Genomic DNA, 256,851 nt, shown 5'->3' with positions numbered 1-256,851 from the left:
TGGGATGAACTGGGAGGAGACAGGAAGGTGGAGAGAGAGAGACAGAGATAGAAGAGTTGTGTCGTGGTTTAATTGCTGCTCTCCAGCCTAATCTCCCATAGGCCTCATGAATCCCTAACAGCCTCCTCTGTCCATGAAGAAGGCTCTGCAAGAATCTCCTCAAAAACTCGTTCACTGTGTTGAACTGCAGTCTGAGGACAGAGTTTATAAAGCTTATAAGCCTATAAGCTAGACCTACAGCTCACTGTGGTATTCACTACTGATGACAGATAATATAAAGAGGGAGAAAAAAGAAGGGAGAGAAAAAGACAAATGCCACTGCTCTAGATGTGTTGCAGGGCAACTCCACCAATTCTACACATCAAAGTCTGTTTACAGGCCTTGAAGAGGACCACTGGATCTGCAAAAAAAAAAAAAAAAAAAGATGTATAAAGCCTGACGACTTTTCAGGAATCTGAATCTGCGACTGAACTGTCAGCGTTCCAGTTGTATTGTGGGTAAAAGGCGAGAACAAAGAACAGCATTTGGAGTGAAAATATCTCTGGTTCTGCTGCATCAATTTAAAACTGCATCAGTAGCTTCAGCCAGTTCCTCAAAGCAGCATAGGTTTTCAACAGTAAGCGAATCATTCGCTTACTGTTGTAAGCGTCAGGCTATGTCAAGCAATGCATTCGCTGCAAATGCATAGCTTGACATGGCCTGACGCTCAGCGGTCATGGTGATGGTCTTCAGTTCAGTAGTATATTCAGTGTGTTCATGCACTGGAAATTGGGTTGATAGAGCAGTGCAGTGATGATGTGTTTCTGTAGTCCAGTCCTGAAGTTAGCATCAGTCTGGTTCCTCCACAAAAAGCCAGTGGGATTTTTTCATTGTGTTGTTGGATTATTCCAGAAAATAAACTGTGAGCAGCTAAAGTTTCTGATCCTTCAGGTTTAGTTGATCAGATCATCTTCACAGATGAACACCACTGTTCTGATGTTTGAAGTAAGAAGCTAATGTTAGGCTATAAACCAACTACACCACGGTCACATGACGTCAACGTCTCCACCACTAAGCTTCCAACTGGTCATTTCATTTAGCTCTGAGCTCTTCTACAAAAGCCTTTCTTCTTAGAAAGTTAGTGAGAGTTTGAAAGAGCGTGAGTAGAAACACAACGAGGCTGTAAAGGTGGACTGGTGAGTAGATGGGTTTTCATGTTAACATCCCCAGACAACCTCTGTAGTCTCATTTAGACACTCGTTAGCAACCGCCTTTTTTAAGACACGTAAAAGCTTCAAACATCAGGAGTGGGGGATTTACTGACCCATTTTATGTCGGAGAATAGAAACCTGAAAATGTCTTGAGCTTGTGTTAAAACCACAGACCTTATTTCAGACATTTAACCAGAAACACACTGACTCTGGGACAAGGGAACAGGAAGTGCTAACATGCTAACTTGAATGTGGATTTTAGGATCATTCCTGCACCACACCATAGCTCAGCAACCTTTAACAGTTATCAGATTGTTTTTGTGGCTTTTAGGATTGTTGGTACGTGTACTGAACCTCTCTGTCTTGTGTGTATCGTTCTTGAGAGCGTGGACAAAGCCACAAATTTTGTCATTTTACTTGTGAAATCAGCTAAATTGTCACCTGGACACTTCAGTTTTTGTACAGACCTATCAAACAAGATATGACATGTTAGTCAGTGAGTTTGGAGATGCTAGTAGGCACATTTTGTTACCATTGCACAGAGCAGGCTAGCTGTTTCAGTCTTTTTGCTAAGATAAATAGTGTAGCAATACGTACCACTCAGATATTAGAGGAATATCAGTATTTTCATCTAATTCCTGCTGGATTTGGTGTTTCCCAAAAGGTCAGTCTATTCCTTTAAGTTGGTTACTAAACCCTCTCTCCACAGGCATCTCATTATCAGGAGAATGATTGGAGGATGGTGGATGATTTTATCTCTGTACTGTGATCATCCGAATGGTCAGAATAATGACTGACTGATGTATTTTTGGCACCTTTTTCTTCCTGCCTCTACATGTACACATTTGTACTGGTTAGAAGTTAATGGTGTGAGGCCCCTGTGGATTTTCACCCTCAAGGCATGTTAGAGCCAGTGAGCTAGCTGCAAATGCACCGCACTCTTCGCATTTTGGCAGTAGTTTTGGGTGAATGTGTGTGTGTGTGTGTGTGTGTGTGAGTCCAGCATGCACGGCTGTGTGTGCATGCATGTGTGTGGTTTTTAATAGCCTAATTCCCTTCAGAGTGGGGTAGAGAGGCAGTTGCCCAGGCAGTCGAGGAGATAAAGCACTCAGAGCTCTCTGAGATGGTTTTACTGCAGCACACACCAACAGCACCCAAATCCAATCCTTACTTACTGCCTTCCTCCCCTTTGAAGCCCCAGCAGAATCTGTTTGAATATTCCAGTGTGGGGAATCTCCTTAGCTGCTCTGTTTTCACTGCTGACCTGAATCCCCTGTTGTTTATGCTTTCAGCTCTGCAATTGACCGGTATGTAAAATGACAGCCGTTTTTGTTTGTGTGCATACATGTGTGTGTGAGTGCACTATGTGGGATTTTTTCAGTACACAGATTATTGTATGTGTCCTGAGGGTGAGGATCACACACACACAGAGACCAAGTTAACGTTACAATTGTGGATTTATCTTGCTGAGAGTTAGATGATAAGATTGACACCACTTTCACGTCTGGCTGCTAAATATGAAGCCACATCCAGGAGGTGTTAGCTTAGCTTAGTGTAAAGACTGGAAACAAGGGCAACAGTTAGCCAGACTCTGTCCAAAGGTGACAAATGTTATATTATATGTTATGTTATATGTTGGACTATTTCTTGGCCAGATGCAGAGTCAAATCAGCTGCTTCTCCATGCTTCCAGTCCTCATGCTAAGCAAATCTAACCTACTGTTAGCTGTAGATTCATTTTTATTGCACAGACAGAAGAGTGATTTCAATCTTCTCATCTAACTTTCAGCAGGAAGACAAACAGCTCCTTTAAGAGTTCTGCAGAGGGTTATAATTTGGACCTAAATCCAGTATCCATGTCTTTAAGCTCTGTTCTGACTGAATCCTAAACACTTGAAATGGACATGTTAACAGGATGTTCTCAGAATCAGAGTCAGAGTTTAATGCCAAGTAAGTTACACATACAAGGGATTTGTTTTGTCCTCCTTAAGACATGAATGTGACATATTCATTCATGAACTACCATCACACTGAAAATCAAGTGTTCCGAGCAGCCTCTCTCGAAGTGAAAAGCCAGCTGTCGTAAAGATGGAGGAGACACAGTGATAAAATGCAGGGATTGGAACACATTTTCAGACAGTTAATTCTGGAGGGAATTTCTGGTGGTTGCAATCATGGTGTTGCTGGCATGAAATGTGACATAAATAGTTGTAATGAATGGTAGAAGAGCTGAGCTGAGAGCTGAGATGGGGGGAGAAGTTTTCCAAAGCTATTCAATCATCTGACAAGCACCTCTGAAGAAGCATACTGGCAGCTTAACTCCCTTGTTTTGTTTGATGCCTCCTGGTAACGAACTTCGTTCTGCACTTTGGACACAGTAAACTTGTTTTCACTTAACCCACCCACCTCTGAGTTATGCTCTTTAGTCCTTTGGCTGCAAAACCAAGCCTTAATGAATCTTACACACGACAAATCAGCCCTAATCTGACTCACAACACAATACTTCTTCACAGAGACGAGAACATTTCTCAAACTGTGGTCTCTGTGGGTATCCATCAAACACATCTGCTTAACTAACAAAGACATCTTTTTTTTACTGGGTCTGAAAAACTGACCATTCCTGAGACTGGTTTCTAAAAGGCTGCTGAGAAGACAGAGGAAGGAGAGATGAAGTCATATGGAGAATGTGATGGAAAGCAATGAGAAGAGAGGAGAAGAGAGGGTGGAGAGCTGCAGGAGACACATCCTCGTGGCCCGAGGCTGAGATCACAGGGGTTGAAAGTGATGTGCTCATCTAAAGCAGCCTCCTCTGTTGTGTGCACTGTATGAGGAGTGTACTACAGAGCTCAAGGTTCCCACTGGGCTAAAATGTGACGTCTCCCCAGGCTGGTGCTGGGTTTATAGAGATGTCAGCACTAATGAGGATCGTCTCCAGTGTTTATCATGATGTACTGCAGCACAGATATTTTTGTAAAGGATAGAGTAGATGAAACTGATTGCAGATTGGCAGTTTAAATCATGACATTATAGCAACCTGGACACATTAACCTATCACATGGACACCACATAAGGGCTGTCCAAATATAGAGTATAATAATAAATGTCTCTGCCTGTGGTATCTGCAGGAAGGCTGTCCTCTACAATCGCCACAAACTGTGCAAACATATCAGAGTTAATCCTGAGGAAGAGCACACACGCTGCTGTGAAACAGAGAGATGTAGACAGAGGCATCAGTGAGTCTCAAAGAAATTATACTGATGCATGGTTTTCAGAGAGGCAGAGAGTATCTATGTTTAACCACTGTAATCAGCTGTCAGTTGTTTAATAATAATAATAATAATAATAATGGACTGACTATATGAAAACCAACACACAAGGTAAAGCTGAGGATTTTTACAGGATGTTGGTGCCTTTTTCACAGTGTGTGAATGTGTAGATGCCTGTGATCAGATCAGAATTGGAGCTACTTCTGTCTGTCTTTGTACAGGAGGAGTAACATGGCTGTGAGCAGGGAACAATGCTTACTGTTTAGTACATACACACATATATCTATACAGACGGGTGACAAATATAAAGGGAAAACCTGGAAAATGACTGGATCACTGGGTGGTTTTATGAGTATGAAAATGATGTGAATCATATGTTATCATCAGATCTCAACCACTATGGGAGATTTTGGACCTGACGTGTTGGAGGGAATATAATTTGGATGAATCGTTTCTCATCCCTCCAGTGCAGCTGCAGAGAATCAAGAGAAGGGGCCTTGAAGATGTGTATGTTGGCTTTTTCTTTAATTTGTCACTTACAGTGTTTTAAACATTGTCTGTACAATGAAGACCTGGAAGGAAAAGAGAGTACACAAACACACACGAGTCTCACAGCAGCAGTAAACACAAGAGATGCTTGGAGAAGATGAGAAGCAGTAGCAGTTCCTTTCTTTCATGTCATATATGACAAATAAAGCCTGTTTCAAGTTGTTTTGTATTTAAAGTTACATGCAATAGATCACAGATAAATATAAAGAATATCATGTGCACATCAACCACAGTCTGTACCAATACCAGAGGTTCTAATTCAGAAATATGAAACCACTATGAGCAGGTTTTTCTAGATTTAAAGTTCATTTCATAGAGGTGATGATTAAAAGTTTATGTAACTTCCATCTATAATATCACTATATCACATCTATTTGTCCGTCATTATGAGACAGCTCCTCATTCTGGTACCCATGGTGCTCTGCTGCCAAATGTTGCATGTCGTTTTTCTGAAAATCTACTTTTCTGTAATAATTCATGAGAAAAACAAGCAGATATGTAAAAGCCAGCAGAAAGATACGTTCACATCTACTTGCAGACTTGTGCTCACTCAGAATGCTTCATTACTTTACATCTGATGAGTGTGATCCCAGAGGCACATTACCATTTCACAGGCTGAGTCCCAGAGATGTAACAAGGGCACACCTCAGTCTGTCGTCCTCCTCGGCTCCACAAACTTTTATCTACTTAGTGTGTACTCTATCACCTACAACATGAAAGGAATGTTACCACATGCAATGTTTAGGTTTTCATGTTTTGAACATTTCTTATCTGTCAGTCCACATCTGCCTGTCTGTCTGTAATCTCTACTCAGTTCTCTTCCTCTATTCTTTGGTATCTGCTTAAATCTATTTCTCTGACTCTGTCTTTTAATTGTTGCTGCCATTAAGCCGTCTGCATGAATCATTACACATTTATGTCATTAAAAATAACAACATTAAACCACTAATGAAAATCAACATTAGTTCAGACTTAGTGCATTATGGTTACAAATGAAGTGTAATTTCTATGTGTGTGTGTTATGACCCTAACGTTAATGCAAAAAATCTTTTCTTTTCTTTTCTTTTCACTTTCACTCAAACTGAAGATCTCAATATCTTTACCTAGTTAACAGTGATACACTGCAAGGACGTTGCATAAACTATATCACTAGTAAAACTATAGTCATCAATCAAACTGAAATAAACTTTAATTGTCAGATCGTTTTCCAACAGCCTGATGAACTTCAGTACATATTTGGTTGTGTTTCTCTGTTGGTAGTGTGTTCTGTCATGCTGCATACTGTATGAGTTGTCAAATCAGCAACTGCATGTCATAATTTGCATGTGTTTTATTTCCTTGCAGAGCAGTGCGTTGAACACAGTACAACAGGGGTAAAACGTGAATATATAGTTTATGCAGCCTCAGGAGCCAGAGCAGGATCTCTGATCTTCCCATAAAAATAGAAACCCAGAAATAAGCTGTTCTAATACTGAATACTGTTCTAAATCCCAGACATTGAAAAATAAATAAAAATAACTAAATCAAATAATTGGCCCCAGTCTTGCTCCTTGTAGCTCTGCCTCTGGGTTGTTCATGGTAAGCTGCCTCAAGGTCATCACAGCACTTTAACTGCAGGAAGCCTCTCTTTCGGTATGCTGGCTACAAATTGTAGCACAGAACAAAGTAATTAGTATGTCACATGTCAGGAAGAATTTTCCTACTGCCTTTGGCAGAGTCTTAAAAACAATGGCCTGCGGCTGCAGCTCCGTCTCTTGTCAGGAAACAGAAATCTCCAATCAGACCGATGGGCAGAGTGAGATGTTTGATTTATGACTTTAATTACTAAAGGTGTATGCTTAGTATCCTAACCAGGTTCTTATTCAACACACACACAACTGGACTCCACACAAACTGACCAGAATCTTTAATGAGAAATCCACCTCACCTACACCAGAAGTGAGGAGAAAAAAACCACTGGAATTTCAATTTGAAATATTGTTATTATTTTTGGACAGGTTGCACCTGTGTGATGGAAAATATTAACTCGTGAGTTAATATATTAGTGTTTGTGATATTTTCATTGTGTACTGACAATAAACACAACACTGGACACTGCCGTAGTTTATATAAGGTAGACATTATAAATTGCAGTTGTAATATTGTGGAATCTTTCCTTAATATCATCACTAGTGCTCGTAAAGGAGCATTGATTGAAATTTGAGAGAACTTCACTGTTCTGTTGACTTGTGGCCAAACAGATTAATCTATTAAACAGTATTATTGGGCAGCAAAAGTCATGGTATGTTAATAAATAATTTGCATCAGATTCAATAAAACCATCCATCTTTAACAGCGTTGGCTTGTGTTGCCAGGAAACACATTAATGAGCCTATGTTAAGAAAACTTTCTGCTCAAGTACACTTTATTGGTGGTATAGAAAAATCCCTTTTGGCCAAGATTCTCAGTATTACCAAGAGAGAAGCAGAAAATGCCACAGATTTAAAAAGCCCTATGCTGTATGTGCTACTGTGCTGCAATGCAATGCATATTCAAAGCAACAAATTGTCCACATTAGCTGCAGGAGCTTGTCAAGATCTCAGGATATGATCTCTTCAAAATGTTACTCATGTTGTGGCTTCAGCTTTACAGTAAAGGAAGGAGGTCATGGATCTGATGAATTTCAGAAAGGCCTAGTCTTCATAATCCACCTAACTTTGACTAAGCCTTTTTAATGCAAGATACCTGGTTTGACATTAAGTAGCGGCTGCTCTGGCAACAAGTGTAGTAAACATGTTTACTAAAAATGTAGCTTTCTTCAAGGAACTGAAAATCTCAGACTTATGCCATATTGTCAACAAATTCACAGCAAATGCAGTAATCTATGCACAAGGAATAGGGCCCTGGTGCCACAGACAAAGCCACCTGTTTAATGTGACGAGACTGGTAGTCCCTATTTACAAAGACATATTGCTTATTTAATAAATCTACTAAATCTGCTGTCTTCTGATGGATCTCCTATATGAATTCAGAGTTACCCCATGCCCCACTCATTGGTCTCTTTATTTGGAATCAGTGTTTTATTTATATCTGGTTTTATAAACTGAACTTTTACAATACAGGCATTTTTGTGAACAATGTGACCATAGAGCAGATAAGCTGTGCTGCCTGAGTTACCATGGTGGATTTAGCCCACCTACCAGCAAGCCAGCAGCCTCAGACACAAAGGTTAAAAATGTTTCTTGTCTTATACAAACAACTAATAAGAGGATTGGCAGCATAGTCATCTGTGTAAAGAGGCTGTAGCTGTGAAATCAAAGAGAGAAGTTCAGAAATCACAGCATTGTTTAGCATTATAAGAAAGAAATAAAGTAGCAAAGAGAGCTAAATATCTGTGTCATATTTTGTGTCAAGTGTGTGTAAATAAAGTTGTATGAGTTTCTAGCTTTAAAACTCTGCAAAGCTTTGGCCTTTACAAAGGCTTCATCAATTTGTGACAAACTGTCATGAAAGTCAACAATGGTAAAGTGTATGACTGCAAAAGTAACATTAATACAAACACTAATAACGCTCTACTTCTCCCTTTACTACCAATAACAACTGTGCAAAAACAAAATATCGTGACCACCTACTGTATCTCTGGAACCCTTGAATATTCTCCTAACTGCTTCTACAGACAGTGAGTCTACAAGGAAGAGCAGACAGAGTGAATAATTGTGTTTTCTTCTTTTTCCTCTCCGACCACAGGAGCAACAATCCATTAAAAATGTGTCCATTACATTCCTTCAGTGTGTCTTTCAACTCACCTGTCTGGGGACAGAGCACCGTGGGGCAGATGAAATTGAGCAAACACCAAAAGAGCAGCATATTCATTTTGAGAGTGCTGAACACCAACACACACATAAACACAAACCAGTGCAAAGAATTTTTAATTTACTTAATTAAGTTTTAAGAGCAATGTGAGTGTACACAGCAGATTGAGTGGAATCACAAACGCACACACACACACGCACACACATCCCCAGACAAAAAACCCAAAGTGGTTTATGTCCTCTCTCTGCCCTGTCTGGGAGGTTATGACACATCACATTTACTCAGGTTGCTCTGGTGTGTCAGTGCCCAGCAGGTAGGATGTGGGGGTGTGGCTGCCCCTTTTACGCCTCCTCCACTGGGTGTAGTTTGCACCCACCCCCGAAGAAATTAAGAGCTTCGACAAACAAGCAAAACCTCTTCAGAAGACACCCAGTGGTAGAAGAAACATTCAGATCCTTAGTAGAACAGTCTGACCATGGGGGACAAATTCACATCGCACAAACCCCACGAATGTTGAAGAAAATGATGAGCACACTCTTGGTTGTGCTCCTGACCTGATGTGCTTTCTTCTGTGTTGGAGAATGCAGCTCCACCATTGTGAAGACTGCTGTTTGGTCTCTGGGTTGTAGGTATAGACGCAATTCTCATCACCAGTGATGATCCTCGACATCGAGGCTGGATCATATCGGGCCTGTCAGGAGGTGTTACATCAGAAATACTGCTGGTTTAATCTTTAACAACTTATTGTATTTTATTAGCTCATTTTACATCCTTTAGTTACAAGTTATTTTCTGACAAGCAACTTCTGGCTGTAAAAAGTATAGTGAGTAGAGGTATAAAGTAGCTGAAGATGGCACGTACAGTACCACTGCAGATGCCTGCTGTTTGGGAAATGAATCTTCAGGAATGAGGTGAAGATTTTTCATGAGCCCTCAAAAAAAAAACAAGAAAAACAAAATCTCCCCTCAAGACTCAAACTTGGTAAAGATGGATTGCAGAAAGCAGAGGAAAGACAAAGAGCATAACCACATGTGGTACTTGCCTTCAAGTACCCACTTGTGCTGCTCTTGGTGTAACAATATCAACAGACACTGGGGCTTCAGGAGGTGAAAAGAAAGTGTTTTTCTTGTGGATTTCATCCCAAAGTAGCAGCTTTTCTAAACCGACAGACATCATTTGCCATTCATCTCATACCTTCTCCTCTTCCTCCTCCTGTCCCTGTCTCCTCCTCTCGTCTCCTCCCTACTGCTCGCCATGTCCCTGATAAACACTCTGCAGACAGCACCTCTGCTGCAGTCAGCTAGACAGATGAGCTTCCCCTCACACACACACACACACACACACACACACACCCCTTGCCTTTCATTCATTATGTCAGCCCTACCAGTAACCAAATTATTCATCCATCCTGTGGGCCGTGAAGTCCATTGATCCAGTCCATGTTAACCAGCATTGATTTCGGCTTTGTTAATAACATTAGAAGAGCTACTAGTCAGCGTGAGGACAGGTCTCCTCTTTGCTGGACCCGGCAGGCTTATAATGATAACCTTCTGTGTGTTTTGTTTTGTTTGCCCCAGGGACGAGATGGAACACAATTAGTCTCAACTGCGCAGAGGAAAATTGACTTGCTGATGACCATTGACAGGCTTTGGGTCAGTGCAGGAATAACACTTGTTGACATTTGCCTGAGCAGAGAAAAAAACAGAGGGGTCAAACACAACAAACCAGACACTGGCTAGAGAAAAATAAATATCTTTGGAAACAGCAAAAAGAAAAAACGATGAAAGAGAAGCATATAAAGTAAGAATGAGCTATGTGTTTTTGTGAGCATAACTTATGGGGACAAAGGTACCAGATGGAGAGACTGTGGGGCAGCGTCACAGTGCTACAGGAAAGACACAAACAGCTCCTACATGGATTCCTGCAGCAAAAGGATGATGCATTCTACACGCAATACTTTTCCTAAAGCCTCCTAGTGGGGAAGTTCAGTTTATTCTGCTCCTGAAAAATGGAACAAGCTTTGCTTTAGACTCAGCCAGGGGCAAGACTTAATACTCCAAAACCAAAACCAGCAGAGGATATCATTAAGCAACACTGTCATGATCTGCCTCTGTGATGTGCGCCAGTGTGCTTCTTGGGGCTGGATAGAGTGAATCACACATCAGAAACAGTCCCTGGTGCTGGGCTGTTCAAAGAGATGTGTGGAGAGCAAATACAGTTGTTTCTAAAGCAAATAAACTACACATGTGTGAGAAGTGTTTCACTGTGTGTTCAGGAGTCTGACTGAATCTAACAAACCTCTGTTACAAACAAGCCTTATCTCACCTGGTGCATTTAGAATTTACTCAAAGCTGCACTAATCAGTACCCTGCAGTTTCCCTGAGCTCTACAAACTGTTCTATCCTCTCTCAGCTCTGTGTTTTGGTCTGTAGTCTGCAACTTTACTGTTTTGGTTCTCACTGCTCTCGTCTACTACTAACTGCAGCAGGCAGTTGTCTTCAGCAGAAAGACTCTGATAAACCCACGGTACGCTACCTGCCCAGCACCAAACACAACACACACAGACTTAGAGATTAGCTGGTGAACAAAGTGGGGAATTTGTCAGCTCAACAAACAGATACCAGGAGTTAGAAAAGACTGTAACAGAACTAAAAAGAAAATGACTGTTAGGTTTGCATGCATTCATCAGGTCCATACGTCTGCTAATTAGACACAACTCTTCATACAAGTAGAATTCAAAGTGATGCTGCATTTAGGTGTTTCTCTGGATGGTCACAGGTGTCAGAGCTGGGAAGTAGTTCTTCCAACTTCAGTGTGTTCATGTGTTTTTAATGTGGAAATAACATGGATGCCACAAAGAAGCTGTAATTTCACTGAGTTTTTAAACAACACGGTTTAATCTGTTGTCCAGTAAAATACTGCATTACCTGTTATCAGGGTTACTGCAAATTCTAGGTCAGTCAATGTGGACAACTTAATACCATCTTACCAATTGTGTGAATTTGCACCATTAATCAAATGTGCCTTACCATCAACCAAGCATTTACTTTCCATGTTTCTGCATGAATGATGTCAACAACTCAGTCAAAATTTTTCTTTCCGACTTTCCAAGTTGTTGCTCTGACTTCAGGAAGTGTTCATGTGAATTTTACCAGTCAGGAACTCATTTTTACAATTATTTTGGCACCACATTAATGTGTAGTAACAAAGTGAACACAGCTCAAGATAACTAAAAAATGCCATTAGTAGCTAAATAATTTGTGCTACTTGTGTTATCACTAAAACAGTGTATAAAAAATTGTTATTTATGTGACAGTGGCTATGTTAAACTCATAGCAGGGGAAGTCTCACAAAATGGAAACATAATGAACTGAACTGGATTACTGTGCACCTTTGCATAGAGTATGTGTCGAGCACTTCCCAGTCAAAAACTCCCAAAAGAGAGGAGAGGACAGGAAGGGAAACAGTGAAATAAAACAGACAGTCAGCAGAGGCTGAATGAGATCATGGTGCCCTTCAGCAGACGCTCCAGGGTAGCTGATGACTTCCATGAGATCACAGGAGCGTTCAAGACTTGTACACAGTCTGTGATCATCCTCCTCCTACATCAAAGAGATCACTTCATCACACACATAAAAAAACACAGGGTGTATTCTTTAGAGTCAGCATCGCTCACACTCCCCTCACTTTATTGAACCACTGCTTAAGATGTCAACTACTGTGAGATAATACTACTCACAGCCCCTGTTGAGCTGTTAGACACTTATGACTCTCTACATGCTTGTTTGTTAGACAGTGGAGTACATTACAATAAGGCGTGTGCGTGCTTACGTTACGTTACGTTACCACAGGAAACAGTGCCAAGACTATCTCTGCTCTGTTGGGGGTCTGCCCTTTGATCAGACTACGAAAAGTCAAAAGCACTATTGCTGTGCATCATAATCGTAACTGCTGCTGCAACATTACCTGCTCCCTGAAGCATAAATCTCCTGTCTTTGATTCACAAATGACCAGATTACCTCTGGAGAGGATGGATCTCACTTTGGGAGGCCATATTAGTTTCCCACAGAGAGGACAGCTGACCAAGAGCATATATCAAATGTATCAAACCATAGAATAATGTTGATCACTGAGGCTTTTGAATGCTAATAAAAGCACATTTCAAGTACTACTAACTTGCAACAACAAATATGTTTAGGGGGAAACATAGTGCTGCCCAGATTACAGATATTATTTTCAAAACAATGAGGAAATATTGAGCAAGTTGCAAGATATGGTTTTTCTACAACATCAATTCATATCAGCTTAATCATTGGAGATTTTTTATGGTAAATCTTTAGGCCCTCAAGTCACAACAGCTTAAGGAGAGATCATGGTCTGGTTTTACGCAGATAAAGTTTTCATTGACTTCAGACAAAACATGTTTATCAACCAAAACAACAAACTTTTCCAGAACAGAGACCCAGAGTCCTTTTGTTGCCCAAGTCCTGCACCTGCCATCCATCCTGACCGCCCACCTACATCTCCTGGTGCTTCATTTCCTTGAAAAAACATTGCTAAAGAACATGATCAAGGCAGTAGTATCTGTGTATTTTCCAACACAACATCATTGGGAAGACATATGGTTGCATTACAACACACTTACACATTTTAACACGTCATCAGGAACGTTGTCATTTAATGCTGTTTTGGTTAGTGGTTACAGGGTTAGTGTCAGGGGTTAGTCAGTGCAGAAATGATGTAGTGATAACATGAGAAATGACTTCAGGAAACTGTTCATACGCTACTTGGTGAAGCCAGGCTGCACATTTATGAAAAAATCGTGAAGGTAGAATCTCGGCTGATTCTGCACGTTGGTCGGTTTATTGGAAACCCACCTGCACAGTTTACAACAGGTAAACATGGTAAATCAGCTCTGGTTGTGATTTACTGGGAGTGGGGGGCTAAGAACTTCAGTTAAACACAAACATGAACGTTACACACACACTCAGACACACACACACCACCTTGGCCCCACCGGCTGAGTCTAGAAGGGTGTGTTGGTTTGAGATAAGATTTTCTCTGATGCCCTGATTCCTCTTATTCCTAAGCCAAACTGCCTCCCGCTCATCACCTCACAACATCCCCATCACAGGCTCACGCAACCTCACATGATCAGTGAGGTTTCAAATGGCCCAAATAAAAGGCTTTTGTGCTGCATAAGCAAACCGTGTATGGAGGGGGGAAAAAATACCTACAGTAGCTGCTGTGGGGCTTATTTAATTACATCAAATCCTTTTTGTTGAAAAATCATAAATAAAAGAACAAGCTCATCATCCTGGGTTTGCTAACTCCTGCTTAATTATTCACCATTAATTAGGCAATCATCTGGCAAACCAGAGCCCATTAAATATGAATAGACAGCACTTGTCTGTATGTTGTGCTCACATGTCTACAGTGGCTCTGTGTTGGGTTGTATTTTTTGGGGCTAGTAGCACAGTTTGTGAGAGACAAGCATCAGCTCCAAGGAAAAATCAGCTCAAGAGGGGGAACACTATAATCATGAGAGCTGTCAGGAAACAGGCTGACAGTGTGACCTGTTATTTCACTCTCGTGTTGTATCATAATTCAATGCTGAGTGTAAATCCATGCACCTTGTAAACTCAGACTTAGCATTTCCTGGATTGGAGGATAATGCAAATGTAATTGTGTAAATGAAAAAAACAATTGTTTATGTAAGTGGAAAGATTTACACTAAAATTCACTGTAATTTACCCCAGTATCACAGCAGTATTGTCTCGGTTGTCTGTAGTGGTGTACAGCTCCCTGGTTTCACTTGAAAATGTATTCAAGGTTGTATTTTTGTGGTGAATTTTTCCAATAGTTTGATGATTAGTTCTATGTAGAAAAATCTAAATTTACTGGGTCAGGCTTGGGCACTGAGAGAAAGATAACTTCTGTACTTAAATGGGGTAGTTCAGTTTATAGTGAGATAAAAATAGAGATGAGCAGCAAAACCAGCTGTTTGCTGTTTCTACTGGAAGTAATCCTTTAACCGATAATCACTCATCACCTTTGTGATTGATCGACTGATTGTTTCAGCCTTGTGGCCATTTGTGTAGACTCACCATAAAAATCTGAATAAATGATGTCAATTAAGTCAAGGTCAACCAAACTTTATTTGTATAGCACCTTTCATACAGGGTAGTGCAGTTCAGTACTTTACCAATGAAAGTAAATTAACAACAATAGTAATAATGACAAACATTAGACAAAAAGGATTAAAGACAGTGACAAATGAAAGCGATGAGATGGAATAGAACATTTAAAACAATGAATACAATGAATTTAATGATGAAATAAAGTAGACAACATAAAATACTCAAATCAAGGCTAAAGAGGTAGATTTTAAGTTTCAGCTTGGCCGCTGGAAAAACAGTTCATTTCTTAATTTAAACAGGGTAGTTTCTGACACTCTTCATTCATACTCCTCCTAACTTCCGGCTGGGAACTCCACTTCATGTCTATCCATTGAAAAAGTCCTGAGGAAACTGCGGTCTCAGAAAAGCCTTTATGGCGCCGCCGCTCCGCCATGTTGGCTCAAAGCCTATAGGACCTCAGAGGAGAACCCTGGGTAACAGCTTGGCGCCGAAATGGAGGGCCGCGGAGCAGTTTCATAACCCCCGTGTAGGAGGAGCTTGGTGTTCTGGAAGCTCCGTGGAGAAAACCGTCCGGGCAGACGGGCGACAGTGGGAGGAAGAAAACACAAACCAACGGCTGGAAAGTGCCGCCGAGCCGAGGAGAAGGAGCCGGAGAGCGGAGCTTTTCTTAAGTGTCCGTTGGGAGACTTGTCAGTTTCACGACAGGAGGACTGTGTGCACGCATCCCTGACAAGTGTGACCCGTGGCTGTTCGGGATGTGAAGAGACCCGTGCAGCCCACCTGGATCAGTCCTGTAACCCGAGCCTTATGTACACTGCCCACCGGGTCTGTTCGGGCATTTCATCCTCTCTCGGCCAGTGTTAACAGCCGCCGGAGCCGTTAACGGGAGCAGCAGACACACCGGCGGAGTAGTTTACTATAATGTTTGCACGGTTTGCTTTTTGAGACACGGGAGTACGATACCGGGAAGCTGTGGGAAAGGCGGGGCCGAACCGGTGGACTCCCAAACTGGATTATTGAGCTCTCCCTGTGCCGATTCACCCACAGCGACGCAGCGTTTTTTTTTGGTGGGGGGGCGGGGGGTCGACGAAAGGAGGCAACAACTGGGATTTAGAAACCTTTCTTGGGAACTCTTTACCGACTGCCCTGCAGCTGACGGTGCGAGCGGTGTGTTGTCAGGTATTCCTGCCAAACGGTCAGCTGCTCGTGGCCTTCGTTTCCACCGTTTTTTAGGAGCGTATTACCGGGCTTGGGACGCATATTTTTGGGGATAATTTTTCCCCAGCCGGGGTCGGACTATGGCGGACGACGACATTCTCTTTGAAGATGTGTACGAGCTCTGCGAGGTCATTGGCAAGTAAGTGCTGCGTCTCTGATTTTATTTCATTGTTTTCGCGGTTAACGTCGGTCACCGGGGGCTCTCCAATTAGCCCCTCATAATATCCTGAGGGTATGTGGCACGCACACACTCCAACGCACGCGCACACGCACCAAAAGCGTGGTAACATTTGTATAGTAACTAATGGTGGTAATTATTTAATGTACAGTGACCTTAATCGTATTTATGCGATCTTATACCCCTTGGTAATACTAGATTATTTTAAATAGACGCCGGCCTATCCCACAACAATTAAATAAAGGGCCATTACTGCCTTTTTAAACGCCATGGACGTGATAACAGTTGTTGCATTCCCAGTTTCGTTGTTTTATCCCAACATGCAGATAGGATCCTTTTACGTCCTACATGGCTTGTGTGTAACAGTTGCCCCAGACATACAGCACTCGGGCACGGTACCGTGTGCTTTGACCCAGTGGCAGTCTTGCTGGCAACTTGCTGCAGAGATTAAAGGGCAGGGCACAGACCGTCATGAGTCATGCACACACTGCACATCTGGTCATCGTTAGTGACTGTGAAGGTTTTTCATCCAGGCCACTTTGGGATGATATCCCACTGCAAGGGTAAGAGGATAAACATGGCAGTGCACGTTTAGGGAATGTTTTTGCACAGAGAAGTCCCGACATTTCAACCAGGCAGACTGTGTTCAATAACTGGCAACCATCCTCTGTGGAATGAGACACTGCGTTTAGACAATAGTGAATTAAAACCATAATGCAAATATGATATTAAAAAAGATCTCCATACTGTAGGAATATTACAGCTGCGATATAAACAAACAAGAAATTCACTTAGAAACAGTAAGATCACTACAAACTCCCTTCAGAATAATAGTTTCTGTTGCAGAATATGACAGCTGAATTATATTGTGGTTTCTACAATTACCTTTCTTTTGTAATCTTCCTTTAGAAGGAAGCTTGGCATATCATTAACGTGTATCCACATAATTATACTCCATTGCAACCAAGTCGAGTGTTGTGACAGTCGTGTGCGTGTGAAAGTAGATATGGCTGAGTGTTCCCATGCTGCTGCTGTGATGACTAATAACCAGGACCAGTAAACCACAAAAAAGAAAAAAAAAATGGCAGCAGGATCAGTCCATACACAGCTCCAGGGTTTTTGACCCAGCCTCTCCAGTCCTCAGCCTTTATATTGCAGTTGGCTTTGTTCTGATAAATAGCTGTAGTACCTGCACCACACCTGGGACTTTCCAACTTGATATGGCACATAAAGGAACTGAGGAACATAGGAACAGAAGCAGTGGGTGTCGAGGGAGGCACTCACTTTGTTTTGATATTCAGCCGAGGCAGCTGAATGAGTGGGGAGAATCTGTTTGAGGGGGAAACCGTTCCCTGCTTTGACCGACGCATGAATAACTGACTGTGTCATCCAAACTGCTGGTCTTGAATAAAACACTTCATTGGGCGTACAAACAGAAACTCCATGTGAATCAGGAGCTTGGCAGGCCTGACAGACGTAGTCAGTCAGTCAGAGCAGGCTGACTGGTTGTGGGACTTCTGCGGTGTCACAGAGATGGTTGACTGTTTGACAGGGTGATAAGACCTGTGCCGCATAGTACATGTTTAGGCAAGCCTGAAAACAGTGTGTGCTCTTTTTTTTACCCCACACAGTCACAAGCAATTTCTTTGTCTCTCACTCAAACGTGCACAAGCACAGACCCAAAGAAATCTTCCTGCTCTATCTGTAATCTGCCTTATAAAAAATATGAAAATCACCATTTTAAGTGAGTGTTTAGCCAAGGTTTTGGTGAGACAGGAGGGACGCTTTAAAGCCAAATGTGTTGAGTCAGCCACACACAAATACGCCTGGTCTGAGATTTCTGAATCGCTGCCTTACTCGTTGTGTTCGACAGATTGTCTGTGATTTACAGTTTGTAGGAGGAGAGAGCGGCCTTTTATCAGTCAACTTGCTGTTCTCTGTGTGGATAGCTGCTACAGCCACAGCTTTTTTAAGACTCCACTGAAGTACCAGTTGTGGTTTTTGATCCCAAAAGAGACTGGATTCACCGAAGGGAGACCCAACCAAAAGACAACACCGCAGTCAGGAAAGGCATCGTGTAGGCATGAGTGTTTCCTGTGTGTGTTTTCTGCACAGTTAGATCCATGAAGTCGCAGATACAGGTCTATATATAGGTCATACTGAACTGTGCTTGGAAAGCAGTGTTCTAATCACTGCTCTGTGTGTGTCCCCTGGAATTACGTGAATTTATGTAGGTGTTGGTCCTTATGGAAAATAGAATCCATCCTGTAGTTGTGTACATATTTATGCACATGCATCATTTGATTATGCATGAACGACTTGGCGACTTCGGCCAAAACCCTGTCTGTCACCCACATGCATGTGACTGTGTTGTGTACATCTGTCTTGTTGCTGTCAGACTGATCCTGCCCTGTGTTTGCTGCTGCGTCCTGAGGCACAGACACGAAGAGGATGTGGGGTGAGGGTGGGAGAAAGTGGGAAAAAGAAAAGAGGTTAGGACCAAGAATGAGGAGGGAGAGAGAGGTTGCATTGGAGACGGGACGAGTGAGGGAGTGAGAGAGGTCAGGGGCACGGTGGAGGGAGGCAGTCCATTAGTTTGACTCATGTTAAGAGACATCCTTTGCCTTTGGGCCATGCTCTTTTCTGGTTCATCTTTGGAAAAAAGTTGTGTGTGTGTGTGTCTGTGTTTTCTCACAGTGGGGGGACGTAACACAAGCACGGTGCATAAAGGAATGGACTGAAAGAGGAGATTTTGTTTGTCTTTGTTTTTCATAATCCACGCAGCTTTAAACTGTTCTGCAGTTAATACTTGGTGAAAACAGAAAAATTGTAATTTCAGTGCACCAGACCACAACTGCGCAGCGTCCCAGATTTAGGATGAAGTTACAATGTCATGGTTGTAACATCACAATGCAGTCCACGCACTGTTAACAGTATTTATGCTACAGTCACAGACCATTGAGAGGTTATTCAGCGAACCATAGTGTCTGTGTCCGTGTATTGTCATCTCCTCTGTCTCCAAGTTAATATTACCCAGCTGAATGGATCAGTGGCCTCCCCAACCTGAATATTTGGACTGACTGTGGATTTGACAATGCATATTGTCCTATAACATACACCACTGTATAGATGATTGCTTCACTGTGAATAAAATAAATTACCCACCATTTGCACACCTCATGCCCTAGCATGACACTTGGGGGTGCTCTACAAAGCCTGAATGTCATTATAACTCTCAGCCCAAGGAGGTGTGTGTGTGTGTGTGTGTATGTATGTGTATGTGGTGCATGTGTCAGTTCTTGCAATTGTGTGATCTAGTGTGTCCCTTTCCAAGAGGTGACAGGGAGTATTAGCCTGAGGCCCAGCTCCATCTCCTGTGCATGTGTCCCATTCACCTCGTGGAGTGAACTGACATCACCCTGTTCTCCACAGGGAGTGAAACACCTACTAGTTCACTGTTCCACTGCTTCCTTTTTTCAGCATGCTGTGGAAGAAATTATGGTAATAATGAGGAAGATTTGTAAGTGTGTGTCTCCCTCGTCCTTCTTCTTCCCCTCAGGTAGAGCAGAGTGTTATCTTTTGCCAAGGTGCAACCCGCCAGTTTAGTTAATTATGGATTTTAAAGGCTCTAGCTAAGGTTTTATGTATTAATGTGTGTGAGTGTGCATTTGCACACGTTCGTCCTTGGGAAAACGTGTGAAACACTGACCTATATCAGGACAGGCGGCTCCACTACGGGAGCCATGTCTATCAATGAGTTGGCCCTGGGGCTTGGTTTTTAATGGTGATAAACAAGGCTAGCATCTGCTAGCTAATGCTGACTATGAGAAGTGGCCAGCCTGGCTGTGTGTTGATGATTTGGTGAAAGGTATTCTACTAATAACCCACCCAGACCATGGCATCACCAGACCCATGGGCTGTGAGTCAGTAGGTTAAACACTGCTTTGTTTACACTAGAAGAGTGTTTTAAAAGGCAGCCTGCCCAGCACTGAACTTCACGACAGTTGTGTTCGCTGCAGATACTCTTCTCCTACAAAGAAATATCACACTGGGGGTCAATTTGAATAACAGCATCTGCCAAGTGGTATTTTCTGTACTGTGTTGTCCCATTTCAGTGGCTGTGGAGATGTCTGCTTGGCAGGGACGACCAGGCTGGAGACCCAGGATGTTCTTTTTCTTAACAAGTACTCTTTAGCTCCATCATCATAAATCCTTTTTAATTGGGAGTCTTCAGTAGTTAGTGAATAACAACCAATTAAGAAATGCAAGTTTTTTAAGTCATAGTGTGTCAACAATGTGGTAGTGGTTGTGACTGAATGGGGTCCATGGCCTCAGGGGAATACACACGTGGTGTTCTCGCCAGGGCCTTCGCCTGCACTGTGTGTGTGTGTGTGTGTGTGTGCAAGTAGCTTGTGTTATATGATCTTAACCTCTCTGTTGGGATTTGGAGGGGAAAATCTGCTGAAAGGCTGGTTCCGGCACGCACAATTACACATAGATGATATAGTGGAGAGATTTCACACTCAACCACTAAAATATTTATCCATCCTCATCAAGCTTGAGAAAACACCCTTAGCAGACCCTAGCAGCTCTCTGTGCGCAGTGATATGTTAAAAAAGCACAAGAACAGGCTGCGTTCAAGTCACACAATAGCTACTTACTCTCTGTTTACCTCCATGGTTGTTGTAGTTTTTGAGCTGTCAGGTTCTTCATGGAAATGCTAAATTTTATCTGAAGTGGCACTTTTCTTCTCCTTGGGAATTTTCGTTCTACAACAAGAGCATGTTGCTTATTTAACCAGCTCAACCTTAGTGGTTTTTCTCTTTTGATAGAAAATTAATCTGCAGCTGTTTTGATAAGTGATTGATCTTTTTGAGTTTTCCAGTCTCTTAATTGTGTTTATTTTCTGTCTATGTTTCAGTCTTCAGTGATAGTAATTTGAACACCTTAGGTTTTGGACATCTCCTTGGGCTTTGGGAATTTGTGATGAGCATTTTCGAAAGAATACTTTTGGTATTTTGCTTTAATATGATGGTTGGTAGTCTGGAGAGAGATGGGACGTAAGGACAGAGACAGGGGTCCCTCAGTTCATGTTGGTCAAGATGGAAGTTCCTGTCTGAACAAGATGAGATGAGATGTCCTCCATTGGACCAGTGTGTGGTGGGCATATAGCTTCAAGCTTATGTGTAGCTATCTGTGGCTACATCCACACTAATATGTTTTGGTTTTAAACGCATCACTGTTTGCACCTGCTGTCCACTCTACTCCAGAGTTTTCAAGTCCCTCAGACTTAGTCTGGATGAACATAAATGGAGACATTTGGAAATGATGATGATACCCATGTTCGCTTCCTAAGAAGGTCTTATCAGTCATGATGCTTAATTCCCTGATTTGTCATGGTCATATCACGTGGCCCAGCCTCAACTGCCAGAGGTGAATGTAACATGGATAACAAACTGCAAGCGTTTTTGACCTTGGTATCTTCGTTAGCAGCTGCAATGCATTTAAATTCTGCATTTTATAAAGCTACAACAGACACGCAGGAGAGAAGATATTACTCAAGTGATATGCGACACTTTCTGTGTCCGGTGGTGTTATCAGCCCTTTACTGTCTACACTGGCACATGCATGCTCAGTGTACATGAATGGTCATGTGATATGCATCTGGATGGAGATTGTTTTAAAAAACCATATTAGTGTGAATTCCACCCGTATCTTCTCCACCAAACACACAGCCATACAGATATCCATAGACACTGCCTGTTGCTGGTTCATTTTAAACCAAATATAGATGTTTTTTTCACCTCCTAAGGCTGTTGTGTATGCACGGCAGCTCTGCAAAGAGAGCAGCGTAAACAGAGCTGTTACCCAGGGACCTCTTCTCGCTCTCTTCATTTCCACTTCATGTTTGTATAGAGGAAGGAAAAAGCATATGTGACACCTGACCTTTTTACTAATGGAGTAATCAGTCATGTTCTCCAGATGATGCTTGCTTGATACAATCTGTCTCACTGTTGTCAGTTTGGCTAAGAAGGACAATTTTTCACTTATCTATGCAACGGCAGCTTCTTCCAGGACACTGACCCACTGGGCCTCATCACAGATAACTCGTCCCTCTGGTATGGCTGGAATTTGTTGTGAAAATTCTCACAAGTTTATTGCACATCTGGGCTGGTGGCGCTCATTACAAGTGTCAGCGCTCTGTTGTGATGGCATGCACTGTCTGGAAACAGTCTTCATTAGGAAACTGAACTTACTGTCTACAATTACTTAATTTGCTGAACTGCGAAAACTTGAGAGATTCTTGTCACGTTTTATGAATTTATTATCTCAGAGGCTTTTAAATATAATGAGTGCTTTACATTTTTTATATTTACTTGGGATTAAGTATTCTGTGACTGTGTGCTCACCTAGTATATACACACAGTATACACAGTAGGAACAGACCGATTATCGGCGCTGATATTCTGCATTTTGACGCATATCGGCATCGGCCTTTATTAAAAAACAGATCAATTTAAAACCTGGGTTATTTTGGCTCTGATGCAGCCGCGCCTCTCTGTCTGCAGTCACTACTGTCTCCAGCACTGTCCCACCCACAGCACCATCTGATTGGTTACACACAGAGCCACAGGACAGGTAACAGCCAATCAGCAGTGAAAGCTGTGCATGCACAGTGCTCTCACACACGGCAGAGAGGAGAAAAAGGGAGCTATTTCTTTGTTTACAGTTTTCATTTAACCTTTAGAAGACATGCTGCTGAGCCTGGGAGCTCCCTGCACTTTCTGTTAGAATTTAAACAAGAAGTTAAGTGCTGGAGTTTGTATTATTCAAAGTTTTGACGTCAGTATTTTCACTTTACTGCAAATGAATATCGGCTCCAAATGTCAGTTATCTGCCTCCTTGACTACTAATAATCAGTATTGTATCGGCCCTGAAAAAACTATATCGGTCCATCTCTACTGTACAGTCTCAGCTGTCTTGTAGTATATATTTGTATGTATAACTATTTTGTGGAAGACCCTGAAGAAGGCCTTGTGCCAAAACGCACTGGCTGAATAAAGTACCGTCTCTTCCACCAAGTCAGTATTATCAACTATTGCTGAAATATCTTTCTCAAACCTTCATATTACAGATATTGTGATCTTTGATCTCATAATTAACTGTTGAGGCTTCAACAATAATTCTTTTCATCACTGGCTTAGTTGTTTAGTCTATAAAACAGCAGAAAAAGGTAAAAGAATGAGCAAAGCGACACTTTTTGTTCGATCAACAGTCCAGAATCCAAAACACAGGCAATTTCTGTTTTTATGTTTTCATAGAAAACCTGTGAATATTGTAATTTAAGAAAATGAAACTGTAATTTTGCCATAAAAGTATTTCCTGTATACATTTTCAGTCACTCTAAGAGTCATTTGGATAGTGAAAATGGAGAGGAGCAGGAGGCTGTTAGGCGACTTCAAGCATTGCTATTCAAGTGAGGAGAGGACCCTACATGTTCAGCTCTCTTATCCCCCCCATACCTGCCCTGAGCTGGAGACAGCCCCTGGTGGAGAGCACTGAAGCATGGCGGACGGTGCTCACACAGGGCTTATTCACCAGTTATTACTATGTATGTGTGAGCACATGTGTCAGGATCTGACTTTGCGGTCAGAGCACGTGTCTGTTAGAGAACAAGGTGATACAGTTCCTTCATTACTGCATTATTAATAAATTATTTCTCTGCTGACCCAATGTGTGTCTGAGCACTCTCCCACAGAGATGTCATGTGTGTATAATTAGTTTAAACAGCACTGAAACACGTTTAAAAAGGTGATGAAGACCTCTGTGAAGTCATTAGCAGCATACACTCAACGCTTGAGGCAGCAAACGTTTATGTGCCATTTGCTTTTACAGATAAATATGATATCATTGCAGACTGAAATCACTGTCTGTATTTAGTGACTGGTGGTTTTTGGTTTGTCAGAGTTTGGGATTAAGTTGCCAAAAGTTGCTGATGCAGCCAGTGGCATTTTAGTGCTATTTTTTACTCTCTCCTTCGTCTTGTTTCCAGTTTTTTTTTTTTTTTTTTTTTGCCCTACCATCGTGCAACTGGAGCCTTTTCATTTCCATGCCGCATGCCAAAGCACACTCTGTCACCTGGGTTACAGCTGGGGCCTCTTGGAAAAAAACAACACCCACCATGTAACACACAGGGAAAAGACATTTCCCTTTCAAACCCTTAAAAATGGCTTTCTGGGGTTTTATAGCAGCAGAATTGTAGACAACATTGTTCATGTTGTCAACCCACACAGAGCATTAGAATTTACTTACTGGGGCTGTCCTCAAAAGCTTGTTCTCTGCCTGCATGCATCAACCAAAGGAGAGGTGAATGTGCGTGTATCAGAGAAATGATTGTGCTTAATGTTGAACATGTGATCCCAAAGACACTCCTATTTGTTCAGTTGGAGGCAGGAGATAAAAAACCAACATATGAAGGTTAGAGTTCCAAGCTTAAAGTAAGAACCCTCCTGTGCTGAGGATGGTTTGCAGATGTTAAAAGACGCTGCATGAAACTTTGATTTCATATATTCTGTTGAAAACTACAACTGTTTCAGCTTGGAGCTAAACACCCGCTGCATAATTCAGGTCAAATCATGGTTCATTTAAAGTACATTACCACACTCCAGTGTCAAAGACAAAACATACACAGTTGTTGGGCCAGCTCATAAAGCTGAGGAGGTAATGTGAAGCAGGACACTAAGAAGAGGCTAGTTTAAGTCTTTTTTTTTTCCTTTGATGGGTATGTAACCAGAATCACAAGAATCTGGAGTGTGTGCCGGTTGGTAAGTGATCTAATAAAGATCTAAGAGGTAGTCAAGAGTGTGGACCTTAAAGTCATCCCTGATATGTTTACTGAGGGAGCTCAGGGTCATTTGATATTCTCAAATGTAATGGTTCTGGTTAGGATTATAACAAAAGCATTTTGTTGATTTTATTGTGGGTGAGTGAGTCAGCCGATAGCGTAGAAAGTTGCTACACTGAGTCAAGTCTGGAAGAAATTATTGTGTCACAGTTTTGATAGAGGAGAGAGAAATGACCAGTTTCTGGGCATCCAAGTAGTTGATCACAGTCTTCATGTGAGACCCAAAACGACACTACAGCTGCCTCCTCATGTGGACAGTGTCTGGAGAATCAGGTATGTATGCTGTCCGGCGTTGCCCTTTCTCACACGTAGCACACAACAGGAGTTTGTCCGTGTCAGATGTGGCTAGATTGTGCAGTTGGCAGGATAAAAATATCACCAACACGCCCATTCGTTCATAGTGAATGACCTGCTCTAGTCATACATCAGATCAGCTGGACATTACACGGCTGGCAAGGTAAAGTCTGTTTTTACGTGAATATTTTTAACTGTAGCGGTCTGAGTACGCTCCCATCTCCAATTTCAGGTAAAGTCTTTGTTTAAACCTCTGCATTTGGCTCATCCACCATTAAATTTGATCAGCACAAACTGAACCAGATAATACCAAGTGGTAACTTAAATATGCAGAGAAAAAGAAATGGATTTAGGATGGATCCCTGAGGCTCACCAGGCTTAACTTACGAGTTCTGCAAGATGAGTAGAAGTGGAACTGTTTCCTGCCTCTAGGCCTCTTTCCTACAGAGGCAGGCCCATTGTTAATGGCAGCAGGCACGAAGGCCTGGAGGTTTATTGCTGTAATAGATGATATTTTTATCACACTATTCAGCCAGTTTTTTAAAAGCCAGTTTCCAAAGAGCTCCATCTCACTGCACATAGATTTCTCATTATTTATGGCAGTATAAAAGATCAACCCATTTTGCTCCTTATGTGCATCCTGTCTCTTGTAGCCTCTCGTCCTCCACATTCGGCGGGTGTGTGAAAAACACATTTTTATTTAATTAACCTCAATTTAACAAGGCAGGTCAATTAAGAAGAAATTTACATTTACAACAAAAGTGTGGCAAGTCAGCTGGAGCTATAACACTCTGCTGTGGTGGGGGGCTGCGTGTCTGGTCTTGCTTACTCTTAGATGCTCTTAGCTTTAGAAGTGTTGCTCTCTGGTCTTTTTAAAACGACGGTCCCACCCCTCAGCTAGTATTTGTTCACTCGGCATGGATTCATAGGTCCTGGCCTGTCAGTTATTGAAGTTACTGTAGATTTCTTTACATGAGGGCAGTTGTAAATGACTGATAGCTGAATTGTAAATGAAGGCATCATAAGGCAGCTCCTGACAGCAATGATGTCCTTAGGTGATCTGTGTGACTGGGATCATGGCCGATCCAGGCTTTTTTTTAATGGATCTCTTTTGGCTAAACAAAGTCACATTCATTTTTTATCCTCTGGTTTGTTTGTTTTTTCTTTCCTGTGGATTTAATGTTGGCTAGATGTGCACTGTAGGGATTTATGATGTGAGAAAAATACATGAACATATGATAAAGTAATACAGTAGAGCCCATAGACTAGAGCTCTATAATATCAAGGGAGTATCTGTTGAGCACTGTTAGCCCTTAGATTGTGTAGTCTGTTAGTCTGCCAGTTAGTTATTTACTAACCTATAAAGACTTCCAGCCTCTTAACAAGGTACTAGCCCATTAAAACTTATTGCCTGTTAAGGTGGAGGGCAACAAACTCTACTACCTTGCTTTCCTACTCAGGGATGTGTGAGAGTGTGTCAAGAACTCAAGAAGAAATGTTCTAATTTAAATATTTGTCAGTCTGGTTGGTAAATATTAATGTTTCAATATGTAAAAATGTGTCATTTAACAGTCTCTGTTGCACAGTGCTGATTTAATGCTGTTCTTTCAGTGCAGCGTCATCCAGTTTTGACCTCAGTGGCTGCAGTCGTTATCAGGGTTGGGTTCTGATGGCTGCTTTCATTTTGGATGTGGATCCTGGTCTACAAAATACCTGCATTCCTTAAGCTTAGACACTAACGTGTCCTTGTGATTTTTTATTAACAATGTAGGAAACATGCAGGTAACGTTAGCTGTTTCTCATTTCTAGTTGGCGCTGTCTCCAGTTAAAATCAGCAGCAGTAAATTGTAGCAGCTGTGCTTCTTTATTGAGCTCACAGTTCGATTTGATTATGAATCCTTGCAACAATTTGATTCGATTCAATATCACAATGCACAACAATGCCAATATAAACCAAAATAAATAGCCTTCTTATATTTGTGTGTGAAATTGTTCCATTCTCAAAAACAAAACTGATACATCTGCAGTCAAGCTTCATCTTCTAGCAGCTGTCTCCTGCTCTAAGAAAGGACACTTCCTGAATGTAGAGAACATCATAAACATGACCTACATGAGACAGTAGCCCCGCCAGATGAGCACCCATATGAGTAATAATCTGACAGTCCCCTCTAATGTAATGTACCGTTATTGTTCCATCAGACTCCACCGTGACCAAAGTCCAGGAATCACATGTTCTAACTAACATGTCACAACAGCCTCACATCAGTTCTTGGCTGGGCTGGGTCCGCTGTTTCCTTTACAGTGGCAGGCCTTAGTTTCTCAGGGTGAAAATGGCTAGTGCGTTGCTAACAGGAGGTAATATTGAACTTAAGAACTTTATTGTCCAGCCAAGGCTCAACAAGCAACGTCAGGGGGCTGTAATTGATGATGTTGTGTCTTTGCATTGATGCAGAATCGTCCACGTCTGTATCGTGATGCATCGTAGAAACAATTATTTAGTAGATTATATCTGCTGTAGCTAATTGATATTCATTGTGTAAAATCTCCTCTGAAACTTGAGTCTGTTGGTTAATGTGCTCTCTTCAAGCTGCTGCCTGGACTCTGCCAAAGATTGTCTGAGTGAAAAGCTGCATCACTCTTCAGAAGCGGCTTCAGGCTGTGTTTGTGTTGCATGTGCAGAGTGTCCACGTGCACCTATGCTCCATGGCTGTGTGTGCATTCAGACGAGTCTAATGTATTGTGATGATGGCCCCTTGTGAAAGCTGGAAGTAGATGCATTTCATTTATTCCATTCAATATCTCATTATTGTTTTTGTGTTTAACACGTTTTTCCTGAATGGTAGTAATGGGCTCTTCAGAGGACGTGTTTTCTCACGTGATAAACACTGATCACAGTCTAGCCAGCCTGCCTCTCTAACAATGGCTCATATTGATCAGAGGAATGCCTGTGTGTATTGGGTAAGTTGATTTGAGAGAAATGCACAGACATACACACACATTGTCCCATTCAGTCATCAGATTGTGAGAGCTGAAAACCCTGTAAATGTGTGTCCTTCTGTCCTTGAGCTTGATTTGTGATCATCGTCTGAATAGCATGTGCAACATTATCTTGACATATAGCAAGTTAAATACGCTCTCAGGACAGATGCACATTCATTCTGACAGACTTGAAAATCAACCCGCACCTTTTCAGTTGTTTATTACAAGTCTGTGGCCACGCTGTAGCTTGCAACTGGGTTTAAATCATTTATAGTGGCTGCAGAGGAGGTGCAGTGTGTTGTACAGAGGTAGGTTTTTGTGGGTGGGCCAGTGCATGTACATTCATGGCAGGCACTGGGACAGAATATCTCAATCCAGTCATTTTAATGATGCACATGTGTTTGTTGGTGTTTGAGTCACACTTCAAGAAAGGAGGATGCTTAGCCGTCTGCCTCTGGGTATGGCACCACCCACAGAAAATGTGAAAAGGAGACTGATTGGAAAAGATATTAAACATGGATGTCAAAGAGATGCAGGCAAAGTGAGGCAGCGTGGAGATTAGGTGAAGAAGCAGTGAATAATTCGAGGAGCACTGACGTTGAGGGCCTTAACGGGCCACAGCCACTTTTAGCAGGAGTATTATAGCTGTGTTGACATATTGTCTGACAGATGGGTGACACATGCTCTGTGTCCCAGCCCCATTGTAAGTGCAACTGGGACTCAGCGACAGAGGCGCAGAGCACGACTCGCTGTGGTGAGCTGGGTGGAAAACCACGTTGTCTGACTTCAATCTGCCTCAGTCTCACAGTGCAATGCACAATTACCACCTCAATTCCCTCTTTATCTCTCCTTCTCCGTGCTCAGTCTCTTCGCTCTCCCTCAGCTCTCACCCTAAATGCTATTGTTATTTATCGCTGTGTTAAGGGTAATGTAAATAAAATACTGGTGTTGTACGTTGTTATTTCTGTAAATCTCCAAGCTCAGCTGAATGTGGAGCGAGGTCACAAAACAGCTTGTACATTTCTAGTCTAATCACAATGATTTAGTTTTATCCAATCCCCATTCTCCTCTCTTCCACAATAATATGCCGTGGAGGAGACTTCAAGGCCAAGAACAATAGAGAAGTATTTGTAAATCCAGTGATCAGTCTCTCTTGTGTCAACAGGTTTAGCAGTGCTGAGTGTTGAACTTTTTTTGCACAGACCAAGATGTGCCTCTAGCACAAAGAGTCCATAAACTGCCTGGTCAGATTCTTAGTCTTATTAACTTTTCTTTGATCAGTTTAATATTTGTATGGCTATCAGAATAAACTACTACCTCAGTAAATGTAGTTAGTAATAGGGTATGTCAATCTGTGTACATAGGAATTTCAGTATAGACATAACAAAGAGATGTCTGAGGTGTTTTAGAGCAGCCAATACAATGCTTAGGTCAAATCTCAGGTATCACATTGGCATCAAAATGTAAACATTTGAAAAGAAACTCAGCTCTAAGGTTGAGTAGTTGTTGATATGATTAAGTTCTCCAAGTCTTTGAGGTGCAGTATTCAAGATGGCGATAATGGTAAATGGATCATCAGAAAATGGCACTCTCCTCTCACCACAAGATGTGTGGACCCACGCATACACGTAAACACTCTGACTCTTTGTCACTCCCACTCATGCCCTTGTACAATGTCTCTGCTCACATTTGTTCTCTGTTTTTTTTGTTAGCAGCTTAAATGGAGCCGTCTTTAGTCATCCCTGCTACGCATGTGTAAATGGCAGTGTTTGTTCTTGTAAGAAAGTCATATGAAGTCTCTGCAGCAGCAGCAACAGGACAGTGAATGCCACTGTCACCGTCCGGAGCTCTACAGGGAGCTGACGGCCTTCAACGGCGTATGTCCCGTGTCAGTAGTGTATGTGTGCATGGGTGTGGTGAGGAAATGTGCTTGAAAATGTCCCATGTATAAATCTGTCAACTAAAGACACAAGCAGCAGCAGCAGCAGCAGTGTGAGTCGGTGTCAAAAACACGCAGCTCTCAGGGTCATTTCACAACCCCCACCCCCCTCCACTGACTGGTGTGCAGTTTGTGAAGAGCTAGTCATCTTAAATCACTGCTTTGTTTGGTCTTTTTGTCCAGGATGGAGGGTGTTTGTGCTTAGATAGAGAATAGTCTGCTAGAGATATGATGGAATTTGTGACCGGCTGGCTCACTCACACTCGCCCTCTCAAATATTTACCCTCAATCTGTGAACACACCTTCTAGCTGTTTGTTGCTGAGGCTGGATGTAGCAGGAGGGATGAGAGGATGAGCTGAGATCAGGTGCGCTCTGAAATGATGAGTCATTGATGGGAGGGAGGGGGGGGAAGGAGGAGGAGGAGGGCGGCTAAGTAAGGCATGATCATACAGGCTTGTGCTCTGGGTGACCATGGTTGAGGATAGCTGCGGTGTTGCAACTGATTTTTGCCTTTATATCACCTGTCAGGGTGTGTGGGAATATACCTTGGTAGCCACTGCCTTTATAATCTGTTTTCTGAAGAACACAGAAATGATCAAATAAGAAATATAAAATTATGGAAACTCAAATTTAAGTAATGGGTATAAATGTTGTTGGTGTATCTGTTTATCCTGGTGCGTCAGATTACAACAAAATTATACAATTAAAACAGCTCCTGAAGTCCTGAAAGATTTTATATATTTTATTATCTCGCTGGATCTTACAGGATTAAAAAATATACAATTTCTGCACTTAATGGGCTCTAAAAAGATATTCTCAGCTTTTTATGCTTTTTTGGTCTAATTTTATGAGACATGTCAAAACATTAATCATGACACAGTCATATGGGGCAACATTAAAAATGTACCACTCACGTTATAGAAAAAAACTAAAAATAGGGCTTTACTAAATGTGATTACATTTCATGGTAATATATTAGCTGTAATATATAGTGCTGACCTCATATTTGAGTGTCATCCGTAGGAGAAGAAGTGCTAGTAACAGTAGCAGTACATTCAGTACACACACTAAAGGTATGGTGAAGATATGGCGTAGCCACAAACCCTGCGGTGTAGCCTGACATGCACCTCTCTAGAAATGTAACTACACATTGTAACCATCGGTGCTGGCAACAACTGTGACTGGTTCAGTTGGTCGGCTTGTACAGAAACTGTCAGACACACCAGTGGGCAAGTATAAATTCCTACAATGGTAGGCTCTGTGTTGATGCCACACAGGAGTATCAACCTAAACTTTACACTTTAGATTTGCAGAACAATGTTTGGTGTGGTGGCAGCTTCGTAATCTGTCGTTTCTCAGATTCCTGCTTTCTCAATTGCATATGATGCATAGGATGAAATAGGATGTTAATCCATACAAATAAAGACTGAGACTGCACAATGCAAATCCCACACAGAGATGTAAGGTAATAGTAACGATAATAATGTTAAGTCTAGTATTAATAAACCGAGCCTGCATTTCAGGAAAAGACAGCGTCTTTAAATAATGGTGATTAGCGTGAATCAGAGCGTTTCATATCGATCAATGCTGGAGACAGAGCAATTACAACAAATTCTCTCTCCTAGCAGGAGGATGCAGCTGAATCAGTCCTATTTATAACCAGTGCAGTAGATGAATAGTTGCACACCTGTGTGGTAAACTGCTCATTTTTGTTCTCTCATTCAGAGCATGTGCAACAAACAAAAACACTGGATTTAGCCACATAACTTTTCAGCTCCAAAGGGGGTGTAACTTATACTAAAGATATATCACCTGTGATAAATGAGTGAATGTGGAGTATCAGTTTAAGGGAAATGGAGAGGATTTCTTTGAGGGTCACACTTAAAGAGACAAAGAAGAAACAGTCGTCAGTGGAATTTGGACTGAGGTTTAGAAGAGAAAGGAGAGCTGAAATGTGCTGGAGTCAGTGGTGTTCTCCAGCTTTTGCACATTGGTATTTACTGTGAACATACAGTCTAAAGTATGTACACACACACACACACACACACACGTACAAAATCACATACACATGCAGCGATAACAGCAGCACTCAGCAGTTTTCTCAGGGCTTTTAAAGAAAGCTCTGGGCTCACCTCTGCCAAAGCATCTGACCGAGCCAAGCTCCTGGCTCTGTGTACAGTTACGTTCATCACACACACACACACACACACACACACACACACACACACACACACACACACACACACAGAGCCCACTATGTGTTGGATTATTCTGCAGTAATCTGGTAAATCCACACTCTCAGTTGGGTTCAGGTAAATTTGCAGTGGCTGCTTTTTGAACTGAGACAGGCACAGTAATTTTTCTATTTAAACACTTTCCACCTTTACAGCTCCTCTGGTAAACAAACAGCACACACCATGCTCAACACAAACCCCACACGGTCGCTCAGACGTTGACACAGCGTTTCGTTCAGCTCTCATACCTTCGCAGCCATATGTATGTTGTTTGCTAAAGCACTCGCGGAGAAAGAAGCATGTGTTTGTGTAGTCAGATATCTGGGGTTTAGGCTTGTCCCCAGCCATGCCCACTGTGCGATACTGTTTACACATGATGAGCCAACACTCGTAATTATATCTAAATAGCATCCAGCTATATTCTCATTTCTGGATACATCTGTTGATGCCTCAGGCCCAAAACTTATGGGAAAGCCTACGATCCTGTGTAGAGTGTAACCTTCAAGGTTCTGCTTAATTATGCACATTTAAATACTGTTTAGAAACACATTAACACATTCTGACATTTACAGTCACCCTGTGTAACATAACTTAACAGAAATTATATATAAACCTGCAGGCACATCCACGCTGCCTGCCTTTTTTCCTCTGTTTCGTTTCCTCCCTCTTTCTTATAATATTATGATAAATAGCATAATAACTGATGTAATGATGATGTATGGGCTGGAGTTTATGTTTTAACTGCTGAGGTAAGTGGCTACAGAAATAAGAAAGAGGCTGGGATGTCAAGGAAACAACACAGTCAGTGATCTCTGTAAATATCATATTTAGAATATGATCAAAGCCAAGAAACACAGAGATGCTGCAACAGCCTCTGCATTAGAACATTTCAAACGTAGAAATAACCCACTGTTTAAACATTTGGTGGTTGTATTTATGTTTATTGCTGACGACTTGCAACACGAAGGCCTCGCTGTCACACACAGGTCTGATTTTCTGTCGTATCCTATCAGGGAGTTTTTCTGTCAAAAACTGTCATGTGTGTGCAATCAGCCCGCGGCAGAGAAGCTGACACCTCTCTATCACCACCTCTCCCACACTGAAGATGTTAATACTACACCTGTGCATGTGTGACCTCTGCAGGTATGGGTGCTTCTGTAGGTCAGCAGTTGGAAAATGTATCACCACTGTCACAGTATGGATTTAAACTACGAATATACACCCTGTATGCTGTATGTGTGAATGTGTGAATGTGAAATGAACATGTCTCTCTGCACACTGTATGACAGCACATGTTCACTTGTAGTCTGCTGCTGCAGTGTGGCTGATCACTGAAGAGGACAGAGGCCTCGACAGAGCTCAGTGTCTGATACAGCAGGATAATATGTGTGATGTGGATCAGTAGCAGCTGCCACACTTGTGTGCCAGTTAGACTCAGTCAGTTAATGGAGTGAAATGCAAGTTCATTAACTCTCATTAACATTACAAAGCTGTGTCCACATTAATGTTGGCTAATACTAAAAACACTACTTATGTTGCTCTTGTAGTGAGTGGGGCAGACACAGCCTGGCTAGTCTGCTGATAACCAGCTGTTGGTCTGCAACAAACCATTATTAACATTGCAGGTTATTTTCTCAATTGATTGTTTGATCTATAAAACAAAAGACAACTGTGAAAAATGCCCATCACAGTTTCCTAGAGCATCTTATTTTGTCTGACCAGCAGCCAAAAATGTAAAGATTTATGATTTATTGCAATGTAAGATGAATTAATGATCAAACAAGTTGTTGATTGATTTTCTTTTAATCCAGTAAAATTTCACCATCTATACCAAAAAAAATTCACTTTTTAATGGTATGAAACAGAAAAGCAGCACACTTGAATGTTGACAAGTGACTTAATCAGTGAAGTGATTATCAGACTTATTCAGTTCTTGTCAATCAACTAACCCAGTGGTCCACAGACTGCGTTCGAAAGGAGGCCTGGACAGAAACTGAACTAAACCTAAACTCAGAAAGTTGTTTTTACTTGCTTTGCGTATTTAATCATGGCCTGTTAATCAAGGCGAGGAGGAATTGTTTCGCTGTGACAAAATGAACATAAACACAGGCAGATAACAACATTGTTTATGCTAAATTAATTCATTAAGTCTCTCTAAGATTTATCACCCATTGATTGAGTTGATTGATTGAGTTGATGATGGTGGTGTAGGGTGTAGGGCCGGTTAGCCCTGTCTCCGAAGATGTACTGTGCAATGATTGCAAAAGTGGTCATGATAAAGAAGGTGGGAGAGACAGTGTAGTTTAAAAACAGGAGTAACACAAATAGTTGTGTGACAGAGCCACAAAATATCCAGTCCTTGGCTTGTTTCTCACCTCTGCACAGTTGGCCAATCACGGCGTGAAGTGGGTGTGAACGTTGGATTGTCAAACACCCAAATGTATTTCCATGTCCCTCCGACTAAGTGTTGACACCACCAGGATGTCATGTGCTCTCCTTCACTCAGTGGCTGTGTAGCTAAAGAGAAGACACAAAGTGCTAGTAGTGTTTACGTGCATGTGTCTGTGTGTAATCATGTGTGTAAGTCGGTGTCACCCTGTTTATGCAAGGCGTATGTGATCTCTTAGTTTGTAACAGTGTGTTGGGGTGGTGGTGTGTGTCTGTGACCCTTTGGTGTGTATGTGGGCTAATCTTAGCTTTAGTGCTGGCTTCAGCCAACGACGAGGATTAAGAGACATAAGCACATGATGAGTGCTACTGGACAGAGCTCAATAGTAACAGAAAACTGCTCACCAAGAGGAAGACCCCTGTAGATGAGACATTCACAAACTCTCAGTCTTTAATACTTTAAAACATCCTTGCACTTCTATTTAAAACTGGAGCAGGCAGATCGTTGAAAGCTTCCCTGTAGATGACCGTGTCATTGTTGTTTTCCTGATTTTATAATTCAGTTTCTCTCTAATTCTGATCATGTTGCTTATTTCTAATTTTAGTTACTGGTTCTCCCCCAAAAATCTCAGTGTGTTTCCTTCCACCTGTTTCTATGCACGTTTTCAATTTGCTAGTAAAAACAGCCTCCCAGCCCATTCTCTTTAACCTGTGTATAAACTGTCGCTCCTTCCCATTTCCAGGTGATGTGTGACTTTCTTTTCACTCCTGTAAGGTAGTTGTTGCACAAGCAGCAGGAGCACTGTCAGAGCACTGTTCTGTCACATATGATGTTCTTTTGCCCTCAAACATCATTCTACTGCTCTGACCCAACCACGATCTTTCCCTGACTTTAACCAAGTAGTTTTTATGCCTAAACCAAACCATTTTAACCCAAACATGGAAAGGACTGTCGTATGCATTTATGTGAAAATGTAAAGCTGTGTTTTTTTTAATTGAAGATTGAAGAGACCGGGTTAAAAAATATGAATGGGAAAAACAGAAAATTTGAAAAAACTTTTTGCAATATTTCTACTGAGGTGGAAGAACTGGTGTATCGATATAATTTTGTTGTTGTGTTTTATTTGTGTGTAGAATGATGAGCAGACTGTAACGTTACAGAAAAAATATTATCATTACATATTTCTATCATGTTTTCCATGTATTTTTCCAGTGTTTTAGTCTACCTGGTGGCTGTTTTAATTATGTCATCTCATTGCACCCTCCTCCTCTGCAGAATTAGAGCCATTAGGTGTCTATCTCGGTGCCTATTACATAATGGAAACACATTATTTTGCATTTTCTTCTGCAAATTTTCTTGATTTCTGGTTAAAATTTGCACCACATTTGAACGCAAACCTGGGTGACTGGGCTTTCCTGGTTCAATAATGGTTAAATAAATTGAAACACAAATCTGTACCCACATCACAGAAAGTTTTTAGAAACACCAAGAAAATGTGATATAAACATTAATTTAAAATTGCCTGTGATTTTCACAATTGTACAAATCAGTTGAGGCTTGATGTAGTGGGCAGTATCACAGATGCTATACAACAAGTGTAATTTTCATCAACACCATCCTTACTGTCATTTAACTATTTTCTGTAAAAACCAGAGCACTTAGTGAGCCTCACTGCTGTCATGCAGCACCATTTATGATTAATGAACAGTGGAAACAAAAGTGCTATCTACAGAAATAAATGGCAGCTTCTGGTGGGAGGGATCCATGTTGGCGTCTGACCATACGTCCATGCTGGCAATGAAAACAAAGAGACAAAGCCACTGATAATCATTCATTTCAAATGAGCGCTGCGAGACGAGCAGCGACATTTAGGATACAAAGCAAGAAAAAAAAGACAGATGGCAGGTTCACAGTCACAGCCAACAACCAGTGGAGCTTTAGCCAGAAATACAAAATGCAAGGCAGACTGTCCAAGATGGAGAGATGGTGTTGAAACAGTAACTAGGTACAGAGCCAAAGAGATGATGTCACTTCACACTGTCAAAATACAGACATTTAATTGATACATCAACAACAGCCTCACAGGAAAACATTTATACATTCACTGAATCAATCAAACATTTGTGCAGCACCTTTCATATAAAGCAGTTTGAAATGTTTCACTAGAAACTGAGGATGAGACAGTACAGAGAGGTTTATAGTGAAATAATAAAACCAGTTAAAAAGATTTAGTAAGCTAGAAGACGACACAAAACAAAACAGATGAAAGGCTATTTCTTCAAAAGTTGAAGAAATGTGACATTTTTCAAGCAAAAATATCAGAGTTTTAATGGTTCCAGAATTTGCTGCTTTTCTTGGTCTTACATTATAGCAAATTTAATATTTTGGCGTTTGGATGCTTAATGATGCCACCGTGTGGAGCATTTTTCAGTCAGTTCAGTTCAGTTTTACACACACATGCACCCTGAACGACAGGTGAATGACAGGTGCACAGAGAGAGCCGGGTAAGAGACAGACACAGCCAATAAAAACTTAATTGTTTTTTTGACAGTCCAGCGGCCACCCTTTTAGATTTGTGCCAGTAGAGTCAGTAGTTAATCGAAATCTATTTAGATATTAGTTAAATCTACGTTTCTCTCTCCTCTGTTTTCTCCCCTTGTCTCAACTGTCTCCACTTCCTGTAAGCATTGTTTCAAATTAAAAGCCCTCTGCATAGTGCAGTTGTGACTTTGTGACATTGCAGCAGCTGCAAATATTTTCCTGCCACCACATTATGTATACTGTCTAAACACTGCAGACCTAGAGTTGCTGTCTTGGTCATACTTCAGTTATGAAATCCTACCATGGAGTGTCTCTCCTGCCGAGCTGCTGACTGTGTCGGCAGGTGGTTTTAACTCGCCATAACACCACGGCACGCAGCTCTCGGCAGAGCTTACCTGACACTGGAGCGGAGAGTTTCTGAGCGGCCAACAGAAACGAGTCGCACCGCCCCGCTTCACGCTGTCGGCCGTCTTCCCAACAGATGCATTGAATCATTGAATTTTAGGGAGGCAGCCCCATTATCTACATGCTAGGCAACACTACACAGCAGTAGGCCAGGCTATAGGATATATCTAAACCTCTATAAGCGCCCATTCTTCAACCCCCTGCAGCCTAATAGGTTGTTTAAGAAGGCTCTCCACAGAGACAGACAGAGCACAGAAGGAGCGATCACTGGGAAACTACACCTCATCTTGTGGTTTCATCACAACATGATGGGCCCATGCTGAACGCTGAGCATATCATCTTGTCATTACCGCCGTGCCCTTTGACCCTGCCGTGGCTTGAATGGATGAGTGGGCTCAGCCGCTCTGGAGCTTTCAGACACCCACGGATGCTGAAATGAGAAAGGCAGCAGACAAGATAAAGGTCAGAGCTTTTCTTTTAGCTCAGAGGTCCTGGTGAGATGGTCAGGCACTTCAGTCTGTTTATAGTGCAGAGAGACTTGTTCGTGTATATGGGGGCTGTAACTGCAGTGCACTTAATATCAGAGGTGGCCTTTACAAGCACACAGGAACTTATTGTGGGCCAGACAAAGGCTTTCTTCCGAGCACTGAGTTCCTTTCTCGTGACACACAGTTTCTCTCAGGCTGTGCTCCCAGACAATTGACTGTGTAGCATAGATTTTAGTGGATTGTGTGTTGTGCTGATTGGAGCTCGGGCCCTGGAGAAGCATCACTGGCATGTAGATCAATGCGGACTAGCACAAGAAATCAGATACAGCTCTCTGCCGTGTGGCTTTGCCTTTGACTGTAGGAAGGAGATCGGGAGTTGGAAGTGAACATGTTGAGGTTAGGCAGCGTGTCAGGATACAAATTCACCACCAAGCTGACACTGTGAGAGCAGCACAACAAGTGAGCAAGAGAGGACAGCGTACAAGACAGGAGGTAGTGTGAGGAGGGTGAACAAGGCCTGTCAGCGTGTCTTTCTACAGTTGAACCATGTGTGCGCACAGACGAGACAGTAAGAGTTGACCCTTGCTGCCCTTCTCCTCGTCTTCTGACGGGGAAACAGGAGACTGCGCAGAGAGGAGGGAGGCTAGCGTTTGCAGATATTTAACGATACCTTTACCCTTTGTGCCATTTTCCCCATCTCCTCAAGGTTAACCTGAATTTTCTCTAGATCACTGAGCCTCAAAATATATTCTCTCTCCTCCTCTCATTTAATTTCTCTCTGTCCCTCTCCTCTCTGTCTGTCACTGTTTATTTCTTCTCCTCTCCTTCGCTTTCTTTCTCTGTTTGGCCTGGAGGCCACTCAACTTCTTCTTCTCTGGTATAAAAGAGCAGAATGGCAGCTCACTTCCTTTGAAGTCTGTCTGAGAACTTGGCAGAAACTGGCAGACTGGCTTCTCACTCTTTGGCAGGGCTGCTGAGTCCTGGAGAACTTGTGGAGCTGGCAGAAAGCAAAGCTGCGCTCAGGAAAGGCTGCTGCTGCTCTGAGTGTAATGATAATAGGGATGACTCAAGATGGAACTGAAAATGTAGCCAAAGCTTTCATTTTCATGATAAACTGAGGCCATTACTTAGGTTATGGCCTCGTGTACTGTTCAGACTCTTATATTAAGGTGCAAGTGAGTCACTTAGAGTTTCACAACTTTGATACATTCTCAGATAATAGACTGACTTATGCAGTGGGAATGTTTCCATGCACAAAATGCTATTATTTAATCTGAACAAACAGATTGATTTCAACATTTATGTGGTTCAGAGTAATGTGAACATCCTGGAAACAGGGTTGTCGTGGATTTATTTGATAGTCATGTCAGGTTACTCAGACGGATGTGGTTTTAATGGGACCCACTCTGCAGCCAATTTGGTCAGATGTAAAAACAAATCCAACTGTTTTGCCAGATGTTTTGTGGTTTGTTGTTTGTGCAAAAGAAACCATGTCGCCATTACATAGTTTATGCACCAGACATAGTGCTCTGTGTGTATTTGTCACAATTCTTTAATGATAGGTGGGTGTACAGAAACCTGTTTTATTTGCATTTCAAGTTATACATGAAAAACAAGAGTAGAAATGCTGAAAATCAGGACAAATATTGCAAAAAGTGGAACGAGGAAAAGTTGCTGTGTGACTAAAAGCAAATTGTGTGTGAATAAATGGCACAATGAATCATGTGACTTAAATGCCACTCAGACTAGGAGAGACTCTGACGACTAATTAATGTGTGAAACAAACCTTACTTACATATTTTCTATGTTGGTTTTGTCTTTTCTTCTCTTTAATGGCACCTGACTAGAAAATAAACACCACCAGGTGTTGATCTTGATGAACCATCTCCTGTTATTCTCATAATGGAAACGTGATTTAATTCACATTTTCTTTTGCCGATTTTCTTGAAATTTGGCTCCAGTACATTTGGATGGAAACCTGGCCACGTCAATCCAGTATTGGTTAGGATATAATGCTTCAGTGCTGACAACAAAAGACACCATGCTGTGCAGTGCATCTTCGTTTAGACTTGCAGATGATTATTTTCATTATTGATTAAAACAATGGTTTAAATTCTTTTGTCCGTAAAATATCATAAAGAAACACAAATGGTCTTTATTAGTTGTGCACATGATCAGAAAATCTAAATTCACTTACAATATGGAACAGCTGAAAGCATGCAAATCAGCACATTTGTGAAGCTGTAACCAACAAATGTTTGACATCGTGGCTCGATAAATTACTTAAAAGGTTAACAAATCATTCTCCATTAATATTAATGAACTGATCGATGAATCATTTGAGGAAAAGCTGCATCGCTCTGTATCATTGGTGACCTTTTTGAAACTCATAATATCTGCACGCCTTTTATTTCTACCTGAAAGTGACTTAAAGAGAGGAACTTATCATTATTACTGCAGAGGGTCGGACAGTCTCGAGTGTTGCCTGGAATTACAGGAGCAAAACCTTTTCAAACACACCCTGATAAACTGCGCTCATTGTGACCACTCTGTTGCCATGACACTGCACAGCTACAGACGGAGAGAGAGCGCTTTGACAAAAGTATGACTGCGGTTTTTCTTGCACAGATAGAAAAGGAGCAGCAGCTGAACAATGCTGTCATGTTTATTTGATGGGGAAGGACGTTACAGTACAATGAAGGCGACAGCGTTTCAGTGTATTTACATCCAGGAAGAGCTACAGTAGTTCATGCACAGACAGTATGTGAGTGAAAAAAGCGAAACCATAAGAGTGTGAAGAAATTAAAGAGTGACAGTGTGAGGAAGACAGAGTGGGTTGTAAACTAAAAAGAAATAAACTGTGAGAGGGATTAACATAAAACATTAGGGGGCTAATTAAGATACATTAGAGAAAACACACTGCATGTATCCAAGTGCCATCTTCCTCTCTTCTCCCTCCTCTCTTACATGCAGCAGGCCAAATCACATTAATGTGATACTGTAATGTGACAGCTGTTAGCAGTGCTGCTCTTTTCTTATCCCACAGAGAGCTCTCAACAGTTATTTACACCACAGGATGATGAGATCCATTTTCTCCAGTATGAGTGTTTGTGTGTATTAATGTGTCTGTAGGAGACTCACTACACGTCTCTGTCCACTTCACTGTGACTGCTTTTTATTTCTGACTGCAATTAAACACACCATGATTAGTCTTTAACGCTTGCTGTCAGTCCCTCCCTCGTTTCATTATTCTCAACATTCATTTTACTTCCTGTCTGCATCACTGGGCTTCTCTCCTCTCCTTTCCTCTTCTTGTTTACTTTCCTTTCCTTCTTGTCTCCTTTTCTTTCATCTTTTCACTTCTCCTCCTCAAACTGTTCTCTTCAACATTTCCTCTCCTCTATCCTCCTTGTTTCCCCTGTACTGTTCCTCCTCTCCTTTCCCCAACCTTTGTTCCTTTCCTCCTTCACTCAACCCTTTCTTTCTCTCTCTCCTCTCCTCTCCTCTACACCGTATAAAGCAGTAAAAAGACTGATGCTGTGTGGGTTTAGAAGCAGAGTAATGCTTCTTCCTTATGTGAAGGAGCTAAATGTTATGACAGAGCGGTCTGTGTATGTGTGCATATTTAACCAGTGTGGTGTAAAATGTGCGTGTATAAAGTATCTGCACTTTTTTTAAAACCACCATTCACTCTCACTCGTTCTTGTTCTGTCCTTTCATGTCTCCTTGTTTTCTCTTTTGGGCGGCACTGGGAAGTACAAGTGCAGGACACTTAGCACAGTGATTACTGACCAGTGAAATGACACACACACACACACACACACACACACACAGATCTCTGGCAGCGCAGTGGAAGTTCGGGAGCAGTGTTATGTAAGGAGGCTTACAACTGAAGTGTGCGTGAAATTTGAGGAGACAGGGAGGAAACCTGCCCCCAACTCCGCTGAGCCTTAAAAGACAGGACTGCAAGGCATTGTGAAGTGTGTGTATGTGTGGGATGAGGATTAATAGTACGTGTGTGTGTGTGTGTGTGTGTGTGTGTGTTCATTTACATGTCATGTCTGTGCGTTCATATAAACGTACCAATGTGTTTTCATGCATGCCTGCCCAGTCTCAGTCCAGTGGGATCATTAACTTTTATAGACTACAGCCTGAGCTGGGAGGAAATGGCCGAGCCAATATGCTGACCACTGTGCAGATTCTCTTCACAGAGGGCACAAAGTACTCTCTCTCTCTCTCACACACGCACACACACCATTTTCTCCCCCTGTCTGTCTGTATCCAGGACGTGATTAATTGCTTTGAGAATCAAGATTGGACTCTTCATCAGTGAAAAGACAAATTCATGGTTGTTTTCTTGGTAAAAATCCAGCAGCTTTTCTGTTGCACTTACTTCACCCTTTCATCATTTAAATGCACCGCAGTTTTAATCAAAAGTTCGATTGATTTCATTGATTCGTCCGAGCCGATGCTCTGCAGCGTGAGCTATGTTTTGTCAGAGTTGTGTTTAGTGCAAAGGCAGAAGGATGCCAGGGATTTAGCGTCAGAGTTTCCACTCCTTATTCCTGAAGATCTCTATGGTTTGTGGTCAGCTGAGTGCATCGGAGCGGCAGAGGCTGATGGCTGTGGTTGGATTCCCAGTAGAGAAGCTCCAGGCTTTCGGGAGGTCTGGTTCGGTGTAATGACTGTTCTGTATATGAAGCTGTGTTGCTCACCGCTGGTTAGTGGCTGTTTGAATATAGACCAGTCAAACACAGGACACAGTATTCAGCCCTGTTCTAAATTTGAACCCAGAACACGAACCTCTCCTGCTGTACTGATGACCTCATGCTGCGGTGACCGCAGCTAAATTTTGAAACCTGTGTTTTTGACCAGGGCCGGTGTTGGATTTTCTGTTTTATGCAGCTGAATCGTTGTGATCTGAACTGCGATGACAGCTTCACAGCCCTCCTGAGCTGTTTATTATTGGCGTAATTTATTATTTCCCTCCTCTTTGCTTTTGATGCAAAACTAGTCTGTGCTGGGAATCAAGCCTGAGAGCTCCCAAATTAGACCAAATGAAAAATGCAAAGCAGATAATCAGGCCTTCTGTTTATAATTTCACAGCACTTTATTAATGAGAAAATCCTACATTGCATCAGCGCAGTTGATTAAAAAAAAATAATGGGATCATTTTAATTCTTTGCTCTTAAAAGTGATATGTGTAACAGTTTTAAGCTGCATTACATTACTGATAATTCTGATTAGTTTTAATTAGTCTGATTACCATAAACAAATGAGAAGATTGTAAAAACAACAGTTTTCAGTGCTGGGTTTATCTTGTGTCTGTGGTTTGTTTGTGCTGTTGTTAAGATTACAAACACATTTCCCATGAATTCCTCTGCTTCCTGTAATTAAGATGCTTCTCCTTCAGCTGAAGGTTTTCCGTTTTGCTCTGCTAAAGAGGGTAAATATTTCACAAGTGATATTTTCATCACAATCTGGAAAACTCTCTGAGAGCTTTAGTTGTATTTGCACTGGAAGAACACTGTGTTCAGCTCTTCTTTTTTTTTTTTTGTTCCATGAAAGGAGACAGTAGTTTTCATGAAAGACAACCTCAGGATCAGCACCAGGCTGTCAGGTGATTCAGTCAGTGGCCACAGTCAGCGTTGCAGCATCGCATCATGCACGCTGGCATAAGAAGCCTTTTCCTCCATATCCAATCATTAGAGAAGGAGCAGCTATAAAACAGTGAATGAATGTTTCAGATTGTCACAAACCCCCTGAAAATGACTGGCGTGTAGGAGTTGTATGAGTCAGTTATGTCATCCCCCTCGTGTGTATGTGCATGCTCTCCACTGGTTCAGCTGGAGAGGGACTCTGCTGCACTGTGGACCCAAAAACTTGTGGAGAGTTTATCTGTGTTTGTGCACATTTGGGGCGCCTTCGAATTTGGTATCCAGTCCTCTACATACATGACTGAAACACAGTAACCCTTATTCACAGAGAGTGTATTGGAGTTATGACCCCTCACTACGCTGCTTGTGTTTGTTTACACTGCACCACACAAAGCCGATGTAATGCCTCAGTGTGTGATGTTGGCATCATGGAATCAGAGGTGTGGCATGGAGCACAGCAGTTGGTGTTGGTCGGCGTCTGTCCCATCGTGCTGGCTCTCTCTTTTACACAGACATCAGTCCGGCTCAGTGACTGCCTCCACTGCCAGCTCAAAGGCAGGACAGTGACCACCCCCCGCCCCCATTTCTACCTTTGTAGCGTTTGTACAGAGCAGCGAGGCTGAATAACAGCACAACATTCCTGCCTTGAACAGGCTGTGTAAAAGGGGCTAGTGTAGAATGCAGTGCAGTAGCCAGAATGGGCTGCAACTAATGATCATTTTCATTATCAGTTTATCTGCTGATCATTTTATTGATTTATCAACTGATTTTTAAAACTAAAAAATGATTTTGTCCAACAATCAGAAATTAGCAAAAAAAATCCTGTTAAACAAACCCCAAAAATGTTGAGTTTCTCAAATTCTCAAAATATACAATTGTACTACACTATCTTTGGACTGATGGTCAGACTAAAGAGGATGTTGTTTCATTTTATAGACCAGACAATGAATCAATATATGAGAAAATAATTGAAAGTTAACAGGACATTTATAGAGCAGTTATCTGATTTATTGAAAATAATCAACATGAATCAATAATGTAAATTATCACTAGTTGCATTAAAACAAAATCATTGCTGAGCTGTTGATTGCCGTCTCTATGGGTGATTTATGATCGAGCCTTTTTGTTCTTCATCACAAGCTCCTGACCTCTGACCTTTCTCATTGAAACCCTGTTGTAACTGTTCTCACAGGCTGATTGTTCCTGTGGTTGTTGTCGTGGACAGCTCTCTGATTCCTGTATTACATCATGTTATGCTGTGCTCTAAATACCTGCTCCAGTGTCCTCTCTCTGAGCTGTGATCCATCGCAGGGCTGGGGGGTAAAGCCAGAACACCTGAGGGCAGGAACCTCACTGTCAGATTGTGTTTGCGTATGTTTTTGAGGAGACTCCCTGTGAGTGTGGTTTTGTTCTTAATACATTATGAGCAAAAACTGTGTGAGGCTGTGTGTGTGTGTGTAGGCCTCCACTGCACCCACGCATACACACTGAGAAACACACACACATATGCTTGTGGGCCTTTGGAGGTTCATGTGGATCTTAGATCATGGTGGGCTGCAGGCTACCACCTTAAACATGCTGTCTTCTCCTGGAGGATCCTGTCCTTCAGTGCTTCCTTAATGGGCTCATTCTGATCCAGCAGTGGCCCCGCAGCTTATCAATGATTTAGCAGTGGGATGATGTCATAGATTTAACGGTCCATCCAGCCCATTAATTTTGCAGCAGGATCCAGGTACACACACACACACACACACACACAGTGGGATCATGACATCAGGCAGCACTTGGGCCTGCTCTGAGGAAGTCTTGCATTAATTGCTTTCAGTGTACTGTAAAGAATGGGCATTTCTCACAGAGCTGATTGGGTGCTTACTCAAAGTTAGGCAACAAATCAGCCGGTTAATCCAGAGAGTGCCTCCTCTCTCTCTGCAGATGGTCCCGAAACAGCATCCGGCAGCAAATCTCACACTTGGCTCATGACCCAAAACACTCAGACGATTGGATCGGAGAGTTTTCTCTCCTCTGGCTTTAATTTTTTAACCCTCATTTTTCTCCTTCCCACGTTCCCATTCATTTCTTGCTTTGTCGTCCTCTCACTTTTTTCTGCTGTTTATTCTCATGCTCCCCTGACACATGTTTTCCTGAGGCTTCATTAAGACCTGTTAGCGTTCAAACACAGAAAATATGTTTCCTCTCTCACTCCTGTGCACAGTACAGAGCTTGAGCTTTTGATATCAGTGCAGCTTTGTCAGGGTTTGCCATTGGTGGTACCTGGCTCCGCTGTCCACACAACAGAGCTACGCCTCAAATCAGATAGAATTGGATTAAAAAATGAATACCTTAATAGAAGAAAGAATTCAAACAATCAGAAATACTAGAGCAAATTGCTACAGATCAGTTTTAAATTATACAAATTTATTCAGACTGAAGCTAATCGTTAATTCAGGCAGAATAAATCTGCAGTGATTGAAGCGAATCTTGTCAAATGTGTTAGTGAGCGTTAGAGTCAAAAATCAAGGAAAAAATGACGAGGGTCTCTTTCCGCTCAGCCACCTGGGAGCTCGCTGCTCACTCATTCATCCACAGCTGCGTGGGAGGAGGCAGGAAAGGCCCTTAACTGCAGGACTCAGAGCTGTCACTCTTTATGCCTTCCCTCCTCCTCGACTGACAACTGTAAATGCCTTGAACACGAACACACACACACACACACACACACACACACACTTTGTCTTGCTTTTTATTCCACACATGGTTTTACTCACTTGTTCACTCCCTTTATCTTCTGTCAGAGATGACTAATAATTGTGCAGTGAATATATTAGATAGGAATATGTTTATCAAATTAACCACTGCTAAACCCATCTGTTAATGTTGACATTACCAGGGTCTGAAAGGTGCTTATTGATTCTGTGAATTAACTGATTAGTTGGCAACAACTGTACGAACTGATTACTAATCGCTTGTCTTTTTTTAATAGCAAAAAATGCCAAATATCCACAGGTACCGGCTTCTTGTTTATGAATTTCACTGGTTTTCTCAGTTTTTTATGATTAACTCAACATGTTTGTATTTTTGACAGCTGCTCAGACAACAAAAATCAAATAATACATGTTAACTAAGGCCATTTTCACTGTTTTCTGACTAAACAATGAAAAGATGCTTAAAGAAAATACTTGTCCTTTGTATTGATAATTAAAATAGTTGTTGGTTGCAGTCCCATAGTTCTCTTAGGATTGAATAACACAACCTTTCTCGAGGTTATCTCTGCGTTAATTACTTTACACACAATATAAATTTAAACAACTCAGGTCTTAAACTAGATTAAGACTGGGCCACAAGATAAAGGATGGAGGACCTGAGTAGACTCACGATGTAGACTAAACCTGGGGCTTTTAGATCCCCCTGGGGGTCCTGGGGCAGTCGCCCAGTGTGTCCTGCCCGATATGTGGCATTCATGCTGCGTATGTGTTTTTCTCTAATAAAATTCCCCTACTGTATGTTACTGCATCCAAGCTGACGTGTGGATTCCCCTGAGTGTGGCCTCACTGCTTCACCCCTCACCTGACACACGCTGGTGGAACAAAGGGGGGAGGTTGAAAGGGAGGGTGAGGATTCTGTAATCGAAGTCCACAGTGGGACTTCCTGTCACAACGAATCATCGTCAACCACCTCCCCCCACCCCTGTCTCTGTTCCCATCCTCTCTGTTCCTCCCTCTCAGGGTCAGGGAGCAGGTAATGTGTTTGACTGTGTGTTCATCTGCACACATACACACACACTTGTTTATGATCGGGCGACCAGTATGTGGTCCTCCTCCTGTCTCCCTAACTGTGCATTTGTTGCTGGCTTGGCCCTGTTCCACAGGCCTGCACAGCCCGGGCCCCAGTGGGCAGCAGACAGGGCCAGTCCAGACCAGATTAGGCCACGCCGGGCAGAAAAGGCTTTGGTTCAAAATCACAAGAGTCAGTATTGTGGTCATTTTTCCACATTGCTCCTGCGGTGCTGGAGCTTTGTCAGGACGGTTAGAGGGTTGGATATGTGGGCGGTGGGGTGGAGTCTGAATCTCAGTGAACACAGAATGTGGACCAAACAAGTGCACTGACTTTTTTTTTGTCTTACATCAGCTGCCTTTTTTCCCTCCTCTCTGTCTCCTCTCGTTGATTCTTTGGGTAATTGTAACTCAAGTTATTAGCAGTTAAGGCAAAGTTGATGCTGCAGACATCCATTGTGTGTGTGGGTGTATAGGGCCAAGGTGGGAGGATGAGTGGAATATGGTAAGCCAGCCTAAGCCTGTTCTCTAAATGCCTGTGCTCGGTAGATAATGTCTCAACTCACTGTTGCCTCTGCAGAGTGGTTTTATTTGGGGAAAAACAACTGAACCGAACCATCGTCATCTAAACTCCTTAGGATAGGAGCAGGAAGCTTGTGAGCACAAATGTAAGAGCAGAGGAGCTGTTACCCTGTGTCTGTGTGATGACTCAGACAGAATCCTAATATATGTTTTCATCCCCTCCTCTCTTCCTTCATTCCATCTGCCACTCACTGTGATCCCACATTAACACATCAGAGCCAAGACGTTTCATAAACTCCTCTATCTCAATCCACCGAAGGGCCTGGGCTCTTTTGAAAAATGTAATACAACTCCCTTACCAGTAAGGGGGGGGGGGAGAAAAAGGTCTAATCAAATAGAGGTTAGTGGTGTGGGAATTAATGAGGATGAACTTTGATTGGCAGCCAGCGATGACAATGGCCTCATTGGTTTAAAATTTCTGCTCTAACAATATGCTAATGCAAGAGGAAGAAATGGCATGTCTGTAGCTCAAACCATCACAGAGTAATGACGCTCTAAGGACAGCGTGATATTTGGGAGTATATGCTCCTGTGGGCTTCAGAGGGTTAACTGTTCTCAGCTCAGGGATGAAAACTTGTAGTCACTTTGAAACAGCCAAAACAGAGCAAATGAAAAATACATCTCTTAAAAAGTGCTTGTTTTCATTGGTATTTTCCTGAGATAAATAATTTCTCTTGTTCTCTCTGTTCCTCTGTAAGTGCAGTTGCTTCATAAAAGACGAGTGTTACTCATGTTTACTCTTCTGCTCTGGCTCACATGAGGCTCCACTGCTTCTGAAGGGACTGAGGAGCCTCCTTCAGAGATGACCCTCCCCACACAGAAATCTGACACATCAAACAGAAACCGCAGCTGATGCTGCAACATTTAGATTTAGTGTAGAGAAGTAAAATGGCTGCTAAGTTAATTAACAGGAGTGGAATAAAATCTTAATGAAATGGCTGGGTCTGTGTGTAACTCAGGGTTGAAAAGGAATTGATGAATTATCTTTTTTAAGAGGAGGAAAGAAGCAGTGTTTTTTGTTTGTTTTCATTTCTGCCCCCTCTGTTTGTCATGCAGTGTAACATAGTCTTGTCATTTGTTTGTGCAGTTTGTGCAACTTTAGACATGCTTGGTTTGATTCAGCTGATCTTAATATTGTGGCTACATCCCTCCAGTTTCCCCTGTAACATCTTTTCCATGCATCTTCCCTCTCACCTAAGACTTGAGGACAGATACAGGGAAATTAGAATTAAAGAAAAGCGTTTAAAGAGAAAATAAATACTCTTCTCTGAGCAGTCAGTTTCTGATGACGGAGGCTCCGCTCGATCAGCTGTCTGTTAGCTTAAACAGCTCTGAAGTGACTCTTAATGGTTTGGAATACAGTCGCAGCTAATGATTATTTTCATGATCTATTTATCTGCCAATTATGATGAATCATTTTGTCATATATATATTAGAATATAGGTGATGTTTTCCACTGTCTTGTTTTCAGGCAGAAAAATATTCACTTTACTCTCAACAAAACATCACATTTGGAAAGCGACAGCTGTTACATTTTTTGCAATTTTGCTTAAAAAATAACAATAAAATGATGATTTGATTATCACAATAGTTGAAGTTTATTTTCTGTTGCGTGACTAATCAGGTAATGGTTAAAAGGCACTCACATCTCTGCATGTTCTCCAGTAAGACAGTCTTGTGTATCCTTGTTCCTCGCTCCTTGATTCTCGGAGCAGAAAGAATCATGATTCACCTTCTGATTACTGCAGAGTTGTTATTGTTGTCACTAATCTCATCACTGACATCATCTGAGTGTGACTTACAGGAAACCAAGACCAAGACTCACACTAGTGGTAGGCCTATGGCGGCCTGTGGTCCAGATCTGGGCCTCAAACAAAAATACTTCAGCCAAAAACAAAAGCTGAAATGTTACTTTTAAAGTTTGCAGCAGAGCTTGGACATCATTTCTCAGAAATCCACTGTCAGTAATAACAGTGTTGGGCCATGATTGAACCTAATATTGCTGCCCCCTGGTTTACACACTTCTTGGCCACAACACAAAATAAACACATTTGGAGCATTGTAAAATACAGAGTTGTATAATATCACTGCTGTGCACAATCGCTGCCTACAATCGAGTCCACATCCTCTCAACTATTTTCACTGTTCATGATAAAAATGGCTGAAATATTAAAGCAGTCTTTGATCATAAGACCTCAGCTGAAGTCTGTGGCTTGCCCTCTAATCTCAAACACAGTTTATCTGTCTAAGCCTGGTGGCCTGCTACTGCTACCACTGCATGAGTACATCAAACTAGCATCTTACACCCTGACTAGCTTCTCTGTGAGGTGGGGGTGGTGGTGGTTTAGGGAAAGCCTGTCATCTCTGCTGCAGTGCCCTCTGTGTGAATGTGTGTGTGTGTGTATTTGCGGACTGCCAATGAGCATTGCAGGTGCTGGCATGTCCAGGCTTCTGCCTAAGCCCCATGGGAGCGTAAATAAGCTGCCGAGCTCTGCCTCCTTACATAACCACTCTGCCAGAGAGAGGAGGGAGAGATGACGGCATGGTTACAGAGACCCGAGTAGGCAGAGACGACCACTGATGGGAAAATAAGAAAAAAGAAGCTGTAGGATGATGTTTGGCTGGGGGAGGGGTGCGTAAAGGTGTTGATGCGTAGGTGATTTTTTTCTTACTCTCACCTCGTTGGAGGGTGCTGATTGGCCATACTCTCCCCTAACTACTGTTTTCCTCCCTCTCTTTCTCCCAGTTGTTCTTCCTGGTTTCCCATTTTCTGCTCTTGTGTCTGTACAGTGAAGCCCCTGGGCAGATGCTGGGAAATGTCAGACATTTAATTGAATTTGTGCCATTGGCACAGCACTGCAAACACACACACACACACACACACACACACACACACATACAAGCACGTCTCTAAAAGGCTGCACTTGTTGAGATATCGGTGGCTCCTCTCTCATCCTCACACGAGGAGAAACCCTGCTATGATCTGAAACAGTGTTGTGCAATTGTGTGCGTGTGCGCGCGTCAGAACACACTGTGTGATGTGCTGTGATTTTCCACTATTCTACTATTCATGAGGTCTCTCGACTCATTCAGCTGCTCTTGTCCTCACAGGAGTCTGCATCACATTCAGCTTAAAACATCACCAGTGTCAGATTTGTCTGTGTATATGTATTTTGGAGACATGATGATAGATCAGCAATAGACATGTGGTAGTTCCAGGTTTTCCAGTGTGAGAATTTGCTTCCTCTCTTGGTCCTACATTATATTACATTGAGTATTTTTGGTGTTTGGGCTGCATCCTAAACATCAATGATTGGAATCATTATTTTTTATCTTATGTTTTTTCATTGTTTTTCATTGTACACAGGGAGGCAGCATAGAAGCACAGCATGTTGTAAACCTAAACACTTCAAGTTTTGTCTCAAAATTACAAAACCATGATGGAAACAGAGGGCAGTGCGACGCAGAGCGACTCCATTCAGTGCTCCAACACACACGCAGGTGTAACGCCTCTGCTTTTTACTGTGATTGACTCTTTAGCTGTCAGAGCTGTCAGCAGCAAGAGAGATGCTCTGTGTTTCTGTGACTGTGTGGAAAAGTGGTAAAGACATTAAAACATCAGTGTAGGTAGGAGGTAAGGTGTATTGAAGGAAAAACATCAGTTGTAATGAGTATTTACAGAAATAAAAAACATAAGAGATAAGTAAAAACATAAAGCACAAACAGTGACATATTAAAATGCTGATACCTGCACCCACTGGCCTAAAGTGTTGACGTACTGTGAATATCATGATTCTGGTACAGCAGAATATTTTTTTCTTATTTATCCTGTTGATAAATATTTGAAATGCCTCACTTCCTTTGAACAGTGCTCCTTGTCACAACAACAGTTATTCAGCTGTTTGATAGAAAATGCACCTGTAACTTTTTCATAATCGATTTATTTTTTCTGTCATTTCTGAAGCAAACGTACCAAATATTTGCTGCACCCAGCTTCTTAAATGTGAAGATTTTCTGCTTTCTGCTGGATTGTTGGTCAGAAAAACATCTCTTTTGGATTAGTTGAGTGACAGAAAACGAATAAAAGAACATTTTGAAAATCAGTAATTGTTTTAAACACATTTTAAAAAACATTTCCACTGGTTCCAGTTTCTCAAATGTCAAGATTTTCCATCTTCCTATGACAGTAAACTGGATATTGGAGGGCTTTGGACTGTTGATTAGAAAAAACAGGCAATCTGAAGAATTAATTGATTAAATGATTAATCAAATAATTGTGAAAATGATCAGCCAATTAATCGATGAAGTAAATAAGAAAAGAACATGATCCCTCACTGACTTGCCATCTGTAAACTCCTCCATCTGTGTTGCTTTCCTTCAGTCAAACCAGCCAGTCATCACCTTAAAGCAGATCAGATGATATGCTGTGAGGGAGAGGAGAATATTCCTTATAAGACGGTTATCTGTGTCATTTTAACGTAAAGCTCTTAAGCTACTGAATGAAAGTTATCTCTAAAGGCCTTAGAGGAAAATCTAACTTGTGCTTATTTTCAGCTGGCTTCTCTCACAGTTACAGTGATCCAGGGCCATAACTTTTTAAAGTCTGACTGACAAGAAGTGTGACCTTGGCTAAATTATCAACCTGAAAAAATGTTAATTAAACCCCTGACGCTGTGTAAATGCTCACAAGGTCCAGCTTTAATATATATACACAAATGCTTTTTCAAAGCATGAAGGGACCGTTCACAATAAATATAGGTCAGTGGTTATTAGTCTGCTAAGAGCACTATAATCTAGCATTACAGACGGTATGTTCTTTAAATAAGGGGGGGAGAGTATTGAGGACAGCCTGATGACTTATTATGAATCATTATCATTCTCATTGCTCAGTTGGCCTCCATTAAACACAAGATCTATTGTTGTGTCCACCCTCAGGCCATCTCTATTCCTCCCTCTGTGTGTTTGTATTCTCTAACTTGCTCTTTCTCCACTGTCTTTGCTTTTGTGTGTTGTTCACTCAGGGGCAGGTAGGGCTTTGTGTTGTTTTTCTCTCTCTCTCCGCTTTGTTCATAAACTGCATACTCATGAATTTTCTCTGCACACCATCAGAGCTGCCTCTGTTCTCTGTGTCTGTGTCCCCAATGTACCAAACAGCATTTGTGTCAGATGTACACCACTTTTGCTCCAATTTTTTTGTCACTTTACCATAAATTATTTTATGTGAGAGAGTTAAAAGGCAACTGCGACGGCTGGCTGAGTGAAGCTTCACTGTCAACAACTGAATCAATGTGTGTTTGGTTTCTACATGGCTGAGAGAGACAGAAAGGAAAAGAAAGAGTCAGTCAAAGATGTCCATCACCTGTCCACAAGTTACTTACTCTTGCTTTTCCAGGGCGTAAAGATGGTGTGAGATCAGTTGATCGGTCAATCAATCTCTTATCACTGTTGTTCAGAGCAGGATCTTGATAGATGCTGCTCCTCAGGAGTGGATTGGACCAGCAATTCCTAAAAGTCCGAAAATAGGGACTGACTTAGGTTGGGCTGTACCCAGTTCAGAGTTTTGTCAGTTAATCATATTTGGCTGTTCAAAACCAAGATATTTTTTCAGTCATGAAATCCTACTGCACATCGAAGTGTGTCTCCTGCTGGGCTGCTGATGGTGTTGTCAGCCAGTTTAGTTGTGCTTGTTCCCACGATGGGCATACTGCTCTCGGCAGGCGGGCAGAACTTGGCGTAACACCTGACACCAAGGCTGAGAGTATTGTAGGAGCCAACAGAAACAAGTCGTGCTGCCCTTCGTTTCCATCACAGTTTTGTGGTTTGGTCATTTTAAGATGAGACTCGGTTGTGAAGTTTACAGCTTGCCACACTGCTCTGTGTGTGAACTGTGAGGCAGCTAAACAAAGTGACTTCGGACACAACATCTGTTTGTCTTATCTCCGTGCCCCTCCTTCTCTCTCTCTCTCTCTCTCTCTCTCTCTCTCTCTCTCTCTCTCTCTCTCTCTCTCGAGGCTCTCCAGGAGGTGTAAACATGTTAATGACATTCATTTAGCGTTGATTGACTTTAATTGTTTCCTTCAGGCTGAAGTTTCATTAAGTCTCTGAGAGCGTGAAGCCCTGAGCTTTTCTGTTCCTATTCATTTGCCTCACCTCAGTCTCGTTGTGCACAGCTTTCAGTGATGAGAGTGAGGCTGAGATTATTTCTAGATTATCTCTGTTTTCTGTTTATCTTTGGTTCCTCTGAATGCATGAACTGTTTCCTTCTCTCTGTCAAGATCAGATTATTCATTTGTTTTGTTTTGTTCTAATTAAGAGAACGTGACTGCCATCTCCATCGACCAGCCTGATGCAAAGCAGCTTAGTGCAACTTCCTCTTCTGTTGTTTCTGATGACCTGACTGACACACGTGTGCCCAAGTGGAGCTGTCCTCGCCACAGGTTGGCCCATCAGGGCGTAGTCTGAGCGCTGAGTGATGCTCTGGACTTGTGTGTCTCGTAAAGCTGGTGACATTTACGGAATGAGACACCGGGTGATTGATGTACTATGAAGTTGGGAAGGAGTGCGGCCTGCAAATCACCTTTTACTACAGCAATACACACACGAAGATGCAGATAGATGGCATGCAATATAGGGCACCCTATCTTTTTGATGTTGTCGTAAATTCCCCTTGGTTACACTGACGTGGAATGCAGCAAATGCTTTTCTCTCTCTCTCCCGAGCCTTTTCCCCCACATCCTCTCACAGAGTCATTTATATATCAACAGATTAAGGTCCCGGGTTATAGCAACACCTCCTACCTGTGAGGTCAGCTGAGGTGCAGAGAGTAGAGGTCAGGAGTGTGTGGTCATTAACTGCTTATTCCTGTGAACTGTGGAACTAAAGGTCACAAGTATTTACTTTTTACACTGGCAGACGATTCTCCTCACTCGCCCCCGCATCCTACTGCTATAACTGGAGAGCGGTTTGTGTTTGTGTGTCTGTTCTCTCTAGGAAGCAGCTAGGGACACAAAATTTTACAGGAACTTATTTCTCAATGAGGCCTTTCAGACGACACCAAATTTACCTGGTTCAGTTGTTCCTTTCTTTGTTTCCTTGCGTATATACTGTGTGATATAGGGTAATACTTGAAGAGAGTTGGATTACATACACATTGTAAAACCTGTAGTTTATATAAATGTACAATTATTTTGTGTATACTGGACGAATTAGCTTTATTTCCTGACCACTGTAGCAGAAACATGACTAACCTCAGCTGGTTCAACCCGCTACATCACTGCAGTGAAAACTCTTGTTTCTCTCAGGAGTCGCACAGATATTGATGCACGTGCTTCTTTGTTAAGTTACTTAAATTGACAGTAATTGATTATGCAGCGCCAAGAGTACAGTACATCTGGTGCATGTTGTAAGACCCAAAGGGCACTTTATTCTACTCTGCTTTATTCTATTCCCTCCACACCTTCCCCTACTCTGAAAGAAATGAAACCCAGGACTTTATTCTGATTCCCCTGAACTGTACCAAAGCTGCAACAAGATCATCTCTAGTCTGTATAGTTAACACAGACACACACTTGGATGTACTTCAGCTCAGTGCTTTCATCTCTCATTGCCAGTGCGTGTCCAGAAGGAACAGTGAGAGAAATTAAGAGAGGACAAGTGAATGAGGAGAGATGATCAGAAATGGAACAAAAGTCTTCTTATTACTGCGACCGAAGCCGACAGCAATTAGCAAAGAAGTGGCCACATCACAATGAATTAATTATAGAGCCAGTAGCAGAGCTCATTCGTGACTGTCCTATTTAAAACTGTACAGGCTTGTCAGGTTTTGTTTTACATTGAATATAAAATGCACATTATATAAAACATCAATAATGGCATTTGCACACTGTACATGCTATAATTTCATCTTTTCGGCCTTCACTTGGGGAGATAACGCCTGATAACCATACAATATCTTCCACGCATAACAATGGGTATTCAATTTTTTAATACAGTAATTCTACACTATAAGTGCACTGTGTGTGTAGTAGAGGTAATGGTCTTATTCCAAGCCTTTGCACGTCTTGTTGTCAGTGTGTTGAAAGGTTAAAGTGGAGTTAAAGATTTCCACGACAATGATCAGCACTTTTATTAGATAAATGCACAGCACAGACGAGAAATTAGAGAAGGTAATCAGCGTGTTGTGACCTTGAAACAGTCATTTCATGTAATTAGTCGACAATAATAAGATAATACATCATAATAATCCTTGGAAAAAAAGGTTTTAAGTCAACATCTTGATATAATGAGACCAACAAATATTGAGTAACCTCAGTCAACCCTGCCTCCATGATTCACTGACACTCAGTGGTATCTCATGCAGTGTGTGCATGTAGCCTTGCTCACACTATGGATGAACTCCAAAACAGTAGAGTAAAATCTGGGTTAGGGACTCACCCTGCTTCTCTTCTCTTCCTGTCCATGTCTCTCTTCTTTCTGTCTCCCCTCCACCTCCTCTCCCCCTCCCTCACCCTCTTCCTGTTATTTTAGTAAGGGTGGCTAAAGTGCAGGAATCATCAGAACAGTTCCATGTGCAGCTGATGTCTATTCAGAGCCATAATGGCAGATGCTGTGTGCAGCTGAGTCCCATTCAAAGCCAGAATGGCTCCTCCATGTACAGTTGATTTCTTCCAAGACGCCCTGTTCCGCCACTTGAGCCGTCTGCGGTTCAAAGCAGTGCCTCCACCCACCCCCACCGCGCTGTCCCCCCGTCTGCCTTCCTTCACCTCGTCTCCTCTGACAGATTTCTAAAGTTAATCTTTCCTTCTTTGCAGTATTGCGAGCCTGATGTGTGCGGGAGATTGTGCTTCTTAAACCTCTTTCTTAATTCTTGCTCAGGCTGCTCACAGCACCTCTTTGCTACACACACACACACATATTCACAGTAAATTAATGTGGGTGAAATGAATACAAAAACATGATAACTGGTCGGTATCATGGTATAAAGGTATATTACAGAATTTAGAAATCCCAAAGGAGGAACAGGCGATCATGGTGGAGATAGGAACTTCCTGTCAGCACTGTAAGCCTTTACAATGTCACATATACAGTGTACCGTATATATAAATGAACATAACCTAAAGTCATTTAGTCAGCACACGGCAGGTCAGCTCAACATGCATCATAATAAAACAGAAAAACAGAGGAGGTAGATCAGCTGTCCATCACCCTCAGATACACCTCTGTTTTAATCAATACACAGGCTACATGATGGCTCATGCTCCACTTCACTGTGACTGCTGCATGTGTGTAACTACAACCTGACGTTACACACATGACCACAGTGACAGTGTGTTGGGCTCTCTGTTAAAACTCAGGTGACCTACACTCAGCACTGTGTCTGAATGCATCCTGGGTAGACATATGTAGACATGTAATGAAAAGCTGTTTAACTCATCTCCTTCTACCTTAGGACACAAACTAATCAATCAGCCCTCAAACATATTTACAGTTCTCTCAGGACTTTGTCTCTGTTTATCACCAAATTACATGGTTCTTTCCAGTAAACCTTCTAGTTAGGAAATAATTTCCCTGAAAAATACAAGTTCAATATAGGAAATGATTGCAAGTAGGCTATTTTTCATGGCTATTGAAAGTAATGAATCCAAGATCAGGTCTTCAGATGTCTAGTTTTGTCTGAACAGTTGAGAACCAGGAGATATTCAGTCAACAGAAATATAAATAGAGAAAGACAAAATGTATATATACTTTGCATTTCTGTTTAAAAAACGGCATAAATGATCTAAATAATTAGATATATCCTGAAGTATTAAAGATCTCTTCCCGTCACATTTCTTGGCAACATTCAAGTCCTTGTTATACTTTAGTAAGTCATGATTCCAAACCCAAAGGTATTTTATTTACATCAGAGAAGTCTAAAAAATTCAGCAAATCAGTGGCTTAAAATGGCATGAAGTGACTTGGCATGAAGGATTGATCATTTCAGCTCTAATCATAAAGGTTTTAATCGTATATTTATAGGACAAAGACTGTCATCAGCTTCAACTTTAATAAAACATGAAGATGCAGTGGTCCTGCAGCCGACTCACTGTTGCTGTCTGATGAAGTGTCACCTGTTTGATTTATATTTAAGAGCTTTTCTCCTGGAATCCATACTCACTGTCTTTTTCAGTAAATTGAATGATCGCTCAGGCCCTGCTCACTCTCTGCTTCTCCTGGTCTCACCTACTTTTTTACTATCAGGTTTCTTTTTTATATTTCCTCGAGTAAGCTGCGTATTCAGAGCACAGTATTTTTTCACGTCACTGCCCACCTCGCCTGTCTTTCCTCCGTCCTCCCGGCTCCTCCAGGGCCTCTTGTTCGCCGTTGTACCGAGCGAAGCCTCGAGCAAGGCCTGACATTTGCTGCGCTGCGATGGGGGGACAGAGGTGAAGTGACTGGACTGTAGCATGGAGGGAGATAACGCAGCAGAGGACTTGACTGCATTACTAATGAGAGCACTTTGACCCAATGTACCTGCTCCAACAAAGTTTAGGTTGAAGCATACTCCTGCTGGAGTTTAATCTCAGATAGACTTTTCATTTGGCTCTAAGTGCTGACTTCCTGAAATTGACAAATTCATTGTTTGCCAGCTGATGTTATCTTTCAGTTGGAGCTGGAGATTTCCCCACAGAGCTCGGCTCTTCGCTGTCCAGAAGGCTTTAGAAAAAGCTGGAAGAAAGCTATCATTTTGTCTCTTTCATTTCTTTCCAGTCGCTGTGTACAGAGTCAAAATCTGCTAAATCTGTATCAGCATCATAGATTGTGTCTTTAATAAATGGGTTGACAGTTGTATATGTATGTAACCTATTTACCTAACCAATCAATGACTTATCAGTGGATGAGTGGACGGACTGATGGAGGAACAGATGGATTTTGGCAGGTTAATGTGGAATTTGCCTCCTTACTTACGTGTGTGTTGGTTAATTGCACTTTGAAGCAGCCTGTAAAATAAATACCTGTCATGTGATACTGGGGAAACCGAGAAATGTTCCTGCTCATTAAACTGGTGACCCAGTGGCCTGTGTTTGTTTCTGTGTGTGTGTGATTAGAGCCAGAGATGGCTGCATGCATGCACACACAGCAGAGAAAACGCCATACTCCCCCCTGGTCAAAGTGGCAGTTTACTCAGTGACACTTTCTCATAGTGTGTATTTCAGTCTGCAGTTTGATCTATGTGTGTGTGTGTGTGTGTGTGGAAATGCTCGTGTGTGTGTGTGTGTGTGTCTCCTGCGTGTTTGGGCACGGTGCCGTCCTACCTCACCCTTCTGACGCTAAGCAGCTTTAGCTTGATCACCATCTGTTCAACCAGTCTGTGTTTGTGCACAAAGACTCCACATACACACGCACGCACACACCACACACACACACACACACACACACACACACACACACAGGACTGGAGCAGCATGGTTTGTGTTCAAACCCCAGCCAGTTTAGCACTGTGCTGTCTGCTGCAACCAGGGGTGGTGTTTTGTTTAGCTGTGAAATGAGTGCTTTTACGTTACCACTGAGGTTGTGCTGAGTGCAATTTGCTGTGGGATGGGTAATTCGCAGAAGGCTGCAGGTTGTGTGTGTGTGTGTGCATGTGAGTGTTTGTTGGGGGGCTGCTGTGTATCTCCGCTAGTTAAAAGGTGCTCTGCTGGTGAACCCAGCTGACTGCAGTGTTTCCCCAGTTCACCCACAGGACAGAGACGAGAATATGAAAGAGATGAAAAGCAACAGAAACACAGGGAGGTAAAAGAGCAACGTACTCACAGTGACATAACTGCTTTTTATTCACTCCACTTCACACGCCCATGCAGTCAAACTAGGAGCATGGTGTTTGAATGTGTGTGTGTGAACCAAGATATCAGCATTGATCTTCTGATTTGAAAACAAGTCACCTGAAGACAGAACCTTAGACTCAGGAAACTGCAACATGCATTTTTCAGCAGAAACAGGCTCTTAAATCCACAGTTAGATGGTTTGTGGAACAGACCACAGCACATAATCCCACAAAGTAGCTAACAAGGATGTTACATCTGTCCAATAATCACAACATTAATTTTCTAACCTGATAGGACTGGAGAGTAGATTTACATAGCTCCAGCAGCTTAGAGACAGATGCCATAAAGCCTTCCTCTCTTCTTCCTTATGATGAAACTGGTGCATTCATAACTTTGACTTGTATCAGTAAAATCAGTATAGTGCATGCTGCTACAGGCACACCACTCCCCTGAATTGGAAATACCAAAACTCGGGTATCAGAATGGTTCAGTATCAACTATTCGAACATGTCCGATGATCCCCAGCCTGATGCCTGTGTGGTATTCAGCCCCCACACACATATACTTTATGATTATCTCATGGCCTGTTAATCCAGATCATTAAAGCTCATCACCACCGTCCACAAATAACTTCATGACAGCTAAACACAGCTACAGTGTGACACTGTCTCATGACAGTGAGTGCCAGCTGACCTGTCCGGGATGTTTCACTTCCAGGAATAAGCAGGTATATAAGGTGGATGAATGGGATTATGAGCCTGCTGCTGCCAGCATGTTTTGCCTGTGTGTCTATTCTTACACAAGAACCTTTGCTTCATTTATCTGCACAGTCTCCTCTCCCTCCTCCCTGCTGCTAAACCTCATCTTCCCGACTCATTCACTTTCTCGTGCACACACATTATTCCGTAGTGTTTACAGGTTAGTTCAAGCCCATTTCCCAAGTGTTGTAAGTACAGTTGTAGCCAAGGTCTTTATTGATGTGTACTGCACTGTAACCCTGCACTGCTGCCTTATTAATTCCAACCTGCAGACCTTGAGTTGTAGACCTCTCTCTTTATCCCACTGACTGAATGGGATGATACACTCCCTCCACAGGAGGCACGATTCAGTGTGTGAACTGTCTAACCTCAGCAATGAGAACCAAAGTGCACCTATGGCTTCTCTGCATGTGCTGATATGCTGCTACTCACAGTGTTGTGCGGAGAACAAGCAGAAGCCACGCTCAGCCTCTGTAATCTTCTTCTATGTCCGTTGGGTCGGTGTTTTTACATAACTTTGATGCCTCAAGTAGTGGGAGGAGACGATGTAATAAGGGGAACAGGGAGGGGTAGTGGTACATTGACTTTATTTATTTTTTCAGTCAGGGATGGGCATTCATTCAAAATTATTATCTACTGGGTGCGGCTGTCATATCGCAACATTACGGTCATAACATTAATTAATTATTTCAGCTAATTTTTTTCTCCTTTTTTGTTTTTTGGGCCTCTATTTGAGAGTGGACAGTAGAGAAATGACAGGAAACAAGAAGAGAGAGAGATGGGAATTGGTAGCAAAGGTGTTGAACTGAGGTTCACTGGTCTGCGCATAAAACCTCAGTGCAGTTTTCAAGCCTCTGCAGACTGGGTAACACCTGACTGTATGTTACCGGCTCAGCACCAAACAGCAGCTGGTGAACACAGTGGAGCTTTAGAGTCAGATATTTCCACCAGGATTTGTTGGCGATCAAAGCCAAACAGTGGACTGACGAATGTGCTGGATGTGTTTAAGTAACTGTTTTCTAACAAGGTTAGACAGGTATACAATATGAGCCAAACATACGTACATACAGAACAGCACAACACAAATGCAAAACACAATGTATAATGTATATAGCATGTCAGTGTGTGCTTTAAATCTTGTTTCCACTGTCCCCACATGGCTGAAAGAATCAGAACAGGTACTTTACAACAAACCATGGATTAAGTGTTTGTTTGTTTTCTTCTGTGTTCAGGGGTCCCTTCAGCGTGGTGAGGAGATGCATCAACAGAGAGACGGGGCAGCAGTTTGCTGTCAAAATCGTGGACGTGGCTCAGTTCACCTCCAGCCCAGGACTCAGCACAGAGGGTAGGAAATCACACTCTCTCACTGTGTCTCACTGTTATGTCTCCATGTGTTGTGTCTGCTGTTTCAGCTGCTCAGAAATATGACCAAAGATAATTGCTTTTTGACAGCCTTTAATTCATGGCACTCTGTTAAACACTGAAAGATGCTAAAGTGCTGAGGAGAGGTCAGATGCTCGGCCTTGTTTATGTGTGACACTTCCACACAGAGCTACTGCTCATTCACTCAGCTGCTCACAACCACACTGGAGACTTTCCCAGTCCAATCTCAGTCCTTTTGAAGCAGGTCAATATTAAGCCAATGCTTCAGGCACCTTGAGAGTATTTGTTTAGAGAAAGAAGTTACTCTCCCTCCACTGTACACAGGTTTATTTAATAAAAAATACACTTTTCAAATCAATCCAATCATCCATATGCTGAATGTATGGGACATACTGTAGGTCAGAACATTTAAAAAAACAGTACTCTATTCATTACAAACCAGTGCACTAATGCAGTTGAGTTTCACTACAGGTTTAACTGATGGAGGCAGTGGGTGCAAACTGCCTTTAGCATAGAGGAGGAGTGAGGCCTCAGCTGCATTTATTCAAACATCAGACACTAACTCTCACATTTGTCCAACAGCTCTGATTGGACGAGCTGACATTGCTCTGGACTGAGCCGTAAAAGAGGCTGGAGTCGGGAAACCTTCCACATGCTTAGTAGAAATATAACCTGTGGATATAAGCATGTTAAAACTTAGTTTCAGATTTGACTGGTGATTCTGTACATGTAGTCTTCATGCATATGAAGTTATGGCTCTCTCCCCAGTCATTTAGATAGGAGCTTTTTTAGGTGGGAAATCTGCATGAGGATGTTGCTAAGATGGCTGCCGAGTGGAGAGACTTTCCCAGAGGGACTTTGGTTATAAACAGACTAAAATACTACAAAATAATAACAGTAATAACAGTTGAAGGCAGAGCATTAAATCATTAAAACATGTACAGACTATTAAAGTGATGTATAAATGTACAGTCGGTCAAAAAACAAGCACTGCAAAGCAACCCCACTCAGCCTTATATTTTTCATGTGTTGTACAGAGTTTAATTATATAGGTGCTATGTGTCTGAGAGAGTCTGCTGGGTATCGTCTAGACGAAACAGGCGGAGGCCTTATCAGATATCTCACGCTGGCTGAAGCAGCAGAGGAAGGAGGGAGGGATGGAGCGAACAAGAAAGGAGGAGAGATTGAATTAAAGATATTTGGAGGGTGGGGTGACAGAAACTATTAGATGAACAGAGACGGGTGAAGAGAGATTGAGAGGAGCGCAGGACTTTGTTAGAGAGAGAGAGAACCCGAGCCAGTCTGCTGAGAGGACAGGTTAACTACAGTCCATATATATCAAGCAGGTATTTTTAGAAAGCAGTGGATTAACAACACTTGACTCTTTTGCCCCACTGCTCTGTTTGGAGTGTTATGTTCTACCTGTTAAAATAGAAAAATAGAAGACAACAGCATGAACCAAATGTCCCATTTCACCCCAGAGGCAGAGCAGTTTTCCCTGAGACACGGTCAAGACTGATGTTCAGTTTAATATTTCAAAGAGTATAATTGTAGTGTAATTCATGTATTTCCTCCCTGCTTCTAGTTTTTATACTCAGCAGGGCCTGAACACATCCATCCTCCTCTCACAGACATACTGCTGTTTTAAATGTCATCCATAAAGAATTTTGCTTGGTTTGATATAGTGATTGATTGATTATCAGGACAAGCTTTGAAACTGTGCAATGTGCAACATGTTATTTCTCAGTATTGTTTGATTTTGATTTGATCATAAACTCAGTGTCCTGCAGTTGAAAAGAAATCTGTGTGTGGTACTTCAGATCTGATTAGGTTAAACTAGTATACTGTATATGCCTCATTTATAGAGGATCTGTCTAAATTGACTCTTGTGTGTGAATTAATTTGATTTAACACATAATTTGCCATAGTAATTTAAACATATAGTACCCCATGTCCATGTTGGGTGTCTTACACTGTGGCATATTTTTCCTTGTGGTGCCATTCACTTGCACTATGTTTTGAGATTTGGATTGTGGTGTGACTTTGAAATTAATATTTTTTTAAACGGTCCTCTGGTGAGGGTCCTGAGGATGAGTGTGGGCTGCAGCAGCAGGTGAGTCCTCAGGTTGCAGAGTAAGGCAACTGTGTTTCACAAAGTCGACAAACATCCTTTTATTTGTAGCTAATTTTACCATCTGAGGTGAAGAAACCAAAATGTCTCCACACACTGCTTCACCTCTGTGTTGTGATTATCCCATCAACACTGACCTCCTCTGTCCTTGGCTCTGCACAGTCCACAGTGCCACACTTTACTGATAGATCAATATGGCACCAATAGGTCAGGCTGTTTTTTAACCCTGCCCTCTGCTGGACCTCAAGGCAAACTACTTCACACAGTCTGATGTGGTCAGAGACTGTACATTTACAGTTAAACTGGTTATGACAGTGTGAATATTCAGCTCCTGTGCACAGTTTCACAAAGATTTCAAATATAATAGAAGGTGAAAGTGATATGGCACTTAATCTGCCAATTATTTTCTTGATTAATCAATTATTTGTTTTGTCTACAACACATAAGTAAACAGTCCTAAACCCAGAGTTGTTCAGTTTACTATCAGAGTAAGAGAAAGTATCTAATGATCACATTTGTGAACCAGAAAATGTTTGCAACTGTTCTGACAATCAATCGTTTTCAGAGCAGATTAATCTTCCGTTGATTAACTTATTGATCATCAACTAATTATTGCAGCTCTAATAATGACAAGCCATGTGCAAGATGCTGATACTGCTCATCACTATCCAGTGTCTCAAACAGACTTAGACTTTGGGGAATGCTGCATTAAATACAAAGAAAATCACAGACCCTCCAAGGTGAATTGATAAATACAGGAAAGGTTCTTCTCATATGCCGACATTAACTACAGGTGGAGAAGCTTTGATGACTGTCTGTGTCACCTCACAGAGCTGCTGTGAGTTGAAGATAATTAATGTTTCTTAGTGGAGCTTTACCTGCCCCATTACACTGCAGCCTCCTTAACCTTATAGAATTGTGTCTCACTGATGGAGGGTGTGTAATCCAGCCTGACAGGCACGTCAGGGCATCTCCTCAGTTTACTTAAGATTCTACACAGCACACATAAAGTGCTCAGTCAGTCATACAGTGATCCCCCCTCAAAACACCACACACACAGTCCTCGTGCTGTAAAGTCAGATTTTTGAAATCGTGTCACAGAAAATTGAAGGTCTTGTTTGTTATTGGGTGTTAAGGAGAAGTAGGAGCAGAAAGAAAGACGATGAGAAAGCACAGTTTTAGTGACAGTCTGGTTTCCTGGTGAGTCTTTTCCTCCCTGTCGACCATGATTCTTTCTGATGATTTTCCTCCTTTTCACTGCATCCACAGTGAAATGCAAATACAGCTAGGAAAAGGCTAAATCTCTTTTTGTTCTTTCGAAGCCAGACATTACCATGGTCCACTCGAAGAAGACAGAGAGAGCAATTTCATTTTAGATGCCTCCTACTTCTGCTGTCACTTATTTGGTGTCAACCCCCCTTTTTTGTCTCTCCATTACTTTAATGTCTCGTTACTTATCGGCCGGTATAAATGCATCTATTCAGTAAAGCACAATGTAGCTCAAATGTTGAGCTCCTCCACCTCTTTATTCCATCTTTCACCCTTTGTAATCACTATACTACTGACCAGTCCCACTCATACTGGTATCTTTGTGATGAGTGGTTAATTACTGGGCATCCATCTTCATGGTAGTCCCTCCTGCTCTGACCCTCCTCTTGTTCTGAGTCATGTTGGCCAGACTCCTTCTCCACAGTCGACAGAGGCTCTCAGCGAGTGAGAGAGAGAGGAATCTTGATTAAATGTTCTCTCTGTGGAAACTGGGTATTTTGTCATCTCCTCTCATAAAAAGTAGGGATGAATATCTGACTTGACGTATCACAGAAAACTCAAACTAAATCAAAGTTTTTCATTGTAGCTTGTCTCAACACTGCACCAGTACCATTTCTCTTCATTGCCGGTGTTTATGTTCACGTGTGCACTGGTTTCTGCTTGACTGCATGTGTGTATGTGTGTGTGTGTGTGTATGCTGCGTGGTCAACACACTCCCTGGTCATTTATATCTAATCACAGTCTCTCCTGTGTAGCGCTCAGAAATCCATCAAACTATGCACTCCCTGCAGACGCCAGCTGGCTGTTCTCATTGTTGATTTGTTTTTATTTTCCCCCTCTTTTTTTGGTTGCCTGTAGAAATCAGAGCAGTTTCACTTGAGCGGGCAGCTGTAACACAGCACCACAGTAATCAGACAGGCACGCACGCAAACACCCTGCACACAGCTCAGACCAGGGGAAGTGGGTCAAATGGTTCGTGTCTTGGCAATGGATTGGCCAGCAGGGGCCTGACACAAAGACACACACACACACACACACACACCAGCTTGTTTCTCTGCAGCCTGTCCGGAGGTCTGTCTGACGAATAGGTCAGTCCTCTGAGGGGATGAGGGAGACACGCTGGCCAGAGAATGAGCAAAATTCATCATGTGCCATCGCCTACTCACATCCCTCCGCCTCCTCTGTTTTCCAATCTCCCTGATTCCTTCACCCTCTCCTTTCCTTCTCTGTGTCTTTCTCTGTATCCCTCTGCTCTTTGTTTCTTTTTCCCTCCCCCTTTACCTCCTTCATCTTTCTCCCCTGTCTTCCTTCATAGCCATAAAAATTACAGCACTGTGTTTGTGCTGGTTTTCACTGTTTCTGTTAGACTGTTGTGACATCTTGTCTTAACTGTCTGTAAAACCAGTGTCAGCTGTTGCACATAAAGTAGCATAACACACACACACCTACAGCTCTGTGTGATAGCAAGGCCTCCCTCCTCTGTAGGCTTTGACTCCCAGCAGGAGGAACGGGGATCACTGTAGAGATCACATCTGTTTATCACCTCTTCCCTCTCTCTATTCTCTCTTGTTATCTGCTGCTATTTATTTTTTCTTTTCTCTCAGCTCTAACTTTGTCGCTGACTCTAAGTCTCTTCTCATTTTCCCTGACTTTAGTCCAGAAGGTCCGGTTGCTCTGCAGGAAGCTGTGGAGGACAGTGTCTATAAAGCTTGAGGCGGATGAAATATATTTTTTATATTTCCCTCTGTGTGCAGGATTTGGCCGTTTCCATGGACACTGTCAGTTTCCTTTCTTGCACAGCCGTTGATTTATCATTGTTTCTATACAAGTATACACAGGCGCAACAGTTTGAAATTCTCAGGTCTTACATATTGAGGTTTTAATGGGACTAATCCATTGAAGGTAGTGCAAAAGCAAATGTCACCCATGTTCATTTTTTGAGTGAATGTCTTTGCAAGGCATTGTGGGATGCATGGCGATGATGTGTGCTAACCTTTGATGCCAGAAAAGGGAGGAGAGGTTGAAAGTTGAACATTTATGGGGGAGGGGAATTCGCCTTGTGGACAGGGATCCTACTTTTCAGTGTCTCTGGTCTCCAGGATTACTGATACAAAACAACAAATAAGTGCTGCAAAGTTTGCCAATGAGTGAGCTGGAGTGTTGACACACCCATCATAATGGAGGAGAAGTGGCGGAGACGATTTATTGACTTCCAGAGGGTTTTCTTGCCACGCCTGAATTTCCAGCACCAATCCCCTGTGACTAATGTTGTCCAGTTTTCCATATCAGTATTTGCCAGCAGGAATTCTGCTGTAAACAGCACTGTCACAGCAGGGGGCCCTGTTCTGCAGTAAGCTGATATTAATGCGTAAAGCTACTGTTGATGCCGCCCTGCATACAATTCACAATAAATTCATAATTGCATGTAATGTTGTCATGAAAATTAGTCACTTTTAAACATGGACGAAGAAGATTTATTCTGCCTCTGACTGAGCGTGAAGGCAGAGCTAATGTATCACGCTGTCCAGCACAATGAACTTTTAGTAACTGAACTTGTATGAAAAACCATGAGGAGGAGAGGAGGAGACTTTTACTTTCATCAGAGGAGTCAGACATGATGGTGCTCTGATGGTGCCTGTAAAACAACATGAAATTCACTCTGTGGATAGAGGTCTGGAGTTTCTTAGTTCATACAGTAGATTACTAAAACAGCAACGTGAGTTACATTTTAAATGAGGCACATTCATGATTAAAACAAATATACATTTACTGAAGTCATGGAAGAAGCTTCGATTGAACAGATATGAATGAAATGTTAAGTTTAAAAGTTTTATTGGTGCTATGCCTGAACTTTGACGATATTTTCACAGCCCTGTCCCTGGTGTCTGTATAATCTGTTACTTATTTGTGCGTGTATGTAGAGCCTTGCGCAATTTGTTGTTGCATACAGTTTTATGCAGCACATCCCGCTGTCCTGTCTCTTCCTCCTCTGTCTTTCCCCATCTCTCATTTTGTGGGTGTTAATTCTGCGTTGCTCACACTTTTGGCCAGTCCAGTCCCATAAAAGCAACTTCCCTGCACCAGTTTTTCTTAGCTCAGTAAAACTGGGGAGGTAATCTACTTCTCATTTCATAAAGTATCTTTGGTAATCTCCACCAGCAGTTACAGTGATGGGCATAAGCAGCAGGCTCACCAGATGACATTAAATGTGGCAGGCTGCAATGCCCTTAAGGTAGCCACTTATCCCAGCTTTAGTAGCATTAGCATCGTGTTAGCGTTAGCCCACGCCTTGTGCCTTGTCCTCGGAGGATTAGTGTAATGTTAGTGCCAAGGCTCTCACAGCGGCACGAGTGGCTTGTGGCTTCAAATTGTAGCTTAATTAAATGTCACTGCATACGTAGCAGAGCATTACAGTAACTTTTCATTGTATGTGTGTGCATGCGTGTGATTGCGTGCTGCTCTGTCACATCAGTGAGGAAACATATACTTACTCTCATGTTTCACTCAGTGTTCCTGTCCATAAATCGCCTCCAGCAGCAGTCAGCAGTCAGCAGGGTATAGAGGAGGATATTCAGCTTCCATAGACTGTGCAGTGAGTATGTATAGTTTGGCACAGCCTGGCTATTTCAGCATGCGAGGTGGATATTAAAAATGAATAATAATAAAGTCAAGTGTGCTTGGTGACGCAGTCCCAGCAAATGAGATTGTGCTCGAGCAGAAAGTTGTGTGGTTGTGTGTGTGATGGACATTTCTCTGGCTGGCGTCAACCTTCGAAACCTGTCAGAGCAACAGCTGCCATGAGGAGAAGGAGCAAGGACCTGCTTTGTGGAAAGTGTGAATGAATGGATCAAAGGACTGAGAGACTGAATGGAAGGATGAAAGCGACGCAGATGGAAGAGGTCATGTTCAGATGCTTATACTGAAGGCGAATCCATATTGTTCATCAAATCCAGACTGTTTGCATGGAAAACTTCTCAATAACTTATTAGGTGCTGCATTAATGAGGAGGCATCTACCTGAGCTAGTGTTTTTAGATACTGAATGAAATAGAGCTGAGATGATTAGTCGAGTATTTGATTAATTAGTTGAGTGACATGAGATTAATCTGTTGTAATTGTATCTGTTGTAAAGTCATTTTTAAGCAAAAAATAAAATCAGTGGCTCCAGCTCCTGCTACACGTATAAACAGAATATATTTGGGGTTTGGACTATTGGTCTAAGAAACTCCAGCAGTTTTACAGAGTAGAAAACAGGAGCTGCTGGAATACCACTGCCTTGATCAATGAGTGTGTTTGTGTTACTGTGTGGTTCTTTTACTCATATAAAGTATCTGATTACTTCTTCCACCACTGAAAGTCACACAGTAACACAGACACACTAACAGATGGAGGCAGTGGTATTCCAGCAGCTCCTGGTTAAATCCCTGTTTTTGTCAATGGAGTCTGGTAGTGAAATATAGAGATGTTTCTGGTTAAACTAAAGGATCTGACTCTTTGATAAAAAGCTCTGTCTCTGTAGGAATCCTATCATCATGTTGTCAGACAATGGGATGTACTTTGATGTAGACAGTTGTCCACTGGATTACATCGCAGCAGCAGTTCAGTTCACTGTTCTTGCTCAATACTCCAAAGATTTTTGTCATATTGAATATTTACATATAGAAACATGGGAAAATAAGGCCCAGGCCCAAAAATACAAGAGTTATCCCTTGATGATTTTTACTTAATCAAAGAATTTAAATTCTTCTTAACGGCAGCTGGTGGGAAATATTAATGGTGATTAAGGAAACAGATGCAGAACAGAACACATGAATGTTTGTCCAGAGCAAAAAAGTGTATACGCACAGTTGGTGAACTTAAAACAATGGTAGGTTATCAAAGTTTCACTGCAGTGCTCCACTACACTGCAGCTCCTCAACAGCCACCATGTGGGTAAATGTTTCATTTAAAGGCTTTGTGATCCAGACTCATGCTGCACCACATGCTCTGATGGAACATTTCAGTCTTGTCAACACTCTGGTTTTATCAACTGATATGTAGTTTCCACTGTTTTTTATCCTAACAAAATTAAATGTGCAGTTTCTTCCTGCTTTTTGTCTCATGAGAAAAGGGGCTTTGTGTGGCTAGCTGTGTCTGTCCTCTCTCCCCAGTGATTCCTCCAAACAGCCAGCTCGCATTGTTCAGTTTCAGCTTCACTAACCCCCTCCATTAACCCTCCCCTTCATTAGGAGCCAATTAAAGTGGTAGATGCTTATTGTCAGGCAGCAGTAAGAGGATCTGTGATAATGGGATGGATGTAAACAAACTGCACTTGAATGAAAGAAGAGCAGAGACTTGTTGACAGTTTTTATGTGAGACACTTGCAGATGAGTCATCATCTTGTTTTTTTCAGGAGTACGACCTTTATGCTGCGCTGTGCATTTTTTACACTTTCTTCTCTGCTAACGGTCAGAGCTAAGCTGCAGAGAGTGAAAGTGTGAAATGCAGAGAAACCTGCAGGTTTAGATTGGTGTGGGGAAAAAGAAGAAACGATGAACAAAAGCGGCCAAAAATCATCATGTACGGATTTGTTTAAGGCGGGTAACAGTTTCACACAATTCATTTTCAATGTCATTTCACATTTTAATGATCATATTTAACTAACTGGGCGGCACAGTGGTGCAGTGGTGGGCACTGTCGCCTCACAGCAAGGAGGCTCCGGGTTCTGTGTGGAGTTACATGCTCTCCCTGTGCCTGCATGGGTTCTCTCCGGGTACTCCGGCTTCCTCCCACAGTCCAGAGACATGCAGGTTAACTGATGACTCTAGGTGTGAATTGTTTCTGTTTATCGGCCCTGTGATGGACTGGTGATCCATACAGGGTGTACCCTGCCTCTCACCCAATGTCAGCTGGGATAGGATTCAGCCCCTTAATGGATAAGTGGTATAGATAATGGATGGATGGGTTTAACTCATTTTTTATGTGACTTTACATCCAATATTAGAGCTGTCAGACAAACATCAGTCATAAGAGAAAAACAGGACATGTTAGCAGCTGTTACTGACGGTTTTCAGGTAATTTACCAAACTCACTGTAGAGCTGTGATTTGTCAGTTTCCTTTGTCATATCTGGGACTCGACTCTTTGGGGATCGTCTTTTCAAATTTGAGAATTTGCTAGCATAGTTGTAACATCTAAGTCTATCTCATGGTCACGTGTCACCGTTACAGTGTCAGTGCTAGTGCCGTAAACTATCGCTACAATCAAATGTCCTTGTTTGGAATAACTCATAATAATTCATGTAGAAGCATGTTAGATGATAGTTTCTTATTTATGATCTATTTGCCATTTTTGTATATAGAATAATTAGTAAAAAAAACAAACAAAAACAAAGCATTTGAATATTGAATACCACCAAACTCCCCAGATCCCAATTTGATCCAGCATCTGTGGGACCTGTCTAATATTGTGTAGGTCCCATTGGGGCATGGACACAGGACCTCTGAGGGTGTCCTGTGGTGTCTGGGACTGGGACATTGACAGATTGGGATCTGGGGAGTTTGGAGTTTCAGTGTTATTCACTTCATCTGTCAGTGGTCAGTGGTTAGAGCTGAACTGTGTGTGACGTCGTCTTTCACGACTTAAAACAGGTTTCTCTCTGTCCTCAGTTGTAGAATAATCAGAGTTGTATACTTGTCCTGCTGCCATACATGTTAATCCTTTCTCTCTCTGTCTCTCTGTGTTTTCAGATCTGAAGAGGGAGGCCAGCATCTGCCACATGCTGAAACACCCCCACATTGTGGAGCTGCTGGAGACGTACAGCTCAGATGGGATGCTCTACATGGTGTTTGAGTTGTAAGTCTCAGCCAGGATACCACTCAACATGACTGAACAAATGACATTGAAACCTTCACACCGACACATGTGGGTGAAAGGAAATGATTGAACCTGGCTGTAGGAGATGGTGGGGGTGGGGGGTGTCACAATGGGAGGAGTGTGAAGCTGAAGTGGTGCTGGGAGAGAGGACATACAGAGAAAAGGATGACAGTGGTTGCAGCATTAGCAGGACAGAGAGAAAGCAAACCCTGCGGTGGTTTTATATAATCAGCACTGATATGAGAAGGCTTGTTAGCTGAGGATGGGGGTGGAGTAAGAAAAAAGGAAGGTGGGGAGACAGAGGGGGGCATGCTCAGAGGGTGAGTGCAGTAGTATACTGTATGTGTGAAGGGGAAGAGATGAGCTTAAGATTTCACACTCCTGCTACCTCCAGCTTTTCTCAAAGCTGCGCCTTCTCCGAGCTCCTCCCAGCCTCCTCTGTATCTTCATCTCTCCTCTTCTTCCAGAACTAATTCCTTTATCATTTAATTCTGTTATCGCTGAACAGGCAAGTGCTCGGGTTTCAGCACACAGTCCTGTCATACGGCTCAGCGCCGTGGAGACAACTTTCAAGGAAATGCAAGTGAGCTCCATTTAAAGGGATTTTCATGGGTTTTGGAGCTCATTTGTGCACAAGCTGCTGTTTCACACACACACACACACACACACACATACACACACATTAATGCACACATGTGGATGCAGGTAGATCTGAGACGTTCCGCGGGCGGTGCGGCCCTTTGAGAGCAGAACAGATAACTGAGTAAACACGGTAGATAAATCCAGACGGCTTCATATGTCTCCCTATCTCCCAGGCCTCTCTCCTGGCTAATCAAGCAGGCTAAAACTCGAGCGCGGTGCGGTGATAGGAGAGGAGAAAATATGGATGTGCTGCAGCCCAGTCCTACACAACAGCCCTGTTTAATTGGTGCAGAGGCTTAGTGACAATAAAGAGTAGGTTTCAGTAATTGGCTGGAAGAATGGGAACAGAGCAATTATGAGAGACAGAATCGGCTGTAGCTAAATGACTGGGTCACAATTAAGTGTGAGTGTGTGTATCTGAGGATTGTCACTGAATCCACTGTGTGTATGTGTGTGTGTGTGTGTGTTGTTGTAAACATCCAGCTAAAGCAGGGCAGAGGCAGTGTGCTTAAGTGCTCGTCCCCAGCAGCTCATTGATCGCGCGGCTCGCTGTCACCTCTGGCTAAAACCTGGTTTTAACTGGGCCGAGAGCCTGTCATTGTTAGCACCATATCTTTACTGTAAATGACTCTGCATTAAACCTCACCATTACAGCGACAGCTTCTCCTCCTGAAGACTCAGTTAATGTTGTGTTATGTGAGCTCAAACATTCTCATCTCTCTGAGGAGAACAAGTTTGCTCATGGCTTTCAAAACTCCAGTTTATTAAAAGATTTTATTTGGTAATTTACCTTTATGTACAATTTGTATATGGACCTTAGATAACTTAGTGATTTATTTCTGCCTCTTATCTAGGTCTAGGTTGTGTTTAATGATCAAATTATTCTATTATTAGGAAGGAAGTGCATGAAAGGTGTGGGAAATAGCAATAAAAACCAGTGGAGTTTTTTGTTCTTTGGCTGTGAAATCGGTATTGAATTGTTTTCTATGTGGCATTAATCAGATCGTAGTCTTAAATTTAGGTTGAGGTGAACCCTGCAGAAACACTGGATTTAGTCTCAGGTAACACATGGATTTTTTTTATGTAGTGTGTGTGTTGTGTCAAATTCCTTTTTATATCAGCAGAATACAAAATAACTTTCCTGATGTTACTTTGAATGCACCTACAAAATATGCTCCCTCTAGAGGAGTATCTGTAGAAGTACACTGACTTTCTTTAAAAAAAGAACTGGGTTTCATTACGGGCCTCTCCATCTGAGTATTTTACTAATCAGACAATCAATATATCCGATTTCTAGGTAATTATCTTCTTGGAAAGTCAAACTCGCCCTCTCAAGTATGTTTGAAAGTGGCCTCAGAGATAACAAGTGGCTCAGACTTAAGTTGTGTTTAAGAATAACTCATCACCTCTGACTCTGCGGCCTCCTCCTGCTGTCAGCATCACATCAGCTTCAGTCTTGGCAGCCGCGGTGATACAGCTGTTTCTACCTCAGCCCGCAGCCACCAGACATAATTACAGCTTCTTCACCTCCACAACCAATCACAGAGAGAAGTTTTAATAAGAGTGACCTTTTCCTCCCGCCCTGACATTTATGCCACACTTATCCTCTCTTTTCAATCTCTATTAGTATGGATGGAGCAGACCTGTGTTTTGAGATTGTGAAGAGGGCGGATGCTGGCTTTGTCTACAGCGAAGCCGTAGCCAGGTGAGTTTTCTGAATTAGATTTTCCTTCTTTAAGATGCCCTGTGTTGATTTTTACAGCCATGACTTCAGTGTAATCAAACACTTTGCTGTGACATTGTTTCCTCAGTCACTACATGAGGCAGATCCTCGAGGCGCTACGCTACTGCCACGACAACAACGTCATCCACCGAGACGTCAAGGTATTTCTGACTTTCTGTTCATTGCAGAGACGTGATTATCAACATCAAGAAAGACATAGTGTTGCTGGTGCCAGAACTGCCCCACCAGCAGGTTCCAGTCCAACACAGTCAAGAAAAGTAACAGCAGCATTTAGAATTGCAGATCAACACCTGCTGGAGTTTGATAACCACAGGAAAAGAACTTAACAGCTGCTGGAAATTGGTACTGTCTCCCCATATATGCATGAATCCATATTTTAATAGATGTTATGTATTTCAGACCCGTGACATTTATGTAAATTTGGGTCTTTGCAGCATATTTTTCACTAAAGACTTGAGGAGTGCATGTTGTTGTGTTTCCCAGGTTCTCCAGACTGAGCTTCTGGTTACTTTGGACGTCCCAACAATATTCTACTTGGAAGAAGAGCAATAAGGAATATTAATTAACTTCATTAGCTTAAAGATAAAAAAAAATAATAATAATAATTCTAAGATAAAAGGATAAGTCAAAAAAGAGATTAGCTGTCAAATATTTTTAAAACCGATTCCTCATTAATGCCATTTTTCTAATAAAATCAAACAAACAAATAAAATAAGATGCTTGAAGATGTTTGCATGGACTTCAGAAATATGATTTTCTATTATTATCTGACATTTCATAGATTAAATCATTAATGGATTAATAGAGAAAATATTTGGCAGATTAGATGCCACTCTAAATAATTTGTGTCTTGAGTTGATAAATTGAATCATCAAAGTAATTTTTCAAGCAGAACCTGCTGTTTTCACAGATGAGTAATTACACATTTTCTCTACATTTTAATTAAATGTTTTGGGTTTTTTACCTTTGACATTTGAAGACAAGACTTTGGACTCTGAGACTCCCGTTTTTCATCATCCTCTGACTTTTTATAAACTAACTAATGAATTGATTAATTGAGAAACTAACTGGCAGATTAATTGACAGCAAAAATAATAGTTAGCTGTAGCCCTGATGGAGTCAGTCAACACTTGGGGGTTCATTAAACTTAAATCACACAGTCGTTAAATCAGACGTTTGGGGGGTTTACAGCCAAATGCTGAGTTACATTTGTGTTCATTATCTACTGGTGGCTAGTGTAACATTATCATCTTTCATTTTTAATTTAACGTTCAAATTCTTATGTTTACCTAATGGATGGTAAAATCTCAGAGACATGTCTTTAGTGCAAACCCTCAGAAACACAGGAACAAAACAGCAGCTGTAAAAGGAAGAGGAACTTGAGTTGTATCAGTCATCGCCTGCTCTGCTGAACATGTTAAAATTACAGGAGCTCTTACTTCCTTTGCTCGTGTGTTGCAGCATCATCACGTCCACGTCTGCAGGTCTAAGTTGTTGCTGCTGCTTCTCTCTTTCTCTGTGATTGGTGTCTGTTGGTGTGTGTTGAACTCACTGCTCAGAATCTGCTGCCTCCCAAACATGAATAAATGAGCCTGAGTTCAGGAGTACAGATCCAGTAATGAGGTGTTTCGCATCAGTGCGTTTCTACCAGAATATCTCCATGTCTTCGTTCCTCTGTTGTCCTGTGCTTCTGTAGAAACAGTTCATTTGGCAGCGGTGTGTATGGTTGGACTTGTCCTGACACTGATTGAAGGACACACAGCACACAGTCAGAGAACATCCGTGTGAGACGCGTCCTCACCTACAGGAAATGCTCGGTTTGGTTTAGGTGAGGGTTGAAGCTGCAGCTAGAACGTGCAGAAGCCAGTGTCATCAACACGCCCCCTCGCTTGCTGTGAATTCTCTGGACAGTGAGCTGCTCTATTCACACATCGAGCCACTCGGACATTACACAGACTTTGTACCAGGGATCAGGCAGGGTAAAGTCTGTTTTGTCCAGTCCAGCTGATTCAGACATTTGTGTTCACACACAGCTCCACTGGGTAATGTGGAGAAAATTTCAGGTTTGCAGTGTATGTGTGCGAGTAGCTTGAGTGCTCTGATTGAAACCAGCAGTGGACTGACAGCCAGCCTGTAGTTTGCACGATGAGGAATCCAGATGTCAAATATGAGATTTCCTTTTACACAGCAGAATTAACATGTAGGACATTTCCCTGCTTTTCCCTTCAGTATGTCACCCCCACAGTGGCTTTGTCTGTAGATATTTGACTGTACGTGTGTGTCTGTGTGAAAAGGTCAATGTGTTTGCTCATGTCAGTGCGGTACTTGTGTGATTGCACGTCAGTCTTTGGTAATTGTGTGTCTGCTGCAGGCTGCAGGTAGCTACTGTGCCAGCCAGTTTTCTAACCAGCTCCTATAATGAGCAGAGTCAGCCTGGTTTCTAGGGGGGAAAAATACTCAAACAAGGCGTTGTTGCATTCAGAGCTGCAGCTCATGTCTCTCCACTGTCACACTCTCTGCATTCACAAATAAACAATGCAAAACACAATTCCCTCGGCGGCCTCCCCAGTTGTGAGTTTAATGGTTTTTATGTGATATTCACAGAGTTCAATTGCAGTGCTTCCTTTTATGTGAATTTTATTGCCTTTTCCAAGAGACTCATAATGCATATAATATGGCCACAGTCAGCTCCCAGCTCGTGGATTACTATTTCTCTCCTTAGCATTGTCCTCCAGTATTAGTCATCATAGCCTATACAGTCCTATCTCTGTCAGTCGGCTGCTCTCCTGCTCTGTGTCCCTGCTGAATCACTGGCTTAGGCTCATTATCTATATGTGAGTGATAGCCAGCCTGTGAGTTCAGAGGGGCACGAGATGATACAGCTGCACTGTTTACATATCCACGGTGTGTTTGTGTGTGTTTTTCCCTGCAACTCCTGTTTATTGGAGTGATATCTCAGTTATTCTGTCTTTATACAGCTCCTTATCCAGTTCCTCTGTTTACACACTGCCAGAACTCCGATGCCAGGTGTAAGGCCCAGTTCAGACAACACAAATTCAGCCCAACATTGTGACACAATGTTTTTACCAGTGAATGGGTCTTGTAGTGCGACACAAACTGTGAAGTGGCGTCAGGGATGTCCCACGACACCGTGATGAAAAGTTCTTGGTATCAATCAAGATGAATCTTTTTTTCTGTAAAATAATAGATATTTACCTGAAGTACTGCATATGACGAAGAAGAGCAGCAAATGCTAACATTTCCATCATTGCAGTCATTAAAACAATGAATCAATCGTCAGAACAGTTGCCCGTTAATTTATTGTTAATTTGACTAATCATTATTTGATGTTAATTAATCATTGCGGCTCTATTTCAACCATCACCTCCAACAATTATCATCTCAATTGTCTCCTGAAGGGTCACACTCACATTCCAAACCAAAAAACCAAAATCCATCAGTGCTTATTTTAGTTATTTAGTTATTTGTGAGTTATTTGTGAATCTGCTGATTATTTTTCCTGATTCATCAATTGATTATTTGATCTAAAGGGAAACTGGTAGCATAATCAGATTACTCGTTATGTCCAACCAACAGTACAAATCCCAAAGATAGTAAATTTACAGTGACATTATGACAAAGTAAAACAGCCAATCCTCACACTGAAACAAGGGAATGTTTGGTATTTATGGTTGAAACTCAACATTTCATCAAAATAGCTGCTGATTGTTTTCCTGATGAAAATCCATAGAATTTGAATAGTACACTGTCGAATAAAGAGCATACGGTCTTAAAGAGAAAAACTCTTTACTAACGGTTCAGTTTCCCCTCCACAGCTGGATCAATTTCAATGTCACAGTTCTGCTTCTCTACGCTTCATTTCTCTGATTGTAAAAACTGTTCTAATTACTCAGGAATAAGTTGGAGGAACATTTTCCCTCCATGATAACACAGTACAGTACAGTGTCTCAGTGTCAGTGCGTCTCTGTCTGTGGGCAGTGGTTCGCTCGAGTATCTCAATTCAAATCCTTTTTCAAATTTTGAGTGATTTTAGTGTCAGTCATTGTGTGTGTGTGTGTGTGTGTGTGTGTGTGTGTGTGTGTGTGTGTGTGTGTGTGTGGGGTGTGTGTGTGTGTGTGTGTGTGTGTGTGTGTGTGTGTGTGTGTGTGTGTGTGTGTGTGTGTGTATGACCCACAGAGAACGCTTCGCTCAAACTAGAGGCGTGCTCAAAATGAGAAAACACACTCCCCCCCCTCTGGTTCATTTCAGCCACTCTCCCCAGAGATGTAGGAAGCAATTCAGCCTGACATACACTTCAGCAAGAAGGAGACCATTTACTGGAACTGAAAATGAAGTGGGAAACCATCACTTCCAGTTCGACTCCGATCCATTACACCTGCCAGAAGTTGCAGTTGTTTGAACATTTGGAAATACTTTGCCTGTGTTACAGTAGTTCCCTGCTCGTTTCTTTCTGCAGTTAAAAAAACAGTCAATTGATGATGAAAATAATTGTTATTAAGAAGGTGCCTGGCTGATCACTTGTCTGCACTCTCATACTCACACATTAATCTTGATAGCATGTTCCTTTATTTGGCATGACAGGTCAAGGGGCTACGATTCAACAAGAGAAGCTGCTAATTAGTGGTGAGACTGATGGAAGCAGTTATACAGTGACTGACTCTCAGTCAGACTTGATGCTCACTGTGTGGCCAAAACATCATTTAACATGAATAGTGTGCTCCATAGGAATGCTGTATTGATAACTGCAGTCCCAAACATATGTATTTATCATACTAAACCCTGTGGGAGACTGTATTTGGATCCCCATTATCTGCAGTGGTACAGCAGCTTCTTCCTGAGGCCCTGACGTAAGTCACAGTCACATAGTTACAACACACAGTACAAGACACAGCAGCTTATATGGCATTGATTTCTCTGTTTCTTAACTTCCACTTACTATTTCTGGCTGGAAACACATCTGTGTACATTTGTGTACAGGTCACATGACCTGACACTACATCCACAGCAGGTCACATTAGGAAGATGATGAAGTGTTACATATATATATATGTGTCTATCTGATCAGTGTGATACACATGCAGCTATGACATTGGCTCAGGGTAGCGTTCACTTCTATTATCACCATTTAACAGCGACTGTGCGAGCTCCTGTCTACAGCTTATCAGATGTACTGTCCGAGATTTATGTCCTCTACAAGGGACACACACAAAACACACACACACACACACACACATGCAGTGCATTAACAGCAAAGCTGTCCTTGTTGAATATGGATCAGTGTAGGTGTGCCACTTCTTTCCATGCATGAAAGTCACTGAATTCATTTAAATACTGATGTTCATAAATCACCGTGATGTCTCGGTATTTATCTTCGTCCTCACCTCACCGCAGACCTCCACCAGTGACAGCAGCACCGGTGTGTTTGTGCGTCTATTTCTGTGGATCTGTGTGTGTTTGCCTTTGGCTGTCTCATTGCGATCAGACAGCGTGCATGCAAATGCACAAGACTGGTTTAGGTAGCTTCTCGTTTTGATTGCACAAGTTTGCGAGCGCAGTCTGAAGGTGAACTTTCTTTTCTGAGACTGTTCACACATCCAGTGTTTGTGCTGTAGCAAACTGTTTTTGAAGTTGAAGCGATGCTGCGTGTTTGATCTGCAAAGCACAGATCCTGGCACTGTGTTGAGGAATCGGAGGAATCCGTAAACACGGCAAAACTTTTAAATGTAAACATAAATGAACAGAGTCACAATGGCGCGGGCCTATACCTTACAACAACGGCATTTCTTTGTTCTCCAGGTATACTAAGGTGAAGGGATCTCCTGTCAGCTGCTCCCAACAAAATAAACAGCAGGCTTTACTTCTGTGAATTTTATAGTTTGGCTTCCTGAAATATAACACAGTGTCTCTGCCGAAGGACTGAAACTTTGCACCAGAATCAGCAGTCACAGCCTCTTGTGGCATTTCTGCTTCTCGTGTTCAAGCTTCCTTTTATGCAGCAGTTTAACTTTTTCACATGCCTATGTGTTGCACTTTTAAGTAGCTGGTGTTGATCATCTCTCTGCAGTACAGATTGTCATTGCTTTCCTCTGTATAGAAGTGAGTATCAGGAACTGTGTGTGTTAACAGAAACACTTGATAACCATGTAAATGAGTTGTGTCTGTGTTTTGGTCTGTTGGCACAGCATATTCTGTAACTGCTACGTTTGGCTTACTGTGCATGGTGAAACAGAATGTGGTGCTAGAGGATATTTACAAAAATCTTTTTTTAGATGCTCAGTCAAATTCATTTACTGAAGGTCTGCACCAAGTTTTGCACAAAACATTTTTTTCTGATGTTTGATAGCAGCTCCAGTTCGTGCAATATGATTGAACCAATCACTGATACTTAATTAAGTAGTCAGGTAGTGTTATTATTAATCTGATCTGCTTACAGCAACAACCTCTGGCTTTATCAGAAATCTGCCATACTTATTTTAATCAGTGAACTGAACCAAATGAAGTTTGCGTCTTTGTCATAGCTCAATAATGAAATCCTCCCGCACTGTGGAGTGTCTGTCCTGTCGGGCTGCTGATGGTGACGTCAGCTAGTTTGAACTTGGCATAACACCGAGAGACTTGTTTGTAAAGTTTAGAGCCTGACACACTGCAGTGCTCTTTGTATGACAAAAAAAAGAAGAAGTAATGAGTCAACTCGAGGGCAGCCCTATTATTTAGTGGCACTTTATGTAGATCAGATGAACTGTGGCTGATTCACTTACATCTGCAGTCTTGGTAAATACCCCTTCAACTGAAAAATTGTGGGTACACAAAATTTTGTTCCCCTGATGGTAATTTTGCCAAAAGCTAAATAAAATCTTCTGTAGTCTTTGTTCTTATTGAAGCCTGGTCTTCAGCTACAGGAGGTCAGTGTTTGAACATCTTTGCTGGATAAAAGACAGAGCTGAATACATTTGTGTGCTTACATGTGAGCCCATCTCTTTGCCTTTTTCCAGCCTGGCTGCAGAGCAAATGTCACGTTCAACATATGAATGGGTACAGTGTGATGGATGGAGAGAAGACTCATTTCCCCATTGAATACTCGAATGTCAGCTGTTTTTACATGGTAAATGGCCCTGGTCCACTCAGACCTCTTTACAACACACACAGAGGACTATTAGCAGGGTTGTTAGTGCCGTTTGTGTGATGATGGGTGGCTGTGTGGCACAGCTAATAGCTTCTTTAATGGCATCCAGATGGGCCTTGAGGTGTCGACCATGAAATTCTGACGTTGAGGTTTCACAGTCTCTCTCTCTCTCACACACACACACACACACACACACACACACACACACAGGCACAAATATGCATGCTACACTGTCATGCACAAACATCTGCATATATAAACACATCCTTGTCATCCAGGTTTGATGGCAAAATTACCACTTTGTCTACCACAGCACTTGTCACACTCATGTCAGGTTTTGTTGTTGTGTGTTTGCAGCTGTCTGATCTAAACAGAGCTGTTTCCTGACTGCTCCTGGATCTGTCTTAAAGAGCTGAAGGGAAACACTCAGTTTCTTGGGCTGGGCAGTTGTCTCAATTTTCATATTGTGCTTTTGTCACTGCCCATGATTCCTGACGCCCGATCCTTTTGTTATACATGTAGATGTGAGTTCTGTGCTGTGTATGCGCTGCTCTGAGCAGTCAGGTGATACAGACCTGTTTTCATCAGTTTGAGCATAAAGTCAACACTCACTTTTATTTAGTAACAAATTAGATTCCCACTAAATTCATCGTTTTGTTCCAGCTGTGCATCAGAACTTACTGAAAAGTCTGACCTTTGATCAGAACACGATCAATCAATTATTGTTTGTCATTAACAAGTTAAGTACAAGTTATGTACTGTAGTTTGTGTGTTCGCTTATGGCCACACAAATTATAAAATGAATGCACCTCCTCTCCAAACAGGGATGAAATAAGTGGCAGCTGTGGCTGTCACGTTAATGAACACTGCAGAGTAAAGTCGTTGTCTGGCAGCTGTCTGGTTTAGCTAGCTATCTGATCAGTTACGGACAGTCAGTACTCTAATTGAACATGCTTCACACACAACAAACACACAGAAGTAACTTCATCCAGCTTTTAGTGTTGATACATTTTACCAGAGGCAGTAAATGTTAACAGTTTAACTGATCAAGTTGGTGTAACATTATCTGTGCCTCTTCAGGACTCCAGCAGCTGTGCTAACGCTAGCTACAGTGAATGACACACAAGTCTGTCCCATCATGTGGACAAGGGTTTGGAGGATTTGACACTTCTCTTTGTCGGACATGTTGTAAACTGAATAATTGTTGGTATTTTTGGACTGTCAGTTGTAAAATGAGTCATTGTTGAATCAATAATTAAGATAATTGGTATTTGCAGCCATGTTTTCTATGACATTTTAGTTGTAATAGTTTCACACAAGACATCCCTCTGCACTCTTAAAAGCTGTGTGTCACACAAACCAAGATAAAGGGTGGATCCTGCACTTTGTCTGAAGAACATTTCACTGATAGACTGATAACTTTTTAAAGTGCCCTTTGCTGTTTGTCAGTTTGCACAACGCTAACAGCCTCACAGCTCCTGAAAGTGTTGCAAGGATTTTCACGTCTGAGAGCGAGTTTGCCTGAACAAACAAGAACAATAATCAGTCATTGTGTTTGTGTCTGTGACAACAGTGGACGGCCACTGGAACTAATGCCATCTCTGGGGAGACTCCTGCCTATCTTACACAAACAAGTGAATGCAAGAATGCACACAGACGCTCTCTCATATATACATGCCCCAAACACCCCGAGGGTTAAGTAATACTCTTTGATACGGGCTGCTGGCGGCTGTAATGAAGCTGAAACAATTGAAAGAATGAAGTGAATAACAGTCGCAGTCATTCAGAGAGGAATTTGTTTCAGCAAATGAGCGAAGAAATGCCTTTAATTAAGCTCTACCAGAGGTTACGTTAATTGGAGTGAGTATGACTTAGTTCATTTTCTTCTCATCCACATTAGACCTGCACCTAACCTCTGCTTTAATTCTTTTCTTCACATAAGTGGTAAAATGTTTCATAACGATCATTATACATTAATCCGCTTATCAGTTCGATTAATAATTAACTAATGAATCGTTTAGAATATGAAAATTCAACAATGTCCATGTCAGCTTCTCAGAGACCAACATGACGTCTTCAGATGTCTTGTAAGACAAAGACAAGCAGGACGTTCTCTCATTCGAGAAGCTGGAATCACCGAATATTTGGCACCGATTCATGATTTAAGTGAAACAATGAATCGATATCAGAATAGTCACTGATTATTTTTGCCTTCTTCTGACACCAAACCTGTGCTTTTGTGTAGAGATGAGCCTTTTCTTTAGTTGCACTTCTCCTCCAGCTGTAGTATATTACAGGCAGCAAACAGTGGGCCATAGCTCAGCACATCACCTGTGGCACTTCTCCCACTTCCTCTGCTCTTCCCACCATGTCCCTGACTCTGTGTGAGTCTCTCCTGGCTTCATGTCTTTCTGTGTGCTGTGTATTTTCCCTGCAGCCTGTGTCTGATTCTCTCAGCTGTCTGGATCAGTCTGAGGAGTCCACACAGGGGCCCCCAGGGGAGACACACATCTGCAGGGGCCACACTTCACAGAACATTGTCTCCTTCTGAAAACTCTCCCGACACACTCCCACAACACACACCTTCTGCACAAACAGCGCACGCTCTGTAATCCCTCATCAATAATTTACACACAATTACTGAACAAGGTTTATGACACATAGATATCAAATATTTATAGGCTGCTGTTACACGTGAGGGGTGCTCTACAAACATTTCCTTGTATACTTAGGAAATGACATCTGTTTTTTCCAGAGTTTATTTCACATTTAAATGTATGGGCAGAAAAAGTCTGAGTGACTGGAATCCGACTGGAAACATTTGAGTTTATGTACTTAGTTAGTAGTTAGTTAGTTAGTTAGAAGTTTTGATGGAGCATATGTTTTACTTAAGTGGAGAAAAATCCTTTCTTTACCACTGTTATGTTAAATGTTACATTTACAAAAAGCATTTATGCGCATTCTCTTAAAGGAGACTTATTATGCTAATATTCCAGCTTCATATTTTTATTTTCACCGTAGCTTAGCATGAGTCCCAGTTTTTAAAAAAAGCCCCTCAGTTCAGCCTCTGTCTGAAACAGGCTGCTTTAGCTCCTGATGAGCCCGCTCTGCTCTGATTGGTCAGCGTCTGGAAGTGTCCTCCAGTTCCAGAGCAACGTAAACTATAGTAAACCTGTGCTTGTGGGCATATGAATACAGAATATGGCACGACATCAGCTCGACCTACAGTAGAAAAAACAGTGGCAACCGAGTGTTCAGAGTAAAGTCGCTGCGTCTTGCACACAGGGATTACATCTACATATGTTTATCTCATTATTTGACGCTTTGACTACGTTTAATATGAACGTCCCACATCATAACAATGAGTGCATGACAGAAAATACAGAAAAGCATGTTTGGTCTCCCATGCTTTGCTGGTCAACTTGGCTTTCAAATAGCGCTAGCAGCTAGTATTGTAACAGACCACAGGGCAGAGAGTAGTGGTCAGTACATCACAGAATTGTGCTGATATGAAACTGGCACAGATCCCTGTATCAGTACTATACACACACGATATATCATGCTGCAAAACTATCACTACTTCTGTAAATATTCAAGCTAATGGTGTGAGACTTTACGACTGTATTAACCTTTTACCTCGACTCATGTAACCTCATGAGATGTAGAGAGCAAATTATGCACTCAAGAAAAAAAAAAAACAGGCTACTTAAATTTTATATGAACATGACTAATGTACTGTTTCAGCCACAGATGGTCTTCCTCAGATAAAAGTGAATAAGTGACCACACCTGTATTTAAAAGGCTTTACACTCTCCACACTCTTACTTTTTGACATAATTCACACACATACATATCTGAGTCACTGTATAAATCATTATATAATACAGGCAACAACAAGCACAAGCTGTAATTTAAAGAATGTCTTTACTTATTGGTGTACACAATCAGGAGATGATGCTGTGACATTTCATCACAAACTGTCCAGAAATACAGGCGTATGTTCACTTATTTACCTGAGGAACCACCTGTGGTTGAAAGGATGTCTGTTAAATCCACGTAAAATAAAGCAGTGCGCCATTTTTCTTCAGTTACTTTCTACTGAAGTCATTGTTTCATCAGATATTTTTGTATTCGTACAAGTACTCATTTTGATGATTGCTTTTACATCTGCTCAGTACTTTCCCTGACACTCACTCCTTACAAGTATTAAAAATCAGATTTCTTTCAAAAGCTACAAAGCATTTTCATGACTTAATTCCATAGTAGCCATATTTCCATCCCCCAGCTGTCCTGCCCTCTGACTGACGCTCCCTGTAATTGACCCTTGCATCGCTCTGCCACCAGGTTTGCTCTGGTTGCATCCTAAAAGAGTGAGGGTCTGGTGACGGAAGGTCTTGTCTAAGAGGAAGTACATCACAGGGTCAGTTGAACCTCTCAGTGCAGCCAGAAGAAGCAGGCAGTTCTTCAGCTAGATGGAGAGGAGAAAGAAACTCATCATCACGAGCTTCATGTAGCCAGACAACCAGAGTCAGTAAAAGTAGAAAATAATGTACATTGGAAGTGAAGTGATTTTTTTGGTCACCTCGACGAAAGTGGCGAGTGGATGGCAGCTGTTTGCGGCAGGTGTCCGCTGACGATGATGGGCCATAGCGAGGAAGATGGGTTTGAAGATGTGGTATGGCAGCAGACACACTGACAGAACAACCTGGGAGGAGTAAGGTTAAAAAGTGCTGAAAGTCCTGGCTATTAACCCAAGACACTGGAGTTAACTGTTGTCACAAAAGCAATAAACATACTTTAAAGTAGGTTATTTTAGAGTATAATATAGCTCATAAACACCTGGATGACCACAATGTTTCGGAGCACCCTACCCAGCAGGCAGTGGGAGGTGGTGACGTTTGTGCTGCGTCGTGAGCGTCTGACATGCCTCATCACTGTCATGTAGGACAGCAGCACCAACACGTAACACACAAAGAACACGGTTATAAGAGGCACACTGAACGCTGCAGACACAGGTCCCCCTATTTCCACTGTAGGGTTGTAGCACACCACTCTTTTCTCAGCTTCTCCATCTCCGCCTGCTGTGGAAGTGTTGCTGCTCTTGGCCTCCTTCACTGAGTAGTAAACTGTAATTGGCACAATGCACCCCACCGTCACCGCCCACACCGTGAAACACACCCTGCTGGCGAAGGAGGCCTTTGTGAGACGGGTAAAGAAGGCGTTTGGCAGCAGAGTGATGCAGCTGCTAGGCCTGGAGGCGTGGGTGCGCTGGATGAGGGCTGCAAAGCGGCTGAGGGCCACCCAGGTTAGGATTATGATGCTGATGTAGATGTTAATGTGGAGCACAGGGGTGATGCCGTGCAGGACCACCTGACACAGGACGTTGCTCTGTGTCCAGACCAGGCCCCAGGCGTAGTAGGCCGCGAGGAAAGGCGTGGTGAGGGACAGCAACAGGTTGGAGATACTCAGGTGGGACAGGTAAACGTGGGTGGGGGAGACGGTGGGGATGCACCGCAGGAACACCCACAGAGACAGGGCATTGCCTGGGAGGGCAGTGAGGAAGAGGAGTGTGTACACGGTGGGGAGGAAGAAGAGCGTGGCCGTGGTGGGGCAGAGGCAGGAGGAGCTGTTATCCATTGATCTGTCAGAACACAGAGGAGAGGACAGAGAAACACGTCTGCTCAAAGACATTCACTCATTCAGTCAAATTAAATCCATAAATTCTTCTGTAGAAATAAAACAGTGAGGGTAGGGCTGTGCGACATGAGGATATATATCAGCTGATCGTTTCAAATTATGGTCTATCGTTTATATTGTGCCGTCGCAAAATCAGAGTTCAATTGATTGATTGATCAGAGTTGATGTGACGTGTGCACAGTTTGTTTACACTGCAGCAGCTGTTCACAGTGTCCGGGTTCAAAGTTCTTGATCAATACTGCACCGTTAACAATCAATTATTTACACCCAAAAACACGAACCAGGCTGAAAGATAACAGTTATGCCTATTTCCATGTAAACATAGAATATACAAAGGTTTGGTTTGTTCACATGACTGTGACCCTGCTCACATCTCAACATTTAGCTCGACTCCCACATGTCTAAGCAGACATCCCTCAGGGAGTTCAGTCGTGCTCACTATTTTAAATAAATTACATTTGTTGGTTCATATTGTTTGTGCTTTATTTTTAATTTAAGTGTAGGCTGTTCTATAGCTATTTAAAACACATGTCCAGTAGCTGTTCTGTATGGCAGGGAGTCCTGAGGGAGTCTAGGGCAAACTGAAAGTGAAAGTTTCACTCTAATTTCAGCTCTAATTCATCAAGAAAAGTCCATTTTAATTATATAGCACAGAAGATAGTTGGGCAGCTGTGGCTCAGGAGGTAGAGCGGGTCAGAGTGTCAATGGTTCGATTCCCAGCTCCTCCAGTCTGTGTGCAGACTGAACCCCTGATGTATCTTTGGTATGTGAATGTGTGTGATGGTGTGGCACTTTTCATACAGAGCCAACAGTTCCCCACCTTGAGCAGCACTTAGCGACAGTGGAGATGAAGAGAGCGAGAAACAGAAAGAGAGAGAGAGAGAGAATGTAGCTCAATGTAAAGTCCACACAGAGATGTTAAGCAATTGTGACTCATCACTTTGCTGCTTACAGTTTCCCCCTTTTTTGTTTTAAACAGAAATGATGCTTTCACACTAATTAACTCCAGATGATTCTTTGTCGCCATACTCCTGATTCATGTCCGAAAATTAAATCAATTCTGTCTAGTTCTTGTTTTACTGAGACTAAGGCTGCAGTCAGAAAGTCTTTCCAGGAACAATGTGACTGACTGCACTTACACTAGGCTGTTTTAAACCAACTTTATTTATAACACATGACAAACTCAATTTAATAAGGTTGACAGGTATTGGCAATAAAAACAAAACAAACAGGACTGAGATGCTGAAATAATAAAAGGAAAAGAATATACAAGTAGAGAAAATCGAGCCATTTAAATGATAATTAAATAAAAATAAGGAACTGAGCCCAGAGTACTTAGACATTTCACAATATTTAGGTGTATAGTATTTTGTTATGGTGATAATATTTTGAACTGAAAATTCAAACATAAAACAGCTGCTCTGTTGTTTCTACGTGAACATGGGTCTGTTGTGGTGAAATATTTCAGCAATTTAGGTTTTACTTCAGTTTGAGCTTTTTCAAATGATGCCAGTTATAAAGAGCTCAGGTGACAGAGCAAGTCACAAACAAATTAGAGGGTTGGTGGTTCACTGCTCAGGTACACAGGTGGAGATGAGCCTAGTGTTCCACTAAGACCTTTTTAAAGCGAAAGTTTGACAGCATGGAATTGCTTCAGTGATGTTACATGTGGTAAAATGTAAAATCTGAATAAAACACACATCAGTTGATGTTAGTGTTGTACATACCTCTGTCAGGAGTCCTGAGGAGATGATTCACAGGAGGTTAAAACAGTGGTTAACAGGAGCCTCAGTGTGAAGCTCTGTCTCTGTTACTTCTTCTTAAAGAGCTGGAGGTTTATGTTTGGTGTGTGAAATGGCCTCTGACTTATTCTATATCAGCTTCCTCATACATGATATTGAGCCGCACCTTCTGTTTAGTCTGTGGTTTGAGAAGCGATAGAAGCTGTGATATGCTGTGTATGCCTGTGTATTAATAGCTGTAAATGAAATGTTGACAGCAGCGCCCTGCATCACTTTGTTACTATGTGAGCAGGTCAGAAGCAGGGAGTCAACGCTAAAGCCCATGTGATGCACGCCCTGACCTTTCAGCTATCAGGTCGCCACCCCAACTTGACTTTTAAAAATTATTTATTTCCTCAAATATGCTTCCACCTTCCTCTATCTTCTGCTCAAAGACCCTCTTCTCCATTTCAGCTTTTTGCCTCACGACAAGAAGCCCTTCCACCCCCTCAAGGGAAATGTCTTACCACTGTCTGTATCTGTTCGGCCTTAGGGTGGCGCTGCTGCTCTAGTTCTAGCTGTGAAGCAAACACAGCTGTGTCTGTGTGTGTGTGTGTGTGTCTGAGTGTGTGTTACATTTTTCTCTTTCCTCTCATCATATTGTTGGATCTATATCAGTAGACACATAGATATTAAAAAAAACACCAGCACACCAGTATGTGCCTTTAAAAACAACTAAATCACATCTAGACACAATCTTTAGTAGGAGAACATGTGTTTTTTTTAATATCAGAAAAAACTCTCTGACATTTGCAGAGTGGTATTTTATCAGTAAGACCTCGTGCTTCTGGGTTCTCTGTAAGCTTGTGATCACTATCGCAATTTGTCATGAAAGTCCAGGGTTTGATGTTGTCTGCAAAGTTGCCGTCTTCTCTTCTTCAGTGTTGTTTGTTGCTCAGTGAAAATGGTGCCACAGGGTCAATTGTTTTTATTTAAATAAAGTTTAAAAAAAGAGATTAATAGAGTGAAAAATAAGAAGATTAGCTGTTGCTCGACTGCACAAGAAGTCTCCTTTAGAACTGAAACAATGATTTGATAGATAGGTAATAGATTAATCGTTTAAATCATTTATCAAGAAAAAGACACCATGAACCATTCTCTGGTTTCAGCTCCTCTAATTTCAGCTATTTGAAGCTCAGGGACATTGGTTGTATGGATGTATGGATCGTTCAGTCCGTCCACCACTTTGGTGACTTTGGAGATCCCCTGACTTTTCCTGAGCCACCACCAGCAGTCCTCAGTTCTCACACATCCTGTTTAATATCTTAACATGTATGAGACAAATTGGCACAAATTTGTTTCAGACATTTCGTCCTAGTGATGTCTGTGGTCCTCCGACTTTTCCTCTAGCACCATCATCAGGTCCAATACTGTGGTTTATGATCAAATACCTGTAGCAGTGATGACATTCAGCATTTAGCTCAAGCACCACTGTGCCTGTAAGTGTAGCCTCACAGAGCTGCACGACCTCTAGACTAAACCATTAAGCACTTTATTGGAAAAAAAAAAAAGAAATTGACAGGATATTTAATAATGAAAATAAGTGTTTTTATCTATTTGTGCATGACAGAACCATGTTTTCCACAATGTTAAAACAGAATGTTTAAAACTGTGACATCAACTCTGATCCCACCACACAGATATATACAGGACTGTAGCTTAAAATAAATGATGGTAAGCTGCATGACACAGTCAGTATGGACAGCTTTAGCAAAAGGACCCAGTTGCTATATAACTGTAGCCAGATAATACGGTAAAACATATGCAGAGACAGACCAATGTAGACCATGTGTTTTATAACTGGTACGTGTGTTCACTGCTGACAAAGTGGTCGTTCAGTGTCCTCCCAGAAAAATTAGTTCCTGAATAGTTTTGACGGCAGTGAATAGATGCATGTGTTGTGAACTCTGCTGCCACTGTCCCCTGGATCGGCTGCATGGTTGCTGTCATGTTCACGGTGCAGTCGATGGCTGTCTCAGAGTACCTTCACAGCCCAGCCAGGTTGGATTCAGTATCTGCCTTTTCCTTCAGATTGCTGGTTAAGCTGATGTTTGCCTGTTCTTTGTTAACTCTCTCGTTCCTGCCGTCCATGTCCATGGTGGAGCTGCTCCCGCTGACTCCAGCGACATCTTGCACACAAAACACGCTGCCCACCAGGTGCAGCACCTCCTTCCTCACCGACGAGGATAACAGGAAATACATAACAGGATCCAGGCAGCTGTTGAGGGCAGAAAATACCAGAGCCACCTCATTGGCCTTGTCAGCCACATCCTCCCAGTAAGGTGGGATGTTGGGTGTGAGCTGAGTTTTTATGTAGAACACCCTGACTATGTGATAGGGGACAAAACAGACAGTGAAGACGAAGAGGATGAAGAAGGACTTCCTGGCTATTCGAGCGTAGCGCGCTGCATTGGGCAGGTCTGATTTCTCCTCTGATGTTCTCAGAAGCCTGGTGGCAATCTTTCCGTAAGACACCACCAGAGAGATGAATACAAGCCAGAAGACCATTATCACAAAGATGTTGATGTAGGCTTTCCACTCCACTCCAATGAGCTTCTTGTAGTGGAAACACCTGGAAACAACAAACATATTCACACTGATCATATCAGACACCTGCTGGGATTTTTAACTGAGATTGTAAGACTCAATAAATAGACAAGGAGGTTTGATTAAAGGTGTCACCAACCTGTTAGTCTGCGTGTTGTTCTGCAGGTTATTGTGTTGGTCTTTGTTTGGGATCAGAAATGCTGAAGACGTGACAAAGGATGTAATCCAGACGACCGTGCAGAGGGCACTGCTCCACTTTGTGGACTGCAGACTGTGCTGCATCCCTGCACTGCGGTGGATCTTCAGGTAGCGATCCACACTGATCAGCCCCAGCAGCGTGACACTGATGTACATGTTCATGTAGAAGAGGTTGCCGACTACTTTACACAAGATGGGATGTAGAGCCCATTTGTCACCTTGGCTGTGATAGAGTATCCTGAACGGTAGGCAGGCCACCAGCAGCAAGTCTGCAAAAGCTATGTTTATGAGAAACACCCGCACAGAGTTCTTCTTTGAGTGAACACAGAAGAAAACCCACAGAGCAACCAAGTTCCCAGTCAGACCCAGGATGAAGATTATAGAGTAGAGCACCGCCAACGGGATCTGCAGGGGGTTTGGATGCCCAGATATGGAGTAAGAGGTCGTGTTCATGTTCATCTCACTGATCTTTGTGGTGATGAGAGAAGGCGAGGTGTTCGGAGGCTGGAAGGTGGTTATGGGAGATGAGGTGGAGAAGGGCTTTGTCTCTGTGGCGTTTGTAATCCTTAGCCCTGTAAATAAGGGAGAAAAAAAACACAAGTGAATCCTTTTGGATCAGCTAGCTCTGTGTTTTGGGAGTTCTTTGGTTCTCATGGGAAAGTTTTGGACCCATTAAAACAGGTTTGTGTGGTGGCCAGGGTCCAGCGCTGTGGATTAGCCCTAAATCAGCATTAATCCCACCCTCAGTAATCACATATAAGACCAGCTCTCCACCATACCAGCAGAAATTAGAAAGCCACAGAAAATCTAACACCGATAACTTTCTGTAGGTTAATGCACTGTAACTTCCTCTGTGATGTCCTTTATGAGTTACATAGAAGAGATGAGTTTGCAGAAGCACAGAGCTCGTGTTTTCCACAATTTTTTAGTCCTGTAACGCACCAAACCAGAGGTACACACTCAGAAGTTCATATCAAAAGACTAGTAGCTGAAATAGTAAGAAAAGAGCTTACTTTGCTCTCAGCACACAACCCTCATCTTGCAACCAACAAAACAAAAGATAATATCTCAAAGAGGAACTTGTCAAAGTATTCACCCAGTCATTGGAGTCCATAAAAAACTTTGAACATATTTGCACATATGTCTCTCTGTGTCTGCGCACGTATTTGCACACACACAGAGAGAGAGACAATATGTGCTGAATAGTAACTCACTTGTGGTTTTTGCAGTCCCTTTCTTTTCCTCTGACTCACTCCAGTATATTCCTTCGAGTTTAATCTGTAGTAGAGACTATCCACAATGTTGCTGTCCTGAAAAAAATCCTCTCCTTTTATCAGTGCGCATTCAACTCTCTGCTGTTGTCTCTCTTTCAGTGACCAAATACTTTAAGTTCAAATGAAAATAGCGCTGCGTAGAGTCTCCTTCTTTCTTTTCTTCCCCCTCTGTCCATTATCTGTGCTGTTATGAGAAGTTAGCCCTCCCCAGCTGTGCTGTCGAAAGTCGAGAAATGCTGAAGTGCAGAATGTGGTGATGTTGTACCGAGGAAAACTTCAAACTGTGGTCGGCCCTCTCTTTCCTCTCAACCACACCGCAGTGCTCAGGCTGATATAGAGAGAAAAGAAAGGGCAGGGCTCAGTGCATCAGACCATCTGATTACACACAAGAGGGCGAGCAGTGGGATCACACAGCATACTCCACTTGTACATACACAATATCCCTTCCACTTTGGGCTCTGATTATAATATGGAGGTATCTGCTGAGTGCAGCCAACTGTGACAGAAAAAGGCTCCCAAAATACCAGAGGATGCCCTCACAGTAATTAAAGCAGTGCCTTCAGAGTAAAGCAAGGCCAGGTTTAAATTGCCACCCAGGAGACATTAGCTGCTGTCAACCTCTCAAGCTGAATTTGTAGGCAGAGGGTCGAGGGAACGATATACCTGCTGTTGAATATTAATCACGCCATCATGGTATGAAATCCTGAGTCAGAGCAGAGGTGTCATTAACAGTCAGTGCTATATGTCCTCTGAAAAACCTCTGATTTACACACATGGACTTATTTATTCTCTCAAGTGAGGGAAACATTCTCAGAGTTTTAACAGCCACTCATAGACTTCACCTGACTACAAGAGTTATAAGAGTAGAATGACTGTGCTGATACATGATAACGTGTACAGCAGTATGGCGATATTATTATAGCAATACTAGTTGCAAAGTGTTGGAAGAGGTTGTAAATTTGTATGTGTGTCTTCAAAATCTTCACAAATCTAGAAGCACACACACTCGACAGAATGAGTAGGAGTGCCTGTTTGTAACAAGTTAAAACTGTAGGCATTTAGCTTCAAGAGCTGCAAAAACACAAGTCTTTATTTACACCTCAACCATGCCTCTCGATTTTTTTATTTTTTTATTTTTTATTTATTTGTTTATTTTGCATGTGCTTTTCTGCACGTCTGCTGTGAGTGCAATCTGCAAATCTGTGCGCCGATTACATCTGTATTTCATACGTGATGCCAGCTGTGTACCAACAAGGCACAGATTGGTGTAGCCACACGTTTACAGATTCTTGCACACAGTCATAAGTCTGAGGACACACATACAGACTCAGATACAGTTTCACAACTTTCTCCGCTCATATTTGCAAACTTCCTATAATAATACCCCCATGCTACAACATGATCAGTCTTATCTGGCTAGAGCGAAAATGGAAATGAAATGAACATGAGCGACCTGCTCCATTGACAGAGGAAGATTATGAGATACATGAAATTCTCCAGAACTTGGTGGTGAAATTGTTTGCTGTCACATAAATTCATGCACACCCACGTATACAGGTGCACATGTAACCCCACATTTACATATGTTGTGATGTAAGAGAAACTACCTGCAACCTCAAATATTGTACGTGACACGAGCACAGAAGAGGATGTGAAAGTTCCTAAGAAGTTCTTTTACCTTCAGGCAAATCTGAATAGTCCAGGCTGAGTTACTGGATCCCAGTTAAGTAAATACTGATCCATCCTTTAAGATACTGTGGGGTTGGAGCAGTGGATTATTTCCTTTTAAGGCTCTTGCTGTATTTTCTGTGTTTTTCCTGGTTTCAATTCGTCATCTTGGTTAGAAACAAAACAAAAGATATTAGATTAAATCAAAAACTTGAACCTAAAACAAACCAACATTATTTAACACTGAAATGTAGCTGGTAAAATTGCTGTCAAAAATAACAAGTGTGATATGCATATGTGTCGCTCTTCTCTGATCCTCCTACGCTGACAGTTATTTGTGTGTGGTCGTGGTGGGCGATGGTTTGGGGGTTTCGGGTGTGTCGTGCACATGTGGTTTTTCTTATTTATAACAGGGTGTCACTCTTTAATTAGTGAAAGACAACCATCACATCACGAGTCTCCCTTCTCCTCTCTCCTCTTCTCATTCTCAGCCTCACTGCGTGCTGCTGGCGTCCAAAGAGAACTCGGCTCCGGTGAAGCTAGGCGGGTTCGGAGTTGCCATCCAGCTTGGAGAGTCGGGACTGGTGGCAGGAGGTACAGTAAACACTATCATACAGACTCCTACACAACGTCTCAGCATCAGGACATTAAAGTCACACTGAATATTGTGCTCACTTTTCAGTTTAAAATAAAAAAGGAGGTGGCGGGGAATTAAATATTCTTCATTGTCCCCAAAGGCATTTTAACCTTGAGGGTTATTACAGGATATGGTCTGTAATAGTTGATGGGGAAGCACAGATACCTGGTGAGGTGAAATTGAGTCAAAATCATACTCCTCCCCTGAGTCATAACTCAGTCAGATCTGAACCCACAGATATGAAACATGTTGACATAATTCAGTGTGACTTCCAGAGCAGTTTGTTATATGTGATGTGTGTCCTGATTTAACTTCCACAAGTCTGATTCGACGATATGGTTTGAAGTTTTCTTCGCTATCAAAGTAATCCAGAGATAATTGTCTATACAAACAGGATATGCAGAAGTAGGTCAAAGATCGACTTTCACAGACATCGCTGTAGACAAGATTTAAACAATAGGGGGTCTAACGTGTTCACAGAGGAACAGTAGATGGTTGCAGCAGTGATAATAACTGGGGTGGAAGTGACAGGTGCCCACATAAGCACAGGGCTGACAAACAGTTTTATCCTGTTTAGCTTCAGCAATTTAAGCTGTCTGTCTGGAAGCTAGTTAGTTAGCCTAGCTTGCCAGTGTTAGCACTGATTCCCTCCGGAGGTTCATGTTATTTTAACACCTGTTTAGTTTGCTGCTCTTGCTCAGGTAGAGTTAGCTGTCTGTCTTTCCTGGGTCCAGATGTGGTAATGACAAACGACAACACAGTAACATGTAGTCCTGTACCCTCAGCATTCTGTTTGTTACCATGTAGCTCCCAAATAAGCACACAAGTCAAACAAACAACAACAGTATGCTGTATATACTGCGTGACAGAAAAGTAAAGCCACTTGAAATATTTAAGTTCTGAGCTTTGTAAATGACAGAAGTCCACTTCACTTAGCACGTTAATAACCGGAAAATGACATTTTAGTTTTAAAGTTGTGAATGAAAACGAGTCCAGTTCTTCTGTTTCCTCTTTCAAACCATACAGTCATGTAACAGGAAACAAAGAGCTAAACTCTCAAAATGTTCACTTGTACTTGCATGTGCAAGGTACCATAATTACGAATAGAAAGTTATGAGTGTTGTTGCATGTCTCATAGGTGGAAGCAAACCACTTCCTTTTTCTAGTTCAGAGTGTAAAAGTAGGAATTAATGAAGAATAAGGAAGTCCCATCAGGTTAAATGATGTGTGTGGCTTCATGTGTGTGCATACCCTGTCTTTGTAACCCCAGGTCGTGTAGGCACTCCTCACTTTATGGCCCCTGAGGTGGTGAAGAGGGAGCCCTATGGGAAGCCGGTGGACGTGTGGGGCTGTGGAGTCATCCTCTTCATCCTCCTCTCAGGGTGTCTGCCTTTCTACGGCACCAAGGAGCGTCTGTTTGAAGCCATTTGCAAGGGCAAATACAAGGTCAGGAGTTTATTCAAAGAGCCCCCACAACCTCACAGTGCAAAAAAATGTGTGGTTTCATGCATCCATTAAAGTCGAGAGTCCCCACCTTACGAGACAGCCCACCCTTTAATTAGATTCACGTGTTAATTCTTTATGTTTTGCAGCTCAGTTTGAATTTTCACTGGTTCCATTAAGATGAACAGCAGAGACAGACTGAAGTCATGAAGTCATCTGTCTCAGAGCTGTTTTCTGTGATATAGGCACATTTCCTGACTCATTGCTGTAAGCCCTATGTTCAGATAACACTCATTTAGTCACAGTTCCTAGTGCCTACATAATCAGTGAGTAATTCACCATCAGTGCATCGCCTCCATGATCTTTGTATTATCATTATTATCTGTTACCACACTTTACAGACTGACCTGCTCTGCTTGATGTGGTTTTGCACAAACTGTTTTCCAGTGCAGTGGTATGTTATGTATATTTGAGCGCTCACATCAGGTTTTTTTTTTTCCACATGAAAAATGTCCTGAACAGATATCAAAGTACTTACTAATTAACTTAATATCAATGGTCTATTTGCTGTTTAATCTTGAGCAAAACATCATCTACAGGATTCCTGCGGATCCCTAAAAAGTCTTAAATCAGTCTTACAAAAGACTACAAAATTAATGGGAGGTTGGATTTTATTTGTTCTTTTATTTTTGAAATCAGAATTCCTCCTCTCACATTACGTCACGCAGATCAGGGTAGTGAATATAGGCCTTTAGTGGTGGGAGTATCCTGAAGGAGGGGGGCAGCAATACGCCAGAGTTGCAGCTACTCTGCCATAACAGAAGAAGAAGAAGAAGGAGGAGGAGAAGGCCTTCACACAGGCCTTCACACACTGTCTGCAAACGTAAGCTAACTGGGCTGAGTGTAAAATGGGCCTGAGTGGCATTAAGTAGCCTTAGCTGTAGGAACCCTGATATATTATCATCTCTTCATTTGTTTCTCATGCAAAAATCTTAATTTGTAAAGTGTCTAATACAAATAAATGTCAGATAAGTAAAGTACAAGTACCTCAGAACTGTATTTAAGTACAGTACCTGAGTAAATGCACTTAGTTACATTCCACCACTGCTTAAAAGAAACCAGCTGCACACAGATGATTAGATTTTGGTGCTACATGTGTTGTCCACAGGACAGATCCCAGACACTTGGTGCATTCCTATAACGTGTATTTTAATGTGTGTGTAGATGAATCCGCGTCAGTGGAGCCACATCTCAGAGAGCGCCAAGGATCTGGTGAGGCGCATGCTGATGCTGGACCCTGCTGAGAGGATCACTGTCTATGAGGCTCTGAACCACCCCTGGCTCAAGGTACTGCACAGCACAGAAGCACCTGAATGCACCAGCAAGAGTTGTATTGCCACACAGCTGGAACAAAAACCATCAGGGTGTGATATTTTCCATGTTGGATTAGCATCTCTCAAACATCTAAAAATGTATGTCCTGTTCTGGAGATGGTGAGCGTGGGTAGTATCGAAGACGTGCATCTTAAAGTTTTGACTTTTAGTGAAAAGTTTTGGAGACAAGAGCGGAACAGTAAAAACGTGTAGCCTGAAGCCATCACGTAGCGATCAGTCGCCTGGCTGGCTCAGCTCCTCACACAGGAAAACAATGACAGTGAGCGCCAGCACAGCGGTGTTTCTGCTTGTCACAGGTTGTCAATGGAAAGCTTTTATCGTGTCTTCTCCTGTGGACAGTGATGGAGGGGTACCTAAAAATGACTTCTTGACAATTCAGCTGAGAGACAATGCTACATTTCAGTCTATCACTCATGTTTTAACTCCTGATTTGTCTTTACTGTGATAGGAAGTTTAGACAAATCAACTTCAGCCTGTGAGTTCCAGTTATAGCAGCAGAGAACACCAATACTTACTATGATATCATACAAACCCATGCACTCATTCAAAGTGCATGAGCTTAAATTTAGATATAGTTACTCAACACCAACAATTTTGCCACATCACATTGACCACAGTGCTCTGTTTTCAACTGGAAATGTTACTCATCTATTTGTGGCAGCGTTTATCACAGAATAATCATGTGAAAAAATCTCCTGCAGCAGCACAAAAACAATATGATGCAGTACCATGCAGCTAAATAATCAATGAGCTGCTATACACAGGAGTGTTCAACTCATCTGTCAGTGATTGTACTGCATTGTGGGTAATGTCGGCACCAGCTTTTGACAAGGAAGAAGAATATGTGGACTGCAGTGCTCTGCAGTGTTCTTCATGACTAGTAAGCTGTGTAATGCTGGTGGAATCCTCCTTTAAGCCTTTGCTTGTCTAAGCAGTTTTCTTTCCTGTGTTGGTTTTCTAAGGAGAGGGACCGGTACGCCTACAAAATCCACCTGCCAGAGACCGTGGAGCAGCTGAGAAAGTTCAACGCCAGGAGGAAGCTCAAGGTTTGCATGCGCACAGACACAGGGCGTGAGAGTGTTATCTCACTCACGCAACATCTGGGCCTCGTTGTTGTAACACCATCTGTGTCCAGTGATTAGATACTGACGCTCATGGAGCTGCAGATGTTGATGCCTCTGTGCTGTTGTTGTGTTTCAGGGGGCTGTGCTGGCTGCAGTGTCCAGTCACAAGTTTAACTCTTTCTACGGAGACCCCCCAGAGGAACTCCACGACTTCTCCAGTGACCCCACCTCCTTCAGGTGCACACACAAAGATCCCTGCTCACAGACTCACATTTGTGACCTTTTTGTCTTTGAAACACACTTCCTCCCTCAAGTTTCCTTCCTCTGGTTTGCTCTCTGGTTGCTTTTTAAATTCAACTTCTGCTTTTTGTCTAAAAGCATCCTATCTTTACTGAAAAGACAAAGTACACAGCCTGTTTGAGCACATTCACTAGAAAAACAAGAAATGCAGCTTTATATTTCTTTCTATTATTAATTAAACTGTCTGTTTCTATTAATGCCTCCCACCTGCTAGGACTACTAGCAGCAGAACGTAGGTATCTGTGAGTGTGTGTTGTGGTGTTACTTAATCATGAATGTTTAATCTCAGCTGCTAACAGCTGTCGTCTAAATGTTTTTATTAACTTCACTTTAATGTTCATATCAGCTGTAGGAAGTGCAGAAAGCTTTTCAGTCTTAAAATAAAGTATGTGTGCATTCTCACCACAGCAGTGTTCAGGCTGTTTTTCTGATGGGTGTGTGTGTGTGTGTGTTTTCAGGCGCTGTGTCTCAGGTGTTGGACAGTCTAGAGGAGATCCATGCTTTGACAGACTGCAGTGAAAAGGATCTAGATTTCCTCCACAGTGTTTTCCAGGACCAGCATCTACACACACTGCTCGATGTAAGCGACACAAACACCAGCACAGTGAAGCTCACTGGAACATACCCATCTTTATGAGTCACTGATTTTTATTTTAGGATAATGGTTTTTCTACCTCCTCCTCCACTAATGGAACAGAATAGATTTGTCTGTTACGTAAGTTTAGCAAAACAAATTAAAGAGCAGCACGTTTCACACACATGCAACACTGAAGCCCATTTCCTGGCCTCAAAATGCTTATTAATGGTGAAGTTGCAAGAGTGCTGGGAGAGATGTGATGAGGCCGGTTGTTGTTCAGATCGAGGCAGTGTGGAATGGAGAGGTGTTGGTTTGTGGTCTTGTGTGACATTGTGCCAAAAAGGGACCAGTTAAGTTTCAGTACAACGTCGTCTGAAGAGAAGTTTGTACATGTCAGCACAAATGTTTGGGTGATGTGTGACCTACGTCCAGACACACACACACACACACACACACACACACACACACACAGACACAGATGTCAGTGTTCACACCTCAGACTGGTGTACCACAACTTTTTAAATGTTTTAATGTTTCTATTTGTGACATCCTGGGTCGTGTAAAAAAGAAATGCTTTGCTCACAGTGTTAGCAGAAGTGTTATTAGCTTACTAACCGCAGTCTAATGTTTTAAGTATAATAAACTAAAGGCAAAAATGCACCACCACTAAATGCACTACTGTACTAATTTGATTGCAGCCCACGGCAGAGTCAGTAGCTGCATGTAACAGTTGCTGTATGTCAGTCACTGTATTGCAGATTAGATTGTGCACATAAATGAGCTTTCAGGTAAAATTTACTTTAGCTTTGTAACACAGCACTTCATGTTCAGATCAAGCTGTTGAAGGATGACCCGAGAAAGATTCATCTCTGTGTCCCTTTAACTGACTCTGATCCTTCAAGGCTTTACATTACGTTCATTCATCAGATACTTTTGTCCAAAGAAACCTTCAGTAAATGCACACACACCACGCAAGAGCTAGAGCTAGAGATCATGCAGAACTGTGAGCGCATCCTCTGTAAACAGCTAAAATTATCAATGCCACAGTACAAGAGCTTAAAGATTTTTTTTTTAAGAAGCCATAAGTGCTGGCAGGCCTGTGGCTGTCTCACACTAAGTATCTGGAGGCCACACAGGATATTTCAGCTATATGCGCTCCAAAGCTGCTCCCCTGCAGACGGGCTTCAGCAAAACATAACATGAACACTGTATATCCGTTGTTTACCTTGCAACTGTTGTGACAAAACATAAAATAGTTGCTACAACAAACTGTTTTGACATCTCATAAACCTTTAACGTATTCAGTTGTTGCTCCAACTGCAGCTTTCATTGTCTCACTGGTACCTTAAACAGCACAACACCCCCACACAGGCTGTTTTTGGTTTGAATCCCTGCTTCAGAATAAATATTTCAAATGTGGGGGGCTTTTGGAAAGTGTCTGTCAGGCAGTAGTTTGAGACCTGTTAGGAATAAACAGCAGGTGCTGCTGGATTCAACTTTACTGTGAAGCTACACATGACGTGGAATTTTGCAGCTTCAGGATTAAAATAGAGTCCTAAATAAGATTTCTGTGTTTCATGCAGTATATAAGGCACGAATAGCTTCCCTCCACCTACACACACGAGGATGCTCATTTCTCCAGGGGCAATGTAAAAAGGTCACGTTGTTTTTAGATGTGTCATTAAATTCCTCCCCTGATTCGTCTTTGTGTGTGTGTGTGTGTGTGTGTGTGTGTGTGTGTGTGTGTGTGTGTGTGTGTGTTAAACACAAACAGCGTCAGGGTGCAGACGGTGAACTTGACTAATGGCCGGTCGCTGCTCGTTTCTGTGACTCAGGGATGTTTGACAGAGAGAGATGAGCTGTAGGTCTCGGCAGCAGTCTGTTGACCTACAACTGGTTCACCACATCAGCACCATACTGAGTCAGAGAATCCCAAGAGAGGTCAGAGAGCATTTTAGATCAGTACAGTTTGTCTGAGAGCATCATTTTGTCTCTTTGTGCTCTTATTAGGCCTTTCCTCAATCCTTGTTGTTTATTCTGTTCTCTCCTTCTGTGTTTTGTGTCTCTGGGTTTTAAACAGAAGATCTGTTGGCAGGACACAGCACGATTACAACAGTGAATAATGGAAATCCACAATGAATATACTGTATGTTCATGTTCAGAGTGGAGTACTCACAGGTTTTCCCTCTTTTCTCAGTTTCATAAGGGATTCAATATTTTGTAGCACTCACATAAATATACAGCATCCAGAAAGGGGTTTGGTATTTAGCACAGATAAAGCTGTCCTTTTAAGAACATTTCGTTGTAATCAGTTGCTTCTCAGCAAAATCCATCTTCATGAAGTTCATACAGAGTTTAAACAACAGCTTCCTGGTTCATAACAGCTGCAGTTGGCTGTGGTTGCACTAAAAAGCACCAAGATGTGTCTTCCTCCACTGAGGCCTTGATATGAGAGCCCCCCCCCGGCTTTCCCCTGATGCTTTGTGGGGGCTGTCCCCAGGATGTACATGATGCACATTGTTGTGTGGTTACAGGATGAGATTGTGACAGGATCAGATTAGTTCACAAAAGCTCTTTAGAAGCCACAGACGATCAAAAAAGATCAGACTCCTGAAGTTAACGTTGCTTTTTCTGTGTCTGTGAAGATTCTCAGTCATCCAGGTCATGGTGTTTCTGTACAAACAGCAGTAATTTCACTGCTTTTCAGTAGCAAAGCTCTTTTATTGATCCAGTCGTGTGGCGGCGTCCACACAAGCTGCATTTTCCCGAGCATCTCTGAAACTCAAGCAGCACAGACAGTGACATTAAATACCAACCCTTGGTCTGATGCCTACAACAGGAGTAAAAAGGAATACAGACATACGAGCTGAACTTGATGATAAGGTGGCAGCAGGAACCTGGAAAGATCACGAGTCACTGTTTAACTGAGCTTTTTTTTCTCTTCTGGATCAGTTTAACTACTTTTTGCTGTGTTGTTTTTTTTTTTTTTTTGCTGTGTTGTCGTAGTAACACGATTCGCGTGTGGTTCTCGAAGACATTTCACCTCCTCTGAGACCCATGTGTTGATTGAGTATGAATTTTTAATTTCTCCTGCTGTTTGGGATCAGTAGGACCTGATTAGTATCAAAACTAAACCATGTCTTTGAACAGGAAGTGGTTTTGAAAAAAAATGGGCGTATGGGGACAGTGGATTTATTTGACTGTCTAAAGTAAAAGTCAGCAGTGTATAAAACACAACAACAATACAACACATATAAAATCCTTCTGATTGTTGAACGTAACTCTTCAGTGTGTAGGAACAGAGTCTCAGCTGTTGGCCTGTGTGAATCTCAGTCTCAGGAGGTTAAAACGTTTCAATAGTTGTTGAAGGGGGGGGTGGGACAAATACCTCACTTTCCTCACCCTCTCCTTCAGAAGTGGCTCTGTGGATCAAACACGTGTTCTTCCAAACATCAGCTCATCTCACTATCAGTAAGATACTGCAGGAACAGCGGTTTGATGAGCTTTAGAAAGAAACAAATTAATCTTAAGAGCCTGAAATGAAAACACTTGAGGGAGCTGAGGAAAAGGTATCTTTAAAGACAGGTGTGTGTTGTGTTCAAGGCCCTCCCAGTTGCTGGAGACTGAATAGGTTAAAGTGGGCTTCAGGACACGTAGATCTGCCAAGTGTGTGTGTGCAGCAGTGTCAGTGGGAGCCTGGAGCTGCAGATGTCTCTTTTTCAGCCTCAGTTTCACACCCCTGCTCTGAGAGGAGGGGGAGGAGGGTGGGGGGTGTCAGAAAGCGACAGAAGAGTGCAGCCCAGCCTCAGACCGTGAAGGAACAATGGTTTCTATTGTGGGGCCTTCGTGCCATTCACAGCGAGCGCAGCCTCCATCACTATCTGTGCCTGTGTCTGAAACTAGCCTCCACACACACACCACTGAAACACACAGAGGAAACCAGAAATCCTGTAGGCACTGAGCGGATGGAGCCGTCTGCCTCAGATAACTTGTGTCTCGTTTGCACTCTGTCGGCTGCTTTTTTCTGACAAACCACTTACCGTCTCCTGGGTGAGTGTGTTTTCTTCCCGTTTTTCTCTCTGATGTGTTTGCAAGAAGAGCGTTTTGTCAAGAGATGCCTCAAGCTAATTTAAAGTCAGCCCAGCATCCCCCCGTGTGTGTTTTTGGCGTTTGACATGTATAATGAGGCGCTTTAGTCAAGTGCATTTGTATCTTTTCCCTCATGTTCTAGTTTCCGAAGCTCCTCAGGCTTCTTTAGTTAAAAAGAGGCAGGGTAATAAGTTGCCCTCAAGGAAATTATGTCTGAATCTACTTGTCACTAATAGGAAATCAAGATATCATACTGTTTCTCATCTTAGAATGAGACTTGCTACTTCATTGTTGTGGCTGTTGGCACATAACAACCGCAACCACAGAGGTGTAATGTAGTCATGCTTGTGCGACAAATGTGCTTTTCTCTGCACGTCTGACCTGTAAATATTAAAGTTTATTTATCACATATGCAGTTTGTTCAGATGTGGGCTGCAGAATCTGTGCATCTTTTAGTTTGTTTTCAAATAGAACCACACAGGTCAGCTCAAGTCTGTTTCACTTTCAACAAAAGCACAAGGACAAGGGTGCAGTAAACATGTATGTAAACATGTATATATGCTCAGTAGCTGCAGGCGACACTCGCTCACACTGAGTATGATTCAACCCTCAGGCTTTCTGCTTTGTTTCACTATTCTTTTAACGACTTCCTGATGAGTGTGTTAAGTTTGTCTTTCTGAGAGAGTTTGTTCATGAAGGTGGGGGGGTGCAGATGCACACCTGAGAGGTGTGTTTTCTGCGTATTGTCACTGTAGTCGTTTCAGATGTTAACCCACTGCATCCTGTTCCTCCTCTGCACTGCTCATTAGCTGTTGTGTTAACAGAAATACACGTTTTCATACAGACATGTACCCACAGGCTCTTTTATTTGTCTTCCCTCCCTCTGTCTGCTGGACCTCGTCAGTCCAGCTTTCAGGTCAAACCCGTGTCTCCTCGTCTGTCTGGATGGCCTCTTAGAGAATTACACAAATGGATCACTAAACAGAAATATACCAAATGTGTTTTACAATTAACGCATTAACTGTGTTAGCTGATGATTTGAATATGTTTTTCCAGTGCATCACAGCTGTAATAGAAACCACAGTGGTTCATTCTTGTAGAACTTTTCCTAAAAACAACACTAACAATCCACATGTATCTTTGATATGAAGATTTTATTAGAAGGTCTTTGTTTATGTCAAAAACATGTGCACAGAACATTCAGACACCATGACATAATTATCCATGACTGGAAAAGCAAATAAGCTGTGTGATTCTCCAGATACTAACATCCAAACATTGGACCTGATTTCATGTGCACTGAGTTATGTATAAAATATGTTGAAGGCATCCAGTATATTGTACATTTAAACATGAGCCTCTTCTGCCAGTGATGCTGACTCAGGTGTCATCATGTGACCTAAGTTCAGGATGTTACTCAGTAATAACAGATACTCATATATGAAGGAAATCATAACCCTTATCTCTGTTTTGTCTGGTGAGAGGACGCCCAGTAATGAACCACTAAACACATCAGTGTACTTCAAACTAATCACTTAACATATCATAGAGGAGTCTGAAACTCCCCTTGATGGCAGTTTTTAGGGGCCCACCTAACACAGTGACTGACCAGGTGTACATGGGGAGAAAATTAGCAGAATCGATACTCCTCTCTCTCAAAGCTAACACTTTGCTCATTCTTCACTCAGCAACTTTCTTTTTCGTGCGCACAACCAAGCACAAAAGCACAAATTTGCCTTTGATAATGGTCATCAGCATCAGAATGATTGATTTTGTTTTAATATGAATTCAGTTTACTCTGTGAGAGAGGCAGAGGTAAGGTGCACCAGAAAACTACTCCCCTTCACCTCCAGTGACAGTGAAAGGTGTCAGTTTTATGTAATGTTCCTGTTATGATGTTAATATGACCATCAACAAATCTCTTCCTTGTCTGTTTTTGTTGGGAACTGTGCATGTGGAAGGTGTGTGGCTGCTCTAACCTGTTAATATGGACTCTGAAATAAGTAGCAAAATGCTCAGTGTCCGCCATGTGTTCAGCACCTTGTTTCAGCTGTTGCTGTCTAACAACATGTTGTACGGTGTAGTTTCTCTGAAAACCAGCAGTGTTTTGCTGTCAAATACTCCAATGTAGATAATGCAATTGACAATATATTTTTAATAATTTTGTTGTTGCTGCTATTTATACCCCACGATGATGTCCACCAGCACACGTCCAGTGCTGCTGTTGTTGTTAGCGTGAGAGTGGAAGCAGAGGAATGTTGGGTCTTTGAGTTGCATTGAACTGTCTGGCACAAAAGCTGTGTTTGTCTGTGACTCTCAGTGTTTCTCTGTGTGAATGTTTGTGTGTGTGCACATTATGCATGACTCCCTGCGTACGTACAGTGCAGCAGGTTGAACTAAAGAAAAACAGGTTGCTCATCAAACATCACTTTTTCTTTGAATATGAATATGATAATAGTTGTTTTAATTGACCAAGGCTGTCTGCATCTTTTCAGAAAGCTGAGCTCTGCTTTGATTTGCGCGTACAGCTGCTGCCTTTATTTAGACTGTGTTTCAGGGCCATTTTGTCTACAAACATACAACCTCTTAAATAACACCCACAGTTGTCTCTGACTGGGCTTATACAAGCCGGTCTAGTCAGTGCAGTTTATTAGTCAGCTGGGATTCTTGCTAACAGAGCCCTTGTGTCTGTTGTCCTTCGTTCAGAGTGATGAAAGAACAGTTCCTTTTTGTTAACAGTTAGATGTTAAGGAAAAAGAATAAAACAGAAAAAGCGGTTCTGACGCTCTAAACCAAATAGAGTGAGAGAGCTGAAGAGAATTGGAGAATAAATCAGGCTTGTTGCTTTGTTTTTTAACCACATTTCCACTTGACTTTTTAAAGTAATAAATTGCTTATATCAGATTATGTTTCCACACAGCCAAAGAGTCATTGTGGTTAACACAGTTTACAGTAAACAGAAATTTTCAAGTGAAATTTCTCGGGAAAGAAGATGGAATTCTGCTGCTGCTTACGCTCCAGTGATCCTCTGAGTATGAAAACAAACCAATCAGATTTAGACAATACGTTTTTAGGATATCTGTATAGGTCATCAACACTTTGCAGGGTTGTTTGGGCTTGTCCACCTCCGTCTGCTTTTCTTTTGTTTGGTTCTGTTTTTATCTCTGTTATCGGTACACACCTGTAAAAAACCTTCACCTCTCACCTCACCATCGCTGTAAATAAACTTAAATCAAGTTATTAAAAAGCAGGAGATAATAAGCAGATCCTCATGGTAAAAGGCAGGACATTAAATAAAACAATCAGACCTGGGACAAAACAACATATTTTCAAATTATTATGTTTTTTTTCTATTTTTCATCAGTTTTTAATAATGAAAAGAATCATCTGTAACTAATAAATAAAACATTCATTTATTCATGTATTTGACCTGTGTTTGCTGGGTGAGCAGTTTGTTCAACAGGTCTCTATTCTGACTGGATTTGTAAATCTGTTATCTACTTTGGCCTCATGCAGCTACAAAGCTTCCTCTAAGATAATCATAACAATAAAAAAAACAGGCATCTTTGTGTTGCTTTAGCATCATCTTTCATGAAAAAACATCAGATAGAGTGAAATAAAATAAAGTGACATTCCTTGATCAGACTGATCTAAATCAAAAGTTCTTCTACGGCAGCTTTTGTATGTGAATGTTTATTATTATTATTATTATTCTTTTTCTTTTTTTTTTATAGAAAGACACTCAGTTAGCCCGTCTATACATCAGCCGAGCAGCCGAGTTTTACATGATCTGACAAACTCAGTCAGCCGTTAAAGACGTGGTATTGATCATGTTGACGTCAGTGTGGAAGGTCTTTTGTGTTGCTCTGCTCACAGTTTCACTGTCTGACTGATTCTTATCTTTTGTTTCAGCTTTATGATAAAATCAACACCAAGTCGTCCCCACAGATCAGAAACCCCCCGAGTGATGCAGTGCAGAGAGCCAAAGAGGTGAGTCAAACACACACTCACTGTCACACTAATCTCCACTTTGCATAGACACGAAAATAACACACAGCTGTATTACCAGAGCAGATCTGCTTCATCTTTGTCTTGTTCCTCTTCCTGTCATGTGACAACAGTGAATTTGATTGAAACCTTTCTCTTGAACAACCTCACACCTTCTGTCAGTGCTCAGGCTGCATTAATCCCTCTGAAGCTCTTAACTCTTCACTGCTGTCAATCATTCTGCTCACCTGCTGTCTATCACTGTTTGCTTTAATGTCTTTGTCACCTGGAGGAAGCCGACATCAGACTAAGCAGTTAATAATAATCATAATAATGATAACTCAGTTATTTAGATCCAGTTTTTGAGATCAACCTCAGTGACCTCTTGAGGTTTATTTTGAGGATCTGTGCTGTGAGTGCAGCACGCTGGATGTTCACACAGAGCTGTTTAATAAAAATCTCAGGCTTCTGTGTTTGACCTTCCTCATTAGAGATACTGCTGGATGTAGCACACACACACACACACACTCCCCAACAGTGTATTTGTTGGCTGTTAGTATGGTTTTCCTTTCTTATGGAGAGTTGCATTCTGGTCTCCTGGGTCTGACCTCGGCTGTGATGAATTCACACACACATTGTTAGTTTGGGTTTATGTGTTTACCTCTCCCACGAGCAGGAAAGAGTGTGTGTGAGGGGAAACATGGTTCAGTGGTGTGTGTGCCATGAGTGTATTTGTGTGTGCTTGCTACACAAAACACAGCCGTGTTTGCATTGCATGTGTTGATGTGGGAGCAATTAAAAAAAAGTCTGGACTGTGAGGGAGTGGATGAGGTCTGGCGTCTTAAATCCCAGCGCTGTTAAGACAGGGAAAGCCATTTAGGGAAGCGGAGCTCTGTTTTATGTGGCTTTGGTTCATGTCAAAGAGACCTGGTTAATTAACACAACTCTGTTACACTGTGTCCGAGACGTTCACGTCTTGGTCGTACAGTGTGGTTCACATTTTCCTACTTAATGGATCAAGAGTCGAGGATGGAGCCACAACAGATGCAGCACTGTCTGCTCGGGTGTGATGGAGTGAAACAGCATTTTAGTCCCATAGTTACAGACTTTCTTTTATTAGTTTTCTCCACAGAGAATCAAGCTTTACACACACTCCACTACACTAAACTCAGACCAGAGCCATACTGTGTTTTTCAGGCATCAGAGTAGAGAGTTGCTGTTTTCAAACACAGCAATAAAATCATTTTGTCAGCTTTTTATACCAAAGAAAGTAATCATATCTACCTCTGAGCTCCCAGCAGACGGTGGATGATAGAGGAAATGAACACAATCTCTGAGATGTGGGAATACACAAAGTAAAATGCTTTACGGGAAGTTTCTTCAAAGATGTTGATTGGATTAAAACTTTTTGCCTGTGATGGTGGAAAATTGTGTCCACTCTGCCGATAAATGAGTTTATCAGTTGTTACACTGGCAGGAAGCTCTTATTACTTCTTCCAGTTTATAATTGCGTCATAATGTTGTGAAGAAATAATCCAGACACACGTGACTTACAGACCTACTTTGATCATGATGTTTGCATTAAATCTATACTAACCAGGAACTGAGACAGTTGAGAATAGCCTGACAGTATTTTAAGAGAAAAACTTAAATCTGTATTCACAATCTTCTCCTGCCATTAGGAGTTTGAATCAAAAAGACAAGTCTGAAAAAGTGTTGATTGTCTTTCCTTTTTAGTCCAAGTAAACTTTAAACAAGTACAATTCTGAGATGCTGTGGGAATACTGGCCCATAACAGCTTCAATACAGTTTCACCTCAAATTAACTCATCATTCAATCTCAGTGGTGCCTTCAGGGACCAATTCCACACCCCGCCCTGCGTTTCTACTGATTCACCCCAAAATGCTTTGAACTAATCAGACTGCAGCTTCTCATGGACTCTTGTGGGTCTCTGGTCTAACAGAGCAGTGATAAGGTGCTTCAAACCTCCAACAAAGCTTTTTCTCTCCTGACTGCACTAATACACCTTCTTCCTTTTTTCCGAACCTTTTCCAGCTGAACACGTTGTTAGTGTTCAGACTAATCTTTCTTGGGAGAGACATTTTCACTTTGGCTGTAGATACTAATCTCACAACCCCTCCCCTGATTCACAGTCCGTTTAAATTGGCTGACATTGATCAAAGGTGGGGGGGCAGAGTTTCACTGACCTTCATCACTGACCTTTAAACTTTCACCTGTGAGCTCTCTGGGACGAGGACAGTCGACAGCCTGTGTAACTCTTCTTCCTGTGTCTTCCTCCACTTAAAGAGCTCCTCCCAAGACGAAGCAAGTGGCGCTTTGAAACATCTGGAATATGTAAGACCTCACCACACTACTGCCATGTTCACAATACTAATGAGTAGAGCATAAGGCCAAGTTAGTTGGTGTGGCTTTTAAAGTCTTAAGGTATTGGAGGTTTGGACTGAGGAGAAGTGAAATTAAGAAAAACTGCTTCCTTTCAGTCATATCTAATTTCAGCTACTGACAAAAGCAATATAATAAGTTGGTTCAGATTGGAGCGGACTGAGGGCCTGATCGGATCAGGAAGCATCTTGTTTGCTGCTCACGTGTCCTGGACCCTTCGTGTCTTAGATGCTTGGAACGTCTCATTTTTACAACCCACAAAAAGCCTCTGACTGATCAGGGACGACAGGTAGAGCGGAGATGTGCCACTCAGCGCCAAAATGTCTGAACAGTCCAATGGTCAGCAGTGGAAAGTGACTTATTTAAACTGTTTAAACTCCTACAGACTAAAATGGCTCCTTTTAAGTCTTAAGAAGCAAAAGTCACCTCTGAGTTATGCATTAATTTAAGGTAATGTAGGTTAAAATAATCTACTTAAGTTCTGATTATTCATTCCTGGACAACATTAAAACTCTGACAGTGATGCTAACTGTGATAACTGAGTGTGGATTAGATACTTTGTTGTATTGTCAGACTTCAGAGATATCTTTGTGAGAACTGAGAACAGAGCAACATTGTTTAACCAGGTTTAATTATCCAAATCATATTATGATGCATGATTGTGTTCCTTTCGATAAATTGTCCTAGTTTGACCTTGACGATGGCCTAGTAGCCTGCAACCTTCCACCATTTTAGGCTACATAATATTTTTATGAATATGATTTCAGAGATGAAACAGCCGTTCCTCTGAAAATCATTTCCTGTCCTGATCCATGTTATATTCTGTTCTTGATACATCCTTTGTTTTCTAATCTGGACCAGTTTCTTGATTTAATCCAAGAGGTTAGGTGGTGTAGAAATGCAGGAAATTTGTTTCAAACTACAGTTTCACCTTTCCATGGTTGCTCCCCCCATGTTAAACCAGGTGCCGATGCTCGCTCCTCATTGACCCCTGACCCCTTGCAGACGGGCACACGGACACACAGACACCATGGACGCATAGTTTTCCTTATTATCCTTTTTTCAAGTGTGCTTGGAGGAGCACCTGCACAGTGTGTGTCCTCGTAGGAGGGACTGACACAACAGATTAGACGGAAGAACTAGAGGGTGACATGGGAGTGGATTTCCACCCGTCCCTGCCCACTCCCATAAAAGTAATCCTGTCCTGTCCCAATCCCAGAAGAATCGCTCTGTCCCCTCCCGTTCCTGTGTTGTGTTTTTTGGCTGGTCTGCCAGGGTGAATGGCAGATCGCTCTCATTGACTCCTCCAACATGGCTGCACCGTGCGTCTTCACCCTCATAATAACATATTGTTTATTCATCCATTCAAAACTTGACTATTGTGATTATTACTCCCATCCCAGTCATGTGATGAGCAGTGAAATTGATTCCCATCACTTTGGGATCCCATGGGAATCACATGACCCACAGGATTCCTGAAAAATGTCAGCTTCTGACAGGGACGCCCACACAGATTCTCATGGAGATTCATCCGACCGCCTGTGAGTGCTGCTCGGCTGCTGGTGTATTGCAGCATGTGGTTTTGATATGCCACTGAGTGCAGGCTCCTGCGTGTAACATGTGACTATTACAGTTTACAGATAATGAATAGCTGTTTGTACACACACACACACACACACACATATAAACTACACACCCTGCTGATTGACAGGTACACTCGAGGAAAAGAGTGTATCACAGCTCCTCAGTGTAGGTTTCAGTCCTGCTCACACAGACACCCACCCTCCACCCGCCTGCAGAGGCCTCACCTCTACAATGCCACATTCACCAGTCAGGCGCAACATAACTGGAGCTGACATCAAACCACGTCACGTCAAAAGGGCAGGAGGAGGAAGGCCTGGGGGGGGGGAATCCTTGACCGGATTCCTTGACTTGTTGAGTGGCCTCTGGAGTTGGTCTCACATTGGCTGTGAAGCTGTAGGAGGTGGAGTCAGGGAAAGTTTGAGGGGGATTGTGAGGTTGTCGGGTCACTCTCGTTACGCTGTCCGTTGGTGCTCAGGTGTGAGTGTGTTTGGATATGTGATCTTTCACCAAACTCTTGACACCGCTGTATATCTCTCCACGTCTTTCAGGTACTGGAAGAGATCTCCTGCTACCCAGAGAACCACGAAGCTAAAGAACTCAGACGGATACTGACCCAGCCACATTTCATGGTGAGTCCAAAAACACACACACACACACACACACACACACATCTCCGTCATACTTCTCAGACAGGTGCAGGAGGCCTCTTATCAAACACTGAATCCCTGTATCTCTGTGCTTTACATACATTTTACTGGACGATCCAACTTCCTCTGCCTTCACTCTGTGTGAGGTTAGAGAGCTGCAGAGAGAGAGAGAGAGAGAGAGAAGAGACATGAGTCTGAGTCAGTCGCAGCTTTATTTTCTACATCATGCTCCTTTCACTTAACCCAAAGCAATATTAATGTGGAAACAGATATACTTGGTTCTGGTATTTGTTTGACATTTAAATTCACCTTTTGAACTTAACATGTCTCTGAACAGGGTTAATCCAGTCAAGAGAAAGTCATTTGAGGGCTGTCAGCAGCCTCCCCCTGCTAATCCTATCACATTAATGCACCTGATCTGCCTCTGATCAATGGTCTGCTCAATATCAAGTAGACAGACCATCAGAGGGGGGGGCAGTGTGATGTAAGGGAGGGGATACGTTGAACAAAAGGAGACAAAGGAAAAAAAAACTGCATCAAATGAGAAAAGGTCGGTCAACAAGATGGATGTTAGGAGAGGGAGCGGGCTGTGAAGGGGGGAATGAAGGTGGAGGTGTGGATGGAGGTCAGTAAGGCGTGTCTGATGTGATGTGCTGTGTCGGGTCAGAGGCCTGGCTCCCTCGTCGCGCTACGAGAGCGCCAGGTGACAGAGGGAGGGCGGAAAAGAGGCACCATCGTGTTTTACATTCCTCTGAGTTCAAGTGAGACGGCGTTTCATCAGATTTGAATAGTTTCATGGTCCCAGTGTTTTCATTGGAATAAAAACTTTATACCCATTAAGGATTTTTTCCCCACAAATGAATTTCTGGCATTTTTTCCAACCGATACGAAGATAGAATCCACTCATGTCTTACAGTAAACTTGTAGCTGGAGCTGAGAAGGCTCAGCTGAGCGTATCACCTGAGCGTAAACATGAAACCAAGAGACCACTGATGTAGTGAAGAGATGAACAGTGCACAGGGAAAACAAATCCATTGTCCTTGTTGCAGTTCAGAAGTTTTTGTGGTTTCTTGTGGGTTATTTTCCTTTGGTAAGAAAGCAAACAGAGAACGAGGAGAGGCTCCTGCTGCCTCGCTTGCTCTGGTTAAAAAAGAAAAAGAAAAATACATACATGTGTATATATAGACTGTCCCAGACGCATGCTGCTCTGCCTACTGCTCCCATGTCACTTAATTACAGGGAATCTGCTGGTCTTGACTAAATTCATTTCCCTCAAAAAAACACTTAAGATATCAAAAAGTCTTACATTTCGTTCACAGAGCTCTTGCTCCTGTAATAATTTTTCTCTCCTGCCGTAGACAAACATGTTACTTATGAGTGGTGGTTGGGAGACAGTTGTTAGGAAACTCACATTAACAAGTCAGTTATTATTTTCATTTATTTTTATTGGTTAATTCATCCATCAATATCCTGCCACTTATCTGGGTTCATTTAAAGATGCGTCATGGGACATTGAACCCACCACGCCTCCTATATAAGACCCCATGACTGAAATACACACAAATAACAACAGCTACAAACAACATGGCTGTGCCTCTCTGGTTGTTTTCATCTTTTAACTGAGCTCTGTAACTTTGGTTTTGGTCCATCGGGTCCACCTGAACCCTCTAGAGCCCAGCCCCTGGTCCCATTGGCCTGTTTAGTAATCCACACGTGGGTCCATATCATGTTAATTAATTAATCATATTACTAGGAGTTACACAGCTGGAAATTACTGACAAAAATGTGATAAAAATTACAATAGATACAATAGATGAACATACTTAATAAATGATTGTAGGTCTGGTTTGACTGTGGAAAAGATTTTGAATCACATTATAATTTCTGTTTTATTCTTGCAGTCATAGTGGGTGGTGGTTGTACTGGACAGCATTCTACTGAAATGTGTTTCATGTTTGTAAATGTGTTGAGCAGAACATTAGAAACACCTCTCAGTATAATACTGAACAGAATTACCTCTGTACAGGCAGAATGTATGGCTGAGCTGTTGCATCAGATTAATAATAACTTGTTAAAGTGAGTAAATAAAAAATAAAATAACTAGTAAAAGAAAATACTTAAATCTAAATCTAGTTGAAATAATGAAAACATCTAGAATAAAAACTCCTACATGGTGTTTGTCAGGAAACAGATCTGTTAGTTAATTAGTTGGTAAAATGTAGAGGTGTTTTTGAATTAGTAAAGAGCAGGTAGCTGTTCCCCCTGCTTCTAATCTTTATGCTAACACACACACACATACACACACACACACAGCTGCACGATGACTTTTTCTTTTGCTCAGCTGTACCAAAAATAGGATCTGTGTAAATTTATATGATCTTGTTTATGATTTGAACACACAGGCCAGAAACTACAACAAAGTTTGTCTCTTCAGAGAACTGAAGTGAGGAATCAGTTAATCTGAAGATCTTCAACCTCTCATGCTGTTTTTATTATCTCACTCTCTTTCTTATCTTTGCTTTTTGCTTTTTTTCTTTACTTTTGCTTTCTCGTACTCACTCCAGCACACCCACAGAGCATGGAGGGGTTAGTTAACCTCTTCACCCTGCCCTCATTAGGGCACAGTCACACACACACTTGCACGATCTTAACTTCCTGTATGTCTTGGAACATGAAGTTTCTTTTTGTGTGTGATGTAGTTTGACATGAGAGTTAGAGACTCTGCCACTACCTTCATGTCGCTGCCTCTCTGATCTGCTCTCCCTCCTTGGCTCTGTGTGTGTGTGTGTGTGTGTGTGTGTGTCGCTGAGGGAAGACAGTGACAGGTTTCCCCTTTGTTGAGGTTTGATTGCTGTCTTCTGAAGTTCAGACCGGTTTGTTAAAGTGCCACTCAGGGGGCTTCTGCAGCTGTCAGAAGTAGAGTCGAACACTGTGGGTGTGAGGCACCGGCGGGTTTTTCCAGCTACACAAGACGCGCTGCTTTAACTCAGACAGACAGAGGGGGCTGCAGACTAAAGGCACCTGAGGAAAACGGGGAATACCTTAAACTATGACGGAGAAGAGAGGCAGACGGTGTTGTGATGTAAATCCCTCCTGCTCTGTTAGTGGTCTGACTGGAGAGTGATGTCTTGCTCTCTGTGTAGCTTGACTGCCATAAAATACTCAAAATGTACTTTGAGTATCTCAAAAATAATTATCACAAAAAAAATCCCACAATTACAATTACAGGTTTCAATCACTGTATCTGCTTTGTATTTGAGTCAGTCATAATCGCTTTTCACTGCTCGCTATCGTGCTACAGCACTATGGTCACATAGCAGACACACATTGATAGAAATATAAATATGAGTCAGACATCTGTATAATTTGAGGAGACTGCAGTGAAGATCTCACAAAACATCAGTGCTTTGGGTTTCTGAAGCTGATTTATGTATGTCTGTAGAAGATGCAGCGACCTGTGCAGATGAGGATGGGACACATCACAATCCTTTTCCACCAGTTTGAAAAGGAAACAGAAAGACAGAATCTGTGCAGCAGTCACACTTACAGCCAGGCTCGATAACTGGCCTCAGCAGCAACGCCTGCCTCTCTCTCCAGTCAGAGTTCACATTAAAGTAAATACAACTGCCAGTAGCAGTGTGTAAATATATGTAGCATAACGTTGTTGCTCATCACAGGATATAATAGGTTGTTGTGAATGACCCGATAGCTGAATGGTTAGTGTGTGTGTGGCGCGAGGGCCTCAGTGCTCTGAGCAGTGAGTCCCCGGTTCGACCTTTACTGCACGTCACTCCTGCTACTCTCTCTCCCCATTTCCTGTCTCTCTTTACTGTCCTATCACATAAAGGCCAAAATAACTTAAAAAACAAACACTTGTTGCTGTTGCCTTGTTGAGGCTTAAAAACACATTAATCAACATGAAAAAAAGACAAGTTGTTGTATGGTCCAGTTCCATTTTGGATCCAGTTTCCGGTAAAATACTTGTTAACTTGTTACTCGGTAACGTCAGCAGCTCACCTAAGATGTTTTTAAGCTGTAATTAGTTCAAATTAATTAAATAACTTGTCCAGTGAAACTTTAATCTGTCGGTTAATGAGCTCGCTCCAAGATTGTCTGTGAGTGAAAAGACACATCACTCTGTAACATCTCTCTACCACCACCAGTGAACTGTGTTTTTGTAGTTCAACAGAGACTGTGCATCAGATCGATATGTGGAGCTCATTAAGCCCAGAGTTGTGTTTTGGATCAAGTGAAGAATCAGCTGTAAAAGTCAGCGTGTTGTGTCAGAACAATCAATATTTCAGCTCCTCTGCCGCTCAGCTCATTTTCAGGTCGGAGCTACGGGTTGTCCACACTAATTAGGCTTCATTAATGTTAATGTTGATTCATTTAGTATCTACAACTAAAAACTGCACTATTTCTGCCTTCTCACCCAACAACAGCTGATCACAGATCTGTAAAAATGGACCTTTGACTTGGAGACATTTATAATTTGCAAATGATAAAAAGCTCAACTTAAAGCAACAAAATGTAATGTCACTGAGCAGCAGCGCCCTCTGCAGCCACCATGCTTTTCATGTACAGAAAACAAACGACTGTGTAGTCCCACTCAACTGAAACACGGCCCAACACTGTATATTACCCATGATGCCCTTCTCCTTCTGGAGCAGGAAGTGTTGTGGCTGTAACAAACTCCAAACTCTGTCTCTGACTCTTGGTCTCTGCGTCAGTTTCCTGGATCTCAGAGATGAACTCTGGTTTTAATGACTCTAAGTCTCTTTAACTGATCTACAGTTCAGCATCAGTCTGAACTCTCTGGGTCTGATTCCAGCAGTTTGAGCTGCTGACTCTCACTCAGTCAGAGGGAGATGGAACCTGCTCAGGTACACAGAGCAACAGCAGGTGTTCAGGGAGCAGAGAGGGAACGACAGAGGACCACTCTCCCTCTCACACTGAACCATCACAGTGATCCTGAAGCTGAGATGTCGTTTGAATGAAATTCAAAAGGATTCGTAACAGTAGTGACCTCGGGGTAAGTCACTGTCCAGGCCTCATTCTGACTCATCCTAATGTTTTCCTTGTGTGACCACAGGCCTTGTTGCAGGCCCACGACGTGGTGGCCCACGAGGTTTACAGTGACGAGGCTCTGAGGGTGACCCCTCCACCCACCTCGCCCTACCTGAACGGAGACTCCCCAGAGAGCACCAACGGAGACATGGACCTGGAGAACGTCACCAGAGTCCGTCTGGTCCAGTTCCAGAAGAACACGGACGAGCCAATGGTTCACAGTTTCTACATGTTTAGACTGAGATGACTCTGGAGCTTTTTGTTAAGACCTCGTGTGCCGTCTCCTTCACTGATTCCAGATGCGTGTGTCTTTGTGTGTTAATCTGTGCAGGGCATCACGCTGAAGATGAACGACTCAAACCACTGCATCGTTGCAAGGATAATGCACGGAGGCATGATCCACAGACAAGGTACGCTTTCCATCCATGAGTACTTTATAAATATGACTCAGGTCGCTGAACTAAATGTGGACAGAGAAACGTGCTCAGTAAAATGTGTAATTTGCCGCCACAGGAGAGAGGAAGTCATGATTTCCTCTCAGTGTTATTAATTAAAACACAGCCTTGTCTGATAGCACACCTGAGATCACCTATTTTCAGTCTGACTGTTTCATGTATGCTCATCCACTACTGGTGTCAAATGATATCATTTTTCTGTCTTTATTAATACCTTTTTCACTGGAATATACAGGGCTCCTGCGGATCCTTCAAAAGTCTTAAAAGGCATTAAATGAATGAATCTAAGAATAGGACCTTAAAAAGTCTTAAAATGTCAAAAAAAAGTTTGTAGCATTTCATTTATTTATTTATTTTTGACATTTCATTTTTTAAATCTCAAAATTGATTTTTGTTATTGTAGAACTGGCCTTAAATTTTACTCTAATTCACCTAATCTAATTTGCCTGAAGCTGCAGGATCAATGATAAAGGACGACCGTGATTGTAAGACGGCTCTTTTCCAACATCTGACTTTGTTAGGACTTTGTTAGGTCCTGTTGCCTTCATCACTGAGGCCTTTTCTCTCATAGAGGAGAAACATGAAACAGTTTAAAACGTAGGTTACAGTTGGAATAAGAAGTCAAATATCACTGAATGAATAGTTTTATTTTGTTTATGTGACCCATCCCTCATGGAAATATTCAGACACATTAATCAACAATAAACCAACACTGTATGTAAACCCACCAGCATCGAACAGAACAATATACACACATCACACAGTCTACATGTAATGTCCCAGGAGGAGAAAATTAAATAAATACTTACACACAGCTCCACAACAATACAAGTATAAATGTAAGTAAATATATACCTCATATCACAGTGTACTGTATATGATTCAGTTCATTAATAAGTAGTCTGCTGTAGAAATATATCCCTCTTTATTCCAATCAAATCAGAATCTAAACTCTTTAAATCCAAGTTTGTCCTTTTTGGTTTTAGGCATTATAACCCAGGCCTGCTATTTAAACTCCTCCACCTCCTCAATTTCACTGTTATTATGAATATTCATTTAAATCTACATGAGGCAGAAGGAGGACAGGGATGTTTTGAGCCGTTACAGTAAAATGGAGAAACTTCCTTCATCTTCACATAGCGAGGAAACAAAAAGTAAAGAGACATTTCAGCAGCTGGTTTGTCTCTGCTCCTGTAGCTGAAGGTAACACATGGTGTGCTGTTTTATTGTGACTGAAGTGTTCAGCTAATTAATCCCCAGCTGATTTATCATGTGGTAAATAGATGCTTTTCTCTGCTATCGTTGTGATGGGGAAACAGAGCAACAAAGGGTAGTGAGATACAGTGCAGCTCTGTAAAGAGGAAAAAGCTTTGATGGCACATTGTTTTTCCCCCTCCTTTCTGTTCTCTGGTTTCCCTTCAGGGACGTTGCATGTCGGAGATGAGATCAGGGAGATCAATGGCATCAGTGTGGCCAACCAGACTGTCGAGCAGCTGCAGAAGATGCTGGTGAGTGTGTGTCTGGCTGTGTGTTAATGTGTTAAGGGGCTAGGCTGTATATGTGACTCCTTGGTACACATAGATCACCCACAAAGAATCTCCACTGGACTCTGAGATCCAAAGTTTGTTGTCAGAGCCTCATTGGCCAGCAACATTACACCTTCATGGCAACCATGACAGTCTGGACAGTAAACTGACCGCCATCTCACCCCTTAAAATGAGGACCAGGGATTAGACACTGCACACTGTGGTGTCACTGAGTTTCACCTCTTCATAAATGTCACCACACGTCAGCGTTACAGCGTCCTCGGAGATACCACCTGCTGCTTGTGATTTTCCCAGACATGATTCTGATGCTGGTGGAGAGAGAGCGAAGACGATACGATGGACATTAAGAAAGACTCTCAGTCGTCTTCAGTTACAAAGCATTTCCTCAGTGACTTGTTTGGGCTGTGAAGAATATCTATCACCGTTTCCTAGAGCCCACAGGGACCTTGTTAAATGTCTCGTTTTGTACAACCAAAAAAACCCCAAAATATCTCCTAGACAATCAAACATTTGACATTTGATTTAAATAATTAACAGATTATTAAAACAGCTGCAGATTCTTTTTGCTGTCAGTTGCTGCAGCTCTAATCTCCACTGAACTGTGTCTGTCAGCGAAATGTCACATGCTGAACTGAAGATAAGATGAAGCTCACAATGTGTGTGTTTGTGTGTGTGTCCACAGAGGGAGATGCGAGGCAGCATCACCTTCAAAATAGTGCCAAGTTACCGGACGCAGGGCTCCTCGTGCGAGGTAACACCTCCTCCTCTTCCTCTTCCTCCCCTCTTCACTGCTGACTGTGAGCTCCTGATCTGGTTACTAACTGCTCGCCTGGTTACTGAGCGTGTGTGTGTGACTGCGTGTGTGTGTGTGTATGTGTGTGTGTGTGTGTGTGTGTGTGTGTGGTGTGTGTGTGTGTGTGTGTGTGTGTGTGTTCTGCTGTGTTTTGCTGGGGCTGGGTCAGATATTCAGCACACCAATTTCACAACCAAGATACCGGAACCACCCCCCACCCCCACCCTCTCCCCTTTCTGGTCCAGGAATGAGCCACACCTCTCTGTGTGATCCCATCCTGCTCCTGCCCACAGACCAACAACTACACCTGGATACGCACACACATTACAGGGGTGGACAAAATAATAGAAACGCCGTACAGTTCGGTATCTGTACAGTCAATACGGCTCAAGTTCATCATGTTTGCCTTTTGTTAAAGGAGCTGTAATCAGTATTTTATGTGATGAAAATGTGACAGTGTGAAAGTTGGTGCTCATAGAATGAACTTTTTATTAGATTTATCAGCTGATACTGCAGCTCCGCTCGGTTTTACAGCGCTTCATAGGGAGGTTCAGCTGTTTGTTTTTAGCTATTTGAACCACAGCTTTACCATTCTGGTTCACTCTCACTGCCTCACCGCAGCTGTTTTCAGAGACTGTCCACTACCTGCTGAGCAGCAAACAGCAGACAGACTCAGTCAGAGAGCAGCTGGTGAACACAGTGCAGCATTTAACAGCTGAAGAGCCAGAGATTTCCCTCAGGAGGTGGTGGAGACCAAAAGCAGAGCTGAAAGAGGGACTCTGGACACAAACACCACTCCACATGAATGATCATGTTGCTCTGTAACTGCTGGATGTAGAAATGAGCTATTAACTGTTTGCCAACTACTTAATTCCACTGCCCCCAAGTGGCCAAAAAAATCACAGGTTTAACAACCGATGCATTTACTAACAGTGCCGATTTACTTAATGCATCAAAATAAACGCTCATAAATCACATGGACATGTACACATCAGGTTAAAGCTGCACTTTGATATTAACAGTGGATCAAATGACAACTTTTTAATTTGTTGCATAAAAATATCCAGTATTACTGTTATAAACAGACGTCATTACCTGTCATTCCTCCACTGGTTACATCGAAGGCTTAAACTGTCAAAATATATCATCATTGCAGAGCTTTTTGATTTTCTTATAAAACAATATGTCTGTTATTTTGTCCACTGTCTGTTTAAACAGTTCTCACACAGAGACAAAGATGATTTACGCTCTAACACCTTCTACCCCAAACACACGGATAAACATGGACGACCAAAAGACTTGGAATGCAGTCATGACGTGGCCCTCAGTGTTGACTGACAGGAGCGTCAGCTGTTCTTCATTAATCTGTCACATTCTGACATGAAAAATGGCAACAACAACAAAAAAGTGTAAAAAGAGATAAACAAAGATGAGTGTGTGTGAAGTGACGATTACCTAAAAATTGTGGAAAGTAGAGGATTCATGGAGTGCTGGGCTAACCATTTACCATATAGTTAGTATAGTATAGTAAGTCAGATCTTTTATATCACATTAAATCTACTGTCAGCTGCTCAATTTATCATTTATAGTGTAGTAGTTTTTATTTAGATAGCTCTTCTCAAGCAAAGAGAACAAAGAGCCTGCCCTTAAGAAAAGAAGTAAAAATCACAACATAAAAACAATAGACAATAAAAAACCAGAAAAACAGTATCAGCATACCAGAGCTAAATGGAGAGCAGTAAATTCAACTTTTTATTGCCCCTGGTCATGAACTCTGGAGCAGCTAAAATCCAGTGAACCCATCTGATCTTAGAGGCCTTTTGGGGCTGTTTTAATCCGGCTGTTGGTCATGTAAAACCTTGTATGTAATTAGTTATATTATTTTAAAATGGATTAAAAAAAGACCAGTGTAGAGAATCTAAAACAGGGACGTCGTGGTTGTTGTGGTTGTTCTTTATTTAGGCTAAAACTCAGCTAAGACTCAGCTACACAACAGAACTTTTATTGTGAAAAACCACAGCCCTACTTTTATTTTTGCCTTTTTAGCTCAGGACAGGAAAAAGACGAGTAAATATAACTCCATACATGACAAACTTATATTTTTCATCATGAAAAGAATTTAGAATTACCACTGTATACAGCAAAGTGATTTGTCATTTCACTTCAGAGTTTTTTCATTTATTTGTTTTGGTTGCTTATTATTTCTTTTCTGCTCATAATTGAGATTTAGTCAGAATTTATTTCTAAATCTTAACATTTCAGTTGCCATCTCATCCTCTCCAGTTAAAACTAAGTAGTTAGATTCATTATCTCATGAATCATTCCATCAAACCGCTCATTTCAGTTTTGATTTCAGCTCTTTTGGTCCTCCAGCACAGAGCGGCTGCTCTGTGAGCACACAGATGTTTAGTCTTTGAGCCGTGACAGTCTGTGTTAGTGATGACCTCATGGTCTCGGCTGCTCGGATCGGCAGCTCATGTTAGCGTATCGCCCCCCTGTGGTGATGTAAGGACGTGCAGGCTAGAGGACTGCTGATGATGATGTCTCTCATGTCCTGTTGACGCATTTCATTACGTCAACGCTGTGGTGGGTCTCTATTGTGTTCTACAGATTTACCCTCTCCATCGCCTGCAGTCGCTGCCCAGAAATGTGTGCAACTGTGTGTGTGTGTGTGTGTGTGTGTGTGTGTGTGTGGTGTGTGTGTGTGTGTGTGTGTGGTGTGTGTGTGGTGTGCGGCGCGTGTGTGCGTGGTGGCTATGCGCTGCTGACTTGTGTGTCTTATTTCAGAAAGAGTCCCCCACCACCTCCAGGCAGTCCCCTGCCAATGGCCACTCCAGCATTAACAGTTCTATCTTGGTAAGGACCCCCTCCCTCCCCTCCCCAGAAAAACCCCACAGACAGACCCACAACCACCTCTCTCTGCTCTCTCCCCCTCTCTGCTGCGTCTCATCTGTCACATTGATGTGTCATGGTACTTTTACGTGTCCGTGTCTCTCCGTCACTCGACCCGTTTGTCCATGTAGACGTCCATTTATCGCGGGGTTGTGTTTCTTTCTGTTTTGGTTCTGAGCTGTGACTGTGACAGTAGCAGCAGCAGTAGAATTAGCAGTAGGCGGGTCGGACTGCACCGTAGACCTCCTGAGTCGATCCCGTGTCGTACTCCCTGTTCATCTGTTTGAGCCAAAGGCCCCCGTGTCCGATATCTCAGTTAACAAATTGGTGTGCCTCATAAAGCCTGCTATGTGCTGTGCCTCACTGCTGACACAACACACTCGGCCTCCCGCAGTCACCGTGCTACAGGGGGACACACACTCTCTGCTTTACACTAAGCCTGACCGGGTCCTGCAGTTCCTTTGTCCTCTGCGCCGAGGCTCCAGACAGACACTGTGGTCGTGCTGATGCTGCAGCTGCTTTGCTTGCTCTGTGCTTGCTTGGTTGCTCCACAGCTAGATCTACTTTAACAGATGAGAATTACTCTCTTCTCTTTTCCACTTCTCCTCTCTCTTGTCTTTCTTTTTGTTGTTGTTTTGTGTTTGGAAGAACAGTAGCTAGACTGCAGATGAATGTGCGTGCATGGTTTAAGTTTCTCGTGTTTTCAAACAGTTGTTTTAGTTTAATATCTCTATCTTGTTTAACCACGTCTCTCTGTCATCGATGGTTTACTCCCACAGGACCTGCCTTCCACCATTCAGCCCAAGGGTCGACAGGTGAATAAAAGTCTCTTCCTCACTCACCTGCACTCACCTGCTCCTTACACTGTACAATGCTTGCACCACCCACCCCCGGCCCCCCCTTTATACAGAAGTGTGTGTGATTTCTCTCCAACCCTCTTTTCTGCTTCACCAGACTGGCTGCTCACTGAGGTCTGACCTCTTTTTAAACTATTAAAGAAGAGAGATTGGATTTAGAGCCCACTCCAAAATGCTTTGAATTTAAATTCTATAATTTACTCCACAATAGTCTGCAGCTGTCCAGCTTTTATCAGAACAGAAAGAGGAGCAGACAGAATGCAGCTTTGTTCGGAGAGTGTTTTGGAAAGTTAGAGGAAAACAGTCAGGACTGTATTAACACAGACGAATCAGTCTGTCTGTGTGTATTTGATTGGTAAAGGAGGCCACAGATCCAGACCAGTTGTGTCACCAACAACACACACGTCTTTGTGATCCCTGTCTCCTCACCTGTACTCTCTAACAGCTCCCCCTCCACAGAAAATACACATCAAATTATAGATCACAAACTGTGATCAGACAGCGGCGGTCACTGCGGTCAGTGGGTGAAATTATCCTGCACCACTTCTGCAGTTCATCATTTTTTTAGAGGTCTTCACAAGTCCAATATTACTGAGCTCATCTGACACAGAGCCCACACTCATTTTCCACAACTCAGTGTGCATATCAGGAAATTAATTGATGAAAAAGAGACCTGATCCACAGGGGACCCGGGCAGAGCCAGATTTTAAGTGACTCCAGCGACTTTTTGGACAGACCATAACTCCTCTCCAGTCCCCAGTACCTCCTCCTCTAGCTCAAGGTCTGAGGACAGAGGCTGTTGTAATGCTGTACACAGCGTTAAGCCCTTTGAGACAAATTTGTGATATTGGGCTGTAAAAATATAACAGTGACTTGAGTTGAGTGGAGAACAACGGCACAGGCAGTGAATGTATGTACCTAACATCCAGTTTACAAGAGTGAGTTTATTCCCGAGTTTGAATCATCTTTATTCACGATAAACAGTGAACGAAACAATTACATCCACTGAAATCAGTGGTAACACTTGTCAGAACCAGATTGAAATAGACCTGTGGATCAAACCTGATCCACAAGGCCTGAACAATAAGAGAACACCTGTGTCAGCAGTTTGATCCTCCACCAACTAACTAGTTCTTCAGTTGTCTCACCTCAAATCCCAGTTGATTCATCTGAAGATTTACTTTTATTTTTTGGATTCATTGAAATTGTTTGTCTATAAAATAAAACTTAATAGTCAAAAAGAACGTTATTAGCTTGTTGGTGTTTAATGTTCTGTTGCTCCACTGATGCTTTCTGCCCTGTACTTGGGTATGATACTGACACACTTGCCCAAGACCCACCACAATGGGAAGGGGACTTTACTTTGACTGAATGTGATCCTGGATCAGGTCTGAGAGTATCTACTGTATGAAGACCTCTGAATCAATGTGAGTGACCTCTGCTGTGTCGTCTCCGACAGCGTAACACTTCACTACCTGTTTATATGGTAATAATGGCACAGGCATTGTTGACCCTGCAGAGCCTAGAGATCACCCCTAACCACTGATCCCCAGTCAGACATGGATTCATGTCCCGCTGCAGTAACATGTGGACATGCGGCTGTGAGAGCAGGAGTTAAGGGCAACCTCTACCTCAAACCAACACAAAGTTTTGTGTCGGCGTAACAATCATCTCATCCCATCACAGTGTCTTTATGTGTGTGCACCTTCCTCACACATATCATCAGTTTCCTCTCACACAATCCAACATCACTCACCTGAAACCATGCTACCTCACTCTTGCTGTGAGATGAAGTAACAAAGTGGCGTCAGAGGATTTTGTTGTTGTAGATCGTTCCAGCAGAGGGCAGTGGAGTCCACAACATCACACTCCATTAGTCTCATAATCTAGTATATGTTGACTGGAGGTAAATATTTCAAAACGAGGGTAAGCAGCTGTTCCTCATCCTCCTCCGTTCTGTCTCAACTCCATCAGCCCCCAGCCTTCCTCCCACCCCCCACCCCTTGGCCACCATACTGCTGTTTAGACATTGCATAGTCGTTTTACTGCATGATGTGTGTGATGCTTTCAAATCCTAGATTGTATCCAGACCTCCAATCAAGGACAAAATGTCTGTTAAGGTAAGAAACAGCCTCTCCCACCCCCCCAGAAAAGTAAATACCTCTGCACTTTAATCCCAAACACTTGCACACAGAGTGTAGATTGTAAAACAGAATCAAACGTCTGTGTGGTTAAAAACAGTATGAAGCAGGATGAAGACTTGTTTTGAACTAATGGACACATAAACAATGCCTGTGCTGTTAATTACCAGTGTGGTGAGAGGCTCGTTAACGGCCCAGCAGTGTCTGGGTTTATGTCACTGGAGAAAGGCTGTCCTTGGAAACCAGTTTCCAACCTGGCAACCCCCCCCCCCCCCCCGAGAGTCCACTGCTCATTACTTCAGTCTCTGCTGTCATGATATGCTGCAGAGGAAGTCATGTAGCAGCTTCTCTCTTCCTGCCTGTCACATCTCTCTTTCTCTCTCCTTCTCTGTACTTCTTCCAACACTTGCATCATTCGTTCATTTGACACACCGATGTCTATTTTGGAAACCCCAGCACCACAATCCCAACCAGCGCCGTCAGTTAGCCCCCCCACCACCACCTCCACCTCTCCCCCCGTGACCTGTGTGCCTCTGACTTTTCGCCACAGATCTATGTGAGGGCCCAGTTTGAATACGACCCCTCCAAAGACGAACTCATCCCCTGCAAGGAGGCCAGGCATTCGCTTCCGAGTGGGCGACATCATCCAGATCATCTCCAAGGACGACCACAACTGGTGGCAGGGCAAACTGGAGAACACAAAAAATGGAACGGCGGGCCTCATCCCGTCACCAGAGCTGCAGGAGTGGTGAGAGGGAAAAACACACACACACACACACACACACCGGCAGAAAGACAAAGTTATAAAGTCACTGTTCCTCCACAACTGCATCCATCCAGTCTGAGTCAAATTAGAGAGAAACACTGTCTGTGTGTACAGGCTTCTGTCAATACAGAGTCCATAATACTCCACTAACAGACTGTTGCAGGGGAAACACCTAGTTAACAGTAGGATGCAGTCAAAAGCTGAACCTGTTACCCACTCTGTAATGTCGGCCATACAGTCTCCAGGATGACAGTGAACCTCAGGAGCCGGGCTGTTAACGGCTCAGATGACCAGTCAGTCCCCACAAAACTTTCTAAAGTGACATAATAACAGTCCAAGACAAAATTTCTAACAGCTTTGAACCTGAGTCAGCTCCCAAAGCATCCTCCATGAATCATACAGACTGAGAGCTCCTCTGGTCCTGTACCTGGCTGGATGTGCACTGTGACTGACAACGTTTCAGTCAGCAGAGGAGAACGCAGATTGAAAACGTCCCATGTGTTTGTGTTTGTGGCAGGCGGGTGGCGTGTATAGCCATGGAGAAGACCAAGCAGGAGCAGCAGGCCAGCTGTACCTGGTTTGGCAAGAAGAAGAAGCAGTACAAAGACAAGTATTTGGCAAAGCACAACGCAGGTACACTACGCTCGCACACATGATCACATGCATGTGCACAGAACTACACGCTGCAGACACATCATGGCCTGAGTGCATGCATGTATGCATTTTACATAATGTTTACATGAGTGTGAGTGTGTGGGCCTGCGAGCATGTGTGTCTGTCCGTCTGTTTGTGTAGGTGGAACTTGTGTGTAACAGGATCTTGTAGCTTTCATCTCCAGTAGCAGGGCCACAGCCAGGAATGACAGGAAAAGCTGCCAGAGTAGCAGAAATCTTATATGAGCACAGGAGCAATTTAGGGAAATGTGGGCCGCTCTCTGATAGGGACACCAGGTTTGAGCCAGCAGAATCTTTGCAGTTTTAGGCACAGTTTTAAATAACATGCCTGCATGAGGATGTGCACGTGCACTTTTGTATCGTATCATTTGTCTCTTCAGTAAACGTGGTATCAAATAAAGAGGCTCAGGAGAAGCGTGTTTAGCAGCGTCTGGATGTAAATGTAGCTCATAGATTCAGGTCTCAGATATCTCTGCCATGTGTGCGGCTGTGTGACCAGGCCGAGGTGTTGTCGGGTAAAACCTCATCACGTGTGTTTGCAGCCAGAGCTGTGACTGCTGAGTTAAAACAGGGGGCAGGGGAGGGAGGAGGGAGGAGGGGTGAGGGTCAGGGTGAGAGTTTAGTACGGAGGGAGGTGGCAGGAGAGGTTTTTGTTTACTCTTATTTTTGACGTCAGATAGATTTAGACGAGGTGCAGTGAGCTGGAGCTCCAGCCTTCATACTCCTGGTCTGTAGAAACTCGTGTGGTAAAGTTCAGCTGATTCACTGGGAGTAATTTCAATTTGAAGTGTGAGACAGGTCACGACAGAGTAAGCAGAGTAATAACATGGAATTAAAACTGATTTTGGACTTATAATCAATGGTGAACAGTAACATTGAAAGTTGTTTTTAACTACTTGAATTTGAGCATTTTCATTTTATGCTACAAAGCAAAAAAATATGAGATTATATATATATATATATATATATATATATATATAATATAAAGATATGATGCTTTGTTATAGATTCAACTCCCCTTTTACTTCAAATAATCAGAATTCATTTTTAATCATTTTGAGGACTGGACTTTGAGCTCTAGGTAAATGTGACATTTCTCTCTCTCTCTCTGAATTTCCACAAACCAAACAATCAATTAATTACTCTAATGATATCATGTAGAGTGATATCATTAGAGTAATTAGAGTGATTTCTGGAGTACATTTATTTTGAATAGTCTGGGAATATTTTCCTGATTATACCTACAGAGTTTTACTTATGTAACATTTTCCCTGCAGGACTTGTACTTGTAATGGAGTATTAATATTACATACATACATTGTGGTATTAGTGCTTAAACTACTACTTGACCCAAAAAGTAGCTTTTATGAACCATGAGTAACTAATTATTATTAATCATTATTATTATTATTTTAATTAGTGATTAATCCACAGATTCTTTTTGGTCTCTATAATACTAGAAAACTGAAAAAAGCCCCTGTCACATCTTAAAATGTCTGGCTGTGTCCAGAAACTACAAATATAAAGTTTACTGTCATTTAATACAGAGAAAACCAGACAATATTTGTATTTGAGAACCTGGAACCAATTCGTTTTTATTTAAACATCCAACCCAACCAAAAAGTGATTCTTCTTTTTCACACAGGTTAAAAGGAAGTGAAAAGTATCACCAATTTTAACAAGAGACTAGAAACAAACACAAACAGATACTAACACAGATCATGTTTCTTTGTATGTATGTTTAAAAAACGTTTGGGTGTGTGGAGTACGAAGAGTGCCGGGTGGAGATGAAACGTGGTGGGTGTCGGGTGTCTGCAGCTCGTGTACCCAGAGCTTTACACCCTCCTGTACATCATGTGCACCGGGCAGCAGCTGTATATGATCACGTGTGTCGGAATCAGGAGCTGTTGCAGTCTACACATTACATTTAGTTCCTAGTTGAATAAACTGGTCTTCTCATGAGGAGGGACCCTCAAATCCTGGAGCTTAGCACCAACAGAGCAAAACCAAACAGCTGAGAGACAGATCTGAGACAGAGGAGATGAGTGATAGAAGATGTGATGAGTAGATCGTAGCCTGTGCTGTGCAGTCCTGGAGGATTATGGGAGTAGAAGGAAAAGAGATGTTCCTCTGCTCTGATGATGGGACAGAGGATTGAAGGACACTGTGTCTGTTAATGTGCATCTGTGTGTGTGTGTGTGTGTGTGTGTGTGTGTGTGTGTGTGTGTGTGTGTGTGTGTGTGTGTGTGTGTGTGTGTGTGTGTGTTTAGGTGTGTGTGCGTCAGAATTCTTTCAAAGAAATTGCCTTGATTCTGTAGCATGCAACACAGAACACAATAGTCATGTGGCCACGGCAGCATGAATGTATGGCATTCAGCATCATCTTCACTCATCCCCTGGTTTATGGAGAACAGATTCATACATGAAAATTCTAATTCACTGTCCATCAGTCCAGGGTTGGATGCAGGGAACTGACATACTGATATTTCCTGGGAATACTGCAGTAAATCTGCTCCCTTCCTGGGATGTTTCTGTGGTTAGGGTATGTCTCAAACCACTGAAACAACTCAGCCAAGTGGCTGAATGCAACAGGCTTTCTGTCACTGTCACTTCAGCAGTGTTAACTCAGACTACGTATCGAACGTCAGAACTATTTGAATTCTGACCAAAATGCGTCTGGATATCAAAAAGATTAAAGTATTTAAAGGTAGAACTGAACTCTTGGTCGGACATTCAGACTGTATCAAAAATCTACTTGTTTCTGATCTAATTCAGAAAACTCACCTCTAGACTGTTTTCTTTAGGGAAATTTCACCATTTGACGTAATTTATTTATATCCCCTGGACTGAGATTTTTCATATTGTTATGATACTTTCAAGTATTACTTTGATACCATTACAGAAACCCTATTGTCACTGTTATTAACATTTATCACATTTTGAAAAAATAACATTACAGCACTTTACAGTTATCTGCTGTTAAAAGTCAAACATCATTTATGACAAGACATCCCAGTTTTCCCAGACTGACGTAGTCAGAGGAGTGATATACAGACTGATGTAGTCAGAGGAGTGATATACAGACTGACGTAGTCAGAGGAGTGATATACAGACTGATGTAGTCAGGAGTGATATACAGACTGATGTAGTTACAGGAGTGATATACAGACTGATGTAGTTACAGGAGTGATATACAGACTGATGTAGTTACAGGAGTGATATACAGACTGATGTAGTTACAGGAGTGATATACAGACTGATGTAGTCAGAGGAGTGATATACAGACTGATGTAGTCAGAGGAGTGATATACAGACTGATGTAGTTACAGGAGTGATATACAGACTGATGTAGTCAGAGGAGTGATATACAGACTGATGTAGTTACAGGAGTGATATACAGACTGATGTAGTCAGAGGAGTGATATACAGACTGATGTAGTTACAGGAGTGATATACAGACTGATGTAGTCAGAGGAGTGATATACAGACTGATGTAGTTACAGGAGTGATATACAGACTGATGTAGTTACAGGAGTGATATACAGACTGATGTAGTCAGAGGAGTGATATACAGACTGATGTAGTTACAGGAGTGATATACAGACTGATGTAGTCAGAGGAGTGATATACAGACTGATGTAGTTACAGGAGTGATATACAGACTGATGTAGTCAGAGGAGTGATATACAGACTGATGTAGTTACAGGAGTGATATACAGACTGATGTAGTCAGAGGAGTGATATACAGACTGATGTAGTCAGAGGAAATAATCAGTATAAAACCTCCAGCTCTGTCTGAGGCTTGTTTTATGACTGGTGACATTTGACACACTGACATGTCACCAGCTGCTGTGACTACACCCTCTAACAGCAACGGCAACAGTATGTTGTGCACCTCCATCTCCACTCGTGGCACTGTGCGGTGCTGCACAGCTGCCCAGCTGTTGTATCTTGCTGTTTTGTGTTTTGTAATTCTGCTGTTGTAACCAAACCATGTTATGACCCCTCCTGTTCATCTCTCTCGCTTTCTCCTACTGAACGGCCTCTCTGCATGTAAGTAACAACCAGTGACAGCAACCAGCTCCTGCTCTCTCTCTCTCTCTCTCTCTCTCTCTCTCTCTCTCTCTCTCTCTCTCTCTCTCTCTCTCTCTCTCTCTCTCTCTCTCACTTTATTTTATTAACCCTGTAGATTAAATCAGCTGTCACTGCCCGTGTTTCAGTTTTGTTTCTGTTGATATTGTGAAAAAAACAACAGAAGTTCGAGACAAAATTGAAACGGTGTAGCCTAGTTTGTGTGTCAGACGCTGTGTGCTGTGATGTTCGTCCTAACCACACTCTCTAATCTGTGTTCTCAGAGAAACGGTAAACAAAACACTTCCAGTGTCTGGTGTTAATAACTTTATTGTAACTTTAAACAATCATTCACCGTCAGTGTGAGCAGCAGCTGGTCTGCAGCCATCTGTTGCACAAGAGCACCCAGTGACTTGTGGGTATTGTATTTCACTTGTCAGCGCCCTGAGATGGTGGCTCATGTTACAGAGGCTGAGAACACATTGTACAGTGAACAGTTCTGCACTAACATGTGATACACTCTGCAGCACAGACATCAGACCAGCTGCATCACTTGTGCTCGTCTGAGAGAAATGTTGAGACCCCAGAGAGGAGTTTAAGTTCTGTTTTTATATAAGGAATCACACTCAGGTTAACCTGGATGTTTGTTTCTTTGACTGGTTGGGATCAGAGATAAATTATCTGTGCACAGTTGCATGAAACAAAAAAGAAAGCAGGTCCCACAGTGATTTATTCAGAAGAAATAGCTCCATGAAGTGATCTCATGTCCTTAGGAAATAAAAAAAAGTAGAATTTAAAAAGTTAAACAGATCATTTATCAGTAATTATTTTTGAATCATTAGTGAATCATTTTCCAGTTCCTGTTTGTTTGATGCTTTTCTTTGTCAGATATGGCACTAAACTGAATATTTTTTGGCTGTTAGACTTGAATTTCTGTAATTTATTATCAACATGTTTCACATTTTCTGACATTCCATTGAAATAATTAAATAAATAATTGGTAGATTCATTGATAATGAAAAGAAATTGCTACTTTACAGCAAAAAGTGATTCGACATTCTGAGATTCGACAAAATCCCTGAATAGTTGTGCTGTTATTTAGTTATTTTGTCTCTGAGGTTGGATGGAAACAGATTTGTTGGTCATCTGTAAAGACTCTGTGGGAGGAGGTGGTGTCAGTTATATCAGTCATTTCATTTTCAAACCTCTCAGTGCACCGGCTGGTGTATTTATGTCTTATATTTATTGTTTACTGATACTGTAGCTTTTTGTGTCCTTGTTTGAATCAGTACTCTCTCTCCTTCTTGTATATTTTTCTAACTTCATAATTAGATTGTTTATTTTTAGTACGTCTTGTCTGTTTAATCTTACCATTTTCATTACTTTCAACAGAGGCTGAAACCAACAATTATTTCCATTACTGATTAAACTGCCATTTAATTTTTATTCCTGAAGCCACGATCAAATGATCGACTTGTTTCTTCAGTCTGACTGAGACCGAAACCATAGATGACAAAGAAAAGCAGGAAATATGAATTATTAACAAACTGGAATGAGGGAATGTTTGGCATTTTTGAACAAATAAAGATTAAGAGTTAACACACAAATTATTGCACGTTTGATTTGACTAATTAATGAATCGTCTAATAGTTTCAGTATTTTTTCAGACTGGATGATCATGTTTATTGAGCAGGTTTGGATACATAAACATCAACAACAGTTAAACAACATCAACAACAGAAATGATATCACCATGGTGACGTGTCTGTTCTCCTGGTAAACCACAGCTCTGATCCTCAGACGAGTGGAGCTGTTTCTTGCAGCACAGGCACAGATGTTTAACAGTGGTCATTATACTTTCAGTCTCCTGGTTAAATAGATCTGGTTTTCTAACTCCATGTTCACTGTGTTACATCAGAGCACAGAGGTTATTTTAAAGGACACATCCTGTCACTTCTCAGCTCTTTGTTCATCTCCACTCACAGTTTTGACCTTAGCAGAGATTTGTCTGCTTTGTACTGACAACTTCCTCCTCTCTAAACCACACACTGTAGTTACCACGTGTGTTTTAAGACTCTTTATTTAGTGACCTGTTGCCCTCACCCTGTCTGTTGTTTGTCACAGCACACTCCTCTCCACATCCTCTTCATCCATGTTTCTCTTCCCTCTCTCACCCCCAGTGTTCGACCAACTAGATCTTGTCACATATGAGGAGGTTGTGAAGCTTCCTGCTTTCAAGAGGAAAACACTAGTTTTGTTAGGTAAGTGATTCATCCAGGTATTTTGCAGACCAGGATTCAAACTGGAACCGGCTATCAGAACCCAGCTCTGGTCTGTCTTTATAACTGACTGTGTGTCTGTCAGGTGCTCATGGAGTGGGCAGAAGACACATCAAGAACACGCTCATAACCAAACACCCCGACAGATTTGCCTACCCCATCCCACGTAAGACGCACCATCAAAACTCCAAACTTCCACAGCAGCGTTTTGTACGTCAGGAAACGTAACTTCTCACTGTTCCTTCGTCCCACAGACACGACCAGACCTCCAAAGAAGGACGAGGAGAACGGGAAGAACTACTACTTTGTTTCCCACGATCAGATGATGCAGGACATCAGCAACAACGAGTACCTGGAGTACGGCAGCCACGAGGACGCCATGTACGGGACGCGGCTGGAGACCATACGCAAGATCCACCAACAGGGGCTTGTAGCTATACTGGACGTGGAGCCTCAGGTGTGTGTGTGTTTGTAGAGGTAGTAGTTTATTCTTATAGTCTTTCCTGTCTGTCTGTGTGCATGCATGCATATTAAGAGATGTATTGAATCTAACACCTGGTCTCCATCAGGCCCTGAAGGTCCTGCGGACAGCAGAGTTCGCCCCGTACGTGGTCTTTATTGCTGCGCCAACTATCACACCAGGCATCAATGAGGTACGACAACAGCAAACACACAAACCATGACTCATTTTAAAGGATGAGGTGGTGATATTCTGTATTAAATATCACCAGTCTTATCCTTTAAAAATCAAATATCAAAGACTGAACTGAATCTCTGTTCAACTGATGTGGCAACGTGTAAATAAACACGTCAAAAAATGTTTCTTCAAAGCTGTAAATACATGATGAAAGCTGAAGTTACAAGTCAGTTAATCAATTAACTGATTGAAAGAAAAATAATTGGTGTCGATCTTGATCAGTGAAAGATCAGTTCATTATTCTCTGGTCTCAGCTTCTGAAAAAGAAAATATCACACTATCCTTAGTTAGACAGGTTAGTAAATGATTAATCAGAAAAACATTTCACCAGTTTGTTATTACAAATTATTATTAATTAGTTGTTTTAAACCTGACCAGTGATTTTTTTTTTTATTCACACTCCAATTCATCACAATATGCATCGTTTGGTAAATCACAGTCATCACACAGCATGTGGGCCAGCAGCCTCTCACTCTGTCTGCTCTCCACTCATCTGTTCTCCTCTCTCATTCCTCCCTGCACTCGTTTATTTTTGCATGCTGCATGCGTTTGTTTCTTTGGGCCTCCCCTCAGATGCCCAGGTGGTGTCGAACGCTGCCAGTGAGTAAAACCCGACAGGATACAGACTGTATTGTGTTAGTTTTAATTATTTATGTGTGTGCGTTTCCTGCCATGTCTGTCTGTGTGGTTCTAGTGCTTAGTGCTGCCTCCTCCTCTGCTCAGTCAAGGCCTCTCTACACTGAGGGTTGAACCTCTGAGGGCTCTGATCTGCTGCATGTTTACATGGATTTGCTCTGAATTCACCACCAGTGGACTTCAGGCAATCTGCACTCAGTTGGCAGTTTATTAGGAACACCTAAAGCTGAAACCAATGCAGTCAAATACAACAGTCCTGCAATAAATCCTCTTTGATGAAGGTTATAGTGTTCACTTTGATTCAACACCAGCACAAACTTCAGCCTCCAAAATGACCATAAAGTTGAATCAGCACCAACACTAAAACACAAACTGAACACTAAAACCTTCACGATGGAGGACTTATTGTAGAACTGTTGTGTTACGCAGCGTTGGTTTCAGCTTTAGGTGTTCCTAACAAACTGCCAACTCAGTGTAACGCCACAGTTGTGGATTGACGACCAGAGATTTCAGCATGTTTCTCTCACAGTTTACTTCTCTCACCTCAGAAAGCTCAGTCACAGTATGTAGAGGCCTTCAGAATTTCTCTTGCCCTCTCTGACTTCATCAGCATCTAACAGCCTGTGTTCCTCCTCGTCCACCAGGACGAGTCTCTTCAGCGGCTGCAGAAGGAGTCGGAGATCCTGCAGAAGACCTACGCCCACTACTTCGACCAGACCATCATCAACAACGAGATTGATGAGACCATCAGGCACCTGGAGGAGGCCATCGATCTGGTTTGCACCACCAGCCAGTGGGTTCCTGTGTCCTGGGTCTACTGACCTGCAGCCCTGACCTACACCTCCTCCTCCACCTCCTCCCTTACACTCTCTCTGCTCTTCCATCTCTCTGCCCAGCAGCAGCAACATCTTGGCCAAACTCTCATCATCCTCCCTTAACATAAGAATAAACAAAGACAACAAGCGATGGGAACCCTCTCTCTACACTGCACTTGATCGAAAACACCTTCAGCGTACTGTGAAAGCAACCACAGCATCCGACCGAAACCCCCTCCGACGCCGCACAGACAACCTGCGGCAGCCAGTTATCGACCTGTACAGACGACCTAGTCATAGTGTTGTATAAAAACAGCGTAAACAAAAGTGAATATTGTCATGTCTGTACTAGCTAGAAGGCAACATTTTTGTAGATGTTTGTTTTAAAGAGACAGTACTGTGTCCTGTCATCCCATGTGGTCTCCACCACCACCCTCACCCTCCCGTCTCATTGTAGTCCAGTTGGGTGTTGTAAACCATCTCTAGAACGACAGTGTCAGTGGGTATTCTGTCTTTCAGCAGATAAAAGCACACAAACACACTGCAGTGTTGACCCATCATGTCGCTTTCCCTCCCTGTCTATTCATTCCTATTCTGTTCTAAGCTCTAACGCTGACTTACTTCCTCTGTCATCTCTTCTGTTGTTAGCCATTGGCACAGGTATCACACATACAGTATGCTCAGTATTTCTACCTTCCAGGTACTGTCTCTTCTAAATAAATCCATAAATGTTTTAGAGATTTGAATGAGGTTATCATGCATGTGGACATTTGCAAGCTTCCATGCTGTCAGTCAGTCAGTGTCCCCCCGTGTCCTTCTATAAACCTCCGAGAAAGAAAAGAAGACAAAAATATTTACTTTGAGAAAAAAAAACATTCCAGCTGTTTGGAGGACTGGACTCAGCCAAGGGAAGCAAGAGGGGGCGAGAAAAAACCAACAGCGACGGAGCCGGACGTTGACTTGACACCTATGCACATCCCTTGCATTTCGGGTGACATTTCTAAAACCACAGATTTACTAAAAAAAAAAAAAAAAGAAGAAGAAGAAGAAAAAAAAAAGATGAACCATGTAGTGAGATGTGTTTGTAAAAAAGAAAATCAAATAAAAGTCTTGATTTTTCTCTTTTTGATTTGTCATAGGCAAATTTAAAAGAAGGAAGAATTTCACCTTATTCCTCATTTGCCATTTCAGAAATGTGATGTCCAAGAGTATTAGTGTTTGAATCAAAAGTTTAAAAATCGACGAGAGATGAAATACTGATTTTTATTCTGAAACTGTGTAACCGTATGCAAACAAGTGTACACTACATATTCTGCAAAGGTGACGACTTTGCAAGGGAAGAGGAGGCAGTGTGTGCAGCTGAATAACCGTGTATATGAATATGACAGACTGACATACAACTGCCCCCTGTGTAAATGACTCTGCAATGATAAAAGTTCTTCAGTATGAACAATTTTTTAAATATATTTCCTTTTATGTGTTGGAAAATGAACTTTGGAGTGGCTCTTCTTTTTTTATTTTTCTTTTCCACCAGGTCATTCCACACCAACACACCCAGCATTCACAACTTGTCCCACTTCACTGGGATTCGAGAAATTACTCATCTGTGGTCCTTACATTTAATACACTGAATAAACATGGTCTTTGAAATTGCAACTTCAAATTTTAAGACCAATAACACAGCTTCGATTTGTCTTTTCAAACCATGTCTATCTTTATTAAGCTTATGAAAAACAGACAGAAAGTGACAGTGTGAATGACTTTGACTGCTGACAGAGTGTGTGAGTGAGTATATGTGTTTCAGTGGCTGGTTCACTGACTTATATATTTACATTTCTTTAGTAGACTGGAGACATGAGGGTTGATTGACTGGGCAACGTTTCCCCGTCCTACCTTGGTGTCTCTCTCTGGATTCATCCTGATGAAATGCCTGAAAAAAAGGAGCGTGTGTTCAGAGTTGGTGTGGAACACAAGTTTACTTATGAGATAATAATAATGTTAAAAATCTTTATGTATCAACAGGACTTCTTTACTACCCTAACTGTAGGTGATGTTACATTTTATAATCTTTGTAGGAGTTACACATTGTTGAATCTAGGTGAAACATTTCAGTGAAAATTGAAGGCTGTTCACTTAATCATCAATTCTCAGCGCTTTTCAGTCTTTACTTTGAGTGATCGACCTCCCTGTTTCGACCAATCAGAACCGAAATAGGCGGAGCAGAGTCTTCCAACCAATCAGCGTTTTTTCTGTCGACGTTGGCTAGCGTGCGTCGTCACTGGCTGTGACGTTCGAGCGGGAGAGGAAGGGAGGAGGAAGAAGGGGGTAGAATGGCGGTGAAAGAAAATGGGGAAAACAGTGAAAATACGAAGTATAACCAAAGTTTGAGTCGTCGCATTGGGTTGTTAGCACTATGAGAACCTTCATTACCAAAGAAGTCCGCATGCTAAAACAAGCCTTGGAGCTGTTTTTGTGGAACAGGAATGAGGCTGGCCGCTAAACACACCTGCGGTGAAGGTAAGGCTAACGAGCTAGCTAATTAGCGGCGAGGGTTAGCATTAGTGTTAGCCTTCTTTTTTTTAATTAATATCTCCTGACTTTATTTCCACTTTCAGTCGTTGTAATTGCGTGGGCAAGAGTGTGTTTGTGTTTCTGTGACTGAAGCGTTGGTAACATGAGTTGTGGCAGACGGTAGTGGGCAACTCTTGTTGTTTGTTTACAGTTCTTTTTGTGTCTCTTTGTCATTTTTTGTTCCATCCGGGTCATTTCAAGCCAGTTTGTGGTGGTTTAGCATCTTGCGATCGTTTTATGTTTTTTGTGGTCATTTTGCACCGCCTGGCTGTTTTCCATCTATTTATGGTCACCTCTTTCTCTCTTTGTGCCGTGTGTGTGGTGGTAATCTGTCCCTGGCCATCCACTGATTTCCTGTTGTGTATATAAGTGATCAGTTAAGTTTGTCTTGACTTGATACTTGATTTAGTAGTTTTGTGTATGTAGAGAGCTGGCTTGAAAACTACATTTTTACTCTGTGCCCTCACACTATGTAGGTTTAGTTTTCAGTGTTGTCTTCTGTTAGTGGTTATAAGTTTATATTACTACTTTTTTTTTTCTTTTTTTTTTAACCAGTTAATTCGTTCTTCAAGTGTTGTTCTTGTGTTTTCTAGGTCTACTTGTTCAGCTGCTGCAGCCTGGATGAAAATACTAGCTCTCAATTTACAGAGCAGAGAGGTATGTGTCCTATAGGTTTACCCAGTCTGAAAAAAATGTGTTGATGAACTGAATTATTTATGTCAGTATATGCACATATCTGTAGTGAAGCACAGTAAAATCCTACACTACCCCAACATTAAACCCTCAGTCTGCTTGAAGAATGTCTCAGGTAACAGGTTTTTTAGGAGGTCGGTCTCTTCACTAATCTGCTCATCGCAAACTCTTCCTCTCCTGTAAGGAGATATGTAAGAGACATACCCTTGGCGAGCAGCAGCAATTAAAAACTTCACAGTGTGGTGGAGCTTATAGTTTGACCATGTTTGTGCTCTAGAAAGAAAATTAGACAAATGGCCACAGTTGACAAACCTGCATTGAAACTTAGAAATTACGGGAATCTCTTGTAAAGCTTTGTCTTGTCCTCCTTGTCCTCATTATTTTGAGACGACTCTTGTGGCTAAACTGTGTCCTGTGCTTTAGTCCAAAGATCACCCAGCTCTGTTGTAGTTTGCTTAGAACATCCTCCATCTAGAGGTCGACACAGGAGTGGATTTTCACTTCAGTCCCATCTTACTTTGCAAAAACGTTCCTGTCCTGTCCCATCCCATTCCCATGTTGTGTTTTGTGGCCCGAGTCTGTCAGTTACAGTGAAAGATACATTACATGGATTGCATAGTGCCTACCACAGTTGAATATAAATCAAAATGTGACATCTAATGATGTATTTTGATGTGTTTATTGACAAGTTATTTTTATATTGTCATGGAAAGTATCATAGTTTTATATGGCCTTACTGTTACTCTTTAATATGGTGACAACAAAATATTACCTTGGAAGAAAGTAGTGTGAGGACTGAGGAGTCAGGGGCCAAGGTAAATTTTTTTTGTTTGGTTTTTTAATGTTACATGGCAAACCAGTTAGGAGACAGTTTTACCCACACAATAAATAGTGTTTATTAATTAATTTAAAACTTGGCTAATGTGATTATCATTCACGTCCCAACCCTGTCACGATGACTATATCATTGCGTTGGAATCCTATGGAAATCATGTGACCCAGGGGATGACCAAAAAATGTCAGCCTCCACCTTCCTCCTTTCACTGTCATCTGCGGTTAGGTCTGCCTGGCATCCTCCATGGCAGTAGAAGATGGAGTTAGTTACTCAATTTATTCTCCAAACTATTGTTGTTGTCATCAGTCCTTAGTTGGTTCATGTTGTCTGGTCTGGTCTGCAAATTGTTACACTGCTCAGTGTATTCAGTGTTAGTTAACATTAGCCTAGCTGTTTGTTCAGCTCAAATGTAGTGCAAACTGACAAAGACAAACTGCTAATTACTGTACATTTCAAATTAATAATTCATTTATTCTTGAACTAGTTGTGATTAGTGCACACACTGGTTTCTTTGTGGATTTTGTGTCTTTTACTTTTTCATCTTTTGCCAGTTTGAACTTCATTACCCAGAAACCCTCTGTGCTTTATTTGATGGTTTAAAAGTGTCTGTTGTTTGTGATTTTTCTCCTCAGGACTCAAACTTCACCCAGTGAGTCACAGAGAGAAGAGGCGGACATGAAGATTTCCAGAAGGTCAGTGTGAGGAAACTGTTTCCAGTCGGACTCTTTAAAACCTGTTGTCTGGATCAAACATCACTAAGTTAAAGCTGCAGATCAGGACTGTAACTTACTAAACTTAAGTTTTAATTATTATTAATCAGTTTCTACAAAGCAGCTGCAAAAATATAAAATCTTTAAATCTAAAGCTTTTTTCCAATGGGTTTGTATAAAATGGATTAAATTAATCTACATTTACCATGTTGTTCATATCAAGTTAATGTAAAAGCTCCAAAGCTTCTATTAACAGTGATGTAATAGAAAAACAACTGGTCTCTTTACTCAATGATAAAAGTATTTTTGCTTCATGTAATTATTAGCTTGATATCAAATTGCAGTTGTTGGTTTTTGAAATTATACTTGATGTGGAAAAACTGAGGAGTTAAACTGTTCCTCATGGAAAAGTTCAGTGTGTTTAAAGTGAGAGTTAAACATGCAGCTCAAGAGTTTAATGGTTTGTGATAATTACCTCAGCTGCTGTTTGACACTTTAAACTTACTATCTGGATCAAACATCACTGAGTTAAAGCTGCTGTAACTTATCAGTCTGAATTACTGTTAATTAGGATTTTTCCACTATGTAGCTGCAAAAAAATCATCTAAAACCTTTAAAAAATAAGATATATTCTTGTCATTAATCTTTAATATTTCAAGTGCTTCCAGTGATTTTGTTCCAGACAATGTTTAATAAACCACAGAAATGATAACAGACACTTGAGCACAAGGGGACACTTTGTTTTATTCTCTCACCCAACACATAATGTAGTTCTGAGCACATTTTCCACAGACTAACATGTCTCAGTTAAACATCTTTAAGAACATTAAACTACTTATAATAATTGTGTCATAAGCAAGAAAATGTTCTGATGCTTAATAGAGAGACATGTTCGTCTGTGGAAAATATGCAGATAATTACCTTATAGGTTGGAGAATAAAACTAAGTGTCTCCACTTGAACAACAGGAGGACCAAGGATGATGGATGTCTTCTATCAGGTAATCACAGACTGATAGAAAACATCCACCATCTTGGTTTTCCTGTAGTTCTATTTATAGCTTGTCTAATTAACAGCTTCATAATTCTGTTTTCTTCTTTCATCCACTTCAGGTCCAGAGCCAGCTGCTGTCATCTCCTCCTGCAGAGACAAAACAACACGTTAATCACACCCTCTGAGAAGATGTATATTGTGTGTATCTCATATTGACAAATAATCAACTCAAATACATGACGTATCTTCGCAGCTGACTTGCATTATGTGGTGTTTGATTTTTGTTTGATTTTTTTTATGAGTGAATAAACTGTCTTTTTTCTCTTCTAATTATATTTACATTTTAATACATAAAACTGTCTGTTCATAGTAAGTTTCAAAACTATTTTGTTCTTGGCGTTTTTAATAGAAATAACAAGATTTTCTTACCTTCAGTGAATCCAGTTGTTTCTGTGATTTCACCTCAACAATTATTAAAACCAGGCTTTTTCCAAATACATAAAATTAATTAAAAATGACTTTCTAACAATGAGTTAAGTCTATGAATTATTCAGACAATGAGAACAGCTACTGAACATATATAATGTCAGTGCTCTGTGTTTCTAAATCACCTGAAGGACACTGTAGTTATCAATGGACTATATCTTTAAGAACCAACTAACGCAAATGTTTTGAAAACTGACGTTAACAATTGAAATAGGTGAATGTTTTTGAAACATACCTCTGTAGTCTGTGAGGTGAGAGCTGGTATTTCTGTCCAGGCTGCAGCAGCTGAACAAGACAAAAAAACAAAAAGAACACTCAAAAACTAGCTCAAACAAAACTGAAACAGTGTAAGGAAACAACACTGAAATTTTAATGCAATCATTTCTAACAGTAATCTCAGCTCATATATTGTGAAGGGGCACGAAGTTCAAGTCTCCTTTACAAAGCTATATTTACCACTTTATCATTTACCAAGCTCAGTCAGTCGCCACAAACAAATGACTGATCACTACAAGGCAAGCCTACAGGAAATAACGATGCAATAAAAACACAAACAGACCAGCTGAGCATAGAGAGATGAAACAGCCAGGCAGACGGAAAGTGGCACAAAACGATCACAGCAAGATGCTAAACCGCCTCAAACGAACATGAAGTGACTTCGCAGTCACTGCAAAGAGTTGCAAACAGGCAACCAACAGTCACAGAAACACAAACACACTCTTACCCACTAAATAAAAACGAATGAACCCTGAACTAAGGCCGGAAAATACGAATTAATGAGAAGGCTAAGGCTAAGGCTAATGCTACTGCTAATGCTAACGCTAGCGTTGGCGTTAGCTTACCTTCGTGCCGCAGGTGTGCTGATCGTCCAGCCTCACTCTGTTGAGCAAAACAGCTCTAAATCTTTGTTTTCCACAGTTCTACCAAACCAAGGCGATGAAACGACGACTCAAACGCTGATTTCACTCAGCATTTCGGTTCGTTTTTCCGACACTGGTTCTCCTCTCTCTTCTCCATTGCTCACGTCAACGTCAAAACTCCCCACGGACGATGACGAAACACGCCAGCCGACGTCCACAGACTAAACTGTGATTGGTCGACCGATTGTGCTCAGAGAGGCTGAGTGTGAAGGAGCCTGTTGGTTTAAAAGAGTTCACAATCACAACATGAACAGCTGCAGCTACAAATACCATTTAAGCACCTCTTTGAATCAAATTTCCCTTTAAATCAGTTGGAGTATGTGAGGAGTTCTAGTCGGACAGTCACATTCTTATGGTTAAATCCAGTGAAACTACAGTATACCAACCTACCAAGACACAATGACATTTGTGTGGCAAAAAGCCACAATTTTCTGGTTCCACTTTACAGCTCAATCAATTAAGTAATAGCGGATACATAATCAATAATGAAAGAAACCCCAAACTTCAGCCCTCAAACTGACGTTTAAACGTATTGGAAAATGAATCGTACAGCATAAGTCCTGTTTGTGGTACAGTAAGCCTACGTACCTCAGGTGAATGTGCCCTCAGGTGACCTCGCTGCATTTTGTGATTTCAGTCAATCCAAGTGATGAGACTGAACTGCAGCCTGAACACTGCGATTTACTGTTGTGTAATCCCACAGCAATAATGTGAAAAAAGAGACACTGCTGACTGAGGACAGCTGTGTTTTTGTTTAGTCTCACCATAAAAAGCAAAATGGCCTCACCTCGCCTCACAATAAAGATTAACAGCCATTATTGTCCCACCTTTCTTCTGCCTCTCTGTAGTACTCCAGGGACAGAGTACCCTTTAGTCATGGAAACTTGCATATGGGGCTGGTGAGGGAAGAGGAGGAAAAAACTGCATGTTAATGGGTCAAACTTGACATTTCTGTTGTGCATGTAAATCTATGTAAAACTGACATATCCACTGTTCACTAATGTGCAGGCACTTTGTCCATTTCTTTAAAATTGCCATCTTTGACCTTCAATCTACACTCAATAACCCATAATAACAAGGTGAGAACATGCATTTTTGCAGATTTATTGAAAATCAAAAACTGAAATTTTAAAAGATACACATCCTTATCTTTAGTATTTACATTTCGTGCTACTATATATTTCTACTCTACTACAATTCAGATAGAAAGTTTGTCCTTTACTAGACACTTTTCATTACTAGTTATTTTTCAGATTTAAATTTGACATTAAAAACATGATGATTTGACTTGTACTTTTACTTTCTTAGAATTATAAGTGCAGGACATTTACTGGCAATGGAGCATTTGACATTGTTGCACTAGTTCTTTTACTCAAGTGAAGTATCTGAGTGCTGCTTCATCATCAGTTGATATATACACCAATACTGATATATACATTTACAAACCCAAAACCCAAGATCTGAGCTCCCTCTCAAACACACTTTGACCAGAATCACAACAACACAGCTTCCCAAACACCTTGTCTTTACACAATGTAAAGAAACCTGTTTGAAACCACACTGGAAAGAAGAAACTAAAAGTCAGAGTAGATTAGACTGTTGGCTGATTATCTCTAAACTGTCAGACATAGAAAACAAGTACAGGCTCAGTGACTACAAACTGCAAAGGGGATACAAGTCTAGTGGTTCTGGTCTGGGAAAGGCTGTTGAAATCCCTTTTTTCCTGATTTTAAACTGAGTTTAGTATCCTTTTTTTTTTTTTTTTTTTTTTTTTTTTTTTAACAATCAGAATAAAAGTTTCATGAATCTGAAAAGTCTAGCTCTAGTGGTTCTTGGTCTAGACCTGGTGATGTGGTCTAGATGGGAAATTTCTCTACTGTGTTTTAGAATAAGTTCAAATCTGAACTGTGTTTTAAAGTTTTTACACTCTCTCTGTTAACAAAGTCTAGATTTGACAAGTTTTTGATCTACAGCCGGTCTGATGTGGTGTGGATCTGCTCGTTTCTGTTGACAACGACCAACAAGTCTTAAGGTTACAACATCTTCAGTGTCGAGGGAAACAATAAAACCTCGTGATGTCAGCTAGCTAAAACACGTTAGCTACAAAGCGCCGCAATTAGCTGTCAGTAAAAGCAGGAGCAAAGACAAACTCAACAGAAAATACTGACTTACTTTCTCTTTTCTTCATGGAGGCAAAGTGGTCAATATATCCAGGATCAGGCAGTTTCCACTCATAGTTGTGTTGTGTTGTGTTGGTGTTGTTACCAGATAACTTGTTTTCTTTTCACTGGCAGCTAGCTAGCTAGTTAGCTACTTCCTCAAACTTTGTTACGGAAGACGGCCAAAGAGTAAACTGTTTAACTACAGTTCAAACCGTTCACAGACTCAACCATCTGATCGACTGATTATATGATATTATTATATTATTTCGGGGTTGCTGGGGTTTCTCAGACTTTCCGAGTTGGAAATCCGACTTCGGAGGGTGCTCTAGTTGAAACATCCGACTTCCGGGTACAACTGGAATGCACCATTAATTAAGAACTTCACCTGGTTACAAACAGGAAGTGTGATGTTGCTATTGATTGCAGTGAGTCAGGCTAAGAGCTACATGTTGAGGCCTGTTTTAGCTTATATTTGTTGTCATTTTGGAAAATAAAGTTGCCGAATTCGCTATTAGGAGTCTCTGTGTGCTATGTAACATTGGATATACAGCCAACTATCACTGATGTATTTTTATACAGAGGAAAACGTAGAAATATGATAATTCTCAGGCAAGTTCTGTTGTCATAAGGAGCATCTCTTTTCTATGCGGATTTATGGAAGTATATTTGTGATGAACATCAGATATAAAGATGCCATCAGAAGGCGGAGGTCGCACTGAATAATGTACAGTAGAAGTAGAACAATGACATTTTTGGTATTTATAATAATTCAAACTGTGTTGCCAGTCACTTCTCTATCAGATGACTAATTGTTTCAGCTCTACATGTGTATACTATTGGCTAAAGATTTCAGATAAATGTAGTGTATTAAAAAGTACAGAGACTAACTCTAAGATGGAGTACAGTAGAATAGAACTAATAGTCTAGTAAAGTACAAGGACCTGAAATTTGTTCAGGACTTAGTTACATTCCACCACAGATTGTTAGTTTATTCAGGGATTTTCTTTTAATACTGTAGCAGTCTGAAACCACTCTCATTATTTTTACTACAGCTAGTACAAAGTGATGTGTCTCTTTCCAGGAAACTTACTTGGAAACCATTAGGAAATTACAAGTAAAATAAAGTGTGGACATTTTGTTTTCAAAACAGAAAACAATGACAGTGCCTCTCCTGTACCACCTCTCTCATTTGACCCACGGGAATTAGAGACATTCTGAACGTCCATTATCACATTTCTGCACTGGTCTGGGATAAAAACAGCTGTGTGAGAATGATGGTAAATGAGAGGGATGAGATGCAGCATCCAGCCTCCACAGCTGTCTTAGTCCTAGCTTAATCCCACATTAAAGGGCCAGTGCGCAGATTAACTGGTGCTCACCGCTGAAACGGGTCGACTCGTCAGTATAGGCTGAAAGGAGTCACTGATCAGAGTCAAAAGTTCGACAGCGGTTTTTGTTAGATTTTTTTTATTCAGAAAAATATATTGTGACAGAGTGTCATGTCTAATAACACCACTGAACTACTTACATTCACCTGGGTAAAAAGAAAGCAGTGGCTGGTATTATATTAAAACAGGTATTTTTTTTCTTTTTCAGCTACACAGAGCACAGTGGTGTGAGATATATATATATATATATATATATATACACACTTTGCAGGATGCTGATGATGCAGTCAACAGTCCTTTAATTGCAAAGTAATGTACCTGAAAGCTTTTCTGACATGCTTTGACAATACCCCCTCCCCCATCCACAGCCTGACATATGGCTATCACACCCACCACAACCCCTCCATCCTCCATGGAGACAGATCATGTCCATAAGGGGGAAATAGTCCATCCATCCATAGGAGGCAAAAGCAACAAGAAAGCCCCTCCAGTACATCAGTAGCACACACAAGCAGCAATGACACTGAGCCACATGCAATAAGAAGATTAATGCATTTATGGAAAAGCTGCACAACCCACATTTAGAGTTGAATGAATAGAAACTAACAGAGAGGACATCTGTTTAGGAGATAACTATAGGAGCTCTTATCTCCTCTGACTTTACACACACAGTAGATGTGAATGAAAATACAAATAAAATACTTGCAACATACTATGTAATGCTATGAATATTACATAACATTAATTAAAATTATTGAGTATTATGCAACAAAAGGTGCAGGTTCACTTATACTTTTTCATCACATTGCCACAGTTAATGCACAGTTTGAAATCTGTAATTGTAGACATGAATCCTGTGACCGCGCAGCTCTGGCAGAGCAGTTTATGAACCAGGAGGAAAGATATGTATCAGACGTGTAGCTGTGATTTCTCTTATATAAGTAGGTCATCTATAAATATCATAGATTACTGTATATAAACTGCTCATGTGAACATTAATGCCATCAGTCTCTCTTGTGTGGATAGCTGAAAATATTCAGTTTGCCACATTTACATTTCAACCGGGAATAAATCCTAAAATCCTGTGTTTGGCAGAACAGACTCACACCAGTAACCACACCTGTGAGGACCACTGCTTCCTCGGTCCTCGCTTGGATAAATAAAAACACCTTTTATCTCATCGGCAATTTGAAAAGCTACTCCCTGTTTTCACAGTTCTCATGTGCAAGAAAGACAGACATTAATATCTGACAGGCCAATCAAACCAAAGATGAGCCACACTACAATGAAGCAGAGATGTGATTGGCTTGCCTGGGCCCGTTGCCCTCTGACCCCTGCAGAGAGCTGCCCCTCTTCAGTCTCCAGCAGGGTCCCGTTGCGGAGGCTCTCTGTGCCATTCCCCATCTCCTCTCTGAGCTCCTGCTGGAGCAGCTTGGAAATGAGGCTGTTGAAGCGGTTCTCTGTGGTGGAGGCGATCTCCGAGGAGGCGGTGGTCAGGTTCAGCTCCGCAGGGTCCACACACGTCCCGTTCACCTTGGCAAAGACCACCTCGCTGAGATCCAGTCCTGCCACGGAGGAAGGTGAGGCACAGGGGATGTCCCGCACCAGCTTGTAGCTCTCCATCCACTCCTTCAGCCACTCCAGGGTGCAGTCGCACTCCCAGGGGTTTCTGAAGAGGTAGAGGCGACCCAGGAAGTAGATGGGCTGGAAAACAGGGAAGGGAAGGGTGGTGAGGTTGTTGCTGTTCAGGTGGAGCGTGATCAGGCTGGTCAGGTTCTCAAAAGTGCCTTCCTCGATGAAGAGTAGCTGGTTCCTGTCCAGGTACAGGATCTCCAGCTCCACCAGGTCACTGAACCAAGTCTTGGACACATTAGTCAACTGGTTCCCCCCAAGGTTGAGCATCTTGAGGCGGCTGAGGCCCTTGAAGGCGAGCCGCGGCAGATCAGACAGCAGGTTGTCATTGAGGTAGAAATTCTCCAGTCGCACAAGGTCCTGGAAGGCCTGGTCGTGGATCACGTTAATGCGGTTCTCTTGGAGATTCAAGTACCTGAGGTTGATAAAGACAGAGATGTTTGATAAACTGAACTGAGGACTTTAAAGGTTTAAAAGGTTTTGCTATTGCTACATAGTTAGCATTAACAGCTTTTTACTTACCAGCCTAGAAGAAAGGTTGCAAGTTCAGCATCAAAATATCACCTCTTTTCTTCTACTGAAGTCACTTGCATGCTAACCAGTTAGCCCCAGCCCATCCTGTCTCATAATATTACTCTGTGATAGTGAGTCTCTCTAGCATCCAGTCTGCCCTCAGTCCAACATGAGGGGATGAAGAAGCAGTGTGTATTCTAGCCTCTTGTCTTGTAAACACAATGGTGGCAGAGGGTCTCGATAAGTAAACAGCTGTTAATGCTAACGTCAGCCATGTAGTGACAGCAAAAATATACATATACCACCTTTCAAAATGCCTTTTTAATCAGGTGCTTTCAGGTGTCTGCAAACCAGCAGACAAAGGCAAATGTTACTCAACATCATTATTACATTTCATCATTACTTCCAGCCTGTGACTCACTTGAGACTGCCCAGGCCCAGCAGGGAGTTGTAGGCCACCGCCTCTATCTTGTTCCTCTCCAGGTAGATGTGAGTCAGGTTCTCCATGCCTCTGAAGGCCCCGGGGATCCTCCTGAAGTTGTTTTGGAAGCAGAGCAGCTCCTTCAGTGCCGTCTGCTCTATGAAGATGCGGTCCGGGATGTTGAAGAGGTTGCAGTCGGACAGGTCAAGGCGCACCAGCTTCTTCAGCCCAGTGAACGTCCGCGTGTGAAGGTAGCTGATGTACTCGTTGTGCGCCATTTTCAGCTCCACCAAGTTGGAGAGGCCCTGCAGGACAGAGGTGCAGCTGTGAGTTGAATATGGAAAGTTGAGTACATTCACTCATTTGATGCACTTTGAGTATTTCAGTTTCTGCTGATACTCCACACCATTTACCTGACAGCTACAGTTACTAGTTACTTTACAAATTAAGATTTTGCAAGCAAACACTATTTTCTTATGTTTTACAATCCAAACAATTAATTGATTGATCAAAAAAACAATTAATGACCAGTTTAATGTAACCAAGAAAATACAGCTCCAGCAACAACAGGTGCAACTCTTTTGTTTTTGTCTGTTAAAGGAGAAAATTAGCATGTTAGCATGAAAACTCAGCAGACCTTGAAAGCTCCAGGAGTGATGAAGGAGATGTTGTTGTGGTCCAGAGACAGAGACTTGAGGGAGGGCAGGGTACCGAAGGCCCTCTCCGACAGGAACTTGAGCCTGTTCTTGTCCAGGTTGATGGCGGAGGCCTCGCAGGGAAACTCTTTGGGCAGCTCAGCCAGGCCGGAGCGGTCGCACAGCACACTGCAGCTCTTCTCCTGAGTGCAGGAGCAGGAGGCCGGACAGGCCCGAACACACGCCCACCGTGCCAGCACCGCCTGAGGCAGCAGGCACAGCACAGAGACTGAAAGCAGGACAGAGGGAGGGCACAGGTATGAAAACCTCAAAGTGAAAGCAACACTGTCGTCAATGTTGTAACTGATTGTTTATCAATTTTTCACAAACAAAACCCAAAAATATTCAGTTTCCTATCATATACAACAAAGAAAAGCACCATTATTTGCTTGAAAAATGACTGGAACAATTAATTGATCATCAAAATAGTTGATTACGGATGGACTGACTTGCAGTTCTACTTCAATTAGACACCTATGGTGAACACAGTTTATATGTAAATCTCCACAGCAGCTTGTAATCTGTAAATATTCCACTGCAACTTGATTACTCCTCAGCTACCAGATTCAGTGGAGTTGTTTGTTAGTCAGGACTAAATTGTTTCCAAGGACTGAAAATATACTGTGTTTCTATTGAAATCTTTCAAACAGAGCCTGTACTTCACTTCACTTTAAATCAGTGGTTAGGGACTTTTTCATTGCCTCCTCAGAAAGCTGAAAATTGAACACCCCGAACATAAACTGCTTGTGTTTTTACCAGCCTATAAAAATATTGTGGAAACTAGTAATGAAACGGAACCAAGTAAAATTTATAATAATAATAATAATAAATAATCATATTTACCTAAATGCCAAACTACTCCTTTACAGTTTGTTTTTTGTTTGTTTTTTACACAAAGAAGACACACGTTTCTTCTGCTGCACTGAATTAAGATAGTCTTCAGTTTTCCTTTAACTCCTCCCATAAATCTAACCAACCTGAATCCTGTTAGCTTAGCTAGCATCAGGACACTGCTGCTTCTTTATTATTCCCTAATGAATCAGAATTTTTCACAGCAGACATTTTGATTTGTGATAGCAGGAAAAGCACAGGGGTTACTACTAGCGATGGCTAATGTTAGCTCCTGTGTTAGCGATGTGGTTGTAGGGTGGAGTTCAGTCCACCACTTTGGTTTAGACTGAAACATCTTATTAACTGTTAAACCTCCTACCTGTGTTGGCATGGTAACGTTAGCATTTAGCTGAAAGCCAAAGTATAGCCTCACAGAGCTGCTAGCATGACTGTGTCCTTGTGATGAGATTTCTTGTCAAAGGTCAAGAATCAATGTTTAATGAAATCTGGGAAACTTCATCTGCTGAGGGAGACAGTGTCATATGGCTGAAAGGTCTGGCATAACTAATGAGTGGACCTTTTTTCTGTTTTTTGTTTTTTTCAAACATTTCACTTTAGTTTCTCTCAACTTCTTCCCCTTGGTCATTTGAACCCCTCAGTTTAGATCAGAACAGGAGCCACCACCTTTTGATCAACAGAAATAATACTGATAATTAATTCATTGTTTGAGTACATTTTCACACAGCCGGTTCCAGCTTCTCCAGTCTGTTTTTTCTCTGTTCAGAGAAGTCACTTTTTTCACTATTTTCTGTTACCAAACAACTAATCGATTACTTGAGAAAATCATCACCAGATTATTTGATAGTGAAAGTAACTGTTATAAATAATCACAACCCTGCTGTCTTTATTCTGCTTTACTGCTACAAACAAACTCTGCAGAAAAAAAAACATGCCGATCAGCTCCTCTGCCTCTTCCCCAGATTAAATGCTTGCATTGATTTTTAGCAGCAACATAAGGATGCTGGTGGAGTAATGATTTGATGTTTGAGTCACGTTGACTGGCAGGTTGAGGGCTAAACTGTCTCTTTGCCAGCTGCTGGTGAAATGATGATGTGATTAAGAAAGAACAGCTTACATCAGAGATTAGCCTCACAACAATAGGTATTGTCTGTGCCTGGGATTTCACCCTCCATCCAGTCCACGTTAGCTCAACTTCGGCCCTGCCTTTTAGTCTGATCAATCAACCCACCAGCCTCCGTAGACTCACATTACGGAGTGGTTTGTGGGGGAAAAAAAACATCATGTTCAGTGTAAGCTGTGAAATGTGAGGTTTACACTGTAAGGAAATGAAGACAGTAAATGCTGCGAGATCATTTTCACAGCCGTGGAGGAGAAAAGAACAAAAAGTAGAAGAGTAAAGGGATTGAAACTGACCAGTGAAAGTGATGGCCGTCATTACTGTAGTCTCTCATCTGGGACATGCCAGGATTAAGGGAGGTCTGAAATGGCACAAAAAAGAGCACAGCAGCACTTATGAATTATATAAATATGACAAAGCCAGTTGTTGGAAGTCTGTAAGTGATCTAGTTTTGAAGACTTAGTTTGACTCTTAACTTTAATTGAAGCACAGAGTTACAGTCTTATCTAATCTTTGTCAGTGCTGTAAGAACATGGGTCCCTGGGCACAGAGAGGTATCAGACCCCTCCACCCTCCTTATAAATGACAACATGTTACATCTTTTTGTAGTAGTTTTGTCTCTTTTTTGGTCAATTTGTGTCCCTGTAGTCGTTTTCCTTCCCATAATTTTGTGGTAATTTTGCGTTGTGCGGTCGTTTTGCATTTCTGCAGTGGTGATTTTGAGTCTATTTTTAGTTGCTTTGTGCCTCCTTGTAGTCATTTAGCATCTCTTTAAACTCAGCTCTCTGGCTTTAAAACAAGAATAATTAACAGTCACTTCATACACTGGCTCTGGTCCAGGGGCACCTGACCTCTCAGGCCTGTGTGGTAATCAGTACTAGATCACAGCTGCTAACCTGACTGAACAGACTAGCCGACATGCAGAAACAGAAGTGACATACCTGTAGGTCTTTCCAGACAGCTGTAGCATCCATGTGTGTTAAAAGTCATAGTCCAAGTATTGTTGCATGTGCCCATCCTTCCCATCCCACATCAGTCTGCACGGTACACCTTCAACCGCATAACTGAGCGAGCTTAGTGGACGCCTCTGCCCGACACTGCTCTCCTGCTGAAGTGTATGTGGTTGTGTTTTTACAATTCAAACCCCCCACACACAAACACACACACATACACACACACACACACCAAAAAGCCATCTCTTAATGGCAGTCAAATCCCTTGGATGGAGTGATGGAGGGAGGGATGGATGGAGATGGAGATGGGCGGCTGGCAGGATTACAGAAGTAAATCAGAGCCCAAGCAGAGTGGTTACTTAGAGACACACAGATTACACACACACACACACACACACACACACACACACACACACACACACACACACACACACACACACACACACACACACACACAGTGCATGAAGTTAGACATAAAACTTGTCAGAAATGCAGATGTTGAAATGGATTAGAGGATCAGCAGGCCATCAGCGGTGTGATCTGATGAGAGAGGCGATCAATACAATTTGTTAAATAAGATTACTTTACTGTGCAGGCGGCGTGGGCAGCCATCTTTTCTCCAGAGAGCTGAATGAACGACAGCCGAGTCCAACCATGACACCCAGACTGAAACCTTGTCATGTTGTTTCTCTTTACAGCCGTTTGGTGTCTCTTTGTTCTAATTTTGACTCTGTTTGTGGTCTTTTTGACTCTTCCTGGTCATGACATGTTAACAGGCTCTGGCCCAGCGGCCTCCTGACTCCTCAGACCCCTGTGCCCGTGCCCGTTACGCCCGTTCAGTAACCCTTCTGTGGGATCACCCGACTTGAAATGTCCCTGCAACCTTATTTTCAAAATGACACAGAAATTACACAACAGGGTTTTAATGGGTGTCACTGGCTCGGCAGTTATGAAACCCACTCAGCACATTAGAGACCATGTGACCCTTCAAGAGTAACACGAAAAACCCTAAACCCAAAATTGGGGCAAACATGGTTTTTTCATGCAGGATGAGAGATATGTAACCACTGTTTTGTCGTTTCGCTGCCTAAAAAGCTCCACAGATGGCCTGAAGTAGAGACCATCTGTGGAGCCATAAAATACAGGTCACATTTCTTTTTCCCAGATAGTTCAGCAGAATGAGCCTCTTATTAAAAAAATATGTCAGTTCAAAGTTCAGCATGCCCACCATGTTCTCTGTACATCTGGTTATGATGGGAGGAGACAGTGTTGCTGACAGCCCTCTGGATTTGGGTCGTCTGGTTTCCAGCTCACCTGCTCTGACTGCCTGCAACATATCACACCAACATGTGGATGTTACACACCTTCAGAAAGACATGGACGTTCATTTGCTGCTGCAACAGCCTCCACTCTCCACAGGTGTAAGACTTCCCACAAGATTTTGAAACCCGGCTGTGGAAACTTGTTCTCATTCAGACACAGGACATTTTGACTCGACACAGGTGTTACTAATATCATCAAAGATGGCTCCCACTGAGCCATGATTCACTATTTCCTGCTGTTTTACAGACTAAAAAATCATGTTTAAAATGGCATAAAAATAACTGTCGGTTAGGAAGACATTTCCAGAGGTTAATGATTTTAAGAACATCCAAGTGTGTTCAGTGGTCTGATTATTTATATTTTCTTTGCCAGTTAAGATTTCATCAATGCTTTTGAAATATCCACAGTGATCTATGACACACTGTTCTGCTTTTCTATTTCCTTTCATCAAGTTATTATACATGAATATAAAATGGCATTTTTACATTTTGTCTTCACATTTACTGCTAAACTCACAGCCCTCAGCTGCCACTTCATTGGGGCACTGAGAGCACTTCAATAAGTCTGACCTTTATGAGAACAATCTTAATTTGGAAGCTTGTCAACACAATCATGACTGCTCAGGATTCAAGATTTAGGATGGAGGTATCTGTAGAAGCTGTCCTCCCCTAAACTGCTTCCACAAAATTAGAGGCTAAAAATAAAAACACAAATCATTTAAGCTGTAAAATGTGACCTTTTGACCTCTCAGTACACTTGTTTTTGTTGCACTCTGTCTTGTTCTTACTGAAGATACAACTCTGGGACTCCAGTCTCTGTCCCTCCTCCAGCCGGGTCACTGAAGGAAAAACACTGAATGGAAGGCAGTGATTAAAATGTTCACAGGTTCAGGAAAATAAGACAACTGACACAGTTGATTTTACAAATGAAATCTTTATATTCTTTAGTCAAAAAGAAATGAAGCCCGTCCAATCTATACCAAATTGAATTTTGCCGCCCGTCCGCCCTGTATCCACACAGGGCAACAGGCCGCTTGCTACAGGTCTTCCTCTGCACAACTACAGTAAACAAGTCTTCAGGAAACATGCTTGATTTTTCCAGATACTTTTGCATTCAAACATTTTATTTTGGTAAAATCATACAATTGCACAGCTGAGTATTTCCCATGCAGTGCAGGAGCCTAGAAGCTAATACAGAAAGCAAAGTCTACATCTAAAGAGCTCTAGGGTTCTCAAGAGAACGTGGAACAAGTCTCAGGTTCTGCCTTCGTGCACAACGCGAACCTCCATGTTCGTCGCAAACGGCAGTGACAGCCGCTTCGGGAAGTCAACGCAGCAGACCTGCTCCACATTCGAGGAGAACTCCAGAGGTGCCATATATGCAAATACAACAATGAGAATAAACCACATGTTTGTTTCTTTAAGGATTGCCATGTGCCAGACATTCACTGGAGAAAAATAATTATCAGGTCAAATTAGAGTAAAGAATCAATAATGCACACAATTGGAGAATCTGAACACTTCTGCACCGATATGCTTAGGAAATTTATTTGCTCTTTTGACAGCTTTATTCCAAACCTTGGCATGTTTGTTCAATTCCATTTCAAATTTTGTTGACCAATTGGTATAATCTGATAGAGATGACTGGCCCTGAGAAGGCCCCGAAACAGCTGTGGATATTATTTACTGAGTCCAATGTATCTTAAACATTAAAAAGCTCACGCTACCCCGAAATATATAAATTTCACGCATACAGGTGACATTCAACATTCAAGTGCCAGTGTTTTTTGTACTGTCTTTTGGTCAAGTTTCTGAAACTTTCAAAGAATCACTTTGAGGCTTACAAAAATAAATATTTGTCAAAAATGCTTAATAAATTACACAAAACTAGCAGCAAAAGTAGAATCTAGAAATCTGTGCAAATGGCTAAATTCCCCCAACTGCTAAATCCCCTGGTCCCAAATAAATCCTGGTTTAAACGTTGAGAACCCTTCCCCTTTGTAAACAAGCTGCGTTTTTCACAATCTCCTCACACACAATATTTGGAAGCTTAAGGACACATAGTCAAGACATCTATATAAAACTCTAGATGTGCAATAAAAGAACTTTTGTAAAACTTGATGGGCACGACGTACAAGGGCCTACACACCTAAATCAAGTAGCACCATTCAATCTCAAGTTCTCAACACTGTCAGTGCATCCGCTTTTAGTTCAATTTCTTTAAAAAAAAGAAAAAAAAGAAAAGAAAAAAAAAGGTTTCAAGGCACAACACACCCGATGAGAAAATTGGGAGCATTCTGAGGTGAAACGCCCCCATCTCTCCTCCTCTCGATGGCTGCTCCTCTTTGAGAGGAAAAGCCTGCTCTGGCTTCATGAAGCCACAGATTTTTTTTATACATGTCTGAGCAGATGAACTTCCCAGAGGACCTGACAGTACTTTAATGTTCTGTAAAGGAAGTGGACACTCCCGTCTTTGGCCACCTCCACAGTTACACTACGCAGCAATGGAAACCAAAGCCACTGACGACAGCGGTGCACTGAAAACCGTGCCCCCTCCCCCCCACACGCCTACCCTCCCCCCTTCGTTCCCCCTGAACCCCCCTGTGGTCGGAGTGCTGCTCTACCCTGCTCCGCCCCTCGCTGTTTAATTGATAAACCTCAGTGATCATTCAAATGCCTGTCTCTTAAAGATGAACCATGCCTCCAACGCAGCTTGAAAAGAGAAAACGTTTGTAATTAAGTTAAGCCTGCGACTCAGTTCACGTGTCCTTCCTCCTTGACCAAAAAACAAAACACTTGCAAGCGTAGAATACCATCTGGGCCTCGTGGTTGCCAGTCGATTCAGTAAACACTAATACCACGCTATGCCCTCCCGATGCTGTGGTCCTTTATGCAGCCATTTTGAACTTCACTTTCAAGATGGCAGGCATTTTTTGTTTTGATACATATTCGTAGAGAAACAATTCAAAAAAAAAGTTTTTCAATTTTGCACACACCTGCACCAAAAAGGTCTCAAGTAAAAAACAAAAAACACCGCCCACTTAATGTAGCTAGCACTTGGTAACATACTAGCTGCCGTAACACTGTCAAGTCAATTGAAAAATGTGGAGTAACAAGTTCCAGCATTGATTATTCTTGCTTAACCTCAGCGATCGTTGGCACTGAGCTTAATGACTTCTGTGTTTCTTAAGATTACAATAGGAATGGCTATTTTAAACTACCATGTCCATAAAAAGGAGCCTGTCCAGGATAGAGTGAGCAAAAAAGGAAAAATAAACAAATGTAACTTTGTCCCTTAGGATTAAAATACGGTTGCTTCACAGAGTGGCCCAGTTTATATTAGACATAGTAATGGCTCCATTAGCTGTTTGACTATAGAAAAGGCTACATGATGATCCTGCAATAAATTTGAAGTTCAAATGGAATCGTGACTGTGAGAGCCACAATACCCCAGTGTTTGCCAAGGTTTGATTAAGTCCAAGCTTATTTTACCTTTCTAATATTTTTCACTAAACAATATAACAGTAAAAACAAATTTAGAGCTCTTGGCCATGTTCATCTGGTGAAATGAAAACATACAGATTTCCTGTTTAAATTCAAAAGGCACAGTACATTAACATACAAATGAACCTCAGGTTATTCAATTAGGGTTTTTCCCCCACAAAAAGAACAAAAATACTTTTAACAATGAAAGTCCGAGGTTGCTATCGGACAATGCATGTCAGCATCCATGCTCACTCTGAGGTGTGCGAATCTCTGCGGTCTCCGGTGCTTTGCACGTGCTGGTGACTTTCCTTTGCGTCGTGCTGCACTTCCTTTTTGAGAGAAGCGAATGGCAGAGAACCAGGGTTGGTAATGTACTGTGTGTCAGTGAAGCTACACAGGGAGGGTTGTTATGGTCTGGCTTAAGTTAACATGTGGTTTCCATTGGGTTGGGTTGGCATGGCAACCTATTCCTTAGGCGACTAGTTGCCCCACCAATCCACACTACCAGAGTGGCTGTAATTTCCTCCATAGCCGTCATTACTGTAGAAGTTGCCACCAAAGCCACCTGTGAAGGACAAGGTCAGAGGTCAGCGTCTGCAGTAACTGATTTTTGCCACTGGGCAGCAGGAGAAACATGCTGTGAACACAACACTGAGTTTGCTCAGTTGCTTGTTTAAGTAACAGAGCAACATGTGGCAACAGGTGGACACAAACACCACTCCACATGAACTAAGTCCAGTGTTCCCTCTCTATTAACTCTGCTTTTGGTCTCCACCGCCTCCTGAGGTAAATATCTGGCTTTTTAGCTGCTGATGGTTTTGCGTTAACTACAAAGTGAACTAAAGGCAGCAGAAATATCATTTCCTTACCTCCACCAAAGCCACGGTTTCCTCCATGGCCTCCAGTGTTGCGCCCTGCACGGTTGCCGCTGAAGTTTCCAGAGCCGCCAGACGTCTGACGGTAGTCTCTAGCTCCGAAACCGCCAGAGAACCTAGACAAGACGAGAGGGTTTGTTCATTTTTGTTATGGTAGAGATTTTCTGAAGGTACAACAAACTTGAGATTGGAGGTGGCCAAGGCTGCGAGTTGTTTAAAGCGGAGAACTTGAACAAGCTTATGAAGCACTGCACATCTCGTCTGCCAGGTCACTGCTAAATTAGCAGGCTCTGGTGTATGATCTGAAAACACATCTGTGTGCGACTGTTACCTCTTGGAGCGTCCACGGTTGCTGCTCTTGTGCTGGTGCTCATAGGCCAGGCTCTCAAGCCAGGAGGGAACCTCCTGCTTGGCCTCCACCAAAATGTCCAGCAAATCTTTGGTTATGTTGCTGTTTTTGTCGTTAAAGAACGACGTGGCCAGACCTGCACAAGACAAGAGCAAGAGTTCCGATTAGACAGCCAATGGAAATTATCGCACATGAGCAGGAATCAAGAATAAAGATGTTCATACCAAGATTGCCCACACGTCCCGTACGGCCAATACGGTGAACGTACTCCTCAATGTCACTGGGCAAATCAAAGTTAATGACATGCTTCACATTGCAAATGTCCAGACCTCTAGCAGCCACCTGGAGAAGTGGAGGAGAGAAAATACAGAGTGTGGTGAGAATATCTCCAGACAACTTCCAGTCAAAAGTTTTCATTTTGTCCCCTAGCCACGTTTATTATGAAAGTTGATTAGCAGCAGCTACGCTAATCTGCCAACAATGTCCTTCAGCTCAGCCAAAGCCACAGTTTCCTCCACGACCCAGCTGGCCCAGTCGCCTGCAGGGTTTTTATCAAGAGAATCTGCAGCCTCAACATTTAACATACTGCTCTTTGCTTTTTAAAAACAGACACAATAAAAGACTCAGTAACAGCCACTTAACTTAAATTCAGATCATTGGCCAACATGGAACCAGACCTACCAGGGCTCATCCCTACTTATGATACTGTAAATGTGAGCTGAGGCGCAGCAATTCAAAAGGTATATTTAGCAAATTAAAGCCTATATTTTCAAGAAAGCCATGAGGAAATCAAACTACATTCATTTTCTACTAAATTATATATTACTAAATCTAAAGCAACATCTATAATCTGATAAAAAGTTCACTGAGAGGAAAAACAAGCCAGCTATACTACCATTTCAATGAGACTGTACTGAATTCAATCCTTTTTAAACCAAAACACCAATAAACAAAAAACACACAAAGGTTGTGTGAAAATAAATAAATAATAAGATGACTTACAGCTGTAGCCACCAAGATGGGACAGCGTCCAGACCGGAAGTGATGCAGAGCCTCCTCTCTGTCTCTCTGGGACCGATCTCCATGGATGCTGGTGCAGGCGTAACCCTCGTGGTAAAGGAAGTCTTCAAGAGCATCTGCTCCTTTCTTGGTTTCCACAAACACCAGAGTCAATGAGTCTTTGCCTGTGTAACCGGAGATAAAGAGGGATGAGACAAAGGAGCAGAACTGGATAAAGAGCATGAGAGGAGAAAAATAAATAAGTCACTGATAAGTGGAAAAAGGCTATAGATGGATTTTTGAACTAAAAGAAGATGGGAACATAAAACTGTCATACTGGAGAGGGTCAGCAATCGCAAGATCATGAAGTAAAAGAAGAAAATCAAACAACTAAAATGACAACTTGGAGATGGAGACAGGGGCTGCATAAAAATCTCTACATTTACTGACAACCGTTAATAGTCAACTCTGGCTTCAGTTTTTCTGAATGATTGAAAAATAGCTGAATTGTTAGATACTAGTTGGCATTGATGGCTATCAAAATAAAAGCCTAAGATAATAAGAATGGCTGAGGGGTGATGGGGTAGGACAGGCCTTTCCAAGTCACATCACTCGCTGCTAACCCTGCAACCGCTTTGCCAATGCACTCTGGTACAAGCCAGGAAAAACAAAAGTCCATCCATCAGAGCTCCATCCTCTCCATTATTACTTAAGCCTGTGAGTACTTTAAAATAAAGCCCAGATCAGCTCAATCAGACTGGCTAAACTGTTGAGGTGGTAATGGGCCACCTAGTTTGTCTTTTACATGCAGTTGACCCCTCTTACCCAGGCCTCTTTACCTTGGTTGAATAACAGCCAAGTGTGTGCTTTAACAAGGCTGTCCATGACATATATTACACATTGGTTTGCTTTTTATAGTGGCAGCTGCACCGGTTACCATGGAAACACCACAAATGCAACATATGTCATTTCTTCTGGGGGGGTTACGGTCAAGTAAAAAAGAAAAACAAAAAACACAGGACTTCTTCGTAACACAAGTAAGGAGTGGAAACTGTTAGCGCTGGCTGAATGCAATATTTAAAATGGTACCAGATCTACAGAAACGAGTGCCGTGTGTGACAGGTTGGTGCCATTAAATCTGTCACAGCCATCTGACTCATGGAAAGCGAGAGCTCTTTCTATGACAACCAGCCAGCATGCCGGTGTTAAAGACACACTGTAACACTATGCTACAAAAGGACTCCATTTTCAGTTGGGAGAGACTGACTCAAAATTATACAACTTCAGTCTGTACAGTGCAAGGCAAATGTTATCCTACAAGCTCTTATCGAAAGGAAAAAAAACAAACAAACAAACAAAACAAAACTGAGGCAGCATGTCAAGCGGGGGGAGCAGAGGGACAGAATGAGCTGTGGGATGTGATGTTTCTGGCTTGTGGGTCAGAGTGAAGTTATGGTATGTTCACACTTACCCGGTTTCTCTGGGGCCTCTGTCACATTTTCCTGAACCTCACTGGGAATAACTAAGATAAAACCAAACCGGCCAGTAAACGTAAGGCTGCTCAGTACACAACTTTAACAGCTTTAGATCATCATGAGAAGCAAACCCCCTTTAAACACGGTAAGTGATTTCAGTGCCTGCTCACCCCTGCATGAGTTTTTGTTTTGCCATTTTATCTTTCACTGCAAGGTCTAGCTATAATGGGCAACATTTGTTAGCAGAGATGTAGCAAAGTCAATATTAGCTTGATATGGGGCAGACTGACAAACACAGGATGATGGGTTAGAGCCCAATGTGACATTCATGGGAGAAAAGAAACCCCAAACACTGGCCTATTTGTGTTTGCACTTCTCACCTGTGGCATTGAGCAGGTCGAGGAGGAAGGACCTCTTGTCTGTCTCCTCCACCCAAACTACCTTCTGAGTGATATTTTCTGATGTGGAACCGACACGCCCCACTGCGAGGAAAATGTAGTCCTCCAGGAAGTCTCGAGCCAGGATCTATGCAAACCATCAAAGCCAATAGGTAAGCATACAGATATTTATCACATTAAACAAGATTCTGTTAAGTTGTTGACAGCCTAACATACCTGGATCTCCTTGGGGAAGGTGGCACTGAACATCATGGTCTGACGAATGCCTTTAGGTGGCATTGTGTCTTGCTCCACAATGCGTCTGATCTGTGGCTCAAAACCCATGTCCAACATGCGGTCAGCCTCATCCAGGACCAAGTAGCTGCACAGACACACATTTCATACTTAATTAAAAAATGGCTAGAGCTGGTTCTGCAGAAACCATAACAGGCATTTTTCATTATTTCTGGACATTTTATAGACACAACAGCTGACTGATTAATTGAGAAAATGATGGAAAAAGTTAATCACTCATCACAAATTAATACTGGAGTCAGCCATTTCAGTTTCAGTGTGGATCCCTGTGCTATACTGACTTGCAATAGTCTAGACCGATCTTGCCCCTCTCCATCATATCAACCAGACGTCCAGGTGTGGCCACAAGCAGGTGGCAGCCTCTCTCCAAATCCCTGATCTGCTGGCCAATGTCAGCTCCACCATACACCACGCAGGGACGCACTCGTGAACGATAGGCAAACTAGAGAGCAGGAAGAAAGAGAAACAATTAAGCTTCGAGATGAACACACAAGCAATGTTATGTTCTACTACAGTGGCAGATGCAGTTGGCTGTATGCTTGGAGCTCACCTTCCTCGCCTCATCATAGATCTGCAAGGCCAGTTCTCTGGTGGGAGCAAGCACCAGGGAGAGTGGGTACTGCTTACGGCGGCCGTACCTTCCGTTCTCCTGAGGGTGTAAGAAATAATGTTTATTAGAACAAGGTAAAAACAGCAAGGCTATGTCTACTCATTGTGCATTCCCTTTCCACAGTACCTGCCCGTTGTTCTTGGCAGCTTGCAGAGCATCTCCGGGACCATCAGTGTAGATCTGACTCAGCACCGGCAGCAAGAAGGCAGCGGTCTTACCAGAGCCTGAAACACAGTAGGGATCAGACACACACTTACACTGTGACTACCTCAAACTAAAGGTATAAGCTGAATGATCCATCAACTTTTCCTTTCCATTTTAAAGAGAAATTAATCAAGGCAAATATGCACGCGCACGCACGCACACACACACACACACACACACACACACACACACACACACACACACACACACACACACACACACACACACACACAGAATATTCAGAAATACTGACCAGTCTGGGCACAAGCCATCAGGTCTCTCTTGGACTTGATGATAGGGATAGCATGTTTCTGGACTGGGGTGGGACGAGTGTAGCGACTCAGGGTGATGTTCCCCATGATAATCTCCCCCATGTCCACATCATGGAACTACAAGATAATCACATGTACCATCAATATAAGACACAAACTGTTCCTTTAAATGTTACAGATATAGGTTGCCGTTTCAATTACACCATTAAGAATATGCAAGCACTGCTAAGTATAGACTTACGCTTTCAATGTGGGGCGGGCAGTTGCTCCCAGTGGCCTCCACGGGAATATCATCGTATTTCTCAAAGTTTATCCCAGTGTTGCTTCCAGAGAAAAGCTCACTAGAAAACAAAGTTTTGCAAAATTTAGGCTCAAAAGCAGCTATAAGACAGCTGCTAGCTTCGTCACTTGCAAGCAGAACGTGTCTTACTGTTCCAGGCGCTCGTTGGGAGCAGTGGGCTTGGACCAGTCATCATCTCTGGCGTCCTCCACCCAACGGCTGTTTCCTCCACCTGCAAAGCCCCCACGCTCATATCTGTAACACATGCACATCAGTCATTCCTCAAAAGAGCAAAAACAAAAAGGGCAAACTACACTAGGCAGGTGTCAGCATGTCAGAAATAGCTATAACAAAAGCAACAGTTAAACTTGCAATGTATAACCAAACAGTCATGCTAACTCCTAGCATCAGTTTTTTTTTTATTCTCAGTTTATCGCAAGGTGACTGGCTCCAGGTTACATGTGAAATAGCTGAGGCATTGAGTGATGGTCACTGGCAATATCTTAGAACAGGAGGAGGATCTACACAATAAGATAGTCATTTTAAATAAGGCCATAGAAATGATCAGTCATAAAATTCAAATATAAAATACAGACATACGCACTCTGTCCTCTCCAGATTATACTGAAACATTTTGGACATTATAAACTACCAAGATGTCGTATTAAGAACACAAACATCACAGACTGAAAGCACTGTATATTATTAAAAGTAACAGGTTTACATACCTTCCCCTTGAGCCTGCCCCACGGTCATTGAAGAAGGCAGACTTGGACCTATCAGATCGGCCCCCAAAGCTGTTGTAGGCGGCATCCCTGGGAGGTCCTCCCCAGCCGCCATCTTTGTTTTCATAACTGCCAAACCCTGTAATGAGCAGATAGAGACCCATCAGTGACATGACGAATGGCTTTTTTTTTTTTTTTGCAAATTGGCTGTTGGACATCATCAGATGACGGCACTCTCTTACCAAAAGCAGACCATGGTCTTTCCCTTAAAGCATCAGGTTATTTCACCTTAAATAACACTATTTAGGATTTACTGCAGAACTGTTATACATGTGCAGAGTAACAGCACTCTAATACTGCAATAACTGTATAAATAAACAAGGGTGGGGGAGGGCAGTGTTTGCATCTAAAACTATACTGTCGCCACTCTGGAGCTATAGTCAGATAGTTTTAAAGCACGATAGGATTTTCCCCACCTGCATTTTGTAATGGTTGATTAAACGAGCCTCCACCCCTGTTACCACGGTAGGCGCCGCGCCCACCTCTATCATTGCGAGGGGGTCCACGCCCTCCGAAGCCCCCGTTTGTGCGGTTGTCGTGGTAACCATTCACAAATCCATTGCTGCGTCCGCCGTCCCATCCAGGTGAATCTTCATGTGGGCACAAAGGGGGAAAAAAACATAATGAGAGGCTTGTGAGGAGGAGAATAACTGTGCACATATTTCTGTCAGTAAGCAAGAACATATTTGGGTGTGCTTATACTGTTCACTAGCCATGAGTCTCTCTTCAAGTGCTGACCTATTTTCAGTCTAATAATACCAACAGGTGGGATACAAGCAACTTCCTAATAGTCAAGAACCTGGACTGAAAGCTTGCATTGTTTAAGACAAATGCTGTAACAACAGCTGTGACATGGGTCAAGTTAATATTATCCAATATAAGAAGTATGGGAAAAAAATCAAGATCTACATCTGTACGAGACACTGGCTTTGTTAGAAGGCCTTCTCCTCTGTACCAAGAGATCTACTGAGCCTAATCTCTGCCTGTATGGGACATTTACCACAACGATCTGCCCAGCTTTGGACACTGGCTGTGTCATCGTTCCCATCGGTGGCCACACTGCTATCAGTGCAGGCTGAGGCTGGTGGTGGGGAGGGGACAACGGACAGTTAGCGCTGCCAAGGTAAGGCTGAGGCTAGGCCACAACAGCATTAAGGGGCAGACCAGCCACACAGATCTAGTCTCAGATTAGTCTTGGTTCAGCCAAAGGGGTTGATTCTAGATCTGTGGTGAGGAGCTTAACGAATACCTGTTGGCCAACAGGTAAATGCATCCACCATGGTGCCCCTTTCAAGTAAGCACAAGGAAAAGCCTTGTAATGCTTCACACAGGCACACACTGATCTCTATGCTGCAGACCAGCCCACAGCTTGGACAAGTCTCTGATATTGATCTGAGTAAATAAATTTACTTAATCAAAGCAAGGTAAACATATGCTGTCCTGTATTTACTGGGGATGTGCATGAATAATCTATTAGTCAGTTAGTCGAAATGGTGAGCAGAGTCAACACCTTTTTTTTTTTAAAGAATCGACTAATTTTTATTTGGTTGGAGGAGATTTATGTTTTACTTCATAGACACGGAGCTAATGTTTATGTGCGCATCTTGTTGCTGTGTGGTCCAATCAAAACACTGGAACAGACATCAGCAATAAGAAGTGAAGCGGGCTGTTGCACAAACTGCCGCTAACGTTAGCTCAGGCTGCTACTAGATACTTAGCTTGTTTTTTGGTTAGGATTACTTCAGAGTTCATTGTTCTGGAGGTTTTTACTGGGAGGCGAATTATCTACAGAGGTCTCATTAATTACAAACGGACCAAGTAATTAAAATCGATAGAAACACTGAATGAAGCAGTTTCAAATTTAAAAAAAATAAAATAAAAAATCAAGGTTTCTCCCGCAACGGACATTGACACACGACTTAATGATTTCAGGTTTCCTCTTAGTGTTTTCGCAGGAGTGGAGCTGTCAAAGGCTCATGGAACCTGAATACACCGTGCCTTCACAGAAGATCATTACCGGCCAGATTGAGAAAATGTACAATGACGGAGCTACAGCTCTAAAAAAAAAAAAAAAAAAAAAAAGAACTTGATGGAAGCCAACAAAGTAGCGATAAGAACCGCTGCATGGCCAGCTCTCACATCAGAGTTTTATGTCACTGTCACCTGCTGTTACATGGACGGTGACCGGAACATTTCTGGTTCTGTGCTCCAGACTCACAGCATCAGATGAGACACCTAATGAGAACATCGCCTCTATTCTGAGGTGCGCAAAAAATGTGACTTGACGACGTATTATTATTTTGGCTTGGGTGGAGGGAACGTCTTAACAATGACATCGCAACTATTTAATCAACTGAAATTGGCTTGATTAGTCATCTTAAAAAAGTCATCAAAATGTCCATCCCTAGTATTTACAGAATCAGGACGCCTCAGACAAAATCTGCCCTGCAATCAAGGGAAATGAAAGTAATTACTTAATTTTCTCAGTTTCACTGTCCAGATGTTTACTAAATAGATTTGAGCTTCACTTTAAAAAGTTCATCAATATTCTATCAACTACAGATACTACATTAGGATTGGTGGTAGAATTTAGTCACTCAGACTGGTATCAGACAAAAAATGATGCATGTGCACTCTGCAAACATGGCACAGCTCACGATGCAGCACTGTCAGAGCCTGGCTTTCTGAGAGCAATGCAGACTTCACAGTTCACATCAAACCACCAAAATAAACAAAGACAATGTAAATTCTAGAGATATTAAACTGATGTAGGTCTCGTCCTGATCCCAAAACTTACTCTTGAATGTCTGTAAAAATGTTGCATCATGGCTAACAAATATGAAAGCAGTATTAGAGTAACAATTCTCCAAGTCCGAGCAATGTTGAATTGAATCACCTGTAGCTTATATAAAAAGGTTGAAGCTTGTTATGCAAGTTGATGTTTAAATGAAAAGGAAATCAAAAGGGAATTTTCAAAAAGGCCATGTGATTATCAGTCTATAATTTTGGCCAAAAAAAAAAAACAAAAAAACAGGAACATGCAATTAATGATTATTGAAGACTAAAATACATATGACAAAAAGTTGGTTTGACAGTTTATACATTTCAAACCTTAAAAAGTTTGAGCCACAAGTGGTTTAGTGAATACAACACTTCTTGGAAGAGGAGAATATGCCCCCTAGCACAGTCTCACATATTTCAGTCCTGATGCACCCATTTGTCCCCGTTCAATCATGCCATAAGGTCTGCCAAACTGCAGACAGCAAATTAACGACATACTCCAGATACGTGTGCAGCAACCAAAGCCTGCTCAACTTCAAAGACTACACGCTGCATGGATAGAAATTAGCTTCAACAATCTGCCAGAACATTATTATCCACTAAATGCAGAGTGCAGGCCAGATAAAGATGCCAGAAATTCAGTTGTACTAATAATCACTCAGTTGCAAATGCCAGAGAAAAGGCAGAGGAGAACACCTGACAATCACTACAGACACAAACAATTCCTCTCAGACAGACGCTACAGCCCAGGAGTGTTCAATCACGTGCCAAGGAGGGGTGAGAGTACACAGGTTTCTCTTCCACCACTGAATGCACCAACATATTTCAGTGGTTATTCCAATGTCACACTAGAGAGAAGTAACAATAAAAGGCCTGCATACACTCAGGTTCTTAGCACACATTTCAATGATCCCACTTTGTGCTTTTCAACAGTATGTTGTAGGCAAACAAGAAGCTACAGGGTCTATAAACAACTGAAAAGGAGAAGAACTGAGAGACTTGTTATTAATGAGTGGGACTGAATGATGTCAGTGCAGCAATGTGAAGCTCAGTTTCTCTGCAAAATAAAACCCCTGCTTTGATTTCATGACTGTGACTAACAGATGTTAAAATGGTATAGAAATGGTGGGACAAGGCAGATAATTCTTTCACAGCTGACATTGTCTCATTGTTATTAGTAAGACAGCCACACTAGTGATGCAGTGCAGAGTCTTTAAGGCACCATCACCATGCATCATAAGCAACGTCATTTGCAAGCTTTGACAAACACTGTGTTAGGCCCAGATTTCTGCTGCATTTTTCCAGTGACCATGACAAGCAAGGGCACACTGATTATGCCCCAGTGTTCAGCTATGTACACTATGAAACTCTGCCAACAAGTAGATGGCATGGCATGCAGGTAGAGGTCAAGGTATACCACATCTGTTTCGCCAACCCCCACTGTAGGCATGGTAAAAGGCAAGCTCTTGAGAGGCCAGTCTTGGGTAACCTGAGCAAAGGTAAGGAAGCAGGCTATAAAAAGACTCACCCATAATTACTGGCTCATGCAGTATGAGTGTTGGGCTTGACTTTACACTAATAGTTACCAATCTTACAGTCATCCCATCCTGAAGTATAGTTATTTCTGTGCCTTTGCTGACACTCTGCCTGCCATGGTTGTGGGAACTGCTTAGAAGAAACTTTGGGGACATTGCAGGTGAAATATGGGCTTGAATATACAGTGGGGAAAAAAAATCATTTTAATGAATCTATCATATGGTTCAACAGATTAAAAACTCACTGTAGTAAAGAGGATTAACCCTGCATCTTTGTGCTTTACATCAAATTACGCTTTACCTATAAGACATTTATCATTTTTACTGCAAGCATCCCAGCAGAGAGAAGCACATCAACTAATCATGGGTCCCATCATTAACTTTTACTGTTAAGTGTATAGGTCTAACCTAACCCTCTCCCCCTTCGCACTGGCTTTGCTGGTGTGTAAAATGGCTATTTCATGCATCTGGAAATGCAGGTTGCCCTCAGCGAAAGCAGACAGAAGGGACTTACAGAGATTTACTGGTGCCACTGAATAACCGCACTGTCTACCAGCGGAATAAGCATTTCCTGCTGTGGAATAAGAAAACAGTAAAACGAGAAAAACGTCAAGTGTGCAATGACACAGTACCATAATTCAAAGTTTTTTCTCTTTTTTAAATGTAAAATAACCTGACCGAGAATGTCAGGCACAACATGTGTCTTGATTTAAAGCCTTTAGGAGGCTAAACAAGTGCAGAAAAAAAAACTTAAAACTACCTCACAACCACCTCAACCTAGCTAGAAAAACATTGTTAAACGTCTACAGTTGTCAATACTGATAAAACCAACAGCCCACCCTCCCTCCCTCCACATTTCCCTTTATCAGAGCAGTCAACAGCTAGCACTCCTCTTTTTCACGTGAGACATTGCACCAGGAAAAGATTGCCTATGAAAATAGGTACTAAAATACTAAAACTGAGTGAGACTGTTTTGAAATTCACCCCATTCTCTTACTTATGAGCAGCCTGGGGTGAAAATTCAAGGCTACGGCCTTTTTACAGTACCACTTGCCCTATTTTATCCATGCCAAAATAAGCTATCATGCACAGACACAGAAAACCCATTTGACACGGCTTTCTCTCCTCATTCTGTGCACAAGTTAAAATGAGACTAGTGTCCTCAAAATGCCCAGTGGTCTGAAGTGCAGCAAAGCCACTGCAGAGACACCGTCTTTGTCAAATATTGTCTGGTGAACGCCTCACCAATTATTTTTTTATCTCAATTGTGCTTGCTTTTACCATGCTCTGATGGGACATCAAGAACACAACAAGTCAAACCTCTGTTGATGGTCTGGTTGCAGCTCAGTGGATGAGCATTAGACTAAACTCACCGTTTTTGGAAGCATCTTTGTTCCTCAAGTGAGGTGGAATGTAACGCCCTGGATGGAGAAGAGAAAACATGTCAGGTACCACATGCAGTTATAGTTAGTGTTGTTTATAATCTCTAGGTGTTCATAGAAGCTATGACTCTGCTGACCTTCCAATTAAGACATCCAGTTTAAACCACTATTCTCCTCGGAAAATAAAAACACACTACAAAAGAAATATGCCCCTGGCTTGTTTTGTAAAAGTATGTCTTGCAATTCTACAACTTACATATAATCACAAATACATAACTAAAACTAAAAAACAATTTCATTAAGCATTACATTTACATGGACATCTAAACTCTCCTGTATTACTTACTGCCAGTTCCTCCGCCTTGTCCGTCAGCAGAGTTCAAGTCTAGGGCAGCAAGCTAAAAAAGAAAAAAAAGACAAAGATAAATAAAATGTTACATATGTAATTCAGGTAAAAGTATTCAACTATCAATACATAATGAGGGTTAAACAATACATTGGCTACCACTGGAGGAACATGACAACATTTTAGGCTGCAACAATTGGTCAAATATTTGATCAGCAAAAAATAAGAGGCAACTCTTTTGCTAGAAAATTAATGAAAAATAAATAATATTTGCTGGTTGTACACAATAGTAAAATGAATATCCTTCAGTTCTGGACATCTGGAGATGTTGCTGTCGGTTGGGGAATTCTAACAGTTTTTTTCACCTCACCATTTCCCCATATAATATACACAATTAAAACGTCAGAATATAAGGATACTTCATAATTGTTCAAGCCTGTCTTAGAAGGATATGGTGCCCATTATGACAACAAAACAGGTTTTGCTTTGCTGTATTCAACTTCATGCCGAGATGCCAAGATTCATTTCTAATGCAGTTTCAATGCCACTGATTGAGGACAAAATCCACAGTCCTCGTTCTGAGCAAAAACATACATGAAGACTTTATCTGAAGCTAACAGTGGCTTCATCGGCCTGACCAGGGCAAATCAAGACGGTTCCTCACGACGTTTCTGTGTTTATAATATGAAATTTCCTCTTACTGCAGGGACAGTAACAATAAAGGAGAATTGTAAAACCAACAAGACAGTAACTTTGAAAGATATCCACTCGGTTTGTCTACTGAAGAAGCCCCATATAAGCGTCAGATAAACTTTGTGTCTGCGCAAACACAGGCCCGAATTTCACCTCCATTACCGGCTCATTAAAAGGGATCTTATAATTGCCGATGTGAGCAGGGGGGGTGATCACAGCAAGAAAACCCTGTTTAATGTACATATGGGAGCCTGAGTGTTATTCTACCACGACATTAAGAAGTTGGAGACCCATCCTTTCACTGATCGTGAAAATAATCGTCAGATGAAGCCGTATTATCCATTACTTTTAATTATAGTTCCGGATTGTTCTGCACCCGAGTCTAAAACAATATCTCAAAGCACGGTCAAACTCCTTAAATAATTTCGTTTATAGAAACTGGCCTGGTTTATTTAACGAGCGGCATGACCTGCATGGCACTACTACCTACGACGAAAACGCTGACAAATTAAAAAGATAAGACAAAAAGTGAAATAACATGCCTTAATACTAGCAGTCGGTTAGTTCACACAAATTTATGCTACCTGAACGATTTGTGAAGTGGAGAACGTTATATTTCAGAAACTTTAATGGTCGCTAAAAACCACTGCCAACATTTTTTCCTGCGCCACGTTTCAGGTTGAGAAGGCCCAAAATTAGCCGGGCTAACTTCGTAGGATACCGGCCGGGTCGTACACGTTAGCTAACCCTGGTATATTTCCATTAATTTAAATACAAGTCAACAAGAGGCGACGGACGTATTATATTTGGCTGGGTTTATTGCTGCTGTCGGTCGTTTCAAAAAGAGGACACAGGTAATTAGGCAGCTTGTTAGTTCGGCTCTCTGGCACAACGTAGTGACGAGCTCCGCCATCACAATCCTCTCTACGGCGACATCACCACCTCCATTTTACCAGCCGCAGCGTTAGCTTAGCTAACGGCTAACGACTCCTTTTCCTTGTCGAAACTACATGTGCGTAGCGGAAAATCACCAAATTTCTATGAGACAAACAAAGAAGTTGAAAACACTTACCTGCTGATCTAGACCGTGTGGATTATCAATGACCACATGACTCATAACTAAAGAGAGTAGTGGGGGATTATTTCTGAAGAGAAAGGATTTTCTTTGTTAGCACGACCGGCTATGTTGTAACGTTAACTTAGCTTTCCTTTTCTATACAAATTTACGACCTTGAGGCAATGGTTACTTATAAAGTAAGCTAGATGGTTACGTTTACTTTAAATAAATAAAACTGCGTTGTTTGTTATAAATATAAATTCCGTTCAAGTTTCCAAATGAAATGATGGCTGTAGAGCTGTTGAACAGATACCCCCTCCCGGCAGGCTTGACCGTGGTGGAATGAGAGACCGAGCGCTCAGGTAGCGCGAGATATCGCCTCTGTAACCTCAGACCAGCAGGCTGTTGGACAAATATCGCGATGTTTCAGCTCATCTCGGATTGCCATGGCCAACAGCAGAAAGCAGACACATGAAACCGATCATTACGGTTGGACTGACTTTTTGTCGCTTTGCGTAACGTATGACCAAGTATCTGTTAAAACCCAGAACCGAAACCTAAACTTTTGCGCCATAATATGATTCCAATATCACTTGATATTAGATGAAAAAAGGATGCAAAGAAGCACATAATTATCAAGACATGCAAAAAGACTACAAAGAGACAGAAAATTATAAGTGTAACAAAATGACAACATTCAGATGTAAAACTACACTTACACAGATATTGACCACAACAAAGATGCAAAATAATTTCCAAGAGATGCAAAATTACTACAAAAGGAGACAAAATGACCACAAAGACACAAACTGACTGCAAAGAAATGCTCACTACCATGCAGAACAACCAAAAAGTCACAACACAACCACAAAGAGATGCAAGATGACCTCAGAGATTTGTGTATTTGTAGTTTTTATTTCCATGCTGGAGTGGAGGGGGACCCAGGGCCCCACATTGTCTCATAATTTGTCCACAACAAAAGCACAGATCAGAGAAGCTTATATACTGCAGATATATTTACATAAACAGTTTCCCCAAGTTGTTCAAATGGGAAAAGTAACATCCATAGTGGCTAACCTCCTTCTAATCATATGGTTTCTAATGTCCTTGTAAGGTTACGAGGGTCAAGCATAAGCCCATCCAAAGCCTTCCCCCACCCTTCCCCCTTCTCTTCCACTCACAACCCCCCTCTGTCTTTTCTCTAGCTGTGCACCTTCTGTTCTGCACACAGTTCAGCCTGTGAGGCCTGTTCTCGTCATTTATCCCCCGCTGTACGCTGCACCACGAGCAAGAGGGCTGAGGAGGCCATATGTTGGTGGGATAAGGTACACCAGAGGTAATTGGCTGCTAGGAGAAAGGTCAACTGGTGAGAGATTTCTGAAATGATTGACGATAAGTGAGGCTGAGGCCTAGGAAATCCCCCTTTACACTCCCCCATGCAAATTTCATTGTGTCCTCCATCTATGTGTTTACAAGACCCTCTGGACTTTCACACATTCTTTTACTTAAACCTGAGTCATTATTCATAATACTTGTTTCAGTCTCATTGGCAGTTTAAGTGCTGTACTGAAGTATAAATTTAAGCTACTTGTACTTGAAAAGACTTAATTTATCCCTGGGGGTAAATTCACAAGCTACCCAGCCAAATGTAAAGTAGTTCAAATTAGCTCCATGAATGTGTCAGTAATTAATAATAATCAATATTATTCTGATTATTATTCTGAAATAGACCATTCCCTATAATACATACTGTTACTTTTGTTACTGAAAGTATATATTGATGCTAATACTTGTGTACTTTTACTTGTAACAGAGCAGTTTTATACTGAGTTATGCCTTCTTTTAACTAAGACTTCCCACTGTTGCTTTCATAGGTTAGGCAGGAACATCACTGTGTTTATTTACAATACACCTGTGATCCTGATGTGTCAGCTTGATTAGTCATTATCCATTAGTCATCCAGTGACACAGACACTGTATTTCAACACACACAGGACACACACCAAGGTGCACCTGCCTACTCCAAAAATGTTGCTCAACTTGATACATAATGGAAAGAGTAGGTGTGACCAATTATATAAACATGTAATGTCCATTATGCATTGTATTTTAACTGAAAACATGTTGATGAACCTTTTCTGTCAGTAGCTCTTTGTTTTTGTGAACACTTGAACTCTCTAGGTTTTTGAAACCATGTTTTGATATTCCCAACAATAAACATACAGTATAAATGGACTTTTTAAATGCGTAATCCACATTCTTGAGTCCATTATAGCAGGACATGTGGCTCCATCTGCTGGACAAAATATTTCTGACTCAGCAGAGTCCATTCAGCCACTACACTGCAGTCTGAGGCAGTTTTTAACAGATCTGGACAGCTCAGGTTCAGTAACAGGAAGCACTTTGTCCCTTTCCTGTTTCATCATGTCAGTGCCTTCATGCTCAAACTCAGCTCCATAAAGAAATGGTTTTCCCAGTCTGGTCTGGAGGATCTTGACAGGCCTGCACAGAGTCCTGTCCTCAAAAACATGCAATAACATTCAAGATGAACCGACCGTGAGCCAGACCTTATCACCAATATTAGTCCTGGATCTCACTAATGCTCTAATGTCCCTGAACAGGACCAGGACTGAAACCAGAAGACAGTGACAGTGCCACCGTGGGGCTGCTGAGGGAACATCACCTCTAAGTGAAACTTCAGCTTTGTAGAATTCAAACCAGAGACAACTTTATTGAGACAGAGACAGTAAAAAAACAGATTATAAAAGAAGAGAGAGAAAGATCCTCCACCTCAGCACACACACACACACACACACACATTCACACTCAATCAAACACACACACACAGTGTAGTGAATCAGTTCATCTATCAGTTCTTCTCTCCTCTGAGGCCGCAGGTATCCCATGATGCACTGTGAAATGTCACCAGCCAAACATATACTCCATCGCTTTAGACACAAAGCTGTCGTCCTTCCTGGGCGTCTGTCTGTCTGCTACCACCTAAAGATGGACACACAGATTTATTTCTAATGTCAAACAGCGTCTGTGTATGCAAAGTCCAAATGAAAGCAAATGCAGATTTTCATGAATCCAGAGGTCAGAGGTCACCTGGTAGTCACTGCCAGAGCTCCTGTAGGCGGCACTGAGCGGTCTGATGGCTGAGCGGGGAGTGGAGGGGAGGTTGGAGGAGGAGAAGGAGGAGGAGAGGGGAGCAGAGACAGCTTCACTGCTGTCCATCACACTCTGACAGAGAGAGAGAGAGAGAGAAAAACAACTTCAGTGCTGCTCAATTCAGGCTCCAAACTGGGCTCAGTGTCACCTGATGTGAAGGACCAATCAGACGGCAGAGGAACGACAGACACACAGGTGAGTGAAAACAGGTACTGACCTTATCTATACAGGGTTTCACTCCCACCATGATGGCATCACCAAACACTTTTCCATCCTTAGACAGAGCTTTCCTGGCCTGAAGCCTGGACTGATACTGAAGGTGCATCCAGTTACCAGGAGACGCCATCTGTCAATACATCATCAATATATCTATCAATATTAATCAATATGCCTTTATAATCTGAGCTGTTTGTGCCAAGCATTTGGCTCCACTTTGTCTACAGAGCAAAGTACTTCCCTTTTTCAGTGTCACATGATGCAGCAGTGATTCCCTACCTGGGCTCAGGTAGATGCAACATAGAGATGCACTGATCAGATTTATTCAATACAGATACTGATTCAGATACCTAAACCCTGATACTGATCTGAGATCAGTGCTCTCCTTTTCAATATAACTGTAAAACATAAGTCTTAGTAGAGACATTCATACACCATCTTTTTACACTACACACACACAACCTACAATTTTAATCTGACCTGTGGTCTGACACACTGTCCTGGTTTTGTCTATTACACGTCACACAAACAGTTTGTGCTGCTGACAGTAACATTAATGGAGATCACAGCCAATGCTGCATTCACTGGCAGCTGAGGAAAAAGGCTTTGTTAAGCTTCAGTACAGGCTTCTCCAGCTCTTCATCTAACCACTTCACTTTCCTTATATAATAAGGGATATGGATTGTTTAGGCTGATAAACATTATGCAACTTCAACCGGTCGTGTTTCATGTTAAAGCATGAAGACTTTGCGTGTGTGTGTGTGTGTGTGTGTGTGTGTGTGTGTGTGTGTGTGTGTGTGTGTAGTGTATGTGTCTCACCGTGTGTTTGAGGATGTTTCCGTACTGAGCGAACTGCAGCAGGATGTAGGAGGCTGAGGCCGGAGGAAAACTACCACACACACACAGTTAATGTACATTATATTCACACTATACTATTTAGCACTCAGTCAGTGTTATGAGTTTATTTAGAGGTTAAAAAAAAAATACCCAAACACGGTGACCCAGGTCTGGTCCAGCTGATCGTCAGATGACAAAGACTCTCCCTGACTGTAGAACGGATCCACCTGAGCTGGAGACAGGCACACCTGCTGTACACCTGTAGACAGAGACAGGTGGGTGGGGAGAGAGAGAGATGGGTCAAAACAGAAGACATAAACTCTATAGGTACACCTGTGGAATATATTGCAATTCAATACAACAGCTTAGCCATGAATCCTATATTTACAAATGTTGTAATGTTCAGTTTTCATTGCCATTGTCAGAAATGTGTGAATTTAACTATATGTTTATTACTGAGGTCATACCTATAGATGGTGTTATGCCCCTGGGGTATTCTCACACTTTCCCTCTGTGGCTCTGATGTGCAAACCCCTGTCCCCTGTTACATTAATGTATACAAGTATATGTACCAGTGCTGTGATCACTCCAGTGGTTACTAGTTGCTATATTATATGTGTCAGAACTACTTGTACTGGAGAACTGGGCCAGGCTGTGGACACACTCGTCTACTTTGTTATCATCTTCTGTATAGCCATGTTTAGGCTGGAGGTGCTACTCCGATTGTAGCATTTTGATACATAGGCTGTTCTTTAATTGTTTAATTGATTCCTTTGATTGGAGAAGCCTCCGCTGGGCCTTGTTCCATTTAGTTTCACCGTCTGTTGTACTTGGTTTCTTCTGCGGTCTTTTTGTTCATTTAAAGTACACTATTTTGCCCTCAGCCTCTTCCACCTGGTTGCTTAAGTTACTTCCCTTTCCCCTAGCCAGCAGGGGTTGTACCAGACTATATTGTATCAAGAGGTGTTTCTAAAATTTTGTCTTCAATAACACCATCACTAACTACAACCTCAGCCCTAGAACCTCTAATTAAATTAACACATTTATGACAATGTCAACAAAAACTGAACATGACAGACATCATAAAAGCCAACTTTATGGCACAACAGCAGTATTGGATTGCATTAGATTGAACAGGTGTACCTAATGTCAGCTATAGTACTGTAGTATTTAGTAATGCCTGTATATTGACTAGAGTGTGATCGATATATTTGTATTTGTTACAGTACAGAAATGCTCAGTGTGTGTCTCTGTCACAATCTTTTCAAAAACAATCAGTACCTGCTCCTGGAGTCAAGGCCTGACGTGCAGACAGAGGAGACTGCATAACTGGGAAGGACTGAGGAGAGATACAGAGAGAGACATATTTAAATAATGTTCACACTTTTCTTGACTTTATCACATTTTTATCATCACAACTGTAAATTTTATCGACACAAGTACTCTCTAGTACTCTACATAGTACAGAATATTGTTTAGAACAGTAACCGTGACATTTAGTAAGTAAAGTCATTATAAATCAAGAATATCTGCTGAATCAAGTGTAAAATGTTAATTATCAATAAAAATCAATTACATTCCTGAAATTCAAACACTGAGTGAACTTTTGAAAGAATGTCAGTCACTATCACTCATAAGGCCTGTGCTGTTCTCTCTTTTACCACTTAAAAAGTGTAAGGATGAGAACATCAGTTTCTGCAGGGACCACATTTGTTATCCTCTGTGTCTTACTCAAGGTCAGTCACAGAAATGACTCCATTTCTGTCAAACCTCCATGTTTTAATAAGCTTATTGTGATCAAGCGCTCCCAAAAACATCTCTCCTCTCATGGACTATCTCTGCCTAAGTGCCATCTCCTGCAGGTTGGTACTCTTCTCCTAAATATTAGCAGAACAGGTGCGATATTGCCAGTTAGATGGCTGATTAAACACTTTTACTGCTCGTTCTAGTAGTAGGACAATAAATGCTTCACTGAGAAATTTTGACCAGTCAAGGGTGATTTTTTTACTCTGAGAAGCTTCAGTTTCAGTTTCGATCAGTCAAACACTGCCTGTACACTAACCTGTCTGTGTGCAGTGGGAGGCGTCGCTATAGTAACCAAGTCGTCATGGATACTGCGGACAGGTGGGGCTCCACTTTTGTCCTTAGGTGTGGGGACAACAGGCTGAGGGGCAGAGCCTCCTCCTCCTCCACTTCCTCCCCCTAAAATGCGAGACAGCACACACTGACAAATCTACCAGAGAAGCAACGATCAGCTGATCTGTAAGTGGGTGTGTGTGTGAGCGCTGACCTCGGGGCGTACCTGTGCTCTCCACGATGGGCATGGTCAGGCTGAAGGGGCGTGGCTGGGGGCTAGCTGGAGCTGGCAGGTCGCCCATCAAGAAGCCAGGCAGAAACTGAGCTCCAGAGGCTGGCTTAGGAGAGGTGGGCGAGCCCAGGGTCATCGGTTCAGTTCCCACTGAGACACAGTGAGACAGTGGGACAGTCAGACTGGTCTGAGACAACTGGTCATCTTCAGGACTAACTCAGGCTCAAGTCAGCAGGGAAAAAGCCTGGGAACTGAGAAGTTGGCATGTAGCAGCAAATTCTACTGTACGTGTCTTCTACTTTAAACAGAGATGGCAGAGTGAACATCTGTGATTAGCTGCTGGACTGAAGTCTAAGATGGAAAAACACCTGACTCTGTTTACTTCTGTGCTTCTTTCCTACGCGTGTATTTCTTATCTGATCACAGTGAGCAGTGCTGTGTAGTCAGAGTTCCACAGTGAGATGACAGGGAGCAAAGGTCACTGTTTCCCCAAGTCACAACTCAACTTCCTCATTGAAAACAGCGACACAGGTGGTATTTCTCCCCACTTATTTTGTACCACACAAGAAAAATATTTAGGGTAACAACTGATTTAATTATAATTATTGATTGATCTGCAAATGATTTATTCAATTAATCATCAGTCTATTAAATGTCACAAAAAATAGAATAAAATGCCCATCACAACTTATCAGAGGCCAAGGACACCTTCTCAACTCCCTTGTTTATAAAGCCTCAAATCATGACTATTATCATTATATCAGTCAATCAATCAATCATCAAATCCTCACATCTAAGAATCTAGAAATGGACAATGTTTGGCTTTTTGATTTCTACAATAGCTTCTGTTGATCTACTAACTGATTAATCAACTAATCACTGCAACTCTGAGATGAAGTACTAGTAAAATTAGCTCCTTGTTTGTTACATCCACTGCTACCAGCTGCAACAGAAAAGCATATGTATGCATCAATAATTATAACCTATTAATATAATACACATTATTCTGAAGTGTGCCATTTTACATAAAGGGGCCTTTTATTTTTAGTACATAAAGTATCTTTTGTTTTAATAGCCCTTCTTTTGTACTTTTCCTTAAGATTTTAATGCATGGTTTTGAAGAACTCATCTCGTTAAATTTAAGACTTTTATGACCTTTTTAAAACCATGCATGATGTCATTTAATAGCTGATTCACAGTCATACCGATCAAAGCAATATTATATCAAAATAATTAATCATTAAACACCCTAAACACAACCTATATAGGAGATTTATCCGCCAGTTCTTGCTTATAAACACTATAATGTCTCCAACTAGCAACAGAAAGTACAGTGTTTGTATTTGTTAATAAAATTCAAGACTCTTTAATTCACTTTTATGAGGTAACTGAGTGCTTTAAAGGACTTTTCCATGCTGCAGATCCACTGAAAGCAGGACTTATGACTGGTGTTTTTAGACAGTGACACTGCTATTTCTACTTAAGAGAAGATAAAAAAGATATGACAACTTCTTCCACTAATAGTGAACATGGCAGACACTTTAATACAATGTTTAATCTCTGCTAACATGTTTTAGCTTTTCTAAAACCAGAAATAAACGCCACTGTTTGCGGCTAACAGCTAACGCTGAGCTAACAAAAACAGATGACTACTAAACATATAAATAACGCCATGAGCGGACAACAGCTGATAAAGACCTAATAAAACTCGGGTTACCTTGCAGCTCCATCGCTGTCTCGTTGCTTGCTGGCCGCGATTTTCAAAAGTAGGAAATGACGCCAGGCAAAGGGCAGGCTAGCTAGCTAATGCGGCTAGCAAAGCTAACTGAGCTGTCACTCTAACTTACTGTGACTGAAAACTCTTCTTAAGCGGAGCTGCGCGGACACTGATGTCACCCAATTAGTTAAAGATGAGTGGTTTAAAACCAGATATCTCAGCCCACTGCTGTTTGTTTCCCGGGCTCAGGGAGGCTGATGAAGCGAGCAGTCTAAAAACTGAAAGCACCGCAGCTAACAGGAGTGCTCCCGGCGCATTTAGATACGTCATGTAAAGAGGCGTTCAGGGGAATTGTATTTTACGGGTGACTTGTATAACCAGATTTTGATTTATTTTTTTTACTGTACAAAATTCAATTCAAATTTTGATGGCATCGTTCAGTGATGATTTTTTTGAACAAAACTGAACTCAAATCTTTAGTGTCTCAAGGTATTTGAAAAAGAACTGGTTATTAGCCGGTATACTGACGATACATTTCTGAAACACAAGCATTAAACTCCTACTGGCACTTTTACTTTGAGTATTTCCATTTTGTGCAGCTTTGTATTTCTTCTCCACTACATTGAACTAACACACTATATTTATCTGACAGCTGCAGTTAATTGTTACCTCTCAGGTTACAGTATTTCATATCCTTTCTGTCGCGTTACTTGGAAATATCCAGATAAATTGAAGGATTACATGTTCCTTTATGTGTCCTTTATGCATTTATATGTGTGTATGTGGTCCCAAGCTAAAACTATTTTTTAAAACCCTTTGGTTAACTGGATAATGTATGGCCACAAGCTGAAAACAGGGCTGCTTTTCTTAGCTAATTTAAAATGGATTTTTTATGTGGTTCTCACAGGACAGGAACGCTACAAACATATGAAGATGTTATAGAAAATGATGCATTGCTGTAGATTAAGCTACACAACAGTAAACAAAATACTTAAAATGCCAGCAATCTTAAACAATCAGCAGCAGTAATTGCAATGCAACATGCATATTGATGCACCAGTAATATTAAACCAAAAACATGATACATAATTTTAAAGCACAATGAGCACTTTTACTTTTTATACATGAAGTCGATTTTGCTGATAATACTTAGGTTTTGAATCCAGGATTTTTCCTTGTAGTGGAGTGTATCACAGTATGGTAATGCTACTTTTACTTACAGAAAGCATTTAAATACATCTACCACCACTGATAAAATGTCATTTCATAATAACCTATTGAGCTATTTCATAGATATGACTGTTTGAAGGTTAATTTTCTTCCGATAATTATTCATATAAATGTATTAGTTCAATTGACTGTTTATTTCACAGTTATTTATTTAACTCTGGTGGTTTGGAATTCCACAGAAGAGGGGTGTGTTGTTGGAATATTTACATTTATAATTGCGCAGCCCTGAACGCAACAAACTCTGACGCTCTGACGTCGTCGGAATGCGGCTGTTCCGTCAAGTTACCGCAGACAACAAACATCACGGTGAAATCACGGTAAATGTAACTATTCTGTTGTCGAAATAAAAGAGCAAACAAGCAGAACAAAAGCGGGACGGGATCCGATTTTTCTCATCTAACACACTGTCATTTTAGCATGCAGATAAGTTACGATTTATTCGTCGAATAGCCCCGCTGTCTTTTTTTTAATGCGGCTTTTATTGTGAAATGCGGTGAGCGGAAACAGGCGCTGTGATATTGTGTGTAAAACTTGACGCCGGTCGGAGCCGGACGCTGATGCGGATCCTCAGTCTCACACTTCTCTGCAACTTGAGACACCTTTAAGGTAAGAAACCCGCTGCTTTTAGATCAGGAGTGACACGACGGTAAACGTTAGGTTAATTTTAGCTTTAGCTTCACCAACACACGGCAGATAGCTTAATGTCGCGGTAAGGCTAACTACCTAATTAGCTATTTAGTTGTTATAACTGCTACAGACCGGCGACACACAGCTAGCCACTAGCTTAGCTTAGTTTAGCTCCTCACACATCAGAGGAGATCCAGGTTTGTCTCAGTGGACACAAATACCAGCGTGTGAGACAGTGTCTTTGCTTGTTGTGAATAAGTTAGTACAGTATTATGAGTATTTTACCATCAGTATATCCTCACTGAATACACTCAGCTTTTTCTCTGAATGCCTGTTTTCCTCCAACCAAATGTCTACGTGCCAAATTGTTATTACTGAGGTTAAGGCAGCAAATAACAATGAATTATATATTTTTAAGAGTCGATATTTGAAGACACAGGGAACAGTAATACAGAACAAATAGCCGGTTTGCTGTCGGCTGTAAGAGCCCGAGGGGATGTAAAGGGGGATGGTGGGACCCTCCTGAATCTGCTCCCATGCTCTAAGCCAGTCCACCCCAGTCAGGACAGGGGTTGTAAGATCTAATAACGGCTTCACCACACAGTCTGACTGTCTACCAGCAGTAAAGCCCGTAGCACTGACCTGCTCTTCTGCTCAGTAAGGGATGTATGTGCCTGTGTGTTCCAGCTCCTCTGCTTGAACTGGGTGGACTGGTGGTAATGGCGTACAGGGTTGTCCTCAGGGCTCAGCAGAAACATCCCGTCCGGTTTATTCTGCCTCTGCTGCTCCTCGTCACCCTGCTGGTGGCGGTTTGGGCAGAGAGTCGAGACTACTACAATCTGCTGGGAGTCAGCAGGGAGGCCACCACCAGAGAGATACGACAGGCTTTCAAGAAGCTGGCGCTCACCATGCACCCTGACAAAAACCCTGGTGAGTCAATCAGAGAAATGATAAACCTTGACAAATCCCCTGAGACACCTGCACATAATCCCTGTTAAATACCACAGACCTGTAACATCCCAATCAAACCTAGAATTTCCTAAAAACCCAGACGAAACTTTGGTCAGTGTAAACAAAACCCTAAACCTTGATAAAAAATGTGTGCTTCAGGGTGACCACACAGCCCATGAGAAGTTCCTGCAGGTGAATCGAGCCTACGAGGTTCTGAAGGATGAAGACCTCAGGAAGAAATATGATAAGTATGGAGAAAAGGGATTGGATGAGCAGCAGGGAGGGCGCTATGAGAGCTGGAGCTTCTACCGTTATGACTTTGGTGAGTCTTGAAGCACACACACCTGTCACATGTAGCTATGGTGATGACACAAGAGCTTTTGTTTCGTTTGCTTTTATTGAAAACCAGCTGCTGATTTTACTGAGAGGAAATCTTTAGTCTTGACAGTTGTTTCTGTGTTCAGGTATCTATGATGATGATTTGGAGATCATCACGTTGGACAGCGGAGATTTTGGTAAGAGTGACTATTTTCAACTCGATTTTCATTGCGGCTTTAAGCTTACACGTAACACAGGAGACAGGCGCTCCACTAAACAGATCTTTACTGTCCACTTTTGGAGCATCAGACAGATAAAGCACTCATGAAACAGCAAACATGCTGATAGAAACCAAAGGCAGATGTGCTGCCTGATGTCCTGGGACCTTCACTGAAGTTTCTGACATATCAGCAAAGGCACTAAAACATGAGTGTTATGTAAGAAGAGTTGACAAGTAGACAAGTAAGGGAAGTGACTGGTGTTTGTGTGTTTCAGAGGCGGCAGTGAACTCTGGAGAAATATGGTTCATCAACTTCTATTTCCCACGATGCTCACACTGTCACCAGCTGGCTCCAACGGTAATATAACACTAAAAGACACTAAAGACACAGTAAACCCGCTCACATGTACAAACTAAACACACTAAACTCTGAACATACACCTGAGAGGCAGGTGTATGTTTCTCACTGCTGCCTTTTTATGTTTTATGATGTGTGTGTTAAGTAGAAATAAGCAGTAGATTTCTTTGTGTCTGTCTCTCAGTGGAGGGAGTTTGCCAAGGAGATGGATGGAGTGATCAGGATTGGAGCAGTGAACTGTGGAGACAACAACCATCTCTGCAGGAGGAAAGGCATCAACAGCTACCCCAGTCTGTATATATACAGAGCAGGACAGGTCAGTTCACAGTAAAGAAAAGCTGCATTAGATGAAATAGAAGTACATCCATTCAGGCAGCGGAGGATTTCTAATGCAGCAGATCACATCAGTTTTCTTGTCTCCGCTGATTGTTTTCATCTGTTTTGAAAATCGGTGTTTACACTGGAAACAACCTCCATGTTTACACAAGTAAAACTCAGCAATCAGCAGCACCTGCACGTTCACTCAGTGGCAGCTCAACAGTGCACTTTTTTTGAATGTAAAATTCTGTTATGTGCAAAGATGTAGACAACACATTATCATGAGCTACTGTAGTGCATGAAAGTTAAACGCTGAGTTACACGTCATCTTTCCCGTCTGACTAAGTCTGTTAGCTTAGCATCAGAGCAAGCTTTGTTTGTCTTTCTGCAGAAACCAGAGAAGTTTAATGGGGAGCGTTCGAAAGACAACCTGGTCCGCTTCTCCATGCAGTTTATCACTACAACTGTCATGCAGCTGTGGCAAGGTAAACTACTCCAAACTGTTCATCATTTACAGTGAGCTTCAGACCTCTGTATCACTGCCCACATCTTTAATCCTCCAAAACTGAATTTGGTCTTTTTATCAGGCTAGTTTACATCGTTCTGTGTGGTCTGACCTGTGGTGTGTTTTTTTTTAATATAGGTAATGTGTTCAGCGAGATAGAGAATGCGTTCATGTCAGGGCTCGGCTGGCTGATCACCTTCTGCTCTGACACTGGAGGTAACACATATGCATCAGTGAGGGCTTTTTCATGCCTGGCAGTGCTCTCACATGTCTGATTGTCAGTCAGAACAGTTGCACGCATTTCTCAGTGTGTCACAGATACATATGCACAGATGTGTGATGTAGGACACATCTGTTAAAGACGTGTCACATCATCACACCTGTGTCTTTGTGTTTCATGTGTGCACTACATGTAGATGTTGATGAGAAGAGGCAGACAGGTGTGAAGTCTCATGAATCATTCAATGTAACCTTGAATGCTCAGATATTTAAATGCATTTTCTTGCATAGAGTAAACTGGTCTTATCTAGCGTGTCATGTTCCGCTAATCTTGTCTGTCCATCTGTTTGTCTGTCTCTCTCTCTCAGATTGCCTGGAGCCAAGAACAAGACAGAAACTGGCAGGAATGTTGGTGAGAGCACAGTAATGATATAATCGCAGGGTTTCCCCAGCCACATAGGGCGTCAGTCAGTCCTCAGACTCTCAGCTTGACTCTGGCTCTGGTGGCTCAAACATGAACGTCTGCACAACTCCAAGGCTGCTAGTATCTGTTTTTCAGGTTGTGGTGTACGGTGCTAATGGTCACCGTGCTGCAGCGTTAGAGTGGGCGTGGTTTCAGCAGACACGTCCTCAGTGTCTCAGAGCAGAGAGAGCTCCTCATTTTTTCAGGATTTTCACAATTAGCTGGGTGGTTAATAACACATTTTCTGTGGTGTGACCGACTCAGAAGGCATTAGCATTACTTCTTCACACTGACTTTAAAGATTTCCATTTGTATCTACTGTGACATGGTAACGCAGGTTAGATAATACACCATCTTGTGATGAGTCTTGGGGTAGGAGGGTGAGAGAAGGAGATGTGTGGAGGGAGAGAAGGGGGAGAAGGAAGAGAGAGGGAGGGAGATAGGGAGGGGAGGGTGGAGGATGGAGAGATCATTGCTGTTTGTCAGCAGCAGCTCTCTCCATCTTTCCGTTACTCCTCCTCTCTCTGCTGGTCCACCTCCAGAACCCTCGTTTCTCCTTCACCTCCTCTTCTTCTGAAGGTGAGGCAGTGTACCTGTAGCTGGATGTTTTGTAAAATCAGGGACTTGACCTCCTCCTCTGCCTTGCAGACCTGCTTCACCAGGGCATCCTCCTTCTCAGCCCACAGCTTCTGCGCCTCCTCCCGTCTCCTCTCCCAGCTCTGCTGCCTCTCCACAAGCTGCTTCTTGCAGTCCTCTTCCAGAGCATCGCACCTCCTGATGGTCTCCTTCAGCTCTTCTTCTCTGAGGGTCAGGGTGGATGAAAGGACCTGATTCTCCTCAGTGCGAGTTTTCACTTCAGTTGTCAGCTCCCTGCGACACTGCTTTAGGTCAGCGCTGCGCTGAGTCTCCTCCTCTAGGGCGGTCTTTACCTCCTTGTACTTGTTCACCCAGAGGTCTGTCTCCTCTCTCTGGGTGATGAGGCTCTCTCCAGGGGAAGACAGTTCCCTCTCCAGGCTCTGTCTCAGGAGAAGCTCCTTGTTGTGCTGCTCTTCCAGGACGTCGTACCTGCTGATGCTCTGGTTCAGCTTGTTCTCTCAGTCCAGCGTCGTTGAGAGGATCTGATTCTCCTCAGTGCGAGCTTGGATCTCACCTCTGATGGAGCTGATCTCTTTCCGTGCCAGCTCCCTCTGACACTGAAGGTCAGCGCTGCGCTGGGTCTCCTCCTCGTACATGTTCACCCAGAGGTCTGTCTCCTCCTTCTGGATGATGAGGCTCTCTTGGAGGGAAGACAGTTCCATCTCCTTCTTCTCTCTCTCGACAAGCTCCTCCCTCAGCTTCTCCTCCAGACTGCTGCACCTTGTAAAGGCCTCATTTAGTTGTTTGTTCTTGAGGCAGAGCTGAGTTGACCTGAGGAGAAGCTCCTCGGTCTGCTCTTCAAAGGACTCTTGGAGCGATGAGAGCTCCCTGTGGCTCTCCAGGATCAGCTCCTCCTTCCTCTTGAGAAGATCCTGGGTCTCCTTCGCAGCCTCTAGAACTTTCAGCAGCTCTGATTTGGCTGCATGGGGCTCTCTTTGCAGCGTCTGGTCTGTGTGGCTGCTGAGCTGCTGCTTCAGAGCAGTGTTTCACTGGCCAGCTGCATGTTGTGCTCCTCAGCTGAGAGGAGGGCTTGTCTCAGGCAGAGGCAGAAACTAAACTTCTTTTGGGGGTTTAGAGAAGACAGATCTAGAATGTTCCAACATAACGAGATCATCTGTAATCAGAACATTGTAATGACATGTTAGATTCTTTTCTAGAGTTCTGATCAGTTGCTATGGCAACGATATAGATTAGTAATGCTTGTTCTATGAATACATACAAATGTATACAAAAAATACTTTAATACACCAAACCAAATAAACAGATAAACTAATACAACTGTAATGTAGCCACACATGAAATGAGATGTCGCCCATTTTCAATGCAAAACAACAGAGGTTCCACTAAACCCAACAACAAAAACATCAACCAGTGCAAGCATGATTTTGTGAATTACATGCCAGTGAAGTAATGAAGTGTAGAGGTAAATTAAATCTGCACAAGCAGTTAATGTTCTTATTTTTAACTCTTACTCCATATATTCACAAGCTGACTTCACATTTCTAGAGTCAACGCTCAGCCCATCAGCAGCTCCGAGCCTGACATCTCTGACATTATGAACCTTTAATGACTGTTTGTATGATATTAATCGATACATCGATTCAGTGATCAACGATCCAATCGCATCGATCCAAAATGAAAACATTGATCAGTAGGGCTGTAACGATGCACCGTGGCACGATGCATCTCCATTCAGAAAAGTTTATGATATGCATCATGACGCTGGAAAACTGTGTCGCGATGTGACTGATGAAGTAAGAGCTGTGTCCTGAAGTAATCCTAAACTGCAGTAATCCTAAACTGCAGTCTCATCTTCCCACAGCCTCTGACAATGTAACAGCATCTGGCTGCTTCAGGTTCTGCTCAGTCAGATGTCTGTAGACTGCTCGCTGAATTAATGAACGTTTTTGGGAAATATGCTATTTGCTTTTTTCATAAAATGTAAAGCTACAGGCTGCAGCCAGTTAGCATAGCTTAGCAAAATGATTGAAAAAAGGGGAAGCAGCTAGCCTGGCTCTGTCCAGGTATGCCTGTTTTAGTAGTCTTACTGACTGACTGAATAAATCCTACTGGTCCCACTGGTTAAACTCACCCACCTGTGTTGCTTGTGTCTGCAGGATGGCCTGGTTAAAGTGGGATGGATGGACTGCACCACACAGGAACAGCTCTGTGCCAGTTTCCAGGTAGGGCTTGGCAATACTGCTGCACTACTAATACTACTACTGAAAGATACAGATATGGTACTCTCCATGGAAAAAAACACTCCTTATTTGGAAGATAAATCAGAGTATCATCTGCAGAGCAGCATATCTTCTTAACACACCTCTGCCCTCAGCTGCTCTGAACTGCTTTTAGCAGTTCATTTTCTGGAGAGAAAAGGTGTCCTGCAGTAACAGCAGTTGTAACATACAGCAGTAGTATTATAGCAGTATATGGTATATCATTTACTAGTAATGGAATCCCCCTGCTTTGTCTCAGGTGACCAGTGGAGCGACTGCTTTGTTCCCACCTGGAAGTTCTCTGGATCAACAAGGCAGTGTACTGGTAAGAGACAGGACACATTACTGTCTGTACTGTAGTACTGTCTGTAGTAATACTGTTTGTAGTACTGCAGTACTGACTCCCTGTATGTGTTTCAGTGGCTGAATACTCTGGACAGTAAAGAGATTTACAGTCAGGTCATCAACCATCTGCCTGACCTGGAACTGCTGACCAGTGACAGCTTCCAGGTACACACACTACACAGATTAACGTACAACACACGTTAAAACTGTGAGAGCTTTTGATGATGTGTAACTTTCTGTCTCCAGAGGAAGCTGGCCCATCATCGCTGGTTGGTCAGTTTTACGTTTGGAGACAGAGGCACCGCCTCCAACGAGTACAAGAAGCTACAAGCTTTCCTCAGAAATGACCACATACAGGTACCTGTCTGTCTTTCTGCATGTCTCTGTCTGTCTGCCTGTCTGTGTGGCTGACTGTCTGTCTGTCTCCTCAGGTTGGCAGAGTAGACTGTATAGCAGACTCAGAGTTGTGTCAGTCTCTCTACATCCACAAACCCTGTGTGGCTGTTTTCAAAGGACTGGGAATCCATGACTTTGAGATCCACCACGGTCAGTACTACAGACTGTGGTAGTACCTGCACGAACTGCCATCATGTTGTATCAATGAAAAATTATTCTGCTGTTGAGATGTGGACATGTTTTCTTTAGGGCTATAGCCAACAATTATTTTGATTATTGACTGATTGGTCAGTTATTTTGTTGATTAATCAACTGATTGTTTGGTCTATAAAACATCAGAAAACAGGATAAAATGCCCATTACAGTTCCCCAAAGCCCAAGTTCAGATGTTTGTTTGATTCAAAACCCAAGGGAATAGCTGCTGCCTGAGTTCACCTGTCCGTCTCTTCCCCCTCTGTCTGTGTAACCTGTTGCTCTCTGTAGGTAAAGATGTGTTGTACAACATTGTGGGGTTTGCGAGGGACAGTGTTCGCGCTCATGTGACGACTCTGAGGCCCGACAACTTCCCCTCAGACAGAAAGGAGCCCTGGCTGGTCGACTTCTTTGCTCCGGTTTGTAACCAACTACTTTACTTAACTTTAGTTCTGTTATTGACATCAGGCTTTTCTCTAGTGTTTGACAAGCAGACAAAACTTAGCCAGTAATGTGTTAGCGATCCATCTCCTGCTCAGCAGTCAGCCTGAGACACACCGACACAAACCATGTGTTTTAGACTCTCTACAGCCAGGAAGCAGAGGAACAGAAAATAATGTCTCACATAGCATCTTCCCTATCATAAGTGAGCAGGTGGAAGGTGCCACGTCAGCACTGATAAGCTTGACTTCACCTCTGATTGTTGTATATTTCACACTTTGCTGCTTAATGACCCAGCCTGTCTGACTCCCTGTTTACCTTCAGGGCTGGTGATGGAGCTGCACCTACAACACAAACAGTCAGAGATAGGGAGACAGACACTGAGAGGCAGGCAGAAACGAACCAATGTAGCAATGGGAGAAAATCACTGTTTGGCTGGAGCTGAGTACGTAAATTATTGGAAGTGCTTAGTGTTTAAGCCTCAGGTTTGTGAGAGATGAGGGAGCCAGAACGGGATGTTCTGAGTCAAGTTTCCATCCAAATGAAGGAGCTGAGTGTATCAAGATAAACAGCTGATGGAGCTGATTCTCTGGTCAGTGCCATTAAACCACTGCAGAAGAAGAGGACACGACGAGATGAGGCCTTTAAAAGAGCTCCAGTCAAAGCTCAGATGATGGAAAACATGATAGAAATCTCTGTGTTAACGTGAGGAAGGTTCCAGTCTCCTCCTTTTTTTCCTCAGATTTTTATGCACAGATTGAAAATACACATAAAACAGGTGGATTAAACACACTTACTAACCCCAGGCTGCAGCCTTATCACCTGTTCACACATATGGACTCAAACACAGGAGGTGTGAGAAAATACCATTCAGTCTCCAGAATAACATCCTGGCACTGCCCACCATGACTCTATTTGTGAATCACATTGTGTTTTCTACTCCAGCCGAGCTGTGTGAAAGCTGATCACTACAGTTTATGGCTTCACCATTTAATATCACATCACTTTTAACAAGCTACTGGGACTGAGACAAAAACAAATAATCAATGGAGAGTCAGGAGACAAACTGCTCTGCCACATGCCAACAGGAGAAAATAACTACCCAGTCAGAGTGTTTAATGCTGAATGTGCCCACAGCTCAAACACCTATTCTCCTGACCTCACCTGCTTAGACATCACTTTGTGTTTGATTTCTGTGTGCAGTGGTGTCCTCCATGCCGAGCTTTACTGCCTGAGCTGAGAAAAGCTTCCATCCAGTTGGCTGGACAGATGAAGTTTGGCACTCTGGACTGTACCATCCACCACAACCTCTGCTCTATGGTGAACACATGCTGCACATAGAAGACCTGCATACTTATAATTATGAGATGGAGACGCGATGATAACTTTTTCTTTCTGTGTCTCAGTATAATATTCAGGCGTACCCCACCACAGTGATCTTTAACGGTTCCTCTGTGCATGAATATGAAGGACAGCATTCAGCGGACGGCATCCTGGAGTTCATACAGGTACTGCCTCATCCTGATACTATTCCTATTCCTAGAAAACATGTAGTGGTTTCAACCACTAACGCTTGTCTCATGTCTGTCTCTGCAGGATCTAGTCAATCCATCTGTGGTGGTCCTGGATCCTTCCAGCTTCGCTGAGAGAGTTAAAGGTGAGACCAGTCCTGACAGTAGATAATAGGTAGTCCTGGTACTCACCGTTTAGACCAGCACAAGATAAATGTATAAATACATACAGCTTGTACGGTGCGGTGTAGTTCATCACCAGACAGCTCTGTTAAGTTTCTCCACAACAACATACTGTGTGTTGAAGTAACAGTTGCAAGTTAGTGTTCTTTAAAAGCATCACCACAGTCTCTTTCCCCTCCTGTGGCTCACTTGTCTGCACTGTTTAAAACACAGCTCTTGGTTGAGGAAGAGCCCAGGGGAAGGGAGGATGTTCAGGCTTTAAATTATTCTGACTGTAGTGCAGCTGGTAAACTCTTGTAGTCTAAGGCCCAGCTCCTCTTCTAACCACTTAGATCCTCTCTTCTCCTCCTTTGTTGGTTGCAGGTCGAGCTGAAGGGCAGATCTGGGCAGTGGATTTCTACGCTCCCTGGTGTGGTCCCTGTCAGGCTCTGATGCCAGAGTGGAGACGTATGGCCAGGGTACGACACATAATATCCACACCGTACACAAGCAGTGCATACACTCCCCACTGAGAGGAGCCAACTGGACTCAGCACTGTTCACCCAGGAGACACAGTTTGTTGATGAGACAGAAGGTTTATATGTTTCTGCTGGAGATCAGTGCAGCCTGTGTAACCTGTGTTACTCTCTGTCTCTCTCACCACACAGATGCTGTCGGGTCAGATCCTGGTCGGTTCAGTTGACTGTCAGCGGTTTCAGACGTTCTGTCAGAGTCAGGGTGTGAGGGCGTACCCTGAAGTCCGACTGTACCCCAGCAACGCGCGGCAGCCAGATCGCTTCATGTACGCCCCGCGCTTTAAAACACTCATTCTTATGCACAGAAACTGCTTCACACATTGTTAGACACTGGGAAGGTCGTTCACATAGAGTCAGATGAGAAGATGGATATCAGTTTCATTTTGCCTCAGTAAATACATTTCATAAAGCCAACATGCATTCAGTCTGTACTGGAGCACATGAGACAGCTGTCAGGGACGAACCTCTGGCTGTGTGCAGAGTATTATCATCCAGCTCACTGTCCCTCATAACAATGTTTTTGGCTGCAGCAGGCAGCTCAAAATACCACCGTACATAACCTGCTCAGCACTGAGAGGCACAGCAGACACACACAGTTAGATACTAGCTGGTGAACGCAGAGCAGCTACACAGGCAGAGATTTCCCTCAGGAGCTGATGGAGACCAAACACAGAGCTAAGAGAGGGAATACTGGACTTAGATTCATCCTTACGTCGCTTCTTATCTACTGAATGTGTAAATGAGCTGTTTGCCACCACGTGGACAAAAATAAACCAGATAGAATGATAACTGTGACTGTGTTAGGTCCCTCTGAATGTTAACATCAACCTGTTAGCTGGAATGAGTTACTGTCTTGTTCAGTCTGCTCGTTGATCTGTGTGTCTGCAGGAGTTATAACGGTTGGCACAGAGATGCTCATTCACTGAGAACATGGGCTCTGAGGTGAGACACAGATTTATATTGTCTCTCTGCTCTGTCTCTGTCTCTTTCTCTCTGAAATTGAAATTCGTCCTCTCGTTCTTTCTCTCTCTCTCTCTGCCCTCCTCTCTTCCTTCAAAGACTGAGTTCATGTGGAGTCCTTTACTGTGGGCTAGGTCTAGTTGTGTTAACACGTTGTGTGTACAGTTCTTTACCCAGAGCGTCGGTGGATCTGACTCCAGAGTCCTTCCGGTCTCTGGTTCTGTCGGGCCAGGATCACTGGGTTGTGGATTTTTACGCCCCCTGGTGTGGACCCTGTCAACACTTTGCCCCAGAGTTTGAGGTCCTTGCTCGGGTGAGCCCCTTTGTCTTTATTTTCTGATCCAGTAGCTTTTGTTGTGTAGTTCCTGTCAGTCTCAGCCCAGGAGACACAGCAGACAAACCAAAGCCGGACTCCTCCAGCTGCTCCAGGCTCTGAAACATAAATGAACATGTTCTCAGAGGAGAGGATGTCTCTGGTTGAGGCTGTAATGAGGATGTTCTTTGTGTGATTGACAGATTGTTAAAGGGGAGATTCGGGCAGGAAAGGTGGACTGTCAGGCTCATTATCAGACCTGTCAATCAGCTGGAATCACCGCCTACCCAACTGTCAGATTTTACCCGTACCTGGGAAGAAGGAGGGTGAGGACACGCACGCACAGCAGCACTGAGAATAAAGAGTTTCACCTGTTTGTTATCAACAACATGAGACGGACAGCTACAAAACACAGAATCAGCCCCTCAGCAACATCAACCTGAATCTTAGAGAACGTCTTTGTCAGCTGTCCTCCATGCTGTGTTGTCCCTGCACTGGTAAACCTGTAAAACTGTGTGTTTGTGTTGACAGTATGAACACAGCGGGGAACCCATCAACAGCCGGGATGCTAACGTGATTGCTGACACCATCAGACAGCGACTACAGCTACTGTTGCCACAGTTACACAGCAAACCAAAGGTAAATGTCTGTTTATGTCAGATTCAAACTCAAACTGTCTGCAGAAGAAAAAAGAATCTGACGTGTGTCTCTTTCTGCACAGGACGAGCTCTGATGGTCTCGGGGTTGTGCCAGAGGAAAGACCAGCAATACATGGGTCAGGGAGGGGACAGAAGTGGACTTGATTGGTCCAGTGTAATGATCAGTCAACAAACACTCCTTTATAAGAACACAGCTGTAACACAGACAGACAGACAGACGGACACTGACTGTTACCTGCTGTGCTGAATGTACTGAGAACACTTCTGCCTTGTTTTTATTTGTTTTTAGTTTGTCTCCATTGTTTGTATTTACTCTATGAAGTAAAACTGTGGGACACTGTATACTGGACATGTCACACACACACACACACACACACACACACACACACACACACTCAGCCAGATGTTGATACAGTGTTGTATTTTATTGTTCATGTGGAAACTGTTGGACCTTCACAATAAAAGGTGTGTTTCGGTTAAAAAACCCTCAACTTTAACTTCAGTTTTTAATCAGCCTTTGTTACAGACCTGAGCAGATCTCAGGAGTCAGAGTTTATACAAGTGATGGGCAGCTGTTTTCACATCTGTTTAACCACAAATGGCCCAAACATTCTGGCTCCAGCTTCTGAAATGAGAGGATTTGCTGGTTTCATATTGTAAATTGAATATTTTGGGGTTTTGGCTGCAACAAAACAAAATGTATCCTGATGCTACTTTGGGCTCTAAGAGGCATTTTTTTCTATTTCCTGATGTTTTTATACCAAATGATTAATGGAGAAAATAACAGCAGACTAACTGATAATAAAAAAGCTCTTAAGCTATGTAGAGGCTATATAGTCTTTATATCCTCTAAATGAAAGTGTATGTTAGTAACTTAGTTTAATTCCAAGTCCTCAAAAGTTTCAAAAAGCAGTGAATTCTTAAATATTCTCTCTTTGATCAGGTAGACGCCAATGTTTGCTTTAAAATCTGGTTGCAGGTTGTTGGAAGACGTTCTCTCCTTTCCAAACTAGTGTGTTAGTGGTGTCAGTCGATTGTTCGACAGCAGGCTTTTAAACAGCGTCGCTATTACTGCTGACAGAAGCTAAGAAGATGCATCATCGCTTCATAATGTAAAAGTGCTGATTTTTACAAAGACTCAACTAATGAATTTAGAATTTTTAACAGTTTAAATCATTCATTCATGTCATGACACTTATCTGGGCCCAAGTTGCACTGATTCAATCATAATAATTTAATAATTCAGAATTATTGTTTTAAACTGGTGGGAGGTCCTGATAAAAGTATGATATGAACAATAATAAGCATATTTTACTTGTTTCCCATCACATTTTGAACAGTGTGACTGTGAAATTATATGAGATATGAAAAAGATCTTAAAATGTATTATATGTACTTAATGAACCCTGCAGAAAACCTCTTTAAAAACATTTTATATGATTAATTAAATAGAAGAGTCTAAACCTAATGCTACCAAATGTCCCTGAGCAGTTTGGCTTGAGAGTGAAGTTTCCCTCTGTTTTAAAAATTGTGCTTCTTATTGTTACTTCTCTTGAGTGTCTTCACTGTGCGGAATGACAACAACAATTTAATTTAAATATTAATTAATCTGCTGCTCATTTTCTCCTTTAGTCCACATTCATCTGTTTCCTGGATGCACAAGAGCACAGATGGTTCAAGGTTAAACCTTTGGGACAAAACAAACTATATAGATATCAGATTTTTCAATGAGGGAGAGAGAGAAGATGTAATTTTACCTTTGCACTGCACTGTACAGCAACTTAAACACACTGCGGGAAACAATTAACTTTTCTACACTATTCTCAGTTTGACCAGCAGGTGTCAGTGTTGACACACACTGCAGGAGACAGGAGCTAAACCAGAATGGATTCATACACTGACTATGATTAATCAAAATAAATAACAACTTACTGAAAGGCAAGACAAAAACTTAACTGCTGCTGATACACAGCCCTAGTCAAGACAGGGTGGGAGCAGTGTAAGCTTCCTAATGGTTTATATAATCATGTGTTTCCACTTTAACCAGCAGGTGTCACTGCGTCTCCTCTATTCAGCCGCTCCTTTGGGAAACAGGAAGAACCTGAACAGTCTCAGCTGTAACACTGAGAAACAGTCAGAAGGAGCAGAAGCAAGTTTCAAGTGCTGTCAACACTTAAATGTGTTCATTGCACAATTCCTATAGACAGAAGAAAATGTACCAGCTGTTGAAGCAGCAGATACAACACAGAGTAAACCGAGCTGACAGAGTCTGGTACTGGTTTGAGAAAGTTCAGACTGCAGCAGACTGGACTGAAAGCTGCTTCACACTGAGTTCAAACTGAGTTTCTGATAAATGAAAGAAAGTGCACCTTTGCACAGGAACAATACACACCAAGCCCAAGATGACCGGGTCACATCTTTGTGTTCTGTTTCATTTTATGTTTATGCATCTGGTCAGCAATGGTTGTAACCCCACCTTAGCACTTAGAGTGTTCTCTTTACCTGTTATCCAGCTGTGGGCTGTGTCTGAAAGTAATTTTGTGATTCTACATATGACCTCTGTTTACCCAGAAAGAACTAGCTTTTTTCTTTTTGCTTGGGTCAAAATCTACATATTTCCACACAGCATACTTAACATACTTTCCAGTGAAAAAGAGTGAGAGTGCAGGCGTGCAGGCATTTTAAAACTGGTCACATGCCAATTTCAGAAAAATCAACACAGCAAGTAAATTGTCAGGTTTTGCGTAAATACCTTGCTTTTACATTTGGGCTTGATACGAAACCATATGAAAGAAGCTGCATGTTTGAACTATGATGCAGCTGCATAGTTTTAACTAGTCTAGATCCATGCTAGCTGCTCTGTGTGGCTGTACTTAAAGGCACAGCTGTGCTTTGAGCTAAATGCTAACATCTGCATGTTTACATTTGCAGTTTAGCATAAAACATGGAAGTGATGTCATTAGTTTTGCAGGTATTTTGGTCCTAAATTAAAGTACAAATTAAAAGTTAAACTGTGTTAGAGGAAAAGACAGGATCAGCAAGCTCATACTCAGGATTCGTCCTCTTGGTACCATGCATAGGACCAAAGTTATAGACCAACCACCTGCCACCATTGCCACCCTCGAACAAACTACATAGTCTCCAATTACAAATCTTTGTATGGAAATAAACAAAATGATTCAACAGCTAGAGTCTCCTTATCTACCTATGTTATACCACTGTGGGAAAACCTACTGGATTATACTGTTTGACAGTTTAAACGCTAAAATGCTTTGAGTTTAAGCACAGCCATCAGACAAACGTAATGGAGTAAGAAGGAGAAAGCCTCACAAAGTGGAAATACTCCATGTAAAGACCACCGTGTAAAAATGTATTCTAGTACTGTGATTAACTAAATGACCTTAGGCACTTTCCACCTCTGAGTATTATTAAAGCAGGACATTTTTCTGTATATCACTCCCTCCTTCTCACCCGCTCTGTGTTTTGTGGGCAGTTGGAGGTCAGCATTGACGCAGCACTGCTCCATAAACCACTGGAACCACTTACTGTGTGTGTGCGTTCTATTGTTTCATGATGTGAAATGGAGCAGCAAGTTGGACAAACACTCGCTGAGGTATTGTGGGAACCAACCTGGTAGTCCTGTGTGTGTGCGTGTGTGTGTTTGGATGATGATGTCAGATTAAAATAACTCTCTGTGTTGTGCGCTGATTAACCAAAGAAACTTGTATCAAATTGGATCTGTGTATTTGTTTTTAACCATTCGATTCTAGCACCTAGCAGCAGCAGCAGAAATGAACAAATAACACAGTTTGAATACAAGACTAAGCAGGGGCTAAATCACCATACTGGAGGCTAACACACCAAGAAACATAAGACTAACATATACCAGTGAATGTTGGATGAAACATGGACTAAATTCTGGCAAATACTAGCCCAAACCAGGGCTAAAACACTAGATAATACTGGACTGAACCAGGGCTAAAACACCAAAGGGACTAAAACATCAGCAAATATTGGACCAAAGCAGGAATAAAGCTCCAGTGAATACTGGATCAAACCAGTACTAATCTAACACAGAATTTTGGGCCAAACTAGAATATTGATCCAAGCCAGAGCTGAAACAGCAGGAAATATTAGAGCAAACTAGGCCTCAAACATTGGTGGAATATTGGATCAAACCATGACTAAAACACCAGAAAATAGAGGACAAGCCAGAGCTAAGACACTGGTAAGTCCTGGAACAAACCAGGGAAAGAACCCTAGATAATATAGGACCAAACATGGGCTAAACACCAGTGACTATTCCACCAAACCAGGGCTAAAACACCAAAGGGACTGAAACATCAGCAATTATTAAGATAAGATAAGATAATCCTTTATTAGTCCCACAGTGGGGGGATAAAGCACCAGTGAACACTGGATCAAACCAGAGCTAAACAACAGAGAATAATGGACCAAACCACCAGAAAACAGAGGACCAAACCAGAGCTAAGACACAGGTTAGCACTGGAACAAACCAGGGCTAGAATACCAGATAATTCTGGACTGAACAATGGCCAAAGTATCGATGAATACTGGATCAAAACAGAACTAATCTTACACAGAATTTTCAATCCAGGCCTGAGCTGCAACAGCAGTGAACAAACCAGGGTTGAAATGCCAGCAAATATTAGACCAAAATAGAGCTAAAACACCAGCGAATTGTAGCCTAAACCAGAGCTAAAACATTGTTGAATGTTGGACCAAATATTGACTTGACACTCTAGTAGACACAAAGTGGTTGACCATGCTTCTCTGCTGCTTCTTTTTTATGTATGCCTTGCTAACGTGTTAGCCTTGTGAACTCATGGAGACTTCTAGCCGTTTGTGTTTGTCTACTTTCTGCCCTCTAGTGTCGCAAACTCACCTAATGCAGCTTCAACTGTTTTCAACGAGGTCACTCAGGATGAAAATATTCTGTGCGTGACTGTGTGCTGTGTCAGCACTCAGGAACATGAATAGAGCCACTCAGCCTCAAGAAACAGACTACACCTTTTACCAACACCAGGTGTGTTTTCAGTCAGGCAGTCAGCTGAAGGAGAGGAGTGGAGAGGAGGAGAGCGGAGGAGGATAAGGAGGCGTAATAGCAGTAAATCCATGAAAACATTTTCTCTTCTCTCTCATGGAAACTGCAGCTGAGAAAACACTGCTGGAAATTAGTAGCCAGGAACTACTGGAAGCACGCCTACACACACACACACACACACTACACTAAACATACTAACACACACACACACACACTAAACATACTAACACACACACACACACACGCTACACGCTGGCCGTGTTTCATGCTGCTCCTCAGTTTTGTTAAACAAACTTTACTCCCATCAGTGAGAAACACTGAAGGTCTGAGGGTTCAACTTTTCTACTTTGATATTATGTCGGTCAGTTTCAGCCTATGTTTAGATTCACTTCACATCAGACCTTTCAACTAGTTTATAAAGATTTCATCGGGTTGTTGCTCTGTCATTCTCAAAGTTTGCACCATCTCCTCAGTGTTTACTCAGTGGAGATTTATTTGATCACTGAATGAAAACAGGTTGAAACACACAAACTTGTTCTTGCTCAGGCTCAAGCAGCATGTGAATGCAGTGGCATGTGAGGGCTGTGGAGGTGTTGGTTTGCATGTGCAAAAGATGATGATACAAAGTGGAAGAAAAGAGCAGGTGAGCACGTGGGCCAGCTTTTATAGTGTGGAAGACGCAGGTGAAGTGCATCAGCTGACGACCCTCCAATGTCGACCAATCACCTGCTGAGGTTGGTCTCTGGCACAGTGGGGGGTGGGGTTACTTTTGGTACAGTGATCTCTAGTTGCTTCTGAATGACCAGATGTTTCCTAACAGACTCTTCATACATAAAAAAAAGCCTTTAATTCTTATTGGTACAACCCAATTTAGTAAGTCATGTAGTTTGAAATGGGCAAGTTGTGACTAAAGGGGGCAGTATGCTCCGTCAGAACTGCTTGCCACATGGTCGGACAGCTTCTAAACTTTTCCTCTGAACGACTGAGGCCAACACTATGAAGGTCTCCCAGGGGAGAGTGCCTTAAAATATGCACCGTTATCCCTGAACTGAAATGATACTGAACCGCCACCCCTGTTCAGAGGAGGTATAAATATTTTTCCAGTGTGGTCAGAAAACACATTTCTAGTGTTTCCCTGCCAAACTTCTGAAGGACTGTACTCACAAAGTTAGAAATGGATTTATAAATATCTGGTGCAACCCAGTCCAGAAAACAATACTTGATGGATGGATGGAAAATGGAGGTAAGACTTTCTTACCAGTAAAAAAAAATTGCATTTAGCTCTGAGATCGGTACCACTTCTATACAAACACACAAAAGAACAACATGAAACCCACTTTGAACACGTTGTCTAAATTCATGTTTAATGGTTCAAACGGCTGTGAAGTCCAGAGCGCAAAATATCAGAGTGTTAGTACAGTTTACTGATTAAAGTAGTGTAGTATTGAGTGTTAGTGTGTTTACATGAACAGAGATACTGTGCGATAATGAGAGTACTGTTTGTTTATCAGAGGCTGTGTTCAGACAGCAGGGGCCCCAGTCTGCAAGTCGTTAATGAAACGAAAAAGGACTCATTATAAAGTCTTTTGGACACGTCACTGTAGGTAAAGCACAGGTGTAAATTCTAAAACCAGTGATGACTGAATTTAGTTTCTTCAGTTTCAGGGTCCTGGTGTTGTGCATGCTAGACTACAACAGAGCCACTGTTAATGTTATCAGCAGAGTCTGATGGACAGTTCTCAGAGCTCATTCGTGAGGGTGAAGACCATCTGGCTGCAGTGCGATGACTCTGGTTCATTTCCTATGGGATGCAAGTGAATCATGTTCCATAATAAATTCCTACTGTTCCTCAGAGAAGCTGGACTGACCCACGACACAAGAAAAAAGGAAGGTTTAAAAAGCGCAAATATGGCAAACTGTGGCAAACTTCCACATCCCACTGACAAAGAAAAGAAAAGGAACACTCAGAATTATTATTCTTAATTCAACTCAAACTGTTTTTCTTGTTTGTTTGATGCTACCGCAAAGACAAAGAGCAACTAAGAAAGTTTGTTTTGGAGGCAAGTCCTGTAAATTGTCTGGTTGTTAGGCTGCATACGCAGATGAGCTAAAACATTATGACCACTCGAAGATGAAGCAGGTAATACCGATTGTCTCGTAACAGTGGTGCAGTGAACAGTCGGTTCTCATAGTCAACAAACTGTTGCATCCAGCAGTGATGAGTACCCACCAACAAAGGTCCAAGGAGACCATGAACCCAAAGCAGGGTTTTGGGGGATGTGCTGGAATAAGTCTGATCCCTGGCAGCTCCTCCTCGGCACCTACAGGACTCAAAGGTCTTAGTACCAGGTACCGCAGGGCACCTTCAGGGGTCTTGTAGAGTCCATGCCATGGCAGGTTTGGAGCTGTTCTGGCAGCACACTGAGGACCAACAGCATATTAGCCAGGGGTGGTCAGAATGTTTTGGCTCATCGGTGTATTTACACAATGCTCGCAGACGTGCAAGTGTCAGACAACAAAGGTGTCGCAGGATTTTTTCTTGCTTCCAGTGGGTCTTCACATTCAACAATGAAATGCAGGCTCAGACACAGGTACAGTCACATTAGTCCTCTGTTTATCAAAGTTACTGTGCCCTTGTTTCACAAAAAAGACGGGATGGCACATTTATGAAGCAGGTAACATATAAATACTGATCAGAGTTGTACTAATCATGGTGATGACACTAGAATCATTTTATTGCCAAACACAGTGTATCTGTGTTTCTGTCGGCTGACCATCCAAATCTGCCAAATCAAAGTTAAACAAAGGTCAGCTCTGAGCTCTGAGGTCAGACAGGAGACAGACAGAAATGTAATGTGACCGTACCTTTCCAGCTTTCCACCCCCAGCACACCCCTCACATCAATCAAACAAGCAGCGTGTTTTAGTAACGGTTCAACATCTTTCACTTTCCCTCAGATCATCAGAGAACATAATACTGTCACATGACCTGAACTTGGCCAAGTAGAAAAAAATTAAATTAAGATTCAAACTGATTACAGTGAGTAGGGCTGCAATGATCAATTATCTAATTTAGCAAATCCTCACAAATGAATGTTTACTTGAAAAATGACTTAAATGATTAATCAATGATTTTTCTGTCGACTGTCTAAGTGATTAATCATTGCAGCTGTAAAAGTGAACAAAAGATCAGTTCTAATAAACTTCTGTGATTGATCGACATGCATTCTGATGATTTTACAATGACACCCGAGTGGGTGGAGAGATAAATGAATGCTTGTTCAGCCATTAGTGAAACTCATCAAAGACAATCTGAAAACTGTTTCCTCTGGTTTATGTTGTAATTCACATGTGACCAGAGCAGATTTGTGTCAGCAACTCCCCCAACTTCCATTATAAAACTGGATATTATAATAACAATTATTAGTTTCATATGTATATATACATGTTTGGAGTCTGGAGGGTGCCATTTTAAATAATGCTTTAAAAAACTCATTCAGTGAGTTTAATCTGTTAATAGTTTATCAATTAAATGACAAACTGTTACCCAATTTTTAGAAGGCTTTTAAAATGTTTGTTTTTGTTTTTCAGTTTACTAAAATATCTGCACATCATATTCCATCTCACATTATATCGTTTCCTGCTCTGTCAATTTACATTTTCCATTTCATGATTAATTTAATTCAAAGACATGAAGTGGCACACTCCAGGCTCCTGACATGTAGACCTTAACCAACAAATGATGATGTGAGCAGTTTGTAACACGGATATATGTCGTTTTCTGTTGTCATGACACATATCTATGGACAGATTTTGAGACAACAGACCCCTGGGCACAGACATCTAAAAAACCTACATAGGAGCACACCCACATTCAAAGAGACAGTGTCTCTTTGTGGTAGTTTTGTGCATCTTTGTAGTCATGTAATGTGTCTCTATAGTTGTTTTGTGTCTCTTTGTAGTAATTTTTTGCGTCTTTATTGTCACTGTTTATCTCTTTCTTTGTGGTAGTTTTGCATCTCTTTGTTGGAATTTTTGTCTCTTTGTCTCTTCATAATCATAGTTATGCATGTCTTTATTGTCTCTCTTGTATTCGTATGATCGAGCTTCCCAAAAGAAATGTTAATAGTTTCTTCAAACAGATGCTCTGGCCCCTGGGCCTGTGTCCAGTAGGTCCATCCAGTAATCCACCCATGGCTGGATCACACAATACTGAACAAGTCAAGTCTCTGCTGCTCTTGTTGCAGCTGCTGTTGCTCTTGTTGCTCTGGTTGTTGTTGCTGCTGCTGTATGAACAAAGCATGAATAATCTTCTTTCCTTCCTTTATGCAGAGTTCAGTAAAGTTCAGGTCATGGTTACAGACCTATCATAGTCCAAATGTCCAAGTCCAAATGGCTTTCATATCATTTAAATGTCCTCCATCCCACTGCCATGGTAACATGGCCAACATCCAGGATTATTAAAGACTGTGACCATGGAGAGGAGCTGTGGAGCCAACATGGCTGCCACTGAAAAGAAATGTGTTCCAAAAAAGTGTCACGTACAGACTGTATGGCTGTGCGTAGGTTTAGTACAGCTCAGAAGCTCCTGTCTTTATTGAGTGCTTTAGGTGTACACACACACACACACACACACACAGACACAGACACACACACGCACGCACTTCACACATGCACATACATACAAACACATACACTTGTACACACTGACAAACACACACTAAAACGCACACTAAATAATGTTTGTGCAAAGAAAATAAATGACAAAAATCAGACTCCAGTCTGACAAATGAAGAGATGAACTACATTCAGCTACAACAGCCTGTGATAGTGCAATATCTACACACACACACACACACACACACACACACACACACACACACACACAGTCAGATCTCAGTGGCGATTCTGGCGCGGGGTTCCTCCGCCTCCCCCTCCCCCTCCCCTTTTCATGAGGACATCCCATCTCTGGACAGAAAGAAAAGACAAACAGGAAGTGAAAATGAAGTCAGTGGAAGGACGCTACGTAAAGCTGGTGCAACATGGTAACACAGTTCAGTATTAACTTTAAAAAGTATCATTGCAGATGTGTTTACATAGAGAGTAAGAGGAGCTGCTGCTCTGAGACCAGTCGGCACTGATTTGTTTTGGATTGAAAACTACTGCTGTCTGTTTGTGTGCATTTGAATGTGAATCGTACCTTGACCTTCTTGTCCATTTTATCCTTCCACCTCTGAGCAATGGAGCGGTCAATCAGAAGCAACCTGCAACCAACAAGACAGAGTGAGGTTTATACTCCGAGCTCTGATGATGTCAGAAGCAGAAGAAATATTCATTTTTGTGCAGCTTCAGGGAAAATGAGCAGTGGTCCTGGAGTTTTAACTGTCATCGAGTAAATACATGAATGTAAAGAAATCATTAGGATCTTTCTGATCCAACTCAGCAGGTGACTGATCACATCCATTTTCAAAGTAATTAATCACGGTAGATCGCTGCAAAGTCCGGAGAAAAGAAAACCTTTAGGGTTTTTATAAGTTGTACAAAGAAGAGAGAAACAGCCCAATCAGGAGCTGATGAGTGAGAAAAAAAACTTCAACAATACTCAAGCTCGTTTGAGAACCCCCGATTGCTTTACCCAAAAAAGCCTGCATCAAGTTGAAATTTAAAAATCTTATTGACCATGTGAACTTCTATCGACATCTCAGCTTTTCTTTTAGCCGCTCATACCTGGACGTCTCCTCATTCTCATAGCCCATAATGAGGTACTCCTCCCCAGGAGTCAGAGGAGGACACAGGCAGGAGGACGAGTAGTAGAGTGTTTGCGTCTCTTTGGGAATGTTGACCAGAGAGGACTTGAACACGTCCTTCACCTCCACTACCGCCGTGGGCTCTAGACCGCGATTCCTCACCTCCCGCACCCTCGCCCTGATGACTGAAGGAGAGAGTCGTCGGCATACAGGGACACATTGAACAGGCTTTTTGACTTTCCCTTGGCCCAGTTCCAGACCTCTGAATATCACCTCTCAGGTTTTTTGTAGAAATTCAAGTAGGCCTGGTGTTGTGCTTGTTGATGGCTGTTCTCTGCTTGAGAAAACAACTGACAAATCAGAGCTTTGTAGGTGGGATTGAGAAAGGAGGTGTCAACTTCCTGTGCTGGAGCCCAAAAAAATTAAGAGGAAATTGCCACAAACATGCAACAAGCAACAACAGATCAAGATTTCCAGTTTCACAGTGAGCATATGGAACTTGAGCAGGTGGGACAAAATTAAGAACAAGATCCACTTTCTTCTTGTATTAGTTCTCATGCAGCCTGTTTGAAATCTGTGTTTGTTCATTGAATGGCCTGGTAGTTTTGGTGGTGGAAAATGTCATATAATATATAAACAGTTTCTGTCCAGGGAGTCCAATGACAGCATAAGAACAAGATGAACATTTACCAAACACAAGCAAATAATTCACATGATGCACGAGAACAGGCCTTCTATCACAAGTATGGCACTAAAAAATAAGTGGAAGTTATGAGTTTGAGTAGAGACCAGCACAGCCAGTAAACAGCAGGTCAGAGTCATAAGTAAAATCAACAGCAGTGTTAAAAAGTGAGTTCCAGCAATCAAATTATAAAGACCACCTTGTTGTGCGCTCTGACATGCCACCATGCTTCGCTAAACTCCCCTGTTTTAATTATATCTGAATATTTTGAAAGTGAGCTCTTGTTTTTAATGATGGCTGGAAAAAATCTAAAATCTTACCCAAATGGATTGTGTGGCCAAAGGCATTAGTGAGCTCCAGAAGTCCACATGGAAATCTCTGCTGGATTTGCCAAATCATGCCTGTGCGCTGTAATCATCTGGAAAAGCCTCTCTGGTTTTTTAGCTTTTGTGTGTCTAATTTAATCTAAGTAACCTAACAGCCTTGGCACTAGAGTCTTTCCCACTACACGAAGGAGAAAAACAGGTCTGAGAGAATAAATCCACTGAGGAGGTTAGTGACTCGCACTCCTTCTTCTCAGAATCATATATCTGTGTGGTTTGTTCATTCATCCATCCATTATCTTTACCACTTATCTGTTAAGGTCGCAGGGCTGGATCATATCCAGCTGTCATTGGCGAGAGCAGAGTACACCCTATATGGATCACCAGTCCATCACAGGGCCAACTTATATAGACAAACAACCAGTCACACTCACATTCACACCTACAGACACCAATTAACTTAAGTTGCATGTCTGTAGACTGTGGGAGGAAGCTGGAGTACCCAGAGAGAACCCACACAGGCACGGGGAGAACATGTAAACTCCATACACAAATTTGAGCCAGGGCTCAAACCCAGAAACCTCTTGCTGTGAGGCGACAGTGCTAACCACTGCACCATGCCGCCCTGTATGGTTTGTGCTTGTCTTATATATGATATATGTCATAATATAGTCAAAACGAATACACTGCAAAACATGAAAGCAACCTGAACACTGCTGAAATCTTCTCAGAGCTGGAGACTGACTGTTGATTCTCAGTGGGATCGACAGGGATGGACTGGATGCATAGATCAACAATATTATCATATTGTCTGCATATACTGGTAACTAATGGAGTCTTATTAATATATCAGCAGGTTCTACTGTGTATGATTATGTTAGAATAAAAACACAAATGACATACATATTGGATAAAGTCCTGGATGACTCACCATAGTTGTAGTTGTTCCTCGTGTAGGTTCTCTGATTCATTTTGATTATTTTACATCTACAGCGATCTGAAGACAAACACAAACAGACAGCAGGTGATCCTTGGATCATAATTTTTAAAAGATAAGCAGACACCGCAACACTGTGTTCATGTCACGTATCCTATATGATGTGATGATAACGCTGGAAAGATTTCTACACTGATGCCTTCTGAGCAATCATGTCAGCTAAAAATGGATGTATGATTGTTGATGTTGCGACAGTTAAAAATGTTGCAGTATATCCAAAAAAAGAAAATGGTAATCGTGATAACCCTGGATAGGACATAGATGTGGCAATAGTCCTGCTCCAGTACAAATCATAATGATCGCTTGCTGTGAAATTTACACACAACTTATACATGTCTTTTGACACATGGTGTAACATGATGATGATTCTGGTCTGAAATCTTAGTGTTCTGCTCATCATAGAGAAAACTACTGAGTGAGTAAATGAGTGAATGAGGGAGTGATTTTGGACATAGCCTCAGTGTGTCCTTTGGTCCTCATAATTGCGACAGAGGTAAACAGGTTACCTCCATTTGGTCCTCTGCAGTGGAGGTTGTTGGAGTCCATTGGAAAGTCTGGACTGGATTCTGTCAGAGGACGAAACACACAAAACATCCACTTTTTAGTGAACTGGTTTCTAGACTGTGACTGATTGGCTGAGTTGGTGCTCTGATACTTGTGAAGATCAGCCTGATCAAGTAGGTAAACAAAGCCTGAGCAGAGAGGAAGAAAAAGGTCTCACGGCCTCACCTGGATTACACCTGGCTGGGTCCTGGTAGTATGGATCTACAGAGACACAGAGAGGCACCGGTCAGTGTCAGAACAGAAGGAGAACACATCCCCTTGTTTCTTGGGTTCATACAGGTTATCTGGGCACGTCCAACAGGAAGAAACCCCTGGAGCGAACCGAGTACACACTGGAAGGATTACATATCCCATCTGGCCAGGGAATGTTTTGAGAACTTAAACAAGGAGCTTGTCTAACCTGCCGCTACCACGGTCTGGTCCTGAGAGGAAAGGTAATAGGTTCATTAAAATCTAAAGGGTTGAAAGGTACAGTGGATCTCATTGATTACTGTTATTACAGATATTTGTTGATCTTTTTTCCTACGATTTCCCACATGACGTTGTTGTCTCTTTCCAACCTGTAGAATTGGACACGCCCACTATTGTTGTTTGCTATTTTTTTGACTCCAGCTGGGAACTGACTTTTCGTGCTCCCAACCAATTTATCTTTGGTCAAAATGGTCATAAATGGTTCAAATATATGTGGTCAAACTGGAATGGACCCTGTTCCATGTTGGTGGAAAAGGGGTAGCTGTACTCTCTAAGCCCCTTCACCTCATTCCACTTTGGGCTGTCTGAGATGCCAACAGTTGTGAGAGAAACGTGGTAAAATCTGTAATTGTCACTTGACAAAATGGAACTGTGAGACATGTCCACCAGTGACTGATTTGGAGCTTTAAATTAACTGAAGCCTGTTTATTATTTTGCCGCATTTTCAAAACGTGAGCAGCGCAGATGAATGATGTATCTCTGCTGTAGTGTCGGAGAGTAGGAGTCTGATGCAGATTAAGACCAGGATTTTATAAGATCCATCCTGCACAGTGCGACATGCAGGAAACCTACAACACCAACTGAACAGTAAATGGAGACAAACTGTGGCTGCTTCAGCTTTCCGTTCCAACAGCAGACAAACTTCTTAAAGCAACATTCAGACTGGAGTCCTGCTGAAAATCGCTGGAATGACTTAAACGATCCACCCTGACTGAACCTCAGCAAATCAACAAATCACACCGAGGGAAAATCCCCAAACCCTGCTGAGCCGAGCCGAGCCAGGGCAGCTCAGAGATACGTGGGTGTTTCGTTATGGAAGTCGAGGGGATTGAGATGACGTTTTTTTTTCAGGACTTGCTGGTCCAGGGCCTGTTTAAAGAAGCAGAGGACAGTGAGGGTTTTATTGAGTGTAAAACGAGTGGGCTGACCGTATCAAGGAGCTCTTTGAGAAAGTCAGTGGGAGTGAAGTCGGAGGGGAAATGACTCACGCTATCTGTTGGAGAGGGAGCAGAAACAAACTGCTGAGAGTAGAAACATGATAGAAAACACTGATAGGGCTCAGCTAAGCAGAGAAAACTGCTTCCTGATGGTCCATGTTTTTCAGAGAAGAGAGTGAAGCAGCCTCCATATTAAGAATTTTACAGAGTTTGTACCATTAAAGAAGTCACTGATGTTAATGTCTGAGTGACTCTGTGCTTTCCATGAACTGTAATTTATTTTAGATGTTTTAGATTTTAACAAATCTAAAAAAAATAAAAAAAACAGTAACAATAATGTATGTTATTGTTAGCAGTGGTACCACAATCATATATATCACACTAATCAGATATGTGGATGAGTCATTTTGTTAATAGCGTATATTTTAAAATGTTCAAATCCGTCATTAACATCGGTGGTAACTGAAAATTGAAATAAACAACAACAAAATCTTGTAATAACACCTGAAGATTATGCTTACGTGCTCAAATGTGGAACAGACTCCTGCAAAGCAACACCTGTCCAAACTTCAGGTAAAAAACATTTTATATGACGGTGTCGTATGAAGTAGTCCTGCCTTGGGACAAACACAGCAGTCATACAAAGAGTGTAATGATGACTGATGATGAATCACTGATACCTGGTCCCTCTGCTTTGACGATGGCCTCAGGTGAGATGCAGACTCCGCGGTCGTACAGCGGCAGCTCGCTGCAGGCCAGGCTGTCGGGCCAGCTGTGGTTGTAACGCTTCATCACCGGCTCACAGCCGTACTTTGCCCGTTCGCACACCGCCTTACAGGGTTTGATGGGTTCATGCTGGAAGTCGATGGTGCAGATGGGAGCGTACATGGCACACAGGAAGAAGAGTAAATCCGGACTGCAGCCAGTACCTGAACACAGACAGGTGTGTAACCAGGTGAGTACAGTTTGAGCTGGAGTCACTTGTACAAGAAAATAGAAACTAAGATGATACTTCAGCTGTAGAATTGTGCATATTTTTCCTTTTAAAACTAGTTTTGAACTAAAGTGGGAAAACTGCCTGAGCTTTACACCTCTGGCTGAGTGTTTCCTGGGGCAGCAGTTTTCTTACATGTAACATTTGGCATTGGTACGAGCCCTGTCAGCTACCATGATGCACCACTAATGGGAGCGTGTCACAGAGCCGAAAAGTGGGAGAAACTATTTTGGACACCGCTGGTTCTGGAAGTAAAAGTCCATAATTCCATAACAGTTTTCAATGCATCAACATTTTCTAAAAAATGAAAACATTTCTGAGTACTTCTTCCAACACTACTTTTACAACAGTGAAGATGACGGTGCATTCAGGGACCTGCCTCACACAGGACTGAGTGTACACTAACTACTGTCCTACTGCTGGTTTCACACAGGACACTGGGTTAGAGGACGGATCAGTGTTTTTTTGCAGGGGATGACTGAGGTTTGGCTGCACAGCTTCACGATGAAGTCACAGAAATATTTAGAACTTGTGACCTGAGACTGCCTCCTGGTTTCTGGCCTGCAGATCTTTCATTAGGACATTTTTCTGGTTAAGGCTTATTGCCTTTCCACTTTCTCTCTCCACTCCTCTGACCTCAGCAGAGCTCTAAGCTCAGAGTATGCATCAGGAAATATCCACATATCTTTAAATCTGATACAGTTTTACAGTTAAAGATAATCAAAATGGGTCTTAGCTAACCGGCTAACTCATTGCATTAAAAAGGTGAATATTACAGCTGAAAATGGTGAAAAGTGCTCAGGAGGAGAAAAGGGAACATGAAATAACAGAACATTAACATTAAGAAAGAAACATGTGCTGAGGTCAGTGATCACCATCAGCATCACATATACAGATAAATGAATCATTCAAAATACAACTGTGGAAATGTTAAACTCTCTGGCAGGTTGTGAGATAAGGAATATTTCAGCCAAGCAAAGAGATCAAAATGGCGGACTGATGGACTTGCCACCCCCTGCTGTGACTGTTCAACTGTCTGTTTGATGAAGTGCTGCCTGACTGTGGCACTGTGGACTGTCACACCTAGCAGTATATCAGCTCTATATCCTCATTACAAAGGCTCATCAATGACGCTGCTGGAGGCTGAAAACAGATTCCCTGGTCAGACTAAATCAGTTCACAGTAAAGTTCACTGTTGACGAAAAGGAACTGTGCAATATTTACTCTGGACAGAGAGAGACATTTGGAGTTTACAGACTGAGATAATGTATGTACAGAACGTGCAGATTTGCAGAGCAGTGTTATTAGCTCAACTTATCAAAAACACACAGACGCTGTGAGATTGGGTATCTGCAGGGAAGAAAACACACCAAACAGACACTGCTCCAGGAACAGGGTCACCACTTACTGTGGTAAATATAGAAACATAACTGGAATAATTTTACTTAATCTTTTGCAGATATTCCACAAAACCCACATTTTTCAAATGCTGCGAGTCGAATAAACTAAACTCCACATAAATCTCTAAATATTGACAATTAAAACCAAAACTATCTGCATGGTTAGACACCACTACAAGGGAGGGAGAAAACCTGCTTTTTATAATTTGGGTGAACTTTTAACATTGAGGCCAGTTTGTGTTTAATGATCAGCTGCATCAATCTGAGTTTATTTTATTATCTTCTGGACTGAAGTGAAACCATAAAGTGAAGGTTTGGCGGTGGTGCAGCTGGACAGATCGGCTCTCTATGATAATGAACATTCAGACAGTAAAAGCACCTCAGCTCAATAGAGCAGAACAAAAAGAACAAGAAAACACCAGCAACATCAATATTTACCGAATTCACCTTTAACCTCTCGACTTACCCTCAAACACACACTCGAAGATTTGTGAGTCATGCCAGCAGCGTCAGTCGGTCGGCCCAACACTTATCACAAATATCCCAACAACTGCTGGATGAACTGACATGATACCTTTGTACAGACATTCATGATTCCCAGAGGATGAATCCTGTTGGCTGTTGGTTTACTCTGACTTTTCCTCTAGCGCCACCAGCAGGTTGACATTAGTGGATCAGAGTGAAAAATCACCACAACTGGTGGATGGATTGCAATGAAATCCTTCAAACACACTCATGGTTCCCAGAGGATAAATCCTAACATCACTGCAGATCCTCTGGCATTAAAAACAAATATTTAAAATCAAGTATAGAGTCAAACTACATGACTTGTTTAATGCTTGGCCTTCTCTCTCCTGGTATCTGTTCAAGCAGTTATGCTATATTATAGCACTTAACATGTGTATCTGTCTTGTATTCATTTTATTTTCTATTTTTTGCACATAAATTATTAGTTATTCTAAAAAAATCTTGTTATTTTTCCATTTTCTTCTGTATGCTGTGGTAATATGTTTTTCACTGATAAATTTTGCATTTGTGCAAACAAATAAACTAAACTTTTAACCCAGCAGCAGCAGGTCAAAGTTTCCATTTGCTGAATACTTTGGTTTGTGACCAGACACGTGTACAATTAATAACATTCCCATCATCCTCAGCTGTACTTGGCCTTTAGTGCTAATAGCAAATATTAGCATGCAAAGACGCTAAATCAAGATGGTGAACATTATAGCTGCTAATGTTAGCATTGTCACAGCATGCTGCTGTTAGGATTTAGCTGAAACCACTGCTGTGCCTAAGTACAGCCTCACTTAGCTGCTAACACAACTGTGGGCTCTTATTCTTGTTCTATAAACACACCACGGCCTCCCACAATCCCAAAACCTTTTTCCAGCTCCAAGTCGATGTTCTCAGTTGAGTTCAGGCTCTACAGCCAAACAAACCAAACTGAGGAAAAGGTTCAATGTCACGGCTGATTAAAGGAAAACTCCCTTTTCCCCAGTCTTTGTCTTGTTTGCTGAGTTTTATCCATTTCTATCTGTTCTGATAACATTTTCCTTTCCAACAGTTACACTGCCAAAACAACATCAGCAGTTTGAGGTCTGAAGGGAGCCTTTAAATCACTGACTGACACACTATGTGCGTATGTAACTAGAGTCCAGAGGGTCAAACTTTAATGTTTAAAAATGTAAGTCAGAGAAAAAAATGATGGAAATATTTTTTAATGATTCTGCAGTCAATAGGAAGGTTGTGAAGAAAATCTATCTGAGGATAATTAAATGTGTTGGTGATTGTTGGTGATGATTATTTGTCCCAACTAATAGAGCAATCAACTTATTATTGCAGCTCTATTTAAAACTGCTGCAAGTGTATTATCAGTTGTACAAAATGATTCACATACAGTGTGACAGCCCGTCAACAGGAACCTGAGGAGCATTATTTTAATAACTGATGCCAATTGCCAAATATCTGATGGTCCCAGCTTCTCACATGTGAGATTTTGCTGCATTTATTTTGACATTACAGTGATGGATTATCTCAGGATTATGGACTGACATCTGAAGACATCACATTTGGCTTGAGGAAGTTGTATTGTGCATTTTTCCCTTTTTTTGTGATGCTGTATAGACTTAATTACCAATCAAGAAGATAGTTGTGATGATAATCATTAGTTGCAGCCCTGGTGCATATATCACTAACAATCAGTAACATGTAAACCACAGTTACCATTATATGTCTCCAAAAACTGATCCAGTTGCAGTTAATTAGCGCGTGAATTCCTAGGTTATGGCCAAAAACAAAAAAATTATGTTCACGAGAATGGTACGGACGGACGGAAAACAACGTCCACATTGTCATCAAGACATAAAAATACCAACACCCTGTCCTGGGTGGTTTTCATGGGTACTAGTAAAGATACTGCATTGGAGCGATAATGAGCCAAAATGGGTAAATGATGTCCTGATGACTGTCAAGACTTTACAGCACACCCATGATAAAAATCCTACAACACCGCAGCTATTTCTCCCGGAGAACTGGAACACATTTTGGCAAGAATTCCTGGGAAAAACCAAGATCTCCATTCCTGGTATTCAACCCCAGTCATGTAATGAGCCTTTACGGTCAGTTGGCTAGATAATTATGTAAATGAGTCCATTAATATTTGTGGACATAATTAGTCATCCTGGTCAGAGGGAGTCGATCAGACAGAGGCGGCTGGGTTTCTTGTTTTGACTGGATCACGTTCACTTGTCTTTGTGCTCAAGGATGATTCCAGCCTGAAGGTTTTATTTTTAATGTTCTGTCTGTAACTAATTTTACAAATGCCAGAGTGACTAAAAGGTTTCTCAAATAGCCACGCAGAACCATGATATGTGGGATGACCGTCTGGGAGCAGGATTGCAGTCAAACCAGAAACCAACAGTGGGCTGTAACTCTGACCAACTCTTTAAAGTACAGCTGCCTCGACCCTCACTGCTGCTGCAGGAGCCAAATTTTTTCCTTTTCTGAGTAAACTTAATCAGAATGATGGTTCCCACAAAAATGTTTCCATGATCACTGAGTGAACTGAAGGTTTAAGGTTTCCTGTTTCTCAGTCAGGAGCGTTCAGACCCGATCCAGCTCTGCTCCAGCAGTTTGATCCACAGGTACAGATACCCACCTCTTCAGGAGGATTTCGCATGTAACCTACTGCAAAATAGCTTTGTATTGGAGCACATGTTAGAGGCAACAGACAATGGGTCAAATCTGACCCTCCAACAAAAACATTTAGCCCCATGATGAGGGCTGATGTTTTAGATTTTGTGGTTTGCATCAAAGTGTCTCTGTGATTTCTCATAAATCTTCTGTCAGTGGGTCTGTCATAAATCACAGTAAATCTGACCTTGCAACAGAAAAGCTCTTCTCTTAGACATTAAGTATCAAATGAGCTGCTGTAGCTCTGTTTGCCCTGACTTACTGAAGGAAAAGCTACATCTGTATTTACACACAGTCCTAAAACAGACTCGGATGAAATGAAATGCTCAAAAACAAAGGTCAATATAAGCTAAATACTCCAGGAGAAGCAGTCACAGTGGCACCTCTGATCTGGAGGATCCGGATCTATATCACTCAGGTCACTCAGGTCACAAAAGAAGTTAGACATGTGGTTTTATTTGTCCAGGTTTGAGATTTCTACCTCCAGCTGAACAGAATCAGTCTACGTCCTAACACTTTTACAGAGAGACCCAGTTACATTTAGCAGAGTTGGATCTGGTTTGAGTGGTTTCTCCAGGACCTGAGGCAGAGATTAGAGGGTTTTAATCCAATGATCCACAACACACGAGCTGCCGAGGCCGGTGTGAAAAGTATGACTGACCACACCTGACCGTGCACAGCTGGGGTGTCGGGGTGTGGTGGGAGGTTCAGCAGATTTAAAGGTGCGCTGTGGAGTTTCCTTATGAACAAAGTTATGTTTATGTTCAGTGTTTTTCATCTGAACATCCTGAGTTCTGATAAATGTGTTGAATGTGTTCCATGTTTACCAGCTGAGTCTTCTTCTCTGCCTGTGTTGGTGCCTGTTTTGTTTCCTTGCACGTTAACGTGTTAGAGTGTGATAGAAATAAAACAGTGACCAACTCGTTCGGGCACCTTTTAAAGTGCAGGTCCACCAGACGTCTCCTCAGCTGACCCTGCACTCTGCTCTGAACTGGATGAAGTCACAGTTCATATGTGGATGATGAATAAATACTGGGCAAAGCGATGGTTTATCACTAAAACACAAACCTCTCCATCTGCAGACACAGTGCATCACTCACAACAGAAACACTTTGATTCATCAGTCACACAGAAGAAGATCAAAGATCAGTGGTTTTAACCTCAGACATGTAGATCCACAGAGAATCACTGTGAGCTGACGGTTCAGAGAAACAGGAGCAGTGTTTCTCAAACAGCAGCCCCACAAACTAAACTCCATTCATCTCCACTGTGTTTGGATGGAGAGACTTACAAACAACACTATCTGGCATTTTTGGTGAACTGAACCTTTAAAGTAATCAGACTCTCCCTCTTTCTGTTCTGTCCTGCATCTTCTCTTTCCTCACTTTCCTTCCTTCTCTTTCTGTCTCCATTTCCTTTTATTTCCATCTGTCCGTCTCAGTAATTAAAACCAGAGATTCCATCAGAGATTCATCTGCTGATTATTTTAGTTGTGTCATTGTTTTGTTTATAAAATCACAATTTCTCAAACCCAAAGATGAATGATGTTCAGTTTCCAGTTATATAAAGCAGCAAGGCCTCAGATCTGAGAAGCTGTAACAGATCAGTTTGGATCTTTTGATCTAATGGATTATTAAACTAGCTGCTGTCGGTCTGTTGATTGTTTCAGCTCCAACTGAAGCAGTTCATGTCTTTAGGTTTAGGATGATGACGATGATGATGATGTTTGTGAGGCTGCAGCACTGACAGTGATACAGCAGCTAATCAATACAATTTAAGTAACAAGACTTAAGCTTCAGAGTATTTTTACCATGAGAGATATTTGTAATCATAGTTTTAAATTAATATACTGACAGTTGCCATGCTCAGTCAACTAATTAGCTCATGCACTGATACAACTAATGATTCATTATATCATTAAATAATCTGCAGATTATTGTTTGGTTAAATCACATTATTATTATTATGTTTTTTAAAAAGCCCAGGCTGACATATTTAAATAGTTTTTGTCCAAAACCTGCAGATATTGTTTATTATCACAGAAGAGTGAGAAAAAAAAACTTCAACGATTATCTGATGATCAGATTTGTTGATGATTAATTTTCAATCAACTAACATTTAATTGATTATTAGCGTCACACTTTTTAAACCTTTTACAGCATCATTTAATATGAATATGTCATGAAAATATTGTCTACCAAACCAGGACCTTTAGATAAGTTGACATAAAGAAATGTAACACAAAGTAAAAGTGTTGCAGACAGAGAGTGAAGTCAGACTGGAGTGTGTGTTGGTGCAGAGCTGTGTGTGTGTGTGTGTGTGTGTGTGTGTCAGAGCTGCTGTCAGTTAATTAGCCTCTGAATCCATTAAAGAATTAATTAGGAGGTTAATTGGTGCACAGAGCAGGACTCACCCAGCAGCCCTTCAAACTGCTCGATGGCCAGCACCGCGTTGTCCTGCGTGCTGTGGTGGAGGTGGTTCGGCATCTTGGTCATGTTCCACGGCATGGACCGGCACAGCGGGATCCGCACCGGCTCGCAGGACGCCGCCCGGACCGCGGCCGGCCACAGCGCGCAGGACACGGCCAGCAGAGACACGGAGAGTCCCGGGGAGAGCATGTCGGTGCGTTCAGTGAGGCGACTGTCGGTGCTGCTCCGGTGAAGTCTCGCTCATTCACACGGAGTTAAATCCGAACACGGACGTGGTTTCGCTGCTGAGTGCTGGTTGTGCGCCGCTGCTGTCCGGTCTGCAGGCAGCTCGACGAGGCGGGAGGAGCTGCTTTCTTATTCAGACTTTCACCTCCTCCTCTTCCTCTATCCCTCCTTCTCTACAACTCCCCTCCTCTCGTTCCCTCACCTCTCCTCTTTGTTCTTCCCCCTCTCCCTCCCTCCTCCTCTCCTCTTATCCTCCATACTAAGAGATAGATTCCTTTTAAATGAAAAGTCAACACCAGTAAAGCCGCTGAGAGCTCATAGATGTGTGTGTCATGAAGTCAGTGCTCAGTGCTCTCATCATTTACTCGAGTACAACTGTGTTACAGTACTCGATTACAAGTGAATACTCTGCATGCACAGTTGTGATATACGTGAAATATCTAAAGATTTGAATGTAACGCGTTACCCTGTGAGGACAGCTGTTAGATCAAGTACAAAGTAAAGTACTGGTAAATGGACTTAGTTACTTTCTAAAACTGCATGAAACAAGCAGCGTTCAGGGTCTTTGTTATTTTATCCTGAGGTGGGTGGCGGCCATCTTTACAAAAAGAGTGTTTTAAAGCTCAAGAAACATCAGCTCCAGCTTTCATTCAGTTCTAGTTCTGTTGTCAACAGGGCACAGTTCAAACTCAGGCTGAGGTTTCTGGTGTTGATTCTACAGATTCAGAATCATGTCCAGTCATGACTGCCTGCCCCCCCCCCCCCCCTCTGTGCACTCTGTACAGTATCCTGAAACCTCCAGGGCTGCTGTGTGGTAATCTGATTACACATGAGACTACCAGGGACTACAAACTAGATTTTGACACAGGAAAGGAAACAGAGCAGCGTACATCTGCTGTGCACCAAACAGGACTGGTTTGATCCCAGGCAGGGTTCTCTGATGGACCTGAAACATCCAGATGAGCTCATGTATCTAAGTTCATGTATCTCTGACCTTCAGAAGGATCATCAGGCCAGTGGTGAGAAGTAACTAAGTACATTTACTCTACAGAGTACAATGCTGACGTACTTTACGCTCCTTTCTCCCTCTACTTCACTATATTTCAGAGGGACACGCTGCTTGTTTCGACAGCTGTGGTAACGTCTCAGATCGACATTTTACTCCAAACTCAAACTGATATTTTCACCACAAATCAAATCAAATCTCTTCTGTCCCATTTATCATCTGACGATCCCTCAGATTTATCTGGTGACCCTTTAGAGGGACCTGACCCCTAGGCTGAGAACCACTGGACTAATCTACCTTTTAGAGGGTATTTTTACATTATTGAATCTTTTACTTTGGTAAATGAACTGAAAACTACTCCAGCAGCAGACAGGTTATGAGACGATGGGAAAAGTGAAAGGCCCTGCACTGGGAGAGGCTCTTTGTGGTCATTTTGTGTGTTTTTTACTTGTTCTGTGTATCGTTTGATTGACTTCTCCCTCTACATGCTTCCACCACTGCACCAGGCTGAAGCTCAGTTAGCTGTTGGCATGTTATGAAGAAGACTACACCTCCCAGCATGCCCTGCAGGAACCCTGCTGTCCACTTACAACGACAAACCCTGTCCTTGACAGAATAAAATAAAGTGAACCAGTGAATTAAGTGCCTGAGCAGGTGTTAACCAATCAGTGAGCTGACTGACGGTGATGTAAGTGTTTCGCTGGTTCACTGGCAGATGTTGACCTTTGACCCCAGCAGGCCTGTTGCATTAACAGCTCTGTTATTGGTCCATTAAAGCTGAATATGATGCTGCAAACTGCAACTGTGTGTGTGAGTGTGTGTGATAGCAGTAATGGTTGTCAGATGTTGGAGGAGCTTCCCATGTTAGAGTTGAGTTACAGCCAACACACACACACACACACACACACACACACACAGTCTCTCTGGGTTTTCTGACTCATGGATCAACATGCAGAAAACTGAGTCAGCACTTTCTCTTCCATCCTTCCTTCACTCCTTCCCTTCTTCCCTTCTCTCCCCCTGTCTTTTTTTGTTCTCTCTGTTCTCATGATTTCATCTCTGCAAGTGTATTGGTGTTTCTGACGTAAAAGCCTCTCGCATTTGGCAGAAAAGTCTTATCTCTCTCACACACACACACACACACACACACACTCCAGTGCAACTAAACACCATATTCTCTCCTTGTCTCCTCTCCTCTCCACCTTTTCTCCTTGCTTCCTCATCTCTCCTGTTTTCTCCTTATTTCTTTTCATGACCTCTCCTTGTTTTCTCTCCTCTCCTGTTCTTCCTGCCTCATTCCCTTATCTCCTTTCCTCTCCTCTTTTCTCCTTGTGTCCTCTCCTCTAAGACCCATTTAAGCTCCCTCGCCTTTCTTCTTCACTTTCTTCTTTTTGTTCATCTGTGTTTTTGTTTGTGAATCAATTTGAAACACTTTTTTAAAGGTGCTTTACAAATACATCGTTACTTTCTTATCTTTACTCATCTTTTCTTCTTTTCCCACCTCTTCTCCTTCATTTCTGTCCCTCCTTCTCTTCTTCTCACCCTGTTTCCTCACCTCACCTTTTTTCTCTTTCTTTCCTCTCCTCTTTCTGAGAAGGAAAACAAACCTCTGTAGAAACCTGACCTCTCTCTCTCTCTCTCTCTCTGTGTGTGTGTGTGTGTGTGTGTTGAATGTGGGGAATGAAAAGGTCCGATTTCAGCCAGAGAGAAAACAGTTTCTTTCTCTCTCTCTGTATGTGGAAATATTCTTGGAAACTGCCAGAATCTTTTCCAACATAAATAAGACTGCAGCTGTCCACACACACACACACACACACCACACACACACACACACACACACACCACACACACAGTATTGCAAAGGACTGAAAGTAATCTTTGGCAATTACTGATTTTGCTACAGAGCCTCACAGTGGAGCTTAAACTGTAGTTTGTCTTGAGTGCGGTGCCTGAGGAAAGGTCACAGGAGCAGTGTACTTCTCTAACACTGTCGGATTCGAGATGAGCAGTTTCCAAAAAAGGATAAAAATCGATGCAGCAGGAAAAGGGATCGTCTTGTTCACCTGTTATTTGCAAATAGGAATTCAGCACCAGTGTATTTATGACGTGCTAACAGTGTTTAAAGACTACCTAAACCAACATTTCATAGAAAATGTACTGAGTTAAGACTGGGATATGCCTGATACAGACTAGTTTTTCTGACATGTTGTGCGAGCATGTCAGAAGGTAGAAGTGTTTCAGAATGGACGCACTTTAAGGTGAAAAGCTGGTCGTTGTAGAGAACGGCTAAACACAGTACAAAGCTAATGGCAAACATTTTCAGACATCAAAGATAATATCTGGTGTTGCACTTCACAATAAAAGTCATAATAGTTTTGTAAAGAATAAAGTGTGCAACAGTGCAACAAAAAATGAACTTCATTTTTATTATTATTATAATTATAAGAGAGAGTGAGAGATTTATTAAATTAATGCTATTATTATTCAAGTTTTTCTAAAGGTTAGTAAATATATTTTATCTGCCTCACCTGCTCCTTTCTCTACTGAATTTATGTCTTCACCAGCTCATAACAACAGGGATGTGGCTCCATCTAGTGGACCTGACAGGGAACAACATCCACCACCAATAATCCAGTTCATAATTTATCCTTTTCCTCACTAATACACTGATGTCAGTATTATTATTATCTCTAGCACTCTATAATAAAGCCAAGTATTTATTGTATTTTTGTTAGCAGGCCTGTTGGTCCAGCACTGCAGCAGCTCAGGTAAACTGGAGTAAACAGCTACAGAAGGTTTCTATTTCCATCAACATAATAAAGTCACGTAATAATATAACATAACTAATGTTTAATGAAGAGCCCTGTGAATATTTTTAATTCTTTTCTTTACATGGGAAGAAGAAGGTACTGGCAACAAAACATAATTTGTTATATATGTCAAAGAGCTGTAATCGAATGGACTTCAGCATATGTCAGTGTTATAGAGCACTACAGTGAATGACAGACAGACGACAGGTGTCGTGTTACACAGCAGCAGTTCAGTCTCACCTCCAGCAGAGTCAGTCCACTTCACAGTTCACCCACTCGTCTACAGGACTACAGGCAGAACAGGATTTCTTCTGGACCTGGTTTAGTCAGCAGTAGGAGTTGAACCTCCAGGCTTTAAACCTGGACCGGACTGGACTGTACCACAGTGTGTTTTTCTCTGGAACAGAAGATGATGGGGAGAGGAGTGTATTTCTTTTCTGGAAACTGAACTGGATCTCCACGCTGCTCTGGTTTCTGGTGTTTAAACTGGACTATCTGTCGTCAGCTGAACCAGAGCTGCTCTGATCCAAGCCGGACCAAAGCTGACCATCTGAAGAAACAGGTTTTTATCACTTATATTTTACGTGCATAAACGTATTCTGTGCTTACTGTGTCGTTCATATTTTGACCTGCTGTTTTAATATATAATTGAATATGAATCTGTCTTGTATCTCTGCACTGAGAGCTCCTAGAAACCAAAGTCAAATCCCTTGTGTACATAAAAACACTTGGTCCATAAAGCTGATTCACAAAAAACCATGAACCTCTCTGCAATCTAATGTAACCACTTTTTCCTGAAGTGACTCCTCTGTCAAGATGAAAATGTTCAGTTTGGTTCAGTTTGGCACCAAAGGATTAAGATTTTTAGCCACGTTAACGTTGTGTTAATGTTTTTGTTCATGACCAAATACCTGCAAAATGAATGACCTTCCCTTCATACTTCTAATCATCCTTCTAATCTAAGATGGTGAACATGGTAATCATCACTCACACAGCTGCTGGCATGGCTGTGAACTGCCTTGTTCTTCATCTGTTATTTTCTGGACACCTCATACTGTAGTGTTGCTTACCCATCAACATATTTGTCTTTCAGGTTCCCTCCAGCCTGGTCTGGTCATGCAGTCCCTGACCGAGGAGATCCAGAGTTTCTCTCGGACTCGGCTGAGGAAGCAGTGCACTCGTGTGACATCACTGAGCGGCCGCCGCATCATCGAGACCTGGAAGGGTTCAACGATCACTGTGGTTGAAGACCCCGCCCCCCCAGAGAAGACGCTGGGATATGTCCCCGACACCTCCTGGGACCTGCAAGTTGGCATCGTCAAGCCCTACCTCCTGCTGGGTCAGTGAACGTCACCTGAACAACTGGAAGTGACTTTAACACTGGTCAATATTAGTTTACAGTGAAAACAAACAGTCTTGAAACAGACTGTAAACTCTGCAGAGATCTATAGGAGACAGATCGTCTGCAGCAACTCACTGCACTATGTTTCATAGTTACTGTTTCCTCCACTCACACCTGATGATGTGAGGTGTCAGCTCACTACAACTGATCATCAAGACGAGAAAAAAACCCTAATTTGTGTTCCCATCTTAAAGGTTCTATATGTAAATGATTTCTGTGTAATTAATTTACACACCAGGCACACTGCTCATGACCCACCTGGCAGCAGCTCTCACTGATGGGTGTATGGGTCAGCCTCCGCCCTCCGCCCTCCGCCCTGTCCTGGAAGTCACTCTCAGTCCACCAACACAGATAACCGCTCAGCTCAGTGTAGAGGGTAACATGAGCCCAGACGTGGGGGAGGACGGAGGGGGAGATGTGACCCATCAGGTGGTTCACAGGTGGAACACACAGTAAATGACCCTGTGACCTGCAGTAGAGGCTGCACAGCGACACAGAGGGGTTACCCTCAGGGTCAACATCCTGGACAGTGTGTCATACCAACGCAGCTACTGAACCAACTAACTAATTATGTGTGTGTGTGTGTGTGTGTGTGTGTGTGTGTGTGTGTGTGTGTGTGTAGGTTCTCAAGATGCTGCACATGACTTTGGCACTCTGAGAAAACACAAGGTGAGTTTTTTTTCCACACACCGATGAGCCATTTCTGTGGTTTCTGCAGAGCACCACAAACTGTAAGTATTTATTACGTGATAATTATGTGTTCATTCATGGATGTGAATTTGAATATTTTAATTCCAGTTGACAACAGGACAGTTAAAACAGAGTGCATGCAAGTGTATATGTATGTAAACCTAACTAGCTAACTCACTGTCTCCACAGAAACATTACACCTCTTGTTTACATCAGCTAAAGAGTGATAGGAAACCTGGCGTCAAAAACACAAAGCACACTGACTCTGTAGCTCTTGAAACACAGACTCAGTATTTCAGTGTGTTCAGGGAAAACTGAGCTTTTATTAAACAATGACTCAGGCCTTTACTGCCTGGATGTTGCTGTCAGGTGATTCCTGTATGGCTGTACTCTACTGTGGGATTATCAAGATGAAGTCTCTTCCTCCTCCTCCTCTTCACCCTCAGGTGTCTCACATCCTGAACGTGGCCTTCGGTGTGGAGAACGTGTTCCCTGACCTGTTCATCTATAAGACTGTCAGTATCCTGGATCATCCTGATGCTGATCTGCTGCTTCACATCCAGGACTGCTGTGACTTCATCCAGCAGGCTCGCAGTGAGGTAACACATCACTATCATCACCACAGACCATATTCATCTACTTATTCTATTAAGCTATTTATCATTTACTCTATAAAAGCTGAGTATGTGTTCGATCTGCTCCTTCAGTCAGTTCACAGATGATTTGTTTTCACACAGCCAATCAAATGTCGTTTTAAACCATATGTGCATTAAGCTGTAAAGTCAGTGAGCACCATGTCTTGTGTGCACCTCAGCCTGTCGAATGAGCCACTACACCAACATTCAGCAGGGAAAAGTGCACTTCAGTTAGCCGCCAGGACGGCTAATTAGCTGCTCAGCCGCAGATGAATGCAAATGTCACTCAGGTCTGTTTAGATGCTGCTGTGCTCCTTCACCATTCAGTACCGCTAATGACACACCTTTACAGGTGTTCAGAGGGAGAGGAGCATCTCTACTCTACTGCTGTCAGATCTACACTGACACATACTGCCTCCAGGAAACAGCCAGATGCTTCACTCTAAAAAACTTTCACCTTCTCAGATTTCATGTTAACAAACTCCCTGCCAGCCACAAAATGGAAACATCACAACGTCCAACAGTGTTTTTCTGGAGTAATTAAGTAGGACACTGCTGAATCCATTCAGTACTACAGACCTGTACAAAGCTGGGTACTTGACTTGACCTGGCTGCTGCTCTGGTATAGACTCCCTGCCCTCGACACTTCCTGTACACGCCAAACTTCAGCCTGTACACCTACGACTGAGTCACAGCAGACTCAGTGCTTGTTAGCCTGTGGATTTTACTCCTTAGTCCTGCTGACTCACTGCTGCAGTCTGGATAAGTTACACAACCTTTAGTGCCTGTTAGTGTTCATAATTATAAATAATGAAGCATATTGCTTTACTCTCACTTGGCACCCACATATCATGTTAGCGGGCCCTGCACTCTGTGGCCTGAGAGGTGCACAACATCCAACACTCCAGACCCGGTATATACTGAGGTGAAGTAACACTTGAACCTCATTAAGTATTGTTAATTGCTGCTATCACAAACAAACAGGAAGTGTGGTGTTAAAGCCACCGGAAACTAAACAAATGATGAAGGAGAGCGCTGCTCAGGTGAAGCTGGAGGAAACAAGAGACGATCCCATACTGCCAACGGATTATGGGCAGAGGGACACACACGTAAGAGGGGAGAGTTAACATGTGACAAAGTTTTCGACATCTCCTCTCCTTGTTTCCTCCCCTCCTCTCCTCTCCTCTTCCTCTGTTTTAAATAATAGATGTGTAGTTTTGTTCATGTTTTATTAAACTGCACACAGATCAGATCTCAGTGTCATACAAGCTTTTAGCAGTGAAGCCTGCGACTCACCTTAACATGACACCCCACACACACACACACACACACACACACACACACACACACACACACACACACACACACACAGAGCAAGTCATTAGGCAGTCATTACGGGTGTATGATTACAGGAAGTGTGTGTGTGTTCATTATGATATAGTTCTATGTGTGTATGTGGAAATTCCAGCCCTGATAATCAAACTGATGCTTTTACTTTGAAATGCAGGGTCAGATTACCCAGCAGGCCATCTGGCTGGTAATGACTATCAGTTATTGATGCTGTCATGGCAACAGGAGCAACAACCAACTCAGCATCATATGGCTGGGTTCATGGCTGCAGTATAAATATATAATGTTTCCAGGTTTATATCTTACCTTTAAAAAAATCTGTTTTTTGTGAATCATGTCTTGCTTGTATTTTCAGGTATTTTTTTGTAAGTTCTTCGTAAAGGCCAAACCTTTCTGTTTTTAATGCAAATGTTTGGGCCAATGTCATGTGATTTTCAAATTCATCTGCACCTTGTTTTTAGGCCTTCTCAAATTTTTTTTTAAATCCAAGTTTAACACAATTTTCAGGGTTTTTTTAACCTTCATGTTCAGATTTGTTCACATATAAGTGTAGCTATACCTGAATCTTTTCCCAATCTGTCTCAGTGGAAAACCTGAGACATTTTGGGGAAAAGCTCTTGTTCTCTGTTCCCGCTCAGAGTCAGATGAGAAGGCTGATATGTTCAGTTCAGACTGCAGTGAACGCAGCCCTGCTGTGCTGTTCAGCCTGATAACTGGGACACAGCCTGTGGTGTAAACCTTCCATGTGAAGGAAAATAGAGGCTGTAATGGAGAAGCTAATGAGGATCCAAAGACACTAACAAACAAGCCATCTATTAACTAATTAGCACATCAGTGGAAGAACTTGCTCTGTTGTTAAACTTGGCTTGATGGGACAAGTATGTTGTTGGTGACTCTAGTGTTCAGACAGCATCACTGCATTTCATGTTTGTATCCCAACAGCTTCATATCACTTCTCACTGTCTCCTAAAGGCACAGTGACACACTGTTTAAGTTAGGTGTACCTCAGGAAAATCATTCTGAATTTTTCTAAAAATGCACAAAGAATAGAAAGTGATGCCCAGAAGACGATCATAGATGTTTTATTAAGGAGCATGTCATATCAGAGGTTGGTAGACCAAACAGAGCTAAAAGAAAATGAATATCAGTCTAACACTGGCTATATTAACAGCTGTTTGCTAACACAGCTGCCAGGACAGCTTTATAAGTTGATGATATGCTAGGACTTTTTTAACTTCTTCTGCCCCCAAGTGTCCAATACAGAAAATAAGATCAAGTAAAACAATCATGCATCTTTAGAATTTACATCTGTTTCTTCCCCAGAAAGGTGTTGTGTTGGTGCACTGCAACGCCGGCGTGTCCCGGGCACCGGCTGTGGTAACTGGTTACCTGATGTCATGTGATGGTCAGTCCTTCAATGATGCACTCTCACTGGTCAAATCAGCTCGGCCCGCCTCCTACCCCAACCCCGGGTTCCTGGAGCAACTGAAGGGCTGCAAAACGCTGATGATGAACGGATCCAAACACTAAAAGAGCAAAGGAAAACAAATAATCATGAGTTTGATTTAAATGAGAAAGTTTTGGCACCTTTTCCAAGAACAAAAAAAAAAAAAAAAAAAAAACATTTTAGTGAACAAATTTTGAGGGTTTTTTTTTTTTATAGTGTAGGACTGAGAGGGAAGGGTCTGGCTCTGTTCTGGATTAATAATCTGTTATGTGAGAATGTGAGGTTGATGACAACACAAGCTAGAAAAGGAATGTTTAATGTGTCCAGATTTTGAGACTAAATGACATTATTGACTCCAAATGTTCTTGTTTGTGTGTTATTGTTGAGTCTTTGTGTTTTGGTGCTGTCGTTCTCACAGTCATCTCTGTCTTTTATTAAATTACATTCATATCTGTTGGGGAAATGAACCCTCTACATTTAGACCCATCCTCATGCTCCTGTTTCGGAGCAGTGGGAAGCCACAAGCTCCTGAATGTTATTTCCAAACAGAAAAATCAATAAAAATCTCAATGAAGCAAAAATGTTTGCTGAAACTTTTCACTCTTATTACTTTGAGTATGAAACAGTCTTTAAAAACACAGACTCTTAATTATCCATATTCCTCATTGTGGAAGTCTGGAGCGATAGCAAGCGGCAACAGGCCAGGGAGCGCTGTGTTAGCAAGATACATATACTGTGGACTGATAGAGAGGAGGCCACACCTCACCTTTCACAGGCCACAGCTCCTTTATTACTGAGCACAATTTCATTCACTTCATCACATCATCTCCCAGTCCTAAATAAGTGCTAATATTATTAAAAGCTAAATATGCCACACATTAAATCAATAAAGCTATAACCAAAACTACATATAGTTACATAAAACATTCTCTCCAAAAGAAAACAAGACGGCATGAATTCAAAACACTTTAGCATACATTCAACATAAACAAAAACTGGTTTACTCAAATTACAGATTCTAAACTAATACTAATAAAAATAATCACACTAATAATCCAGAGGAACTCATTCAGTTGCACTAATTTCTACTGACTCTAATACAATAACACATACCATCCTGCTAGCAAAAAAAAAAAAAGAGCAGAAAGAATTTTCTGACTGTGTCTTTGTTCATTTTCAGTTAGTAAACACAGCAGAGCTGAGAGAGCAACAACACAGACCAAAGTGAAAGATACAACCTGTTTGATTAAGACCAGGCACAACAGGCTCCGGTCAAGTTTGATATATTTAGCTTCTATAACATGTCGTCTTTCAGATTAGTGGAAAGAAAACATCCAACACACACATTCAGGTGTTTATTTAACCACAGTTTGTCTGTTTGAATCTGTAGGCTTCAATTACAACTCAAATCTTTAAAGGACGTTTTGTCAAAATGAGTTTTTCTCACACTCCTCCTCCTCAGTAAAACTTAGATTCAGCTAACTCTCCAGTTGTGTTAAACCAGGGGTCAGCAACCTTTTTGACTCAGAGCTACTTCAAGGATAGCGAGTAGTAAGAAGGGCTACCAGTTTGATATAAACTTCTGGAAGAACTTAAAGTTGCATGGTTTACCTTTAATGATGATATTATCATCATTATTATTAATAATAAATATTCATATACTGAATGTGAAGACACTGTCAGATCACGTTAATACAACGGGAGGAAACACAGAAACATTTCAACATGCAACACTTTTTTAATTTCCATTCATTTCAATGCATTTCGTTTCATTTTCAAATGATCAGTTTTGTAACATTTTTTTTAGGAAATCATCATGTCTCATTTGTACTAACCACTACCTCTGTAACAGTTTTTAACAATTCATGAACTATGACCGATGTTTGTACAGACTGTCAGTTGTGTAAGATGAAAAATTTTAAATAAATCCCATCACATTTCATACTCATCAACACATCTGTTACACTTCATGAACAAATTTGTCACATTTTTTTTTAAAACAATATTTGAGTTTAGTTTTGCCGTGGTGTTTCGCTGAAAACATGTTATCTCTTTCTTTGTCTGTAAATGTCTGTTAGTCTGTCTGTTAGTGGGAAGCCTGGCACTGCATGCGGTTCACCAGTGTACTGTAATCTGGGATATAACCTGACACTGCAACTCTGAGTGAGTCTTGCAGATGTTCATCAGTAAGGTGCATTCTGTGCTTGTTTTTGATGAAGTTCATGTCAGGAAAGGCTGATTCACAGAGATAGGTTGAACCTAAAAGGCAGGCAACCTTCATAGCTGCTGTGCATACACCTTTGTACTTTTCTGTGTCCACAAGGCACCGGTAGTCTGGTGCACCCTGGTGGGCTTTGAGGTGGAGGTCATTTTGCAACGTTACAATTTCAATCTCCACCTGTCCAGCAGTGCCTGCATGAAAGGATTGGAAATGAATGACACGCATGGCTTACGTTGATCAAAGTCACAAAACCTGTTCTCAAACTCTTGCTCAGTCTGTTTATGACTTGAGAGTACTTTTCTGCAACTTTGTCTAAAGCCGCAGATACAGAAACATTGTCTTTCAGCACAGACTGCACAGGAGGAAAGTGCAGCACTTTTTTCTCTGTAAATGCAGAGAAAATGTTCATCTTAGCTTTAAATGCATTTACAGCACTTATCATGTCAGCAGCAGTCTTACCTTTGTCTTGCAGCTCACAGTTCAAATGGTTCAGTTGTGTGTAGTGGTAGTGCGCTGCCAGGTGTGTAGTTAGCATGGTAGCTTTTGTGACACGTACTGAAGTGTCTCTCCACATTGTGCCACAGTCGCCCCGCTAATGAGACACACACAGTTTTCTTTAACAGTCGTAAAAAAACTGTTCCTCCCAATCATTGTGAAAATGATAAGTGTTCTTTCTTTTTCTGCCATGTTTTCAGGGGTAGAAAATTCACCCAGCTCCCCGTGCTAGCTGCGCCCGCTAGCTTATCTCAGCAGAGTGAGAGGTTTGTCATGCGCACAACATTGAACTTTGACCCAGGCAAGGTCAGAGTTCATGTAGTTTTTATTTTTTTATTTTCAGTATTGTCATTTTCAAATCTACATCTATGCAAGAATAAAAAAGAACAGCAACGCAATTAAATACATTTTATACGGAGCTCCTTGGCGATTAGTGCTATTTTTAGAACATGCCCTGCGGGCGAGTCATGTGGTCCCTGGGCGACCTGGTGCCCGCAGGCACAGTGTTACTGTGTCACATACGTGTTACTCCTGAAGTAACATTTCTGACACGTCTCGTGTCTCTGTGTTTTTCCCTCATTAGCACGCGACTGGTTTTGTTGTTGTTTTGTTGTGTTTTTAGACACAGGCTGAAAAACTACAAACTTCACAGTAAACTGAGACTTCAGCTCCTCAGTGCAGAGTGGAAACTAACAGAGCTGGATCATCACCTTTTTACTGGAGAATCAATCAAAGTTCACTCATAGAAATGCTAGTTTGAACCATTTTTGTTGTTGTGGTCGTTGCCTTTTCCAAAATTGCTCCCAGTATTTTCCAGATTCAGTGTTATTGTAGCTGTTGAGTTGTTGGTTGACTTTAGATAAAGGAGCAGAACTCAAAGCTGAACACAGTTTATCTGAAGAAAAGGAATTTCACCTGATCACAGCCTGAAATATTTTGTTTCTGAGTTTGGTCCAAATAAATTTGCTCTTTGCATCAAGAGAAAAACATGAGTGGCTCTTAGTTCATTAGTGTTGGCTGTTTTGTAACTTGGTCAATGTTTCACTTGGTGTCCGTTTTTGTCTTCCCTTTTAATGGGGAGGCCACAAAGCCTTCTGGGAAATGTAGGAAATGACTTGACTGATGGAGATCATTTTTTCTATCTTTATTTATTCATAAAAACCATCAGTCAGCAGCAGTGTATGGGAAGACATCACCAAATATATACCAAATATGGCACATTTTCATCTGATATTACAAAGATAAAGTACCTCGCAATTCATAGTACTCCATTATACTGCTGTAAAAACTGTTACATTTATATTTAAAACACACAAAATGACTGTAAATTAAACTGGGATTTGCTACCTTCTGCAACATCTTTATTTTTCCCTAAGTTTTATTCTGTGCATGGGGAATAACTGTTGAGGCATATTCCAGCATTTGTTAAAGTAACAGAAGAGGCGGCCAAGTTTGCTTGAAATACAGCAGTGACCCATGTTGTGATGCTGCCTGTTTTTATTGTCCTTTTATTGTTGGCAGACAGACTGTTTTGAAAAAGTGAACTCAGTATGGAGAAATGTGGGTTACCTGTTGTAAAAACCTGTACTGCTTTCAAAGATCAAAAATGACCAACAAATTATGTAAAATGACGGCAACAAAATTTATTTGGATTAAAGATTAATAGCACTTATCTCAGGGATCCTAAAGTACCCACCATGAGCAGGCTCTTGGCGACAGTAGAAAGATAAGAGAACATAGCAATTTATTGCAATTGAGTTTTATTTGTTTGATGAGGAAATTATCGAAGGCGTGGTGGTCCATGTGCATAACGCCATGCAAAATACCCAAGGATGCCCCACCTCTCTTCCTGTAGAATGTGTGCTGAATACTGGTAAAGCACCTCATACCAACCATAAGAGAGGGAGGATCTTAGAGCACGGTGGATGTGATACAAAGCTCTTGCTTCACCTGCCAAAGCAGCTTCTTGGGCCCTGGGACTGACAGCTACAATTCCAACGCTGACTCCTACAACAGCAGCACCTGCTGCAGCTGCCACATAAATTCTGTTTAATTGTCCATGATTTGGAGCAGCTGGGGGGTTGACTGGTCTCACTTCATTTATTTGTGCAGCCTCTGGTTCACCTGCTGGTTCTTCCAGAGGTCTTTGTTGAACATTCTCCTCTCTTTGTTCCTCAGCTGCTATATTTGTAGCTATGGAGGCTCTCCGCACAGCTGTGATGACCAAATGACCAGCACACCAACCCAGAAGAAAGACTGCAGGTTCATCTGCTGGTTCATTTAGACGTTCATCTGGTTCATTTAGACGTTCAACAAGTTCATTTAGACGTTCATCTGATTCATTTAGACGTTCAACAAGTTCATTTAGACGTTCATCTGGTTCATTTAGACGTTCAACAAGTTCATTTAGACGTTCAACAAGTTCATTTAGACGTTCAACAAGTTCATTTAGACGTTCATCTGGTTCATTTAGACGTTCATCTGGTTCATTTAGACGTTCAACAAGTTCATTTAGACGTTCATCTGGTTCATCTAGACGTTCATCTGGTTCATTTAGACGTTCAACAAGTTCATTTAGACGTTCATCTGATTCATTTAGACGTTCAACAAGTTCATTTAGACGTTCATCTGGTTCATTTAGACGTTCATCTGGTTCATCTAGACGTTCATCTGGTTCATTTAGACGTTCATCTGGTTCATCTAGACGTTCATCTGGTTCATTTACGGGCTCATTTGTTGAACACCGTTCTGCTATAATATTTGCAGCTGTGGGGGCTGCATGTCTTTGGACTGTGGGGGTTAGCCGGAGCACCCGGAGAGAACCCACCCAGGCACACGGAGAACATGCAAACTCCATCGTGCTGCCTGTTTCTTTTTCAGTGGTTGTAAAAACTTGTTTTTTTGTTCTTTGTTTGTCCCTCCTTTGGGGGGTTGACTGGTCTCACTTCATTTATTTGTGCAGCCTCTGGTTCACCTGCTGCTTCTTTCAGGGGTCTTTGTTGAACACCGTTCTGCTATAATATTTGCAGCTGTGGGGGCTGCATGTCTTTGGACTGTGGGGGTTAGCCGGAGCACCCGGAGAGAACCCACCCAGGCACACGGAGAACATGCAAACTCCATCGTGCTGCCTGTTTCTTTTTCAGTTGTTGTAAAAACTTGTTTTTTGTTCTTTGTTTTTTTTTTTTGTTTTGTTTTTTTTCTTTTGGGGGGAAGAATGTATGTTATGGAGAGTGTAAACCCAAACTCTTTTTAGTCTAGATGACTAAGCAGTTCAGGCCTTGTAACGAACAGCTCCAATAACTCCAACAACAGCAACTCCTGCTATAAAAGCAGCAGCTCCTGTTGAAATCCCAGAGAACAGTCCATTAGGTGATGGACTGCCATCTTCCTCCTCCACTGACTGATGGTCATAATCAGGTTCTGGGGGGTCATCTTCAGCAATAAGATTCATTGCTGTCAGGGTTTTCCGCACACCTTTGGTCACTAAGTACCCGACACCCCAACCCAAAGCAAAGAATGCCATTTTTAGCTGAATTAGATGAATTTGTTGAAGAAATTTGTAGATGATTGATTATTGATTTTTGTTGATTCCTCAGCTCCCTGTCTTGTATTTGTTCTGTGTCAGTCCACAAGTGAAGGATCGGTTGGTTGACGTGTTCAGTGTTTTCAGGGATACTAACAAGCCTGAAAGGTTTCTATGGTAACTGTAACACTTTGAACCGTCATTCTAACTGTGACGTCATCTGACGGCCCATTCGGTCGAGGACACAGCGACGTCGAACGTGCTGGGATGACGTATTTTTGTAGCCCAACCCGGAAATTAGCCTCACCCTGGTTCCGTTGTGTTTTGGATTATTACCATAAATAAACAGTGACCAACGAAACTTTCTGGTGCTTCCAGGTTTAGTTGATCAGATAATCTTCACAGACGAACACCACTGTTCTGAGGTTTGAAGCCTACACCACGGTCACAGGACGTCAACGTCTCCATCACTAAGCTTCCAACTTGTCATTTCATTTAGCTCTGAGCTAGAGGCTGACATTTTCTCGGGAATCCTGTGGGTCACGTGATTCCCGTGGGATTCCAGCCTGATGGGAATCAATTTCACTACTCATCGCGTGATTGGGACGGAACGGGAATAAGAGTCAACGGGAGCGGCAATAATAATCACAATAGTCGAGTTTAAATGTGTGAAATTAACGCTATGTTATTGTGTTGGCGAAATAAGATATATAAATAATAATCAGGTTTGCCAGCTCTCAATCTCAGGCTCTCGCCCTGCTCGAACAGTTCTCACGCCGAAACCAGGTGAACCAGCCATCGTATTTTGGTTGGTTATCTACCGTGTTGATAGACAGCTGCTCAAACTCACAGCTGGCGAGGACCAGCCAATCACAGCACAGTAGGGCGGGAGTTGCTGCATGACTTGCAAATTATTATCCAAAAGGCCTTCAAGCTAGCCAGTCATAGTCCCATCTAACCTGGCTGAATGAAAGTGACTGTGACAGATATCCATTATGGATTCATTAATGAACGAATCCAGGGACCTTAGACCTTAAGTCTTAGACCAAAGGTCCTGCTCCTTTTCAAGTGTTAGAACCTGGATACTTTTTAAAACCATGATGGTGAATTGAGTACAAATATGTGCCTGTGATTTAGTGCACATCACTCTAGCCAGGTACCACAAAACCTACAGACTGTGCCCAAAACACATGACACGGGAGTGGGATGGAACGGGAGTGATTCTTCTCAGATCCGGACGGGACAGGATTTTTTTTTCTAATTTGACTTGGGACTGGGACAGGACAGGATTATGTTTGTGGGAGTGGGATGGGACAGGAGGGAAAATCCACCCCCGTGTCACCCTATACTCTGAGCTCTTCTATGAAAGCCTTTCTTCTCAGAAAGTTAGTAGAAACACAACAAGGCTGTAAAGGTGGACTGGTGAGTAGATGGGTTTTCAGTTTTCGTGTGCAGTATCATGATGTTGACAACCCGTGTTGAAAATGTCTTGAGCCTGTGTTAAAACCACAGACCTTATTTCAGACATTAAACCAAAGCCACACTGACTTTGGGACGAGGGAACAGGAGGTGCTAACATGCTAATGCACCTCTGAGTTTTAGGACTCATTCCTGCACCGCTCTATTGTTTGGGTGCAGACCAACGTAATAATAATACTAATGACAATAAAATGAGAATAGAAATCAAACCATTCAGGTTTTGTTTAGGCCTGTTTTTAAATGACATTGGACTGGGTTGCGTTATATTTTAGTGATTCCTAACAAAGATATTTCTCTAGTCTTTATGGCTTTTTAGAAATAAAATGTAGAATCAAAAATATTTCGTTACAAAATAAAGATAATAAAGGAAATTTTAAAAACTAAGTATTTAAAAGCATCTATGAAATAGGCCAACAAAAGGAGGCGAACTGGCTTCAGCTGGGCCACTTTTGGCACTCACAGGTTGTCCTTTAGACACTGGCAGGTGTGGTGTCGGACAGAGGTGGCCTGAAATAATCCAGACTTCAGCCACTAGATGTCACTGGTGAACTCTCTATTACACTGTTCATTAAGTGGACAGCGTAGTTTGTCCCTCCCAGGACACCGTAGCAGCCACTTTTTAAATGTTGTTTTGCCCTGCCTGCAAAAACTGTGGAACAATTTCAGAAAAATGTTCCTCAATGGAAAAATGCAAAGACTCTGAAGACTTCACCATCTACAGTGTCTAATTAAAAACACTGCATTGTGTCCCTCTGCCTCTGGGGGAAGTTTGGAGTGATAGCAAGCGGCAACAGGCCAGGGAGCGCTGTGTTAGCAAGATACATATACTGTGGACTGATAGAGAGGAGGCCACACCTCACCTTTCACAGGCCACAGCTCCTTTATTACTGAGCACAATTTCATTCACTTCATCACATCATCTCCCAGTCCTAAATAAGTGCTAATATTATTAAAAGCTAAATATGCCACACATTAAATCAATAAAGCTATAACCAAAACTACATATAGTTACATAAAACATTCTCTCCAAAAGAAAACAAGACGGCATGAATTCAAAACACTTTAGCATACATTCAACATAAACAAAAACTGGTTTACTCAAATTACAGATTCTAAACTAATACTAATAAAAATAATCACACTAATAATCCAGAGGAACTCATTCAGTTGCACTAATTTCTACTGACTCTAATACAATAACACATACCATCCTGCTAGCAAAAAAAAAAAAGAGCAGAAAGAATTTTCTGACTGTGTCTTTGTTCATTTTCAGTTAGTAAACACAGCAGAGCTGAGAGAGCAACAACACAGACCAAAGTGAAAGATACAACCTGTTTGATTAAGACCAGGCACAACAGGCTCCGGTCAAGTTTGATATATTTAGCTTCTATAACATGTCGTCTTTCAGATTAGTGGAAAGAAAACATCCAACACACACATTCAGGTGTTTATTTAACCACAGTTTGTCTGTTTGAATCTGTAGGCTTCAATTACAACTCAAATCTTTAAAGGACGTTTTGTCAAAATGAGTTTTTCTCACACTCCTCCTCCTCAGTAAAACTTAGATTCAGCTAACTCTCCAGTTGTGTTAAACCAGGGGTCAGCAACCTTTTTGACTCAGAGCTACTTCAAGGATAGCGAGTAGTAAGAAGGGCTACCAGTTTGATATAAACTTCTGGAAGAACTTAAAGTTGCATGGTTTACCTTTAATGATGATATTATCATCATTATTATTAATAATAAATATTCATATACTGAATGTGAAGACACTGTCAGATCACGTTAATACAACGGGAGGAAACACAGAAACATTTCAACATGCAACACTTTTTTAATTTCCATTCATTTCAATGCATTTCGTTTCATTTTCAAATGATCAGTTTTGTAACATTTTTTTTAGGAAATCATCATGTCTCATTTGTACTAACCACTACCTCTGTAACAGTTTTTAACAATTCATGAACTATGACCGATGTTTGTACAGACTGTCAGTTGTGTAAGATGAAAAATTTTAAATAAATCCCATCACATTTCATACTCATCAACACATCTGTTACACTTCATGAACAAATTTGTCACATTTTTTTTAAAACAATATTTGAGTTTAGTTTTGCCGTGGTGTTTCGCTGAAAACATGTTATCTCTTTCTTTGTCTGTAAATGTCTGTTAGTCTGTCTGTTAGTGGGAAGCCTGGCACTGCATGCGGTTCACCAGTGTACTGTAATCTGGGATATAACCTGACACTGCAACTCTGAGTGAGTCTTGCAGATGTTCATCAGTAAGGTGCATTCTGTGCTTGTTTTTGATGAAGTTCATGTCAGGAAAGGCTGATTCACAGAGATAGGTTGAACCTAAAAGGCAGGCAACCTTCATAGCTGCTGTGCATACACCTTTGTACTTTTCTGTGTCCACAAGGCACCGGTAGTCTGGTGCACCCTGGTGGGCTTTGAGGTGGAGGTCATTTTGCAACGTTACAATTTCAATCTCCACCTGTCCAGCAGTGCCTGCATGAAAGGATTGGAAATGAATGACACGCATGGCTTACGTTGATCAAAGTCACAAAACCTGTTCTCAAACTCTTGCTCAGTCTGTTTATGACTTGAGAGTACTTTTCTGCAACTTTGTCTAAAGCCGCAGATGCAGAAACATTGTCTTTCAGCACAGACTGCACAGGAGGAAAGTGCAGCACTTTTTTCTCTGTAAATGCAGAGAAAATGTTCATCTTAGCTTTAAATACATTTACAGCACTTATCATGTCAGCAGCAGTCTTACCTTTGTCTTGCAGCTCACAGTTCAAATGGTTCAGTTGTGTGTAGTGGTAGTGCGCTGCCAGGTGTGTAGTTAGCATGGTAGCTTTTGTGACACGTACTGAAGTGTCTCTCCACATTGTGCCACAGTCGCCCCGCTAATGAGACACACACAGTTTTCTTTAACAGTCGTAAAAAAACTGTTCCTCCCAATCATTGTGAAAATGATAAGTGTTCTTTCTTTTTCTGCCATGTTTTCAGGGGTAGAAAATTCACCCAGCTCCCCGTGCTAGCTGCGCCCGCTAGCTTATCTCAGCAGAGTGAGAGGTTTGTCATGCGCACAACATTGAACTTTGACCCAGGCAAGGTCAGAGTTCATGTAGTTTTTATTTTTTTATTTTCAGTATTGTCATTTTCAAATCTACATCTATGCAAGAATAAAAAAGAACAGCAACGCAATTAAATACATTTTATACGGAGCTCCTTGGCGATTAGTGCTATTTTTAGAACATGCCCTGCGGGCGAGTCATGTGGTCCCTGGGCGACCTGGTGCCCGCAGGCACAGTGTTACTGTGTCACATACGTGTTACTCCTGAAGTAACATTTCTGACACGTCTCGTGTCTCTGTGTTTTTCCCTCATTAGCACGCGACTGGTTTTGTTGTTGTTTTGTTGTGTTTTTAGACACAGGCTGAAAAACTACAAACTTCACAGTAAACTGAGACTTCAGCTCCTCAGTGCAGAGTGGAAACTAACAGAGCTGGATCATCACCTTTTTACTGGAGAATCAATCAAAGTTCACTCATAGAAATGCTAGTTTGAACCATTTTTGTTGTTGTGGTCGTTGCCTTTTCCAAAATTGCTCCCAGTATTTTCCAGATTCAGTGTTATTGTAGCTGTTGAGTTGTTGGTTGACTTTAGATAAAGGAGCAGAACTCAAAGCTGAACACAGTTTATCTGAAGAAAAGGAATTTCACCTGATCACAGCCCGAAATATTTTGTTTCTGAGTTTGGTCCAAATAAATTTGCTCTTTGCATCAAGAGAAAAACATGAGTGGCTCTTAGTTCATTAGTGTTGGCTGTTTTGTAACTTGGTCAATGTTTCACTTGGTGTCCGTTTTTGTCTTCCCTTTTAATGGGGAGGCCACAAAGCCTTCTGGGAAATGTAAGAAATGACTTGACTGATGGAGATCATTTTTTCTATCTTTATTTATTCATAAAAACCATCAGTCAGCAGCAGTGTATGGGAAGACATCACCAAATATATACCAAATATGGCACATTTTCATCTGATATTACAAAGATAAAGTACCTCGCAATTCATAGTACTCCATTATACTGCTGTAAAAACTGTTACATTTATATTTAAAACACACAAAATGACTGTAAATTAAACTGGGATTTGCTACCTTCTGCAACATCTTTATTTTTCCCTAAGTTTTATTCTGTGCATGGGGAATAACTGTTGAGGCATATTCCAGCATTTGTTAAAGTAACAGAAGAGGCGGCCAAGTTTGCTTGAAATACAGCAGTGACCCATGTTGTGATGCTGCCTGTTTTTATTGTCCTTTTATTGTTGGCAGACAGACTGTTTTGAAAAAGTGAACTCAGTATGGAGAAATGTGGGTTACCTGTTGTAAAAACCTGTACTGCTTTCAAAGATCAAAAATGACCAACAAATTATGTAAAATGACGGCAACAAAATTTATTTGGATTAAAGATTAATAGCACTTATCTCAGGGATCCTAAAGTACCCACCATGAGCAGGCTCTTGGCGACAGTAGAAAGATAAGAGAACATAGCAATTTATTGCAATTGAGTTTTATTTGTTTGATGAGGAAATTATCGAAGGCGTGGTGGTCCATGTGCATAACGCCATGCAAAATACCCAAGGATGCCCCACCTCTCTTCCTGTAGAATGTGTGCTGAATACTGGTAAAGCACCTCATACCAACCATAAGAGAGGGAGGATCTTAGAGCACGGTGGATGTGATACAAAGCTCTTGCTAGACCTGCCAAAGCAGCTTCTTGGGCCCTGGGACTGACAGCTACAATTCCAACGCTGACTCCTACAACAGCAGCACCTGCTGCAGCTGCCACATAAATTCTGTTTAATTGTCCATGATTTGGAGCAGCTGGGGGGTTGACTGGTCTCACTTCATTTATTTGTGCAGCCTCTGGTTCACCTGCTGGTTCTTCCAGAGGTCTTTGTTGAACATTCTCCTCTCTTTGTTCCTCAGCTGCTATATTTGTAGCTATGGAGGCTCTCCGCACAGCTGTGATGACCAAATGACCAGCACACCAACCCAGAAGAAAGACTGCAGGTTCATCTGCTGGTTCATTTAGACGTTCATCTGGTTCATTTAGACGTTCAACAAGTTCATTTAGACGTTCATCTGATTCATTTAGACGTTCAACAAGTTCATTTAGACGTTCATCTGGTTCATTTAGACGTTCAACAAGTTCATTTAGACGTTCAACAAGTTCATTTAGACGTTCAACAAGTTCATTTAGACGTTCATCTGGTTCATCTAGACGTTCATCTGGTTCATTTAGACGTTCATCTGGTTCATTTAGACGTTCATCTGGTTCATTTACAGGCTCATTTACTGGTTCTTCCTGCAGTCTTAGTTGAACACCATTCTCCTCTCTTTCTTCCTCAGCAGTTATAATATTGGCAGCTGTGAGGGCTCTCCGCACCCCTGTGGTGACTAAATAACCAAGCCCCCAACCCAAAGCAAAGAATGCCATTTTGTGCGTGAGATGAATTTGTTAAAAAATGTGTAGATTGTTAAGTCAATATCTACACTGGTGTTCAATTAGCTAATGAAACATCTATATCTCTTCCTGATCGACCATAGAGTGTGTGAAAGGAACTCTGTGCCCTTTATTGGGTCAGTGTTTGTCTAATTGAGGGAAATTGTGAGTATTTGCGGAGGTGGAAGTTCCGGGGTGGTGTAGTCAGGCTATATCCTTAAATCTTAGACCGAAGGTCCTGCTCCTTTTCAAGTGTTAGAACCTGGATACTTTTTAAAACCATGGTGGTGAATTGAGTACAAATATGTGCCCGTGATTTACTGCACATCACTCTAGCAAGGTTGATTCCTCGGCTCCCTGTCTTGTATTTGTTCTGTGTCAGTCCACAAGTGAAGGATCGGTTGGTTGACGTGTTCAGTGGTCTCAGGGATACTAACAAGGCTTGGTTTCTATGGTAACTGTGACACTTTGAAGCGTCATTTTAACTGTGACGTCATCTGACGGCCCATTCGGTCGAGGACGCAGCGACGTCGAACGTGACTGCTTTTTTTTTTTTTTTTTTTAATCTTGGCTCAGTGAGTGTTTAATCCCATTTTATGAATTAAATAACGTGTGAAATTAGCTAGATAACATTTTTTTTATTAATAAGCAATTGAAAATACAAATTCTCAAAGAGGACAAAAACAATATTACACTTGACAAATCAGTGCAGTATAAAAGTGCAAAGTATAACATTAGGGGATTCATGGAGCAAAAAGAACAGAACAAAACAAAAGATAAACAACACCAAAACAGTATCAGATAAGATAAGGTGCGAAAAATGAAAAAATGCATTTTAACAGGCATTTAAATTGAACACAAAATGGAGCAGAGAGGCAATAAAATAAAATAAAAATTAGTTATAATTTAGAATAGCAGAAGACGGGCAAAATCTAGGCTTAATTTCATGGCATATTTACTTGTCATCTTTTTAAGTGATGAAAAGAACAACTTGAAGTCATTCATAAATCCAAGGAAGGCTGGCTTAGAGTTCCTCCATTTAACACAATGGATATGATGTTTACCCAACAGTATTATGATGTTAATAGTGTCTCACATAAATAAGGCTAGATGATCCACATAAAAAAATAATATGACATAATTCAAAATGTGGCACATCATTACACAAATCCAGTTTTTTATATCACGCCAAAAACATTGTGTAATAGGACATAGAAAAAAGAACAAATGTTCCAGAGTTTCATCTTCATCACTACAAAAACAACACTGATCCACCTTGAAACCAAATCTTTTTTTGAGGAATTCCGCCACAGGATAAATTTTGTTTAAGATTTTAAAGTGTGTTTCCTTAACTTTAGGTAAAATGGTCCATTTGATAAATTTCAAGTATGCTTTGTCTAGTAACAGAATTAGATCCCTGCCAAATAAACCCTCTGTCATAATCAACATGAAACATTTTGGCTTTCAAGCAACTACTAATAACTTTATTATTACATTTTTTATCAATCAGATTACATTGCCCTATCAATGAATTCGGTAGTACTGATGAGGAATTATTATACATCATAAAATGTTTAATCAAAGTGAACCAGAGGCAGCAGGATCAGTTTACATAGTTTATTATATTCTCTTTGAGAACAATTTAAATTATATTTTTCAGTAAACGTGACGGCTACACTGTATATAAAAAGGGACGTCGTTTCCGGGTCTGAAAAATGAAGCCAAGGCTTCTGTATTCTATTGATTGGCCAGCAGGAGGCGACACGTGTGGTTGCAAAAAGAAGTCTGTGATAAAATGGCCCTCCTTCTCACTTGATTTAATACCTCAGTAAACATTGTCCTGATGAGTTTATGGTCTCAATCGCTAGATGTCAGTCTTCTTCAATACAGCATGATGTTGATTTTGTAAATGACGGCCGCATTTAGAGGACAACAGACGATAAAGCAGGGTATGCTTTAGTGCGTGGTACTGTATGATTGACAGCTGTCAATCATGACAGAGGACAGAGCGGTTCGTCTCGGAGCTGTTATCTGGTGAACTGATAGCAGAGTTCATGTTAACATTGTGCTCGCCTGAAAATGTTTCATGTGGCTTTCGGTTGTACTAATAGACTCCAATGAGACGGCTCTTCATCTCTTGGTAAGTACATTTTGTTTTAAGCCTGTGTTTCTCCAAAATTAGCATCCCGCTCACACAGTTACGGGAATTATGGATGCACCTTGCTAATGTTACACGTACCGGCTGGCACTGAGTAAACAGATGCTGATTCTGCAAACAGGTGAAATAAGTGAGACAGGGCAACTTCACTTCTGACCATTTCAGCCTCGCTCAGCAGAATCAACTAACCAAGCTAACTAGCTCATGCTAGCGTTAGCGGATAACTTTGCGTTTATACTATACTATCAGTTCGTGGCATCGCCAGGCTGACTACCTGTGTTAACCACAGACTGTGGGAGTATTAAGACAGCGCCCGATAAAAAGTATGTTAAACCAATATTAAGCTAACTGCATTTGTTTTATACCTCTGGCAAACAAACAAAGTGCACTGTTCCAGTGTAATGCACTGCATTAAAGCACGTTAATAAAACTGTGTGGTTCAGGTTAACATGATGTTTAGATAATTTACATGTGGTTAAAACGGTGTCATCAATTGTTCACGATATGACGAGGAGAGTCATGAATCATAAACACGTTAGGATCTCTGTTGTACATGATAGTCCTCAAATGAAGCAGACATTTAGGCCCCTGACAGCGGGCTCATGTATGTGATTCATTGTGATCCACCATGTCTTAACTAAAGTGTTTGTCTTTTATTGTAATTCAAAGGTATCCACACTGTGAAAACTGAATGACTGTACCAACAGAAGGAGCAACCTCACGGAGCAGTGTATTTGATGCCATTCATCTGGCCTTAGAGAAGAGAGACTGCATCAACAACATCCTTAGTTCTCACATGATGGGTCCACTGCAGCAGTCAAAAGTCAGCTAGAAACGCAATCAGGACCCACCTTTGTAACTTGTGATCAGTTTGTTGTATTACATTTTAAATAAACTTACTGTGATAATGGTACAGAGTGCATTTTTCATTACTTACATTTCACTGTTCACTGTTTCACTAACAGGACACTTTGGTGAATCTGTGTTTTCAGTGTCATTAAAATGGATCAGTACATAAGACAATTATGGGGACAGAACAAAGTAATATCTGTCATTTGATCTTCATTAATAGCTTTATTACGAGTGGAGAAGTACATTAATTCAGCAACACCAGACAGATGAATGTAATAAATAAACAAACTAAATAATGTAGTGCACAATTTACAGTTAACCCTAACGGGGTGAGTGGGGTCCTGTCTGTGAGGGTGAGTAGTGTTGAGCCGATGGTACGCTCGCCCTCAGCTGGTGAACCACATGGTGCAGCAGTAGGTCAGGAGGCTCTCTGTAGCTGACTGATAGAAGTTGGTCAGCAGGTGGTGAGGGAGGTGAGCTCTCATTAGATGAGTTCCATACTATTATCTGGACACTACATTATTCCAGAAAATTTCCTTACAACCTTAGCTAGCTGATATCATTGACAACCTACTGTAACTTAGCAATCGCAAAGTTAGGTAACGTATACTTAACTTAAACAACGTAACTACATTTTTAACACAGCGATAAAATTTACATCAAATTATGGAAGCTAACTTGGCGACATAGCATGGCGAAGCTGTGAAACCGGTGCTGTCAGGTTGCCGGTGTTTTTGGTTGCAAAAATACCAAGATGGCGAAAGGCAATTTCCAAAGTCGAAGCTTCAAAACGGCAGTTCACAAACCAATGGTTGACGTCACCGTGGCTACGTCCATCTTTATATACAGTCTATGGTCTCACCTCATGTATTTGTGCAGCCTCTGATTCATCTCCTGGTTCTTTCAGGGTCTTTGTTGAACACCATTCTCCTCTCTTTCTTCTTGAGGTACAGCTGTGAGGGATCTCCAAACACCTGTAGTGACCAAATAACCAAGCCCTCAACCCAGAAGAACTGCCATTTTAGCATAGGACGAGTTTGTTTTTTAAACTTTATTAACAACATTAACACAACACGTGTAATAGTAAAATAAATAAATAAAGGAAAAAAAGGGGAAAAAAAAGAATCAAAGCCAACAGCTAAACAAATGAACAAATATACAACGCCAGGGGTTATGGACAGAACACAAGTATGTGTTTTTGTTTTGTTTTTTTTACACACACACACACACACACACACACACACATATATATATATATGTGTAAAAAAAAAATAAAAACTACATTAAGATGACAAAACTACATTAAAGCTGCGAGCAGCGTTGAACGGGCCCTCGCACCCGGCGCCCGTCGGGGGAGCGGCGACCGCGGGACCCCGGCAACCGCGGGGTCAACGCAGGTCGAGGGCACACGCTGGCGTAACAGTTCACACTTTCGAGATGTAAAAATTTAAAATAAAAGCTTTTATGCTAATTATTTTCTGTGATAATATTTTTCAGAGCTCATCATCTGAAAAATATTATCACGCTCAGCTTTGGCCAAGGGGAGACATATGGGAGAAGATGAGTAGGAAATAATAATACAATACAATAAGGAAGATGCTGTAAGAAACCTGAATTTGTGGCAACAAAAAATTTAAAATAAAAGCTTTTATGCTAATTATTTTCTGTGATAATATTTTTCAGAGCTCATCATCTGTGACAGCTCTTGGCTCTCTTGACTGTGACCTCCCTGTGGCAGCTTCTCACAGACTCAATCAACTCCTCTTCCCCTCCCCCCTCACACACACACACACACACACACACACACACACACACAGAGACCCCCTTCCAAAAACCCATCAGAGTAATACAATGGCTCCATCTATAGGATAAAGCAGTAAATCACGCCCCAAGATTTCAGTGTTGTATGAAAGATTGGAGATGTTCAACTTTGACAGGCCAGAACAGGCACACGCTTCGACCAAAACTCACAATTTTCGGAGCCAGTCTTCCGTAGGTCCTTAAGTCTGTCCTGACAACATTTGAAGTGAATCTGGTCACCCGTCTAGAAACTGGACATCACACTATAAAATATGTCATTTCCTGCTATAAATAGGTGGCGCTACAACAATTGTATGAATATTGACATATGGATGTGTGCAGATAGGTACCATTAACATTCCTGTAAAGTTTGATGCAGTTTGGACAAAGTATGGCCGAAATAAAGCAAATTTAAAGCAACTTCCTGTTTCGTGGCGAGTGATCGAACTTTGAGGGGCCATAACTTCCACGCCCTTCAATGGAAACTCAAAACTTCCGCAATTTAACTTCGTCTATGGCTTAATAACATTTTATCAAATTTTGAAGTCAATCGGATAATGCGTCTAGGACAAGTTCGCGTTCAAGCGACCCCTGGAAATGGCCAAAAATGTCACCTTCCGGTCAAAATAAAAATACTTTCTGTTGGGTTTAGAATATGGCTCCAAGAGACTTTTTGGTGCGTCATGGGATGTTACATATGTGTGTAGATTTTCAGATTTTTAGGCGCAACGGGCTTGAGGGGCTGTTCCGTTTAAAAATGTAGGTGGCGCTACTGAGGCCATTTTGCCACGCCCATGCTCAAGACCCCTAAATACTTAAATTTTTCGCCATGCCTGATGCGTCTGCAAATTTTCATGAGTTTTCACGCATGTTTAGGCCCTCAAAAACGTGATTTAGGAGGCGGGAAAAAAAGAAAAAAAATAATAACAACAAAAAAACCGAACGAAAACAAGAGGGTCCTTGCAACTCGTTGCATGGCCCCGTTGGGCCCATGCAACTCGTTGCTCGGGCCCTAATTACATTTGGAGCTCAAATTCAATGTTTTTCCAGCTTTGCTGTTACAATAGGTAGCTATTGTTTTAACATAGGACTCCACTTCTTCTTTAAAGATTTGAAAAGAGGGTTTCATTTTTAATACCTTACATTTATGGATGTAAAATGTGGCCAGCAATATCATAAGATTAAAAAGAAAAAAAAATCATTCTCTAAATCTTTTTATAGTTTGTAAAACCAAATAATACATCATTCAAACAAAGTACAAAAGCATCATAAACATAATCCAAAATAAAACGGATGAGTTTGTTGAAAGATGTGTAGACGTCACGTTCAACGTCGCTGTGTCCTCGATCGAATGGGTCATCAGATGATGTCACAGAATGACGGTATCACTAACTACTACGAGCTTGGGTTTACAGTCTCCATAAAATACAGTACCAATACACACACAAACACATACAGAAGATACCAACACAAACCAGACCTGGTCAAAATACCACAAAGACTGAAGTTCATATCACCAAAATTAATTAATTTGATTTGAATTTGATTAATTAATTAATTTGATCCCAGACAAGCCTCCAGTCACAGCCCAGCTCAGGGCTGGCCAACAAACAACATATCAACTCATCCCCCACATTTTCTGTTGTGGACAGAAACAAAAGAAAAACAAAAGGAGCAGAGGAAACAACAATCTACACTACAAACATCATCTCGTGCAAAAAAAAAAGGCATTCTTTGCTTTGGGTTGGGCTGCTGGATATTTAGTGACCAAAGCTGAGCAGTGAACCCTGACAGCAATGAATGTTATTACTGAAGATGACCCCCCAGAACCAGATTCTGATCATCAATCAGTGGAGGAGGAAGATGGCAGTCCATCACCAACTAATGGACTGTTTCCAGACGTATTGAAGACATGTCTGCTGACATTGAAAAAATAGTTTTTGGAAAAGTTGTGCATTAGTGCGAAATTTGCATTGCAAATCGACGAATCTATGGATATCAGTGGATATGCACAACTTATGGCAAATGTGTGTTTTGTAGATGGAGACATCATCAGAGAAAACTTTCTGTTTTGCAAGGAATTGCCAGAAAGAACAACACGAGAGGAAATTTTTTGAGATGTGTCAGAGTACCTTGAACAAGGAGGACTGAAGTGGCAGAACTGTGTGTTTGCACCGATGGAGCAGCTGCCATGCTCGGGCACACCAAAGGATTTGTAAACAGAGTGAAAGAGCAAAATCCAGATGTCATTGCGACGCATTGTTTTCCTCACCGGGAAGCACTCGTTGCCAAGACATTGCCGGCAGACCTAGCTGCTGTACTGGAAAATGCTATGCGCATGATAAACTTTGTGAAGACGAGACCTGTAAAAAGTCACATGTTCGCATCACTGTGTGAGGAAATGGGAGCGCAACATAAAGTGTTACTGCTCCACATGGAGGTCCAGTGGCTGTCCTGTGGCAAAGTTTTAGCCTGTGTGTATGAGCTGCGGGAGGAACTTAAAGTGTTTCTGACAAATGAGAAGTATGATGAGTTTTTCATTATATTTCAATAAATATACTTTTTGTGACATTTTTGTTTGGTGGTGTGCCTTGTGATTTTTCTAATGTAAAATATGTGCCGTGGCTCAAAAAGGTTGGGAAACACTAGACGACTACTACAAGCTTGGGTTTACAGTCTCCATATACTAAAATACTGCTGCAAAAGAAAAAAAAGCAAAAAACAAAACAATACAGTAAGCACCAAAATAGTGTTCAACAAAGACCCCTGAAAGAACAAGGAGATATATAATACATGTGACGGACAAGCCACTACACTTTGCTTTGAAGCAGCCTGTTGCAAAGTCTGTGTACTTTGGCAGAACAACTTCCACTACCAATGCCCATGAAAACTTTTTGTATGAGCTCAAATGTATATTTCAGTCCTTTGGGATGGTCTATGTTAGGCAGTAAAGAAGACCCATCAGTGTAGCAAAGGCATTAGAAATATTTCTTAGCTCATGCAGAACGATGTGCTCCTCCAGAATAACAGCAACGTCGATGATCTCTTTTGCTAGCAACTCCTCTTTGCTTCCACGTTCCTCTGCAACAATGAGAAGGCCAACATCCACTCCTTTTGTAGCCTCCTCTGGTGAACTGGAAGTCTAAAGAACATAAAGAATTCAGTAATTAAGCATGTATCGTCACTATTATGAGTCCTACTGTAATTATTATTTGTTTCATGATTAGTCTGATTTTTCTTTATGTGAACCTGCATTGTGCTATGCTCTCTTTCCTCCTGCCCTGATTTGACTTGACTGTACCTAACTTTTATCACACTATGTTGGGAAAGACACAATGACAACAAAGGCAACACCACAAAGGAAACCCCAAATGACAAGGAGCCATTTAACCTAAATAGTAAAATCCTACTTCAACATCAGTATTAATTCAATGTAATTTAACTTTGTTCCCAAAATCAGAACAATGGAGATGTACATTGAAACACATGCCCGCCTAGTTTCGTACTTGGCTTTTAGGGAAAAGACCATAATTAGGGCCATGATAAGGCATAATTAGTTTTGTTTGAAAACAAAGTTACTCATATAGTTTTGTAAGTTTATTATGTGTGTATGTTTTGGAAAACAACTGTCAAAAATTCAGAAGTTATAACAGCTGTACTGAAGTGCCATGGATAAGTACAATTAGTGGCATAAATGAATTGTTTTGGTTTTAAAGCCACAAACTTTGTTTTACTTGCGGTGATCCAGATATGATAGACTAAATTTGGAGTAAATGTGTATAAAATGATGCATAAGACATGGGGTCTTAAATCAAATGGCTAACCAAATATCAAAACATAAATCTGAACTTGCCAACAGTATCAAACTAAATTATGGTGCTAGACAATTATCAAATGTTTATTCTGATGCTGTTAAAGGTTTGTTAATATTATATTTGTAAAGATGGCAGAGAAACAAGCTTATGCTTTCAATTATGACTGGAAAAGATTTAAAAATGCACTTTTTTGTTTATGATTCAAGATTTTCTAACATGTACTGAAATATCAACTCAGGAGTAGGTAAGTGCATTACAGTATTAAATGAAAACCATATTAAAATTGTTTAGCTTTTTGTCTTACCTTAACTAATTCATTGTCTTTCAATGTGAAAAACATGCAACATTGAAATCAACTCACTTACACATCTCGCAGGCACAGATTAAATTGAAGGGATCCTCCTTCAGGAAGTCCAAGCAAAGCAGTTGCTCTTCTCTTCTGGTTTGAAGACTAAAACATAAGAACAGAAACGACGACGACAAACTGTGACAAATGTAGCAATTAAAAGCATTATGAGTAGCACTATAATATTATATAAGGCTTGTCTGTAATGCCATGTAAGTCCTGTTGGAAAAGGTAATCAAAACAACGCTATGGTAAAAATCTTAACTGTTAAACGTTATTACTGATGGATGGGGGGAACTGTTTGATTTGATGGGAGGGACAAAAGGGTGGAACTTTATGCTCCCAGTTGCTGGGGCTGGGATTTATCTACAACCACTCATAATTCATCATATAGTCCGCTATATAAGTGGTGAGCATTTAGTATTGATGTCCAAATATCTACTATGAATTATTACAGTATAAATAGTAAACTCAAAATGTCCCATGATTGATTGTAAAATAAACTAGTAAGTGTCCAATCAAGGTTTGCCAACTAATAGCTAACTACTATCATGCAAGGCACAGACTGTGAAAAAAAAATCTGTGCTTGCATGCCAGATAAACAGAATGAGTAGTGTCCAAAAGTGCTTAATTAAAACATTATCGTCTGTATAGACCTCTGTGTATAGTTATGCCAAATAGTGAATTATGTTATTATAATTATAATATAATTATATATTTATTTATGCAGATAAGCTAATGACAGTAACAGCTTTTCAGCACATTAGATTTGAATATGACTGACACCATTTTTACAGGTGGACCAATGTTGATTGATTGTGATTAAAGAATTGGGTAAAATGTGACTATACTTACTTGTACATCAAGGGGCTGAAGCAGGATGTGCAGGTCAGAACTGCTTCTACTTCTAACTCTGTACATTTCCAGCAGCCTTGGGATGTACTTGTCAAGTCCATCAAAGAAAGACTGGTGGAGATCAGTGGAAACCAGCTGCATGAATTCTGCACTAATCTGTATGGAGAAAAACAAATGACTTGTCAATGGTTCCCTTACAACATAAAACATATTGATAAAATACATATATATATACACACAAGTGGAGCCTTGAGCTATATTAATGTAGTCTGCATATATAGCAGCACAGAACATTACAAAATGGAACTACTTTATTCCAGCAAGTGTGCTTTAGGACCATGGAAAGCAATGTTAGTGATGGGTAGTGTAATGGAAGTTAAGTCTTAAGATTTGCTTGGATTCTTCTCTGTAGGTCTGCATTGGGCTAGCTTTACAGGACATAAAAATTTAAAATTCTGCAGTTGGAAAAATTTACCATCAGTAAAAATGCAAATAGATAAAGTTCTGGGAATTAACATACTATTCACCCCAAGTCAGTTTCTTTTCGATCTAACTCCTGAAGGCATGTATACTAGAGACCAAAAGCACTTGTTACATATACTCTTGATGACTGCTAGGAAAATGGTGACAATAAAATGGATGAATCCACAGCCACCTACAGTGGCACAGTGGAAACAGAAGCTGAGGGAGGTGTATGGAATGGAGGCCTTAACTGCTCAATTACAATTAAGGTCTGATGTCTTTGTGAGGAGGTGGCTACCTATAGCAAGATACCTCTCTAACTGAGGGGAACCCCACAGTATGCTGGAATGTCTTAACTGTCCACTTATCTATCTATCTATCTATCTATCTATTTAGTATTTTTCACTCATTAGTACTATTCAGCTTTCTGGGCCCCAAGGTTTTTGTTTGTTTGTTTGTTTTTGTGTTTTGTTTTCTTGTCTTTAGCACTGTCATACATAACTTGTGATGTTGTCAAGGAATGTTTGTGTTTCTCTTTAATAAAAAATAAAGTTAAAAAAAATGCAAATAGAAAAACAAATTCTGAAGTCAACAGAACAGAAAACTAAAATTAAAGTCTCAAAGATTTGAATGACTGCAAATCTTGATGTTTGTAAAGCGGAATTAAATAAAAAAATAAATATTATCTACAAAATAATTACCTGTCTTTCTGAGAACAATGCTGGCCATCTATCTTCAATTTCAGACACAGGAGGCTCATCATCAACAATCTCCTTCCTTAGCAAGCCAAAGGTGCTCTCCATCAGGGAATCAACCATTTTCCAATCTCTTTTCCTTTTCTTCATCTCCTCAGTCAGAGCTATTCTCTCACTTTCAAGGCTGTCTGGAGACCTCTCTTCAGGAATATCTGGCAAGAAGTCGATCTCCGTTTTGCTTTCTTCAGCTTCCTGTTCCCAGTTGATGTGTCTGTTGACTTCTTTCAATTGACTGTAAGCTCTGGACATCCAGTGATGCGGAACTTCTGACAGAGGTTACCCATCTTAAAAGTGAGGCTGAACTTCCAGCAGTACCATTCATGTGAAGAACTCTCAGACAGGGATGCTTTTCAACTAGGGCTTTGGCAACATCCTCAATTTGTTTTGATGTTGGATATGCACTGCACTTGTACATAACACTTGTTACTCTGTCAACTAAGTCTCTCTTCATTGCAGCAGTCACAGCAAGGAGGGAACCATCTTTTTCATAAGCCTCATTTCCTTTTCTGAGCTTCAGTTCAACATCATAAGTGAAAGAGGGTACGACAAAATGGTCAGGCCGGTGCTTGGAACGAGGGGTTGACAGAGAACAAACTGATAATATTGAGGACATACTGGCTGTGTCAGAGGAACTAGTGTCCACTGAGTACACAGAGGAGGGTGTAGTGGGTGGAGCCTTTAGTATTATCTTCAGCCTTGGCCTCTCTGGGGGTAGCTCAGACATGTCAGTCAAGTTGCACAGCTCATTACTGAACTCTGGATCTTGAAACTGGATGTGAATGTCACCCTCTAAACTGAGCTTACTCTTGAGAAAAGTCTTCAATTCATCCACCCTCTCTGGAAGAGTTTCAATCTGAACCCTCTGGGTGTCATCATCCACAAGAATGATGTGAAGCAACATGCTGGCTATTAAACAGAAGAGGAGTACAATTAGAACAAAATAGGTTGGGCTCTAGTCTAGTAGTCTGTTTTATGTCCTGCAGGTTGAACAGAACTAATTCAACACTTTAGATCGCTGATTAACAGACTAGTTTAGTAACATAATCCGCTTGTCAAGTCTGTCGTCACGACCGATGAAAATACTGTTACCAGAGGCCTGTACTACGAAAGGAGTTTAACCTCCTCTGATTTAACTCGGGGTTATCAAGGAAAGTCGGGATTGACAAACTCTGACTGCCTCAATCTGTGTTAAACGGTACTACGGCCCCGGGTAAAATCTATCCACCTTTTTTGTAGTACAGGTTAACCAGAGAACATTTGACAAGTCTCCCTGTCTTTATTGGCGGCCGTGGTTTTATATTGTGTCGTTAGAGTCTCTTTAAATTCCTCTGTAAACCGGCAGAATTAACGTGCGCTCTTCATCTGAGAGATACGGTGCACGCCCGTTTTATGAACGCGCACTAACTCTGATTAAGTTAACACCGACTCAATTTACCGACATCTGAACCACCGTCGTAGTACCGTTTAACACAGACCGAGGCAGTCGAGTTTGTCAACCCCGACTCTCACTGATAACCCCGAGTTAAATCAGAGTAGGTTAAACTCCCTTCGTAGTACAGGCCTCTGGCCTCGGGTCCAACGTCGGTAAATAAGATCCCGTAGTGCTGTCTCCCGCGTTGCTTGAATGGATTTGAGACAGCAAAACCTATGCAATTTTCATCCTAGGTTAGCTAGCTAACGTTAGCACCCGAAGGCGTCAAACTTAATTCGTTTACAAATCAAACTGTACTGCAGCCATCTCCTCCTCTCTTTCCTGTCACAAGGAAAGCGGTAGAATGGGTTGTAAATCGGACTGCGCAAAAAACAAAACAAAAAAACTACAAATTGCTGCCCCAAGGTTTACTTTCACGACCCTTATCTAGTTTACCTGGTCAACATTTAATTTAACAAGAAAATATAAACAACAACAAATATAAACAGGATAAAAAAAATTGTTTTTACCTTGCGAACTCCTAATCCAAAGAGGAAGATTCTTGTGGCTAGTGGTGGTGGACAGCCGTTGCTTATTGTGTGGGGACGCATATGCATTTTCGCAGGGGCAGCGCAAACGTAGTGTATACAACTAAGACATCTATGTTGCCTGAACTAGTCGGATTAAACTGATCAGTTGGGCACAGTTAAACCTGATATTTCAAGTACATCAAACATTTTAGTTCAACTGGAACAGGAAATTCAGGTGAGGTAGCAAAAACCTCAAAGCCTTTCTTACAGGGTAGGTTTTGAATATAAATGTAACAGTTTTTACAGCAGTATAATGGAGTACTATGAATTGCGAGGTACTTTATCTTTGTAATATCAGATGAAAATGTGCCATATTTGGTATATATTTGGTGATGTCTTCCCATACACTGCTGCTGACTGATGGTTTTTATGAATAAATAAAGATAGAAAAAATGATCTCCATCAGTCAAGTCATTTCCTACATTTCCCAGAAGGCTTTGTGGCCTCCCCATTAAAAGGGAAGACAAAAACGGACACCAAGTGAAACATTGACCAAGTTACAAAACAGCCAACACTAATGAACTAAGAGCCACTCATGTTTTTCTCTTGATGCAAAGAGCAAATTTATTTGGACCAAACTCAGAAACAAAAGAAACTCAGAGGTCATCAGGTCAAAATTTCAATGTGTCACAGTTGCTGTAAAAGTCATTCTCATCCAACTCTCTCCTGGAAATTATGTTTCTAACTGCAACAGCAAATAGTTTCTGTCATTTGTATGTTAATCTATGACCTGGCAAGTCACAAATATCAGAAAAATGTTTAACACAACTGGAGAGTTAGCTGAATCTAAGTTTTACTGAGGAGGAGGAGTGTGAGAAAAACTCATTTTGACAAAACGTCCTTTAAAGATTTGAGTTGTAATTGAAGCCTACAGATTCAAACAGACAAACTGTGGTTAAATAAACACCTGAATGTGTGTGTTGGATGTTTTCTTTCCACTAATCTGAAAGACGACATGTTATAGAAGCTAAATATATCAAACTTGACCGGAGCCTGTTGTGCCTGGTCTTAATCAAACAGGTTGTATCTTTCACTTTGGTCTGTGTTGTTGCTCTCTCAGCTCTGCTGTGTTTACTAACTGAAAATGAACAAAGACACAGTCAGAAAATTCTTTCTGCTCTTTTTTTTTTTTTGCTAGCAGGATGGTATGTGTTATTGTATTAGAGTCAGTAGAAATTAGTGCAACTGAATGAGTTCCTCTGGATTATTAGTGTGATTATTTTTATTAGTATTAGTTTAGAATCTGTAATTTGAGTAAACCAGTTTTTGTTTATGTTGAATGTATGCTAAAGTGTTTTGAATTCATGCCGTCTTGTTTTCTTTTGGAGAGAATGTTTTATGTAACTATATGTAGTTTTGGTTATAGCTTTATTGATTTAATGTGTGGCATATTTAGCTTTTAATAATATTAGCACTTATTTAGGACTGGGAGATGATGTGATGAAGTGAATGAAATTGTGCTCAGTAATAAAGGAGCTGTGGCCTGTGAAAGGTGAGGTGTGGCCTCTGTAGCGGCCCACTTGGAATAACCAAACAAATGCAGAGAGCTTCGACTGGTGCAACTTTACTTCTCTCCTCTTTTCTTCTCCTCTCATTCTGACACCGTGAAAACTATATGAACAGAAATATAAATACCACAGTACATATTATTTACACACACATAATGTACAGAAACATGTTTACATTTTTAAACTTAACACAAATTATGTTTTAAATGAAATGAACCACTTGTTTTACAATGAACACCATTAATCTTCCCATACCACCTCCTGCTTCCAAGGGCGCTAAGTTTATGTTCAGCCTGCTAGCAGCCTATCTCCACCTACACGTCGCACTGACATTCCTTACGTGACATGCAAACAACACAAAACATGAAGCGAACCACAATAAAAATTCCCTTCATAAATTTTTACACAGAATATAACAAGTAAATAATTTGTTTGCATGTTTTACCAACAGAAACAACGGGAGCAGGTCTTTACGACGAATCGGGAGCGGGAAGTCTAGCGGCAGCAACAACAGGAAGTAGACGAAGAAGAAGGGCAGTGCTCTTCAAAATAAAGGCACAAAAAAATAAAATGACAGAACTGCTTCCTTTACTACAAACACAATTTGCTGTCATTTACAGCCTCCTCTCTATCAGTCCACAGTATATGTATCTTGCTAACACAGCGCTCCCTGGCCTGTTGCCGCTTGCTATCGCTCCAAACTTCCCCCAGAGGCAGAGGGACACAATGCAGTGTTTTTAATTAGACACTGTAGATGGTGAAGTCTTCAGAGTCTTTGCATTTTTCCATTGAGGAACATTTTTCTGAAATTGTTCCACAGTTTTTGCAGGCAGGGCAAAACAACATTTAAAAAGTGGCTGCTACAGTGTCCTGGGAGGGACAAACTACGCTGTCCACTTAATGAACAGTGTAATAGAGAGTTCACCAGTGACATCTAGTGGCTGAAGTCTGGATTATTTCAGTCCGACACCACACCTGCCAGTGTCTAAAGGACAACCTGTGAGTGCCAAAAGTGGCCCAGCTGAAGCCAGTTCGCCTCCTTTTGTTGGCCTATTTCATAGATGCTTTTAAATACTTACTTAGTTTTTAAAATTTCCTTTATTATCTTTATTTTGTAACGAAATATTTTTGATTCTACATTTTGTTTCTAAAAGGCCATAAAGACTAGAGAAATATCTTTGTTAGGAATCACTAAAATATAACGCAACCCAGTCCAATGTCATTTTAAAACAGGCCTAAACAAAACCTGAATGGTTTGATTTCTATTCTCATTTTATTGTCATTAGTATTATTATTACGTTGGTCTGCACCCAAACAATAGAGCGGTGCAGGAATGAGTCCTAAAACTCAGAGGTGCATTAGCATGTTAGCACCTCCTGTTCCCTCGTCCCAAAGTCAGTGTGGCTTTGGTTTAATGTCTGAAATAAGGTCTGTGGTTTTAACACAGGCTCAAGACATTTTCAACACGGGTTGTCAACATCATGATACTGCACACGAAAACTGAAAACCCATCTACTCACCAGTCCACCTTTACAGCCTTGTTGTGTTTCTACTAACTTTCTGAGAAGAAAGGCTTTCAT

The 256,851-nt window shown here is 41.8% G+C and overlaps 9 protein-coding genes and 5 long non-coding RNA genes across 35 annotated transcripts; 4 read left to right on the top strand and 10 right to left on the bottom strand.

The window, feature by feature from the left end:
• The first annotated feature begins 15,083 nt into the window (after positions 1–15,083).
• caska (calcium/calmodulin-dependent serine protein kinase a) lies at positions 15,084–137,501 on the top strand. The gene is given in 27 exon segments (XM_051076040.1): positions 15,084–16,293; positions 62,308–62,420; positions 72,585–72,690; positions 74,981–75,058; positions 75,165–75,237; positions 95,898–96,000; positions 97,314–97,489; positions 98,711–98,833; positions 99,843–99,926; positions 100,081–100,175; positions 100,698–100,824; positions 108,823–108,900; positions 113,433–113,513; positions 118,624–118,812; positions 118,930–119,008; positions 120,476–120,561; positions 121,283–121,351; positions 124,181–124,249; positions 125,065–125,100; positions 127,834–127,899; positions 127,901–128,031; positions 128,567–128,682; positions 134,975–135,055; positions 135,159–135,239; positions 135,328–135,530; positions 135,643–135,726; positions 137,051–137,501. Coding segments are annotated over 27 exon segments (2,763 nt in total). The 5' UTR covers positions 15,084–16,234; the 3' UTR covers positions 137,228–137,501.
• LOC108897614 (probable G-protein coupled receptor 82) lies at positions 86,147–89,805 on the bottom strand. The gene is made up of 4 exons (XM_018697318.2): positions 89,666–89,805; positions 87,081–87,882; positions 86,824–86,946; positions 86,147–86,709 (listed from the first exon to the last, which is right to left on the bottom strand). The coding sequence occupies exons 2-4, from the start codon at positions 87,876–87,878 to the stop codon at positions 86,473–86,475; spliced, it is 1,158 nt and encodes a 385-aa protein (XP_018552834.1). The 5' UTR covers positions 87,879–87,882; positions 89,666–89,805; the 3' UTR covers positions 86,147–86,472.
• Positions 90,466–94,039, bottom strand: LOC108897615 (probable G-protein coupled receptor 34). The gene is made up of 3 exons (XM_018697319.2): positions 93,679–94,039; positions 92,406–93,036; positions 90,466–92,291 (listed from the first exon to the last, which is right to left on the bottom strand). Exons 2-3 carry the CDS (start codon positions 92,921–92,923, stop codon positions 91,706–91,708), a joined length of 1,104 nt encoding a protein of 367 aa, XP_018552835.1. The 5' UTR covers positions 92,924–93,036; positions 93,679–94,039; the 3' UTR covers positions 90,466–91,705.
• Positions 137,502–139,012: 1,511 nt separating the features above from the next.
• Positions 139,013–143,737, top strand: LOC108897599 (uncharacterized). Its single transcript, XR_001963321.2, has 4 exons — positions 139,013–139,738; positions 140,386–140,449; positions 141,953–142,012; positions 143,142–143,737. It is a non-coding gene; the product is annotated as an uncharacterized LOC108897599 (long non-coding RNA).
• Positions 142,661–146,958, bottom strand: LOC108897598 (uncharacterized). Of its 3 annotated transcripts, none has more exons than XR_001963319.2 (5): positions 146,601–146,958; positions 145,017–145,324; positions 144,351–144,643; positions 143,744–143,793; positions 142,661–143,169 (listed from the first exon to the last, which is right to left on the bottom strand). It is a non-coding gene; the product is annotated as an uncharacterized LOC108897598 (long non-coding RNA). The 3 variants fall into 3 exon arrangements; XR_007814615.1 differs by having other exon boundaries at positions 145,216–145,324; XR_001963320.2 differs by having other exon boundaries at positions 145,256–145,324.
• Positions 146,959–148,404: 1,446 nt separating this feature from the next.
• On the bottom strand, positions 148,405–156,860 carry nyx (nyctalopin). Its single transcript, XM_051072959.1, has 5 exons — positions 156,768–156,860; positions 153,505–153,569; positions 151,182–151,506; positions 150,545–150,849; positions 148,405–150,025 (listed from the first exon to the last, which is right to left on the bottom strand). Exons 1-5 carry the CDS (start codon positions 156,858–156,860, stop codon positions 149,197–149,199), a joined length of 1,617 nt encoding a protein of 538 aa, XP_050928916.1. The 3' UTR covers positions 148,405–149,196.
• ddx3xa (DEAD-box helicase 3 X-linked a) lies at positions 156,398–173,667 on the bottom strand. Of its 18 annotated transcripts, none has more exons than XM_051075535.1 (23): positions 173,320–173,667; positions 171,555–171,606; positions 171,200–171,247; positions 170,341–170,400; positions 169,878–169,970; positions 169,709–169,780; positions 166,511–166,591; positions 165,927–166,100; positions 165,454–165,589; positions 164,876–164,980; positions 164,687–164,786; positions 164,427–164,562; positions 164,096–164,193; positions 163,910–164,008; positions 163,641–163,801; positions 163,282–163,426; positions 163,048–163,192; positions 162,664–162,714; positions 161,196–161,377; positions 160,418–160,535; positions 160,176–160,329; positions 159,839–159,960; positions 156,398–159,534 (listed from the first exon to the last, which is right to left on the bottom strand). In XM_051075535.1, exons 1-23 carry the CDS (start codon positions 173,362–173,364, stop codon positions 159,449–159,451), a joined length of 2,463 nt encoding a protein of 820 aa, XP_050931492.1. In that variant the 5' UTR covers positions 173,365–173,667; the 3' UTR covers positions 156,398–159,448. The 18 variants fall into 18 exon arrangements, with proteins under 18 accessions (XP_050931492.1, XP_050931551.1, XP_050931537.1 ...); XM_051075594.1 differs by having other exon boundaries at positions 165,993–166,100; XM_051075580.1 differs by having other exon boundaries at positions 169,887–169,970.
• Positions 173,668–176,006: 2,339 nt separating this feature from the next.
• On the bottom strand, positions 176,007–181,887 carry nup35 (nucleoporin 35). 3 transcript variants are annotated; one of them, XM_018697351.2, is made up of 9 exons: positions 181,684–181,887; positions 179,819–179,986; positions 179,591–179,730; positions 178,810–178,867; positions 177,679–177,787; positions 177,511–177,580; positions 176,693–176,821; positions 176,413–176,547; positions 176,007–176,304 (listed from the first exon to the last, which is right to left on the bottom strand). In XM_018697351.2, coding segments are annotated over exons 1-9 (888 nt in total). In that variant the 5' UTR covers positions 181,685–181,887; the 3' UTR covers positions 176,007–176,226. The 3 variants fall into 3 exon arrangements, with proteins under 3 accessions (XP_018552867.1, XP_018552864.1, XP_018552866.1); XM_018697348.2 differs by having other exon boundaries at positions 181,554–181,886; XM_018697350.2 differs by having other exon boundaries at positions 179,831–179,986; positions 181,554–181,885.
• A 1,349-nt stretch (positions 181,888–183,236) lies between these two features.
• On the top strand, positions 183,237–195,629 carry dnajc10 (DnaJ (Hsp40) homolog, subfamily C, member 10). The gene is made up of 25 exons (XM_051075275.1): positions 183,237–183,389; positions 184,098–184,338; positions 184,520–184,683; positions 184,826–184,876; positions 185,175–185,257; positions 185,442–185,573; positions 185,967–186,060; positions 186,219–186,296; positions 186,668–186,711; positions 189,516–189,581; positions 189,877–189,942; positions 190,038–190,127; positions 190,209–190,319; positions 190,394–190,508; positions 190,842–190,969; positions 192,195–192,311; positions 192,398–192,499; positions 192,588–192,648; positions 193,049–193,143; positions 193,333–193,466; positions 194,089–194,142; positions 194,326–194,473; positions 194,677–194,799; positions 195,005–195,112; positions 195,195–195,629. The coding sequence occupies exons 2-25, from the start codon at positions 184,130–184,132 to the stop codon at positions 195,204–195,206; spliced, it is 2,385 nt and encodes a 794-aa protein (XP_050931232.1). The 5' UTR covers positions 183,237–183,389; positions 184,098–184,129; the 3' UTR covers positions 195,207–195,629.
• A 5,905-nt stretch (positions 195,630–201,534) lies between these two features.
• On the bottom strand, positions 201,535–218,327 carry frzb (frizzled related protein). Its single transcript, XM_018697332.2, has 8 exons — positions 217,918–218,327; positions 210,599–210,847; positions 208,675–208,710; positions 208,452–208,511; positions 207,880–207,945; positions 205,924–206,128; positions 205,397–205,460; positions 201,535–205,164 (listed from the first exon to the last, which is right to left on the bottom strand). Exons 1-8 carry the CDS (start codon positions 218,120–218,122, stop codon positions 205,093–205,095), a joined length of 957 nt encoding a protein of 318 aa, XP_018552848.1. The 5' UTR covers positions 218,123–218,327; the 3' UTR covers positions 201,535–205,092.
• Positions 218,328–223,025: 4,698 nt separating this feature from the next.
• dusp19a (dual specificity phosphatase 19a) lies at positions 223,026–227,581 on the top strand. Its single transcript, XM_018697304.1, has 4 exons — positions 223,026–223,313; positions 223,999–224,045; positions 224,513–224,665; positions 227,375–227,581. Exons 1-4 carry the CDS (start codon positions 223,091–223,093, stop codon positions 227,579–227,581), a joined length of 630 nt encoding a protein of 209 aa, XP_018552820.1. The 5' UTR covers positions 223,026–223,090.
• A 684-nt stretch (positions 227,582–228,265) lies between these two features.
• On the bottom strand, positions 228,266–231,259 carry LOC108897601 (uncharacterized). Its single transcript, XR_001963322.1, has 2 exons — positions 230,179–231,259; positions 228,266–229,910 (listed from the first exon to the last, which is right to left on the bottom strand). It is a non-coding gene; the product is annotated as an uncharacterized LOC108897601 (long non-coding RNA).
• A 4,818-nt stretch (positions 231,260–236,077) lies between these two features.
• LOC108897624 (uncharacterized) lies at positions 236,078–238,934 on the bottom strand. The gene is made up of 2 exons (XR_001963329.2): positions 237,989–238,934; positions 236,078–237,720 (listed from the first exon to the last, which is right to left on the bottom strand). It is a non-coding gene; the product is annotated as an uncharacterized LOC108897624 (long non-coding RNA).
• Positions 238,935–249,713: 10,779 nt separating this feature from the next.
• On the bottom strand, positions 249,714–253,758 carry LOC127143232 (uncharacterized). Its single transcript, XR_007814516.1, has 4 exons — positions 253,704–253,758; positions 251,709–252,668; positions 250,546–250,701; positions 249,714–249,795 (listed from the first exon to the last, which is right to left on the bottom strand). It is a non-coding gene; the product is annotated as an uncharacterized LOC127143232 (long non-coding RNA).
• Positions 253,759–256,851: the final 3,093 nt, after the last annotated feature.

This window comes from Lates calcarifer, linkage group LG1 (assembly GCF_001640805.2).
Source record: "Lates calcarifer isolate ASB-BC8 linkage group LG1, TLL_Latcal_v3, whole genome shotgun sequence".
NCBI lineage: Eukaryota > Metazoa > Chordata > Actinopteri > Centropomidae > Lates > Lates calcarifer.
This window is presented reverse-complemented; position numbering and strand designations above follow the sequence as displayed.

Coding starts and splice junctions, on each gene's coding strand:
- LOC108897614 (XM_018697318.2), bottom strand. CDS start 87,878: ATGGATAACAGCTCCTCCTGCCTCTGCCCCACCACGGCCACGCTCTTC. Junction 86,947..87,080: donor GAAACATTGTGGTCATCCAG/GTGTTTATGAGC, acceptor TACTCCTCCCAG/GTTGTTCTGTCAGTGTGTCT. Junction 86,710..86,823: donor CACTCGCCACTTTCGTCGAG/GTGACCAAAAAA, acceptor CTCTCCATCTAG/CTGAAGAACTGCCTGCTTCT.
- LOC108897615 (XM_018697319.2), bottom strand. CDS start 92,923: ATGAACATGAACACGACCTCTTACTCCATATCTGGGCATCCAAACCCC. Junction 92,292..92,405: donor AACAACACGCAGACTAACAG/GTTGGTGACACC, acceptor TGTTGTTTCCAG/GTGTTTCCACTACAAGAAGC.
- nyx (XM_051072959.1), bottom strand. CDS start 156,860: ATGGCACCTCTGGAGTTCTCCTCGAATGTGGAGCAGGTCTGCTGCGTT. Junction 153,570..156,767: donor CGTTTGCGACGAACATGGAG/GTTCGCGTTGTG, acceptor GTGCCATTTCAG/ACCTCCCTTAATCCTGGCAT. Junction 150,026..150,544: donor CTGGGCCTGGGCAGTCTCAA/GTGAGTCACAGG, acceptor TATCAACCTCAG/GTACTTGAATCTCCAAGAGA.
- ddx3xa (XM_051075535.1), bottom strand. CDS start 173,364: ATGAGTCATGTGGTCATTGATAATCCACACGGTCTAGATCAGCAG. Junction 171,607..173,319: donor CACACGGTCTAGATCAGCAG/GTAAGTGTTTTC, acceptor TTTCTTTTTTAG/CTTGCTGCCCTAGACTTGAA. Junction 165,590..165,926: donor TCAACCATTACAAAATGCAG/GTGGGGAAAATC, acceptor TGCTCATTACAG/GGTTTGGCAGTTATGAAAAC.
- nup35 (XM_018697348.2), bottom strand. Junction 178,868..179,590: donor CTCCCACTGCACACAGACAG/GTTAGTGTACAG, acceptor ATCTCTCCTCAG/TCCTTCCCAGTTATGCAGTC. Junction 176,305..176,412: donor GCTCTGGCAGTGACTACCAG/GTGACCTCTGAC, acceptor GTCCATCTTTAG/GTGGTAGCAGACAGACAGAC.
- dnajc10 (XM_051075275.1), top strand. CDS start 184,130: ATGGCGTACAGGGTTGTCCTCAGGGCTCAGCAGAAACATCCCGTCCGG. Junction 185,574..185,966: donor ATATATACAGAGCAGGACAG/GTCAGTTCACAG, acceptor GTCTTTCTGCAG/AAACCAGAGAAGTTTAATGG. Junction 189,582..189,876: donor AGCTCTGTGCCAGTTTCCAG/GTAGGGCTTGGC, acceptor GCTTTGTCTCAG/GTGACCAGTGGAGCGACTGC.
- frzb (XM_018697332.2), bottom strand. CDS start 218,122: ATGCTCTCCCCGGGACTCTCCGTGTCTCTGCTGGCCGTGTCCTGCGCG. Junction 210,848..217,917: donor GCAGTTTGAAGGGCTGCTGG/GTGAGTCCTGCT, acceptor GTCTGTGTTCAG/GTACTGGCTGCAGTCCGGAT. Junction 208,512..208,674: donor CCCAGCCAGGTGTAATCCAG/GTGAGGCCGTGA, acceptor GTCCTCTGACAG/AATCCAGTCCAGACTTTCCA.
- dusp19a (XM_018697304.1), top strand. CDS start 223,091: ATGCAGTCCCTGACCGAGGAGATCCAGAGTTTCTCTCGGACTCGGCTG. Junction 223,314..223,998: donor CAAGCCCTACCTCCTGCTGG/GTCAGTGAACGT, acceptor GTGTGTGTGTAG/GTTCTCAAGATGCTGCACAT. Junction 224,046..224,512: donor GCACTCTGAGAAAACACAAG/GTGAGTTTTTTT, acceptor CTTCACCCTCAG/GTGTCTCACATCCTGAACGT.